Here is a 288,358-nt window from a genome sequence, read left to right on the forward strand (position 1 = left end):
GGTGTCAGCTCTGTTTCCAGCTGTTGTCCTCATCCACATCTCTACTGTACCCACTGGATCTATTAAAGTGTAAATCCAGTGGTTTCCTCCCTGACAGACTTCCAAGTCTTTCCCTTCACATTTCTACTGTGCAGAGGATTTTGATTGGGTCCTTTACAAGTCCATGAACATTACCCAGAAGGGTTGACTATCAGAAATTACCAGTTTGGTTGTAACAGTTTGGTAAACCCATTTAGTCTCGAGTCCTTTGGCCTCATAGACTGGCTTAAATTGGAATACTGAAAAGGGAAATTAGTTGAAATCAAGCATGGTTTTGGTTTTGCAAGATATCCTGAGCAGCTGTTTTTGCAAATGCTGGGCTCATTTTCTTCTGAGCCTCTAAATCTAGGATTCCCTGCGAGGTTTGGTATCTTAGCCAGAGTGTATTTTTAACATAATAGCGGTATAAAGAACAAAAATGGAAAATGCAGGGACTATAGAATGAGTATATTTCACATGATAAAACTGTTTTTTTTCTAATACCTTAAATAACTATTTTGTGTTCTATTTTGTTTTAATTTTCTATTTTAATAATATAGAACTATTTTCTTATTTTTTATGTTACTCACTTGTATAGACAGTGAAAGAAAACAGTACCCTAAAGGTCCTGGCAGAGGTTTCTGAAGATAGAAACTGTACAATAGGTGTGGTGTGCTTTTCCTCTGGGTAATAATTCTGCAAGGCAGGGCAGCATTGCTTCATGTGGGATTGTCTCATTTTAACACTGTTAAGTGAGTGGTTATGCTATGATTTTTTTTGCACTAAATATTGCCAAAATAGTTTTAAAATTGGATTTAATTAAAACAAGTCAGAATTCTTCACACACAAATAATTAGAAAAAAGGAGGTAGCAACTTTTAAAAGAGAATTACAAATACCTACATTTAGTATGCAAGACACTAATCTTCTATTGGAGAGTAGGGAAAAGCCAGAGCTGGCAGTAGGCTCTCCTCCTGTCTCTTGTTTTCTTGGGCAGGAAGAAAGGAAAAAAGTTCCTCCCATAGTTTTCTGAAAATTGAAATAGTGCCAACAGACCTGAAACTCTAGTATTCTTCTTCATCACTGCGCTGAATTGAGTCCAGTAGCGGAGAGATGTACATCAGTACTGAGATAGCATCAACTGATTTTACCGCAACTGATTAAAAAGAACAATTTCCATTTGCAGCACATCTATATATAAAATAAAAAACTTTTTTTTTCCCCAGCTTAGTTTGAAAACATTTTGGTCAGCCAGAAGTTGCTGGACCTGCCTGTCTCCCAGTTCAGAGCTGTACCTGAGGACAGGGCTGTAAAGCTCTGCTGCCTCTGGTGTTGTCCAGCCCACATGTACCGGGCTTCCTCAGAAACCCTGGCTTTGGCAAAGGCCTGCCAAATAAAAGCTATTTCAGATAGACCATTTCACAATCAAGAGTGCAGGGGTTTTTTGACAAAACTTGGTTGCAGAAGTAATCTTCTAATTGGCTTTAGCTTAAATTCCTTTGCTTTTGCTATGGCAACCAAACACAGAGATAGGAGATACTATCTTTTAGGGTGACCTTGGGCTAATTTTAGCTTAAATAACAATTTTAATAGAGCCTGTAAGCAGAGTTTTGCTGTTCTGTCACTTCATAAAAATTGTGATGCAGGTATCGGCTCACCGGAGCGTGCCAGCATCCTTTCTCTGGCAGCATTAGGAAGAGGAACTGTGACCCTCGACCACATGGCTCTGGAGCGAGACTTCTGGGGAAGCGGCAGTGCCTGCTTGCTCTGCTTCTTCCGGAGGCTATTGATCATTGCTGGAGACACAGCGATAGATTAAGTGGCTGTGGTATAATCATTCTTACGTTTTTTGGTGTACAAGGACAAAGCCCTGTTGAAGCCTCTTGTGCTGTCGAGCAATAATACATTCCCTCTTCCTGTAGGTTTGCTTCCAAATACATTTTCTGCTGCCTACCAGGACATCAGCTGATCTTGCAGCCTTTGCCTCTGTGAGGAGATTTGACAGATTTATCTCCGCTGCCTGTTTTTGTAAAATTTGTAGGCAGTTAATTTTCTGAAGAGATTTCTGTCCCTCTGCTGAGTTTTTGTTACAAACTGTGTTAGAAAATTAAATAATCTAAATATGCAGAATTTGGCTAGAAAATGGAGGGAGGAGGATTAATGCCTGCAAGTGTTCAAAGAGCACTGACATCAAGGAGGGAGAGGAATTTTCTGGGAGTATCCAAGAGCTTATACTAGAATCAAGAATAACTAAAATAGAGCAAAAACGTCTTTTTGGACAAGTACAAGGAAAAAAATTTCCCAGGTTTACTGCTTGTAGAAAAGACTCCAGAAATAAAACCCTTATGCCTCATTATTTACAGAGTGCTCTGGAGTACTGCGGATGGAAGCATGCAGTAGAAGGATGGAAAAGATGACCCAAGAGTCATGACTGAAATACTCTAGGAAGAAACAAATTTGTTATTGGTGTCATTTATGTGATGGCTGTCTACAGACAGAAAATAAGACTAAAAGGAAGGCACCATCCGTGCCCTGAGAGAATTACAGCCTAAGGCCCTGATCGTGCAGCTGTATCTGTAGAGATGAATCCTGGAGACAGTGCGATGGAAATTCAGAGCCTGGAGGGCTCTGCAGAGCTGCAGATCTGGCTGCAGAATAAAGCCTGCGTGAAAAGACCCAGCTTTAGCTTGTATCCACTGAGTAAGCATGTAAGTAGCACAGCCCTGGGTGTTCAGACAGTTTATCTGGAGCTCTGGGAGACTTAATTGCTGACGGAAAACACCTGTCAGTTTCCACTGTCCCATTTGATGCCTTTGTCCTGTTCGAAAAAGTGGCAGAGATTTTACCTTACACTTTTCTTCAAATACTGGTGAAAGAGAGAGGCACGGTGCAGTTTCGAAGAGTGCTTACCAGCCCAGGATTCGGTACACAGGTTGCTAGTGCATGTTCAGACATCCTTACATGCTACTAGAATGGGCTTGTCTGCCTGACTAACCTGATCTGTGAGTAGAGAAGAAACTGCCCTTCCCCTTAATTTTTTTGAGTAACTTGCCTGTAAAGGGTTGTCTCTTGAAAATGTTTGTGGCTTGGCCTCCTAGTCCCTTTCTAGGAAAATGAGAAGCCTTCTCAAAGTGGATGATTACAGGACAGTGCAAAACAAGCCCTAAACCTATGTTTGCTGTCTTGTTACGGGAGTTACGTACAGCAGCTGTACAGAAAACTGCTTGGGGGAACATTATTTTAGTTTTGGACATTTACTTTCTCATCTACAAGTCAAGGTTTTCTATTTTTAAAAAATGTAACTGGAATATCTCAACCCCATAACTTGTTCAGGGAACATATTTGAAGCTATATGAAGTCTGCACTGTTGAGATGAAGATGTGAGACCAGTAGCAATCTCTGTCCTGCTTTCTAAGACAGTCTTACATGAATTGTGGTACAGGTAACCATTCCATTTTTTCATGGAGGGATCAGAAGTGCACACAGTCTTGGAGATGCAGCCACACCATAAAGTTATCTGTTTTTAAGACATGGAATTGTATAGTATGGGGCTTTCTTATGACCTGCGCTTACAGCTGTACTCCTTAGTTACTCATTAAATCCTCCTTAGAACCTCTGCATGCAGAGGGACAGTTTTTCTTCTGTTTAGCGGCCAGTGTAGCATCAGGGTTTGGAGGATTTGTCTGCATCATATGACATGACCAGCTCAGCTAGATTTTGGAGAAATTACCTGTTTTAATTTTCTTACTAATTGTGGATATTAGAGTGTTTTATTTTTTCATTCCGTGGACCAGTATTCAGAAATGATGGGCAGCAGTAAAGCCTCCCTTTTGCTTCAATTTGCTGTTCACCACTCTGCTCATTTTTCGTTTATTCATGTCCTTTCTTCCCGTTTTCTTAATTTCATTTATACCCGCCCTTTCTGTTTCCATACCTTCTCATCTCTTTCTCTCTTACTTTCTTTTCTATTTCTTCTTCCACATTGTCTCCCCCACCATATGCTGAGTTCAATGCATTCTCCCTGCCTGAGTGGAAAAATACTTTGAAAATCCTGAAGGAGGCTTACAGGATGGAAGCAGCAGGAAATGAGGGTGCAGAAACAAAGAGGAAGCTCTTACTCATGAAATGGTGTGGCACTGTCGGCAAGAGGGGGGGAAAAAAAGTGGTGAAGAGAGAAAGAATGTGCATGCTTAAAATCCAGCCTGAACTGGAATTATTCCTCTTCTGCTTCTCCCTAGCTTTTGCCTCGCTGAACTGAGGACTTTGGCCTTTAACCCTAATGTAAATGAGCAGGAGAAACATAAACATCCATAGAGCTAAACTACACCAAGAAGGACATATCTAATATGCTTATTTTTGAAGGACATGAAGAAGTAACCTTTGAACTGAAGTTTACTCCAGTAAACAAGACAAAAGTTTGGGTTTTGAGAATGGATTGTGAGAGCAAATATTTCTGCTTGAGACATTTTTTACATTCCAGAAATAACTGGTGATTTATGTAAGCTGTAGATATGCAACCCGTTCTAAATTAGTATAATTTTAATTTCAAAATATTCTGTTTATCCTTCTTCTAAACCTTTAATAAATATTTTAAATAACACTTATAACAGTTTTCCTGATGGACATGTACTTTTCTCTCTTCCAGCTCAGAATTATTTTGTTCAGAATTACTTTGTATTTCATCACCAGCTACCCTGACTATGCCTGTGTTTCAGTGACTGCTGTAACTAGTGTTAAATGAAAAATTATCTGAGCTGGCTTCTGACTGAAATTAGTTTGGTTACTGATAGCTCTATAGAAATGGCCAAATGAAATACAGAATGGTTTGCAGTACACGCCTAGGAAGGCTCTGTGGTTAACTGGAGTTAAGCTCTGTGGTGTCATGGTTATGTTCATTGTAATATCTGAAGTAGATGGGGAAGACCCAGTTAATGCATATCTGCATATTAGCCAAAAATACTGCAGAAGCTACAGTCAAGACGTACCTGGGGTTTCTTCAAGCCAACTTGCATTCACCATTTAAGATATCATAGTTACTGTTACAAGTGCTTCCTAAAATCAAGTTGTTGCAGACTACATCTATGAAATTGTTTTCATTTTTATAATAAGAAGCAAAGTGTCTTCATCTGTCAGATGTGATTTTTTTTTTTTTATAACCCAGCTCTTCTATGGTCTAGACACCAATATCTGTTAGCTTGTATTAGCAGAGCAATTTTTCTCTGATTTGGAATTCAGACCCGACAACCTATCAGTGTTTCTCTTTTACCCTTAAAAAAACAAATCACTTTTCTGCTCAACTTTTGAGTCTGAAAGATTCGCTCATAAACCAAGTTTAACTCTGTTCTGAATTCTCCCCTTTCCCCCCAAACAATAATGATTACATGAAATGGCAAAACAGAAGTCCTATACACCTCTCACCAATCTTGGAAGACTTCATGTTTGTGCAGCCATAATATCACATTTAATAGGTCCATGGGTATGTCAGTAAAAGGGATTCATAATATGAGAATAGAACAAAGATACTGTAATTTTTTACTCAGCACTGCTTTGTGCTCCAACAAGCGACCTGATGGGGCACTGAAAGAACTTCTTTCACACACTTGTCCCTCATTGTGTTCTGCAGGGGCCTTCGCAGCATTAGAAGTATCCGAGACAATTCCTGCTTTGTAGCAGTCCTGCTAACACCACGTTGGGTCCGAAGTAGCTGAAATACTGAGTCTGTTAGAGTGAAAGAGGCTCTTTATTCATAGACTGTAAAGCCATAAGGGATCCTTGAGATCATCTAGTTTATCTCCTGTATAACATAAGCCTTGCATAAATGCCTGTTTGAATAAAGCGTATCTTTCAGAGAGCTTTTCACTCTTGAAAGCCTCAACTGATGGGGAATCCACCACAGCCCTTGCATGTTCTTTTAGTGTTTACAATTTACAGCCTGAAGCCTGTTGCCAGTTTTCAGCCTAGATCGCACCTCTCCTGTTTCCAATCTGCTCATTTCCTCTGGACTGTGACCAAGTCACGTTTTTTACTTTTTCTTGTACAGTAGATAGAACAAAATACAGAGTAGAATAATTGGATATGTTTAGAGAAAATGTTAGTAAAAATATTAACATTTAATTTCTGTGTAGTTTTATTAAAATATATGCTACTAAGGTCCTAAGACCAATTTTCAAGAATTACTGTAGAATGTTAGTGAAAAGTATTTAGGTGTGTATATGTTAAAGATGCAGGTAGACCCCAAGGGCATTTTCAGACAGGCTGGTAGGCAGCTGATTCTGAGACCTCAGTGCCTTTGTAAACGAATGGCTCTTTGTGATTTCACTTACTTCCCACCAGTCCAGCACGACTGGAACAGGCCAACATCACGTGGAGGTAGCAGTGTAGCTCTGAAACTGGTAGAGCTGGATTGGCATCCAACGGCTCCCAAGCACAGGATCCTGGCCCCTGAAGTTGCTTTTCACTCTCTGTCCTTGTGCTTGAGACAGGTGTGTTCAATTGTTCCCATAGTGTTAGGAAGCTTGCAATCATGCTTCATTAATTTGCTGATATTAAGTTTCCATGTAATGCCGTTAAAAATCTGTTTCTGAAGAACTGAGGATTTTATGAGATGAATTTGTAGCGTGGTATGGAGGTGAAAGAAATACAGAAGTGGATATGTAGATGGCTTAACTTTAGCTAAGATCTTGCACGAAATCTTTTGGATAAGTAACAAATCCAATAAAAACGCCATTCATTTCAAGCAACAAACATAGAATTAGCAACTACGGTTCCAAGTAACATAAAAATTTATGACTTTTTACAAAAGGTGGGAGAACTGTTTACATATACTTAGTTCCTTTCCATCCCTTTAAATATATGCAGCTGTTACAACAGATTGTCAACACACATTCACAACTTTGTGATAGTATTCTTGGAAGTGTATTTCCTGTAAGCCAGAATATGGATTTACATAGGACTAAAAATTTTTCATCAGTTTTCTTACGACGGAGTCCTTGAGACAGTTATTACTTAACTCAAACTGGCATGAATACTTGGTAGGAAAGGAGTTTAATTCAAAACTGAAAAAAAAGATATCAGTAATTACTATCACATGTCTCTTAAAAATCCCACAAATTTATCTGTGCTCCCTCCCCCTCTTTTTTACCTAATGCCGGAGAACTTTCTAGGTTAATGATACTTGCAGGCATAAATACTTCTCCCAAGGAATCTACTTTTCCATCTCAGACTGGTCCCTGCAACTATGTGGAAACATGCCTTATTATATGAGGTAAAGAGGAGAAGCAGGGTAGAGATGTCCAAGACCCTGTTTTTTTAGGATTGCCATCCTGGACGACTGGAATACCATAAGGCTTAGCCAGTTACTCAGAAGTTATTCTTGACAAAAATCATAGTAAGTTAAAACCAAATAAAACTACTTATTTACACAGTTGAAAAGAGGTAACATGAAATACAAAACATGCAAAAATACATGAACGGAAATGAAAGTAAAAAAAAAAACCCAACACTCATCTCTGCTGGGGACTCTGGTTAGCACTGAAGGTCCTTTCTCCCTGGATGAGTCATCTCTCAACCTGGTGGGTGCTTTATACTGGTCTTGGCTCTACAGTTGAGGTTCGTTTCGCAGAAGAGTCCCCTCCTAGGGGGCCACTAGGTCTCTTTCTAGCCCACTTCTGAGAGGGAGAAGAGGAATCATTCAGGCTCAAGTCTCCCTTCCCTACCCCTACATCAGCTAGTTTTTGTTAATACAAGCAAAAAAGGATTTACACCCTTCTGCCAGTAAAATGGCATTTACAGCTTCTTGTAAATGAGCAGGTGAGTTTAGGATTGGACCTCTATGAGGTAATCATGGACATAGTTCTGTTTTCCAAAGAAGCCAAACCAATTACTAGCAGCTCACAGGAAGTTGAAAGTTCACATCTTTTCAGTTAAATCATAACCTCACCCATGGACAGAAGTTGTACCACTTTATGCAGATGTGATGAGTCTGTGAAGTGGCACCAGGAACCGATTGCTTCGATATTTTGGAAATGAAGTGTGAAGAGTCCTGTAAGTGCTTTTCCTTGTTATATGCTGTGTTTTTATGAACAACAGAATGTAAAGGATTCTTTTGACCAAAAGAATGTTTATTGGGTGTTCCCTCCCACCCCCCCGAATTAAAACAGACCCATGCTAAACACTGATACAATAAAGCATAAGGAGTTGGAACAGCAAAAGGTATCTGTTTCCCTGGGCTTTTAGATCTCTTGGGACAAGGAAAAAATACCTATTGGCATATAAAAAGAAGCGAGCACTTGATTTTACTTACAAAGTGAAGCACAGATCCTTTAACAGAATCCACGTGGTAGGTTATTGTATCACTTGACTCTTGTCCCAGCAGTCATCTTTTGAATCGTAGAGGTTGCTGAGCCAAGTGGGCTTTACTTTGCATGCCACTCTATTATTTTATATTGTATACTAAACCGACAGTATTCCCTTGCTTCTCGACAAGCCGCTAAATAAAATCTGTGTTTACTTTCTGAAGCTGCCAAGTTAGGCAGAGTTATAAATAGAAAAATAATTCTGACGGAGGAAGCGGGGTGAGGTTTTATTGGAAAGGTTATCTTCCCAGTGGGTTTTTATAGCGTACTTAGAGTCATGTTTTGAGCTCAGGCCTTTAGTCACATTCCGGGCTGACGCTTTGAAACCGCTTTTCGGTTTCTGAAGCGAAAGAGAAGTAATACCGCGGTTGCCGTGTGCCATCTAGTGTTCCTCGTGCGAAGCGGACTTTCTGGGGGGGACGGCCCGAGTTCCCAGGGTTCGGATGCCCCCCCGGCTCTGCCTGCCAGCCCAGCGCAGCCTCCTGCGCAAAACCCGCTTGGAGGGGGCGAGGCCGAGCGGCCTCGGTGCCCTCCCGCTGCTGCTGGCACCAGGGCTGCGAAAGGGGAGGAAGAAAGGGAACGGCGGGAGGGGAGAGCGCTGAACTGGAGAAGAGGCGGCTGAGGGGACACCTCATCGCTCTCTACAACCACCTGAAAGGGGGGTCTAGTGAGGAGGGTGCTGGTCTCTGCTGTCAGGTGGCGGGAGATAGGACGAGAGGAAATGGCCTCAAGTTGCGGCAGGGGAGGTTTAGGTTGGATATTAGGAAAAATTTCTTCACTGAGAGGGTTGTCAGACATTGGAACAGGCTGCCCAGGGAAGTGGTTGAGTCACCATCCCTGGAGGTATTCAAAAAGCGCGTAGACGAGGTACTTCAGGACATGGTTTAGTGGGCATGGATGATGGGTGGACTCGATGACCTTGAAGGTCTTTTCCAACCTAAATGATTCTATGATTCTATGGTTTAGTGGGCATGGTTGACGGTTGGACTTGATGATCTTAAAGGTCTTTTCCAACCTAAATGATTCTATGATTCTATAAACCAGTTCTTTCAGATTATAGATAGATACCACGGTTTAAGGATCACCTGCGGGTTGCACTAGAATGTAACAAGGATCACATCAATGCTGTGACAGTCCCTGAATTTGAAGAACAGAAACTTAAATCAAATGAACTGAATGTCCCTGTGTGGCAGCTGAATATAGTGTAAGGCTGAATATAGACTCAGTGTAGTTCAGATCCTCTTTTGGTACTATGTGGGCCTCGGGTCCAGGGGCCCTGCGGGAGACACCATCCTCACAACGAAAAGAGTGGTCTACATACTTCATCTTTATAAACTATTCTGGTTTAGCATGTCTCATTTCCAGTATGTCTGTTTTCATTGATCCAAAAATAACTAAACTGAATACCTTCAGATGGGTGTCACAGTTAGTAAGAGACTAATTTTAAATGGTGTAAACAAAATATGGCTGGAGAGCTGAGAAACTTTCAGAGAATGCAGTAACACCAAAGTGGTTTGAACTTTGCCAAGGTTATAAAGAAAAGTCTGTGAAAATTCAGAGAATTGAATCCACATGGCCCAGGTCTTAGACAACTAAGCCTTGGAGGTCATCATTTAGCTCTGGCATTGCTTATGTGAGTTTTGTGGATGACCACAGGGCAAACATTCAAAACCATACATTGTTCTGTGCATTAATGAGGAAGTGAGGTGTTGAGAAAGGGAACATTAAATGGAACTGAAAATATTTGAATTAGAGAAAGAAAATACTACTGGGTGTAGGGAGGGAAGGAAGCAGACCTGAGCAGCAAGTCTAAGTTCAAGCTGGATTTTGACAAGCCATATTTTTATCAGGTCCCTTTGTTCCAGTTTAGGTAAATGTAAATTATTTTGGAGAGATAATTCTTTCCAAAGGAAGGTCAGCATAAGGAAATGTAGATAATGTAGAAAGAAAGACAGAACTGGTGACTCATTTTCTGGGTATTCTATGGTTGTAGGTAAAGTTCAGAATGAAAATGCCTATTATTAGAATGCTTATTATTATTAAAATGCTTATTGTTATTAAAAGAGAAGTGGTTCAAGAAGAGCAATTGATAGAATCACTAAGAAATAATTGAACTGCCTGACGTTGAGAGTGTATGATAACCTTGGTTTTGGGGTCCATCAGAAATCCAGGACAATCCACTGTGCGCATGCAATGAATCCATTACACTTGATAAAAGCAGTAACTGAAAATAATTGTGGTGACTACCACATGTGAGAATGTTTCAGATTTAGAAGCTATCCTCATGGGCAGCACACAGCCCCAAACAGGCAATTTTACACCTTCACAGCAATTACATCTTTTAATTCAGTTGCTTTTGGCCCCTACAACCTCTGCTGATCCTCTTTCTAATATTGTAGTACCTTTTTCTCCCAGTACTTACCTCTTTCAGTAGTTAAAGCAAAAAGTTAAACAGGCTTTGCAAAAATTGATTAAAAAAATCAATGTGCTTGAAGTAGCCCAAGAGATATCTCTTATAGACAAAAGAATAAGTATCTGCCTCCTTTTCAAACCACTTGTGCATTCTTTGGATTTAAATCAAAATCCTATCGGAAATTCAGGATTCTTTTTCTCTTAAACACAGCTTCTCTAAATCATGGACTATGTCTCTGACTTTTCCAATTAGTTTGTTATTGACCAGAATAGCTAGTCAAAGATTCATGTGTAACCCCTGGTCCCCTTTGCTGCTTTCATGATCCATCGAGTGAGTCACTGCTTAGTAATTTCTCCCCTGGAAGTCAAACAGAGGAAAACCTGGAGAGGAGTTATTTCTTTCTGAGAGGACTCCAGATGAATAGGTGATCATCATTAAGCCTGTGCAAAGGGTAGGAATTTTCCTTGTCATATCCTGTGGATTTTGATTGAAAAATGGAAGTAAAAGACAGCAGAGAATACCAGCAAACTCCACAGTCAATATAGCGTGTGAAGGACACAGCTATACATTGGCACTGTTACCCAAAGGCTGTCCGCAATATCAAAGGGAATTTGTGAACTGTGTATGTAGATTTCCCCAAACTATTACACTATGTATTCCTTTTTTTTCCCTTTTTTTCCTTTTTTTTTTTTTTTTTTTTTTTTGCATGTGCGTGTATGGTATGCACAATACAACTAACAGCTGATGGGGCTGGGCACATCCTCCTATACAATGCTAATAATGGGGAAAAAATAAACATTGCACACAGCAGCATAAAATGATAAAGCAGCCAGTTTCCTAATGAAAGATGAGATAAAGCTTGGGTCTGTAACTCAGGAAACACATCAGCATTTTCATCACACACAGCCTGGAATGCTGGCTATAAACAATAGGCTGGCAACACAAGAGGAGGAAAGGAGAGAATTACTTAGTCTAAACAATTTATCTAAGAAAAAGTTTAATGAGCTACTTATATGTTTCAGTACAAACATGGGGTTTTAGCTCAAATGAGGAGGTTCTTTAAGGCAGTGGCTAGAGGATCGTTAGCAGTGGTGGAAGCAAGAATGCTGAGAGGGTTGTGCAGAGGAGTTTTGTCATCACTTTGAAGAGGCTGCTCCATCCCAGGGCTCCATCCCATTCCAAGGAGGGGAAGGGTGAATGTCTAGGAGGTTATTTACCCTTTCCTCTGACCTTCCACATTGTTGGGTCTCAGTGATCCTTCATTTCCTATTTTATTCTCTCTGGCTCTGAAGATGCTTCCACAGAAGAGAATGCAGGATGTTAAAATGGAGAACATTTCCAAGGAAAAGAGCACTAAACCTCTCAGGATGAGTTATCATTGCCAGTCACATTTGCTTGAGAAGTAAGTTTCTCTCTTGGACAAACATATATAGAAGAAACCATGTGATAAAGATCTTCAGAGTTCTGTAATGTAAACCAGGACAAAGGCTGCCCAGAGGCTCATTTATGTATTTTTTTTATGCTAGAGCTTAGCAGCCTCCATCTTGGAGCTGGACCCCATCATAGCAGCCCCAGTATGAAATGACAGGCCCTGCCCCAACGCCTGCAGAAGCAGTGGTGGGACACACAGCAAAGGGATATACAACCAACCAAGGAGTAGAGCATGTCAGCTGAGATGACAGCTGCTGCCCTTTGCCGATCAGCAGGATTTAATTTGGAGAGAGGTAACAGGCCTGGAGCAGACAAGTAGATCTATGAAGTGATTGTGAAAAAGATGAATTGGGGCTTGCAGGTGACTCCTTCAAGGATTACCACAGTTTCCTGGGCTTCCATCTTCCTTGAGATAGAGCTTTCACAGTGAGGACCAGGAGGCAGAAACCCACAGTAAACACAGTATAATTGCTATTGACGATCTTGCGGGCACATCAGAGACACCCCAACAAACCTCCTTGTTACAAAAGCTGGATCTGTAAGGCTCCCGTCCATCTGATTCAATAGGAACCTGCCTCCTCCAGGTAGTGGAGAGTGGAGGGAAGCGCTTATCCCCTGGCGTGAAGTGAGGGTACCCACACGCCCAAGCTGAACCCAGGGACAGCTCTTTGCTTTGTTTTCAGGATATATAAATGGAGATGTCTCGATTCCAACTGTCTTTCCTCCTTGGAAGGCTGGTCTCATTTCTGAGTGTTTATCAGGGGAGCTGGAGGAAAATCAGAACTATGACAATATTTGAATAGCTGGCAACCTTCCCATGCTTTCAAATGGCTTTTAAAACATAATGCTTTCGATGCACGTATTACTAGGTAACACTGAGGCTGAAACTTTAATTTCAAGGTAATTAAGTTATCTGTTCCTCACCATCAGGATTTCAGTGACAATGGCTAAGGGCCCCCGAGAGCTAGAGATCACAGTAGAACAACTGAATTGCAATTTTGGAAATTTCTGGAGTTCTGTGCATGTTTATACACTCACTATATACCAACTATTTGTTTTAAGGAAGTGAGTCTGGAATGGAAACAATGGGTCTGAAGTCCTTACTAAATTGCCAGAAAGTCAGTGGTGTCATGCCAATTCACAGGACCAAGCCAGGTAGTTTGAAAAATATCAGGGAACTGTGAGGAAGCTGAAGGGGTAAAGAGCTTTCCACTCAGCTTTTCAGGGACTGCTCCAAAGGTGCCCTATGCCTCCACGGGCAGCAGCCTCCTGCCTGTAGGAAAGCGGAGTGCGGCTGTCCTCGTCCCACCTGCAGACTTCAGGCAGACCCTGCTGGCTTCTCTGGGGGCATACACAGGTTGCACGTACGCCCTTAAACTGACTTACTGGAGGATTCAGGCCTTTTCTTTAAGTATGTTTAGGGGAGATTGGAGGAAAAAAAATAGACTTCTTCGGAGATGAAGTAATGGCAAATAACTTGGAGATAGAAAAGGGATGCCAAGATTTAGACCTCAGCGAGCCTGCCAGTGGAATAAGCTCTACTATGTGGGATATGAATAAAGATCCTCTCAATGCATAACACTATTTTATGATCCCTCGAAAGAGGAAAACTGTCTTGCCAGCACAAGAATTCTCATATCAACAATATTGAATGTTTCAACAGAAAAGCCTTGATGAAGTGAAAGCCAAGAGTATTAAGGATGCTGAGGCCTATTTTTCCCTGCTTTTAGAAGCAGCATCTGTTGGTAAAAAGAGACACTTTGTACCAAAGTTTTTCTGGCTCTAAATATCTTAGGAAATATTTTCTAGCTTGTAAGGAGAATTCATATTTCAGGACAAAAGCTTTGCCAAGGAAACAAACCAAGAAAGTGTAGAATTATGTTCTAATTTGGAAGGTTGTGATTGTTCTGCCAGATGGCAGGACTTTTTACGGTGCCATAAGATAGGCTAAACAGCAAATACAGGAATAGCAGAATATGGCTTACAAATTAAGTGCTATGGAAATCTATCGGCTCAAAACTGCTTAAAAGTTTTAATAAAAGTATGATTATCATATCACAAAGTAAATAATGACCTGATTTAGATTTTAGTTTGTGCTGAATGTATAATTCTGACCAGATGACATTAAAGATGGAAGTGCTTTTAGCATATGTGGCATACAGAAATATTTCACCAAGATTCTTCTCCTTAAAAAAAACCCCCAAAGAATGGTTCTGCCTTCTCCTGTCTCTCCATCAGCCCTCCCCAGGCCCCGTTCCCACCACACACACTCCCACGTAAGAATTTGTAGCAAGATGTCACAACCGCTCCAGTCACTCTGCTCCAGTGTGAGAGTATTCTATGAAAAAATAATTAAAGCCATATATTGTCACTGTGGTCTAATGGAGCTTGTGATCATTCTCAGTTGAGCTTAATGAGATAGTAAACAATACTTTTGCCTAAATGCAAAGGGGAAAAAAGCAATAGAAAGACATAAAAAAAAAAAGACAAAACATATTAGAGAAGAAAAAAGTAAAATGTATAGCTTGCATCAACTTCACTCCACAAAGGGTCAACATCATGAGCAAAGTTGTTTTTCTTACCAGATAATTAAGCTGAATACATTTTTGGGGATGATTCAGCTCCAGGGACTTTTATGTGGTATTAGGCCAGATTTTGATCACCTGCCATCATTATTTAGGCAGTAAAAAACCTTGTGAGTGAGCATTTAGTGTTGGCGGGGGGAATTCGGACTGCTGAAATTAGGTGCATAGGCTTCTGCAATCACTGCAGGGACGGAGTACTCCTGAAGACCTATGTAGAGGATGTGAATGAAATACTTTTTCCATTGTTTAAATAGGGAGCTTAGTATCTTATGTAGGTTGATATAAGGCTCCTGCATGTGGAACAAAGTGCTCTGAGACTAGCCAACATCAAACACTACGTCTTAGGATGTATCTGATGGTGAAGAGGTGCCTGACGCTTGGCTCTATTTGGAGTTGGTGTCTTGATAATTTGAAATTAAGTACGTAATGGTTTTTTGAGGGTAGGTGCCTAATTGCTGAGGATGTGATGGCATTTGCTTACCTTGGAGCTGCTCAGGATACTGCTCAGAAGCAGAGCATTTGCTAAGAAACATCTACCACTTCCCAGGCTGGTGCTTTTACCATAAGCCTCCAGGACAGTCAGAGCGAGGCAGTGTTGTCCCTTGCTCCTACCTATGCAGAGCCACCATACAGCAGGAAGCACAAGACAAGGGGGGGGGGGAAGGAGCAAAAGAAAGGCTTTGAACCTGCCATCAGTCCTGACAGCGTGTTGTGCCCAGTGACTCTTGGGAGGAAACACAAGTGGTCTTTGGCTCTGAACTCAACATGGTCCAAAGAAGTTGTTCTCCCCAAGGTGTGTTTTGAGTGGAAGGAATTTCTGGGCCAGGCAGTTCCAACATACCAAGAAACACCAGCCCAGGGCTGCCCATAGCCATGCCGAGGTGACCCCTTCTCATGGCTGAACCCCGTCACGCAGGGCCAGGGCAGGTCTCTACGGACCTTGGAGGCACTTGTTTGCCCCATGTACTCCAAAGGAGAAATGGTGCTGATTTACACAACACAGCTATGAAGAAAATATTTTGGGGCCAAACCCAGGAGGTCCCTGAGGTTGATGTAGACATCTTGTTTGGGGTCTAGAGGTTGCACAATAGCCCTTTTCTCTTCCACATAGGACGAAGGTAAAGAACTGAAGGTGCTGAAGAACCAGTGCATTGTTTTTTTTGAAAAGGGAAAACAAAGCTGATAGCATTTCCTTTGTAATTGTGTTTAAAGTGGCTTTAAGAGTGTCTTTCTAGTCATCTAATCTCTTATTGCCATAGTGTCTGAATGTCTAATGTGAATTTATTGCAATGGTTGTGTATTTGTGGTTGAGTTTATTATTTAATGGCTCATTTTAAAAGGCCTTAGACTGTCATTAAGATGAGATGTGTGTGAATAAAGCCAGCAAGATCTGTCTAGCAATGGTGTGTGGCACTAAAGGGCTGAGAAAAAGAAAAATAACTGTAATGATTTGTTTTCTGAGTGTCAACTTTAACAGAGAAAAGTTGGAATGATTTGGGAGAAAGGACAAAGGAAATGAAAATAAGTTAAAGCCAGTTTTCAACAGATTAAATTTACATTGACCATTTTAGAGAGTTTTGTAATTTGTATTGTGAGGAGAAGGAATCTGTTTCTGTGGCAGACTCCTACATCTCCATGATCTCTGCTCCTGTCTGTCTGCCTGTGGATACTTAATTGTATGTGAATATTTTAATAGGAAAACACAGTGTATAGCTAAACCAGGTAAAAGAATATTTATGCAGCTCTCCCACATAATTTACAGGAAGAATCTGCGAAAGAAATCCTTTCTTGCTTTTCCTGCTTCTAAGTGGCTGGAATACATGTCTTTCTAGCCCCTGTTTTATTCAGAATATTTATGGATATGTTTACTTATTAATGAAATTTCTTAGAAGCAGACATAAGACCTACTTCCATTCCCCAACCCACTTACAGTAACTATATTAACTTTCTGGATTTGTTGCTTACTTGGAGACTATGAGTTCCAGGAAAAGATACGTGGGTGTTAACAGGGAGTGGGCAGGGAGAAGTATTTCTTTAATTTGCATAAGGCAGTGCTTTTTCCATAATATTTTGGGCTTGCAGGATGGATACCACAGGTCTCCATATACTCCTGGGCCTCTCCAGGACCTCTTTTTGCAGCACGGGAGGTAGTGGTGTGTCAGACCGTGTGACGCAGGATGCGTGTGGCACGTGGAGTGGGGAGGGCTAAGGCAGCTCTGTGTCAGTCGGCAGGGATCCTTGCAGCATGGGGGTCTCCTGATCAGCCCATCACGTCCTGCATAAATCCACATGGCACGTGTGGTCACGGGGCTGGAGAGGTAATATGCGATTGTCCTGAATGAACTGTGAAAAAAATGTCTAAATGTAACATTTCTGCTTGGCTCTAGCAGAACAGGTGAGTGTGCTGTGAAACTGAGGGTGTCATGAGTGCTGGTTCACAAGCGACTGTGTATGTGATACAGTGCAGCCATACAGACCTCGGTGTTTGTGAATTAATGCTGGAATTTTCAGAATATTCTAGGGAATTTGAATAACTAGCCCCAAAGCACTCACAAGAGAGTTTTCTATGCTTTTCCTCCCAGAATGAAGAGAAAATGTTCTTCTTTTCGATGTTCTCGTTGTACACAGAAGTAAACCTCTTCAGAGCTGGTGAGTGTGGCGATGAGCTTTCCTTCCAGGGAAGTGTAAACTACAGATGAGCTCCTTTGGGGCACTAGATAACTGAAACATATGAACAGTACATAGGCATACATTGAGTGAAAACCGAACTTCGTGGCTCAAATAATTTTCACAGGAATGAGCAAGGGGGCTAGGGCTTTAGTGGGAGAGAAAACATCACGGAAACATGGAGAGAGGAAAGAGCCACAGAGGAAAAACAGATTATGGTGTAGGAAAAAGTTGAGGGAGAGCTTTCCAAGCAGAGAGTTGGCTGAAAGAAGGTTTGGAGCTGTGACAGAAGAATGTAGTTCCTCTTTGACTCTTGTTCTCTTCAGGAAGACAGGCAGTTATATATTATTTCTAAATGAGGACGTTTGCATCATAGGAATACTTTATTTTCTCCTCAGAAAAGAAAAAAAAAAGGTCCACATAAGACTCCAGTTTGGCTCAAACAGTTTAGGTCAAATAGATAAAAAATATTTATCAAGACTTTGCTACTTGTGTCTTTACAGTGTGCCCTTGCTGGGGTTTATCAATGCCAAGAGCATGTTATAATTCTAGAAGAACGGAGGCAAGGGAGCCCTAATAAATAAGTTACAGGGAAATTTATGCTTCCAGCCACCTGCTACCCAGTCAGCTGTGTTAATGCCTGGCAAAATCGAAGTCCCTGTGAGATTTCCTGTCTCCTGAATATTAGTTTCCCCTGTAGTAGGTAGATACCTCTCTAATGGGTTTCTGGCCACCTGCAGACCTGTCCAGCTGGGTAAATTGCATTGCATTGTAATGAACCTGCCTAAGCAACCAGGAGGAAAGTTGCTTCAAAATTATTTCCATAATGGGAAAAAACCCCTGCCTTAATTAAAATATTATGCTCTTAAGTATCAAATAGAATGGTTAGAAAACTGAAAACACTTAATAGTATCTTGCCTTTTTGTCCTATCTTAAATGGTAGTGAATGTAGCTGATGATACCTATTGCAGGTCATATTACCAGGACATACTAAGTTGTGTGATCTGTGTAGTAAGACATATGGGGACATTGCAGGCATTATCTGGACATGCTGTTTGGATATTTTATTAAAATACGTTTTCTAGACACTTTGTTATGCACCTGGAGCCTAATGTATTCATAGTTAATAAATTCTAATGGATATATAAATGTGCAAAGGAGGTAAGGTCAGTGAGAAGGTAGATGTGTCCCATAAATAGCGCACTCCAGAGACTTTTGTGTATGAGATGACAAATTTCACCCTACTTTCCTTTTCATCCCCCCCCCCCCCAAAAAAAAAAAAAAAAAAAACCTCACGGGAAAAGTAGCAGAGGGATCCAATGGTTATGTGACTCATGGAAACATCAGGGAGGAATGGAAAGCATAATAACCTAGTTTTTCACATTGCTGTGTGACTTGTCACAGAAAATGAAGTGGCAAACCCTGATCGAAAAGAAGGAGATTTTTCTGGCATGGCACAGGTGACAGGTAGGGGCAGCCATCTCTAACCGTAACAGCTGAGAAGGTGGTGTCTTTTCTGGAAAACCCCTGCCCTCAGGGTGGGGAGGTGAATAGCCCAGCCTCACAAGCTAGTTTCTGTGCACAAGCAACTGGGGAAATCTTGGTTGACAAATATAACCTAGAAGGATAGGTTATACTGCCTTGTATTCTTCTATTGCAATTTTATTACTGTAGATCTCTGTTTTAATCTGTGTTACAGAACAAAATGGTCCTTATCTTTTATCCCTATCTTGTATAGTAATAAAGTGATTCACTAGTACCAGGTAGACACTAGGTACTGTAATTGCAATCATTACAATTGCTGGATTTCTCCCAGAGTACCACACACTGTAGGCACGGTTACCAGTCTCCAGAGTCTGTAAGGTAGTATCCGTTTGTCTGCAAATGCATGCTGTAAACTGGTAGGTTTGACTGTCTAAACTGGAGAGGAGAATTTTCCAGGATCTGGATCTGGACATCACTTCATTTGCATCGTGATGCAGGCTGGGATGCTCACCTGCTCCGGTGACTCTCCTAGTAGCCAAGATTATGGGGTGACTCTAGCTAGCAGAGATGCCCTGCGAGATAGGAAGGATGTTATGTTTCCAAAGAGGAAGCTATTTCGCTGCTTTTTCCATAATCATAAGAAAGTGAGAAGAAAGTTTGGAACTATGAGCTCTCCTGACCCTTTCATGTGGCAAAATCACCTTACGACCATGGTAAATACCTGCCTCTTCTGTGTGTTATGTCATTGCACTGGAGCTTTTGCTTTTGAGTTTGGCTCTGCTTAAAATATTGTGATTCTGTCTGGGCTCGCCATCCTTCTAGCTTCTCTTGAGTTTTTAAATGAACCTCTGTGTTGAGGCATTGCTCACTGGGCACATACAGTCAGCAGTTAGTGACAGCAATTACAAACAAAATCCATGCCAATTCCGGCTTTGAAAGTTAAAATATAGCAGCTTTTACTACCATTTCTGAGTCTCTGCTCCTTTTGTGATCTTTCTACAGCTACATGAAATGAGGTTAATTAACCTGCCATCACCTTCTTTTCTGTGAATCAGTAGTCACACTATCTATTTGGTATGCTGAAGTTTTTCAGTGATGTATGTTCCTCCCTGTGCTGACATTTTATTTAACCTCTTCATAATCTACTAAATTAATCCAGTTTTGCATGATTTTTTTTTTTCTTGTATGCTGGTATTTCTAGTGGTCCTGGTCTGTCTATTAACTTTGAAGGAGATATAACCCACATTACTATAAGGCAACCCGGATGGTCATTCTTTCAGTTTGATTCTTAGCCCTGGTCTGGACTTGGCCATGCTTTTGTGGAAGGTAAGGCTTCTCTGTCTTTGCAGAATATACCTTCCAGTGGGACTTCACTAACTAGCGTTTTCTTTATTACATAGTTTATTTGTCGGTTATCTTAAGTTTTCAATGAAAAGGAAAACTACAAAAGGAGAAAATTTGCATTTAATAGAGAAGCTATGAAAAAACTGAAGCTTGAAAATGTCCTCCAGCTTAAGGCAGCTTTAGGATAGTGAAATTAATAAGTAAAATTTAGATAAAATGGAGAAAGATAGCTACCACTGCAATGCAGTGAAATGGAATTAAGGAGTCTGAGTGATTCTTTCTTGTAAAGGTCAACATCATTGACTGAATTTTTGTGAACCTAATAAATTCTAAGATATGCTATAAATAGGAGCATCTCAAGGGCAATACTTAAGTCATTCAATTGAAAAATGGGACAAAATAAATAGTAAAATGATAATGAGAAATGGCAAATCAAGTTAAAATGGTATGTTTAGACCTGGCTTTCTTGATAATACAATTTTAAAATGTTACCAAATCAATTCTTATTTATAATGCGTTTTGGAAAGAGATTAACTGACTTTGGATACAAACCAGGTTTCTACACAGGTTTTCAATAATGCCAACACTATATATATTCATCTATTTTTAAAGGCTGTCACAACAATGAAAATCTCTATTTACATATTTACAATTTGATATGAATTTTAACCTGTATATTCAATGTTTTATGAGAAAAGGAACTGAAGTTTTACTGTGTTACATTCACTATAGAACTACAATATTTTATCTCAATTTTCACTGATAAAAGTACAATTTATTAGTAAGGAGGCTAATTAGTCACAGGCTTGTAATAAATTTTGTCGAACTATTTTTTTTTAACTCAAGAATTCAGGGAATTCAAATAGTTAATGCCCTGTAGGAGATCAAATTAGATGATCACAGTGGTCCATTCCAGCTTTAAACTATCTTCATAGCTTTATAGCAAATACCCCCCCAATTGTATATTCCTGTATAATTTTTATTTTTATACAATGAATCAGACTTCCGACAGGTGTTTTCTCAGGAAGAAGGATGTCTGTAGTTAATGCTCAGCATCCAAAAATGTCCTGTTCTCAGCTCCATCCTGACTGTAAAAGCTCCTGTTGTGTGCTTCGTCCTGACTGTAAAGATGTCACTATCCCAAGAGCACGTCACACTTCAGAGATCAAGTTTGTGTTCGATGTAGTTGGGCTTGATCAAGTAACTATGTCCTCAGGAGATGAGCAGGAGCTGGAGAAGGGATTTGAGCTTCTTACTGGTGTCTGCATCAATGTAGAGGAGACAGCTGTCTCCTGGCCTGGCTGGATCCTCTCTGGGTTCTGCCTCCCATCGAGGATGCGCTAGCTTCACCAGCCAGCCAGGTACACGTTACCCTCCAGCAAAACACAGGCTTTGAGCTGGTGAGATGGAGAGTGAAAATTCAAACAAACTGTGGCAGCCCTACGTCTGTTGATGAGTATTTTCTAAAGTTGTCTCTAATAACAGTTTATGTAATATTTAGCCACTTTCCTGAGCTAATGCTCACTGAACAGAGTGGTGAAGGACAGCAACCAGAACATCTCTGTAAGCTGAACTGTCGCATTAAACTACATCAGAAAAAAAATGGGAACCTGTGGACATACTCTCTTTTTTGGTTTTGAGGTCTTTTTCATTCCCCTGTCCTTCAGGTAGATATACTATACTTCCAAATTAATGCATTTTGACTACAGCTTGAGCCTTCTCCCACTTGTATGTTGTCTGCTGGGAGCACACACAGCAGATCAAGGTAAAGCAATAACAGGAAAGCATCTGAGCATAGATGCACAATAACCAGAGGCACTCACAGAGCAAGTGGTAAGGTCATAGAGAAGTCACAGGGAGGGCAGAACCTAAAAGAAAAAGGGATCAAAACAGGATACATACACAGAAATAATGCTGATAGCATCTCCATCTTGTGTTCAAGGTGCTCTGCCCCTAACAAAGAAGAGCAGTGTAACTCAATGGGTAGGAACTAAAGGATAAGAGTAGCAGGTAACGCAGCACTGTGGCCCTGGGCCTCTGTAATTCCTGCCTAGCAGAAGTCAGGGTGGTGATGGATAGCTGCTCACCCAGGCCAAAAGGATGCAGGATCCCAGCAGATGTGCAAGGTGTAGCAAAACACCTGAGAGCACTGCGGGGAACAGCTGGAGCAGCTGTGGGTGTTGCAGGGGCAGAAGACCAGGATGAGCACCTGGGAAGCAGCGAGCCAGGTGAGGAGCCGTCTCTGCAGCAAATCACAGCAGTTAAACTGGCCCTTGTTCCTCACGCTGGAAACCTCTAGCCAAGCAAATATCTTTGACCTCAGGTTGTGAGTGAATTATACTTTCTTTCTGTGTGCCGAAAGTCATACGAGGTGAACCAATGTTCCTTTGGGATCTTAAACTCTGTGAAATGAAGTCAAGGCAGACTGGGGCAGCAAAAAAAGCGGAACAAGTTGTAATAGGTTAACCCTGGTAGGCACGGTAGGCAGCTCAGCCCCACACAAGCACTTGCTCACCCCCCGCAGCAGCATGGGGGAGAGCATCAGAAGGGCAGAAGTGAGAAAGTCATATGCTGCTATGTCACTACAACAGACCCCAGATACCTCCAGGCCCCCATGGGGTTTGCCTGTTATATACATCTTGCATAACAGGAAAAAACCCTTAGGAAATGGGCTTTTCCACTTTTGTAAACCATTAGGAAAACTCGTGGATTTCTTTGAACATCTTTAGGGCAGTTTGCAATGAGATACTCTGAAGGAGAAAATAAATACTCAAACTACTAGTTTCAGTATGTATCAAGGAACTTAACAGCCAGACCTGTGCTCTATAATTATGGTATCCAAGATAGATGAACCTAAATAGTTTTTGTATAGATTTCTGAAAGATCAATATTGCTGCTTCTTTTTTAAGCCTGTCCTATGACATAGATAGATACATTGCTAGAAAAGTTATGTATCTGGCTGCTGCAGATGTGGGAGAATTTCTGACAGGTTCCCTGAAGATACTGAAAGAAACAATTAGAGCTTTCATTATATTCTCTGACATGTATGAGTTTAAGGTGTTACCTATAAATGTAGCATACTGGTTTCTTTCATAAAAGTGGTCTAGTTTTTGGAGGAAAATTAATCCTTTAAGTGTTAAGTCTTTGGATATCTAAACTTGTAACAAATAATTTGAAGGTGTATTGGTAATGGTGAGTGATTTCTTTTCTCTTTCATGAACCCCAGGAACAATAGAAGTTAAGGTCCTCATGGCTACAATCAAGACCTGCTCTTATTTCTGAGTCCTGCTATTACTTACATATTTTCTTGGCTTCTGAATTTTAACAACAAACTAAAATGCAGTTTAAGTCCCACTGTTCTTTTTCCTTCATAAGGGGATTACAGAAGACCAGAAAACAATGCCAGGAAGCCCTTGCATTTATTTTTAGACCTATTCGTTAATGGTTTTCCCTCCTCCCCTCCAGACAAACTCCTGTTGAAGTCAATGACTAAGGATTGCAAGACCTGTCCATTTCTTGTCGTGCATTTTGCTTTTTGCTGAACTGAGGGCCTGGTGAAGTTCAACAGTTCAGTGAAGCAAATAGCAACCCCCTCCCCCAAAGGGTAATGCACTGCCATCATAAAACTGTGATTGTGATTAAAACAGAAAAGTGGTAGCTGGAAAGAATCTAAATGCACATTTCTTCCTGTCACTGTGTGGTTTTTGCACTTACTAGACAGCAGTTTCATGCATGCTGTAAATCCATCCACGTGCCCTGAGGCCAAAAGAGGCAGTCCTGCCTTTCTTTCTCTGCTCATAGCCCTCCTGTCTCCCTTGAGCAGGCATTAACTGATCTGCCAGAAAATTTACCCTACCAAAAAAAGCACAAAGAACTGCAAGAACAGTTGTGGTCAGGCTGACTGTGTGGTTGCACAAGTGGTAATGGCAGTGCCAGAAGCAGGGTGGGAACATGCAACCAGAGATGCTGGGATTGCAGGATAACTCTTTCTTGGTGGCCACATAGTCTCCAGGCGGCTTAAATCATTTGTGAAAGCACATCCTGAAATATAGTTGGGTAGGGAGACTTAGGAGTTGGTGATGTGAATTACTGGGGAGGTGAATAGCAAAAGAGCATAGCCCCACAGAAATTCAACAGTAGATGCCAATTAAAGGATCAAAGAGCAAAGATTCAAGTACCAAAATTAGGTGATGATATTTGCAACAGAGAATGATTAGAATAGTGAGGTGTTAATATATGCAGCTGGAAGAGAACTTTAGAGAACTAATGGGTAAGGGTGAAGTAAAAATAATTCAAATTATATTTAATGAGGGAAGCAGGAAAGCAGGTTAGCACTGTTTGCTCTCTGAGGAAATGAGAAGGAAGATAAATAAGAGTGAATAGAGAAGATAAAAAAGCAAAAAAATAGTTAATGGAGGAAAAAAGAAAATCACTGATTTATTTCCTTTGCCTAATGGTATTATAAAAAGAAATAAGAAAAATATAATTATGACATTCGGGGAGTTTTATATTCCTTGATGATACATCAGTCTCAGTTCCAGCAGTATTTGATCATCTGGATAGCTATCAGTAGGTAAATCCTTTGTCAAAATTAATCAGCTTTAAGAAAGCAAGATTTAAAAAGCTGTTCTGTAGAGGCTCATCTGTAGCTGAGGTAAAGTTTGCTTTCTCTGGCTGTATAGCACCATATTTCTGCCAATATGTTGTGGAAAAGCATCTGGCTTATTCTTGCTCACAGGAAAGGACACAACAGTGCATTGCATTGTATGGTGAAACTACCGACTTGAGCATCTGTTGCAGTTAGGTAGGAATTTATTGATATATTAATACCAATGCCATATGGCATATAGAGAGTTCCTTGCTCTTAAAATTCGTGGTATTTATATGGGGCTGATCAAATTTAACCATCAATTTCCTCCAATTGTGCAAGTGTTACAATCTTCTGTATGCATGGGGAGGGTGAGAACCCTGAGACAATGCTGATGGCACGGAGGGAGGCAGTGCCAGAACTGGGAACAGAAAGAAAAGCTCTTGATTTCCTGGCTACGGTGTTTTGTATTAACCAACTACCTTTCTTGGGGAAAAAAAATGACACAAAGGTAACTGGGAGGTTCAAATAGCAAAATCAATGCACTCTGACAAATTTAAAATTATTAGCATGAGAAGCCAGTGGGAGAAATGTCAGGGAGGACTGAGTGCTCAGCTGTTCACACAGCTTTTCTCAGAGGGGGATAAAATCCTTCTTTGCAGACACACAAAGGTGACCCATGTGGCTGCAGACACTCTTCCACAGCTCATCCCTGCGCTCCCAATAACATCTCACACCCTGAAGTCCCATCTCTGAGTACCACCTGAAGAAGGTATCTTTCTTACTCATCAAAGGAGACCATGAGTTTCAAGTAGTGTCCGGCAATATGTTTGGCCACAGATAGTGTAATACAGTTGTTGATGTATGCATACAATTCCTTAGTGTAAATCCTTAGAACGTGTATCTTGTTTTTTCCACAGGCTCAGTAGCTGTCCTTATCTCCTGAGCAGCAGAAGGCTCCGCAGCTCAGACTTCCAGCAACACGGGCTGCCAGTTCTGCCTGCCAGCTGGGGAGAGAAGCAGGAGCGTGGCAGCCTTTACAAGGACTTCTTTCTGTTTTATTCCACACGTTTCTTTGGAGGTGGCCTGTTGTCTTCTCCACACCCTTGTGGCAGCTGGCCCTGCAGCAGAGGCCTCTCTCAGGCTAAGCCTGATGTCTTCAGAGATCTTTGGTGCTTCTAGGCAAACAACCTACATGGACCTGAAACGCGGTCATCCACATTGGTCTGTTTGTCCATTAAGAAGCATCGTGTGGGAGGAGGGAGAATAATTAATGTGAAACTCATGAGGCACTTTCCTTGAGCTCTGCGTATATATTTATGGTGGTTTCCTGTCAGTGTGTTATATCATGTCTCTTAGGGAAGACAGAGACCAGTGCAACGTACTTCTAGCCCTCTTAGCTTCAGCAGCATTATATGGAATGTATACTTCGCATGTTTTAAAACACAATTTATGATCCACTTTGATCTGTCTATGGTCTGTCTAGAATTGGTATGTCTGCCACAGAATATTCTTATTAATATATAATTAATATTAATTAAGGTAGGTTAGCAAAGAACCAGGAAGGCTTTAATGGTGTTTAGGTGATTCTGAAGAAGCAGAATGCCTGCAAAGAGAAATTTATTATCGTCTTTCCCACTAAAGGGGCTTGTCAGGTGTGAACGCATCTTGTCACACAGAAATACAAGTGTAAAAACCACAAGCTTTAACAAGACCTATATAAGCACATGTGGATATGTATATATATGCATATGTACACTTGTGAACCTTATCAGAAATCTTAGAAGAAAAATCTACAGTGTAATTTCCTGTTTAGAAGAGAACTAAGGGGCTATCAGTCATGTATGATATGTATGCACACAAATACTTTCAATAACAAAAAATCAAATATTATCAAACTAGAACAAAATGTTTGATAATTTCAGACAAAATTTGCAGGAAATATTAGACCATATTAGTAATGTGAGTTGGGCTGTGTACGATTACATTACAACATTGATGGTTTTCTATGATTTTAGCTGAGATCTTAAATTTGGATCTCCTTGATTTTAAAACTACAGAAGCATTTCCTATTTCTGATAGCTCACAACTGAATTTACCTTGCTAGGTGTTGTGGTTTAACCGCAGCGAGCAACTAAGCACCACGCAGCTGCGTGCTCACTCCTCCCCGCTCCCAGCGGGATGGGGAGGAGAACCGGGAAAAAAAGTAAAACTCATGCATTGAAATAAGAACAGTTTAATAACTAAACTAAAATAAAATAAAATAATTACAATAATAAAAATACAAATGTAATAACAGTAATAATAATTGTAATGAAAAGGAATATAACAAAAAGAGAGAAATCAGACCCAAGAAAAGACAAGTGATGCACAATGCAATTGCTCACCACCTGCTGACTGATGCCCGAGCCGTGATCCGCCCCTCCTGGCCAACTCCCCCCAGTTTATATACTGATCATGATGTTCTATGGTGTGGAATATCACTTTGGCTGGTTCGGGTCAGCAGCCCTGGCCATGGTCCCTCCCAGCTTCTTGTGCACCTGCTTGCTGGCAGAGCATGGGAAACTGAAAAATCCTCAGCTTAGGATAAGTGCTACTTAGCAACAACTAAAACATCAGTGTGTTATCAACATTATTCTCACGCTAAAGCCAAAACACACTGTACCAGCTACTAGGAAGAAAATTAACTCTATTCCAGCTGAAACCAGGACACTATGGTGAATAACCTTTACGGTGTTCAGAAAAAGGTAGTGAGAGAGAGTTGACAGCTTGTCAAGATGGTTGTCTCTCTGTACAGTTCTACAGCTGCTAAAAGTCCACGGTGCTGTCAGTGGTAAAGCAAAGACTTTTTGATTTTTAATGCATGTGAGCTGTAAATAGTATGCTATTATTGCATATGGGGCATTTGCTACAGAGCTGAACTGGTTTGTCTTCGGTAATCAATCTTCTGCTGTTACGGCTCTGGATAATATTTTTATAGGGTAGACTGTGCCACCTGACTGTGAGAGGTTTCATCTCTTGTCCTCTGAAGCTGCTGGTGTTAGCATTTCTCAGACGGGATACTAGACTAGATAGAAACACAGGAACTGCCAGGTCAGATGAGCCTGTAAACTTTGTGAAATACGGTAGGAATATTTTTAGCTAAGCCTCAGCACAAGTCTCACAGCTGCACCCATAATGCTGTGTGACAAAAATTAAGCTTGACTGCAGTTTCTATTTATCATGATGCAATTTTTCATCTGCAATAGTAATTTTTTTCAAACGTGGAGAATGATGAACATAGAATAATGTTCACTTCAAAATAGGTTTGCCAGTTAGAGAGAGGGAGGTTGTTTCCAGGTCTACACCCTTATGAAACACGACTTCTCTCATGCTCCAATTGGGACTGCTAAGTTCATCCCATGAGCCCTCAGCAGTTCTCTGCCTTTTCCATGTCTTTTTCTATGATCCCGCTGGTTCCCATAAATACCCAGCAGACACTAAACCATCTTCTTACTGAGTCTGGCTTCCATGCACACTTCTTGCACATTCCTACTAATGCATTTATTGACCTTTGGAGGTTAAATGAGGCACAAGTAGCACATATAGCTTTTGGAGATGAATTCCTCTATTTTGGCTCTGTCTAGACCAGGGTTTAAATATTTGAGCTCACACTGAATCAACTTAGTATTACTGGTATTAAAAAAAGTCAAACAGAACCTCTAATATCATTGTACTGACTTGATTGGTTTAAAAACTCAAGAGGCTTGTTTTTAACTGATACTTTTTTGGTGCTCTTCAGAATCTTCAGGTGCAAAAGCTTCAGCTTTCCCAGGTTTTCTTCTCTGCGAAGAGAGCTGGAAGTGTCCCCGTGCAGTGTCCTGAGTCCGGCAGCTGAGCTCCTGGGAGAAATGCCAAATGTACGGGGCATGGTAAAATCATGAATTGAAAACACTACTAACTAGGCCAATCTAATTAATACCTTCTAAACCCAAGAGTTTACAAAATGAAGCATGTAATTAGAAGTAATACCAGTCCTTTGAAATCCTGGCCTTGAGAGGCGCGCATGTTATGTGGTATAACTAGAAAACAGGACTGGGATCATTAATAATATTCCTAAAAGAAAAGGCAAGGCAATGAATGGAAACAACTAGGCTCAGGAGTCTTTGATGGCGGTGGGTAGAAGTGCCTAATGGTCAGGACTCCTCGAGTCCTGTGACTGTGTTCAGTGAGTTGTGCAAATTGAGTCTGGCAGCCAGTATGAGGCAGCAGTTTCCTTGTGTCTTGGGCCCCTCTTTTACTTTTAAGCTATGAATCTTCAGCCTGAAAAATACATGTCCCAGTTCACAGGGATCCTGTGGGCTTTGAGTTTATCATCTGGAAGGTGCAGTAGGTATTGCTGGCAGGAAGTAGTGGCATCCTTTATAGCTTCAGTATGATTTAGTGGAGGCAGAGAATCTTTCCTGGGCTGCAGAGGCTTAGGATCAGTGTTTGAGTGGCAGTGAACTGGGTCGAGATTTTCCTTTTGAGGGAGAAATCCTGTTGGTAGGATAATTTGGAGTGAAAATCACTGGTGTGACGACATTCTCTTTTTGACATCTCTCAGCACATAGCCTGCACTTGGGTTCAGTTTCCTTGAACTGACATTGTAATAAACTCTGCACAGGAAAGCCCTGCCTTTGGCTATCTCTGGTGCAGCATCCTCTGTTTCTAGGATGCATGGTAAATCCAACAAGATCCAAACCACCACGGGCTTTTTCTCCTCTCTCAGTCCTTGTCTTTTCCACACCAGATCGCCTCAGTTCAAAGAGCTCCTACCTGCCTGGTCTAAAAGGGGAGCTTTGCCATTAACTTTCCCCGTGCAGTTGCTTGGCAACACAAGGTAAAGATCTAAACAAAAGGACAAAGAAAAATGATTTAATTCACAAGACAGCCTGAGCAGCTTTGGAGGTAGTTGCTCGGTAGTAGTCTTTCTGTGATTTGGCTTATGGTACGAAATGTTGCTCACAAAACAGCGTGACACCCCCAGTTACCACCGGTATGCTGAAAAAAACCCTTGTTGCAGACACACATATGGCTACAGAAAAGAGTGTTTCCAGGCTTGGCTCTTGCTGTCTGGGGAGGAGGTGTAAATAGATCAACAAAAAAATGCAGCTTGGTGGCATATGTTACCCCCACCCCGGGGGCTCTGACAGAAGAGTCCTCAGCTATTCTGTGCAGAGTAGCACCCTAAGCATGTGTCTGCTGCGACCCCTCATGTCCCCACTCCTCTCATCTCTGGCCAGGAGAAAACATTGGGGGCCAATTCATTCACGTCTCCTTGCTGTCCCCAACGCCGGGTGACATGTCTCATTATGTACCGTGGTGGCACTTGGCACTTCCACTCAGTGCTGGAATGAGATGCAAGTCCTCACAAGGCACGTAATGTATGCGCTATCGGTGCCAAAGTGGAGCCTATCTCTTGTAAAATGGCTTTGATACATCGATAAATGGAGCTAGCTGACAAAAATTCCTTAACAATGAAGTATCATTTCAAAGCCAATATTTTTTTAGAGTGCTGAAGGTACAAGGAGCCCTAATGACTAACAGAGGATCGTTATGTATGCAGGTGAAAAAGAAAGATGACAAGGATTTTAAATCAATCTATCACATTATGCACTTACCTGCCAGCAGTGAGTTTTTCACCCCTTTCATTTTCCACTGCCAAATACCACAGATGCAGGCTGGTAAGCAGAGCATTTGGGGGCAGAATTTACATTAAAAATGAACCTTTTACATAAATTATGACCTCTTTTGTTTCCCTGCTGACTGATGCACTTTAGCTGTCACATGCCCATTGTAGAGGGACTATTCTTTCCCTGATGTGTGCATGTAATTCTCATTAACATCAAGGCAACTTACAAGTACTCATTTGGGAAAGACAGAACCCAAAGTGCCTCTAAATGCTTATGACAGGAGTGCCCAGATTGCCAGGTCCTACAAGCCGCAACCCCAAATTTTCATCTGCCTGAGAGCCTCTCCCCCTCCAGCGTCTCCCTCAGCCACCCTGTGAGTCCCACTGCCCTAACTCAGACATCCGTCCCCCCAGACCCTGCTGCAATCCGCCCCTGCCTCCCCAAATCCTCCCAACAACCTGAACCCCTCACTGCTTCTCCCAAACTCTCACCTCTCCAAGCCTTGCAGCTGCCAGCCCACCACCTCTGCTGTAGGTCCCTGCTGATGCCTGCTTGGTCCAGCAGCGGCTGCGGCGGCGGGCAGCGGTCAGTGGCAGCAGCTCCAGCACCTGCCGTGCCACATGCTGCCTCCCCCCGGGTGCTGCACGGCACAGGCATGATTTGCAATTTAATGGCTCCTTGCATGTCTCTTGGAAGTCCCCGAGCCGGAGAGAGGCAAACATGTGTGAGTCATCCCTCCTGCTTCCAGCAGGCCTCCATGAGCAGAGGGGCCTCCTTACCATCCACAGCCTTTTCCGTCCCGTGGTTTGACCTGCTGTTTTCTCCCCAGCTCTGACACATCTGGCGTAAGAAAATGAGAGCAGGCTGGGGGTGCTGGCAAGCTGTGTGTGGATCACAAAGGGTTGTTTGGCCACCCCGTGTTGTGGTAGTGAAGTGCTGCGACTGCAAACCGAAGGTGCCACTGTGGGAGGTTAGCTCTGAAAAAGAGGAGGCTATTGGCACTTTGAGACATGCTTTCATCTTCATGCACAGCTCGCATGATCTCTGTGTTAGGCACAGGCAGGGAATCTGGCTGTTGGTAGCTTCTTTCATTCCCAGATCCTCCTGTGGCCTTAGTACTGCCACAGAAGGCGCAGGACCAAACCTGACTCTCCTGCAGACATGGTGGGATTGGTAGGTGGGGAAGGAGTGGAAAAACTGCATAGTAATTCCAAGAGCAAGGGATGAATGACTGACGAATGTTTGGCAGGACTCATGTTTAGTGTGTGTAACTTGTCCTTGGTCTTGGTGGGTGAAAGATCACAGAGACTTCTTAGGTCCTCATTTGATTAGGGCTATCAGTTTCTCTTCTGTGACACCTCCCCATATCAGTGTAAGATGAAAAATAGCCCAACTAATAGCCTAACTAATGTTAGGGGAGCTTAGACCATAAAAATACTTCTAAATCATTTATCTCTAAGGGTGGTCAGCCCCTATTCCAGCCTTCCAAGAGGCTGAAGACTAATCACAACAATAAAGTAATTCGCGGAGTAACAAGATGTCTACAACATGATACAGAGGAAGGAATTGCCTCACTGAGGAGAAGAAAATTGCCTGCCAGTGGCATTGGTATTTCTTAAAAGTAGAAGTTATGAAAGAATTATGGCAAAACCACTGACATGGATCATGGCTTCACCTTTGGGAAGATGCCTCCAGCGGCTCTGTGCAGAAGGGGGCAACGAGCTAACAGCTCCCTGGACCACCTGGCTGAATACTGAGACCGGGGTGTTTCCTAGCAGCGTGGGGTTATTGGGCACTTGAGGTTCAGATGAGTTTAGAAGGCGCTTTTTAATCTCCAGAATTTGCTCAGTATGAAGCCTTGTGGATCTATCAGCTTTTGCGAACCCTAAATTAAAACAACAAACCAAAACATGCCTCTGGCTATTTTATAATTTTCTATAAAGATGAATCTGGGCACATGCAACTTTGAGTTAGACATTTGCCTCCTGCCAAGTAACTGAATGCATTTAGTTTCATAATGTGCCGAAGTCATCTAAGTTCAACAAGCCTAACAATGCACATTGTGGTATGGTTTACTCCTTAACTATGCAGTTATTTTCAGTAAGAAATGTCTTTTCTTTTTCTTCCCCTTCTTATCTCCTTCTTGGGCACTAATGTTCTTTGTCTGGCAAAAAGTCTTCTTTTTAACGGCAGAATGGGTAGGCAAACCGAGAGTGGCAAAATGTTCTTTTCAGAGAGTGAGACTGGCAAATGCCTGACAGGTTGTAACGGTATTATGTGGCATGACTTTCAAGCTGGTAAACATGTGCACTTCTTAGTATTTGCTTTCATGTGGGGAGGGGGTGTAGTCTCAATATTTCACATAAAGGGGAAGCAGAGCCATCATACTGGTAAAGACCGGTATCTGCGCTGAGACTAGTCTGTTTTTCAGTAGTTCTAAAATATAATGAATCACATGCTCTGTGCTTTCTCCTTACCAGCAGTATTCTCTCTAAAATTCAAATATCTCTCAACAGTTGTTTCCTATGCTTGAAGAAGAGAGTAAAAAGATGAGCAGTAAGTTAGATGTGAGAAAGGATTAAGGCTGTGGGAGTGGTGAGCAACGCATATGTTGACATTTCAACTCTAATTAACTAAAGAAGCCTTGAGTCAGTGGTGGCATGTAGCTACATGGCTGCTGGAGCACACCAGGGATTTGTCTTTTCCTAAGATAGACATCCAAGAATTGCGGGCTGAATTCCCATGTGGAGGTGCCCATCTCTACTCACAGAAGGAATCTGGATGGCTGGCTTAGACCTCACTTTTGGATGACTAGAGGGGATGAAGATGAATCCCACTGTTGTGACTCAGCGCTTGATTTCTTTCTCTGGTGTTTTGCAGGAGGATGTTAACTCACTCCTTTAAAGTTTCCTGTTTCCAAGCCTCTTTCCTTGCTTTCTTCCACATTTGTCCTCTCCTGTTCCCCATGATATGCCTGAGGAACTCCTTGGCAAAAGACAGCAAATGACTGGTTTTGAAACCTTTGAAATGAAAGGTTTTTGTTTCAAGAATAGTGTCAGGGTTTAAAATTTGTTGTATGCGGTGGAAAAAAATTAGACCTCCATTTTGCGTTGCTTTGTTTTCTTTTTGGTGAAAGAGTGATAGCCTGGTGACTATACTTACCAACATGATTCAGAGCCCTTTCCAACTAAGATCAACTGAACCTTGGGTTCAGTTCCTCTCCACTACTAGGAGGTTTACCACCTATAGATGACTGACACAGAAGTTTTAATAGCAGAAGTTTTTTAACTTCCTTGTTGCAACCCTGCCCCCAAGAAATCCACTTTGAAAGCTTTTGTGTTCAACCAGTTAGGATTTTCAAAGATGAGTAAAATGAAGTTGCAAAATACTGCCCACCTTCAATACATTCAGGATTTTGGCTTCACCCTCTCTGCCGCTGAGTAGGAAATCTCTGTCCCCTCTGTAATTCATAATGAAATTACTGCACCTTGTATAAACTTGTCCAGTACAGTTTTGAAGTGATAACTTGGCTCTTGCTTGCAGTACAGATGATGCCTTTCCAAACTAATTTTAGTAGTCTGCGCTGAGCTCCATGCGTGGCTACACCATCACACTCAGTATGGGATCAGTGTGAACACAACTGCCTGCCTCAGACAATTTGAACATGTAAATGGTGTGACACTTTAGTCTTAAATAGTAGCTTTGATGTTACATCCCCTTTATGTAAGAGGCTTTCTATATTTGAGGACTGCATTTATTTGCGCTCCAATGCAGTGGGAGAATCACTGCAGCAGTTCAATGGGAGCAGGCAATGGTAATGTCTGGAGCAAGAAGGAAAGAGAACTATATTCAATTGAATCCAGACAGGTGGACTTGTGCCAAGCTAGAATTTAATTAAAACACTGGGATTAAATCCACTTTTCTAGTAGCACCCTCTTTAATTAAGTGCTGAAGGCAGTAATACGACCAAGCTGTGTATCTTCTTGTTAGGCCTTCAGTGCAAAGTCTTCAGAAAAGAGACAGCTGAACCTGTACATTGAATAGTTAGAAAAACTGGACAATTTGCCACAGCCAAATGCTCTCTTTCTCTGAAAAGGCAACAGCGTTGGTGACAACTGGTTCTATTTCACAGGCTAAAGAATACAACAGAAACCATCATCCCTACAGAGATGAAGACATATGTTAGGAAACTGCAGTCACACTCTTTGCTTAATGAACTACTTCTCTTCACTTTTATTTAATCACTCAGTTCATGTAGAATCTAGGGTCACATATAAAATATATAGTATTTTAAATGCTCTTCAGTAACTCTTTCAATATACTTGAATTTGTGTTCAAGAAGGTTTCAAACCAAGCTTTAAAAATGTTCTCACAATGCCAAACCCCTGCTTCAGGGGATCATTTCATCTTGATTGGCTGACAAGATATGTTTTTATTCAGTCCACAGAGGTAGCTTGTTTTAAAGGTCTAAAAATATCCATGATCTTTGGAATATTAATTCTCAGAGTTGGACCTGCATTGCTCTTCAGTGTTTGGAAAAGAGTGAAGTCTTTACAATCAAATGATAATGATGTATTGGAAGGTGGAACTCGAGCTTCTAGCAGCTGCACCACAGTTCAATTACTCTAGAGATGAGATGTAACTTAAAAAGACAAATCCTGTCACTACCAATGGCCATCAAATATATTTTGCAGTCATATAGTTTTGTTGTGTGTGGAATATTAAGATAATGCCAAATCTTACAGATGTATTTTAAAGTATTACTTACTCATGCTGCTGCACATGATGGCCACCAGGTTCTTGGGTCAAAAATCTTGGAGAGATCCTATGTGCATGTTAATCAATCCTGTTTTCATTCTTTCCAGTGAAATTAAGAGCACAAGAGTTTAAAAAAAAAACCTGAAAAACTGCTCAATGATCACGACATGTTTGCCAATAGCAAACAGGCTGGCAAGTTCTTGCGACTGTGGCTTACACTGAATAGTAATTTACAGCAGGAGTTGAGCATTGGAACTGATTTGGGGGAGAAGAGGAGACTTGTCTTCTAATGTTTCTTTAGTATTGAGAGAAATAAGCTCTCACAGACAGCAATTCAGAACAGCTAAATTGGACTTTTAATGAGTTCTGTGAGTTAGGTGCCTCAAGTGAACCAGTATCTGCATGCAGTTATGCACCAAACAACTTGTCTAGGGATCAGAAGATATTTCAACTGCTTGAGGAATGAGGAGCTACTAAATATAGGAAATGATGTAAAAGGTGGCTTTATATATTTGCTAGCAACAGTAGTTGTTTGAAACTTGCCTTGGGGGGTTCTGGGGGTTTCTTATATTCTGAATGTACATTATGAACTTACCGGTCCTCGTTTTCATATGGTAACATCAGCTACTTACTATACTTCATTTAATGTAAAAAATAGTTTCAGTGCTGGGAGCTATATCTAAGCTGTATAAAAGCTAAAATTGTGTTCTCTGCAAAAGATGATAATGATTATTTCATATTTGAAAGTCTGTGTGAATTACTAATGACCAATTTTCTGTACTTCTGCAATTGATTAACATTTAGTTTGCATTTTTCAAGTTTTTCTATGGTCTTCTTTTGCTATGGCACTTATTCCTTGTCTGCTAATAGTCCTCTAAGACACTGGCATTGTTTTTCAGCTGGCAACAGTGGACAGTGGCCCTGAACATTTCTCCTTCATACAAAGCTCCATCTGACTCTCTGGGCTGTTTTACTTGAGTAAGGCCCATAGAATTGAGTCTGGCAGAACCATTAGCAGGAGGAGCAGGGACATTTTGATTCCTCCGTGTTTTCTCTAGCTTCAGCATAGCTTAGCAGATTTTGGGATGTCTGATTACTCCTATTTAAAGGGCTTGGAAATGAGCTGTTTCCCATTTCTCTATCATTTGCACATTTTGTTTGTACAGTATCTTCCAGACATTTGATAACGCATGCACCTAAGGGATCACAGCTGTCTCTTGTATGCATTTATATTTGTTTTAGAACATGCACTGACCTGAGGCAATAATCATAAAAGAAAAAAGGTATTTTTTTAGAATGATTGAAGAGAGGCTCAGAAAATCTTTATCTTCATTCTGCACAGTGAAGATGGAGAAACAGAAAATGGGCTTGGAAGAGATAAAAATCAAAGCACCTGAAACATGGAGATTCCCAAATATATTGAAGAGTAACATGAAGATAATATGGATGCCTCTGTCTCTTTGGTGTAGCAAGCACTAAAAAATCAGCACAAACTTCACCAAGATGTTGATTTACATGGCATACACTGAGGCCTGTCCTGTTTGCCCACATAAATACAGAAAGAAGGAAGACATGTCATGACCCTTTCATTAAAATGCATATTCAGATAAGAAATATGAGTTTTCCTAATAAAAGGTAATCAGAAAAGATCTCAAGGTTCACTGCAAGCACAGTGGTGTCAATAACAATATCTATAATAATGCTTACTAACACTTCTGATAGTTTCTTCCAGGTCATTTCAAGGTTCTGTCAGGTTTCATTAATATGTTCACTAGGACTCCTTCTGTATCAAAAGCAGACAGTGATTTTGGGTCATCCTTCATGCTGCCTGTCATGGACATTAAGTGTGTTTCTTGCTGAGAAAAATGCTTAGCAAACCATCTAAAATAATGGTTTGAAATGCCTGGGAAGTTATGAAATATAGCTATAAGTTGGAGAAGTTTGAGGCTTCCTAGAGAGAACGAAGAGCTGCACTTCTCTAATATATGCTTTTTATTCGTGGAGTCAGAAGGAGTACCAGAGAATAAAAATGTAGGTAGATCAAATCTCTAAGAAGTAAAAACCAGCTTTGTGTGAAGTTATACATGTAGATCAGAATGAAACCAAAACACAAGATGAGAAAGTAAGAAAATGAATAGATGACTGTGAGGTAGGCAATGATCAGTCTAAACTGCAGCACTGTAGGAATACAGTATAATTAGCTTGTAGCAGCCAGAGCAAAACCAATTTAAGAAGCAAATTTAACAAGCCTATAAAAATTCAGATTTAATTCTTAGTTCTGGATGCTGAATAAAGACACGACCAGACCCAAGTCTGCCTAAGTATGAGGGTAGAATAAGGCTTCTTCAAGGCATATCATAATTCTGTAGGTAGCAGTGGATGACACAGTGATAAAGGAGCTGTCATCTTACCTACCTTCACACCACATATTTGCCTCCATTACTGAAATTGAACCAGTGGGTTTTGAGAGTCCTACTATAAACTAAATGGTTAAGTTTTGCTTCTGCTAGCTGGTTAGCAGGTGGACCAATGCTTTCAGATGTCAAAACCAACCATGATAAAAATCAGTCAAAGCAGTTCAGATCTTTGTCCCTGGGAAAACCAAACAAAACCACCACTAGTTTGTTCATAATTAGAAATAGTTAGGAAATTTTATTCATTTCAACTTACCCATCTAAAATATAGGCCTTTAAATCTGAACTATTTATTTAAACTATTCTGTAGACAACAGAAACTGATACTGTAAGACGAAAATTCACCCCATCCTCACATTGGTGTTTGAAACAGTGGATGTAAGTCACAATTCGGAGGTGATGTCCAACTTAGCCAGTGGCAGATGAGCTGAATGCTAGCCTTGAAGGCTAATTGACATTTGTAGTAGCATCCCAGACTTTGATGTATTGATCATAAAAACCAGCAACAGCACTGGAAAATACAAGAGACAGCTGGCAATAAAGGCACTTGATGAAGACACTGGGTTTAGAACCATCTACGCTCACAGCAGCCACATTACAGCTCCTGCCTGTGATGTAGGAATATACATTTTCTGTATCTTTTCATGTTGTTTTGCACTATGGGACCACAATTTGTTATCCTGTAGGCACTATCACAATATAAACATTAAATACAAATTCCTTTAGCTCAAAAAATATTATATGCATAAAGTAGTGGGGGAAAATATTTGCCAAATATTAAAGACTATCTCTTTAGCCTGCAACATCTAAGCTAGGAAGTGAGCTAGAAGAGCAACATGAGAGCAGCTGGAAAATACTTCCGCCTGTAGAGGTGCTCTTTGCATTTCTAAGTGCATTACGCTGTCACAAGGAATCCCCAAACCTGACTAAAACCCTCAGAGGTTTAATAATCACACAGACCTTTACCTTTAGGCAAACCTTCTATTCTAGTACTTCTAGTGCTTCTTCACCTTATGTTGTAGAATCAAGGTTGCATCTCAGCAGATACATATATATGTATGCTTACTATATTTAATGCACACAGAATGTGTTATTGGGTAAAATGTATATATTGGTAATCATCATCAGCTCCAAAGAAAACTAGTAAAAAGGCTGAAAACTCTATCGCTCTTGGTGTCTAATGAAGTGTCTTCAGCAAGTATGTGCCGATATGAAACCACAAAGGTCAGACTTGTGCTGAGATGTGCATTATATATGAAGCCCAGAAAAAAAGGCAATCTGTATTAAAGTTCACAACCTGTGTGAAATGAGACTTGATTAAAATAATACAAGTTGTTAACTCTGAGATGGTTCTTTATGTGAAATGAACAAAACTCACCACACATAACTGTGCAGTATAAAAAGCACTGAAATCTTCTCATGTGCATTTAAAGCAGTGCTTAGCATTGTAATAAAACACATGGTTCAGTTATAATGTGGGGTCAGTAATGCAAGGAGCAAGAAGAATAGCATTAAATTAAAGAAAATGAGAGATCTGACTGACTATCAGTTTAGCACTATTACTCATGATGAGAAGTAAAATGAAGTTCATGACCCCATCTACTCTGCCTCTACTCTCTGCTCCTTCATGTCCTTCTGCAGAAGGCACTTCCTCAAGGAGATTCATAAATCCATACTTTCCTCCAATGAATTGGCACACACTTATTCTAACTGTTCTAACCACCATACTTCTATAAACAGGAAAAGAAAAGCTGCTGCTCTGAGGCAAGTTACTACGTCCTCTGATTGTGACTGACAGATGTTTGGTATTTTTCTCTTAAACTAGATGGTGACATCCTCACAGCATTTTTTCAGTCTGTTTGTCTATAAAGTGCTGTGCACATTTACATTATTACATCCAGTACATTGCAAAGAAGAACCAAATAGTCCTCATAATGCATATAACCTATTTATTACCCCTGGTAATTACCCGTATTACCCATAGTAATAAGCTGGTACTGGTTTATTTCAGCTTGGAAAGTAACCTGATCTTTTCCAGAAAGCAGCTACCACTTAACTTTTCATAAGCAAGAGTACTAACAAGATCTTTGGTAAGACACTTATGCTATGGAGAAATCCATCTTTTGCAATAATAGCTATTAAGAGCCATAAACTAATTGTAGATAATGGCCTACCATTCAGCGGCAGTAATTCAGCCACTTTATCAAGATATATGGATTGAAGTTGACCACTTTAAGACGTCAGCATGCGTGGAGAAAAGGGAATAGATTGTGAAAAGACTTGTTAAAAGTAGCAAAGATGATCCTTAGTTGCCTACAGATTGTGGCATTGAAGTAAGAGTCTAGATTTCAAGTGAACTTTCAGTGACCTCCTATTGCAAACAAGATATTGATGCAAAACAACCTGCAGGCCAGGAGTGGCTGGGGCAGCAGAGCAGCATCAGCTGAGCAAATGGGAGGTCTGGTCCCACACGGGGCTTCCTAAGCTGGTAAATGGGAACTGGGCTGCCCCGCACCATGCAAGACAGAGAGTCTGGGGAAACATGGCTTATTTGGCAGGCCTTGTCTTAAGAAGAAGAAAGGCCGAAGAAATGCAGAACGAAGATAATATGGCCTACAGCAAGAAAAAATACATTTGAATATGCTGGCAATGTGTACAAAGTGGTATTGCTTCCTGCATGTAACTGTTTGGAGTACATGCAAAGGACGTTGGTGTTGAGGGTCAGAGATCTTTCACACAAAGGGTGGTGGCAACCAACTCCTTGCATCAGTCTCAGAGCTGCATGATCACTGTAGGACGTGAATTAGTCAACATGAGCTGTAGGTGGGACTGAGTTGTAGTTGAGTTCGTTCCTTGCTTTGCCTCCCATCTTCTGAGGACTAATTAAAAGAGAAACGAGTAGAACCTAGAATAAGGAGGTCCTTTCTGACCTACTCTTAACACTAAGTATTTTCCTGCTTTTCTTCCATTTTGTCAACAATGCTTGGGGTAAGCCATTACCTTCACAGCCTGCTTACTTTGATAATCCTGTGCTTGCATCGCTTTCCAGAGTTGTTTGTTAAGCCTTTCCAGACGTTACAGAATAGTTTTCAGAAGGCTCCAGTGGCTGTCTCCTTACTGCTTCCCAGAGATCTCAAATACCACCTCCAACCAGTCTGGTGGCTTTCCTCTTCACTCCACAAAACCTCATTTCAAAATAAAAAGAAATTTAATTTTTTTACATATTCAATGGGTTTTTTCAGTCCTATAGATAGAAAGTGGACACAGCTATGCCTTCATTTTAGGTTTTCTCATTTTTTTTTCCTTGCTGATACAGCTATGGGAAACAGATTCAGATTAGAAGGTTAAAAAGAGAGAAAGTTAAAGCACTGGGGTTCAGTTAATAGTCTCAAAAGGCAAAATGAGAGTGACCCACTCTGTTATTCTAAGAGCTTTGAAGCTGGTAAGTAAATATTTAGTAGGAAGATTGGTATCAATATTTAATTAATGAATTAATGCAAAGTTATCAGGCCTGATGAAGAAAATATTGAGGCTCCCCAGAAGGTAGATTATTTATTAAAGGCATAGCATCTGGGTCCCTGACATGGAGAACATAGCCCTGGCAGGGCTGTGGAAGAGGAGGGGTGGGATGAGGTGGGCTCTTCATGGCACCAGGTGGGGCTATTTCATGCTATGCATGCCTTAGTAATGCATAGGAAGATGTTTATAAAAGTATTTGAGCAGTAAGGGAAGCATAAATTGCACTAAGGAAAAATATATTAACAGTAAGAAATCATAAAACCCAGTAGTTCAGCCCAGGCAATTTACTTCAGAAACAAATGGCATAAACCAACATGTTACAGAGGAATGGGAATAAAGGCTCTCAAGATGAAAATGATGCACAAAGAATGCCAATCTTATAGTCCTGAGATGCTGCCTGGGTCTTCAAAGACACATCCACACCTGTTGCCTCTTTGAGTGTAGAAATCCACCATTTAGGTTCAGCTACCCACTCCCTTCTTCCATGCTTGAGGATTTAAAAGTGCATGGCAGCTGCCAGAGGCATTTCTGTAATGCAGACATTTTTTGAGAATTGCGAATTTTTTTTTTTTGCAAGGGAAAAATGAAGGAAATGAACAAGGGAGTTTTCTGATTATTCCCTTTGCAGCTCATTTCACCTGAAATACTTGTTTCCTCAGGCAAGCTCTTCATCCTCCAGCCTCTCATCATTAAATCCCTCAGTCTTTGTCATGGCAACACCTGACAAACCCTGCCAAACCTTTTCCTTACCTTGTCCCCTTGAGAGCACCACCTGACCTCTTTCTCTGGTACCAGCAGTGCTCCAGTAAGACTGCAATTCCTTTTTCAATCGGACCCACCTCACCCATTACGGAAACAGAACTGTCTGTAATAAAACACAGTGCATGGTGCACAATGGTGCTGTACAATGACAGGGACATGAATCAAATGTCTGAGATGAATAAAAACAATGTAAATTTAAATAGGAGAATGATTATTGAAGGTGGAATTAGGTTTGGACACATGATAAGACTCCATCCGTCTGTGAAAAATGCCAGAAGACTTTTTAATGAGATTTTCAGTTATAAACATTGAGACACCATCAGTCCTGAGGTGATAAGATTAGAGTTTGATTGTGTGTAGCTATGACAATAGAAGTGTATATAGGGAACTGACCTACTGTAGAAAAGCAATTAGGGTCTATAGGGGGACTAATCAGCAAATAAAACAGCTATACAAAGTATCCCATGGCAAAAAAAATTCATATATACTCTGTTATAATTTAACAAACGCTTGTACATAAAATTGTGGTTATGGGTGACTTGAGGCATGAAATGGTATAAAAGAAGAAATTAAAGCTCTAATAAATTAATGTTGCTTGAACCAATATGCCGTTAGGCATAATGCATTGCAAAGGACAGGACAATTAAGGAATGGGAAGGGAATTAATTCTGGGATGTAACATCCAGATGCCATGATCTGAGAATCAAAACCAACTTCGACATTTGACTTTGGGTTAGGAGAATTGACTTAGAAATGGACTAATTGTGCATAAGAAAAGACTTATAAGGGTCAAATTTAGAGCCATGTTAGTATGCACCTGTTAAGTCTTCATATGCCTCATAAGAGGTAGTTTATGAGGACTGAGGAGCCTTCATCTCCAGTGGGACTGGCAGCTTCGGTCCAGCGGGCAGGTTTGTACAGGTAGACACTGCTGCCATTTCTGTGGTACCAGTGGGCCTTATCCAACCATACGCCAGCTGTGCTGCCCCTGCCTCTCCTGCCTTGTGCTGTGTAATTGTGTTTTACGTCCTGCCAAAAGGCAAGGAAATGGGACTGGGCTCAGCACTGTGGCTATGTGGCTGCTGGCTCAGGGCTGGTACGTTTGATTGGTGAAATAATAATAACGTTTGCTTGTCACTACCTGCCAAAGACCCTTTTTACAGACTGTGATGCTAATATCTGTGCCTCAGAGTTATGCACTCCTGGCACTGGTTGTCTGTAGCTGACCCATCTGTTATTTCCATCTGCTCTTCTTTTTCTTTCAAGTTTACAAGTTATGTTCTGAAATGTAATTCAGCTCCCATTGCACTATTTTTGTCTTCCCTTTATGCAGCCTGTTTAGTGTGGAAAACTGAAGGTTTAGTGCTAAGTAGCTAGTGTTAGCTTCTAGGCTAATTAATTTCCCCTAAATGAAAGAAAGAGAATTTTCTTAACTTAAAATACTTGTCTCTATTTTCTGAACTTCATCCTCAAAATGGATTCACTTTATAGATTTCTTTTTTTCACTAATTAATTCCATTGCCATTTATTTTCCCTCAAAGAGCCCTGTGGCTGGTTATCACAGAAGCAAACAGAGTGTAATGAAGTAGATTTCTAAGGAATTTAGATTTAGTGATTATATGGACAACAACCTTCACAACTGTCTTTTGAGAGCACTCCCTCCGCTGACCACAGAGCAAAGCTTTGCTCAGGTGCCTTGCTGTAGTTCCATCTCTTATTTTAAACAGGTACCCACAACACTGCTCTCTCGAGGAGACAAGATTTGATACTTTCTCTTCAAGTGTAATAATCATCAAATATGTGGTAATAAGTACAATATTTTTCCCAGGAGTAGTAAAGTAGTTGAAGTAAAGCATTTGTCCATGAGTACTCGACCTAATGGCATACTGACAGTATGTGGATTGTTCGTGTGCAATGTAAAGAAAAGATTTAACAAACTTTCATGTGTGGAGTGTTCAGTATTAAAAAACAACAAATAGGTTAAGTATTGCATAAAACAGGAAATGTGCTATCTAAAGCTTCTGATCTGGATGCAAACCTCTTGAAGGTCTCCCTACCCACGATCGTATGTTCCACAGATGAGTTCAGCACCCAGCTGAACACCAAATTAGGCCCAATGGGCCATCCTTCCAGTATTTGCTCCCGTCAGCAACTTGTACTCTGCATTGGGAGATTTGGCCATGGTTGGGTAAGCCCTCATGACTTCAGTGGAAATTTTCCGGGAGCTCATCTGTACAAACCTTATTACTGGAGCAGTGGAGCAACTTGTCAAAAATGGACATTACTCCACAGTAAATCTCATCCCGCTAAGAGTAAGCCACAAGGGGTTTGTATAACCTACACAGGGTGTGTGGCTTGGGCTTCCCATGGTGGCGAGGGGAATTACAACTCAAGAGCAGGGATGGCATATTTGTCCTCTTAAATCCCTGGTGTTTGGCTAAAAGTTAGGCAGGTAGCAGGAGTGTCTTCCAGCAGGGAGAGAGAATTGGGCAGGCAGAGGGTGAATCCCTCCATCCTAAACCATGAATGGTCCCACCAAGGTGTCAGTTTGTTGGAGTTGCCTACCAACAGATGTAACAATGGTTAAAACATCGTGCCTGTTGCAAGATGCTAAATAAAACCAGCCATTTAATAAACCCAATCCATTTTAGTATAATAAAATACATCAGGTATGGGATATTTTATGAAAATGTTTAATTCAACTGTTTCTTTGGAATGTAGTAGTCATAGTTTGGAAATTTAAGTTACAGTTCAGTTCTATGTGATTTTTTAAATGCTACTCAGTGTCTGAGAATACAAATGTCATTTAAAGTTAAGGCTTCGCTGTTCATTTTGAAACAACAATTTACAAGTGTCATATTGTCATAGAAAATAAAAATTTCTGTAAAAAAAATTTGCACAAAGTTTTATGATGGTACAAAACATGAAGCAATAATATACCAGTAAAATGAAATCATTTTACTACAGAAGATTTTTATAGTTTTTCAATAAAGAAAAAAATATGTTATTTTACACTTTAAAAATTATGAAACAATCTAAAACAATATAAACTGAACATTTTGTAACACTGCCTTTACAAATTAATAACTTTATAAACATATAATTTTTTTAAATATATTTATCAGTGCAAGATACTTTTCAATGTAAAGTTGCAGTATCATTTTTCCTTTATTGAAGGGCAACTTTCATTCTATTACCTTCAGAGAAATCAAATCTTCAGTGCTAGATCCTCATTATCATAGTAAGGTCTGAAGACAACAAAGGAGATATATTTCATTTTGCATTCACTATTCTCAGTATGTTAAAAGAAGACAAAACCCCAGCAACCACCAGCTTTACTGTTCAAATAGATCAAGACCAAGAGCTGGTCCAGAATCTATTGAAATCTGTGGATCCATGGGAATATTTCAAAAGGTTTTGGGCCTGGGCTCCCCATTGGGATTTTCTTTTCAAGGCAATATATGCATGTAACTCTCAATCAAGTTAGTGGACTAGAAGTGTTTTCAGAACAGACCCTAACACCTGAAACACACAGTGATGGGGTACTTAAAATACTTTTGAAAAAAATCCTTTTTCTCTTTGGGTTAATTAACTAGCTGCTGCGATACCATTATGGTCAAATTACAGTGTTAGATACAAATGAAAATTCTACCTCTGCCAAAGTGAGTTTGTCACTTGGGACATTTAATGGACTAACTTTTAGGCAAAACTTTCAGGCCTTAGGTGCTCTGTCTCACCTTCTGGAAGAGCCAAGGTCTAGATCCTGGGGAGGTAACTCTTCCAATTTAGGCATCTGAGGTTTAATGACCTGAAGTGGGTGTTTGAATTTTCACTATAGTCTTTGCCTTTGAAGTAGCAACTGTCCACTGTTTTTTTCTATTGGGTTGTCCTTTAAAATATTTCCACTTCAAAACTCATATTTTTACCTCCAGTCTCCCTCTCTTTTCTTCAATTTGTAGGTTACTGGTGGATTTTCTACAGATTTTTCTGTTTTATGGTTCATATTGGTGAAATGATATGCTTCAAAACATTTAATTGATAAACAGGGGTGGATTCTGTTGCTCTATGTACTTCAAGGCTGAATTAGCCCTTCTTTAGTCCTAATCCTGGACAGGATACTTCATTGCTTTACTACAAAAGCAGTTTTGGAAAAGACTAACTCAGAAAGTCACAATCACTTCCCTGACTCTACTCAGGGAATTCAGTGAGGAAAAACGTAAGTTCAGCACTTTGCAGGACGTTCCTTTCCCCATGTTTGCACTGGTTTTATCTGCTGGTTGGTAGATACGCAGGGGAAGGTTAAAGCTGCCTTCTTCCACTGCCTCCCCAATTATGGCTGTGCTGTGTGCAGGGCACTGCAGAAAACCCAGGGGCTCCCCTCGCACCTGCAGGAGGGGAGCAATCCCTCTGGTCCCTCGCCTCTTCCTATGGACCCCTGCGGAAAACAAAATCTTGTTTCTTTTTACCCTGTTGGACCAGATGCATAGGCTGTTGAATATATTTGTCCAATAGTATTTGTCCTAAAATATTAAAAAATTGCCACATAATTGTCAAGCACATTTTCCCAACAGCTTACATTACTCGGCTCACTGAATCTGTCACTATCTGCACTTCTGGTCAAACAGAAACCTCCTGGTATGAAATGCCAATTGGATATAACAGGATGATAAGAACATACCCTACATACACTGTGGGATTTTATTCTGCCCTCAGTACCCACGCATAAGACCAATTAGCATTGATTAGCATGAAAATACACGTTTACTGAGAGAACAGGACTCTGGGTTCAGGTAGGGGCAGGAGGAGGAAAGTTTCTCTTTTTACAGGCAATCTTTTCAGTAAGGGAATCATTCTCCCTAGTGTAATTAACGGGCAAGCTGTTCAGGATAAAAGACACATTTCATGACTTCAGGAAAAAAGATACTGTCACTTTATGCTGTTAAGAAGAAACCCAAAGTTCGACTTTGGAGGGTAAAGTTAAGAATTTTCCCTTATTTTTTAACACAAACTCTAATAAAATCCTTTGCCATTACCAGCAAGTTAAAGCTGCAGTTTTCTTTCCTTGGCAATGGCAAATGCTTATGCAATCTACTCAGAAAGAGAAAGAGAGAGAGAAAGAGAAGAGAAAGGGAGAGAGATTTTACATTTGAAAATACATTCTATATGAAAGAACAATAAAAGGGGATATTGCAGCTTTATACAAAAGGGTCAAGAGACATGAAGTTGAAATACAGAAAGCAGAACAATCGAGCCAGGTTGTCAAATCTGATTAGCCCTTGCCTTGCTGAGGCTACTTTCTTACACTAAAATATACTTTTCTTTTAGTCAGTGAGCCATTAGAATATGATTAAAGACAAGGGCATAACTGCAGAGAAGCAGAGCTGTAGTTAATGTTAACACAATGAGAAGCAGTACAAACAAAAAGGCACTTGAGAGGACATACACTAGCCAGTGCCAAGGACTTTTTTTGTTTAGTTTTTAGGCAGTACACTTGGTTACCAGTTGTGTCTGATGATGGCACATACTCTTTTATGGCGTTCACAAGCACAAAATTTAGTACAACACTGAAAAACATCAATAAAATTTGACTGTATTGCTTCGTAAACAGAGCTGACACACTATATCGGTACTGATGCAGCAGTACTTTCAAAAACATCCTAACCCTTCTTTGCCTATGCACAACACGAGCAATTATACACAAATACAGGTGCAGGAGTCCACTAAATTGCTGTTACTCCAATATTTTCTGGGCACTGAGCTACAGACAGCATGTCCATCCAAAGGACCCCACTGAATACATTTTGTGACAGCATCTTGGATTTTGCACAGTAAAACCCAAATTATCCATTAACAGAAAACAAGATAGAGGGAGAGAAAGAAAGACAAAATGAACTATAAGTCAATCATACTTGGTCTCAACACCAGCATTTGATTATTTCAAACAAAACCAACAGAAAAAGCAGACTGTACATGATTCAGATTGTTAACACAGATTGTTGTCCATGTTTATCGGTTACACACTCATTGAAGCTCCTGAGAAAAGCTTGGCTCAGTGTCATCAATGCACTTTTCAGCCTGTACAGTAAAAGAAGATCAACAGTTCCCCAGCATGACCGAGCTATGTCCTTCCATCCCGATTCTCTGAAACTTCTCTAGTCGCTTTATACCTTCATGCTTCCGAGTATGAATTCTGTGTGTTTAGTTTATCTTTTTTCAGTTTCACACCATCGACCAGTTCAAAATTGTAATTCTCCAGTGCAGACAAGTTCCTCTCTGACATCCCATTGTGCCAACAGGCACAGTACAGGACAACTCCACAGATGGCTCCTAAAAGCACCCCGAGTGCGCTCATGGCTATGATGGTAATAAGGATTGGATCTAGGGTCTTCAGGACATTGCCTGGTTTCCTGGAGATGTTATCATCGTAGTCCTCGCCTGTATGGTATGGAGGTGTAAACCCTGAAATGGAGTAAAGAATTGCAAAATTTTCAGAACTGATTCTAGTTAGAACTTTGTTTGATGAGTTGGAGATTTGGAGAAAGGACATCAATTTTTTGACATAAATTGCTACATAATTTGAAAACCTAGCTTCTAAGAGGTAGTCATAAATAGCTGAAAACTATGTGGCCCAAATAATTGTTGATTTTTTTCATACTGTTCTCCAATCCTTGAATCTGCTGCATGTTAGTAGGGGTCTGATTCTGCCTTGGATTAAGTGGGAGTCTTGGGAATGAATAACCAGATCTTTTGATTATATTTTGCCAGCTTTCAGTATTTAGCTCAAAAATGTTAATTAAATCTTGTTCAGCTCTGTGTGAAGGTTTATAGCCTTAGACATTGATTGGGAATCTCCAGCCATTTTGCATCCATCTCCACTTCACTGACTTCAGGATTGGACCTTGAAATGGAAATAGTGACAGAACTGACACAGAAGAGCACTCTGCCCCGTTGTGTAAAATATTCACTGGGTAACATAATGTTTTCCCTGAACCCTTTCAGTTTATGAAAGAGATCCAATAAGCTTGCAAACCCTGCTAACTGTTGCAGGAAAAGCCAAAAAGTCTTTTTGGATAAACTCTGCTTTCACTGAAATCAATGATAGCAATCCCGTTGACTGTAACAGAAGAAAATTAAGCTCTGCCTGAAAAATGCAAGTATATTTTATTATTGGGACAATATGACAATTACGATCCATTTAATGATCCATTTACAGCTTTCATAATTGAAAATGATAATGTTTTGGTAGACTGGTCATAAAATGACATTTTCAGCCAGGTCTGAGAAACAATTAGCCTGAAGAGTTTTGAGCCTAATTACCTAGACACTGCGTGAATCATAAATTGTAAGATATAATGATAGCTGTTCCTTCAGCTGTGGACAAGCCTTCTAGATAACAAAATATTAAGGATCTACAGTGTGCATGCTTATATATGTACACAATGTGACAAATTATGTGCAAAAAATTTGAAAGGTTTGAGATAGGTATGAATAATACAAAGTCCATAAGATTATATGACATAGAAGAATAAAACTATTAAATTCTTCAAATGAATGTAAGCCTTCTTAGCATCTGATCTAGATAAATCAAAAAACCTTAATACAATACGCAGTTAGAGAACTAATCTATAAATAAATAGAATACACAAATTCCCATGAAAAAGTACTTTAAAATTAATTCCCTTTTAACAATAACACAATTTTTACCTGTTTGATTACTTTCTGGGTCTTCTTCTTCATCTATTTCATTCTCCACATCAGTTGATTCTAATGAAGCAAAGAGAATTGACATTGATTATTAGGGTTACAAACACTGATTGACTATCATGCTGGCAATAATGGTATAGCAGATTTTCCTGTGTCAGAGCATCATTATGTCAGCCTGACAGAACTGTTCATTATGAAGGGCTCTGAAAATTAATGGAGAAAAAAAAAAGATTTAAAAACTCTTCTCCGCCCAGTCTTGGCACAGTTTTAGTTATCAGCAGGGGTTTTCCATGCCTGGGAAAGAGAAATCAGTGTGATGAATTAGCATCTCATTCATTGTATTTACAATTTTGGAGCCCAATTCCATAACACTTCATCAGTGTAGGCATAGTTAATCACAAGAACAGTTTCACTGACTGCAGCGAGACCACTTGTGTTTGGGCTTCAGACTGAGCTTTTGGCTTTAGCTCCCACAGGCCAAAATCTTTGCTCAGCATTTGGTTTGAACAAGCAAAACATGCAGAGGTAGGAAAGAAGTTACTTTCCTCTCTCATTTTGGAGTCAGATAAATGTCATCACTGGTCCCAGCACCCTTCTTGGCACTGAAGACACGCTGCAGGAGGACCAAGCAGTGCGTCTTGCCTCTCTTTTCTGGTAACTGTCACTCTGGTGGCATATGATGAACGCCAGGAGAGGGAATGTGTGACAACAAGAGATTGTACAGTTTTCTCATCCTGCAGTGAAATTACCATGTAGTTGGAGTCTGTCATGTTACCCTCAAAAGGCTATTAGCTACAAAAGGTGAGGAACACCCTCTATTATTGCTCCCAGTTTTGTTGCCAACTCGCATGGTGTAAGTTTATATTTCTAGTGCTGCGGGTTCTCAGTTCTATTCCCTCTCCTATATAAAAGTCATTGCTTCATCTCCATCATGAAGGACAGGGTTCAGTTGCTTGTGTTTGTCTGGGGTTGCTGCTGCCAAATTACGTGCAGTATGCAATGCACATATGATCAGCAGTGACTGGAATAACTCAAGACTGGCCAGAAATAGAAGGACTCAAATAGCATCTCAGGAATAGCCTGGCTCATATGTGGAAAAGGCCATGTTCTAACATTACTTCATGTCCCACATGTCTGGGATCTGGTGACTACAGCGAACGAGTCACAGCAAACTCAGAATTGCAGGACAGCAGAGGACAGAGCAGGGGCCATTTCGCCCTATCTGTGTATCCTGTAAGGGTTTGATATGGTCCTTTAAAATAGAATTCAAGTAGGCTTGGTAATAAGTGATCTAAAAAGGGTGAAGAAATAAAATTGAATTTTGGGCATTTGTTAAAACAGGGAAGAGCATTAGGAAAACCAGAAATTTAAAGAGGGCAGCAATCTAAAATATAGGGAGGGATGTGAGAATGGGAACATGCTGTGACCCACGTCAGTAGGATGCCAGTGCTGATCCAAAAGACTGCAGTTGCTGCAGTACTGAGGTGATGCCAGCGACACTTAGTATGAATAAAACTATGGGCCAGATCAGGATGTTTTCAGTGCAAGACTTCCTATATTGTCAATAATTATCTATCCCTTTCTCACAGATAAAAACAGCTGTCAAAACAAAATAAATAATGTTTTGGATGAGATGTCTATATGTTCTTGTTATTTGTACTTACTTCGGCAATCCTCTTGTGCTACGTGATTGTCAATTTTAATATCATCCACGGCAATTCCTCCAGTTCCTTTTCCAATTTCTCCCTCAATAACCACCTGGCAAAATAAGATAGTGTTCACATTGTTTTCCTGTTAATACACAATTGCAGCATTCGGGGTATCTTAATTAGTTGTTAACACACATCTTCACTTGTCATGATGACACTCTATATGTACTTTGATTGTGGCCTGCCAATCTGCACTGTATGCCATTATGAACTTATATATGCAAATGTGAATTTATATAATGTTGTAACTTCATTAAAGACTTTTACATCAGCAGCAAAACTGTGTCAAGGATGCAGTTTTGTGACAGACAAAAAACGATTTCAAAACTATTTATTTGGCCTTCGATAACAAATTGCTTATATCACTGTCATCTGAGATGCCATGAAATATGCCACTATTATTACTGTCACAGCAACAGCACCTCATCTGTAGGTATAATACTGTCTACATAAATCCTTCAGTGACATTTTCTGCTATGGTATGTAAAACATGACGAGCAAGGTCTTACTGGCCTCGGCTCCATTAGTTCAGCAAGGAGCAGTCAAGCTTACCTGATAGTGTTTCACAGACTTGTGAAGAAGAACACGTCCTTCCTTCCAGCAGTTTGCCTGGTGCCCGCTCAGGGTCCACAGCACCTGGTCATATTCATCTGGCTTTTGGTACCGCAGTTTGATCTTCAGGGTGCCAACATGTGCACCAGACATGTGGTACCAGAAAGTCATGCAGTGGGCAGAGTTCTGCGAGTAAATCACGGGGCTCAGCAGTCGGGCAACTTTCCCTTTCTGGCTTTCGTCAGCTTGCGAATAAATGAAATTGCCATCTCCTACTGTGACAGAAGGACTGCGTTAGGAATAGCGACCAGCTTTTTTTTTTTCTTTGTGTACCTAAGAAGCCCCAACCACCCCTGATCATTTTGTTTTCTTTCCACACTGATGGGTCAAGCCTCAAAACCGAGAGAGTCAGAGGGCGTTGGTTTGGGAGCTCTAGGAAAGCTGAGGTACTCTATGGAGAGTTTATTTTTTCTGGCAGTCTCCTTTGCTGTTCATTGGGATGCTTTGTGCTGAGAGTGAACCGTAACAACATGTTCACTACGTGGCACACACTTGCTTTTGCTCAGGGAAGGAGGCAAAAGCATGTTTGGTGCAACAGCATATGCTCCATTAGTCAGCGTGCACCTCCTGAAGAGACCCAGCCCTAGTTCAGCAGGCTAGACAGAAATCCCTGGGTCCTACTCTACACTAATTCTGTCAAGAGCTATTTTTAATCTCTGTTTAAAGTATGCTGTGTTTGAGAAGGCAAGATTAGAATGGGAAGAACACTGGCGGATAACATAGCTTTGAACAGCCATGGTCAGAGATCAGGAACTGAGATCTAAACACGGCTTCTAAATAGAGCCTGAGCATTGTCCCAAATGGTGCCAGAGTTTTTCCCTTGATTTTTGTAATAATATATTGGGCTCTGTGTATTTGTGAGCCGTTTCCCAAAAGAGTAACATTATGGCTGGTATTTTCTGAAGAACATAATGGATTTATACATGTTGAAATCTGAACACCTAATGCCCTTAACTTGGAAAATTACTTGCTTAATCACACTGGGAGAGAAGCACGTGGGAGTGTGATTAGTTTGGTAATAGAAAATTGCTAAGTAAGATACTGACTACAGAGAAGTGCTTCTGACTTTCACCAGCCAGGCATCCATTCCAGTCAGCTTTTGAACAGCTGCTTTGCAGAGAATTATGGTGGAAAAATATGAAGTTCATCCTGGTATGTGTAAGAATAGATTGCATGTGTAATGCACTCACACAAAAGGATGGAGACAGCACCTACTTGCATTGGTATAAAGTTATTTTGAAAGTAAGAAGGAGAAAAGTAATAATAAGAAATACTATTGCTCAAATGCTGAAATAAGTATACATATCTCTGTTTATACCAGTGCTTAAACAAAAGAAAAGTAAAAAGAGGCAAAGGAAGATGTTTTGGAAGGGTGGTGTGTTATCAACATTAGTTTTTGCTTATATATGATGTTCTTGAATTTCATTTGAAATAATGTATAATTGAGACTTGCTGGATTGTAATGGTATAGTCCTGCACCATTGGAGAAGGGAAGATGACCACTGCTACACTGGGAAGCATAAGAAGGACATGGTATTAAAAGATGAACCAGGAACAAAGAGGAGTGGGTTAAACCCAGTGGCTGGAAGGAGCGGGCCTAATAAATGAGAAGTAGAAATATTTCTTCTAACATGAGACAAGGACTTTTTCTTTTGTGTGGATTTTTCTGTGGGCAGTCAGAGGTATCCTAGCCAATATGCATGTGGAAGTATCTGGTCTTTGAAAGAAATTTATAGGGGAAGATGATGTTAAATTGCCAAAAAAATTTAGGTCTATCTTACTGCAGTAATATCTTGTCCAGCTTCTTCAATGAGAGTGCTTGTGCCTATATGTTCTTTCCAACTTTTTTTTCCATGCAGAGGGCAGCACAACATGTGCAAATGTCATCAAAGAATCATAGAATCATAGAGTGGTTTGGGCAGGAAGGGACCTTAAAGATCATCTAGTTCCAAGCCCCCTGCCATGGGCCAGGGACACCTTCCACTAGTCCAGGTTGCTCAAAGCCCCATCCAACCTGGCCTTGAACACTTCCAGGGATGGGGCACCCACAGCTTCTCTGGGAAACCTGGTCCAGTGCCTCACCACCCTCACAGTAAAGAATTCTTTCCTAATATCGAATCTAAATCTACCCTCTTTAGTTTAAAGCCATTACCCCTTGCCCTATCACTACACTCCCTGTTAAAGAGTCCCTCTCCATCTTTCCTGCAGGCCCCCTTTAGGTACTCGAAGGCTGCTGAAAGGTCATCCCGGAGCCTTCTCTTCTCCAGGCTGAACAAGCCCTGCTCTCTCAGCCTGTCTTCACAGGAGAAGTGCTCCAGCCCTCTGATCATCTTCATGGCCCTCCTCTGCACTTGCTGCAACAGGTCCATGTCCTTCTTATGTTGGGGGCCCCAGAGCTGAACGCAGTACTCCAGGTGGGGTCTCACGAGAGTGGAGTAGAGGTACAGTCACCTCCCTCAACCTGCTGGCCGTACTTCTTTTGATGCAGCCCAGGATGTGACTGGCTTTCTGGGCTGCCAGTGCACATTGCTGGCTCATACCCAGTTTTTCATCCACCAGTACCCCCAAGTCCTTCTCCTCAGGTCTGCTCTCAATCTACTCAACGCCCAGCCTGTATTTGTGCTTGGTAATGCCCCTACCCATGTGCAGGACCTTGCACTTGGCCTTGTTGAACTTCATGAGGTTTGCATGGGCCCACCTTTCAAACCTGTCAAGGTTCCTCTGGATGGTATCCCTTCCCTCCAGCGTATTGACTGCACCGCACAGCTTGGTGTCATCAGCAAACTTGCTGAGGGTGCACTCAATCCCACTGTCCATGTCACCAACAAAGATGTTAAATAGCACCGGTCCCAATACCAACACCTGAGGAACACCCCTCATCACTCCTTTCTACTCAGACATTGAGCCATTGACCGCAACTCTTTGAGTGTGACCATCCAGCCAATTCCTTATCCACCGAGTGGTCCATCCATCAAATCCATGTCTCTCCAATTTAGAGACAAGGATGTTGTGTGGGGAATGGTGATAGGGAAATCCAAAGGCAGTAAAAAAGGAAAATAATCACAGCATTAGGATGACTGTCTCAGTTGGAAGATCTAACACTGACCAGATTTAATCATATCATGTATAATTTGAAGTGACATACAGTGTATCCTGCTGTCTTAAAGAAATTGCTGTTGAAGATCATTTCTGTGGAGTTTCTTCAGGTCTATACATGTGCAGCTGAGAGCCAGATATGCCTGTGAGTTGCTCATTGTTGTTCTCCCAATATATAGGGTGGCCTTGCTGTATAGCAGTGACACTGAGGGGCTTTTTTGGGATGTCAGTGCCATTCAGATTGCTCATGGTCTGCGTTCACACCCACCGTACTCATTCTGTACTTGCTGGCAGATGAACGGCAAACGTGGCGGGTGAAGGTGCCCTTAGAGTTGAAGGAAAATTTTGAAAAATATTGAAAGTTAGTGCAGTAAGCAGAAAAAGGGGCTGCACGTAAGAGTTACTGAAGCTACAGCTAATGGAACAAGTAAGTCTTCTGCACTTGCAGGGCCCAGCAGAAACAACAAAATCTCATTTGAAGAATATCATTTCTTCATCTCTTGATTGAAGACAGGTTCAGTTGCTCTATAATCCGTGGTGGCAAAGTGCAGATAGCTCTCATTTCCAGAATATTATTGCAATGCCGGGTCAGGAACTCTGTCTTCATTGTCTTAATTAGAGCTTTACTTATGCATGCCTTTTAGATTTTGTCAGTCTCTGGCTAACATAGCTTTTAACCTCCTTTCAATGTCAGATCCTACAGAGCCATTTCACTTTACTCTACATCAATTTTTCCACCATTACAGCCTTCACTTCAGCTAACTGCATTTAGTTAATTTGATGCCATTTATTTGTACAATGCCATTTATAGTCAAAGTATTATAAGTTTTTTTTCCCTGAAACTACTGTACTTGTCTTAAGATTCAATTGAAAGTGTCTCAGAATTTAAAAAGTCCAATTTTGTCTAATTTCCTTGTCATTCTCATTAAGCAAAGGGGTTGCAGAAGTGGGAAGGGGAATTCATTTCAACACATTTGATTAATCTGCACGTATACAAGAGAGAACACTAAAGCGAGAGGCTGTGCAGGTCACGCAATGCCCTCCCTTCTCCACTAGCCAGCAGCATATTTATTGCCTAATTATGCAGAACCATGAGTTAGATACTACAAAACCAACCAATCAATTTCCCAGGGTGATATTTCTGGAAAAACTGTGTGTGAACAAAGGGATAGCTATAATCTCCAACTCCTGCCAGAGAGGAGGAAAGTGTGGAAATACATCCATCTGGGAAGCTTTACTTACAGTACCTTTCTGTGGTGGGCAGTGCCTGTAACTACAAACAGGAATAATGTGAGATTTGTTTGTGACTGTGTCACTTGGTAAGTGATATCTGCAGAGTATTTGGCCGTTCAGATTTTTTTGCTACCCCTATTATGGTTATCCAAAGGCAAGTCAGGGGAAGGCAGTATCTTCAATTCCTGGCAATAAACGATCTTTATTCCCCAACAGAAAGGACAATTATGGTCAGTTGTGACTACATATAACGGATTAAGTTGCCTAGAGAATCATCTTTGTGACTCTACATATTTTAGGTATAATTCACTCTCCTATGGTTTTGGAAGGCATGTTGGTATTAAACAGAGCAACCTCTTCCCACGTAAAATGGCTAAATCATGAACTCATGATTACCTGTGTGGTCTTGAATCGGCCCAGTTTTGCTGGTCAGGATTGCCCACTTTAAATCCACCTGGTTGTCGTGCTCCCAGTGGCACAAAGTCTTCTGGGATCCCCAGCCAAAGGCACAGTTGAAGTTGTATAGTGGCAGCTCTGCAGGGAAAGAGGGAAAAGGAGGGATGAAATGTGATTATTAATTGCATAATTCAGATTTTGTACTTCAAAATCAAATGCATGCATTTGGCCATTAACAGAACCATTCCACTTGTAACTCTGAGAAGCCATGGCAAGAGCAGCTCTGCTGGGAAACAGATGAAGAACAACTATTTCTAGTAAATGATGTGGTTGTTTTTTGTCTCTTTATGACCCATATTTTGGGATTTTTTTGGTGGTTAGGTTAATTCTTTTGATTTGCCCACATTAGCTGATAACTATGCTGTAGCATATATGACTCAAAAAGAAAGCTATGGCTTATTTATCAGATATATTTTCTGGTTGTTAATATCTATTTGTACCATAATGGTGCAACGTTTTGCAACAACTCACAATAAGATTTGGAGAAAAATAAGAAAGGGCAGAAACACTAATGGAATGTCCTTGGCAGGAAAGGATTTCTGGTGAAATGTATAGTACTTGGCTTCAGTAAGGAGCTTATTCCAGCATCTTCCAGACAGTTAAGTAGGCCCACAAGATGGCAGCATTGAAATGGACAAATTGAGACGGAAAAGGGACAAATGTGGCTGATTGCCAAATGAACTCAAAATAAGCTTCAAAACAAGCTCCATGTAAAACAAGGGAAGTCTGGTATTATGGTCAGGATGAGATCATATCTTGTTTTCAGCTTCTCTTCAGTTCTGCCCAAAGGTTTAATACATAGTAGCTTATTTTCTTCAATAGAACTTGGAATTTGAATGGAAAGATTATACAAAGATAGCATATAAATCCCTTGCATTTCTTCATTTCAGAAGCAGTTTGAAATCTTTTGGGCTTTTGGTTCCTACCCCATTGGTATGAACTTTTACCTCACCTTGAGCAATGACAACTCCCAGTAGAGCAATACCCTTCCCACAGCAATGAGACCAAATCCTGAAGTCTTTTCTCAAGCATGACTCACGTCTTATTAAAGGAATAACTTGGGTTTACTTTAATGAGATGCTTTGTGCAAGTATGAACTAAGAACAAAGGACTCTGCTCTCATCAATATCAGCTCTGCGGGAAGAATTGTGTTTCTTGCCCATTATTAAAAAAAAAAAAAACCCAGGAAAGATAATGCAAGCCCTAGAATGTGTTTTGTTTATTGTGGGAAAATATGGAGAAATATGGGAAGTGTGTTGGGACCTGTGGCTGGCCAGACCTTTGAGGTGGAGCTCTTCCAGTCTGAAGAGGCAAAGACCTCCTCCACGTAGTGAGCTGCCCAGGGAAGACTGGAAAGGGTTTCAAACTTACAACCCAGGTTTTAATGGAAAGTAAACTAGAATAATCATTTTATCAACACAGAGAAAACCTCAGGTGAGTAGCTTGAGACAGAATGGATATAAAAAGTGTTCATCTGTCATTCTCTCCTTGCCTGCTATGTCCTTGTTTGGTGGGTCCTTTCTCCCAGACAGAGTTTTAACTCAACTCACTCGATTCCTGCACTGCAGCCACTGTGCCCTCTCCCCTCTGGCCTGTAGAAAATTTCTTTCTGTCAGCAGAGAGGTCTGAGCGTATGGCAGCTCCTGCCCCTCTCCTCTGCCTGTCAGTACCTCGGCTGTGCTGCGGCATCTCTCTGCGCTGAGGCCTCATTCTTCGCTCCTTCCTTTCATCTGTCCCATCCTGCCTGCCTCCCCACTCCCTCCCGCCGGCCTCCAGAGGGGTCTATTCCACATCGTCACGAATACAACATCCTAGCTGGGAACAAATGAATTAAACAGATAACGTCTGGCACAGGAATTCAATGTGGAGAAAACATGTTTCCTGGAGGACCATAGCCCTTTCTAGGAAAGGGGCAGATCGTGGTGAATAATCTCTCTTTGGGCTCAAAACGTTGAAGAAGCAGAACTCAGCCTGTGCGCACAGGAGTGCAGAAAGGCAATCCATTATGTTTCTTTCTTCAGGATATGTTTTTTGTTTTTTTCTTTCTGGACAATGGGGTCATGATCAAAGATGTCTTGCCCAAAAGGGGACATCTGAAAATCAAGGGGAGTTTTTAAAGAAACAGAGTAACATTGAAATGAATTAAAGGGTTTTAAGTTTGTGAAAAATAGCCTTTCATTGTCAAAGAGGCCTAGAGAGAGCTATGTTGCATGGGTTTGACATCAGAGCCATGAAACAGAACAAAATTAATCTTATTAATCCCAAAGGATTATATCATGCAAAGCTAGTGATAGCCCGTGTGGTATTCAAACCACAGGAAAGGAGGCAGTGGTAGATAGATCACATCAATATGAACATACCACACAGCATAAAGGAGCACAGAGCATAAAGAGATTGAAAGGACTGGTATTGTTCAACTCTGTGTAAAAATAAATAGCAGAAGACACAGGAGAAGTATATAAATGGGTGAAGAATCAAGAGAAGGAAGATTACAATATTCTGTTTTCTCCATTTCATAGCCTAAGAACTGTGAGGTATCCAGTGAAGTTCGATGCAGATCAAAGGAAAAAATTCTCATATGATGTGAGTGATACTTGCTTCCCTCGAATGCTGCTAAGGCTGAACACAATTCAAAGAGAACTGGACGCTGAAATGGATAAGGAAAATATCCAGAATTTAATTGTTAATTCTAAATTGCAGGGAGCGACAAAAGCCTTTTTCTTCATGGTCTGAAGCCAGCTCTGACCATTGGGATTAGAAGGAGAGTTTCAAAGCAGAGCTAAATTTCACAGCACCATCTAATAAAGAATTTCTTATATTTTCATTTGAAATATATAGTCCAGGAAATTGGCAAAGAGCCTAAGTCTGATATGCTTTGGCCATGCCTGTGTTCCTTGGCTTTGGACTCGAAGACAGCATGGTGTAGCATAAAAATGAACTTCTTTTCCATGCAGAAGTTAATGAGAATCCCCTGAAATTGAGCAGAATTTGACCAGTAACCTGCTCCCTGTTAGCTATTTCTTGCTAGGTTCCTATTGTTTTCTTAAAAGTGATTGTGTTAATATATTCCTTAGACAATCACAGCAATGGGATTGAAGGTCAAAGGCAAGGCATTTCAGAGTGCTCTTATTTTATTGGCTCCTTAAACATGCCATCTCTTATTGTCTATTCTTATGTCTCTTCCAATGCTTCTCCCAGGGACCCATAAAAAGAAAAAATAGACATGCTAGCCAATTAATAATAGACACTTGTAGCATCGGGATAGGTTCATTAGTTGTATGGACAATGGATCTGCCCCAGCAAAAGACAGAACAGTTCAACACTTCTATTAAAGGTCCCAGGGGGCTGATACAGTAGCTCACAGTAAGCTACAGGCAATCTGTCCTCTTCTTTGTCCTTGAACTGTAGCTTGGCAGCTCTGGTGGAAGGAAGGAAAGTAGGGACAAGTAGCATTTGGTGGGCTCCCTCTGCAGCGCTGGCCCATTCCCCTGCTAGGATAATTCTCCTGCCAATAGGTGATTGATCTCTGGGTTTGTGTGTATTGAGAGGATGAAGAAAACCAGCTATTATGTAACCAAACAGCAGCAGTTCAGATGAGAATCTGAGAGGGAGGTGTGACGAAATCCCATATGCCTTTTTCAAAATGTAGGCTACGTGATACTGAATTAAAACAGATTTATCCTCTCAAAGAATAACCAACAGCTGTACTTCTTGACCACATCTTGCTCACAGCTGGAACCATTACTGCACATGAACAAGAAAGTCATTTGAAAATCTAGTTGAGTGAGTTTCTTGCAAGTCCATTAATCTTTCATGGCCCACAGACTTTGACATATTTTTATAACTCCTCCAACAAGAGGCAAGAAGGAGCATGATGGCATTAAAAATGCTATGAAAATTCTCTATAGGATGCTCTTGCCAAAGGGTAAATCAACATTAAAATGGGAAATTACAAACATAATTTGGACCACTTCAAAGCAGTATATTGGGTCTGATTTGTATTTGCATTTCACCTTTTTATACCACTTATGCTAGCAGCACAGAATTACCTTAAATGACAGTAAATGATAATTTAACTGCTTTAATATCCCTTTATTGATGCAAAGTTGTCCTACCGTAAATGAGAATCAGACCTATTCTACCTTTAAATGATTTCTTAGCATAGATTTTAACCTCAGGATTTCTTAGTTATATTTTTTCTGAAATAGCTATTACATGTGTGAAAAACAAGGTACTTCTTGAACAGTCTGCTTTACAAAGGACTGAGCTTACATGCTGAGAGCACATAATGTAAATGAACAGTTTGCTTTGTGTGTAAATAGCTAAGAGTCAAGCATTTCAAATAGTCCTTTGGAATTGAAAAAGATGCATTCAAAAAGACTAGATGTTGGTGAGTTTTAGGACTGAGGCCTGAAAGGTATTTACCTTGACAGACAGATTTGTTAAAGGCACCTTTTAAAGTTTGAGGAAGAAAGTAGATCCTCGCTTAAAAAAAAAATCCAAACCTTTAAACATTTTTACCAGTTTGAAATCATGATTCTTTTTTATTTTCTTACAATTCAGTCCCCTTTAAATGAACTGTAAAAGTCTCCTTGATGGAAAGCTTGTTTATACATGGAGGCTTTCAGCTATTTGCTCTTAACTGTTTCCATAGCATATGAAAGCTGGTTGGAATAGGATAATCTCAGGCTTTGACACACACAAGCATGTTAGTCTGGGATAACAAGATTAGGAGTGTTTGCAGGCTTGAATGCAGGCAGGAGGACAGCAATACATGCTGTTAGCACCTATTGCAGTAGTACCTGTGCCACCGCAGGTGCTGCTACTGAGAGGGCTGGTAAATCTCTGTCCCCAGTCACCGTGGCACAAGCTGCTGTGGCCAGCACTGGCACGGTGTAGCTCGTGCAGGGTTACCCGCTGGAGCCTGCAACCTGCAACTGATCTGGAACAGCTCTTTGGCATGGAGGTCATTGACTTCAAGGTGTATTAGCATCTTAAGGCACACCAGCCCTTAGAGGGAATTAAGGCTGAAGCTGAAGGCTCAGTCCTTGGTGTGTTAAATTCATACCTTGTTCAGCTTGAGAATAGCTGAAAGAGCTGGAGTGCACTTATCCTCAGCCAGCTGAGGGCCAGGGGGGCCCCTGAGCAGCTCTGTAACTTCAAGGCCAGTTTAAACTATGTTATTCATGGCTGCCGTAGCAGAATCTCGCTCCTAGCTGCACGGCCCCTCGCTCTGATGTGCTTCATCATGCCAGCCAGGTCCAGCCGTGCCCCTTCAGCAGAAGGAAATGCTTACACCACCTTCATGCCAGGAGGGGTTTCCCCACGTTGAGGCGAATTTCTGTCTGCCCCTTTTCGGGAGTTTTCTGGCTGGTTTTCAGTGAGGGATTATGAAGCAGCTGGAAACCTTTATGTCTTAAACTGGAGATTCTGGAAACCTTATTCTTATTTATTAGCATCTGTCTGATCTCTATCTATGATCTTTGTAATGTGCTGCCATGTGGGAGCCTGGAGTTTGGGATGTGAACTTGTCCCTTATTCCCCGGAAGGAAACAGTTCCTACCAGCACAATGCAGGGAAGTAACATTGGCATGCTCTGAAGGGAACCTCAGAAACTCCTTTAGAGAAAAGAACTTGGCTAATCACGGAGTAAGCGAAGGTGGTGCAGGACGGAAGTAAGGAGAGAAAATGAGGATATCTTAATCTCTGGCAGAAACAGTCAATCTGTTACTGGAGAGTCCCACCCAAGCCAAGGGGATTAAACACAACCTGCAAATGCAACTGGCACTGAGGAGGAGGGAGGAAAACTGCATTGCACAGAGGCACTTTAGGAATTTGCAATTTGTTTAAATGCAAGAAGATAGTTCAAAAAACCTGTAAAAAATTCCTTCATTTCAGCAAAATAGAAAGCTAAAAGATCATTTCAGCCATAAAAATTAAAATGTTTTGCTCTAAACCCACTGCACGGCATCCTTTCTTCCTTTGCATCCCCCACCCCTTTCCGAACCGTGGGATCCCCAGCATCCCTCCAGCCCTTCAGCAGCGCTGACTGTGGAATAGCAGTGTGGAGAGGTGTCCCACGAAGGCGGGCCAGCCTGCCGTTGTGTTTCTCATTGCACCAGTACTCCACAATCTCTCTCTGCTCATAAAGCAGGGCAGAGCTAGAAATAGTCTATGCTGACTAAGCCAGCTGGATGACCCTGGAGACAAATTTTGAGAGGAGTAAAAGCATTCGCCCCTGCAATATCAGAATGCAGAGGCTGAGAGTGGCAACAACGTCTGAGGTAAGTCAGCTCTCTCTCTTAATCAGGTCGACACCATCAGTGTCCTTTATGAAACTTTTGCATTATTAGTCCCTTTCTTTTACTTGAAGCAAGAGCTGATTGTGTCACATGGCTGAGGAAACAATGATAAACACTTACCCACCCTGTTAATAAATCATTTGCAAGACTGGGCCTGACTGTGCCTTAATGGAGGAAATGGGAGTAACTGAAAACTGACCTCTTTACCTCTCCATGATTATTAACGCAAAGGATTTTAAACTGGTGCTCATAGTTTTTGGAGTTTCGGTTTTCTGCCCAAATCTACCCTCTCCCCCACTCCTAGTAAATTGTACAGGATATTAAAAAATGGTATGAAAGCTGTGGAAGCTGCAAACTAAGGATTTTAAAAGCTGCTAGTTATTGCATTGATTAAGGAAAAAGGACCTGCTGCCAGTGACAACTTGTTTTTCCCTTTTCAAGTTCATGGTAGCAGTTTATGTAACCCCATTTTGAGAAAACTTGCTAGAAAACAATATTGTAAAACTGCCAGCTCCCTGGTGGAGAAAACTGGCAAACTTTACTTGTCTTAGTTTTGTAAAACCATGGATATAAATAGTGAGTGGGCCTGTGTGGGTCTGTTTTTGTCTTCCCGGAGTTTGCAAACACACTTTGTGTCACTGACATGCCACATTTAAACAGAGTGCACTGTGTGATTAAGTTAGTTTAATTTTGTCAGCATTTGGCATTTGCTGATGCAGAAGGAAATCTTGTTCTCTGCTGTGTCTACATGTGGATGAAAGGAATAAAATATTTACTGTACAGAGCTGAGAGACCAGATGCTTCTTTACTTCAGAGACTTTTAGGGAATGGGAAGTCAGGAAGTGCTGCAATTCATTATTTTGTCTCTGGCATGAAATTTGGGTATGGAATTTATTATGTTTTTAATAAAAAAAAATTTTTTTTTTTTTTTACCTGGTTGTAATGTATTGTCTATTACTGTTGGCTTTTCTGTATTCAGCACTGTAGTACCACCTGGAAAAGAAATTATGCATATCATGATACATGGGACACAACAAAGGACACAGCAGTCATTAGGAATATCCTATATATAAATCTGAAATATTACCGTCTTTATTAGACATGTAGGTAACTGAGTGTGTGAGCTTAAGCATGAAAATACGACATTAAAGATCTGGTTTCCTTTATCAAAAAAGAAAACAAGAACTCATCATTAAATAAAGGTATATATCTTTGGAGTCCTTGCAAACACCAACTAATCAGTCCTCACCATGTCCCTGTGTCTGTCCTTGTTTTATAGACACTGATTTGCTCCAAATCACATGGGAAGGCAGTGACTGATCTCCATAGCACCTCCTGACAGTCACCAGTTTGTGCATTCACCCACGACGTTGTTTTTCACATCAGGGACATGAGGTCCTCCAGCCCCTGCCATGCTGGGGCCTCCCTGGGTGTTGTTTCATAGCTGTGTTGCGAGACCAGCTCACAAGAGAGGTACATGGGAATTGCCTGACTTCAGGCTATAGTCTAAGGCAGGTTTCACTTCTGTCTCAAAGAGCAGGAGGAATTAAGGACTTCCCCTTTGTCTTCTGCGTTCAGCTCTGGGGCCCGCAACATAAGAAGGACATGGACCTGTTGGAGCGGGTCCAGAGGAGGGCCACGAAGATGATCAGAGGGCTGGAGCACCTCTCCTATGAAGACAGGCTGAGAGAGTCGGGATTGTTCAGCCTGGAGAAGAGAAGGCTCCGGGATGACCTTTCAGCAGCCTTCGAGTACCTAAAGGGGGCCTGCAGGAAAGCTGGAGAGGGACTTTTTACAAAGGTATGCAGTGATAGGACAAGGGGTAACGGTTTTAAACTGAAAGAGGGTAGGTTTAGATTAGATGTAAGGAAGAAGGTCTTCACCGTGAGGGTGGTGAGACACTGGACCAGGTTGCCCAGAGAAGCTGTGGCTGCCCCATCCCTGGAAGTGTTCAAGACCAGGTTGGATGGGGCTTTGAGCAACCTGGTCTAGTGGAAGGTGTCCCTGCCCATGGCAGGAGGGGTTGGAACTAGATGATCTTTAAGGTCCCTTCCTGCCCAAACCATTCTATGATTCTCTGGTTCTTCTTCAAGCAGATGAACAAGAGGTAAGCGGAGTCATGGCCCTCTCCTAAGCTCACTAATTGATATTTTTAAAATACTTGACTTTTTAAAGCAAGCCTCATATTGATAAAGGAAACAAAAAGTAAATTAGCACAATTATAAATGCGCAGTGGGGTGCTGATTACCAGTCAATGGCTTTTCTTTTCTCCAGCAAGCAAGTGCTTAAAGCATTATAGAAAGGATGACTATGATGACTTCCAATGAGAACGAATGCCCAAGCTATATCAGCTTTATGTTTGTGAGAATGATCTGATGGGAAATGCTATAAGCCACGCAAATAGAGTAGCTCCGTATGGGGTCCAAATAGAGCAGGAAGGAATCTGGCCTACAGCACAATTACAGTTAATTACAAGGGAGGCTTCATTGTGATACTCACATATGTGCAAGTGCTATCAGGGAAGCGACTCTAACAGTCGTACCCATGAAAACGCGGGTACCACACTTGCATCGGGAGTGGATAAAAGAGTGTAAGGCACTGATGAAATCCTGTGTGCACTGCCCTGCTATCCTTAAAGGGGCACAAGATTTACATACTTTCCTTCTATGGATTTTGGAGGAAGAAAAGAATGTTTACAATGAAATTATTGGTAAAATCACTTCCATGCATTTTAGTGTTGTAAGTAACATCACACATAACAATGCAGTGTTTCTACAGTGTCCAGAACAGCTAGGCATGCACTGCTCAGGGTTTCTGGGTGGTATAGTAATAAATTATACAAAAGTGTCTGCACTTTTGTTAGAAGGGCAATGTAGTAATTTTCAATTTTAGTACTGAAATAGGTTCAGTTCCCCAAAAGAGCTGGTGCTCAGGAAGGCTGGTGGCTGTTCCCTTGTCTTAAAGATTATAAACTGCTCCCTAAGCACAACCTGCAAAAATTGCCAGAAGGAGTTTCTTCTGCTCAATAAGCTTTCCCTAAGGGACATGTGGGATACATTCCTGAGTTCCCTGAAGTGCAGGGACTATGAGTGAACAGGGAAGGTGCTTGCATAGATCTGTCTCCTTCCCCTCACACAGCCTCCATCTATGTGACATATGTCTCTACCTATTGGGCTTTGCAAGCCAGCCCTCAGCGTACGGCTTTGCAGGAAGCCCCAGCATTTCCTGACCTGGCTCTTTCCTTTCAGAAAAATAAATCAATTACAATGTTTAGTAACATTGAAAGCTTTCTGAGCTACCTTAACACAATACAGACTATTTTATCAGACTCCCTGCATGGCTGTTTTCAAAAAGAATAAGATTCATCTGGGACACTGATTTGAAAAGCAGTGACAGTGACCGTGCAGTGTCTTTTCGACTCAGGAATTGTTTTTCAATTTATGATTTGCAACATGCATTTACAGGAGACATTGGCAAAGCTCAGAAAGGGTTTGATGCTGAAACTGCACTTTCATTCGTATCTGCTGTCGGATGTTCTACTTGGCTGCTTCCAAAAAGCCAGTGTCTTACCTAAGGTTTCCCAACATCCTCTTGGACAGCTATTGCCAGATCTTAATGCTATTTTATATCATGGATATAAGAAGCAATAAACATTTATTAGATAAGCACACCAGGGAGCAGTGATGAAATAATTTGTGTCGCTGTGTCCAAAAATAAGCTCAATTACTGTAGCTGTATAGATCTGCTACAGGAAGATCTCATCAGTTAGGCCCAGAGCTTTGTGGAGCAAGTGACCTCCAAGAAGAGATCAAAAATGTAGTGGTGCACTGTCAGCTCTCTCAGAAGGACAGTAGTTCTGTGCAAAAGTGTGAGAATATGAAAACTAGCAAGCTTCCTCCATTCCAGATGCAGACTATATTATGTCTCTCCCTCCTATTTTTCTGCTAGTGATAGCAGCTTGGAGAACATCAGCCCCTCTGTGGCTGTAATGCAGTGTTGGTGGGGAAGCTCATGGAAATATTTCTGGCACTATATGTGTGAGTATGCTTTGATGAAATGAATCTGCTCTGTTTCTGTCTGGGAAAGGTTTGGGGCTGAGATTTGTCTCCTATACTAAATTTTAGGTAAGGAAGTGTATACATATCTTGAACCTAAATAATATTTCATTTTGAGTTCTTCAATCTCAGACAATAAACCTCAAAAGGTTTGTCCAGCTTTTTTCTTAATAAGAGAAAGTTTGATTAGGACATTTGATTAGACACAATTCCTGCTCAAAAAAATTGCCCTCTCTTCCAGCTAGTCACTGTTATTTGCTTCAAAAATTACATAGCTGAAAAAACAATCAGAAGTATTGTCACATGTAAAAGGCAGATGCCTATGTTTTGACAGCACTGACAATACGAACTGCATACCAATGTCCATTTATGTTGAGTGATTAAATCATTGCAAATGTTTAGCTGGTAACTGGCGATGGATATGAGCTACAATGAAGCTGCAATGGAATGAGGATGGTTTCTGCACCTGTCAGTTGGTAGTCATCACCTGTGCCACTGTGACAGTTTGCCTGGTCATCATCACACTCATCCACGGGTTTGCCTTCGGAAACAGTAGGGACAGCGGTAGGAGCTGAAACAAAATCCAGGCATCCAGTTAAAACATGTGCTGGAGAATCAGCATGCAATTGGCAGTAACGTTTTGATGAGCACCATATGCTGTCTTCATGTGTTGTATCTGAGGAATGAAGCAACTCTACTTTGCAGGTTAGTTAGTATTTCTTTGCGATGGGATGTATCTGTTCTGCCTCCTTGCACTAAGGCACTCTGCTGTATCTGAGCTCAAGGGCTGAGCAGAGTTGGGCAGCAAAGCCCCGGGCTGCCTATTCACTGGCTGATGAGTGTTTGTTGTTCCTACCAACGATGAGTGAAAGCCTGGCAAGGCAGAATGGGAGTCTTGGGCAGGGGAGGTGTGGGGTAGAAAACCCATCATTTTATTGCAGGCCAAAGTGCCTGCGAGTGGGCCTGTACAGAGGAGCAGGAGGGGTGCATGCTCATGGTGGTAATTCTCCAGCACCCACCACATTGCCGAATAAACCTCTCTGCAGAGCACATGTGAGAGAGGAAATGTCTGAGCAGAGTCCTGGTAACAGTGGCAGGAAGGCAGTGTGATGTAGAATCACTTTGTGCTCAATGAGATCTGGAAGGAGTTTCTTTTGTTTCTGTTGAAGTTATAAATAAATAAGACATCAGTGATGTCAGTCATCCCTCCCAGCCACCTGCCTGCTTCTCACTGGTGATGACTTTCTGGTAGCTGCTGCATAACCAGTAAAAGTCTGACCTTTGTTATTACAGTTAAAAGCTTGAGATTTGTGCAAGATGCCAGAAAATATATCTATACCCCAGTATCTGCAAAACATACCACATCTGGAAAATCAGAATACAGATACTTGGTGTTATGTTGAGGTTTATGTTTTATGCTGCAAGTATAGTTCCCTGGCTTAAGATAACCACTCTGGGAATGTGATCCAGGCTTTTGTCTGTTCTCACCTACTGTTATTTTCATTAACAATCTTTTACTCTCATTAGAAGCTATGCAATTATGGATCCCTTTCTCAGATTCTTCTTTGCCCTTCTACTGCCCCCGGAGCCTGCTGGCCACATAAGACCATATGCACTGACTTCTTGGCCTGAAAATGTCAGGAGGGGTGGTGGTTTCTGAAGTAGCTATATTCTGGGATGAAACCTGGCTCTTTAGGACCCTGACCTATGCTTTACAGGTACAATCTATCCCTAGTTAAAGAAAGAGTTCTGTGCTTATTATGAATTATGCAGAGTGTCTGTTCCCCACATTGCTTAAAAAAACCCTCTGGGAGCTCCCTCTAGCTTTCTACATCCAGTTAAGTTTCTTGTCTTGATCTTCATGCCCCTGTATAGCCTCAAGCTTCCCTACATCTCTGCCATCATTTCATATAAGCCCCCCGGGATGCTTCGAGCACACAAAACTTCCCCTTGCTCATTACTGTTGGAGAGCTGATTTCTACTCCTGTCTGTGCCTACCTCCATGCTTCTTTTCTCATTGCAGCTACTTTCTTGCTCAGTAAATCTCAAGTGACTTCTCTTCATTCAAGTCCCTCTTTAAGATGCAGTTATACAACAAAGTTTTCTTATTATGCTTCTCCCGTGGGTAAACGAGAATTGACCTCACCTGTCCATGGGTGACCTATGGGTGAGCACCCTTCAAAAGTACACCACAGCAGAAAGACAAATGCAAGAAGATGTGTCCCAGGGAAAAATTGTACATGTTGTTGCAGTTTGCCTAAAAGCAAAGGTGTTTTGCCTGGTCAGTCTCCTCTTTGGCTCCTACATCTCACTGAGCAATGTGTTCTTGTAAGGTGGTCCACGGACTCACTTCTTGATGTCTAGGTGGCTACAGGAGCCCTGTGGCCAAAGGACTTGGCCCACAGGTTGTGGGTTTACATAAGGCAGGTGCTGGGTTTTCTTTTTTCTGAGCAAGTAGCACAATAGTCTGCAGGAACTAAGTATTCCCACAGGAAATGAGGACTTCCTGCAGGAACTAAGAAGTATTTCCAACCTCCCCACTTTCCGGGCCAAGTAAAAAGCATACTTATTCAATCTGGCCTTCACTAAAAAAAACAACACAGAACTCATCAGTTCTCACAGCAAATGCCTCCCACTCTTCCGCCTTGGGGGAGAAATGGTGAGAAAGAAATGGAGGCAGTCAGTTCCATTCATCTGGGAGCCTGTTCAGCTACTTCTGTATGAGGTATCATATGAAACCCTGAATAACATGGTTTGTTATTCTGTGTATTGCTAAGCTGTGTGGTTTATAAGCCACGCCACTACACCACCATCCACCAGATAAAATTGTGAAATTCACGTAGTGTTATCTGTAGTTATCTATGAAGTTAAATAATTATTGTTTATATAACAAGAATCAAAGCTTGACTTCATGTCACAGTCCAAGGATAAATGTCTAAACTTTGCTTTTCCAAGTCTTTCATCTCCTACATACTCTTGCAAAATTAAAGCTTGTTAAGGAACAAAGAGGCTCCCTTTACCCCCCAAAAGGAACAGCACAGACACTGTCCAGCCAAGCAGTCATTGCCCACCATAGCGTCTGGTGTGACTTTCACGTCCTTTGAAGGATCAAGGGACATAATTGCTATATTTAGAGCAAAGCTCCCTCTGCATTCGCAGAAAACATCTCTTCCAGGGTTGTATCATGGTAACATAAAATTTAAGTTCCCGTCTTTATTCTCTCCTAATAGCGCTGTGCTTCTCGAAAGTATGATCATAAGGCTGCTTAAGGGAACAGAAAACCATGTGGAGAATATCACTGTGATTCAACAAAAGAATGGGAGAAAGAATAATATTTGTGCCTTGGGCATATTCAGATGTCTGCAGAGAAGGAACTGATTAGGCCAAGAAAGAGCACTAATGGCAGTCACAGAAGCGAGAGTCCGATGTGCTGCCTGTACAGACACAGCGGTGTTCAGCAGTAGTCCAAGCAGAGAATGTATTTATGAAAATAATAAAGTGCATTCATCTCTAGCAGAGCAATTACCTTCGAGTTCACAGCCCAGCAGCTCCATTCGCAGTCCCAGTCCTCCGTGTGTGGCTCTCTCAGGGTAGACGCGGATGAATCTTGTCGATACAGGTTCAAAAGTCCGCAGTTCAGGCGTGTCATAGTTGGTGTTGCCTTCAAAAGTCTGCAAACCATGACAAATGCTACTTGTTAAATGAAAAAAAAAAAAAGCTATTTTCAATAATCATCTTTTTTCCTTCATTCTCTAGTCTTTGAATTAGGTGAGCCGTAAGCCAGATTCTAACTGCTTAGTAAATGTCAGGCATTCCTGTCCTAAATGAGAATGGAAAATACATAGTTAAAGCTTCTTGGAAAAGTAATGCATTTCATTTTTCATAAACTCAGTAGCAACCAATCCATCAGGGTCATAACAAGAGCTGAGTGTTTAATGAGACATGTTTTTAAATGACGGTCTGATCTGGGGTTTAACTGGGTGACATTTTCAACACTTCTCAGGGAAAAAAAATGGCTGAGGTGAAGATCCTGTCACCTTTTAAGTGGTTACAATAATAATCCAACTATTCAAGAGAAAATTTCAATCTGATTTCCCCCAGTGACAGAGTTTCACAAGTTGTAGTTATTTCAAAAGGCATAAATTAAACTCCGGGAACAGTAGCTGCAAGAGTTCTTCCAGTGAGCCTGCTATTGAATAAGAATAAAAAGAAAGAAAGAAAGAAGAAAGCTGCTTCCTGACAAAACTGCAATATAATCCAACGGGCAAGGCAGGTCAGCAAATGTACATTTCAGACAAAAATGTCTTCTCTGAGTTGCACTGTGGGTTCTGCAGCCATAATGCCGCTCTCAATGGCATTTGTTTGATAGCTTTGGCTCCTCTTGTCAGTGATCTTTTGCAAAAGAAGTTATAATTTGTACTTATAGCAACACCTCAGGTGCCTCCATGGAGATGATTGGTCCTTAGAATGAATTAACTGTACAAAGAAACAGTCCTTGCCATGAAGAGTTTGTAACCCAAGGTAGGCAAAGTGAGTTATTTTTACCCTATTTTATGGTAAAGAATGTATATAGCAATGAAGTAAAAGTAAAGCATTTTCAACTTCTCTATGGGTTAGTTAAATGGTGAAACATTAAAAAACATCTCTTTGAACTAGAGTTCATATTTGGGATTAGAAGTGCTGTTATAAGATACTTCCAACTCATAGTTGTGAAGCCTGAAGCCTTCTTCAGGAAGAAACCACCAGAGGCCCTTCATTTTGGATGAGAACAAAACCCAACCTGCAATGAACTGCTCCTATTGATCTGGGGCAGAGGAAACACGGGCCATAGGAAAAGCTGGCTGTATTTCCCAAGGCACAAAACAACCATAGGTAAACGTGATTGCTGCTTATATTTTCAGTGTGGTCCTAAAAACCTTGCTTGTTTTTACTGTACACCTTTGTATTATGAACCAATGGTCCACAACCCCTTCTGGCCATTGGTTAGAGTGCCAGTCGCAAAAGCCAATGATGATGGGAGACTATGATCAACTAAATAAAAAAAAAGAATTAAAAATAATTTTGACATTAATGCTTCTGCTCCTGCTTCCTAGGGAAGATTGTACCTCCAAGGTGGCTTCAAGGGGCACTCGTTGACCTGGTGTTCTGCCAGTGCTTGGAAGACAGTTGTCAAGAATTCACATGTAGATGGCCTGTCAGATCTAATTAACATGGAATTACATATTATTATATTTGAATAGCAATATAGTGCAAATGATCAGAAAAAGCTACCTACCATATGAGAAAGAATGAATGCCATTTTATGTGTAAAAAGTAGACAGACACATGTATCTGAGGAATCCTTGCCTCCTTTTTAATAGTAGTCTTAATAGCAACATACAGTAATGAAAACAGTTTTATAAAAGGCATCAGTACTGGAGTACTGACACATAGACATTAGAATTCAATAGGCATCTAGAATTATATTGAATCATTGTCCTTTGTAGTGCAGAGCTGCCGGTGATTCAATTTTTGACTGTTCATTTAAAACACGTACTGATATTCTTTGTGGGGGAGGATAGAGGAGTATACAGTAAAACTTCACTTTGTGAGTGTCTTTTATAGAGGCTATGTCACAAATTGCTTTACTTCATTACAAAGATAAGTATAATAAATAATAGCTAAACAAAAGAAAAGCTAAACTGGTGAGAGAAAAAAATTCTTCCTAATATCTTTTAAAATCAAAATAAAGGTTGCAGAAAAATTTAAAAAGGTGGTTCCAAATGGCAGGATATTCACAAGTTTCTTGTACCAGAAATGGTGAAAGGAGGCATAAAAATACTGAAAAAAGTGGAAGGAGGAAAGAAGTATGAAAGAGAAAGGTGACTTTATGGAGTAAGCTTGAGTAAGACTATGGACAAGAAATACAAATTGGATCTTGAAATGAAAATGGGGTTCTGTGTAGTCGTTTGAGGATTTGTGATGTTCACTCCTTTGAGTGCTTGAGCTAAGCTGAAGGGGGAAATATTCTGCACATTCAAAAATAGCAGAAATTGGGTCAGCCAAAGAGGAAGGAGTTATGGTAGTTCTAGTGAAAGGAGCTGCAGGCATGGATGACAAGATCATGTTGAGAAAAAAGGTGATGTTTCATCCTTTGGACATATTCTGTTATGTTTAGCTTGTCACTGCTCTTTCTTTTCCTAAAATGCAGTTGTTTGTTTATTGAAAGTCAAGACTTTAACCAAGTGAAACGATGTGTTTCATTTCATATAACAGGGCTGTTTCTAATCCACATTCCTGCTGTGACTCATTATAGCATGCTGCCCCATCCAGCTCCACTTAAATTTAAAAATACTACATTCCAGTATTAACATTTCAAATCCCTCAGACTCCCAAATCATGGGATTTATCTGATTCTCTTTAAAGAAAACTTGTTCTGCGGAAGAAAGTTTATTAAATGTCTTGAATTTTGGGGAAGAATTATAATTATGCCACAAGAGATTTGAATTCCAGCCCTCTCCATTCCATTAATCTTGAAAGTTAATTTCTGGTAGTGATGAAAGCTGAGGATGGGCTCAATGCATTAGTTAGCACACTAGTTTTCTTGTCAAACTGCTAACTTCTGACAATGATGGCAAGTGCTTGTATTAGAAAACAGAAAGCCATGCAGCAGACGGCACACTGCTTTGAAAGCATATGGCATTATTTTTTTCCCTCGTTGAGCCACAGTGTAGAAGTACATGTCAAAACAACATCTATTTTAGAAAGAAAATGGTTAGATCCCATTGTTGATTTACACTCTCTTCACACTTTATGATGAAGTCAAAACTCATGGTAACAAGAGAAAGGAGCTGACTGCAAAGGCTGAATTCATTTAGTTTTAATCCCCAAAACAAATGATGAAAAGTGATGAGAAGTGAGAAAATGCAGACATATTCAGTGAGATTAAAACAGGAGAGAATGAAGTCCAATATTTACCAAATGTGCCTGGAAAAGCTACATCCATGGGCCCACTCAGCTTTTCCTTTAAGGAAACACAGGTTTGTCCAATGGATGAGTCTATATAGCAAAACAGCTTTTACATCTAATTTTCAGACTAAGGCAGATGAGATATGGAGCAGCCCGGAGGATTCCCATCTGCCAAGCACCATGCTGATTTGCCTTTTGAGGGCACATTTTGGTATATGATTCCCTGATCATCGCAGTACGGCAGCACCAGTTTGTGAACAGGACTGCATGCCCGCTGGTTTCCTCAAGGAACAGGGTAGGAGGACTAAAAAAGGGTTGTGCCTTTTGAGGCAAAAATGCACTTTGTGAGCAATGATAGCAAAATGAGATGGAAGACTTAACAAATGGGATTTGGGGTAAATAAGCTAAACACTCAGTGCAATTTATGTCCTGAAAAGCATACATTCAAAGACAAACCAACATAGGTACATTCCCAGAAACTTTTCTGGGCCACACTCATCTTCTTTTCCTTGGCATCTAACCCAGAAATTCATTTGGCCCTCCTCTGTAAATGTCTTGCAGTTTCTGCTTGAACCTATGAACCAGCTGCCCTTTCTTCCCAAGCAACCTCCAAGATGCTTCACTTGTGACAGTACAGTAGTACTTTTCACTTGGGATGGGATAACACGTCAATAACTCCATCACTTTATTTCGGAGCAACTTGGATGAGACCATTACAGAGAGCCTGTGAAGCTCTCAAAGCAGTCTACAGGCAGTTCAGAAATCCAACAGGTACCCCTTTGAGTTAAATAACACCATTCTCAATGTACAGCTCAGACAAAAAAGAAGCACAAGAAAAGTAATTCAGTGTCTCAGATAGGTTCGTTCACTGTCAGTGGAAAAACTGCAGAGGAAACTCTACTTTTTTGGCAGTGTTGCATACTACCATTGCATGGGATTTTGCAGTAACCTAGGCACCACAGAGGCACACCACCTTTGTCAGAAACCAAGTCTGAACTAGCTGTTGAATAAACAAAACCTTTGGCACAGGGAGAGGTGAATGTCCTAAGGCCAGCTCCTGCCCTCAGGCATGGGACGGTTCCCACAGCATCCCTTCCAGGCTGCTGCCCTAGGAGTCCTGCTTGGCTTCATCCCAATCGTATGCCTTTTCTAAGGTCAGAGATAGATGTGTAGAAATTTAATGCAAACTTTTTTTTTAGTGCAGAGCTTTCCTCCTTACCTTTATCTTTTTCTTGCTGGAATCCATGATCATTTTCCAATCCGATCCATTGTTGCTATAGCCAATTTTGAATTTTTTCATGAATACTTTGTTTTCTCGGTGCTTGCCTCCTTGGACAATTATGCCCCTCACTTTTTTTTCTTCACCAAGGTCTATTTGAAGCCATTCGTTTGTATATGGATGAGTAGTTGGTGGCAGCGCCCAACCTGAACGGCTTGTTATGAGGCGAGCATTTTCTGGAATCCAGTTTCGATCAACTTGAGTAGATGCAGTAATCTGAGAGTCAGGAATGAGCCCAGACACCATACCCAGCATCCCAGAGCAAGGATAATCTACAGAGGAAAAAACAAATAAATTAAATAGTTAATCTGCACAAGCACCAAAACAGAAACAGGACACATCAGTCAATTCAACTATCATAAGCAATTACTTATTTCTTTCTTATATCCAAAATAATATATTCCGATTTGTATATAATTTTCATTTGTTCAAGCTTGCACATCCTAGTTTTGGCAGGAAGTACTAAAATACCACAAGTGTTTCTGGCTTGATGGGAACCAAAAGGATCAGAAAATCCTATTCTATTCTTGTTTTCTATTCTTCTTGCTAAAGCAAAAGAGTGCAGGGTCACATCTGAATTTGTGAATATTTCCCTAGAGAAAAATTCCAAAATCAGCCAGAACCTGGTTGCAGATTACTTAATTTTGGTGACACTGGAAAGGGAAATCTCTTATACAGTCTATAAAATTTAATTTATTGCTATACTTGAGATTTTCTTATTGTATTTCTTTGGTCTCTCAGGCTTTTTCAAATGACACAGAAGCTAAATAGTTGCTTCTTTCATGGTCCCAGATAAATATAAGTTAGAAGTAGGAAAAGCTGCTAACAAGGAACGAAGATTTCCAATATAAAATGTAACAGCAGTTCTGCTGATATTACCTTCATCTAATCTGAAAAGATTTCATAGAATGACCTGGAATTCTATAGTATAGTAATCAGTAAACTTATTTTTCTTCTCTATGGAAACCAGTCCTAAGAAACATTTTCAAGAGTGAAGAAACACCTTAAGGGGAAAAAAAAATATCCCTAGAACTATTAAAAATCAGTGCCAATGTATTAAGTGCTATAAAATGACGCTAGATATTTTTTAGAATAATCAGCTTTGTAAAAAATATTAAATCATTAATATTTTCTTTAATCTATAACTTGTATTTTTACATATAAAAATGCCTCCGTTTTGCAGGAGTTATAGAAATCCTAAAACTAGAAAAAAAAAGACTTCTAAAAAATTTCCTGTTTGTGCCTGCTTTTTTTTTTTTTCTTTTTTTTCCCCCAAGATAGTATTTTGATGATAATGAATGCCTTTTGCTGTTACTTCAGAAAGTACTTTGGGCAGTTATTTTGGTAGTTAACTGTGTGATGTAAAGGAGTTCCATTCCAATGCTGATCACTAGCAGGAACCTGACTATATATGTCTAGTTGCTTGAATAGGCTTCAGATCTAAGTGTTTGTACCTTGCAATGCTTTTGAACCTAGTTATGTATGTTTGTTCCTTGGGAAACCTGCTGAGAACAACCTACAAATGGCAGGTGTGAAAGAGAGGGACTGGAGGGTTATGAAGGTAAAACAAGATGGGAATTTGCATGGTCCTGTAAAATAATTGCAAGAAAAGTGATTAAACCTTGATATTTTTTTTACTTCTTAAAGCTGAGCACCTGAAAGATAGTGCCAGAACAACATTCAGATAACACTGGATGTTTGGGTGGTTGTGTTTTCTTTTCTTTTCTTTTCTTTTCTCTCTCTTTTTTTTTTTTTTTTTACATTTCTACAGTCAGACCACAGTGGAAATAGTGAAGATGCATTTCACTTATAAAAATAAAACCTACAGCATAGGCACAATAAATTCCCTTGGTTTTAAGATCCTTCCCAGGACCTACCTGTTATCTTGCAGCCATAAACTTCAAATCTCAGTGATACTCCATTTTCCCAAGACACAGGTCTAATTCGCACAAACCGTGTTAAAACTGGTTTGGCAAAAGGTCTGTAAACAACCTCAGTGGGATTGCTATTCCCTTGAAACACCTTTGTGTGGAAAGAAAAAGTATATATTTGTTAGGCTTTTTCTGAAATGGTGTTTATAATTCTGTGTTTTACAGATAGTTACGATACAAGGTCTAACTAGGGTTATTTTGCAGGGTGGGGATGAGACAAAAGACTTGCATGGGGAACTATTTCATTAAACTCCTAAGACAATTTTTGCACACAGATAAGCTTTCTTTGGGGAGGAAAAAATAAGATGTAAGGTGTTCAATGCTACTAAAAAATACTTGTCACCTGCAGAGTCCCATGACACACCATAACACTGCAGAGCAGACCAGGGGAGCTCAGGGCCATCGTGAGAGCAGGAGCTCACCTGACTGCAACAAGAGTCTGTCTGCTCCCTGCCTGTTTTGAGGTGTTCCTAATGCCCAGATCTATATGTAGGAATGATATACACTGGTCTTTGTCACCCAAGGGCTGCCGTGTCCTGGAAGAATCCCTCAATGCCCCATTAGGGCAGTTTTATTCCTCGTACACTTGTAGAATGATGCAGAAAGCTACAGAACCTCAGGCCCAAATTAAAAGTTTGGATTTCAGTTAGGCCATATAAAAATCCTATATGGAGTCAGGATAAAAACATGTATTATTTTGCTCTCCTTGGGCTTAAGAGTTTTGCAAAGTGTATCGTGCAAACCTTGCTTTGTTAACCTTCCGTTTTTAAATCCTTGTTAACAAGTACTCAGACTTTCTCTCTCCTTGCATACTGAGATGGAAGTCTATTTAAAATCTATATAGCAGGCTCTAAGATTTTCTCTGCGTCCCCTGAGGCTAACAGTGAAATTAGATGAACAATGAGACTTCCACAAGAAGGGACAGGATTGTGCTGTGCTTTCATGTTGAGGATCCTGCAGATGCGCTCCTTCCTAGCAGAGGCGAAACCTTGCAATGTTCTAGTCCGAAGAAGGTGATTCAGCTTCCTGCTTCTTCCTCACGTAGAGGGGACCAGTTTCCTGTTGTTTTCCATGGATACAAACCCCTGTCCTTTTACGGGAGATTCTCCCATTTCTTACACACACTGTCTACTTTCCTGTTTGTTACTTGCAATAACTGTACTAATTTGGAGTGGAGGCCAGCAGCGCACAGCTGTCAACTCATCAGGCTCAGTTACGTCTCAAGTAATTTAATATAGGAGTTTCATATCTGGCAAGAGATTTTAAATGGAGCTACGTTTCTTTTCAGCAACTTTTTTCTCTGGGAGGACCTGCTGTGGTTTTCTGAAGGTCTGCATCTGACAGAGAAAATTAGTCTTTTCTCAAAAGTACACAGCTCCTTATACGTGGTTAGTGCAACACTTGTGTGAGGCTGCCTTGAGATCTGCAGCTGCCTGCTTTTGTTGTTCCTTCAGTGGCCAAGTCTCCTTAACTTTTCATTTGAATAAAGGTATCAGAGGGAGACTGCTGCATAGTTTTTTCTTGTCCTGATCAACAGCAAAATGTTGCCATTTTAGAAACTCGATTTTTTTTATAAATCCTTTGAACAAATAACACAGGTTTAGGAAGTGTTCTCACTAATTAAGGACAGCATGTACAAGAGAAACTCATGTAAAATACACTTGTGGAGAGTGTACAAATTGAATCTGGTAATGAAAAATCAGGCATGGTCTGATTTTGAAAGAGGCATTTGTTCAGATTACAGGAACCAGAGCCAGTGTGTCATACCAGCCACAGCGTTGGCTCCTCTTGTGACTTTGGGCAAGTCAGTTATTGTACCTTTATACATCATTATACAGTGCCCACATTGTGGCATTTGACCTTCTAAAGCTCCTTCTCTGTAAAACCAGGATAATACCTGTCAAAGAGAAGCTTTCTGGATTCATTTTTTGTTGTTTTACAAAGTGCTTCAAAGAAGAAAGATGTAGGTGTTAAACACTGCTACCATTTTGATTAGATAAATGTAGTGGACTTGGCATAGCACTTACAGATGAATTAGGGACAAACGAGTAACCAAATATTTAGAGCTAGGTATGGTTACGCAGACAGAGTTTAATATTACAGAGCTCTTCTGGGTCTTCACAGATGGGTCACACAAAAGCTATTTTGTAAGGGAGGTACCACAGAACCTTTCCAGTTGCGTCAGCCCCTGGCAGCCTCTGGCAGCCTCTGGGGATGCTGCTCCCAGGCACATCCTGAGCGAGGTGGGAAGGGAGGCACAGCCTCACTGGGACTATTCATGTGAGAGTTGGAACAGAATTGACTTCTCAGTAACGAGCTTTATGCTCATGGTAGCGGATAATGAAGATTTTTCTTACGAGTGTCTAAAGCTGTTTCATTGGGAGGTCACAGAGAGCAAATCTGCTGATAAATGGAAAGATGATAAAAATCTATAAGGATGGAAAGATGTGCCTAATTATCTGTCTGCATGACCCCCATCACTGAGATGCTTGGAAGTCTAACAAACCACTAATGACTTGCTAGCACTCCTGCAAGACAGCATGGCTATGCACGGGGAGCTGAGGCGCTGACACACTGCATAACCAGAGCTTCACTGCAGATAAGGGACCTACATATTTTTTAAAAGGTTCCCCATAATGTTTTTCTCAAGGTCACATAGAAAATCTCTGGTAAACTGGGAAACAGCAGCACATTCCAGGGAAAAGACCCAAACCACTCAAATTATGGTGGGCACAACAGACAGGGCAGCACTTTGCACCCTTTTCAGCTGCTCTAGGCTTTAGTTAAACAATTTCTGTGGCCCGTTACTACTGAGACAATAGCTATCTTTTGGATTTAGGATATTGCTAACCCTGATCAACCTGATTAAACCTGTGATACCTTATTCCTGTTTTTTTAACAACTGATAGTAACTAAACAATTCAACAGCCTATTTCTTGGCCGAAGAGTTGTAAAAGAGAAAAGACTTACAACAGGCTTGTTTCCCTCCTTCAGTGTAATCCAGTCCTCTCCATTGGAGCTGACATCTACGCGGTATGTTTTCAGATAATATTCTTTCTTTGTTTCTTTTGAAATGGCTCCTTGGGTCCCAATTCCAGAAACAAAGCGGAGAAGGCCTAGATCTACCTGTGGTAAAGAATGAATTGGGACGTCAGGACGATCAGTTTAGGGCACAACAACACTGCAGAAGTGACACCCCCTCTGACCCTCCCCACGTTTTATAAAAATAATAAGGATTTTATATAAAGGAAATTGCAACATATTGTTGATAATAACATAGCCCTAATCTCCTCTTTTGTAAACAGTGTCATCACAGGACATGGGAACATTTGCCTAATGAGCCAGGAGGGCTATCCACATGCCAGAGAATTACCTTTCCTCTGTGGGAGAGGAACCAGAGACCCCATCATTGTGAGTGGGGACCACCAGACTGCAGAGAAGTTACTAGAGAAGTTCCTCAAGGATCAGTCTGGTGAACAATCTTACTTAATACTTTCATTAACTACCTTGCATAGACGCTAATGAAATTCACTAAGGACACAAAGCTGCAAGGCATTGTCAATACAGAGGAGAGTCATGCAGTGAGAACTGAATGACCCTGAGGACTGCAGTATTAGAAATGGGATGAAATTTAATAGTACAATATCAAAGTAATGCACTTAGGGAATGATAACAAGAATTCTGCTAAAACCCAGGAGCACTTGCAAACAGAAGAGGAGAAAAGAATCCCATAGTGTATTAGTCACAGGATAATTATGAATCACTGTGTGACTGTGTTGGGAAAAAGGCAAATGAGTTGCTTGTACCATATGATGTATTTGAAGAAAACAGAAAGAAGCATTAGCACAAGTGTAATAATTCTGTTCCAACTGTCAAATGTAGTGAACTTTAATCATTAGAAAATAATGGCATTTTGAACTTGCTGGAGAAATGGATGCTCTGGTGTGCACATGAATGTGTGTTAGAGGCCTTCTCTCTCCTTCTCTCATGAAGTTACATTGCGACCAAATGGACAGGTGATTTAGGTTAACCTTCCCCTCCCCCAGTTAGTTATTTGTCATCCAGATCTATTTCCTCATCTAGTTCATCATGTGGCATCACAGAAGATGTATCGGCATAGCTGGGAGGATGATGTGGGGTGCAAGAGTGTGACTACTCAAGTCGGTTCTGCTGGCAAAAAACTCCCTTTGTCCCAGTGCACAAGTCCAGCCACCAAACAGCTGAAACTAGGCACAAAACTTTCTCACAGCCAGGTTGGTGACCACAGCTTTGAAACACCTGCCATTTCTTTAGCCATAACAGCAAATCAATTAAAATCAAATTCATCACCCTCTTTCTCTGCAGCTAGAACCTTCTCTTTGTTTCCTAAAGCAAACCATTTAATTTCAATATAAAATGACACTGTTGACAAAATATTAATCAGAGTAATTTATTCCCCTAAACTTCAGTTGTCCAGACTTTAGCAGGATAATAATAGGTTGAATTAACCCTTCTCAAGTGAATGTCCCATGAATGTCTCAGGCTTTTTCATTATTTCCAGAGTACGCAGGATGCAGAATATACGTCCCCTGTGTCCCACAGGCATCCTTTTTCCTGGATGTATGTCATATATCCAAAGGCGCTGGAGCCGTTAAATCAACATGCTCTGCATTCTCTCAAAAGGCTGAAGGAAGTGCTATTGAGGACAGACTGGCTGCTGTCTCAATGCCCATGTCATATGCAAGGCATTTTGAAGTCTTCCAACACAAGAATAGCAGCCTTGTGTGTGACAGATAGAACTAGCTTTCAGGGCAAAGCCCCTGCCCCAGTTTTTAAGGCTGTTAAAGTCTATATGTAACATTTTAGCCCTTGTCTTTAGGGGTGAAATACTGCAACATCTTGTTTTGTCGTGATAAAAAAAATCAGTCTTAAAAAAGAAAAAATCCCCGCACCACCTTACAAAAACAATCAAGTGATTTAAAGTAACTGGAGAGTCTCAGATGTTAGATTGTTGCAATCTGAAAGTTAATGGGGGAATCTGGGCATCATTGCGCTGAGCAATCTCAGCTTAACTTCAAATGCTCTCCAAACTGTACTCTGCTGATTGTAAAGTGTGCTGCACTGAGTTATGTCCAATACCACATTCACTTCCAGGCTGAAGTGCACTTGAAAATCTGGAAGTCTGAGGGAGTGCAGAGCTAAGTTATTTAAATGATCTGCTTCTCTTACAATTTGAAACAGCTCTTCAGTTTTGAAATGATTAGGGTCCCAAGCCTGTACTGTTCCAACTGATTTGAAATGATTCTAGTAGGGGCTTTTTAATATACAGTAAGTACTTCATTGTGAATATAGTCAAGCAATGGCCTATTACAAGAGTTCTAGGTATTTGAAGCCAAGTTAAAATTTAACATTGGGGTTTTAGGGGAAGGTTCGATTAGCTCATGCCTGAGCTAACAACTACAGCTACCAGTCACTGACCGTTCAGGTGACTCAGGCTTGTCTCATCAAAGAACTTCAGGCCCCCAGATTTTGCTTGGTCCCAAATGCTGGTATTCAGTACTCCCCCTTAACTCCTGGGGCACTGAATATCCTACAGCATCTGTCTCACTGCCCAGAACTAAGTCCTAAACACACAAAGGATGTAGACATCTACCGTCATGCCTAAAACCTGGCAGAATTCAAAAGGCAGGCTCAATTCTCCCGCCAGAAGTAAACAGCTCACTGGGAGAGAGAGAGATTCTGAGATGACCTCTAATTTATTGCCTATAGGTAGGGAAGAGGCAACCTCATTAGCACTCCTGGCTCCAGTAACTGTGTAATACGGTACAGGAGGAGGGAGGCATCTCTTGTTGTTAGGGAGAACATTTTTTCACATAGATGTGCTCTCTCTGGATCAGAAAGTCTTTACGTGCTTCTTGAAAACTGGAACTATGTCAACAGCAGTCGTCTCCTGGAGTGTCTGGAGGCTGATGGCTCGAGTGTTCAGCTGCATGCCACAGCTTTAAACCCCTTGCAAAAGCAAGCTGTAACCCCAGACCTGCCACATGCCAGGGGGTGTTTGCTCATAGGCGGATAGAGGAAAAAAGAATAACCTTTCTTCATCAGTGTTTTGTGAGAAAGGAGCAGTGCAAACAAGAAAGGTGGGGCTAAGCAGCAGAGAAGCGGAAGGGCTGGAAGTTTTAGTACTAACTCTGTGTCAGTGCGGAGGGCCGGGAGAGAGAGCGCTTAAGACATTTTCCTCCCTTTTGACAGTTCTCTGCAGTGGCCTCTGGAGAGGAACCGCTCCTCTCCAGGTGCGTACAAACAGAATTGCAACACTGAGCACCCCTCTGTGGTGCCAAAGTATGTTTGTAAATCAAGCTCTGAATGTACCAATCTTCTTCTCTAAGAAAGGTGATAGAAATAAATTATGTAGAAGACTACCTGGGCAACTGCATGACACATCTTAAGGGGCTGTTAAGCTCACCTTCATTAATCACTTTGTGATGTATTTTGTTTTCTTTCCAGTGTCTTTTGAAACTTTACTTTCTGTAAAATGCAGAATTGTGCATAAAATACACATTCTAAATGTCACAGGGACTGCTCAGAGTTGAAGTTCAAGCATATCAACTGCTATTAACAACTGGAACCTGAAGGTACCAAAACGTAGCTGTGGTAAGACACAGCTCTTCTGTACTATGTTATCCAGAGGAATCATTGCAGAGGGCAGTAGCTCTAGTACAGCTGTGTCACCAGATAGGAAATTCTTATGCTTTTTGGAGGCTTATGCTTATGGACTCCAACTGCCTGTGTAATTTCCAGTGAACTTAGTATGTCCTCTCCACAGAGGTCTCCAAGTGTTAGCATGACCAGAGGTAACCCGTTTTCCTCAGATCCAGTCTCCTCCAGCTGAGATAGTAATACAAATCTTTAACAACTAGTTTTTTGTTTTGCCCTTCTTGTCCTTTTTGTTTCAAGAACTTGTGTTTCACGTTAAAATGAACTGTGGAGGGAGGTGGTGATGAAATACAGTACTTTTGAATATGAACATCAAATGCATTTCCCTGCAATTATTTGACATTTAACTTTCTGCACATACGATAAACAAACATCTGGTATTTATTTTGGAGGATGCAAGCGATTCTGTAAGTTATTGCATGCTGTAAGGCTGTGATCTGAGATAGGCAGCTGTCTCCAAACCTGAAATCTTGACATTTCATTTCCGTGGCCAGAGTTTCAGCTTTGACTAACCGCAGTATGTTGCTAGTTCTTTTTTCAAATTTTGTTCACTTTCATTCAGATTAAAAAGCATATCTCTCTTGGAAAATGATGCCTTAGGGCCTTATCCAAAAACACAGCCTTTGATAATTGCCTGTGCTGCAATGTGGCTGACTTTATTCTTAAGTACAAGACTGGGAGCAGACTTGCCTATAGGAATGGGCCCCTAACTTACAAGAAATGAGGAACATCCCAAGTGTGTATTTTTTTCCAGGAGAGAAATGTTCATGTAAAAAAAGCCCCAGTTGTTCCTACTTCTAAAATCAGTTTCTTTCCTGTGAGAGCATATTGCAAGACGCTAGCTGTTTCTACATATGAATTACTTCCTCTCTATTTATTCTGCAATATCTTTTAGCATCCAGGAAAAATACTTTTATTGCTGTCTTACCATCTCCAAAAAATGTGGGTGGGCGACACGTTTTTAAGACATAGATATGCAAGGGGTGGCATTTTATTAGAGACCAGTTAAGGAGAAAGAAAAAGAATAACATTTAGCTCTGCACAATGTATCATGTAGCAAATCTTAGCAAACTACTGGATAAAGAACAACACACAACATACGCGACTTGAAATTAATATTGCTGCTTCCTGTCATCATACATAACCATGTCATAGTATGGAAGACCTTATTTTCAGAATGAAAATCTGCCTTGCTAAATGAAATACAGTCATTGAGGGAGCTGTAGCAAGGGAGCAGTTTTACCAGCTTTTAACACTCCTACTGTAGGTCTGTTCAACAGCCTGAGAAAATAAAGGACAAAGTGCTGGAGTTTGATTAACAACAGGAAGCTTTTTGTTGTGGGCATCTCTTGTGGCTTGAAAGCTGTATAATCCATCACTTGACACACCATACCAAAGTAAATATTTTTAGAGAACTGTGTCATTTCCCTAGATAGCATACAGTGCTCTGAGTCAGATTAACTGTTGTGATGCTTCACTGCTCTTCTGTCAAATATTTAATTAAGCAAAAGTTGATCTTTTTTATTAGGTGTTGCTGTTGATTTGATCAATCATGCTCTCCCATGATGTATACACAACTATCACTTAATTCCTTTATTTATTGAGCTTTAAGTAAAGAAGATTATAATGCTAAGTAAAAATGGCACAGGTTCTAGTAGAAATTCTGAATATATTCTAATTAACTTGGTTGGAAAATTACTTCCAAAAGTCTTCATCCTTGAAACGACCACAACTCCTTGATTAATGACAAGGTGCAAATATTCATCCTGGGTTGAAGTGAAAATAGTTAAGGCTGCAAACCACCTCAGATCTTTGTGCAAAATTCTCAGTGATATTTCTGGCAGCTCCATAAAGGAAGTGGGGAGAAAATTTTGCCGTTAGTAAGATCTCTCCTGAGTCCCTGAAGACTTTCTCATTGACCTTGACAGCAACATCCTAAAAGCCCCAGAACAGAAAGCAGCTAATCACATGCTCAGCTTCTAGTCTGTGCCTAACAACTGTCCTCAGTCAGTATAGTTTACTGAACTGATGCTTATGTGACTTGGCAAAAATAGGGAGGCATGAAATAGAAGATGAGCAAACATCCATGTCAGAGAAACAGGAATGCTTGACAGCAAAAAGGAACTGAACTTTCTCTAGCAGTTGAAATATTCCTCACAACCTTCACCTTCTTCCCAAATCCTTTTCTGCAGCAGAAAAAAATGTAAGTGTAAAGATTCCCCCAACTGAAAACAAAGAACGGACTCAAAGGATGTTATCACATTGAGATACTGATGCTGGGGTTGCAGTATTGAGTACAGTAATTTTTTTTAGAAGCAGATCAGCCAGTTTCTACAAGAGAAAATTTAAGATAATGATGAAAAAGTATGATGGATGAACATAAGAGAACTTCAGTCATCATTATGGGGAAGGAAAAGATGCAGAAAGTGTAAGAAAAATGAAATCCAGAAACAAAAGGAAAAAAGAAAAGACAAGAAAAAAATGAAAGAAAAGGCCTCTGTGTCTCTGACAGAGAAAAGATAATGCTTGTGTGGGCTGTGTTGCATCTGGATTCATGGCACATTCTCCCACTCTTATGTTAATTTTTTTTTGCATAAATCAGAAGCAACTAATTAAAAAAGAAATATTTAATTCTGACATGTTCTTTGAACTGGTGTTCCATCTGGTTCTGTTTGAATAGTAAAATCTGCTGTAGTTGTAAAAATTGGCAAGCAGCACTCTGGTAAAGAGAAACAAAAGAGACTCAGTACAGCAGGTTAATACACTAGCATTTCAACTTGAGACATTTCCAGAATTCAGCAAACCAAATCGCTCCAGTATGGAAACTATAAAGATCAAATGTGAAAGAGAAATGCTGCGAGTGGGCCGGGAGAAGCACTGCCACTGGTACACATTAGCTCTGTGTGATATTTGTAGTGTGAGTCTTTGAAGGAGTTTCGTTTAAAAGCAAGGGCGATGCAATGCTCCCCTGAAATGGGCTCACTATATCGTGTGAAATGCATCCAGTGCACATGCGGTGATAGGGAACGATCCTTCTGCTAGTCATTTGCAAGCTCCACCTTAAGCATTCATGTGGTGCTCTGGTGTGACATGATCGTTATTCAGAAGACTCAGAAAATACCTTTTCTTAATTTATTTTTTTTACTTGAAAACTACTTAAAACCTGAACACCAGGATACAATAAACTCTGATAACAAAAGGAGGAAAATGTAATCGTATTGGGATTCTATAGACTCTGGGATCTAAGTAATCAGCATCTTATGCCATTCGAACCCTCTCTGTAGCAATGAAGAGAAAGGCTGATTAACTCCCAGTGCTTTAGAAAAAGATTGTTTTACATCTTGCAGAAGCATATCTTGCTGTGAAATATTACTTCTTTAAAATGAAAACCTTTGCTTCGGCACTACATTAACTTGCAAATGGATAACCTAAGACATGTACAATGACTTGGTCAAAAAAGGAGGAATGTGAATGGCCCCTTTCTCCAGCTAAGATACTTAGGAACCCTTGCTGAGCAATAAATGAGTCAGGAACGTAATACTTTTAATTAACGTTTTCTGAATACTTATTTGTAATTTACATTTAATTTTAAACCTGAGCTTAATCCTCTGATCTGGAATGAAGACAACTATTTAGTGCAGTTTGAATGTAACCTTCCCCAGTTTGTGTTAGAAACTATAGAAAAGGGAAACTCTATAGCAATACTTGCAGAACCACTCTTTTCTGAGAGAAGGGCATAATTGTAGGACTATTTTTCCCCTGAGTGTACTGAGCAACTAATGCACAAATGGGAAACAAGTAATCCAAAGCTTCTCTATCAGACTGCTTCACATGCGAATAACTGGGCTTTGGGTGGAAAACACTGAATTTTGTCTATAAAGTTCTTCTGTTGCATTTTTTTGCCAGCTGCTGTCCTGTTAAAATCAGAGGGTACAGGCAGAAGGTCTTGAGTTGTAATACATTTTGGTATTTTGAATGTAAGTACAATATTACACATGCGTAAACACACAGAAATAACCTCTGCTTCTTCCTGTTTCGCAGCATACCTATGCTAATTGGGTAGGAAGCTGTTAAGTGAGGGGATGATATACTATGCAGAATTAAACCTCTACTGTCTCAGACAGTGCATGTTGATGGTGCAGATAGATCTGACTGTGCAATCACTGTGTTTGGAGTGACTTCCCCTAAAATCACTGGAATTCGCTACACTTAGATATTTTTGAAAGTTCAGGCTTTGGGCTTTCTATAAAAAATAGCAACAAAATGAGGAAGAAGTGCCACTGTCTAAGATTTAATATTTTTTAAGCCTAATTTCACTGGCAATTGGAATAGGTGTATAACCTGTGTCACATAGAAATATATGTATTTTCTTGTGATCAGCTTTCTCATCTTGGAAAATCGGCACAGTCTCTTTAAATCAGTCAGTCATCCACAGGAGTCTGCATTCACTTATTCTCTGTTAAATGGAACTGTCAGTTTTGTTGCACCAAAATTCGATTTTCTATTTCATACACATTGTGTATGATGATTTTAATTTACTACTGGGTCACCAAGCAAGTCACTGTTTTTTTAAAATATGAGTTTCTGCTACTTTCTAGAAAAATGTCAGGTAGCTGCAGTTAGGTGGTGTGGTGAGGGTACTGTAAATGTATGGTGAAAAACAAGAGATAAAGACTATACATGCAAAGGTAATCTTGCTTTTTCCTTGGTATGTCCCTCATAGCTCTGAGGAAATGCACAGGTATAGATGAAATACTTCCAAGGTTGTGATTTGGAAGATCTGCTGCTGAGAGCGGTGCTCTTGTCCCGTGCTGGAAGAGGAAGGGGACAGCAGAAGGGATGGTGGAGGCCAGTGACTACCGAGACAACTTCCCCCCCTGGTGCTAAAGCAAACCAGGGAGACTGGCTGCCCCCAGCTCTGCCCTTCTCTTAACAAAGCCCGCTCAAACTCCAGCCGTGGGGATTTCACTTCTAGGGTTTCTTTGGCCACATAATGGTGCCAGGTTTGTGTATAACCCCACTCTGCCTCTCTAAAAGTTGCTCGACCTCCAGCTATGTAAAGAGCAAAGCTTGATTTCTAAGTGCTGTGGCTTTTTAAAATAAACACAGGATGTATTTTCTTAGTTAAGCATATCATGAAAGGAGGGAACACTCCTATGGATAGTTAATTTTTATGGCCTGATAAGAGCATTTAAAAATTATTCTGTGTTATGTCAGCCCTTCAGCCCATAGCTTGAATTTAATAGTATTTGCAATGGAATAGCCTGCTCCTGTCTCTGTTAGGGCTGAAAGCCACCTTAGTCTATATTAAAATAATCTATAACCTAAATATGACCAGTTAAAATACGCCCTGGTTTTATATGTGATAGGACAAAATGATGTTTTCAGCAGCTTCAGAGGATCAACACCAGAAATTATTTTGGCCCAAAGTGTTCAACACAGGAGGCTGCAATGAAAAGAAAGACCAGACTACATAGGTACAGCTAGATGGTGGAAGTTACGGGTAAATGGTGCTTCTCCGATGAGAAGCCAGTTGTTCCTGGAAACAGAGGAACCGAACCTCAGCTTAATGTTTGGTCAACTGTGTGTTCTCTGCTAGTAGGTTTTGTTTATCAGACAGGTATGGAGTTTACTCTGATGCCTTTTTAAAGAGTTTTTTAAAACCTCAAAAGAAAACATTAGAGGTAAAGCAAAAATGGAAGTACTTCCTTGTTGAAATATACCCTTTTTTCTTTTTTTTTTTCTTTTTTTTTTGTGGGAAGAAGACAAATTGCTTTCTGAAGGCCAGGTATTTACCTCTTGGAAGAAATCTCATTTATCCTCCCACTTTACCTGTTTTGCTACTGCTGTGAAAATGTCACCTAATGGGCAGAACAGAATTAAACTGGGACAGACAAGCAGGATGATACAAGGACAGGGGAGGCAAATAATAGCTCAGGAACAGAAAAACTGGAGCATGGATGCTGGGATGGGGAAGGGCCCATAGGACTCATGAACTCTTCAGCTTCATACTACTGTGCAGGTGTGGAAAGAGTGAATAAAAATGCACAATCGTCTCTGCAAAGCACTCAGCAGTACACCTATCATCTCCAACCAGGGGTCGGCCCCGTGAGAACAGAGACCTTTAGCTCAGTAACAACTCTGCTTATTATAACATGCCTCAGCTGTGCGTTCCTACCCAAGGCTGTATTTCTAGCCACTACCCTCAGTCACTTAACTTCTAGCCTTGAGCTCTACCTCACCCGCCGTTTGACACCTGCCTAGTCTTGTAGATTAATTTACTACTGCTGGACTCAGAAAAATCTCCTTCTGAGATACCTTCCTTCACATCTGCAGAAAGTCCTGGCTGCGGTGGAGCAGATGTGTTGCAGTGCCTGGTAGCTGGGTGGGCGAGACTGCCTCAGCCCCCACGGGGTCTGCAAGCCATCTGGGAGAGAGCTCCCCTACCAAGCAGAACGGCGCAAACAACTGATTTTTTGGCTTGATGGCAGTTTCAAAACCAGCAAACAATAACAAATGTTTTGAGTCAAGCCAAACACGTGAACCGAAAAAAAAAAAGAGAGAGAAGAATGATTTTGTACAGAGTTTTTTAAGTGGCTTTAATTTCTGTGAAAGTAAGTAGAAGAAAATTATGTTGTGATTTAAAAAAACCTGTGGTGTTTAGTTTAAAACCATATTTAAAGGTTTTAATTTCTTTACCTCCTGGAACCAACTAGTGAAAGTGAGATAAATTTACAAAATTATTTTAGTAGATGCTGAATCAGTGCTTTTGCTGGACACATTTTTAATTCGCTATCTCAGCTTTAAATGGCCATCTGTCTTGCAGCCGTTGAGGGGATGTAGGGCTGGACTGCGAAGTGGATGCATAAGTAATTACAGAGTTATATACAAACTACTCGGATCTCCGCATAATGGTTCCCCTGAAAGAACTGCAACTATTATAATGATTAGGCTGGTAGTGGAGGCTCGGAGGGGCTCCGCTTCTGCTGCTCCTCCATATGTTGCGCGCAGGATCGCTTGAAGCCACGCTGGACTCCCCTCTGTATTAGGGCTGATGCTGAAACATATCAGAGGGAGGTAGAGAGGATTTTCTTCTAAACTGCATTTTGCACCTGCACTTCTGGAGCAATAAGGCTGCCAATGGTTTTACACAGTTCTCTGAGCATCCCTTCAGCCTCCCCAGAGTGATAAATCTATGGCTGGGAACTTTCTGGTACTAAAATAGCTCTTAAAGCACTTTGAATAATCAAAAAAACCTTCATACTTTGTAGGGCCCTTTTATTTCTCCCTCTCCCTCTTGTCTAACTTCAGTACTTGCCTTTGTGAAACTCTACCATTTATTCCCATGTCACAGTAAATAAAGGTACGAATGTATCCTGCTGGGTCAATTAACCCTGGTTCTGCGCTGTGTCACAGTCTGTACCGGCTGTGATTTCCAGAAAGGAATATTCTTTTGTCATTCTTTGCCATGTGCAAAGTATGTTAAGACCATAAGATAACTGTAGCACTTTTCCACACAAAGCTAACTCTGCTTTTTGTAATTTCTGGAGTGCAGTTATGAACTGTAAAATGACGTGAACCAAATACATGACTTGTATTCTAAAGTGGTAGAGAAGACAAAGGACTGGCAGTTTTTGTGCTTTCATGTCAGTGTGCTCCCTAATGATGGGCAAGCCCCGCCACAAAGCCTCTGAACTTCAGCTCTCAGTCAGTCCTTCAAAGACTAGGAGAACTGGGAGGCTGAGGTTTCCCAGGTTTCATGTTATTCTATGCAGTAATATTATGCACTTCACTGCAACCTCCAAAAGAAACAGAAATAATACGAATAAAAATAACAGGCATTGTTGACTTGCACTTCCTTGAGCTTTCATGTGAAATACTTAGATAAGCTTGCTCGGTAAAGTCAACCTAAACAGCTGCCTGATGTAGGAATAAACCTGTTAATGAAACAAATGTGCTGTGCAGCAGCATATATAAATACTGACTATATTTTTAAGTGAATACCTGATAAGGAAATAAGCTATGACACAGATGAAAGGTCAAGACACCAAATGATGAACTGCAATTATTTTCAGAAGTGCTACAGGAATAAATCTGTACTAATCTATGTACCAGTTCACATCAGCGATGCATGCTCCTGGGTTTCTCTTACAAAGGAGCAAATAATGAAGAACGTAGGTTACCGCAAATGTAAAGGAATGAAGACAAATGTGGAAGGAAAATTCCACCTCAGAGGTCCCTCTCACTCTGGTGAAGTAGTGTATACATAGAAGTGTTTTAAATCAATGGAAGTATATTTTCCTTGCACGGGAGAGTTAGTGTTAAATAAACAACTGATATTTCAATCAGTGGAAGCGAGGGGGATCTCCCAGGTTGCTTTTTGAGGAGGCCAATTCTTACCTCTCTCTGGCCTTTCTCCAGATCCCTAAATGCTGCAAGATGCAGAGGAAGAATTTTGCACCAGATCAGTTGATATTCCTAGGGCTGACCGGTCTAGGGGTCTAGAAAATTACTCTGCAAGAGTCGTCGGTGCCGAACGGATGGGTGGGGGATGAGGTGGAGGCAGGCAGGCAGAGGCCAGAGGGAGCGACCAGACCTGCTCCCTGTGCCAGCCTCTGACTCCGTCCGTTTCCACATCATACCAGATCTGTGCCCTGCTGAGAAACCCAGCAGCACAAATTTGGGCTGGATTAGCCATTTATGTCATATTAGCCAGAACACACAATAGGGAGTTCATCCTAGTGTATGGCCTTATGTCAGCTGCAGAATGACAGATAATACCCAATGCAGAGTATAACGTCTATTTATGTTAACCTTCTGTTAACCTTTTTTGAACAAATTTGAACTGGCAGAGTGTGTTTATACCACAGTAGTGCTTTTTGGTTTATGGCTGCAAAGTTTTGATCTGATACTAGGATTCTTAAAGCTGGATTTATAGTTTTGTCCAACCCCAGCCATAATATGAACTGAAGACCTTGTGCTACTAACAAACATGCTTTGCTTTCTGGGCAAGCTGGAGGTCTAGCTCAGAGTTACAGGATGAGAGAAAAATTGTGCCACCCAGAAACAATCATCCAGCTTGGCGGGAGCGTACAGATTTGTGTTATATGCATTAGAAGAAACGTTTTGATAGAAAACATACAGCTTCTGCAGTAAAAGTACCCAGAAGGTGTTGCTCCTTGCGGGTTTGAAAACCCACGCCATTATAAGGATTGATGATAGCACAGGTTCCCAGTGACCCTGGTAATAGGCAATCAGTCTCCCTTCAAAACCACACACACGTGGGTCTCAAGTGTCTTTAGCTGACGGCACCTATCCGGCCGGGCGCTCCTCCTGGAGCTTCCCTCGCTCCTGCGCTGCCCTGGGGGCTGCCGGCCGTGACCCACTGGGTTGCCCCTGAGGTGCAAGGGCTTGCGATGCACAGCGGCCCGTGGCTTCTGCTCAACGGTTTTGGAAATAAGATGCAAAATGTTCCCTAAATATAAAGATTTCGCATGTTACTTTTTCAGATGAGTGTAAACCTAACTGCCGTTCTTAAATGCAAACGTTAAATCTACTCTGTAAAAACACAATTACTGCTGCCATGGCAGAAATCAGTTGTCCCTTTTGAAGGAATGCCTTGAAAATGCAATCATAAAATCCCTGCATGTTATGGATTTCATTAACATTGTACTCCCCTAGGATTCCCAATTGCACAATAACAGGAGTTCTTTAAATTTTAAATACCACAGACAGGAACAGTTTCACTGAAACCAGATGTGAAACCCTCGCACTGGCCTTCTTACTGGTTCTAAGTACTGAAACTGGCTGGTAATTGATACCTATTAACATGTTTGTTGTTCAGATTACAGAAATGGAAACACTATACTATTTTTCCTGTGAAAGGATACGTTAATGAGGGACAATGACTTACGTTGCAATGGCAGTTCCCTGCTCTTGATTAGATTAAAGGCCTGTTTTTATTTTTTATTTTAAATTATGCTATTTCACACTGAAGGGGAATTGAGTGTGTGAAATGTAAGTGTAATAAACAAGTAGGCTGAGCTTAAGGTTGAGGAGCTAATAACATCCCATATGACAATAAACTAACTTCATGCTTATTTTTGGCAGGTCTTGTCTCATGCATATCTTTATTCCATTCATATTAGAAAATCCACAGACTTTATTAATGTGTTTTTAAAAAAGAAATTCAATCTGGAGTGACTCTCTTTCTGGTTATAGAGTCACTCCAAAATCTCAAGCTAGTTGAGCAATTTTCAAAAGTGTGTTTGAGGGTAAAAATAAAATGGAGATAGTACTGTGCAGACTTATGGTGTGACTATGCTATGGATATTTTGAATCTAAGCTTCGACATTTATTTCCAAACAATTAAGGAAAGGAACGGACAGGCAACTTTCACTTAGCAGAGCCCGGCGAGCAGGTGGCATTCAGATGAACTCAGGAGTTAGTACCTTCTGAGCCACAAAGGAGCAATCTAGTTTTTTCACCAAAGAATGGGTTCCACATCCACAGATGGAATTCATGCAAATCCATTACTAACAACAAGCCAACACTATTTTCTTAATTCTTTTCAGCGAAATGGTCCGAAAGACGTCAACACCTCAGTGGAGACAATCATATCGCATGCCCTCTAGACGTCCTCTATAGATACCAATCTCCCTTTGCTGATACTTAACTGAGGTTTTCTGTTTCTTTTGTTTTAGCAAAAACATTAACCTTGAAAGGAGGGGTAAAAGGAAAGGAAAGGAGAACTATAATATTTCCCCTATATAAAAAAATGATACACTAAGGAAATTAGTATTTGGAGCTGAATTTTCAAGCTGCTTTGCCCATGTATGATTGTACATATCTCACATATATGATGTAGTTGCATATGCATATTAACAGTTTGAAGGCAGACATCACTACTTAACCAGCTGCAGTGTGTGTGCAGGTATGGAAACCTGCAACTGTGAAAAGATTAATGAATACTGATATACACAAAATCTTTGTCTCTCAAACAAGGGCACGTAGGCAGAAATTTTCACTTTGAAAGTTCCAAGTTCAGCATTGCTGTATCCTTCAGACTGTTTTTTGCTGTTGAATATTTTCTAGAGTTCTTGCACTGTACAACAAAAATCCATTTACACTGTACCGCTCAAAAGCAAATACTTCACGTGACTAGTTTACAATAGCATACAAAACAAAACAGAACAAAGTGACCTCAGTCCTTCAAATACAATGTCCTCCTCCTTTTATAAAATATTATGATTTTTTTTCAGCGGGTAATTTCAGAGTATTTTATTAGTTGCATGTCCTTGGTTGTTTGCCTGTAAACTCTTATGGAGATGAACATCTGTTCCTGAGGATATTTGTACAGAGGAAACATGGGATTTCAATATTTTATCCAGATACAAACTTGCAACATGTGCTTACTGCCAGTGGCATCAAGCCTTTGTAGAAGATGGCAGTTCACATGTGCAAGGACCCTGCTATTGAAGTGTCTGATGGTCTGAAGTGCTTAGCACCCATCTCAAGATTGTCAACTAAGTTTAACAGGAAAGCATTTAGAACACATTTGGAAGTCTGAATTAACACTGTTAGTATTGAATTAAACCATAATAAATAAGTATAAGAATTAATATCCTCCTGATACAAATGGAACCAAAGAAGAGTTTAAACCGTTGTACGTTGTGAAAAGCCAGGGGATGGCATACTCAATCTCCAGCCTAGCTTGGTTGCTTCTGCTACGTAGGTTGAGTGGTAGAAATGATTAACAGCTCCTCTGCGACACGTGTTAAGCACACCTATTGAATGCAATGAATCTTCAAGCAAGACTTTGCAGGCTCAGTCTTGCAAACAAGACCCAGCTCTGCAGCGAAGGCTGCTACAGCCTAGTTGCTCTGTCATGAAGTCTGCCTTGGGGGTGCAGTGCCTCCACAGGGGCCCTGGGCAGTGGAGGAGATACACCAGGCCAAGACTGCTCAGGGAAATGGTTCCAAACCGGGGGCTGGGTGAAGTAGGTGAGAGCTGTGGCATGAGCGTGAGCAGTACAGCATCCAAATAACCACCAACTTCTTGGCTGATGTGGTAGCTGGAGGCAGTGTAAAGATGCTAAAAATTAGGCTCAGTGGTTTATGGCAGAAGGCAAAGGAGGCTGAGAAATTCATGGGCAGGAGGCCTGAAGTACTCTGAGCTGTTTTAAGCATAAACCCCGGAGTAGCTTGGATTCTGTTATGTGTTTATTATTAAGAAAGTTAATGGTTAAAAAAAGTCCTTTGAAACTTTTTCTCAGAAAGATCTAGTTCTAAGTGAAAGGATTAAGCTCGCTCTATATATGTACGTAGTCATCATAACTTAATAAAGTTAATAAGCACACACAACACATGAATGAGATTTGACTAGCTCTCTTGTTTTGATTATCCAGTCATAAATGCGTAAGTGACAACAGAAAAGAAGGAAATAAAGAAAAAGTGGCAGCCCTCTGACCAGATGAAACACATGGAATTTGATTCTGATGCATTCCACCCCTTTTCCATGTGCATTCCATGGATTGCAAGTGGCAATGATTAATAACAAGCCTTGCACTTAGATAAGGCTGGGGAGATTTTAGCATTTATTCCTAAATAAGGAAAAAGGATCAACAGATTTTTTTTGCCGCTCTGAAGTCCGGTTAGGTCCATCATACATGATTACCAAGTTTCCAAGAGCTCAGGATGTGTAGGGGCCCCTAAGCAGGACACCTGAGAGTCCCATTGTGTGCCAAGGATCAGAAATGAAAGATTTCCCCCTCTTTCTTCCCTTCACTAACTGCTACTCAACATATTTTTAAGCTTTCTTGCAGGCAGCAAACCTCACAGGAAACACCAATGTGAACATTCGTATGCACGGCTAAGGCGGCATTGTTTTTATATGTCAGTTAGTAATTTCCTATAGAAAACAACAGAAGCAGGAGGAATCTTTCAAATATATGAACAAGTTTTCAATATTAGTAATATTGATCTAATATGTGGAAGTAATATTGATCTAATATGCACAAGCCTTTCTCTTAGCTTTTGCCAACAGAAATAGAATCTAGGTTACAACTAAGAAGTGTAAGTCAACCGTCAATTAAGATAAATCAGTGGTTTTTTCACCTAGCAGTATTAATACTTGCCTGCTAGTATAAGTTATTTGTATACAGGAATTCATATGAATAATTATAACCTGCTCAGGAAACATGCACCATTAAGCTATGGACCCGATAACAAATAGCAAGCACCAAGCCCAAGTAGACTGACTGACCTCAAGCAGTCTCTTTGTGGCAACAAATGTTTGCGCGATTTCTCCTGTATTAACAGAGCAAAGCTGAGGCAGCCAATCTTGCTAATGAATGTTGTGTTTAAGGACGTGGAAGAATAGCCACTAGACAGAGACCACTGAACTTATTTCATGTGTGACTTATTCTAGAATGGACATAGGTCTTCTGAGGTGAAATCTGAGTGCATGAAAACACCATGCTGTATTAATGCTTAACTGTAATCAGCTAGAGACATAGCACATGCTCAGTTACTGGGACATTCCACTTTAAGTGCATGTTAAACTAATATTGACTTTTCCACTAAACCAAAATCTCTGTTATTTGTGCCCAGAAGACTGAAAAAACAATAGACGTGGGAAGCAGAAGAATTAATCTTCCTGACCTTTTCTTTTTTTATACCTTTGGGAGTCAGTCTTTTTTTGTGTGTCTAATAGGGAATGCGAGCTATTCACTAGCAATGATTCGTAGATTATGTAGAAGTACTTTACTGTGTTATTTTTTTTCTTTCTTTTGCATTCTCCACATTCAATAAACTCCACACAGTATTATTAATAATATCTTTAAAACATTATCTTTTTACCTGTATCCATTCTCTGATAGAATCTTCCCCTGGGGTCCATCCATTCTCAGGGTAATTTAGCCGGGACCTTTCTGAAGACCAGATAGCACTGTACTGGGAGGAGACAGTGATTTGATCAGAGTGAATTTCTCCTGACTCCATGCCCAGTGGTTCCATGCACTGGAAATCTGAAGAAAAATAAATTACCATCATTATTATGGTCAGCTTTTTGATTTAGACTTTGAATAATAAGAACGTTTTCCTGCTTTGAATATGAATATCTAAAGAATTTATTTTTATGTGACTTTGAATTCTTTAGCAACTTTAAGTGAGGCAGTACTGGGCTTATGGTGTCATTCTTAATACTGTCATTTGAGTTGCCATGGCAATTCCTGCAATAATAATGCTATACAAATATTTTTAGCCCAGCATTGTAGCCATTTCAATATAGGACAATAGAATTCTCTTTTCTAGGGTAGCACAGGCACTTCTGTGGATTCATAATATAAAACAACGTATGTTCAACTCATAATTATGCACAAAGCCAGGAAAGACAAACCAGATGACTGTATAAAATAATTTTATTTTAAAACTATTTACTCTGGTACAAAAAGTATGAAATGTTTTAAAAATATTATTAAAATTCTAGGCATCCTCTTTGCATCCTGGACTCTGGAAAGAAACAGATAGACAAAATTTGAATCCAGGCCAGAAGATTATTGACCTAAGGGAATTACGACCTATTCCATAATGTGCTGTATTTTAAATGAGTTGATCATCTCCATTCAATCTCTTTTTGTTGACACAAAAATTACCTAGGTAATTTAGAATCAATTGACGCCCTAGTCACTATATTGAGTTCAAAGCATGATAGGGCATGGAGACTAAATTCTTCCTTCACTCTTCAAAAATAAAGGCTCCAACCCCCACTGAAGCAAGAGAGGCCGGTGGCTTTAGACGGATCCTCACACCCAGATGCTCATGCATCCCCCTGTCAGAAGTTTACCAACCCCGTTGCAAGGGCAGGAGAAAATAACATGTGCTTATGGTTCTGTGCAGGGACTTCATAGTATATAAATATAATTCATTCCTTCATTATCAGTTTAAATTAAAATACCAGTGTGTGAAGTGGAGGCCCTGACATATGAGTACACACTCCTTTTTATCATACCTTCTCTGGAGCTGATGTATCTCTAACAGAGGGGTGGGTCCTGAGCTTTTAATAAGCAAAGTTCTGATTTTTCAATGAAAATTAAAATATTCTGAAAAAAAAAAGTTTAAATCTTTTATCTGGGATCCAGAAACTTCTATTCAGAAATGCTCTCAGTACCTCACAGGAGTTGTAGTTAGGGTGCCCATAACTGAATTATCAAACTTGCTGCCAAACTGCATTTCCCGCGGCGTACCACCCTTTCCCCCATTTCTGTGCTGCTTCAACTTATTAGGGGCCTTGGGTGAAGTATTGAAGCTGAACTACATTAGGGTAGGACTCAAAGTAAATTAACTTCTGCTTGGAATCAGAAGGAGAGCCCTAAGCCACTACAAAGAATGCAAGACATGGTAGGTGGGAGTCATATTAAAATATCTAAAAAGTAGGTGTCTAGTTTGATCTAGACATGCAGGCTTTCCCTGTGGTCTGCTGAGAGGGACAAGTACCTCCTGGGGGCATCTTACATTGCTGAGATATGGAGGCTGAGTTGTCTTCTGGAGGTGACCCTCTCTGTATTGAAAACACAAAGAGCAAGGGTGGCGGAAATTAAACGAGAAGAATCACTCCTCTGTCTAGGCCTGAATCATAGAAAATGTTTCCTCTTATCATCCAAAAGGGTTTTCACACACACTAACTTCTCCTGTTCTGTTGTCCTGTGTTTAAAAGAGCTGAAGACATCCCAGCACAGCAGATATTATTAATTCTGGCTCCAGTGTGATGATGCCTCTACAGCCCAGGTAAAGATGACTGTGGAGGAGATGAACATGGGGACCCAAGTTGCCTGTGCTAGCTAATGATGGGGTAGGAACAGCACCTACATAAGGAAAAGCCAAACTAGCTGGAGATACAGTCTGACAGAGACAGAGGAGAGTGCTTCCCATCCACAGAGGCTGGGTATGTGCCATTCCCTCTTACTGATTATGCATGTACAAGAAAGCTATTAAAGAGGCAAGGGTAGGAAGAGAGGTGGGGAGTAGTGGAGATAATTTCAGTTTACTCATTTTTCTTTTGTTCCTTCTAAACAAGTACATCAAATCTGGATAAATCTGCTCAAAACTCAGTAACTTGAGGAAAGGAGAGAGAGTATGATTTAAAGTGTGTGTTTTATCATTGAGGAAAGCAAGGAAATCTGCAAGGACATGGTGTAACACAGCCTGTTATTTTCCTGCATCTCCCTCACTTCATTTCATTCTCCATCCAAAGGGTAAGCATGAAAATGAGGCAACTGGGAAAAAAATACGAGACAGAGAACAAAGCTTAGATAGCTTATGAAATGGTTTAACAAGAGCACATGTATTAAATGGGTTCTTTTTATTCAACAAATCGATCATCAAAGCTTATTCCATATAATAAAGGAATGCTTGGGATAGTGCATTCATTGTTCATGTTTCATTGTTTTAATGCAAGTGTTCAATTGCTCTGTATTCCTGTGTTTCCTTGGTCAGCACAGTTTTTCACAATAATTACCCAAACTTCCTGGCAATAATGTGGAATAAAACTGTAAGGAGAATTCTCCTTCTTGCACTGCTTTTCAAAGGGCAGCTGTTCTTTAAAAAAAAAAAAAAAAGAAAAAAGCAAGACAGAACCAATCCTTCCCCACCATCTTATTTATTTAAGGTTTCTTTAAAGTTTTATGCAACACCTGGTGTGCAAGAAGACATAACAGAGAATATTTTCCAAGAAGCTCTGCAGGATAGTTAAATACTGACCTTCCGATACACTGCTCTGCGACACGCTGTAGTTTGCTGAGAATCCCTCTTTTGCTATTGCACTGTCAGTGTAAAATACCATTGAAAGGATCCCTGTTGAAGACCGGACACGTCCTGGGTTGTTCTGCCCACAATAACGCCCTATGTGCGGGCCAACTGCAAAGAGACAGGATATAATAGTAAACTACCAGTTCTACTACAACAATAGATGCCACTACAATAGCCTTCTGAAGAGAGTCCCTCAGCAGGAAATAGTGAACCTCTACAGCAGTTCAAAATCACAATCTCATCAATAACTTAGCGGTGAACAATAAATTGCTTATCCTACCCCAGTAATCCTACTTCTAAAATGTTCCAGAGAGCACTTCATAAACCTCTGAAAATGTAAAGAACCAGGATTTTAAAAAATGTCCTTTAAAGTGTGCAGAGAGGGCAACAATGCACAAAATTATATGTACAAAACACCAGAAGTATTTTCCAAAGTGTGATTGAAGCACCTATTTTCTGACAAGGACATCTGAATGGCCTGATTTGCCCACCCAGTCTACAAGATGCTCTGGGAATAGAAGTTCAAACAGCACCTTCCAGGTTTTAAGCTCAATACTGCAAATAATCTGTTAATTTTATAGTGAACTTAGAAAAACATTTTTGCACTCATGTTGAGACTATGACCAATGACTCTTTATGCCCTCCTATTTAGCCTTTCAGCACACCCTCACAGATCTTTTGCCCATATGCTCGATATTAAAGAATACTGTAAAAGAATTCAAGAGGATATATTAATCCTTTCAAAAGAGCAAGGATTTCTTAAGTATATCTCCAGTCATAGAACACACACACATACACACATACATGATCTGTCTCAGTGTTAATAATGTATAAACCAATTCCTGATATTTTTCTGGATTTCCTGTGCAGTGAGATAATCTTTTTCCTTAATTAAGCTACTCAGTTTGCAACCAACATATGTGGCCTTCTAGCACTTGAGCATTCCCTACAGATAGGTCCCTAGGTTGTGGAATAGTGGTACGTCTGTGCTTACAAACAATATGGAAAGATAATGCTGAAACCCATCCATGGAGTCAATCATGAAAATAATCATAAGATGTCATTCTAATGCTTACACCACTGGCTTTCCAGGCTTAAATTAACACCTTGTCATTTCTCTAGGAAGTCCATTTCACTTTCAGTTTAAAATAGAATGTGTTTATATATCCTAATTATTCACAGTTCGAAGAAAATCCTTAGCTAACATAATTTTGTAGTCATTTATTGGCATTTTCCAGCAAGTAAAACAGTTCCAGCTTGGAATAACTTTATTATGTAAGCTACACATTTCTGTAAGGCCCTAGAGTTGCCAGAAAGATGGGGCTCAGATGTTATAGCTCTTGCTGCCAGCATGTGCTTTTCTATCCATATTCTGGCCATAGTTAGTCTTCAGTTGCCTTGGCAATCCCATGGCATTTAAAATACCTGCCTGTTCAGCCCCTTTCCACCAGGGTTGTTCAATGCAGTATTGATAGAATGAAACACCCTATAGAGGATATGAGTTGAATTCTTCCTCATACTAGAAAACATTAAAGCTTTACAGTTTTATTATTTGGAGTGAGAAAGTTGTTTTAGACTGTTACTATTAGTGGCTTTTTAAAACCACAAAATAATGCCCCCACTCCAATTGCTGCAGATTTGGTGGTGGTTTTTTTTTTTTTTTTGCTTTTGCATTTTCTATGTGCAAACAGCTCTGATCCTGCTCTTTCCCATGATGGCTTTCAGCATCATAGCTGTTGATGCTGCTCTGAACTGCAAGAAAATAAGGAGGATAAGGCCACCATGTTATGGCACTCTGAGCCTCCCTCCTCCCATTTCCTGTAGGGAAGCCTCTTTGAAATGACAAACAGAAGAGAACTTTGTTTAAAGCAGACAGGCTTTAAGATTCCCCATGACTCACTGGTTTATAATTTTTAAGACATATTTAGTGATTCTGCATTTCAGTCTTCTACAGATTGGCCCTGCTGTCACAGTACTGTTCCCTTTGCTAGCTATGTAGATGCAAGAGCCAAAAACTTGCAGAATATGACACAAAGAGGTATTGAATTCTTTTGCACAACATGTAAACCTTAGCCTACTGAGCTAATATGGTATTGATCTAAGCAGAGCTCGATGAAATAGATATTCTTATTCTTCTTACATAAATAGCTAACATAAAGTTCTCCTTTTTTCCATTCAAGTCTTGAAAACTGTTGAACGACAATAAATTATCAAATGTTTCAGGTGTCACCACATCAAATAAATGCTGTGTGGGGAACACCATCTGAGCAATCATTCAGGGGATGATACTGCTGTCTGCTTAGGTAGATGATGCTACTGCTTTTTTTTTTACCATCTTCCTGACCCTTCCTTACGAACCGAGATGGGCTTTCATAATAGACCATATACAGTTCCAAATGGGAATTTTAGGGCGGCAGGTGCTGAAAAGTCATTAGGCCCAGAAAGGTCTTTGCAACATCTACCTGTAGACCATCATGTTGCTTTGTCAGCATCCTCCAGGAAGGCTGACTTCAAATATAAGTCACTTGGAAATGTCCTCAGTGAAGGACACTTCTACATTACCCACAGAACAAGACATTTCAGTGAGCCAGCTACTTCATTTGACTGCCCATGCTGTAGCTATTTCTGGGACCTTGGCTCTTCTTTCCACCGGCATAGTATGATATAGAGGAAACCTGGGTAACTTTCAGGTTAAAAGATGGAGGGGCAACTAAGAAACCTGTTTTGCAAGCTTTTCCCAAAATGCAGAATCTAATTTTAGAACTTGAATAAATCCTTGATTATTCTTAATATGTATGTTTGAAGGTTTACAGATCTGAGTGTGGAACATATAGAATATGGCTGGCGGTTTAAGACTAAATAGAAACCTTATCCTTATTAAATCTTTTCTTTTCTAGTGTTTGCCCTTCTGGACAAAGATTATCCGTATCAGGAAATTTTGAGACTTTTTGAAATACACATTTGCCCATCCAGTTGAAATCTTAGCTTTTGGAATTCAGTTAAAAGAACCCCAACAAAACACAAGCAAGGAAATATGGTATATCAGACTTCTAAAATATTAAAAGAAATGTCATGTTAACTAGCCATTTTACTGAATTTTAAAGCTGGTCTTTAAAAATATGCTGGTGTGCTGTGGACAGTATTTTCACAGCAGTATGATTGCTATTGACAAAACATTTGCACACAATTTAGGATGCTAAAGAGAAAAGAACTGAAAAATGAATCCCATCCTCACAGTCCACTATTAACCTACACTAAGCTTGTTTATGCTCTTGTATCTTAATAGTTTCTCACAAGAGTGTAGAAAGCAACCACAACAGAGGGGAAACCCACTTAGATTAATAGCAACCTTCATTTGCACTGATGTTAAAGACTGAAGCATTCTGTTTTGCTCTGTAATTCAGTGGAAGCTCTTGTGGTATTGACCGAAGCAGCAATGCTTAGCCTGTGGTTCTCAAGCCATATGTAAACTTTTTAAAATTACTTTTGAGCCCCTAGCAGACAGTCTATAGAGCTTCAAAGAGAGCTGCATGATGAATATGTGCAATTCATCACTTAAGCTAGTCCTCATTTTGAGTGGGCTATTTTTCTTAAAAATCATCAATGGACTTTTCTCAGCCGAGGCAGGCTGAGGTATATTTGTGCCTTGGGCAAAGAAATTTTTGGAGTCTAGTTTATTCATGCAAAATCACATATTTTTATTCTGTGATCTACTCACTCTCCTGCTCTAACTCTACCTGTTATCTCCTTCAAACCATGGTCCATTTTCTGCACAATATTTGTAATGTACACCTGTAGTTCCCGAATATTCTCCAACAGGTTTTGTTTCACTTATTGCTTTGTTTTAAAGAGACCAAAGGGTGCCCTTGGCATGCAGTTATGCAGAAACAAAATGCCAGGTTTGAGGCATTCCTGAATGCCTACCATTCCCCTCCTGAACCAGCAAAACACTTTTACACCAGTGTTTAACTTCAGATCCATAAGTGTCCTTGGTGAATTCTTTTTGAAGTCAATCTAACTGCTCACATGCTTCAAGGATAAGCACATGTTTTGCAGAATCAAGACACAGGTACTCAGCACTTGCCAGATTCAATCCACTAAAAGGACAACCAGGTAGGCTGAGGGCTCCGTGATTGTGACAGAGCATTTCACGGTTAACGTCTTTGTGAATGACTGTTATAGTTGCTGGCAAACTGTCTAACAGAAAATTGTTTTCCATCAGAAAAAATGGCAATTACGTAAAAGGAAAATGTAAATGGGAGCATACTGATTTTGACATATCCTTTTAAACATCATTGTGAAAATTTGTTTAAGAGAACATTTCTCTTTTTTTGCTTTTTTGAGGAAGTAAGGAAACAAAAAAATCACAACTGTAGAAAACAGCATATTCATTTCCTGCTGATCTCTAGTGACTGTAGCTGATCAAATTCTACAGTGAAAACATTTTCCACTTATGTTGGGTTTCATCTGCTCTAACTTAGGTATCTAAATTTGCTGTCTGAGTTAGAGATCCATAGCTCCCAGTACAGTCAATGAGATAAGAATCTCCAGAGGTCCATTAACTGCACCCTAAAGTAGGTGTCTGCGACAGATCAGAGTGGGGTGCTGTTCCCTGCTGAGAACAGGGGGACTGACAGTGCCTGACTCAAACGTTGATGCCTGGTTTCCAGAGTTGGGTGAGGGCAACATGTTCAGGGGGCTGTCCATCTAATTCTGCCCTGGTTGCGGCCACAACTATTTTCCATCGAACTGTTCTCTGTGTCCTATTAAAGAACTGCCATCATGCTGGTGAACCACAGCTGTGTTGCTGTGGAGCAAGGGTTTTGAACTGAAGAATATACATTTTTTCTAAACATCTAAAAAATCCTTCTACTTCATGTTTATGAGTGCGGTGCAATGGCGGCTTTAACCTCTAACACTACTGGGCATGTGAGCAGCAATGCCGTGTAACAAAGCAAAATAGCTTCCTTTTTTACAGCTATGTCTATATCACTAAGTAGAGCAGGCCAGGGACCGGCCTCTGGACCTGCAGCCAGTGGTCAGGGACTGTTCCTGGCACCAGACTAACAGTGTGACACAGCTCGCTCCCATAGGGCTCTTCTCTCTGAAGCAGGATGGCTGTGTCCAATGTGCCTGTTGGGAATGACCTCCGGCTTTCGCTGTCCTCCAAACCCTGCTTAGGAGTTGCTTGGGAAAGGGCAAACCGACGTGGGCTAAAATAGTGCGAGGGAGTATGCCAGCAATTAAGTACACACAAGCATTCCTTGGCCCTGTTTTAGTTAATAGTGTAGATGTAGCTTTAGAATATTTTTTCACGGACTAAAGGGAAATGGACAAATGGCTGAAAGACTCACCCTGGGTGAGCATCCCTTCATGAAAGGCAACCCTACTGTCTAATATTTTTCAAAAATTTACTACTTCCATGTGGATGCAAGTTAGATTTATTTTGCCTTCCTTTCTCTAATTTTTTTTTTTTCTCTTTTTTCCCCCAAGATTATCTGGATACTCTCTTTTGGATGTCTAGAAACTTTTAATTTCTATCTATCTTCAGTTTATGGCCAGGTTATACCAGTGGTTTCCTGTGTCAGCTTTGCTCTTTGGTTGAAATAATTCTTCTCCCTCCCAGGGACTCATCCTGTGATGCATTTATAGAGAAGCAATCACATTCTCTCTGCCTTTGCAGTGTTAAGTTAACCAAGAGAGACTGACTGCTGGCTAAGGATCGTCCTACAGTGAAATGATGCACCAAACATTTCCCTACAACTGCCGCAACCTCCAACAGTTTGTATCTAAGAAAACATTTCTTTCTAGTCTACAAATTCAGTTGAATATTTATAAACATGTAAACACTCTTATTGGATGTCAGGATCATTTTGGGTTTAGACAGTTTGTGAGGGAATTGGAAGGCTGATAATGCCTGTTGTTAATTGCTCTTCAGTATGGCTCAGTCACTTTCTTGAACCAGGAAATTACCGCTTTGAAACCCTCTGACACTAACAATAATGCATTTCTTTTTGGTAATATTACACATAAATTGATGGATTGGATCATCTTTTCACATGTCAGTTTGAATGCAAGTTCTACAGGAATTCAGCTTGGACAGATTTGGCCTATGTACAAATAAACCTATTATTAAATGTTCCAGACATCATTATTGTAGTGTTACAATACTGTTTTCCTAACTGAGGCATCAAATACTAAATAGTCTTTCAGCTACTGTTATGGCTCTTTCTTCACTATTTATTGGAGTGTATTGAAAAGAGTCATGATAAACCCATTAAGCATAAAACAAAAAGAAAAAACAAATATACATTAAAAAGCACATACCTATTTACTGCAACATCAATAAAAGCTTTAATTAAAATTATATTGGGGATTTATCCAGGAAAAAAGGCAAGTTTAAATGTGTTATTAAAATATGTTCCTTAAGTTACATGTTTTCATTTAAATGAAATATTAATGTAGGATTAACAGTTTGTAGAAACTGCCACTGCTGTTCATAAGAGCAAAGAAAATATCTATTAATGTGGGTTATCACATCAGTGGAAAACTGAAATAGCTGTAATTAGTGCCCAACACAAACAACATAAATCTTCAGTCGTTGAGTTTTGCTACAAGTTACAAAATTAAGAAGAAAAAGGACAGCTTCAAGATGCTTCTCTTTATCAGCTTGTGCCATACATAGAAACAGTGAAAAAGGCATCACAAACAATCAGTTTTACATAGCTGTTTGCAGAATTCATATAGGCATTTGGGCACTGTAAGGTTAGGTGTTCAGCTTGAACATCCCTTTTAGGCTGGAGCTGCAGCCTATCAAGCTGGGGTCCTTGGAGAACTGGTACATGGCTGCCCTACCCAGAGGGGACTTGGATCTTGCGGACCCGTTGCCATATATGAAAAAAATAGAGAAATCATGCAGCTATTTTGTTCATCAGTCTCAGTGTAAAACAGGGATATGAGATTGGGCAGAGGGTGAAATGAGGGCTCACTGGCTCTATAGGCTTAGCTAATATGTAGCTATGCACTTAGTGAATTTTCACAAGGTCAAGTGTGGTCAACAGCTAAGTGGAAAATTACTGAGATGGCAGAGAAGTATGCTCCAGAAGGGTGCCCAACACACCCACCCTGACATATGTACCCAGCTAATCAGAGATTATAAATGAACAAATTAAGATAAAACATTTGGATTTGCTTATACTGCTGGAAGAGACACCAGAGCCCAATCACCAAAGCTACCTGGAATGAATAACTCAGTGACTGTTTACTGACCTGGGTAATCATTTAGTCACTATGATTTCAATTGTATGGACACCACGTTTTCTCTGGCAAAGAAATTCTCTGCTTTGACAGCTGGTCTGTAACCCGGTTCCTCCACAAGCTGGAGGGTTAGTACCTGAAGTCCAGTCTGCGCAAGTTGGAAATTTTTGCACAATGTGTTAGCTGTGAAAGTTTGGGGACCGATTATGAGGCTTCATATTTAATTTATTTTAGCGTAAGAGGTCCATCACATATTCCCTCTAAAAACAGAGGTTTCACCCAAGCCAACTGTTCAAAATTAAACATATTTCATAAAAAAATCATTCACACTGTGATATGCTTTACTGAATGAATTTACAGAACATTTTCCCCATTTCTTTTTAATTCAACTCATTTCATATAAATCAAGCAAGGACCTCTGTACTATGACATTTAAAAAAATGAGAATATGCCTTCTGCAGCCCACTACAGAGTAATGGTTATGCGTTTCACAGTCCATTTTTCTCTTACCATCAGGGAATCCATCCCAGATTTCCAACCGGTCGTAGCGACAGAATGCTCCCCCTGGAGTATTTGAATCAGGTTCTAGCTCAAAGCTTTCAAATTCCAGTATAATCTCTGACATCTTTGGTGCAAAGATAATATAAGTGCATTCAAGGCTATTGGGATATTTTTCAGGGAATCCGGGGGACTTTATCACTCCACTTGATGCAGTAAAGTTTCTGGAACATTCAGGTCCTGTAAGAGAAAGAGAAAAATCACCTGGGTTAACACTATGCTACTAAGCAAAGTAGTTAGCTGGAAAACAAATTAGATTGTATTGTCTCTCCAGCAGCAAAGGTGGCTTTTCAATGAAACACCTCATTTTAATCGCTGCATTAATCATTCAGCCAGCTTGTTCCTATTATTGATAGTCAGGTTTTAAACGCAATTCGCATATACTGTCTGATCTCCAATTTTCAATTTGTATGGAACAATATGAAAACTTGTACCAGCTCTAGAAAAAATTATGACAAATACAAAGTCATGTGGGAACAATGAAAGTCTAAGCTGCAGAAATCTCGACAGAGCCCTAGAGAAATAATTATAGCCCCTTCAAGCTCAAATCTTTAAATCTTACGTCTGACAGGCTTTTATTGGTGAAATAGAATTTTTTACAAAAGCGGGTGAGTGAATTCAGTAGAGGGAGTAGTGGTTTCAGATTCCTGGAGCACTGACTCAGTAACTCTGCCAGATGTGACCTATGCCTCCTTGACAAACTAAATGTGAAAGGTAATTCGTACATATACCAAGGGTGAGTGACTCATTCTGAGTGGTGTTGACACAGGTGCACCAGTAAAATGTTGCTGTTAGTGCAGGCATGATAAACTGTGTGATTATAGGCAGTGTTGCTAGAAGTCACCTAATGTCAATGTTGACACACCAGCTTTCCCCGATGTCCCCACCATGGCATAATGGGATGCTCCAAACAGGGCTCTTGGTGGAACAGGAGAGTGGCAGTAACAATGCAAGGATATAAAAGGCCAGATCACTGGATTTGCCTTTGTGAATACAGGGGACTAAAACTGGAGTCCCTCTCTTGTTGACAGATTGCATTTCTCCTTTATTTAGGTCCCTCAGGAATCCTCTCTGTGGATCCCACATCTGCAGGTGTGCTCAGAAGTCAGCCGCAGGCACTGCCCACACATCCTCCCACAAGGTCAGCATAGGTAACCCTCTCTGACTTTTGACATTCTGAATTTAATGGAAAGTATTTTACAGGATTTGGGGCATTGGTGGATAGCAGCTGACCTGGGGAGTTTGAGTAGGATGACTCAGATGAAGGTCTTCAGACATGGAGTAGAGGAAAGACACAGGCAACACACTTTGGTTGCAACAGGCAGGTCTGTGTTGGAGGATGAGTGTGTACGAGGTTTCAATTTGGATGAGGATGCCCAGCATCCTTAGAGACCGTAGTCAGGAGCCTTAGAGGATTTCCAATGCTTAACACAGATCATTGAAGGAAAACAGTCTGGCTTGTTGCATATATGAATACTCTTATTTCACCATAGAAAATGTTTTCCTTGTTAATGTGCCAAACATTATTACCCCCCACAGATCTGGCCACATCCCAGCTAAATTCAGCATGCAAGAGAGAGGTCTGACTGCATTTAATCAGTTCAGGTATTTTTGTCCTTCAACAGACACTGATAGGAAATGCTTGAGCTATCACATCAATATTCAGAACACTTCATGGCATATTTTGGAAGATGTAGATATTAATGCTCACGTAACCTGACCCATTCCAATTTGGGAAATTACATTTTGCCTATAATTAAATCGCCCCCTTACACATTAGTCGGATATTTCTCTTCTCTCCCTGTCATTCCCTTGTCTCCTTGTCATGTATGGGAGGGTTATATTCTGGTTGTTGCTCCTCACTCCCACCAGTAGCTGCTGTTCCAGGATAAAATAGCTTTGCTGTGCCATTCATAGCATAAAGTGCTCTGTGCTCCTCTTGGAATCCAATAAAAGATGCAATATAAAATGTAAGCCAGGATCATTATTGCTTTATTAAATACAGCCAGATCCTGGCTCTGTGAGTGCATGATCGTCAGGCTCCTTACACTCACACATGGTATCTCAATACCAGCTTGCTTTATTTTAAACACGTTCAAGTCAATCTGGTGCAAGAAACAAAAACTGTTTTCAAAAGAGCTGCCTCACTAAAATACCCTCCACAGATTCTGACCCTTTATTGACACTGTGAAGAAGCTCCAGGATTTAAATCAATACTGAGGTTATGAGGAGGTCCATGGGGCGATCTTCATGGAAAACTGGCAGAAAAGGTTCTAGCAGGGACCCGAAAGAATAGATACTTCCGAAGTGGAGAAACTCATGTATGCATCTCATATCTACATGTGAAGAGATATGAGCTGAAGGAAAGAGAGAGAGGAGGCAATAGAGAGAGCAAAGAAAGAGAAAGAGTTGACATTGGGGATAATTTCATTTGCTCTCTGTAGGTGTCACTGAGCCAGAAGATCATTTGCCTTCTTGGTTGACACTGTCTTTTCTTTCATTTTACACCATTTAGTTGACTAAAGTTAGGAATGTTGAATGTGAACCATGTAGATCCTCTTCTAGTGAACAGGCTACTCATCCATCCTAAGATAGGCTGGCTGTCGAAGCCAAAATGATGAACATTTCAGATGGGCTAAATGTTGGGCAATATGCATTTCATGTTTTAGTCTGGAATTCAACTTCTTCAGTGTCTTTCTGGCTAAGGAGCTGGATGAGAAGTAAAGGCAGCTCCTACTCTCAAAGCCCATACTTCATTTATCAGAGTCATTATGTGTGCTGGTCTCTCCTTACAATTTCCACGGCGTGCAGCATTTTAAGCATCAGGTTTAGAATTCAGCTTAGGACACAGGTAGCGTAATGCAGTTTTTCTTTTCAAAAACTAAGGATGGTCTCACAGGAACAATGGGCAAAAATATACTGTGTGCTGGAATGCAGCTCAGCCTTCAGCTCAGCACCACAGGGCCTTGAGCCTGGGATCATTTTAATACTTCTCACACCTGGGAAATGATGAGCTGAGTTGCGAATATGCTAAAACAAAGCATATTAGCCTAGTGTGAGCAACTGAGCTTCACCTGTGTAACAGGGTGAACTGGTCAGCTTTATTAGGTACAGATATTAAAATGTAAATTTGGAATAGCATGTATGCATTAACTCAGAAGTTAAAAAGGGCTGTGTTCCCACAGCAACTGCAACTTGCATCCTTTGTGTACACACAGCATTTTCTAACACTGTACCTGGTGATAACTTTCCTGCCTTAATATACAGTTTATGTGGAATGAACTAGACTTAAAGTTGCTCTGGGAGCCATAATTTTGAGTTTCTTGACTTCTGTGTGTGTAAAATCACATTCATAATGCCATCTTAACATGGTTAATGTATATCACTGAGAGATGTAAATGATCAAACAAGGAAATAAACACAATGTTCCTGTCAGAGCTCTGAGTTGCCACTACACTATTAGGAAATAAATAAAAGCTTTTTTCTTGAAAACACTCAGTTGCTAATATAGATTGTTTCAGAAGTCATTCTTTCACTTCTTCTTGTGTTTCATCCTTGTTCTTTACGAAAGATGGTACTGAATACATAAGCACTGAGAAATGTCAGGACACAGTTTCAAGAGTTTAGCCACCTAAAGACATGAAAATAAATAGACATATTTTTTCAGGAAAGCTTGGTGTCATTTGGATGCTGAGTTCTTTCAAAAAATGTGACCCTGAAGGTCACCAAAAGAATTTCTGGGAGCCAAGAGTGGATTTACAGACAGGGAAGATGGTGAACAAGAAGTCTGTGGCCCCAGTTAGCACTGTGCAGAGCAGCAATAGCATGCAATAGAAAAAAAACTTCACTACTGTGCTTCTCCTCATTAACAGTGTGCTGAATGCAGCTGAAAATCTGGCTCTGGTTTAGGTGTGTTAAAAGGACTTGAACTGCTTCTGAAAATGGGGCACTATCTGGGAGTGGTGTGCATTGGAAATTTGGAGTTTTGAGCTGCTTTTTTGAATATAGACCTAAACATTGATGTTGAAGTCGGGTTTTTTTCTATAAAGTTAAGTTTATTGTCTTTTTATATATTATGAGTTTTGGTCCTGTATTCTCTAGGCATGGAATATATGAATTATTTATCTCCAACCCGCTATAGGGAAGGTGTATGCCAAAAAAAAAAGATCTTACTGCCCTTCTAGCTATTGACTCAGAAAAAGAGTTATCAAAGAGGGACTGTCTATAGATCTGGTTAATCCGGGACTGTCTGTTTCTCTGGGCTTTCTCTGTGCCCCATACAGCTATCTGTGCTCACCAGTACTGAACTCCTGGCACAAGAATCCAGCAGGTCATGCCTGTGAACAGTGCGAGCTTCTCCTCTCCTTTACCTCCCAAACATGATTTGTGAAAGAAAGCAACAGCAACATCATCTGCTGCCCATGTGTACTCTGGTCCTTTCTGAGCCCACAGCCATCTCTTGGGAATGCAGAGCAAAACACTAACCAAAATAAGTCAGGGACTCAGAAGGTTACAGTGCTGTTAAGGCAGTAACATTGTAAATCATACAGTAATTATTACCACAAAAAAAAAAAGAAAAAAGGAGGGGGGGTGGGGGATGGGGAAGAAAGATAATGGTTTTAAGATGGTCCAAAAAACCAGCTGATGAAGACTATCACATTACACCCAGAGGAGTCAATCCTCAGATGCAGCTGACCCACTGGATTCATAATGATTTACACCCATTGAATACATGCCCTTAGAATGACAAGGGTAATACAATTTTCTCTTCCAAGTATTTTCATGCATTCCCCCCATTCCAAAGAATTATGGTGAACTTTTTGATGCAAGCAAAAATCACAAGTTACGAGCTATATAACAATGAATTGTTTCTCACCTCTTTTGAAAACTTCATAACGGATAGAAAATCCTGCTCCATGTGTCTCATAGTCGGAAACAAATTTAATAAAAAGATATGGCCCCGAAGACACTAAAGGAGGGGGAGCAATTTTTCCACAGTACTTTCCCCATAAGCGTCCTTCAGCATTATCTCCATCAATCACTTCAACATAATCATACCTGGAAGATAAATGGAAGGAAGAAACTTTTAACTTCCGGGAAAGAAGGAGACCTAATTAATTTAGAAACCATAACACAACATAGATAATCAAGAAAAATGCTAGCTTGCTTGGAAAATGCATTATGCTGAAAGATGTAAGCAAAATGAAATAATTAAAATGGACTACATTATGTCTGTAGACATCATCTGGCAACATGGAACTATTAGGAAGAATGGTGTCCATTATGCTTGCAGACAATGTCAGCTAAAGTAACCAATTAACAAAAAAAAAGGAAATCTCATGAGCACAATTCTGTATTATTAAATTGTGTTCCTTTGTCTGTGTAGTGTTGTTATCAATACATAATGCATAGCATTCTTTTCAAACTGTGAAGTTCTGTTATGAATTCAAAAATGTCTTTTTGGCTGGAGCTCTTTATGAACAATACTTTGATTTCCATATGCTGTCCTCCAAACATATGTCCACAGAATAATAAATAAATCCCTAAACATTAGATTTTGTTCAAAACTCCACCATGTTTCAGATCAGTGGTAGAAAAATCTGTTATTTTCCTTGTTAGCTGGACAAATAGTTTGGAGCAAATCACAAAATCTACACATCAGTCACAGCACTTGTTTTTTCTCAGACAAAACATGTTTCATTACAAATCATCTTTGCTTAGGTATTTGAATCAAGAAGTGCACGTTATAATGTTCGTACTTGTACAGCATGTGATTACTGAACAGGCTGGGCTAAATCCTCCCCTGGTTACTTGCTTCATTCCTAAGGACTTTATGAGGAAAAGCATGTAATAATGCAATAATGATCGGTAGCAAAAGTCTGCCTGGGAGCAACAGTCACGTTAGGGTTCCTCAGCCCTGTCACCAGAGATGCCGACATGTAGGGCTTGGTCTGACGCATTTGGTTTCAGAGGGCTGAGGAGAGCCCAGCAGCTGGGTGTACAGAGCCTGCCAAGAGAACACAAAGCAGAATAAAAGTCACAGGGAGGCAGAAGCTGCAGGTGTGGAGACAGGTCTGTTTTTAAGTTTTATTAGCAGATGATTTCACTCGACCCCAGACAGGAAGGAGGAGCGGCCACACTCTGTAGAATCAGTTTAATCTTCACCTAAAAGGTGGTGGCATTTGGAGCCTGGGCTGTGCTCTGGGCCTCTTTTGGACTTGGGCAAAAGGCTTTTCTCTGCACCTGTGTCTTTGTGTCTCAGCCGTGCTGCCGTTTTATTTAACAAGTTGCTGTTAGCCAGACAATCATCTCATTTACTTTTCATTATCCTTCTACGACTGACATTAAAATGTTGCCATTAATTTGTTTAGACCTTTATTCTACTGTTATGTTCACTGAAATGTTCCAAGCATATTAATATACAAGGAAGAGGTAAAAATGACAGGACAATAAAGTGTGCCTGACATTTTTAAAGAGATCAAAGGAAAAAAATGTCTTCATGATGACCAATGTCATTTTTAACAACTCTGCTCCAAACCGTCCAGGGCACATTACTTATGTTTACATGAAGCCCCGTGAGACAACTGCAAAGATGATATCACTAGTTAAAGTGGACGGCTTAAGGCTCCTTAAATTAAAAATGACATTACCTCATCAGTTAAAATTGTGTGCCAGCTTTGGTGTATATCAAGTAGAAAATAAAGCTGACACTGATGGAACTGTAAGCATTAACATATGTGAAATATTGTGTTAACTGCATTTCCTCTTATGTATTTGTTTTTTCTAGTAGCAATTGCTCAGCTAGTTAGGTTCACTGTCCCATTTCAGATTGGTGGAAATACAAAGTGGAAATGTTTATTTCTGAGATAATTTTACAGATACTTTAAGTAGCCTGCATTTTTTCAAATTAGACTTCTGTTCTTTCTGTAATTTCTTTATGCTATATGTATAACAGGATTTGAAAGTTAGGAGACTTGTAAAAAGACCTCAGAATTGCTTTTCTTTGGGTTTTATTGTTTGTTTGTTTTTTTCCTTTAGAAATATCCTTAAGAATACCGGCTCTAGGTTCCCTGCAAAACCTATTGGAAGTACTCAGGGATGCAGTCTGCTAGTTTTTAGACTTTAGGGAAAAAAAACCAAATGTTGAGAATTTTTAACAAGATAACCTTTCTCCAAATAATTAACTGCTTCTTAAAGAGAAAGAGTAACCACATAAAAACACAGCATCAGAGTGACAGTCTTCGCTCTTCTCCCCATGATGACATTATTTCACCAGTTTCCCAGGCTCCATCCATATCTCGAGCCCCAACAGTAGATAAATTTTCAAATGAATATCAAGAACCCTATTTCTGAATTATTAAATGATACGAGAATTTTTAACTAAAAATGCTAAGCAAATTTTTACATGTTTTTTTACTTCATGTATAAAGAAGAAAGAAAAATGCCCAAAGGTTTGAATTCAGTATTTTTATTCTGCTACACCTTAAAAATAGACCATCTTCTATAGTCTTACTAAGTCTTTTGTATACAGCCAAAAAAAAATTAACCTGTAAGTACCAATTTTGCTATTATATGAAGTAAATTCAGAAAAAAATATTCAAATTAAATTCTATCACTCTCTTAGGTTTCTACCTTTAAGCGATAGCCTGCCCACACCTTTCCATTGTCCCTTATAGTGACAGAATTGTAATTTATGGTGCTCTTTCTGGCTGCTGTGCAGTTGTAAATGACACAATTTGGTTACTAAAAGGCTGTCTTCTAATGGATTTTGCAAGTTATAGGTCATGCAGCCCTGTGGAAGATCGGAGGGTTTTTCAGTTTTTTTCTTTTGCTTTGAAAAATTACTGACAGACAGGAAAAAGGCTTAGCTGTGAGACAATAGGCATGAAGTATGATTTGAAAAGGGGAAGCTTTAGAGATCAGTGCTACAACCTTCTTATTCTAAGGATCATGTCTTTCACTTGGCAGCTAACAAATGGATTTGGATTCTCCCACACTGGCGGCAACATCTGATATCTGGGCTGCAGTAAATGAGTATCTGTATTATTTTTTTCTTAGGGAAATGAAATTATTCTGGATTTTACTAGTTTATACTTGGAAACCAATGTCCTGCTGTCATTTTTGCACTTTTCAAAATCTTACCAGAGACCATAGTGTATCACAAACAACTGTTCTCATAAATAGGAGAAAGTACAGTCACAACTTGAAAATGGAGTTGCTGCCAAGGAAGCTCAGAAAGCAGCTTGCATCTCCCTCTGGACTTGGTAGCAGTTCTTCTCCATAAGTTTGTCAAGAGAAGATGCTGTGCCAGGGATGCAGTTGGCACATTGGCATCCCTGTGAGGAGACTGAATGTGTCACCTCCGCAGCGCCCAGACAGTCTTGGCGCGCAGCCCAGAATACTGAGTTTGCAAATTTGGATTTCCCACTTGGCAATTCTTCGCTCAGTTACTGCTGTCAATGGTGTGGCAAATATTTCTTGTAATGTTATAGTCCTTTAGGGTTTATGGCACAGAGATGTAAATATAAACATGGTGCTAACCATTGAGTGTAGTTTCAGGTGAAAGACTAGAGCACAAATTCATGTGCGAAAATAGGAGATGCCTGCCCAGAAGAGGGGGTAATCAGTGGATACATTCATGGAACCACTATGCCACGATGCAAAAAGCATTCCCTTTTTGCTTGTCTGGGTCTTTCTGGATATGCCATTTTTGTTTGCTTTCTGTTTGCACCCTCTGTGGCGTGCAAGGAACGTGTGTGTCTCTCAGGTGGGGACCTGCTGAAATGCACTACAGAGCTTGCACACTCCTCCCAGCTGGTGTCTGAACATACCATTACTAGATGGTCCTAATTTTATGGTTCAGTAAAACAATGTCTGGGACAGATTCCCATTGGAAAGATGAGGGAATATAGAATTCCTCTACAAACTCTTGACAGAATTGCAAAAAACTTGCTTTTTTTTTGGAAAGTCTAAGTTATGGGTTCGAGGAGAAGGCCAAGCAATACTATAAAATGAGCACTGGGCAATGAAAAACATAAACAGCTGCAGAATACAGATTTTGGTGAATTTTCTATTTCCAGTTTCTAGTAGGTGATAACAGTGCTTACGTCTGGTTTCACTTCTGAACGTGCTGGCGACCCCTGAAATGCATCATAGCACGTTGTACTGCAGAAAGTGAAGTGAAAGTGCTGGAAAGCCCTGCCTGCTGCTGAAGCCAGCCACTCTGCCAAGCTACATTCCGCTTCTACGCATTTTCCTATTATTAGGGCAGTGAGATCTTATGCCTTTTGCCTAAAAAAATTCCTTCCCAAGACATATGCAGAATTCAGCTGAAATCTAAATATCTGCCATTTAACCTTATGAAACAATCAGTGAAGCATATAAATCTATAATTTACATCTGAATAGGCCATATTTTTCTGCAGCCTACTATGATATGCATCTATAGGGTGGTTATGAGTATTTCAGTTATTCACCTGTTAGAATGAAATATTTCCCACCTCTCTGTTTCTTTTATCACTCTGATTCCTCTTCCACCAAGCTGCTAAATCTCTCCCTGACACAAATTATCCACCCTGGTCAGATTATCTCTGAGAATTTGCTTCTTAGTATGTATCTTTCTTTTGCCTCTATTTTATAAAGAATTTTTCTTTATTCCTCAGAAGGCTCCATTTTAGCTGAACAGAAGGCATTGCAAGAGGAAATCTAAATAAAGAGTTTCAAGTTGTTCTGCACCGTGGATTTGTGCCCCATTAGTGACTGAGGGTTAGAGGTGTGGGATTTACTGCGGTGCTTGTGGCAGAAGGCAATCTGTATCCCAGAGCTAAAAGCTTAAGAACTGCAGGCTCTCGAGGGACACCAACCTTAAACCCAGTTTATTAGCAACAAGAAAAAGAAGTACATGCTGTTAAAAATAAAAAATTAAGCACGGCCCCAAAAGGGCTGTTTTTCTGCCTATAACCTCAGCGTCTGTCGGGTTGCTCTCCATCTGAGCCCCCAAGCAACCTGACTGCTCTCTGGGGCCTCCTGTGTCCCACCCTGGCAAGGTGACCTGCCTAATGGGCGTTGGAGGGGCTGCCCCCTCCCGTGGGGACACGTCAGCCTTCCCTGGCAGCTGGGACTGTCAATGCAGGTATCCACATGGAGGTCATATAACTCCTCATGCGTGGGCCTCAAAACACGCCTTGATGGAGGTGAAAGCTGCACGTGGCCCTCGGAGGATCCTGGGTGACTGCTGTGTCTGCAGCAAGCCACCAGGCCTGAGCAGGGCATGGGTACTCCCTGAGCACCGGGAGGCACAGGAACTGCAGGGAACTGCGGGGGTTTTTTTGCTTTTTTAGCCCTTTCCCAGTGTGCTTGGTGCCATGGAGTCCTGCGTGGTGCATTCCTGCCTGGCTCTTTGCTCCCATAACACACTGCAGTCTTCTCAATGGAGAAGTCTTTCTCCATCCTGCCAAGTCAACTGTTGGTGTGGATGTGCCTTTGACAGGATGAGCGAAGTGACCTTTTTTTTAATTCTTTCTTCCTTCCTTTCTTCCTTTCTTTCTTTCTTTTTCTTTCTTACTCTCTCTCTTTCTTTCTTCCTTAAGTCTATTAGAAAGCCCAACAGATCATTTCTCTGAGGGTGGACACATATACAGTTGAATTAGCAGCAACCAGCCAGTGCAAACTCTGTGAGAAAGGGGGAGGTGGGAACAAGTGCCCATGGCAGGAGGCTTTTAAGCTGGTTTTGCTTGTACTGGATTCATGATGTGGATGAAGCCCCCTAAGGGAGGCAACATATCATCTGGATCCCACAGTTCTCTAAAATGCTGGCTATTTAAATACGCAATTTGCAATCGATTAACGATTTGTAATTTACTGAAATCCCTGTCAGTTTGGGGGGCCTTTGTTTCCATTGATCTTTTGTGAGCTTGTGTTTTTATGGTCTTCACCCAGGGCCAAAATTCACTGAAGTTACTCATACAAAGATCCTGTCAACCTAAGAGATTTCTGGGAATAAGGCCATTGGGATTTGGCCACTGTTCAGTAATTTACTAATGCCATTAACTGACAGTGGGTCTCCATTAAGAATGAACTAGTGAGGGTCTATTTTAGTACAAGACAATGCTGTAGTGAAAAAGAGAAAAGATGTAACAAAGACATCGATGAAGATCTGCAGTTACCCACTGTAACAGTTTGATCGCGACTAATGTTAGCAATAGTTTTGTTACTACACTGGTTTCTGGAATCATCTAATGCCTTGAGGTTTGCCCTTTCATTTTAAAATTAAGCTTCTAATTCTCTGCTGAACAGAGGAATCTGAAATACAACATACCCTAACCAATAAAAGTTCAAAACCCAGAAGAAATAAAAATAATCACTACTATTTTCAAATCTGATTATACTTCATCTTATCACATGCTTCTGGTTGTTTGGCTCCTGCCTTTTGAATACCTGGGACTGGCAGAATTGAAGATCTGAACTAAATAAGAAAGATTATATCTGCACTTTTATCTATACAGCTCCACAGAGAACAGTAGACAGATCTTTAGCTGCTGCAAATGAGATTAGCCCCTTTATGTCAATGGATCTAAGCCAGTTTACACTGATATATGGCTAAAAAGGGTGCAAGTGGTGACAGAATATTTTGCCTTGTATTTACTTAGTTCTATTCTATTTACACCAAATAAAACCTGGAAAATTCTTCAATAGAAATGTGAACACCAGGATTCACTCTGGGAATGAATGTAACAATGTCATGCAGAAAATGAAGAAGAATCACAGGTTGTGGTCCAGGTTTTGCCATTTTAGTATTGAAATGTCCTAGGGGAAGTAAAAGCAAAATTCATCTGCTAAGGTCTTCAGCATACCTATCTGCAAAAAGCATTTTATCAATGAAAAGATTTGATCTTGAAGTTAGGGGAAATTCCACTGATTTCACTGCTTGCCACATACTGTAATAAATTATAATATAATGATCCCAGTATATAAAAATGAAAATCTCTTCTGGGAAGAAACATTTAATTTTAAACCTCTTCAGTGAAGAACTTCAGTTCATAACTTTCTGGCATAGAAAAATGCTACCTTTTCATGGAAGAAGGTTTCTGTCTGTCAAATAAGACAAATTTACAAATCTATGACTTCCCCTTTAAGTGAGGGAAAAAGAAACACTTAGCAGTTTAAAGACTTCAGAGATGAAGGAGCTTTCTAGTGTCAAACTGGTGAAGTTTAGTATTTATAGGAAATTCACATGCCTCTAATTACTCTAAACTCAGTTCCCAAGTAAAATATGCCATCTGGAAGATATTAGAGTCATTTACAACTTGTTCACCTCCCTATTTCACTGCAAAATCTTACCTCTTGCCAACTTTCCAGTGTTCTTCACAAAATAAAATGCAGTCTAATTTTTACTGGTTGTTTCATAGTCATTTTATCTACATTGAGCCAGCTAAGGTCTTAAGAAACTGGAAAAAAAAGTGGGTTTTTTAAAGTAATTTTCTTATTATTCACTATACCTCAAGCTTTATATTCTTTCATATGGACATTTCAGGTGTGAGGGTTATACCTTGGCTTAGTTTGGTATTTAGCCACTAATTTGACATGGTTAGATTTCAAAAGATATTCTAGGTAATAAGAGAGAGAAAAAAGATGGCACAAGCAGTTATCTTGCATAAGAGTAGGTTCTTGGAAGCCAAAAAAAATTATTTCCAAAAACTCAATTATACAGTTTTGTTTTTGTTTTTATGACCTCCCAAGAGACGCCTATCAATCAGAAAACTTCTCGTTAGTTGAGCAACTTCATCCAAGTGTGCCAATCTGTTTATAAGTGAAGCTTTGCAACATTCCTCTGAGGTAAAGTTGTCATTCTCATTTTACATATGTGGAGACAGAAGAGAGGGACTGAGTGCCAACAGTCTCCCAGAAATTTTGCAAACATCAAGGAACAAAGCCTCGATAGCCAGATACTGTCTTTTAAATACAAGAGCCCAGTCTAGCTCCTCCTGAAATAATGGAAAGATTCCTAACAGCTTCTGTGGGTTTCAAATAAAGCTTCTTAACAGAGGCTCAAAACTTGGAAGTTTTCTTAAGCCACAGAATGACTGGAAGAAGGGGCTGCAAAGTCTCACACAGTCTCACGAACACATTTGTGTGATTTCTGTAGGAGAACTAGACTAAATTACTTGCATACAGAGACTCATGCGTATATACATACTCACGCTGCTGCAAGGAGTCAAACACTGTCTGTGTGCCTTTATATCCATTAAACATTGTTTTCATGTGCCTAACTAGTTTAATGATTTGTGGTTGGATTAGTGCTGTTAGCATGTACTGCTGAATTCACTAAAAAGCCTGCTTAACTGGTAAGTTATAGAAGCTTCAGCTTTGCTTCCTCGAATGCCTAAAGAACAGAGAAAGAGTTGTATCAAACGAAGATCAGAATCAATTGTGATTTCTTTTTCTTTCCATGAAAGTAGAAAAGGAATGCTTTAAAGTGATGGCAACCTTATAGTACTCCATTTGGGAGTTTTGAACTGCTGATTAATTAGTAATTATCCTATTGGGATCTATGTGGTATATTAATCATAACCTTAGGAACTTGACTTTTAAAAGTATTAAGTGGATTTTAGCTTTTCACAGAAACTGTGAAAGTTCAGAACATAAAGTAAGTTCCACAATTTTGAAACTCAAATATTTGTCCCTTGTGGGCTGTCTACAACCTCTCTGAGCAACACCCATAATTAATGAAACTAAAAGAGGCTAAAGGAAAAAGGAAATTGCAGACGTACGTATCAGCTTTAGAACACAAGTTATGGCAATTTTCTTCCATGGTAACCATGTCCTGAAGCTCTATAAATGCAGTAAAATGATGGGTATTTTCATTTATTTCCAGCTAGGAACTATATTAAGAGAGTATTAAGGATGGAGAGTTAGGCACTTGGAACTCAATATTTCTCAATGTTTTTCCCTTTGTCCTGATTTCTGCACCACAGTCCCTTTGGGCAGACTGTTGGCCAAGTGAAAAATTCACTGTGGGATTAGTGTCTTCATATACCTAGTCTGTATTGATATAAATGATTGCTATAGGTCTTCCTTGCCTGAAAGTGACACATGTAAATGAGTGGATTGATTTTTGCTGAGACCGAGTCTAAAACCTGTATATAGCTACACGACTAGGCATACGTACAAACAAGTGGAGTTATTGGAAAAAATACAGCTTTGTGGTCGAAACTTTTGACTCGTCAGTGTTTAATCATGTACACATATTAGAGCTTTTCCTGCGGGTTTTTTTGGGGGGGAGGGGGCAAACTCTCTGAAGCTGTCACCAAGGAAAAAAGAGTTTGAATTACATAAAGGAGATCAAAACTGTCAAGGCTTTTCTGGATTGAAAAGGAAGTCCTAAAGTGTCTGAAATGTGTGGCATTATTAGCTAAACATTCTCATAATGCTCAGAAGACTTCTGGCAGTCTGTTGTAACACTTAAAGATGAAAACCATCTCTCCTTACTTCTTTCATATGATACAAACTTGGAAAGACAAAGTGCCTGGCCATAGCATCTAGAAGTGCTCTCTGGCACAGGAGGCACACAAAGCTGAATAAGAAGCGTTTGTAGTTCAGAGATCAACCCACATACAATGTCTGCATGTTTCCTGGCGGGCCGTTATCTCAGCACAAAATCATTTGGTTGTGTACATTGCCACTTTAACAAACAACCCTTAAGCAGCATGAGTAATACGCATAGCTGGCAACTTTAAAGAAGCCCTGGCTTTGTGAAATCTAAATGATATTTCACAAGAGCAGTGCAAGGAACACTTACTCATGGATGGTGCTTTTAAATTTCAGCCTTCTGATCTCCATAAGTGTGGTTGAAGAGCTGCCTGAAAAAGTCCCACGGTTCTTCTTCTGTTTTGCAACGGGGACACGTGTATGCATGTACGTGTGTGTGTTTCTGTGTGTATATTTTTACATTCTTTGTACAAAAAAAGACCTGAATCATTTTAGCTGTCTCTTTCCAAAGTTCATTCTCAAGCAGAGGAGCAGCCTGGGAAACTTTCAGCCTGGAAGATGTGCGTTTCAAAACAACTAAAGCAAATGAGAACAGGGAAGGAGAGTGGAAACCTTTATGTGAATTTAACTATAGTAATTGTTACCAATCCTTTTCTATTAATTTGTTGTCCAATTTCAGTACAGACATTATGAATAAAACTCTTATTGATAACTTAGTTTTTCCTTATAAGTGTAGTTGGGTTTTGCACACATCAGTGTGTCAATCCAGCATGTTAGTACAGACCTTCTCATGGGTTTCTGCTCTTGAAATCTACATTAGGAAATTCAGTAGCATCCTCAGCATCATTTTCTTATAAAGTACGTGAAAACTTAATGTTTATTGCAAACAGATCGCTATTTCTCTTAAACTCAGTTTCATACAGAGTTACAGTACATTGTTTTTTGTAATAGAGCTCACAGTTAAACTGTACCAATTTGAAACATCAGTATATAAAAGTTTGTCCCATTGACCAATTTTATTACCATTTTATTGTGTGTATCCTTGAACTAAAAAATGTATATAACTTCAATGAATGAATTTATATTATGATAAAATATACCATAGATGTTTAAAGCTGTTAAGCCTGAAGTTAGTTCATTTGTATCCTATATCACAGAGAATGTCACAGTTTTTATGAGTTTTGTGACCTTATGATTTATATGGATCTTGAGAAATAACTATGTGTTTAGAATGGAGGAAAACAGTGGCCAATAAACATTCCCAGTAGCCTAAAAACAGGAACAGCTTGTTAGCTGAGGTCAGCCATATGACCCAGCGCCTAGTGAAACTGCATTGTTATAGCTGGAGCATGGGGCAAACCAGCCATACAAAAAAACCACCCCAGTGATCCACCTCTCATAAAAATGTCTTTCTTAGAAAGAGAGGCATGTGATAATGACTTACAGGAAGGAAAATGTGCACAGCAGATCAGCATCATCCCTGGTACAAATTTACAGAGTTTAGTGGAGTTGCATCAGAGATGCATTGGCTTGCACTTTTTTAAAGTGGAAAACTAAGTTGAAAACCTGCCAGAATTCTCAAGTGTCTGCTAAAGAATTTTTCATAGTTTTCTTCTGGTACTAAATACTTACTTGTGAAAGCAAGCAGGGTAATGAACACACACACAACACAAACACATACACAGCTCATGGGCTTCAGTAATTGAGACCATACTGCATACATGCACGCCAGCTCAAATCCCCAGCGGGAGCTGCACAAATGTCGAGCAAGTATTCATTAGATGGGACTGAGTTTGTCTTCTTTCCGCTTCCTTTTCCTCCCTCATCAGTGCAACTTCTTGAGATACACTCTCCTAAATCTGCTGAGCATTTGGACCTATACTCAGTGAAAGCTAAATCTTGTCTGGAGCCATTGGCTGTGAGATGGCCCCTGCCTTTGGAATCAGGGCACTGAGAAATGTAAATCAGGACTAACACACTCACACAGAAATTGCTGCTTTTGAGGTCAGCAGCAATGTTCTCCTAGAACCACTCTCTCCCATCCTTGTCCTGGCTGCTTTGACAGCTGTGATCCAGAAAAACACAATCTTCAGGAAAAGGCTGTTACTGGGTCCAAGAAAGCATGGGATAATGATGTTGATTTGTCTTCTGCACTTCATGGGTCAGGCTTCTGTCCTTGCTTTCTGCTCAGGGAAATGGACAGTGTGACATGAGGCTATAATAATGTATTACCCGATACATCAAGGGGACCTGTAGTAACTCAAATTAATTGCAAACACAAATGGTGTTGCAACTTCTTTCCTTTTGTTATCCATAAGAGAGTGGTGCTCTAAGTCTTCATTAATCAGTTACAATAAATAAGCCTTGAAATGCAATAAACCATTACATGGCTTGTGAAAACACCTAGTCTGCAATTAAATGGATAAAATCCTGATTTGATGGCTTTTGTTTCTTTTACACTTCTAGTCAGGTTTCTATTAATGCTTTTACTTTTGTTTGTCTACTTAGTAGTGATGAGCATACAGGAACAATCTGTATAAGACTCTGTGATATTAAGCATTGATTCTTTCCTCTCCTTCACTCATGGCAAGCAGCACACTGACCCAGACAGACAAGCCGTGAAATATATTTGGGCCAGATTCTCTTGTACGTGCAGAGAATCTGAGCAAGATAATGCCATGCTTTCCTTTGCGGTTTAATAATGCAAAAGACAGGCTTTCACACACTAGGGAGAACAAGGTTTGTTTGCCTTACACATTCTTAAAGGTATAAATTGCCCAAAACAGTAGTAGGAAGTCTGGGAAGGAAATGAGATAATGCCCCATCCCTTTCCTCACTTCGAGCCCCCTGAGCTGGCTCACAGAGATGTCTGGCTTGCACAGAAGGAATCAGGGACTCCTTTTGGCAGCGTAGCCTCCATCCTCCTGTTGCAAACCCTCCCCGTGCTGTGTCGGAGGGGGTACAGCTCCCGGGGTGCACTGCAGGTCGCAAGGTGCAGGTCTGGAGGCATCCTCCCTCTGCCAGTGGTACAGCCAGACACTGTCACCTTGTAGCATGTTAATGAAAGGGAAACCTGCAGTTCTGCTCTCTCAGTGCTAAGATACAGAAATAACCAACATCACACCCAGCCAGATGATACACGCATCGTGTTCATCCCCTACTCTGAATAAAACAGTTGGTACCTGGCAGGGGGAGGATCTGTAGTTGGGGAAATCTCAAACTTTTTGTGAAAAGCACTTGTTTTTCTCAAACTGAAACATTATTTCCATAATTTCTATGTCTGAACAGCTCACATGTTTCATGCCTTGAGCCTAGGTGTCAGTGCACAGTCCCCTTTAAAATTTTACAATGTAACATAACCTCATTTTGTTACATTGTAAACATTTCCAAGATACGGGATCCTGTTTTTTATTACAGGGGCAAAGTGGTAATAATCCTCCCTCTTTCCTGAAACATGCAGAAAACCCCTTTAACAAATTAAACGTACGCATTCCTCATTAGCTTTAACCTGAATTTGGTCTCACAGGCACTGTAAAGCCAGTCCTTCTTTCTTTCTCTCTGAACAAAGGGATGTTAAGAGACTAACAGACTATTGGAGAGGCAAAATGCTGCCTGACTCACAGTACCAACACATGTTGAGATGAACAGATTCCTGAAACAGCTCCAGTGAATTGAATTTTCATGTATTTGACATATAACATCCCAGATTTCAGCTTTTCCTCAATTACTGCACATTTCTCCTCGAACAGATACCATGAAGTGTCCTCTGCCCTTGCACAATTGCCACATGTCTAATGTGGGAACCACACCAGCCAGACAACTTTGAGAAATATTTCAAACCTTTGTCTCTTCCCCCCATGAAAATTCCACGTGGGAATTCACAAAAATCAGAACTAGCAGAGGGGTAAGAGAGGAACCGATGAAGTACTGTCTCTTTTTCCCCCATAGGGATAAGGATCATGGAAGAGCCTCTCATGCCAGCAACAAAAGGCTATCTTCAATAGCAATATCAGCTAGAAAGAACCTGAGTAAGGTTTCTATGCAGCATTATGCTCTGGTAAAATCACAGTATTGCTCGTTAAAGGTGCTGCTCAGAGCAGTGATAAACTCTACCAAAAATTGCTATTCTTGCATTCAGAGATGTGATTACAACACAGGAATACATGCCTGAACTATTTTTATTTAACTGACTGAGGTATTAATAATGTCATAGACTCTGCTCAGTGCTGGGTGTTCCCACTGGGGACAATAAAACCTATGCCACCACAGCTTTGCCACAAACTGGGTAAGGATTTGGCACCATTATGGATGCTGCAGTCACATCTTCAACTACAGCGTGGATGCAGCTGTCCAACATGCAGCAGGTTGGAAGCTGGGAGTCATTCTGCATTCGTGAGAAGAAAATGGCTGGGAAGGCAGGAGCATTGGAAGGGAATTGGGCTGCCCAGGGGTTGCCTGTTTAGTCACCTGTAAACTATCTGTGTCGTTACAGCTCTGTACTGTTCACACAGTAGCTAACAGGGCCATGAAGTTGTGAGATGAGAGAGAGAGTTGAGATGTCATGCTTCAAATGCAAGCAAATGTAAGCCTAGATGACCCTCAGTATGATGGGGCTTAGTTACGTCTTTTACAGAGATGGGAAATGATGGGAGAAAGTGGGCAGAGACTGGACTGGAAGGCTGAAAGCACAGGCTCTGTTCCTGTGCCATCACTATTCAGTGAAGCCAAGAGTCAGCTAACTTCCCTGTGCCTCAGTTTACCAGTCTGGAAAATCACATATTGATATTTCCCTGAAAGAGTTCAAAGGCATTGGATGAATTGAGATGGCTGCAATAGTAGTGACACCGTCATCAGTTTTGTGATTTAATATGTCTTTTGTAAATATATTTAGTTGACAGCTCTGCATTCTTGCTCCTAACCCTTTTTAGCTTTGATTTAAAATGCTTACCTTTGCAGTTGGGCAATGAACAAGAAGGACAAAGAGACTTAAAATACTACACATTTTTGTGAGCCTCCATTCCAAAACGTTCATAGTGAAATACGGCATTTTGCTACTCTTGCCACTGTATCAGACCTTGTTCTACTGAGCACATTATAACAAGCAATAACATTTCTTTATAACCCAGAAATACTCATGGATGTAGTCTTGTCTAGATGTGCAGGGATTTACACAGTTAATACTCAAAAGTATTAATAAGCCTTCTGCATAAATCCCTAGGTGTGGACCATGTATCCCTAAGCTCCTTAAGATAGGTACTTACAAGGAGTCTGAAGAACAAAGGATTTGGGGGAGAGTCTGTTTTTATCCAGAAAATGAATGTCTGACATCTGAGGAACCCAGAATTACTCTGAATTACCCTGTGCTGACTGTCCTGCTGCTCTGGAGAACTGGTTATCTGAGGGACATGCTCTGGTGTGTCACAGTAGGGGTCCCAGCAGATTATCCACACTTGTTTCACTCTTGACTAAACACATTGGGCAAATGGATTCAAAGGTTTTCTTCTTTGAAGAGGAGTATTTCCTGTACCTGAGCTCAGGTGTGAGAGGTTGGGCACCTCTCCCCCAGACTTTCTAAATAAGGGATGATGGTGATTATACTTCAGTCAGTAAAACAGAATAGGAAACAAGGAGATGTGCTAGCTCCTTCATAATCCTGGCAGTATTTTCTATTCGAACCTCAGCTGATTATGCTTTTTCACCCTTTGATAATCAGCATAGAATTGTGCTGTGGGGTGGAGTCTTTTCACATAAAGTTATTGCAAAAAACCTCTCATTGCATAAAAGCCTTAGCTAAATTGTATACAGGATAGATTACATACACACCATGAAGTTGTCAAAACATTGTGATTTGATTAACGAGGCTGTTAATTTTCAGACTTGTCTCCCATACAGATCTTGAGCCTCTTCAGTCACATCAAGACTTGTGAGGTTAACGATATTCCCTGCCAGCCTTAGCATGAGTCTGTCATGTTATAAATGACTCTTCCTCTGTTTGCCATGTAAGAACTGTCTTGAATACCTGGGGCAACATGAGAGGAAGCGAGCACATTAGCAAACACTTCACTATGGCAAGTCATTCTGAATGTGAAGTGCCTTTCATCCAGTATGACCAGTGCCCTTTACACACAGAACTTAAGCTTGCTCCTCTCCCAACACGTTTTGTCTCCTGATGCTTTTAATCCTTAAGGACGCAAGTCCCTCTTACTTCAATTTTGCGGTCCCCTGCCCATCTACATTAAGTCAACACACTTTGTTAGAAGAAAATGAGGGAGTTGCTATAAGGTAAGTGAAAACGGTTTCATATGAACTGAATCCTAAAAATAGCTCATCCTGTTTTCCTTAATCTGCAATATCTGTGTTATTCTGTAAAAGAATCCCAAAGGCATTAACACAGGTAAGGAAGACAGAATGGTGCTGAGGTCTTCTTTTCCCTCATTTCAGCCCACCCTTCATACACACAGACACCCAGACGTGCATATCCATGATTAGGAGGCATGGTGACAACTGCTTTTAAGTATGATCATTAATCATTTGTATATCAAAGACCTTCTATTTGTATTTCTTTCATTTTAAGCACCTACGTCTTGGCTGATTGGTGCTTTATTAAATCAGTACTATCCACTACTCATATGATTTAGAAACATGAAGTACTCAGTAAGCTAGAGAAGTTTAATATTCAGCCAGTCTCACATTCAGGCCATGTGCTTCACCTTACAAAATTTGAGATAAAAACGACAGCATCAGAATTGATAGGTACATGACATTTTAAGAATTAGACTGTACAGCCCTGCTTTTGCTGACGTCAGTGAGACTACTCATGCACAATGATTTAGCAGCATAGAGGTTGCATACAGAGCTTGGGAGAAAGGTTTTACTGTTCTGCAAGTATGACATCAGGTTGGGACAGTATCTATCTTTCTGCAATAAAGCCAACATAAATAACAAGAAAAAATCTCTTCTTATATGGTTTTAACGATTTCAGCTGTTGGAAACTCAAAAAACCCTTTTAGCATATGTATGTCAATTAGAAATGTGCAATCCTTAAAGTTGAATCACTTAACAGAATTAAGATAAGCCTTCTTATATTCCCTAACTGCTTATTGGCCTCACCTGAGGCAGGTTTCTGGTTTTTCGTCAAATTAGTTTTATTTCAGTCAATACTGGTTAAGAACCTGTTACAAATACTCCAGCTTCTACACGATTCAAATACCTTTGAATATTACATTGTTTTACAAAAACATGTTTTCAGATGTTGTCCAAAGTGATACGGGAAAGCAGAAATACAATTTCTACATGCAGTTTGCACCAGACTGTCAAAAACAGCATAGAGGGAGAGAAGAAAACAGGCTATGTGATATGTTTTGCTATTGTTAAAAACAAGAGGGCATCTCACCTAATCATTTAAATAAGATCCTGTTGCCTGACATTTTTAAAGCCTTTTGATCTCTTTCTTCTGGTTCCCTGGGTTGTGGCTCTGTAGGGTGCAGTAGATGGAAAGCTATGGATTAAATTTCATGTTGCCTATGCCCTCCTTTATTTTGCCAAAACCCCTGTTAGTGAGCAAAATCAATGTTAGCTTTTACGAAGCAGCACTCCACTGGAGATGGTGGAGAACAAGCTTTACTAAAGCTTTTTAGACACGGGCCAATCTATAAAACTGCCAAGTTCAAATTTTCTGTTATTATCAAGGCAATAATTCTTTGGCCCTTTGTTAAGATGATTTGCCAATTTTGTTGGCACAAATTAGGGACTGAGATTTAACCTTCTGTAATCTGATTTTGAAAATGAATTTAACACACACTGCACCCCCAAAATAATGTAGAGGTAATGCATTTGTTTTGCAATTTGCTGCACTTGGATATAATGCTAGGAAATGACAAATTTTATCTTTCCAGAGCAAAGACAGAAAGAAAGATACCTTATTATCGCTGGTTCAGTGCAAGCGGATAAGCCTGAACAATCTGAAGATAAAAACCTTAGCAGAATATTTAGAACTTAAGCCACACACCTAGCTTATGCATTTTCTCACTGAATGCAATGTTAACACATTCATTAACTTTAATAGTGGAAGAGATCGGTTAAAAACTCAGAAATATTAAACTATAATAAGAAATTTCTGAAAATAACTATGAAACAGGCATAAGAAATCATACAGATTGGAGCAGACTTTTTCCTGTTGTAACCCAATTAGTTTTGAAAGAATTCTATGAACCATTACTATGGCCCCTTAAATTTCCAGTGGGTCAGATTTAGAGTAGGAGATTGTAAACTGCTTTGTGGTGAACAGCTCAAAGTATTTGCATTCAATTTACATTTAGAATATGTAACACAAGCTGAGAAGAGGCTGGAAAAGTCCTTTCAGAGAGCTCCATTTTATCTGTACATAGGCATTAACTCACAGCGTGTCTGTGAGATTCGTAGGCTCATTTGGTTTGGCAGAGACTTCTAGCGGAGCCTGGTGCCCCTCCCCCCGTTCAAAGAGAAATGCTTATTAATTATTCTCCAAACCAGCTCTGATAGAAAAGTGTCACTTCTAGCCTTGACTGTCTCCCTTGACAGTCTGCTACTCTGCTTAAGTGATCTCACAGTTACAACATTTTTCATAATATTTAACCTAAATTTTCCTTGCTGCAGATTAATCCCACTCCTTCTCTTATCAAGTACAATAGCTTCACGGCTCGCAGACAGTATTTCTAACATGAAACAGGGATCCAAGCGAGGGGTCTTTCTTAGAGTATGTGATGTCAAACTGACCTTTGACTCTCACACTTTAAATACATCTCTTGGCATCCTGTGCAAAAGAAAACAGACACCACTTGTTTCCTAAACATTTTACAACTGGCTTGGGCTAATTAATGAGTCTTCAGCACACACGGCTCTGCGCTTACCTGTCTGGAGGAAGTGCAGATCACAGGAGCAAAGCGAGGTTTCTCAGATCTATCGTTCACCAGGTACTTCATTAATTACTGAACAGACAAAGGGAAATCTGTTCATGGCTGCTTCTTCCTTTCTGCTACTGTGCAGCAATCCCATTACCCATTTGGCTATTTCATTATATGCAAAAGCAGATTTTGGTTCCACGGCCTATTTCGATTCCTGGTGTAGTTTAGCCAAAGCCAGTGAAATTCCAGTAGGAACAATTTGGCCCACTGTGTTTAAGTATTTAACCATCTGCACAAAAACCACAAAAGAGACGCCCAAACCAAAACCACTCATTTACATAATAAGGATGTGAACCTACTACAGCCATGTGAAACTATCATTTTTCACATGTGCTTGTGAATCTTTTCCCAGGCTTTTGCAGAGGGAGGGGCAATCTGAGGGTTGGGATATATGAAGTGAAGAGAAATGTGTGGGTGGGGAAAAACGAGGGTTTTATTTTTTTTTCCCCTTTTATTCTTTAAGAAGTATGCAACAATTACTTCTGTATTTTAAAGAAATGGTAAAAATACCCAGAGGTTATAGATTGATGCTTTTCCTTAATGTTTATACAAATATAAATACACAGCTAAAATAAATACAGAAGTAAATGGAATACACCCACCTCTACAATTACAAAATCACTTTCCCATGGGGAAATTTCATTGTATCCCCATCTGTTAGAACTTGGATTGTGCCATGAACCATTATGGCTTATATTCCTTAATTATTTTGTATCATATGAAATGTAATTGTGGATATTCCACATCTTCACTGCAAATCCTTCATTTTCTTTTGTAAAGCTACCTATGGTCTTGGCCTAGTTCTGTGTTGTGGAAATGAATTCCCAGGGTTAATTAGGTGTAACAGAGTAAGCCACGGACCTGATCCCACGGTCTCTGCATAAGTTAAATTCCCACAGAGATAATAGAACTTTTTCCAGGCTGAGAAGAAAAGGGAAAAACGCACCTATGACAGTCTGCCACGTGGCTGAGACCAGGAGCTCCAAGGGAGCCGTGCAGCAACCGTGCCACAGGACCATGGCCAACACCTTGGCCAACAGGGCACCCGAAAAACCTACGCTCTGCAGTCACACTCTCCTCCCTGGCATTTTGTGAAACTCTGCTGACTTCGGCAGCAGAGGGCATGGCAGTACGCAGGTTCTGCTGGTAGAGCCAAATATTCTCAGAAGCAGAAAAGGTGTTACCAACTGAAAAATCTCAGCTCTTAAAGAGCAATTTGAAATCTGCACTTTGAAAATATGTTCAAGTCCTTCTCAAAGAGCTTTTCTGGTCCTGCTTGCAGGACCTGCATGGTGTCCTGTCCTGCTGTTCCAGCTCTGCCAAAGTTTAAAACTGACACAGCTCTATTAATTTAAGTGGATGCAATTTAACCCGCTGAGGCCTAGCCCAAGGCAAGTCCTTCTTAGTACACCTATAAACATGTAGCGGTAGGTATATTTAATAGCTGCTTTTATACCTTGCAGCTGAGATGCAGCTTCAAGTGTTCTTCCTCCAGTGAAGAATGTGGAATTTGTAAATTGTGGTAATTTGACAAAACTTGCATAAGACCAGAAATCGCAAACCTCCCTTTGCATCCTACAAGCAACCGCACATCCCGCCTCCAAAGTTTGTACATCAGACCCCTAAGAGCAAAGGGAATCTATACTCCTGGGTAGTATTCCTAAAAGAAATAGTGCTTGTGATATTACCAGCTGATGAATATAACAATTTTGTGATTTTGACTTGAAAACATGGATTTTGTTATTTTTCTAACAAACAGCACTATTTCATGACTTCGAACTAATGCCTCTTTTACAGCTGTGCCCATTTTTGCATACTGTATAGCTGCTTTGTCCTCTAGGTCAGAAAAGACACTTATTATGGCACATGTGAAAATATCATGAAGGTATTTTCATGATGGTTCAGCAGAAAACCTCAGATCCTCAAATCCAGAGGGTCGATATAACAAAGAAGATAGACAGTATCTGTTTGAATTACAAGACCCTCCTGCCAGAAAAGAGGTGATAGATTTCTTACACATCATTTCTTACTGGATATTAGATATCCTCTAATAGACTCACAATAAACTACAGCAGATGTTTAAAAAGCACATAATTTGCAATTGATTATACACATATATCACAAATCAGACATTGTATAAATAATAGTTACCCTGTAATGATATTGCTTTTGTGAATCAGAGATTCAACTATTCAATCAATTGTTGAAATTTCATCACTGGTCTTCTACAGTAAATATAATTTTGAGGTACTAATATCTCCCAGCTAGTGATGTTTAGGATACTAACCAAGAAGCTGATCTGAGGCTTCCCTGTGTGTGAGCGCGTTTTGCACCCGCAAAATGATTTGACCAGATGAGAGTAGCAGCATTTGCATTGCTTGAGTTTCACGTGCAATTCATTACTTAGCATGGGATCTATTCAAATATATGGATAAGATGTGGCAAGAAAAAGAGAAGGTATTCTGTTTTGCTGTCACATAAGGAGGGAAGTCAGTACTGGGTTTGGCCTCCATGCCTGAATCAGACAGAGCAGAGGAGGAGGCTCAGAGACAGAAACCCAACCCAACCAAGAGCAGAGTGTCAGGCTGGAGGGGTTTAAAATGAGCTTCCTTGCACTGCTTGGAAGCTGGAAAAGGAAAGGAGGGTTTCTTCTGAAGATTTTGAAAAGAAGAATAGATGCATCATGATCACTTCGGTATTATTCACCCACTTTGACATAATCTTTGTCTTCTTGGTTTGTTCCTGTCTGCTTTCACATGAACTGAGCAGTGTTGAAAATATACAGACATTTCCACACAAAAGAACACAAACATATCATTTGAATGTGAAAGAGGTGCTAAACAGTGCTCTCATTTAAATGATGCCTAAAGCCAAGAGACACAGGGTCTAAGATATATGAGAACAAGACACAAAACCATCTCTACTGTGTTTAAAAGCACATTTGTTTAACTACTCCATGCTGAGATTATGTTCAGTATTTTTCCCTAGGCCTGGAGTTGCTGAGACAGAAGGAACATAGCTGACCTTTGGAGTAGGATTTTTGTAGAATAAATAAACTGGATGGCAGAGTATAAAAGTTACAAACCTCTTTAGAATGCCATATGTGAAAATCTTGTAAACAGTCCATAAATATCACCTGCTGGGTAGGACTTGCGGAAGCTGCTGCAGAATTCTCTGCTAACATCTTCCCCCCGCTGAAACACTGAACCATCTGGTAATGACAATTTATTCTATAGCTTTTCCGTTGGCATGTGCCTGTAATTATAAAACATGGTATTACCAGCTTCAGTCTGGAAGCAACACCATCCCATGGCCTGGGATCAGAAGCACTGACACTCTGACTGAAATGCTGGGGAAGGCTAAAGCACCCATGGTGACACCAGCACAACGTTTGTCTTCCTCTCTTTGGAGGCAACTTTACAGGTGAACATTTTACTAAGTGTTGTGATTGCCAAACTGAGCTCTTTTTCTTCCAGAATCTAACTTCCTGATGAGGAAGTTAGCATTTGATCTAATTACCACTGAAGCAAATGTTCTTTTTCCACTAGCAACGCAGAGCTGGACCAAGCTGAGCTGTGCAGCAGTGGTTTTAAAACTTGGTAACTTGTTTGTGACTGTCTCTGCTATAACTAATTTTCTGCAATAACAAAGCTATTGACTGCTTTAAGAGTTAATTTCTTACTGAGTTAATTTTTGAAATAGATTTACTTTTCAGTAACAGATCTGCAAATGATGTTTTAAGACCTTATTCCTTTTTACACAAAACTTCTAAACTACAAAAATTATGTCTTTTTATTTTAACAAATTAGGTTTAAATATTCACTCCTTGGCTGACTTTTATCCTGGGAGTGAATTTTTATGGCTGATATTTAAATCCTTGAAAGTAGAGGCTTATAACAGAATCTCTGACACGTTTTAAACGACTGTGCAGCAGTCCTGGCTGGCACTCCTCTGGTTAGCACTCCTTTTAATCTACTGTTTAAATAAACTGCTGAAGAAATACTTTAGATTTTAGTGGACAGAATAGTTGTGGATCCTAAATGACTTGCCATGAGAAATGGAATTAAGAACAGTACATATGGTTTAATAGCTTTATCATTATGAACAGGCACAAAGGCTGACATTTGAAAGTCATTATCCTCTTGCACAAGCTGGTACAATTATACTTTTAATCAAGAATTTCTACTTCTTTTGTTACTTCCTGCCTTTCCGAGTTCCTGTGATATACAGTTCCCATTTTGGCCTCATCCTGTTTTGCCCTGCTTCTTGTATGTTAAGGAGTCTAGCTCTACTGTAGGCTAGCATTTTTCAAATGCTGCAGCATACAATAAACAGGAAAGATTCCCTTAGAGACACTGTTGTTTTTAGCTGATCAAAAGGCCATTCTGGCATCCGCTTCTTGCTCAATAAAAATATTATTTACGGAAAAAGAGAAACAACTCTAGATTAGCATTGCATCCTTAGCTTGGCTAAAGCCTCAGCAAAAGAAAATGCTGGCGTCATTGCTGCTTAACCTATTGCTGCTTAAGTCCACCCTATTTTAGTTACATAAGGTAGAGACAACAAATCAGATTGTAAGTGAAAATGCAGTGTCCTCTATTTTTCCTGAATTTTAAACTACAGAACTACTTACTACAATTTAGCAAAATATCAGAAACTTAAGGACACAGTCCTGACAATCTGCCAGGAGTCTATGAACTGCATACAATTTGCACGTTTCATGTCTGTGGGAGTTTTACAGCAACAGGAACTTCAGGATTTGGGCTTCATAACTTGGTCTAAGACACAGTCATTGCTTTGACCCTGATTAAAAAAAAGTTTTGAGCTCAGACCTAAATGGAAGCATGTGATTACAAATCCTAGCATGCAATGCTCCATCTTAATAGAAACAGTCTTGTTCATGTGTTGAAGCAGGAATATTTGGGCCTCAATTCAGTCATGTTACTAAGCATGTGCCTAATTGTAAGCACCTGTTGGCTACATTAAATTAAGTGGGGTTCAAGCATATGTTAAACAGGGCTGAATGTGTGCTGAGAGAGGAATGAGGAAGCTCAAGTGAATGAATTGCAGTTGCTGAATTAGGCAGTCTATGTTGTGTGCACTTATACTCTGGTATTTTCCTTTCCATTCCCTTCCACTTCAGGGATGTTGCTCATATCCTTATGCCCTATCAAGTATCATCTTTGCTACAGAAGACCTCTAACTGCTGACCAGCGTGCTCCTGCGGTGCATGTGCTCTGCAGGAGTGACTTTGAATGCCACAGACCAGTGAGCACAGGTCTGTCAGTCTGCCCCACCGAGATTCAAAAAGGCTTTGAGTCAAGCCACAGAAGCTGCAGGTAACACTGCCCAAGCAAACACAATTTTACACTGTAAGTACATCAACATGTGCTATATCTTAAGACAGCAGTTTCAGTTCTTGAAGAAAATGTTTACTTCTCTATGAACAGAACATAAAGGTCTCGTGCTCGTTTTTCTGTTTTCATTTTCACTTGTAAACCAATTATACCACTTGTGCATTAAGCCTGTGACATGGCAAACAATTTCCAAAGAGTTGAAAGATTTTTTTTACCTCATTGACATGGGCAATACTGTACCAGCCCTGGCAATTAACCAGCAATGTGTCCACCATGACAGAAATGAGCTTCTGCAGCTATCTAAGTCTGCCAGCTTTCCTGTCCACTTTAGGCAGCCATTTCTGAGGACTTTGGGTGGAATTTATTTGATCTTAGAGTAGTTGTCTAAAACCCAGGAGATACGCTGAGCTAGTTGTCCCTTCTTAGTCTGGGGAGAGAGATAAAGGCACCTTGAAAGAATGATTTGTCCTGGTGATCAGTCTTAAGGTGGGACGTATTTTTGCTGGAGGTATCTCCCTCCCCATAAGCCACAGAAGAAGCCCAGATATCCAGTTTAAAGGAGACATTCAGCTTTTGGAAGGGTGAAATTAGGTGTTCTTTCTGCACTTTCTCACTACTTTCCTCATAATAATTTCTAAATGACACTTGCTTATCACTCCTGATCATGCCTTGCACTTCCAGCTACATGGCAGCTCTGCAGCAAATACACTGTGTTTATTTCCTACACACATGCTAACACTGCTTTCTGCTACATGTTCCCTCCACATGGTAATTAATACTGTGCAGCACTTCTTTGGCCAGGAAGAAGCCTCTTTGGTGGATCATTCCTTCTCAACTGTTTAAAAGTGCATTATTAAGCCCAGGTTTGAATTGCCAGATGAAAAGAGAAACTTGCAAAAGAAAGACAGGCAGGAAAGTTTTAGACATTAGCAGTGGTCTTCTGAAATTTAGATTGGGGATGCAGTTATAAGTGTAGATGAGAAAGGTGTAATGTTGGGGAAAAAGATTAAATTTAGCTTGTAAGTTTGGCTTCTGGCTCTAACTTTCATGTGTGCATCTTACAGTTACTAGACACCTGTGCTTGGGACTTGAAACTTGGCTGGTTGTTGCATCCACGTGGTGTAAAATGGCATAGTAGGACTTTGATCTAATGCTGTGACCTAATCTTGCAGGAAGGACAACTCTGGCCCTGACACTCTAGGTCTGGGTGAGCTAGCGATTTTTGTGGATGAACATGCAGCAAGTTCGGAGAGTTCAAAAATGAGGGTAACTGCTCTTGCGGACAGAGCCAACAAAGGCAGGCGCTTGGCAAATACAACCAATTCCTGCCTCTTATCTTTGACATGCTGCCACAGCTTTACAAACACCTTTCAAAGGAAACATGTTGCAGTCCGGCCAAAGTAGCAGTGTGCGCTTCCACTGGTTTTGGCTCACCAGGGTGCTGAAGTGGTTGTGCACGTAAGCACGGAGGATGCCGGGCACTCCCAGAGGAGCACGTACTTTGCGCTCATCAAAGGAAGCTGAAACCCAGGAGCTGGCCCACAAAGCATGTGTTCCCGTTGTTTGTAGCCTGCAAAAAAGCAGTGAAGCACTCCCGGATGACTGAGGTACAGATGTGGGAGCTCTGGTTCGTGAGCTAGGACTCCAGAACCAGTCTTTCAGATAGCAGTTACAGAGATGTTTAAAGTCTGATTTACTGCAAATTGGCTGTTTGTTGTTTGGCTGTTGTGTATGATCAAAACGGGTCATCCCTGCCAAAGGAGGCAAATGCAATTCTGTCAAACAGCATCTAAGTGCTTCCTTTGCTAAGTGGAAACAATTGCTTCTCCTCACTTCACAGACTTCTGTTCAAGTTCCTCAGGTGGCACTGACACAGTTCACAGATCAAGTATGCCAGTGCTGTTAATATTAAAGAAATAACCAGAAGGAAATGTAGGAATGGGCTTTTTTCCCACAGTAAAATTTCAACTTCCACTGCAAAGCAATATGCAATAATGTTACCATCTGTGTCACTTTATTCAGGCCAGATCCACATTAAGGCTAGAATGGTGTTCCCATACTGAAACACTGTATCATTATTAGCAATTACCAACATACCTCCATTATTAGCAATTGGATGTCTACAGCCAGATCGCATCGTCTGTGCTGCTTTTATTTATTTTGGAGAAACAATGAACATAAAATGTCTCTGCTGGACTCTGACACCGTGTGTACAAAGGCAGATGTCTGTTGCAATCTAGGGGGTGGACAGGGAGGAGGTGACGGGGGAATTGCTCAGCCACTGAAAGTTACTTTCATCAGTGTTTCCTTTGGCAAAGACTGCTCAGAAAATGCTAGGGGAAAGGTGGGAGGGAGGCGAAGAGGAGGTGGAAAGTGGGAGACAAAAAAAGCCAAAGATGAAAAGTGTTTTTCTTACTACAGTCAGTTCAGAAGCTTTTCTGACAGATAATTGCTAATTATTTGAGAGAGATGGGCATTTTTCTACAGATAACCATCTCTCTAGCCTTAAAACCCTGTAGAGTTAGGCTGGAATAGCCTTTAACACCGACTTTAAAAAAACCTAAAAACCAGCAGACAGCAAATGGTCTATTTAACACCTGGGAAAAGTAGATACACTGCAAGAAAATATTAATCTCTGTTCAAAACCAGATGATTCAAGACCATATTTTTACAGGGCCTTTTAACTCAGACACCAATTCAGTTTTCTGGTTACTGGGTCAGGATGCTTAACGGCTGCGTCAAACACAGGGTGATGCACGAGTGAAGTCCCCAGCTCAATGACTAGGGTATGAGATCTGTTCTAACATCTGAGCACACAGTTGTGACTGCTTCTCTTCAGAATTTGCCAAGAATGCACATTAAAAGAGGCTGCAGGGTAAAAAACTACAGCTGCCTGACAGACAGGCAGCAGCCTCATTTTACACAACTCTTGTCTGTATTCCACTGAAGTAAAAACAACAGGCTGATTCATAACTTTCAAATTATCCATGCAAGAATAGTGGTTTTTCCCCTGCTATATAATGAGAGTGTAGGAGCCCTCTTTCTCGGTGCCGTGCTGGGGAAACAGGCCGCAATCTGCCCCCTCGCTGCAGCCAATCCAGACCATATGCACTAAAACAGGCTTTAACAGCCCACTTGTTAAGAGCTTTTTCATTGCATGTGCTTGATACGGTCCTTAACAGAAAAGTCTATTTTTGATTCTTTTCTCCAGATCTCAGTCTTGGGCCTGGATACTCTGGGAGGGTTTGCCATGCTGGCTGCGGCCATGACTGCATGCTCTCATCATAGACTGGGGGGGATGCACCGTGGTGGCTCGCCAGGACAGAGTGGAAACTGCCAGACACATGCAGCCTTGGTGAGCTTTGGGCAAAACTTACCTCCACTTGGTATTGCCTGTTTTGGTCCTAAGTCCTGCTTGCCCTGAGCCCTGATACTGAGATGGCTCACCTTCATGTTCTTTCCTTAAAAAGGTCTTTTCTGGGCTTAGCTGAGACCGCAGACCATGACCCAGCGGGGCCCTGCAGCTACCATGCAGGGACATGCTTGTGGCCCTACCCCTCAGCCCTCCTCCTAGGGTGGGTCAATCCTACATATTTCCATGTATTTTAAAATGGAAAAACAGAAGGGAACCTTCTTTTCAATAAAAGCATGCAATCTAAAATTTTTTAAATTAATAAGGAGAGCTGGTGAGAAACTAATATTTACTTCAACAGAAAGGCTGGGATAGGCCATGAAATAAAGGTTCTAAAACATCCTAACTAGGTCTTCTTTGGTTTTATGGAAACATTTGGTTTTACATGGATGGCTTCATTTTAGCTTTTGTATTATATAAAATGAAATTCCTTTGAGTAGTAAGTTGGACGAGGTGATTTCCTGAGGTCCTTTCCAACCCAAATGATCCTATGATAGGATGAAGCAAATGTAATACAGCTCAATAAAATTTTATTTTCATATAAGAATCAAAGAAGAATAATCAAATTAAAAAGATGTTTCAATATTTTATCATAAAAAATGGAATGACATTCATGCCAAAATTGAATTGAATGCTGCCACTTTGTTTTCTGGGGGAAGAGAACTGAACAGTTTGAATTTAAGCCATTGCCTGGCAATTAGCCTCAGAGCCAGACAATGGACTTTGCTTGGTTTACATAGTACATGTTTACCATGAAACTTCCTAATATGATTTAAACTAGTTTTTCCCATGAAAAATATTTTTTTCTACAGAAGTCTTCAACTAGTAGCAAACTGTGTTACATTTTTCAGTGCAGTTCCCACACAAGCAAAATCTACCAGCCATCTATGTAACAATTTTGCTGATGCTGAGACTAAACTCATCTGGAAAATTCTTGTAGTACTTTTCTGGCAAAAGCTATATAAGATCATACTTTACTAAAAATGCATTTTCCCTCCAGGTTCCTTAGAGGCGATACAGCAAAAAAGGTGTTCCTTGGGATACAATAAATAAGCACGTGCATGCATGTATGTGCAGATGTGTGAGATTTCTCCAGCACTGAAATATACAGTTGAGGTTACAGCAGTGACAGTTCCATTATAATCCCATTTTCACATGCTCAGAGCTTTCTGAGCTGTATTATTTTGTCACAGAGGTTTACATTTGGCCCCTAGCTCATAGGTGATATTTTTTTGAGGTTTCACAAAACCTATTAATCCATTTTTGAGTTACCAGAGGGTAAATAAATGCTTTTCCTACCTCTTATATTCTTGTAGCCCTGTTATGCCATTGATTTTTACACAGAACTCTCTGCAGAATTTAATAGCAATCAGCAGCCTGATGTGCCTTAATGACTTCCTCTGTGCGTTCAAAAATGGCTAAACTTGACAAGTTGAAACCTTCCAAGGGGCCAGTGCTCACTGAGTAATAGCTCCCAGGTCAGTATGGGATTATTATTTTAAAGTAATAACAGAATAAAGACATTAAGATTTCCTTGAGTTTATAAAAATGTTTTGAAAATTAGTTTTGTCCTCAGAACAGCCCCTGAGTTTAGAGCTATATGGGCACTTCTCAGCTTGTGCACATCAGATTAGACCTACTGCAGTTATTGTAACTGCAGCAGGGAAGGATCCAAACAGTAAAGGAAATACAAAGCAGTCAGTCATAACTTCATTGACTTCACTAGAAACATGCAGACATAAAAATGGTATAGTTAGGTGGAGGATGGGATCCTTAATGTCAATGTTAGCTATTTTGCAGAGTATTTTTGTGTAGTATTTGAAAGAGAACAATCTCCTCAAAACATAAGCCTGCACAATACATAAAAGAACATGGCATAAGAAGTTTTTTCTGTGTCAGTCCACTTCATTTGTCTCCAACACACCTGCCAGGGGATAGCAGAGGGACAGTGTAAGGATCTTTGTCCCAAACATGCCAGCAATTTGCAGATCAGGGTCTTCCTGAGCCAAAAGTCATGTCCTTGTGTTTAATGGCTTTGAATCAATTTTCTTCTCATTGGTGTAAGTCGGCTTTGAGATCAAGCAAACATGTAGCCTCCATAACAATAGGACTCCTAATGCTATTTAACTTTTACTCAGAGAAAAAGCTGGTAAACTCAGAGGGGTTTTTTTGGCTGGGATGAATTTTGCTTTCTGAAAGTTTTGATTATGCAGTGAGGGGTAAAGAAACATAGTCAAGCAGTGAAATCCATATAAATTAATACTTCCATATCCTTTTCATTCTATTTTTCTTCTGTAAGTCTACCACTTGAGTGGGAGTTTCAGGGCTGTGACTGAGAACTGAAACAGCATCGGGAAGCTGGGACTTTAGCAAGAATCCAGCATTGCCAGCTCTCATGATTTTTATCATAAGTATCATGAAATTTTGTTGCAGGTTTTAAAGCATAAGCTGCTGATGTCATGGTATTGCCAAACTTCTTGTTTAAGGTGGAGGAATTTTCTGGCTATTATTATCACAGAGGAAATCCCCCAAAATATACTAGATGGAAAATGAAAAAGAAATCAACAGTGATTTTTGAGATACAAGGATTTTTATGAAGTCTCACTATTTTTTGAGGCCTGACTTACAATGTCCGAAACTTGGAGTGGTCAATGTTGAGAAAGAAAACTGTGTTTTACTCAGGAGAGTGTGAGCTTTCATATCACCTATAGAGAGGCAATAGGGAAGGACGAGGCATCAGGTGGAATAAGCAAGCCACAAAACAGCCTGAAATGTTCTGAAAGGAGATTAAGAAACAAGGTGGATGACCTAGCACAGTACTTCATGCATTACATGTACTCTAAACCCAGAATTTTTATTTATTTATTTTTTTATTTCATCATTGTTCTAGCAGTACAAATGCATTTGAGAACTCATGGGCCTCTGCTCCCCTACACGCACTGTGTGCACTGGAAGAAAAGTAATGCCCAAACTGAGAAAAATTCTACAAGATACACTGGCACCAAAAGTGCTCTTCAAAAAAGGGTTTTCTGGAGCCTAAAATAATTTTTTTCAGTCCAAGTGAGATTGGGGAGAAATTTTGCTATTGACTTGAAGGAAGCCAGAATTTCACCCTATGTGCAAGAATGGGGAATGTTCCCTACTGTTTTGGGTTTGTGTGGTGGGCTTTTGGTAGCGGTGGAGGGGCTGCAGGGGTGTCTCCTGTGAGAAGCTGCTCGAAGCTTCCCCGGCTCCAAGCCGGACCCGCCGCTGGCGCAGGCCGAGCCCATCGGCGACGGCGGTAGCGCCTCTGGGAGAGCAGATTTACGAAGGGGAACCTGCAGCAGGGGAGGAGATGGAATGTGAGAGAAACCCCCGATGCAGACACTAAGGTCACTGAAGGAGCGTGCAGAGGTGCGCCGGAGGAGGGGATGCCGCTGCAGCCCGTGGGGAGAGCAGACGGCAGGCTGCCCCCCCAGCCCGGGGAGGGGAGCGGGGGAGCAGATGCCCACCTGCAGCCCGGGGAGAGAGGAGCCCAGCCGGAGCGGGTGGGTGCCCCCGAAGATGGCCGTGACTCCCTGGGAAAGCCCGTGCTGGAGCAGTCTGTGACTGAGGATCGGCCCACAGAAACAACCCATGCTGGAGGAGTTTGTGGAGAACTGTCTCCCGTGGGAGGGACCCCACGCCGGAGCAGGGGACGAGTGAGGAGTCCTGCCCCTGAGGAGGAAGGAGCGGCAGAGACAGCGTGTGAGGAACTGACCACAACCCCCATTCCCCGTCCCCCTGCGCTGCTGGGGGGGGAGAAGGGAGAGAAAACTGTGAGTGGAGTTGTGCCGGGAAGGAGGGAGGGGTGGGGGGAAGGTGTTCTAAGGTTTAGTTTTACTTCTCATTATTCTTGTTTTGATTTGATTGGTAGTAAATTAAACTGATTTTTTTTTTTTTTTCCCAAGTTGAGCCTGTCTTTTCCCTGTGACCATAAGTGGTGAGTGAGCTGTCTCGACCCACGAGCTTTTCCTTATGTTTTCTCCTCCTCATCCCACCGGGGTGGGCAGGGGGGGAGCAGTGAGCGAGCAGCTTCGTGGTGCTTTGTTACCGGCTGGGCCTAAGCCACGACACCCCCCACAGCAGGCCCAAAATCTTTGTGTCATCTGGTTCCACCCAATAACAGCTTTATAGAAGTAAGTTAAGAATGAATAACTTAACAGCTGCCCAAGGCGGCTCTAAAGTGCTGCTTTCCCTCGCTGCACATGAGAAGACAGCCATTAGCATTGCTGCTGCTAGGTTCACTACTCCTCGGGGGACGCTGCATTTGCAGAATGGCCTGGGTTTGTACTGGCAATATGCACACATTTGAAATTGCTTGCATTTGGATGCTGTTTGGTGCTCAGTTTTGAGTTAGTGCTGTGTCTGTTATAGATTCTTCTCATCACGGATAATGTGTCTCTTGTGAGCATGAGTCCTATTCTTTATTTTTGTTTGGATAACACTTCTCTGAAAGTCAGAAGATTGCCACATGCATTTTTACACAGCAGTATATTGTTAAAAAAAATTAACAGCTAGAAGATGAACAAATATAAAACAATGGCAAATAACTATTATACTGCACTACATTTCCACCCAGCAGTCTCTAAGGACTTCACAAACACTAATAAGCTCATCCTCAGATATTTGCAAACCAGAGAAATATTATCCTTTCTAAGGAAACTGAGGCACAAAGGTGATGATTGGCTGGCCCAAGATCAAGCAGTATGAGAGTATTAGCACTTTAAACAGCCACAGTGCCCTAGCACCCAATCCTGTGTACTTCTTTAAAGCAGTTAGTGGAAAGAAAGGTTTGTACACATGACAGAAGGACTTTGGTCTTTATGCCACCTTCTTTTAAGAAGTTTCTACCCATTCTGCCTGAGTATTAAGGTCTGATCATGCTGAATGGCAAAACTTTAACTGACCTCACTCTGAGTTAATGCCATTTCAGCTACAATACTGGCCTTTCTTCTGAGAATGTCTAGGGAATTGTAGAAATGTAGTCAGCTCCTCACTCAGCTGATATAAATCACTGGTGTTCCACTAACTCCAGTAGAATGATCTTTGGACAAATTAAGAATATGGCCCATGAAAAACAGTTTCCTTTCTTTACGTATTTAAATCAAAATTATCTGATATCTTTCAGATGAGAAAGAGCTGAAGCTGGGATGTGGCAAGGAAGGATATATTTTCCTTTCTATGCTGAGCATATGGGGACATGCAAAAGTTACCCAGTGATCAGATGTTTATTTTCAGAGCACTCAGAGTTTGATTTCAGAGCATCAGCTGAGCTGTGGTCACACCTATGAGCACATTTTACTTTCTAGTGTTGGGGGTGGGGGGAGGAATAACTAAGAGAAGGGATAAACTACCTTGTACGTCATATGGAATATCATGGGGTGAGAGTGTGCATATGGACAATTTCCATGGAGTAAGCGAGGTGCTTGAAGGTCACACCACAGTAATTTAGCTGCCTAGTGAGGCAAGTTCAAAAAAAAACCTTCCTGGAAAGCATAGTTACAGCAGGCAGAGGAACTGCTTAGCTTAGGCACTTTGCCTAAGCTTTTGTTCAAAGAGGAAAAGCTGGGAGAAAATGGATGTGTCAGTAAGTCCCCCAATATGCACATATATATATATATATATATATGTATGTCTATATTGCAATTTGCAACTTGCAATCAGTAAGGCAATCTAATTAATTTTTGCTAACAAATTTAACTAACACAGTACCTAAAAACCTCTACTTGCATTTGTGACTAGTTATGCAACACCAAAGTAGGTCTATACAGTGTTTTTACAGACACTTCACCTATACTAGTTTAGAAACCATTATAGATAAAGCAGTACAGTCCCTGCTACAAACTGCTGACATTAGCAAGGTTTATTCTGCAAAGTACTGACATAAGACATCTTTATACTAGAATATATGTAACCCCCAGTGCGTGCTGAATTGTTTTAACTATACACAAACAAAACCTTAATTGAAAACATTAATCAGTACAAAAATCAGTGTATGAAGACTAGGCTTTAGAAGGTAAAGATACAAGTCTCAAGGAGTGCACAAGTACGCTTAATTAAAAAGTGTAAAAATGTGCAAAGTAAAAATGTAATAGCCAGTAGAAGGAGCCTAATTGTCTGGGAAATGTGACACTGGGTCTTGGAAGTAAGTTTTAAGTTTAGTTTGGGGGAGAGCTATTTATGTGGGAAAGGCTGAAGACCACTGGTTTCTTGAATAATGACATGCTATGATGGGAAGAATAAGAAGCAATTTGGGCACTATTAGCTACACTGTTCAAGAGTAATAAGGAACTTGAAAATGATGTCAGAGAAATTAGATAAAGAAGACTATTATTCTGTTTGAAGGCCATAGCTGTGGAGGATAAATGAAAATGGAAACCAGTAAGGAATATAATACAATATGCTTACGGAATTTTGTGTTTGAGCTATTAGCAGGTGCAACACTATTGGCATCAGCGGGGCTGTCTTTACTTGCTTCCCAGCTCAATGTGGTACTGTATCTATTTTATATACCTACATTACACAGTGTATGTGCTATTGAAACACAACAGAAAACTTTTGAAATGCATTAGAATGTTAGACTATATAGAGTGGTTAAAATGTGTACCTGCTTTAACTGCTTGCCATCTGAAATACAAGGAGATGAACCTAAATTGTCTGCTGTAAATGCATGTAAAGAAGTTTTGGATTTAAGCCCAGATATGAATATACAAATAGATAAAGTTTATAGAATTGTGACACAAAGTCTCAGGGGTTTTGTGGGAATGTCAAAAAACACTCAGCAATCAGAACATATGCCTGCCATGTTAATACGTCTTATGCCTCTGTCTCCAAAACAGATTATGGAGATGGCTGTGAAACAGAAAAAAAGAACTTTTATTTAAGAGCTACCTTTGCATATTTTTCCAGATTTAACTAAAGCTACTCAAATGGAGCGACAGCCTAGGATTTCCTCTAAGAAGGGTTTTTAGCATGAGGGATGTAAGCCTCTCATTTTGCATCTGGCAAAGTGGAGTGATCGCTATGGAAATAGGCAGCGTAGCCTATGTTTCTGCACGGTGATCCAGCTAAAGCTTTTCTCAATTGCTGATCTGCTTCCCTTGTTACAGATGAATACATCAGAGGAAAGTCAGTAGAAGTTGTCTGGCTTAATGACAGATTGGCACAAGATCCTATAACAAGGCAAACTTTGATTCTTACCCATGCACTTAGCAACTTGTCCCAAACCTTCACTATTATGAACTAAGATTCTGGAGAAGAAATGATAACTTCTTTATGGTGATTTATGAATTGAAGGGACGAAAAAGAAGGAAGCTGAATTTTCTACTGTATTGTAAACTAATCTGCAAGCTTCTGAAATCCATTGTTATAAAAAGTAATTATTAATTTGTGTAGTGCCATAAATGTATGTCCTGACTATTAGCCCTGCACAAGTGAGTCTGTTGTTTTAATTGACTTCAGCGGGACTGCTTATGTGAACAAGATGAGCAAAACTTTGGCTGTGAGGGAGCATTTCTCAAAGCTTGAGGCAGAATAATCACACAGGTGTGAACAGACCTCTCTATTTTTCTCTAGGTTACTAACTTCCAATTTAAGAAGGAGTGTTGTAAAAGAAAAGAAAAAATACTATCTGTGGCTTCTTTTCCAACATGAAAAGCAGCGGGGCACTGCCCCAGCACAGGGCTGAGCTGTGAGGGCAGTGTGTGCCCACCCCCGCAGTGGGGTGCTCCAACCCTCCTCCCACCCCACAGCTCTGATGGGCTGTGTCTTCAATGAGGGCATGGACCAGCCCACAGTGCAAATATGCAACAGAGCCCCAGCTGCTGGGAGTGTAAGGAAGGGATTAACCCAGGCTTTCATTCAGTGTGAGGCTCAGCCCATCTGTATTTAGGGGAGGCATGGGGCATGTGGCCACTGCAGCTTCACATCAGCATGGAAGGCAGCAGACAACCGCCCAGTTTCTCCTATACAACAGCTGGTTATTGTGCTTCTGGGATGTGCATAGCTTCTTCTGGAAGAAATCACCACATCAAATGGGTGTCTCTTCCACATATGGAGATATTTTCTCAATGGTCCTTTTGAGCCATCTAAATTCTTCATTTTATAGCATTACGTAAAATACTTGTAATGCTATTAACATGCAAGATGAGTTTAAATATGCACAATCCTTTTCTGTTTAAATGAATTATTATAAAGCTCACACAGTTCACAAACAGCGATCTGTGTGGATCACAGAGTTTCACAGTACCTTATGTGTGAGAAACAACCAGAAATTTGATTTTTTGAGGTTACGTTTTCAAAAACGTTTGATATTACCCATGAAAATCAATTTCCTCCATGGAAGTTTAGGACTTGGGAAGGGGGTTATTCTCACATTTTTGTGAATTCCTACAGAAAAGCAAATGACCTATGCTCCCAAAAAGTTGGCAGGTGACTTATTAAACTTCCCTCAAATCTCCTTCAGGAAGTTCATTAAAACTCTATTTGGAAATGGCCAGGTGCTTGCTTCCCACAGTGCAAGAGGGAAATCTGTCACCCTGTTTAAAAAATTGTTTGGTTACTTGGGATAAAGAAATAATCATTATACCAAGCTGTGTGGTTTTGTGATGGAAAACCATGGCCTGGTGAGAAAAGTGCCAAGGTCAATGCAATGAAAGACCCATAGTGAACTCAGACCTTATTTCAGAAGTCAGTGGTGGATGGAGGCCAGGAGAACAAAGTCTTTTCTGTGGTTCACTTGAAAACACTTTTTGAGATTCTGGATAAAAATAACTCTCTAGCTTAAGAGAGTTTTTAGCTTGAAAAAATATCATTAGAAAAGATTTTTATATGTTTTATGAGGATCACTAAGGCTGACAAAATTACCTTGTTTGACACTGGATCCTGACCTAAATACTATGGCCAAGTCAACTAACAGGAAAATAGTAGGGCTAAGCCTTTTTCATTCTTTATTCTGCCAAACCACTGCCTCTTGCAATCAGGATTGATTACAAACACCCAATTAAGAGGCATTTGGAACATGATCTGAACACTAATCCTGTCTCTTTTTCTCTTTATACCTAATTATCAGCCTTAAGATGGGTATTAGCGCTTTAATTAGTAGATTTACTTTAGGAACTTCTACGTAAACTAAGAAATCTATACTATATGCCTAAATGAATGTATATATGCACAGTCTTAGAGAGGTTCATGTAACACATACGCCTATATCCAAGTAGTTCTGTGTGATATATAAGTCTAGACATATACATGTGAGTGCATGTATATCCTGTTTTCAGACATAATTTCATTCTTTGGAAATACTACAAAAGAAAATAATTGAATTTTGTTTTACATCAGCTGTATAAAAATCTCTGTATCATAATTATCAAATTATGATCCAATGTTATAGCTTGCAATAAGCTATAATTAAGAAACTAATTTTCAGCAACACATAGGTTATTGTTTTAATTACATTAGCAGAAGAGAGAGGGGTGGAGAGGAGAGCAGGGTGGGGTTGACTGAAAACACATTGAGTGTTTCAAGGGGCTAATGCCAACAACTCTGGGCTTCAATTTAGAAAGAACTCAGCCCTCTGTTCTGGATTTGTCTACTTCTGTCCACAGAAAGGATGAAGGATTAAGATCATGGGAATCCATATTTAACCCTCAAACTTTTTCCTGTCTGAATGGTATCTGGTTGTAGCACATCAAGACAGAATACTCCCCATAGGTCACTTAACTGTCTGGATTAACAGAAACACCTGCATATGTTTGTTATTATAATTTTAGTGCACTACTGTACAGGGACCCAAGTCAAGACTTTACTGTGCCAGGGAATGCACCCATACAACTAGAGTACAAAACCAGGCTCTGCATCCAACACTTCAGCCCTGAAGGGAGGCCAGCACAGACTCTCCAGCTATGACCAGGCAGTTTGGTCATGGTTTCCCTAATACCTTTTCCTGAGAAAAGTCAATAAGAAAGAATTGTTAAACAGTTTGACAATAGAGACTTTCACGAGAGTTAACTGCTTGAATAAACAACAAAAGAGTCAGATTATTACACTGTGTAATCAGAAGACCAATATAATTTCCAACTTGTTTCAACTCTTATTTAGTCTCTAAAGCACAACAAAATAAGAGCATTATCTTTAGGTACTTGCATCTGATACTTGTGTGCCATGCTGAATCCTGTAGCAGAGAGCACATACTTGTATATACTTTCACAATCCAGAACTTTTCATTTAAGAAAAAGTATTACTTTTGCGTGTGTGTCTGTGTGGTAACATGGTCCATGTCTACTGCAACAAGTGTTTTTTGCTTCTCTGATCCTGCAAAGTCTCTGGGCTGACTCCTTCCCTTGGCACAGTTTAATGTAGCCTTCCAGAGGGTATCGAATAGCAGTGGTCACCAGCAGGGCTGTCTGGAGTCTAGCAGCACGCTCCCCGAGAAAGCCTTTCGGGTGCTTTATATAAAGTAGAGAAATGCCCTCAAAGTGCACCCAGAAACATGAGATATCACATGGCCCCCAAATCCACTGCAACAACTCATCCTAAACTATGCCAAAAATACCTGTTTCTTGTTTTGGGGACAGAATGAAGGATGGTCCGTTTCATCCCGTTAGTACTCCCAAATAATCTCTCAGCAACCCCAAACAGCTTTTGAGGGACAGATTTTTGAGGGAGACAAGGGGGTGGAGATGCCGCCCCTTTGTCCCAGGCACAGCCTTCCCAGGGGGTCGCTCGGTGCTGGGCCTCACATCCCACTCACAGCTGCGTGGAGCCTGGCTTTGACAGAGAGACATTCAGGCCTTTGCCAACCTCCTGCAGTGGAGTACATGAGCGGGGCGGCTCAAGGTGTGTGTGCTGGGTGATTTAGTTAACTTAAATCAGAGCAAACACAGGAGCGTGGGCCTTCCTGAAGCTGCCCTCAGCAGGTGAGGAGGGGGCATTCCCGCCCGGCTTGGGTACCTCGTCCTGAGGCAAATTGCTGAAAGCCTGACACTGATGCCCAGAGGAATGGGGCCAGGACATTAAAACCGTATTTCTGTCTGAAAGCTCAGAGGCCTTGGGTCCTTTGGACTTCTCTGCTCAACCATGGACAAATTTGGTCCTTGCCTCTCCCAGGCCTGAACGGATCTGCTCCTTTGCTAGCTCTGCTGCTTGCCTCGTGTTGTCAGCTGCAGTAACCTCGCTGCCTGCCATGCTCAACAGCAGCAGAGGGAGAGGGAACTAGGAAGCTCTGACTGACATTTGCCGTCAAAACAACTGATACAGTCATAAAACAGTCCCACAGGACCTGTGCTGCACCCCTCCTCACAGCCTTAAAAGAGTCACCGGAGAGAGCTCCGTGGAAGCGGAGGGCAAAATTCCCATCACTTTCAACGATAATGGGGTTGCACTGGGCTCAGACCCTCCATTACACCTGAGATGTCCTCGGGGCAGTTTGTGGGAGCAGTTCAGGGCTGGTAAGCCCAGAGCTAGGCTCTGGCCACACCTGTAGGGAGTCAGAAAGCAGTTATCATGTGTGCAGCCATTGACAGGACCCTTCTGACAGGCAGGGCTTGACAGGCAGCCCAGTGATGTCCTTTACAGGCGGTTCTCCTCTAGACAGGCAGCTAGGCCATGTGCACCACTGCATTGCCACAGCAGCTCAGTGCCAGCCGGGGCTCCTCTTACTCCCATCGGCTCAACCCAAAGGGCTCAAACTGCCTCTGCGTGAGAGAAACACGAGGCACAAGGTCTGCACAGAGCCCGCCTCGCTGCATGGAAGAATAGGAATCAGGATTTAGACAAAAGTAAATGAAAGCCTAAACTTTGCAGAAACTAAAGAAAGGCTGAGCCATGGCTTGCCTTGCTCCTGTTTATTTTACCAGCTTCAGTTTGTTATACCTACAGATTTATAGCATAAATCTATTGACATTATTTAGAAATAAAATGGATGGATGGCTTTCTAAGATCATTAAGGTCTATAGGAGTTCCATGGAGCTATAGTTTCACTCTGTAGGTTTGGATAGCTATGCCTTCCTCCTTACTCAAGGATCTGGAGGGGCTGTTTTCTTCTATATAAACAAACACAGGTATTTTTTGCTCTGTATTCTATAACTTGACTGCAATTTCTATACAGCTCTAATCTCATCAGTGTAACTAATCCCTGGTAAATGTAATATAAAGAATAATTACCTATGACATCTCTCCTTCCACAACTTGAATGTTTCCAAAATGGGCAATTTTTCCATTCCAAGTGATTTGACAGCATTGTGTATACACTCTATAATTGTCAAGCAAGGATGATATTTACTCTCTACGTCTATAAATGATGGCCAATAAAACAATTGTGCTGTGTGGTATATCTATGAAAACCTTGTAAAACAATACAGTCAAGTCTGGCAACAAAGTCAATAATTTGTCAGTAAGGAAACCACTATTGGGCTTTCTCTACCCAACCCTCCACCTTTCTTAAGCCCTTTTCTTCTGAAGCTTCACATTCATTTTCTTAATGTTTTTAACCTAGTGTCTGTGAAATTTTTATTGCTCCCTAGATAATGACATCTGATCTGAATGTAACCACACACCTCTTTGCTCAGCAACATTTGTCACAAACCATTATAAATTATCATGCTGATAGTGTGCATTGCTGGGAAACCGGAAAAGTTCCATAAATTCAAAGTACTGTATCAGTGACATTCTTGTTTATTATCTAGGTATAAAGTTTTACTAGATTCAAGATGGCTACATTTACACAGTAGGATACTTCAGCAACACGAGACTTGTACAGCTTGCACTAAGTGCTGAAAAGCATTTACCACATGCAACAAACACTGGAGCATTTAAACTAATATGTAGCCATATGTTTTGTCTCTTCTATTCATTTTAACCATGTTCCTGACTCCAAAAATGCATGGCTGTTATTGGGGCTTGCTTGAGAAAAGGCAAAATGGCAAACAGAAACTACTTTTCTCTTGAAGTACAACCATAATTTCTGTTTCTTGGCCTCCTGAAGAGGAGGCATAACACTCATTAAAGTTAAAAGTTAAAAAGAGACTGTGTATTTTTTCATTATGTATGTCCTTGATAACAATCTGTGGTTGACATGATTGTATACTTCCTGTCAAGACCCAGTATTTCCATTATGCTGGTTCAGTAGTTCTGGCTAGAAGATTTTTTATTAGATGAACCTAGCTTGTGTGAACATATTTTTAATTATTTGCGTATCTTTATTCTTCAAAACTGTGAAAGTTGAGTCCTTTGGAATGCCTCCAGAGAAACAGGAATTTTCATCATGTTTGCTTGAAATTTAAAACAACTCAAATGGTTCTGATTGTCAGAAAATCATACATATATGAATTGTATTAAGAGTCATTTGAGAAATACTTATTCATTAAAGCGTAGCATAATAAGTAGGTAAATCAAGGGCATATTTTTAAAATTCATTCCAAACCCTAACATACAAAGAGACTAACTGGGAACAGCTTCAGTACAGCTAATGCTTAAATTTGCTGCTTTTGATTCTCCTCAGAGAATCAACCTTTCACCACTTTTACATTTCAATACATCTAGCCCTCTATACAGAGTAATATTTTAAAAAGTTAGATAAGGTCTCTTGATTTTCTTGTTGGCACTACAGAACAAGAAGGTAACCTTTCCAAAGTCACATTGTTTCCCTCCCTGGGCTCCAGGGGTCCTTGTTATTAAAGTTGTTTTCAACACTAACCGAGGTCTAAGATGCAATGAACAGCATTATAAAGAGGATTTTGGGAGCTAGGCCAGCAAACTAATCTTGTCTTCTAGTCTACTCTAATTGTATGGGGCATTTTTTGTTCCCAGACATGAATTCCCCTATCTCTCATTTTCTATCTGCATTTCATATTTAAGTGCTTATTAATTTCCAGTGCTAAACCTTTCAATAAACTAGAGTGTAACCTAAATTGCACAATTCTAGATTGCAGACCGAGTTGCTAATAAACTAAGTATATTAGGAAATCAAAATGTACTTAGCTGCAAAACCAAAAAATCTTGTGATATGTTTTATTGCATTAATCTCCTGTTGTATCCAATATTTGGTACAAGGAATGTGAATTTTGTAAGTAGACACTGAAATTTCAAACCACAGAGATTGTTGACAAATTCCTGTTGATGAAATCATTTTCTGTTATTCTGGTCCTAAGGTTTTTTGGCACAAATACAATCCCTCTCAAGTTAAAAAGAACAATTTTAAATATAAGTGAAGTAGCAGCTGAGTAATTTAGCTTAGCCTAGAAGATTAGCATTTCAGCATAGACCAAATAATGGTAAAGTCATCACCATCGCACACTGCAAAGACAATGCAAACAGCCCTATTTAGAGACTTCCTTGCACCCACTACCATCTCATTACTTCACTGGCCCCCCTTTCAGAGGACGAAATAATGAAGGGGGAAGAGTGGACAATGAATATTGAGAAGGGAGCAATGGAGAGAGGGAATCAATCCCTTCCCTGGACCCAGTTCAGCTCAGTCTAGCACTGTTTAGCACAACACTATGCCACAAAGATTACTTGTTCTTCAAATAATTGTATGCTGTACACCACTTTACTGCTGTCAAAGACCATGTTGGTTTTACGGCATTGGAAAAACATGTGTTCTAGCAAGGAGCAAAAAGGATTTGACACTGAAATATGCTTGATTTAATTTCCTAATCTTTATGTAAGAGACAAAGAGAGACAGACAAACATTTTAAAGCATTAGCACTGTCCCACAGAACGAAAGCAAAACCTGTATCAAGAAGACACAGGGAAGTGAATAATTGCCTGAGTACAACAAATTAAAAATTAAAGAATGGGAAGTCAGCGTGTGAGCATATGGCATGAATATGAGCTGCAGCTCTAACACCACAGTAAAAACTCATTTTAACGAAGAAATGGTTTAGTTTTATGAGCATAGGGTTTTCCTGCATTATCACTCAACTATGGTACAGAAATGCTGATGTATAAGAGGTTATAAAAAAAAACAACGAAAAAGCAGCTAAGCACCACACTGCATCATTAAAGAACTTCATTTTAAGGGAAATCAATAATTGTGATCTAAGTAATCAATTTATTAAATAATAGGAACAAATATGTGCATGGTAAAAATTAAGTGCTCGAGTACAATTGCTCTCTTTCTCTAAGTCCAGCACTCTAACCTCTTGGTCTGTTACAACCACTCCTGACGATGCTGAACATCATTTTACAGGACCAAATCCTGTAAAATCTCGACTACTCCCATGACATGCCAAACACCAATGGTTATTGAGTTTAATCTCTTTCTGACATGCAGAGGAAACCTTGACTGGTAGCACTGATGAAAAATAACTCCCTCTTGCAATTGTCATAAGGGGATGAAAAAGCCATGATACTCAAGAAATTTTAAAATAATGAATCACTAAAATGAAACAAATGAAGTTAAATGAAACAAATCACTTTCTTCATGAAAGAAGTAAGCTGAACTTAGAGGGCATGTTGAAGAAGAGAATGATCCGACCTTGTGTTGCCTTGTGCAAGCTATGTGGTTTACAGATTTGGGGAAAAGTGGAGAACAGCTTCTGGGAGGCTCTGACTCGCCTTCCCACTCTTGTAAGTAGATGGTCAAAGGGAATGCAAGCACAGGGGAGCAAAGGGAGCCTCAGCTATCCCCTTCCTCTGCTCAGGGCACTACTGTAGAGCAGGAGGGAAAAGAAGAGCTACTGGCTATAAATCAGCAGCAAATGGAGAAGGGGGAAATACGACTGTCAGTCCTGCAGTCCGCTGCCCCTTAACGGGTGAGAGTAAATGCCAGACTAACTGCGTTAAGAGGATTTGGCAATTTATAAATTGCCTGTTTCTGCCGTAGGCTGTTTGTAGCTGTGGGGATAAAATGAAAGGGGACTATTTTTTAAAACTCCAAAGACTTACTCAAACAAGCAAGCAGGCCAACAAACACGCAGCGGTGCCTCGCCCTAATCGGGCCCCCGTAACGCGCATCAGCACCGTCATCCACCTGCGTGCCCCATCAGGCAGGGAGAATTCAAGTATACTTTATAAAGCCCCCAAAGTTGGCGTCCCCCCGCCCCGAAGGATGCTCCGCTGAGCGCCTCCTGCGTCTTGCCACAGCAAACACCGGCCGCAGCCCCTTGGCAGCGACGGGGGGGGCCGGCCCCGGGCGCGGCGCGGCGCCCCGCGGGGCCCAGCGCGGCGGGGGATCCGCGGGCGCGGGGCGGCGGCGGCGGCGGGCCGGCAGGTGGCGCCGTGGCGCTCCGGAGCGCGGCGGCCGCACTTACTTGCAGTCGCGGTCCTCCAGGTCGAAGTGGGGGTTGAAGTTGATCATGATCCGCTGGTAGGGCTCCGGAGCCTGGATCAGCCACTCGCATTTTTGGCTGGGGTGGTAGGACTGCGGGTAGCCGGGAGAGGTGAGGTACCCGGGGCTTAAAATTTTGATCGTGTCGCCGCATTTATCTGCAGGGGAAGCAAACACGTCGGCTTTTCTCAGTTCCCCCCGGCAAGCACCCGGATTCAGCCCGCAGCAGCGAACCAGCCGACCGCCGTGGGAATGCTGGCGGGGGGTGGTTCGCAGCCTTCTTCAGGCAAACTTTTGCTGCATCCTTATGCCTTTAACACAAAGGCATTTCTGCTACATTTTACAGGAGGGAAGAGGCCTGCCTCTGCGTGCCCATCCGTAAGTCCAGCAGTTGGACAGGAGGCAGAAGGTACCCCATTTCCAAACAGTACCCTTTCAAGAAGCCCCCCTGCCCCGAGCAAACAGTGCCCCTTACAGTGTTAAAACCTTGCATCCTCACAACAGTGTTAATGTTGGCTCAGAAGGGTGTCTGAGACACAATTATCTCCAAAAAGTATAATCTTCTTAAGTATGAAGTTTTAAGGAAAGCTGGGAGAAGAGCTAAAAGGATGCCATTTGACCCCCTGCCCAGCTATGGGATAAGCCTGGTCTGTGTCACTGACCACTGGGATTGTCTTGGTGGATCCAAGCTCATTCGCAGCAGACCCTCCCTTTGTTTTATCAGTCCATAAATCTAGGCAGGTTGAAACTATCTGTGCTCTTCAAACCCAGGGTAGCAGAGAACAAAGTGGTTTTAGTGAAGCAGAAATCATCCACTATTTATTCCTTCAAGGAAGTTTGCTCATGCTTGGAGACTGCATCAAAGTAATGGAGCAGAACAACATCCTTTCCTCTTCCCTCCATCCCTTCCTCCCCCCTACAACAACAAAGATTTATTTCTAATAGCAAAATAGTTGCAAAAGTTTCCAGAATCACCAAGTGTGACTGTGAAATGTGGTATGCTGCAACTTGCTCCTTTGGCCAGTATTGTCAGGGTTACATTTTAAAGTTTATAGGAAAAATAAAAAGGGACAAGAACTCCAACCTACACAGTCACTCACTTCACTGTCCAGTGCAGGTTTGTGTTATCACTTTTTTACTACTATGGATTTCTTTCTATAGACCTTCAGGGAGGAAAAACTTTCTCCACACATTGATTGTTTAATTTTGAGCAATAAAATATGACAGTAAACTACAGACAGGAAGAATGTCCACATTAAAAAGCAAGACTGTGTATCACTATATCCCAATAATGGTGTATACAGGCTGCAGTGCTGTATCTAATACATTGCCTGTGAAAGCAAAATGGCATTCCTTGCTCTCAGCATGAATTTATAAATGTAGGGGATTTTATTGTAGGAAAAACAGGTCAAATGGAAATGAATGAGGAAGCGCACATCAAAAATGCATAAAGCTACACTCTTTATAGAAATTATTTGCCATAAATTAAGAGGGAAGGGGACGAGATGTACTCAGGTGTATGGTTAAAACCCAAATACTGCTAAGCATGTTGCTGGGAAAGGCTATCTTATTATTTATTTCTGCTTTGCCTTTGCAAAACAGGCTGTTTTCCTCTGACCAGAACAAAAGGCGTTGCAGCTCAAAGCTCAAAAGCTGTCACTGGTGATCTTGCTAATTCACTGTCTGGGGCTCTCAGGGAATCTTGCCTTTTCCTCCTCGTGTAAGCACACTCGGAAAGTGATCCTGTCTCATTAAGCCCACTCCAGCCCTGCAAATAACATGGCAGAGTCTGGCATCTGTTAAATGCCTGAAATAAAGCAGTGCTGCTTCTAGTCACTTGACAGAGTCACTTCAGAGGACGCTGAGGTGGACTCACTACCACCAGCACTCCTTAATCTGCGACTTCTGGGAAAGTGACAGTGTAATAAGATAATGCGGTCTGCTAGACTCCCTGGCTCTGTGCAATCTCTCTCACACTTGATTAAGAAGAGCAGTTTCTAATGACTTTGGACCATTAGCTCTAAATAAGGTTAATGAATTAATTTAGCGGACACTAGTACTGCACGTAGGTGAAGGTGGCATTAGTAGGTCTGGTAGGTTACAGAGGAGGTTAATGGCCTTGGTGACTCCAGCAGGGCCACCACATTAACAGCTTGTGGCCCAGCAACCCACTCTACTCCCTTATTTTAATGGGGAGAAATGATCAACAAGAGCACCGGGTGCCCTCCTTCCGCCCCTCAGAGGGTGCAGGACTAGAGGCAGTCCTGGTTTATGTGGGAGCCAGGGAGGCAGCTGCCTGCGCCCCTCACCTGGGCTGGGGGGATGAGCAAAGTGCACCTCTCAGCATCCCCAAGCCGGGTTTGGTGCACGCCTCTAACGCCTTTGCTCCTACACCACAGCACTGGAGGAGGCAGCTCATCCTGATTAAATTAAGCAGCTTCCTCAAAACATATTGGGAAAGAGATTAACTTCCATCATAAAACAGGCGATTTTAATACTCTCTCTTCCATGACACTCCACTTGTGGTCCCTTATTAAAACAATATACCAGTGTAAGTGGAGGGTGCTCTCTTCTTTTAATTACTTTGATTGAAAACCCAGTCAGGCAAAAGTAAATATTTGATAATTAGTTAATAATAATTGCTCAGGATTTGTCGGGAAAGTAGAACTCGCACGAGCCGTTTCGTGTGCAAGAGCTAATCGTCAAGCAGTCCCACAATTAGACCGTCTTTAAAAATGCATCATGCAGTGAAATATTCACGGTGCTCTGGCATTGTTCGGGGAAGGAGGAGCACGCTGCTTTTAATTAGTTGTATTTTCAAGGGCTGCCTGATAGTAGACTAGCTACATCAGTCAGTTGTTACGGGATTTCTGTCTTGGAAGGGAGTCTTGAGCCTTCACAGAAAAGCTCAGCTTCTCTCTTGGCACTGTGTAAGTTGCACGTAAACTGCAGACTGGGGAAAGGGGTAGTCTAATGGGCTCTCCGTTTGAAGACTACTCGCAGGTACACACACAGCTACTAAAAGGCACGATAATCTGAAGTCTTACGCTTTGGAAAAAGAAGGGGGGGGGGGGAGAAAACCTTTCCTTTAAAGTGTTCATTATCTTTCAGATATCGAAGGCAAGAGTTATTTAATTGCCTATGGCAGGAAACACTATTAAGATAATTGGCTGTCCTGATCTAGTGAGAACGAGCAGCCTGCTTTATACAACAACCCAAGAGAGCAGAGAATAAAGTCGGAAGGCAATGCCGGGGCGGGCGAGCCTCGGGCGAGGACCGCGCCGCCTCCCTCCTCCGGCAGAAAGTTCCCCCCGGCCGGGCTCAGGTCCGTGCCGGCCCCATCGTCCCCCCCCGCTCTGGCAGCCCCGGAGCCCAGCCCCGCGGCTGCCTGCCCAGGCCGAGACCCGACGTCCCCCGTGACACTCACCGCTTCGCAGAGCCCTGGCGAGGGTGAAGGTGAGGGCTGCACAGTGCAGGAGAAGTCCCCAATCCATTTTCCCTTCCGACAGCAGGGAAAGGAGAAAAAAAAAAAAAAAAAAAATAAACGCCCTCCAAGCACAACTCTTCCTAGGTCTTAAATCCTCCGGCCGGAGTCAGGAGCAGAAAGCGCGGTCCGCAAGGGCAGTCCCGGGGGCAGAGGGAAGCTGGCTTCTTTCTGTGCCTCAAGTCGCCCGCATCCTGTCATTTAGCTCCGGCTCCCTCTCCCTTTCCCCACACTTGTTCCTTCTCCAGGCGCCGCTGCCCCTGCCATTCCCAGCAAGACTAGAAAGCCAAATGAAAACGAGGGGAAAAAAAGAAAAAGAAAAAGAAAAACAAAAACAAAACCCAACAAACACACAAACAAGACAGACAAAAATCCTGGCGGCTGCTGGCACCTCTGGAGCGCTCTGCCGGGGCGGGCTCCGGGAGACGGGGCGGGGGTGCTCTGCGGAGAGGAGAGAAGGAAGGGAAAGCGGCCGTGAGCGGGGACCAGCCGGGCGCTGGAGTTTGCCAAACTGCGTCCCCCCCCGCCTGCCCCGCTCTCCCGCGGCTCGGCTCCCGCGGGACCGGCAGCCCCGGGGCGGCGATGCCCGGCACTGCCCGGCCGGGGCGGCGGTGCCCGGCGGTGCCCGGCGCCCCGCACTCACCTGCCCCGGCGGGAGGCGGGCGAGCGAGCGCACTGCCGCCGCAGGGACTCCCGGCCGGCCGGGGAAGGGAGAAGCGCCCGGGCGGCTCCTGCTCGCAGCCTGAGGAAGAGGAGCGCAACTCAGCGGCAATAAGAGAGGCCGAGGAGCCGCCGTCTCCCAAGCCCCAGTCCCCTCCCCCTCCCCGCCCTCCTCCTCCTCCTCCTCCTCCTCCTCCTCCTCCTCAGCCCCCCAAGACATCGGCAGCGCGGAAGAACCAACAAACAAACACGGCGAGCCCCGGCCGTGGCGCACAGCCGGGGCGGGGGCTGGCTCGGGGGGACGCGGAGGGGGGGGGGGGGGACGAGAGGCGGCCTCCCCCCGCCGCGGCAGGTAGAGCCGATCCGGGCGGAGGCACCCACCTGCGCCCCGCCGCCCCCGCGGGCTCCTGCGCGGCCCCGCGCAGCCCGGCCCGGCCACCCCCATCGCCCCGGCCCCACACGCAGACACCCGTACCCCTGCCCACCTCCTGGCCCGCTCCCTCCGCCGTGACCCACGCCCCGCGGGCACCCTGCCCCGTCCCCTCCCGGGCCTCCCCCTCTGCCAGCTTCCCCCCCGACCCCCCGACCCCCTTTTTTGTTTCGTGCGAGTGTGCAGCCAAGCACCCACCCCACGCGTGTCTGTCGGCGTCCCTGCTGTCCCCCAGTAGGACACCACTATCCCCTGTGATCCTAGGGGCTGCTGGCTGCGCTGCTGTGGGGTGAGCTGTGAGGACCCCCGTGGAGGGACCCCCAGGTGGCAGGCTCACCCGGACCCACCGCCCTTGTCCCCTTTGCATTTCTGCATCTCTGGGGCACCTTTCTGAACCCTCTCCCTCCCGACTGTCTTCCCACCTCCCTTTTCGCCCACCCTGGTTGTCATTCCCGCCTCTCTCGGCTTCCCTTGTGGCTTTGCCCCCCCCCCAGTCTGTCTGTCTCTCATGAAGCCTCCTGAGGGTCTGAGGAGCTGCTGGGGTCCCCCGGGGCCGGCTCTGCTCCCCGCGGAGGCTATGCGGCATGAAATCCCCACTGGGGAGTGTGTGTCTCCTTCTGAGCGATCCCCTCCCCCAGCTGGCACCAGGGGACATGCACAAAGCGGGGACATAGTGGGCTCTGAATCCTGCTGCTTTGGCTGCACGGTCTGGTGCTCACCAGCTATGGGGCCTGTCCCTTCCTTGCCCCGTTGCCCTGCCTTACAGGCTGTCCCTGCACCCGGGGGGTGATTACCTAGCTGAACCCAACTGCTTCTTTTATGTGGAGTGCTTTGAGCTCCCCCTGTGTGGAGGCAATCCAGTCGCTGGGGTAGGGGTTAGAGGAAGAGCTCTAAGGCTGAAAGCTGAAACACAGTGTTAAATGGTCCCCAAAGATGGGTCTGTGCTAGGAAAATGACCTGCGGCCAACGGTGGATGTCAGCCACTCTCATCTCCCAGAGCAGAGTTTGAAAACAGTTTGATACTGGTGCACAGCCCAGGCAAATTCTGTTAATGCTTCATCAGGAAAAAGACCTGTTAGAGGACCTACTCCACAAGGAGTCTTTGTGAAGGATGCGGAGGGAAAAGAGTTGGGCTTTGCTGGGGGCAGGGTCATCCTCCAAGTGCAGCTGCAGCAGTAAAACCCTGTCCACTCTGAAGGTGTAACTATGTTTGAAATAGTTTTCAAACATAGTTGTAAGTCTGTAGCCACACAGATTAACTACAAATGTGTTACATCTGTGTTCAGAAATCATACACAGATTCAGCCTCCTCCATCCCTTTGTCTCCAGCCCCGAGTTTAAGCCTTCCACTCTCACTCTCCTTTGCTGCCCTTTTGAAGCCCCGACTTTAAGGTCAGCTGAAGCCTGGAGATTAAGTCCGTAGGAAATCTGTCTGCTGGTTTCATGCTGCACACTCTCTCATCACTACTTTCTGAGTTTTTGCCAGACATTCCCCTTCTCTTCCGTGATTGCAGTTCTGTAATATCATGCACTAAAGTGCAGTTTGATCCTGTTATGCTCTCTGTACACTTCATTCTTTCCTTCCTTAGCTTCTGCCCCTGCCCCTGCCCCTGCCCTTGCCCCTGCTCCTGCCCGTGCCCATGTCTGCAGGCAGGCTGGAAACCAGGCAGGCTGGAACTAGTCAGACTGAGTTATTGGGTCCAGTCTCATTTCCCCGTCTGCAATATGTATATGCAATACTTATGCATTTCCTTGATTGATTGGGATGTATATTTTATGGGTAGGACATTAAGCCCCCTTTATTTTTTTCTTTTAGAGAAGTTCCCAGAACAAGGGGGAAGGGGAGAGTTAACAGTGCTTTCTGGTTATTAAAACTCTCATGCTGCTGGACAGTCCTTGAGATAAATTGGTTCTGTCCTGAGGCACATCGTAGTCTGCGACTGACTGAGAGACGATATAGGTTTTAAAATAAAGTACATCTATTTTTGAAAACAGAAATTACCTGCTGATAGTAGCTTACTGGGGGGTTGCAGAAGTGTATACATACATGTTTGTTTTAAAAACTCAGTCTCAGAAGCCAACATTAATTCTGTAAGTAAAAAGTAGTAAGCAGATACCCAGAGAGCATGTATATCAAAAATTACACTTAGTGCATGGCAATGATGGCTCTCTTGCTTTGGCATTAGCATTGTCCGTCAGGTAATTTCTACGAATCTGCAGAGAGGGAATACTCATTCCCAGTTGTATGCTGTAAAGATGCTCCAAACCAACCAACCAACCAACCAACCTATGGTATTTTTTCCATTTGTTTTCCTATCAGATTAACAAGTCACTTTCCACAGATGCAGGCACAGTGTGTTAGTAGCAAGTGTATTTTAAATAAATTCCATTCTCTGAAAGAAAAATTAAACACTTAAATGCAGACAGAACATGTACATCAGTGAAGATGGTACAATGTGATAAATTGTAAGACTAATGACGAAGGTTGCTTTTATCACCTCAGCCTACCTTGTAACCACTAATCCATATACCACGGTTTATTTCAGCATGCTCGTATCTCAAACATCTGTGCTTCCTCCTCTTGCACAGAGAGAGATGTGCACTAGGCTGTAAAGACAGCTGAACAGGAATGGCCTCTGTTGTGGCTAAACGTGGCCCATGGAAGAGGATTTCTGCCCTTCCTCAGCACTCCGTGGGCATTTTGGATTTCACACTGGGACATTTTTTTTGCTGTTGAATTCTCAAGGCCTAGGAAATATAGCAGAGTCTTGTACATTAATGTCCTTTCCTATCATAATGTGGATAGCATTAGTCTAGTTTTTCTAGCCATCTTTTTCTCTCTAGTTCATAGATATAGGCACAGGTTTCTTCCATGTATGAATTGCCCTGAAATGATGAGTGAAGACATTCTATCCTTGGTTTACATATATTTATCTGAAAATGTTTAATCTTTAATCATCTTGAATATAAACTGGCATCAAATGAAACATTCAGAAGTCTCTTTTTATAATCCACTTCTCACATTTTAGTCATGGTATTTTAGGTCCTGATCCTGCAACTGCTTACACATTTGTTCAGCTCTCCATTTTCACATCAGTAATGGGATTTTATGGCAAGGATGAGTTAGTGTTACAAAGGCTGAATCTGAATCCAGTGTCTGTAAAAGTTAATGGAGTGGCTAGCTTTGGGGTTTGGGTTCAGGCCCATCTTTGCTTCATAATTTGACTTGGTGTTTATAATGCTTTTTTGAAGATTGTCTGCACTTCTGTTATAAACCTGTTTCTCAAGAACTTTATAATTCAGCCATAAAAAATATTTGCCTTGGGCTAAATCATGTAATATAAAACTTAAAATTCCAAAGGAAAAAACAATTTTCCCATTTTAACAATAGCAGAACAGAGCAACTTTGATGTTTACTCCTTTATGCACTCATATAGCACAGTAATGCATTTAATTAAAAACTAAGTTTGGCAAATGATTAATCCATGGCTGAAGACATCTTTATTTGGTATTATTTTGAAAAAGAAACACAACAAATTAAACCCATTCATAATATTAAATGCCTGAAAATGGAGACTTCCTACCAATATTTAGTGGAGAATAGGAATATATTTATTTTATGACTAGTACCTACTAATATCTTCATATATAGTCTGCTGCTTACTTATAACCTTCTCTCTAATGTTTTCCTTTTCTTTCACTTATCTTCCCCAATAATCTCTCCAAAATCAGGCTTCTGTGTCATCTCCTCTCCTGTTGCTTTGGCCATACAAATGACTGCTTGGCTTCCTGTTGCTTACTGTACTGAACCAAAGCTATTTACCCTTATCTTTAAGATCAGACATACATTTTCCCTTGTCTATATCTCTTCTTTCTCAACCCTTTTATCTCTTACATCTTTTATCCTCCTACTCAGTCTCTCACACCCAATGCTTTTTTACCCTGTCCTCTCACGTTACACCTCTTTTCCACACGCAGCCACATGCATCTAAATGATCCTTCTTTCACTGCACGCCTTACACTTCTCCAAGAACCACTGCAAATACATGTATTTTTATAAACCATGCCATCTGATTTATACAATATTTAAATTTACATATGGCCATGTATTGCAAAATACACTCAGATCCTATACTCCATTGGTTAGAGATCAGATTCATTTGCATTTACATCATCTCCACACTGACTACATTGTTAGGGTTAGAGTGACTTTACAAATATCTTACCAAACTCCTTGGAATCACAACTGTGCCATTTCACAAATGTCTTATCAAAACACGTTCATCATCCTGTCTAAACACATTCCACTCCAACAAATTAGCACAGCCCAAGGCTTTATTAGCTGATTATCTGATTATCAAAAGTCAAATGTTTTCATCTGTGTCAAAGGCAAATCATCACATATATCACTCTACTCCCATTTCCAATTTGACAACAAGCTCATCAGGTCTCTCCTAGGCCTAATTCCTCTTCTGCTGGCACTGCTACAGCTGCTAAAATCTAAGCATGGTCACCATGTTCTTGCAGAGTGCCCCACTCCTTTTCTTCAGTAATATTTGTATATTCTCAGTGTAATCTGATTTTTATCTGAAATAGGAAGTGGGGACATATACAGCATATGATTTACGATAGTGTCCTTAATAATAATGCCTGATGATCTCAAGGGGTTCTGAAGTAGCTGTTTCTGAAGTGAATGAAGTAACACATGGCAAATCCACCCATATGGACTAAGAATCTTATTATATTTCCATTGATGGCAATGACAAAATCCCACTGACTTCAAAGGAGAAAAGCAGGCCCTGTATGATGATAATGGACCCTTAGATTATAAACTTGTTTTTATCAGCTTCATTTGTTTCCATTTGGTTGCACAATGGGTATATCAATGCCTGTGTTTACACTAAGATAACTGCTACAAAAAAGCCGAAATAGCAGTTCCTTTCAAATTAAGGCTTTGCCGGACTGAAGGTCTATAATCATTAAGAAGTAGGTGAAAATAGTGTTAGATGTATCTTTGTATTTCTTGTCTTGCTCTATTTTTGGCTGGAAAATTAGTGTCCTGCTCATGTAATCTATTCATCTGTAAAGGGCCATATGATTATATCATATTATTGAAAATTATATGCACTACTTTATACGTGTTACATCTGATAGAATAATACTAGGAAGGGTGCGATGTTATTAGGGAAATGGAAGCTGTCACAGCCACACTGCATGGTTGTCATGCACCCCCTTTCGCTACAATGCAGCAATCACTGTAAACAAGCAGTGGGGCTGCATTCATTACAGATCAGATTCCCTTTCTCAGTCGTCTCTCATCTTCTTCAAGAGATGTTCTCTATCATAATTTTCTTTGTCACTTATTACAGCTGATGTTAAATGGCTTTTCAGCTAAATGCTTGTTTGGGTTATTTATTAACTAGAGAACATTTACATTGTCATACTTTGATGTTATACATGAAATGGAGAACCCATTTGTAGACTATAGTGGATTAACTAGAATTTCAGGGAATTGTATTCAGAGGGATTAACTCTTAGGCAATGGATTACCTCCAGTGAGTTAGCTTCATTGGACGAGATGGAAGCAACCCCTAACACACAGATATTTATTCAGGTGATTACATATAATGGTAGGAGTATTATTCAAATAAATTAAATATAATTAGTTTATATGTCTGCTGTTGTTGGATTTGCACCTTAAGAATATGGACTGAGATCTGCAAGGAGATCTTAGGCTCTACATAGGTAAATTTTATTTCATACCAGGACTTGAAAGTGGAAAGCGAGAAATATAACTGGTCTGATCTAATGGATTCATTTTCAGAATGTTGGTTTCTTTCAGTATTTTTTCCTTATTGCTATGTCTGCAGAAAAATTGCTCTGAAATGTTGCGTCTCTTAAAATTGCTCTGAAAAAAAATGCAGAGTAATATTTTGTTTTGTTACTTTATCAAGAAGGTGCAGTTAAAACAGCAAGACATTTTGGCTATGGAATATGGGTGTGCAATTATTTAAAAACTGAATTTGTAGGGTGCAGTAGAGGGATGTCAGAGAAACCCAATGGGGGTCATAGAAAATTGGACTGGTAGACTCCTTGGTATATAACTAGCAAAAGAAAAAGAAAAAGAAAGTAAAAGAGGGCCTAAACAAGGACTGACTGAATAGGAAATTATGTTTTAAAAGGCCTCACCATTCTTGGAAATTTCTTGTGTTTGTCTTTTTTCTCCCTCCTGTCTTTTCGACTGCATTTTTACCTGTATTGGGACCATTTAGTTGCCATCAAAGTCAACTGAAGAAATCCTGTTTTGAGGAAAGTTGATTTAATAATTTTTACTACTTTGTGGAAAAAAAAAATGTTTCGTAAAGAAGCTTCTAAGCGATAATCAAAGCAGTTTTCAACATGTCTCACAATATTCTCAATCTTATTTCATGAAAAAGGTAACAGAATCATTGTATTAGATTTCTTGTCATCTCCCAGGTATGGTTTTACATTCCTTAGAGACCTTTCTGGAATCTATTTTTCATTGTGGGTTCATGATTTTATATAATTTAGACAGGTTGTCATGAGGAGAAACACAGTTGTCCAGGTTGTCATAACAGCTAAAACTTTGTGTTTTGTAAAATTGTCACCAGGCCCTTGGCTTCTTGTAACTAAATAACCAGAAACATTATTAGTTTAATGAAGAAGCTCTCCAACAGGCTGTTTCCAAATCTGTAAGTTATCTGTCCAACAAGTATGTCACTGCTGTGTGCAGTATTTTATTCGCAAAGGCCATCTGGACAGCCTTGACAAAGGATTCATATCATTTGCCAGAGAACATCTTGTTTGCTGTGAAAAAAAATTTTAAATTCAATGTTTTTCTAAATCTATCCAGAGACATTGCTTTTTTGTTCTCAACTGCTCCCTTGGCTTTACTATGTTGAAGCTTCTTTGTCACCATTGCAGAATTTATAAACATGACAGTGCCTCCTTTTTCATCCCTGTAGTTAAAATCTTAAGCACACCTTTGTTCTTTAAGATTATTCCAGGCTCTGATTAGTAACAGTCATTGATTTATTCTGGTGAGGTTTGTGTTTGAATAGAAACTCCCTGACATTTATATGTTATGTTGCTTTTGAGATTTCCTTCATGGCTTGTTCATCATGCCATAGCATATCATAAAACCTTCAATTATTTTCTCCTCCTTTGGGGCAAATTCTTCCATCACAAAGATCTTAATGAGTAATAAACAGACAAAACACAGGTACCACATATAGACTGGAAAAAGGTCAAAGCCCACTTTAATGGCTTGGCAACTACATGTAGTGAATCCAAAAGGTGCTTGGTTTTTATTGACTGGAATGAAGATGATTTCAGCTAGGCAGAAAATACCATGCTGTGACCAATGGCCAAGAACTCCACTTCAAATTAATCCTGCAAGATACCGAACAATCTTATAAAAGACTGAGTAACCTCAGCTGCCATACAACACAGAATAGGAGCTGATGTTTTTTCAGCTCCTTAGTAAAACACTGAGCATCTTGCTGGAAAGCTCCGTATCCTTCATGCAGAAAGTTCACATGTTAATATAAATTTAAATGTTCTTTCACCCAATTACCCATAATTAGAAAAGGGCTGCCAGACCTTTGTGATACGGTATCTGGATGAAATGTTAGAAAATTAATGAAATTGATTTTTTGACATGCGCAGTATCACTCCCTGAATATAATTAAAATATCATTTTTGAGAACGATGGGAACTTACTGGATTTATTGAAAATGCCTTTCATATTTACTGCCTTGATTTTTCTCTTACAAGATAATTTTGTGGCGTACATTTATGATCCTGGTGCAATCAGTATAAATGTAAGACATTTTGCATCATCAGTATATTCAGAATCTCTCCAAGTCTCCATCCAAGTAAAGTAGAGACACTCACTTTTGGAGAGTTTGAGGTCAATTAAAATTTAAAAACAAAGTGTATGAATGGTTCTTAATTATGTGAATGTGGTATCTGGAGAAAAAAATATGAAGTTCGTGATGAGACAGTATTGACAAACAGATTTTGCTTTTGAATGTTATCTTTTTTTATGGCTAAAGAAGACCAGAGATGAGCTGGTGCTTATCCTTCCAAAGGCCCACACTTTTGCAGATGAAGCGTGAACATTTTTTTCGTACACTGACTGCTTTAGAAAATAAAAATGTAGCTTAAAAGTTTAATATCCCTAGTCATGGTGGCAAGACTGCATGTAGATGCTAAAACCCAGCAGAAGGACAGTAGCAGGTATTTAAAGGAAAGGAGGCTGGGGATAGTCCTGTGTAATGCTTCCCTTGGCGAAGAGGAGTGTTTCTGGGGAAGTTAAGCTCACTGTTATTGTCTGCTGCTGCATTCTGGCAGCACGCTGTGGCGTTGCCAAGTGAAGCACACTCAGGTCCTTTAGCCAAGATATTAACCTATTGACCTACTGCCCCAGAATGAGAATGCTGCCAGCCATAATCAGCTCTCATTGAAGAGTAAGGTATTACAAACATTGAAAAGAAACAATTCCTTGGCAACTAATCAGAAGATTTACCTGAGAAATACTCATTGAAATAAGTCAGTTTTTCTGGGAGAGTCTGCTGCTTGCCTATGCCCTATGGAAAATATCGTCTCAATGAAATTCAACTTAATATATATTAAAACAGATTTGAATAATTTTGTTCAGTTGTCAACCTATTTTCGAGTCCAAAGAAGACTTTGTTTTTCTAAAGGATAGAACAAAGGAGTGTTGCTCTGTAACTTACAGTCATTTCAATCCCTACTTATATCAACTTGAAATAGCTTCATATTATAGTGAATTAAACAGGCCATAGTTAGACTGTTAAACTAATTAGGGTGCAGGGTGGACCCGAACAGTACTGATAATTGCCAGCATGTTTTCAGTATGGTTTTGGTCAGTGAGAGCTAGTGCTAGCAGGCAATGCCTGGGTGAGGTTTGGGAGTTAGCATGGGACAGGGACCATTCCCCACTGGAAGTTGGGACAAAGCTGTCCTGTGTGAACGAGACTGGGTTAGTTGCCATCAGAGCACAGCCCTTGACCCCTTTCATCAACAAGTATAGACATAGTTTTAGTAGCCGCACAGACAATTACTACATCTTTGCAAAAACTGGTGCTGTCCAGCAAATGGAAAACTATCAAGAGTTAATCAAAATGAAGGGCTACTTTTTCAGGGAACATGTTTTTGTTGTGGAGAGGAAGCAATCAAAGTGAAGGGTGACCCTATGTACTACAACCTGTTGCTCAGCTCCCCAGTGTGGAGAGCAGTCCCTGTGCTGATACCTGGGGATCAGACCTGGGGATCAGACCCCGCAGATGCTCAAGGCAGGGTTTTCAGGAGGGTCTTGAGTATGAGGACATGCAAAGGATTCGTCATCTCTCTCCTGTCCAAATTCCTATTATTCAGCTACTAGGTGATATTCCAGATTTCTCTGTGTCGCCAGGCTAGGGTGCACAGGGCTGCCAACTGCTCTGGCTAGCAGAAGGTCTAGGACGTGGTTTGGCATTCAGCAGTGTGAACTGCTCTTTGGCAATGGGGAGCGGGTCCAGTGTCTGTTACAGATTCAAATGCCCTACTGGAGGGAGGAGGGTGCCTTTGAGGGGGACAGAGGGGTACCACCCCATATTGCTGTGACAGTCTGCTCCTCCACCACATCCAGGAGTGGATCTCACATTTGCTGTGAGAGGGGCATGCATACGTTTCCACCACACAGTAGAAGCCCATCTGTGTGATGGTGAGTATTGGTAAAAAACTGAAGGCAGTAGGAGATGACCCTTCTCATGCCATATCTCCTGCCTTCCTCTTCCAGGTCTTGAGCCTGTCCAGTGTGGTGCCCACCTTGCCCCGTATGCCCCCTGTATGCCACCGATCACCCACAGATGTTCCCTGTGGCTTGTGTAAGGCATAGCTAGGTCCTTCTAAGCTCACCTGGGCTAACTCTGAATGAGTTAAACACTGCAGTATGGACAGATATCAGGAAACTGGGCAAGGTGAGGGCAAGGAATTTCTTTTAGACATTGCCTTTGGGATACTCTCAGGATAACTTTGTTGTTTTTTGAACTTGTATGGTGCTACCAGGATGGTGTGCGGATGGTGCAACATCCTGTTGTTTCTTTTGGGGCATCTGGCTGCTGCTCCCCTCCTGGGTTTTCTTTTTGCATGCTGAAAGGAGGGTTGGTCTCTCTGTGAGGCCCAGGCTGGCTCCACAGTGCTCCTCAGACATTTGGTGACATGGTGTTAACAACACTTGTCGTCAGGACTGGGTCCATAGGCCAGGCTGCTAATGAGAAAACTGCCTTACAGCCTCAAGAGTGGGATTTTAATAAGTGTGATGTGGAGAGTAAACACATGCCCTGGAGTGTTGTGTGAATATTTTGGGTTGCATGTGAGAGTACGAGGTCTTCTAGGTTAATGTTGGAAGATGGTGACAGATGGAGATAGCTAAACATGTTATGGCCTCATCCATACTGTTCCTTGGTGGAAACTAACTCGAGGATGAACCTAAGCTTCATGTTGAAGAGGTGTAAGGGGAATAGTCCAAACACTCCAAAGAAGAGTGCAGAGGGGACGTCAAGGGCTGAATGCTCAAGCTTGCGCACTTGCCCTTTTTAATTTCACAGGGTAATGAATTCACCGTCAGTCTTCACTGGAACTTCTGCCTTTCCTTAGTAGAAACCATGGTTCTATTGCTTTAATAAATTACAGTGTTATTAGTATCAGGCTAGAAACACAATTTTTAAACAATTTAATTAAAAAAGCCTTACTAGCTTCCCTATGATCCACCTCTGTGTGCTGATACAAGAAGGTGTCTGAATTTCAAAGTTGGTGTGGTTTGAGTCACATCCTGGTGAACTATGGTCACTATCGCTGCTGTATACCATGTTCTGATTGCTGTTTTGCAAAGACATTAATGAGTTTCCCAGATCAAAGCCAGCTCTTTCTCAGCATAGTTTAACATATATAAACAAAATCTGTTGCAGTAACTGTGAAATCATTTGCATTCATAATTATAGTGGTTTTTCTCATAAATTGCAATCATATCCAAGAAAACATATAAAAATAGAAATACATTACTTATGCTTTATTGTTCAAAATGGGCTTCTGTTTTATCAAGCTGCAATGATAAAAAAAAATACATTTACTCAAAACAAGAAACCTGGAATATCATACTGTAGCAAGGTGATGACAGATCAAAATCAAGAATAGTGCAGTTGTCTCTTAAAAAGGAGCTAGAACCTTTGAAATTGCTATCACTGTAGCATTAAAAGCTCGCAAATAAAAACAACACCATGCCATATAGACATGAGATGACATTATTCTAGCTGAGGGCCTCAACTGAACCAAAACATTTGAATTTTTTATAAGGTTTTACATTTTTGATGAAAATATCTTAGTAAGGAACTGTTAGTAGATTCAAAAATATGTCTGTCAGATATTCAGGTCTGTAGTGTTGTGAAAGCTCTTGGAAGTGATGGTGGATGTGCAGTTGATCAAAAGTCTCAGCCGATTTAAAATGCTCAGTAAAATCCAATTAAGCAAAGTAGAGACCAAGTAATCGAAAGGTCTCCTTTCCATCCAAGCACCTGCATATCTTTAGGAATTTAAATTATTATTGGTATATGTAGTCTATATAGGAAATAATGAATTTTTTTCCCTTCCAAGAATTATAAATTACATCTAAATCCCATTTACTCAGAATATTTGAGACAGAGATATTGTATTCAGATAACAAGGTCTGAACTGGTCAGCTGGAGCAATGGAGGAAGTAATTCGATTCTTGATTTGTTATCATAAAAAACAGATTCTGCCACTGTTACTCTCATAAAGTTGTAGCTTAGTCCTCAGTACCTTACACCACTTTGACAGTTTCACTACTGATGGAGAATAGCATTATCTGACATGGATACAGATAACAAAGTTTGTTTAAAAGAAAAGATTTTTCAGTATTCTGCATTAAATACATAGTAGTATAACTTCTGACTGTGTTATTCTACTTAAGCTGTCCCCTGTAATGGATGATTTGGCTGCAATAAGTGACAGGCTTTTCCCATCTGAGGACAAAACGTAAGTCCTTCTGGAATTTGAAAGGAGTTTTTTAATGTCCTAAGAATTCCTCTCTGTAGGTCCTGGTTTTAGCTAGAATTAGAAAAAGAAGTGCTGAAATGTAATAAATAAGGCTACTCTCTTGAGCTTTCCAAACCACTTTTGCTGACCCAAGAGGCAGGTCAGAAGAATATTGAATCCTGGGAGTGCTTATCTGAACCACGCATTTTGAGGAGCAATGGGTCACAGATGGAATCTTTAAAACAATAATCCAAAGTTCAAGGCTGTTTAGATCGAGTTCTTGGTGTCAGTTTAGTGTAATTTCATGAGGAGCCCATGACTCTAGTGTAATATTAATGACGATGTTAAGAAGCTCATGAATACAGATGCAATTACTATGAGATTCCCAAACCAGTCCTTTGTGATAAGCGTGATGATAATCCAAAGCTAGGGAGAAGTGAAGGGTCATTTACTGTGCCAGGCTTAACACATTTGGGCTCTGTTGGAGTAGTTGGGGAAGCCAATTTTGAAGCTGAGAGCTGTTTGTTTTAAAAGCATTGCTACTGCCTCCTATTTGTTTAATTCTACAGCTGTAACATTACATTGTCAGAAATTGCTTTGAGACTTCACTTGGCAGGAGGTGTTTTCTCAAGAAGATAGGACCCAGGTCATTTAACACTAATTCAATGTAGGAGCCAGAATCAACAGGGAGGGAACCATCCCTTTGGTGGGGAGGGAGACAGAATTTTTGCCAGAGAAGCTGTCTAGTATGTGCTCAGTGGCTCCCATTGCCAGCCAGGCAAGCAGCTGGTTTCAGCACGCACTATTGTTTCCAGTTGGTCCTCATCTGTAGCCCCATATAGAGCACATCACAATAATTAAGTCTAGAATTTACAAAGGCATGGATTGGAGGTGGCACTGTCCAAAGCCAAGAAGAAATGTGATAGATGTCTAACTGAATCAGATATGAAATGCTGTCTTAGGCTCTCAAAGCCACCTGCGATTTCAAATAGCAATAGGAATCCAAACGCGTTCCAGGTCGAAATCCTCCCAAATGGGAAGCGGAAAAGAAGTAAGATCATGCCTATTTTCCCTTACACAATAGCACCTCCTCCATCTTGTCCAAATTAAGCCTCTGTCGGCTTGCCCTTATCTAAGTATTAATCTCTGCCAGGCACAGGCAAAGCAAAGATGCCGCACCATCTGGGTTTGATGAAAATGAGGCATAGAGCTGCGTGTCATCTGCATCTTGATAGCACAACAACCCAAATTGTGTTATTATCTCTCTCAGCATCACATAGTGGAGGGGCGCTAAAATATAGCCTGGCAGAACCTGTGTGAAAGTGTTCTTTGGGCAGATGAGCAATTGATCAAAATCACTTTCTTTCATCTCCTGGGGCCCAAACCTGTTTTAGTTGAAGCCTAAAGCAGTTTTGCAGTTGAGTTCAGTGGGAACTGGAGTTGACATTTGGAAAGGAAAGAACAAAATCACTCAAGTGAGTGATAGCATAAAAGCTATGCTGTTTATCACAACCAAGGACCACAGGTATCAAAGCCTGCTGACTGATCTAAGAAATTAAAACAGACATCTGAGATTTTGCTCATTGCTAAGGAGAAACCAACAGTCAGTGAGACTAGAACAGTCTCTGTGCTATTCTCCTAACTCAAATTAACCTGAAAAAAAGGATGAAGGACAGATTAAGGTTCCAGACTGGTTTATCAATCCTCGTCTTCCTTCTTGAAGACCCTTAGAAAGCAGATTGTAGAGCAATGTGATAGCAACAGATGTGCAAGTACTGAGACATGCATTTTTAAGATGACCAATGGCTATCTAGTTTTGCAAAGATGCTATCTTTAGTTCTTATGAGGAATCAGAAATATCTGATCTAATGCATTTGTGCTCAGCTTGGTTCTAAAATCCAGGTGCAAAATGAAGTCCTTCCTCAAAGTTCAGAACTGCTGCTTCTTAAACTGGCTGACATATTACCAGAGAAGAGGTCACTTTTATCTTTTCCAGTCCCAGCTGTGTGACCACAGGAGGAAACACTGCTTGTCTTGGAGAGCACTGAGGGTGAAGAGTTCATTTGTCCATCTCCTTTCCCCCAGGTAATTAATTGCAATGAAGTAAGTTGGCTTGGCTTCCCCTGTAGGGTCACCTTTATTCTCCTGAATGGAGACCCAGCTTTCACTACACTTCGGGGTCTGCACGGCTTAAAGGCCTTGTATATTTCACTTAGGGTGACAGTCTAAAGTTGTGTAAAAGATGGGTGATGACATAGATACAGGATGAAGGTGAAGGGAAGAAATAGCTGCTTGTAACAAAATTCCCTCAGTTCTTACTTTTTTTATTAACTGCAGCATGCAAAATGTACAAATGCCCTGATGGAGTGGACACACATGTACTACAGATCATGCTTTACATCAGTCTGCACATATGTCCTTTGAATGGGATAAAAGATTCGCTTCTAAGCAATCTGGGTTACAGGCTCACATGGGCTGAAAGGAAATCTTTATGGTATTTTAATCCTAGCAATTTTCTGGAAATTTGTGAGGGGAAAAAAAAGACTCAGATTAAAAACTTAAGCTCTTATACTAGTTAAGAAAACCCAGCATTCTAACATGATTAACATTAATAAGTAGCGATTTTAAAAGCGGCAAAAGTGGCTAAGCCATGGTGGAACTGCATTTTAGGAATTTTAAGATAATAATTTGAGTACTAAGCTGTGAGAAATTGGTCTGTACCAGAAAGGAGCAGCAGGTTTGATGACTAATGCAGAAGGTGAAGCGAAGAAGACAAAATCCTCTACAAAAATAGTGATTTAATGTAATAATGATGTTGGGATATACATGAAAAGTATGAGCTGAAGTACCTATGTTAGAAATGGCTATTTTAGAAAACAAGTAGTTTGCTGATGAACCCTGAGACATAAAGTATTAAAAGAATGAAAGAGAAAAGGACACTAACTCATGCTAATATCTCTTTTTAATTTAAACACAATTTTATGATAAGCACTACTTCCTTGGAGTAGTAATGGTATTTAAAAAAGAGTATGCACATTAACTTTTATTGTGTCATCATGACCTGTAAGTATTCAAATGTGGCACATGAAGACAATGTCCTAGCTATGTAATTGTAGAAAGCCAAACCATTTAATAGTTTATGAGCAGTAAAAAGCATTATGGTTTGTATAGGGGGGGTGGGGAGCAGGAAGTTCTTATTGTTATCTTCTGTGCATTGCCATTCTTGGATTTTATATAAATATTTTCAAACTTTTTTTATTATTAGATTTAGTAAGTACCCAGGGTCGTAACAAATAACACTGAGAAATGAAATTTCTTTTTCACAAAAGCTTCCATTTGTGTGCTGGTGCAAACTTTATAATGTGAGTGTGTTTCTTACGATTTTAGGTTAAGCTGTGCAGGCTGTACTCAATATACTTACATTAAGATTTTGATGACACAGAAGTTCAGAGTTCATTTTGCCCAAAGCACACTTCCTCTGTTGAGATTTCAGTGAAGAACAGTGAAATGTGACCAGAATAACCAAGTAATGACCAATACTCTAAGTTATCAAAAAGATAAAAAGGATTAAAGTGGCACTTTGAAATACAGCTCTGAATGTGGAACATATTGGAGAAAACATTTTCAAAGAGAGAAAAGAGTTTATAAACTACCTATAGATTAGCAAAGTGCTGTTAAAAGAGGTGGTTGAAAGGTGAGCTCTGTCCTGTCAGTAAAGGAAATCGATGGAGAAAAACAAGAAGTCAAGAAGTCTTTCATAATCTGAAAAACTACATATGATCCATGCATACTTACAGTTTGTATAAATTAAGCATGTAGTTCTATAACATTGATGGAGTAATGCATCATACAAATTAGAAACATTTTCTAGCCAAAAAACATTTTAAGGAAGATAACAGATCTCCTATCCTTTTCCTCTCAGTGGAATAAAATTGATTATGTCTGACTGAAATCTACAAATAGCGAACAAAAACATTTAATCTGGGGATAAAATCAATTCCCCAAATTGTCATGCTTACATAGATTCTTGTTACATTTCTTTCTACAGGTAGATGTATAGAATGCCTTTTCTTGGAGCATTTAGTAGCGTGAAGGATGCATGGTTGTTTCCAAAGGAGTTAGATGTCTTACTAATGGGACTAAGCTGCACATGCCCTCCACGTACTGGGGTCTAAAGATGACAGTTTAGAATTAGCCAGGTGTAGGGGCTATAAAAGGAATATCTGGAATCAATTGTTCATGCAATTGCATGGTCAGCATGCATATAGACATAATTACCTCTATTCACTTCTGTATGTGCATAATTTTCTCTGTTTTAAATTGTCCAGAGCAGACAAATGGGAGAAATTATCTGGGATGAACAAATCTGGCATTTCTGCCCTTGTTCCCCTAAGGCACCCTGTTTTATAGGTGGGCACGCTGAAAGCACACCTAGCACATTGGCAATACGGACTTCCACATGACATGACTTTTACAACAAATGTGGTTGGCAGATTACTGGAAACAGTTCATGTAAAAGCCTATTGAATAGTAGTCTACTCAGAAATTAAAGACCTCAACTTTGGGCATGTGGAAAAGAACACCTTTCAATACCTTAACTAGTCCCAAGGTTAGAGGTCAGGATTTGAGCTGAGAAGCATGGCTTTAGCTTGGTGGCCACTATGTCCTACTCAGGAAGGAGAGGTAAGAGCTGTGAATTTGCGATGCTCTGACCTCCAACATCACCAGGACATAGCCATCTCTGTAGTGGTGTTCTGCAGGAGTTAGTGCTGGCATCATCCTGTTGCTGAACAGTATCAGAAGGAGATCACCAAAGTGATCAGTGTTCCCATTTCTAATGCACTCGAGGCATAATGAACAGTTAGTTCTTTATTCCAGCCTCAAAATACTTAAAGCTCCTGTCTTTTACAAACATAGAAATAGTGTATCAGTTACGACAGAGCTGCCATAAGGTGTCTCTGACATTAGCTACTGGGATCACTTCTCTTTTTTCTCTGGGTATTCATTAACTTTTGAAGATAAAATTGCTTTAACTGTGTTTACTCACCTGCCAGGATCACCTTCTACATACATAAAGTACATCATGGGAAAAACATTCACAAAACAGTGAGGATAAGGTCTAAGCTCCCGTGAATTCTATTTAATCCTAGTAGTGCCTGTTTTCTCTTCCATAGCAATTTTACTGGCAATCAAGCAGTTTTAAGTTAATTTTGAAGAATTTATGCTGACAGAAAATTAAAAAATCAAATCAAGCACACTCACATAAAAAAGGTCATAGTGGTGTCCACATTATCAAATAAAAAAAATATCAGGTCACCTGCATATCTATCATTTCTTGGCACTACAATTTTGAATTTTAGTGATCAAATACATGCAATGAATTGTTCACAGACGAGCTACATAGCAAAAATTATTTGACAAATTATTTTGAACAATGGATACATTCAAGGAAGTTGATACCTGTTCATAGACAAGGCATAGGCATAAAAGAAAAGGAAAAATTAATCAAATAAATTATGCATTGCAAATCACTATCTCAGCTCTTCTGATATCTTATCCCTTTACTGTAGCTCCTGCTTTCACCATATGGAGAAATAAAATGCATTTCTAATTTGTTTTCTAATAAGTACTAATTAGTCCAGGCCTTTGAGATCCATAAGGAAATAAAGTGTGTCCTTGTAGCCTTCCAAATAAAGCTCTAAAGCTGCAGCTGGTACAGTCCCACATTGCTGTTCCTTCCAGCCTCCAAGAAGAAATTGAAATCATCCCTCATTTAGATTTTAATATGAGATTAAGTTAAAATCAAAATTACTAAAAGTAGCAGCAGTCATTTAGTCAATGGTCAATGTATGGAAGCTGCTCCTTTGTGGTGACTTAAAAGAGGATGGTCTGAAGGAAAACACACAGAAAATGTTAAAATAGAAAGAAGCAAATGATTTTAAACTGCTTTTGTCAGATGATACTGTTAGCAAAAATAGTTTCCTGGGGAAAGCCTGTCTTGCTGTAGAAGCATCCGCTCCCTCCACAGAGCCGCTCTGGAGCAGTGACGTGTGGGGCATGGGGAGCATCTCCCAGGAGTCGTGGCTGGAACGACCCGTACATTTGTTGAGTCGGTCTCCCTCGACCCACTGAAGAATTTCATCATGTATCCTCCAGCATTTGTCCACCTAAATTTTACTATAAAACTGGACTCTTTCTTTAAAATGTGGACACTTTTGTAAGGAATAATAATGTATTTGGATACTTTGACTGTTCCTCTTCTAGTACAGGGCTGCTTTCTGGGATATGTACTTTGGTGCATTTTTAGGCAGCTTATCACGTCACACAGATGATCTCTGCAAATGTATTCATGCTACATGGTACATACAGGGAAATGCTTTATCACCTCCACTATTTCCTCTGCCCCCTTCAGCCTGCTTTTTGGGGTCTCCACCTGTGTTTTTTGCCTACTCTTGACACTGTATAATTTTCTACTGCCTGTTCTGATTTACGTGTTCTCCCCAGCCAGTCCCTGCAAAGTTTCTTTTGTCTCTCACTTCAAATGTTTCCTAAAAGTCTCCTTTCTGACACAGGGAAAAATAACTGCTCATTAGTCCATTACACACAAACTGTACAGAGAAAGGTGATTTTGCCTTGTAGAAGATTTTAATATTTTAATTTTTTTTCCAGCTGTAATTTGGAAAAAGCAGGAAAAAAATTTCAAATTTTTCAAAAGGAGGAAAGAAAAGATATTTGGTGATGGGCCCTGTTCCTGCGAGGTCATGCTGAGGCTCTCCATGCCCCATGCTACGGAGAAGCAGGGCAGCTGCAATGGCAGGAAACCAAGGAGATATTGCCAACAGAGACTTGGCGGGCAGGTAGGTCTATGAGACCTGGTCAGGGTTCTGTCACGTTGCCAAAACCAAACCACTTCTGCCAGACCTTTCATTTTTTATGAGACAGCAAGTTCCTAGGCAAAAATATTTCCCCGACACTTTTGTGACCTGAGAAAGCGTGGCTGTATCTGAGGGTACTTGGGAGAGCACCCTCCATCGCGTGGAGCAGTGTTGGACTTGCTCCGCGGCAGCTCAGCTAGTTGCTCGTGCAGCATACGTCCATGGGGCATGAGCCGTTCTCCTCTCCTCTCCCCGCTGGCAAGCTGGGCTCTGCAGGCTACAGCGGGCTCTGCTTCACTCAGCTGAACATTAAGCACGTGCTAAACAGGAGCACATGAGTCATCCTGCTGACATGAACTTGAGCCGATGAACAGCACGTAGTGAAAAAGAAACAACAAATAACTTTTGTTCATGTATGAAGCCCTTTGGTTGTGTGGGGATACTGTTATCTGTATGAATAATACCATATCCACCAATGTTTGTCTGAATGCCTGAGGAAAAATGGGAGAAGGGCAGGGTACTGCTGATACCACAGAATCGTAGTTGCTGGAAATGCTACAAATAAGGTCAATGACAAATATTTTTGTTACTTGGTCATCTTTTGTGAGGATGATCAGTAACATTTTCTGGCATGCCCAATGAGCTAATATTTCTTTGATTTTGCTGGCCAGACTGGACTAAACAAAAGTTCTATGTTCACCTTCTTAACATTACAAGTGCACCCACAGTTGGTGTTTTTGGTGGCAGAGCTGAACTAAACAAACTTTTCTAGGCACAGCCCCAACAGTGTTGGGGAGACTGCTATCTGGACATCCAGTGTTTGTCAGTCTGAACAGCCACAGGAAGAAATCAACCCTGGGTCTTCTAATTCATGACCTTAAGTATTACCACTTTTTTATTTGTTAGGAAAGTAATTGCCAACACGTTTGAAAAGAAGAGTGTCTATATTTGTTACGAGCCTGATTCCATGCTCCAAAGGAAGCTTAGGTGGATAAATATCTACTTCCACGTACCTGCTGGCATTACTGATAGAGTTTTGCAGGAAATGAAAACCAGACATGTAGAAAGAAATGTCTGTAGGCACAGAGGGAACTTTGTAAAAAAATAAAGTCCTTAAGGAATTCAGGCTGTTCTTGAGTTAGGTGGCAACCAGGGAGAGAGAATTCAGAATAGCATTTAGTGTAAAGGCTACTCAAGCCCCGTTGTGTATGTCTTCATCATTTGCAGTGTCTAGCCTGTGGGGACGTGCTAAATTTCATTTTGCAGTCACCCTTGTTTTCCTCTTCTCTTTCTGAGAATGATAATTTTTAGAAAGAACACTGGATGTCATATCCATTTTTGGTACGTGGGATCTTAAAGGAGATAGACTGTGATGTGAATTCCTAAAAACTGGTTGTGATCCAAGCTCATGTTCTTTGCTTGTTTGTTATTTTTACTGGTACCTATTTGGCTGCTTCTAGCCTGTGTGTTACTTTTTCTGCTCATTTCCATAAATAAAATGTTCTTTCTCTGCCATGTTGCTGTTCCCCCCGATTATTTCCCGCTGTGGCCTTGGTGTAATAGTGTTTCTTCTTTTACTTAAAACAGCATGCAATTGCATTTTGAGTTAAGTTAATGGGGGATGGAAAGGATGTAGCCAAATCTCTGCAGGACTCCCTAAGTCTCACCGCAGCATCTCTACAAAACCTTTCTATGGGTCTGGCTCACTTTTTCTGCTGATTTCTGTTGACTTTGTTTATTACCTACCAAAGTCAAATATTTTGTATGTGACTTGGTATTTAATGAAATACCCTACAGTAAGTTGGATTTCTGGTATTAGCTTCCAGGGAACCAGTAAGAGTCCTGTTATTGTTACTCCTATTGGGGCTGTATTGGTTCTTTGCCATCATTAAAAGAATAAAGTATTACATCTGCTACCCTTGCATTACAAAGCAGCTACATAAAGCTCAATGTGAGCTTTATTATCTGTTGGACTTCCCATAATGTCTAGCATACAATACAGTGCACCTATTTAGCAAAAAGGTTCCTTCTGCAATTGAACCTTCTCTTAGAAATAGAAAAGGGTTTTCAGGCTGTGAATCTGCAGGTAGTAATTTTAATAGCCGCTAATGTGAATTAATAATTCTAATAGCCTAATTTCTGATGCATTATCAGAATAGTGGAGAGTAGGTTGCCATGGCTGCTATATTTTATCACTCACAGCTGTGTAAACTCTTTTAGGCCAGCCTTTTTTTTTTTTTTTTTACTAAAAAAGCTTTCGTGTGACTTCTCACTGGGGTTGTTCTTAGAGACCTCATTCAGCATGGACTAACACAGCTCCTAGGAAAGTATTTTTCCCCCCTCTGGGAGACTGAGCCATATTATTAGCAGCTTAGAAAAAATTCACTATCCAGGGAAACATTCAAGGTAAAACCAGTTGTCATTGTGCCAGCATATTTATCATTAGGAATGCATGGTCTGCCCAATACTCTTCAAGAAATTCAATTGCCCAGTAAAATAACCAGTGAGACTGAAGAATATATTATCTGTTTTCCAGGATGCAGCAAGCTCCAAAAAGCACAGCACATTTCTTGATTTGCAAAACTGTTATATCCGGATGGGATTTGCATGGATATAAATTCCAAATTTTGAATTCTTTGTTTAATAGCAAGACAAATCTTTAAATATATGAGTAACCTCATTCCTGCTTGTCAAAGCACTTGAGCACATGGAACTTAAGTTCTTGCTTAAAGTAAGCCTTTAATTGCTGTTTGTATCAGTTGCTCATCCAAGCTAAAAAAGTAAAAGCTCAGGAGGCACAGCACTCAGTGCGCAGGGCTTTTTATCTCTGATATTTTATTTATCAAAATAAAATAATTTCTGTGCCATTTGTGTGCAACTCAGTGGTGGCGTTGATTTAGGGAGCACCTCAATCATGTTGGCTAACATCACCAGTCCATTCATATTTATAAATCTTTTGAAAGCAGTGTTGCAAACACTCATGTCAAGGAGACACTACCAGATTTGTATGATAGTTATACTTCAATGTACTTCAACAGTCTAACCTGTTAATGGGTGGACCTTAGAGTGGAGATTTGCATCTGGTAATGAGACAAACTTTCAATTCCTTATCTGAAGAACATCCAGATCTCTGCAGTCAGCAAAACATCTCCAAATCTCACAGCAACAGACTTTATAGATATAACTATGGTATTTCCCAGAAGTGCAAGAATGGTCTTTCTCACAGAATTTCAGCACTGCTATTTCTGGCTCCAGATTCAAGAAATGAAAGGGAGGGACATTTCAAAAAATATAACTCTATGTCTTAAAAAAACCCTTTTGTTTCTGTTTTGGTGCTACAAATAGACACAGGGCGAGGGAGGGATTCACCTACACTCCTGTGCTTTCTGCACACCCAAACCTACTTTACCTCAAGATTTCTACTGAACGCTTTTCAGGCAAATCCTGTTCTACTATGCTAGGAAGTACCTAAGCAATACCTGCTTATTTGAGGATGAGGTGCATCCTTAGAAACCTCTCTGTAGCATTACTGTTTTGGGGCAGTGGGAAGAAGACCTTTCTCTGCAGCTCAGGGCTCTTCGAAGCAGACTGTGCTGCCCTTCAGTGGATACTACAATTTGCTTCCCAGCTTCTCTGCTCTCATTTGCAGTGTATTCACTTTCACATGATGCCTCATTTGCTTTCACAGTTGTTAAGAGTCACCTCAGTTTTTGTACTTACAGTTAATGTACATTTTGTACCCTTAAAACCCTAAAAGGATGACCATGGCAAAGCAGGGATTAAAAATCTTTGATGGATGACAGTCTTCCTCTTCACAGAAAGCATTTTGTCTATTTAATATTAGGACAGTTAGACAAAACTACATCTCTTTAAATGTCCCACAGTATGTCCTTCATTATGATGAATCACACCAGCTACATAAGGCACATAGCACAGCATTAAAATGGATCCTCATGTGACACATCTAACCAACAGTGCCTCCGCTTACTTGGATGCGACAGGACTATTTTATGTTATGTAGATATAATATACACAAATACACTCAAATACACACACACATGCATGCATACAGTTAATTTGAAATATAAACGAATATAAACATATTCTATTTTTTAACTATGGAAAAGTACTCGGGGAATTTTTTTTTCTTGACTCATTCTGCTTCTTAAAAAAAAGTTGATAACTGAATCCTTTTAGATTACAAAAAAGTATCTTTCTATAGCAAATATAGATACCCATACACTGTCCCTCAAGAAATAAGTATATAATCGGATTAGAAGATATTTCAGATTTGGACAACTCTAATTAAATTACTTCTAACTTTTACTGGCCTCTCTGGATCAATCTCTTCTTGACCTTCACAGTCCATCAATATAAGCAAAAGCAAAGAAAATAAAAAATCTTCTATCTCAAAAAAACCCCCTTTTTCTTATTTAAAAAAGAGCCTGTAGTTGGCTGGATTTGCTTGCCACTTGACCTCATCGAGCATTAACATAAGCTTAAAAAAACACACCTATTTTTTTTACATTAACTTTCTTCCATGGTACACTGTGTAAAGAAATTTCTTGTGCACTCTGGTTTTCTGTTGCATACATCATCTACCATCTTTTGAGGTAAGGAATTTAAATGTATGCTGATGCCTTTATCATCTTGACAGTTTAAGGATAAAAGTTCTGTCCAATGTGATGAACAAAAGACTTTTCCTTTTAAATGTATAAAGTAGAAGACATTTTCTTTACATCGCTTAGAAGATTAAATGCCACATATTATTTTGCATAACATTTGGGAACTCTTTTACTTGAGAAGCCCAGAGTATATGTCTTTGAGGTCCTATTCTGATCCTTTGCATTTACATAGTGTAATTGTAATCTGATCGTGCATCTCCTCACTTGCCACAGTAATGAATGAGGATGTACTCTGCCGGAATTCTGTGCTTTTGATGTAGATGATGTGCCTCAACAGTAGGCAATTTAAGGGGTCTGGATGTAGAACTGCATATTTAGTTGTTTGGCTCCTGCTGTGCCTACTATGTGCTTAAAATTTTCAATGTTAGCATTTATATAGAAACAAAAAGAAATTAAAAGTTTTTAAAATTAGCTTTCTTTTATGAATTAAATTTAATTACAGTGATGTCAGTATGCATTAAAGTGAAGGTTGCTGCTATGAAACCACACAGCCAAAATCAAAACAGTTTTCAGTCAACAATGTACAACCACTATATCAGATTCAATCTTGAAGTAAGCACAAGCCATCTCAATTAGAGTCATGACATTCCGTGTGCCTCAAGACTGATTTTTTCCCACTAATTTTTTTTTGTAATTTAATGAGTGCATCTGGAAGAAAAATGCAGTCTAATGCCTTTATCCCATGCGTAGAAATGATTCATCATAATCTTCATGCTGTCACTGCTGAGGATAGTGCATTGACCTTGGATGACCCTGCTTCAGAAGGATGGCCCAGCTTCAAAAGTTGAGAATTGTTCATCATGTCACATTTAGGAATGCGCAAAACATACTTTTGGACTGATAAAAAAAATTTAAAGCTTCTGTGAAGTTTTGGAACTTCACTGAGAAGAAAAGCTACTTTTTCTGGTAAAAAAATAAAAAAAAAAATTAATTTTTTTTTTTTTTTTTACTGCTCAGAAAGAAGATGCTTGCCTGTAAAAATAAGACTTTTCACCAAAGTGCAAAGTCAGAGCATTTCACAATTTTATTTTAATTCACATTTATAACTTGTTGGAGAAAAAAAATCTTTAGTTGCTAGAAAAAATACTACTGTCTTTCACTGAAAAAAAAAAAAATGAGCCTTCACAAAATGAAAAATGGCAAATCAGGCAAACTCGAGGTTTGTCTTTTGCAACAGAGACTTCACAAAGACATATAACTTGGAAAAATAAAAGATAAATAAATCATTCCTTCACTTCTGTTACTCACATTTCTTTTCTGCTTCTCTAAATGCTACTCTACACTTAGCTGTCTCTTCTCTAGATATTTCTTCCTCCTTTCTACTCTCTTCTTTCTCATCAAGCAATTGAAAACATCTTTACTTCTTGCCCTGAGGGAATTCAACCATTTAACATAAAATTACCCAGGGATTCTCCAGATGGAATACATGAGATGCTTCCTAAAATACCAAGTGCATGCTTTCTACGCATGGTGAGCTGAGAAAATAGTCGGTTCCTGATCAGTTCCAAAACTCATCCAGCTACAATATGATGGATGTTGGGTACATGAAGCCTCAGATGCCTTCCTAACCAATTACTCCTTAATCCTCTCTTCCTTTTTCACTTAAATTATGACTATCACTATAAAACCTAACTACACACACACCATCCTTCTGCTGTCTGCACCACAAATAATAAGGAACAATTCCTCATGAACCTTCTGTTCTTCCTAATTTGAATCTAAGCAGGGCTAACACAAAAGGAGTTTCTCAGCAATGACCATAATGACTGTCGAATTAACCCCCCACGTAGATGGGCCCAGTAGGTGCAGCCCAAAGTTGCAGTCCATGTTCAGTTGGGGTTCTCCTGCACACTGTCTCTTGGGCAGCCCTGCTAACAAGCCACATAGCACTCTGGGAATGTCACCAAATGTCTTTTCCTTTGTTTCAGGGACCCAATTTGTAAAGTATTCTCCATAAAATAATAGTAAACAGAGATGTGGGAGTAGTGGGAAAATCTGCTATAAAACTTCCATTAGTAAATGAAAGTGGCTGTCACAATCATGTGAAAAGTTCAAGGAGGCAATCTTGTTAAACAGCCATTTTGCATAGAGAAATTTATATTGCTAGAGACCTTTTCAAATAACTTTGATGTTTTCCAGAACAATTTATGAATGCTGAGCTTTGGAAGAAGAAAGATCAATCCACCACAAAATAAAGTTGGTTAGCAATGGACATTTGGTCGCAGCTCAGACACTCCGTATTCATTTATAACACACTTCTATACAGCTCAGTAGGGATTTCTCTCTGCTGAAGAGCTCCACAAGCTTCTTTGATGTCATTTCATATTGGGACTTATTTTAAAACATCCCTGCAATCACATTAAATGCTCCAGTAACACAGTGTTCCTAACACAGATGACAAATTACTCTTAAATGAACAGTGCCAAAGCCAATGGCCTCACCACAACTAAAACGGCGTGTTTTCATTTGTATTGCCCTCTGAACCCTTCAAATCCGTCCTTGTCTGGAGGTGACCAGCCTTCTGAGGTTAACATTCATACTTAGAACTCTGAATTTCTTGCCCTACACAGCCTCAAAATCAGCAAACTTCAAAGACAAAGGACAAAAATGCAGAGTTTTAATCTATCTCCTCAGCCAGTCATCTCCGATGAATCTAAATTTAACAGCCAGTCCTCAAATGCGTACAACCTAACCAGCCAAATACAATTAACAAAACATTAGACCAAACACCAAAACACAGGTCCCTTTAAAGGTACTGCGCAGACAGTACTTACCCATGTAGTGGGCATGTGTGACTGAAGTACAGGGTAGGGGCAACCAGTTGCTTTTGTGGCAGTCTTATAATAAATACACCTTAAAAACACCCCACGTATGTTACCTGTTATAGGCAGCTTCATTACGCTGCTACACGCCTGTGTCAATGAGCAGCCACGTTGTCTGTCTGCCGGGTCTCTGGCCCCCTCCTCTTCCTGCACTTCCAAGGTCTCTGCTCCCTGGTTTTCTTGGGGGTCTCTGCTGCAGCCCTGCGATTGCTTTCTGCTACGTGTGTCCTTATCCTAGAGCCGCCAGTAATTTGCTCTGCCCAACCATGGTGTTTCAAAGCATATACGTGTGCAATATATTATTTTCCTTTTTTTATAGGTATTTATCTCATTATCGCAATGTTAAGGGGTTTGAGTCTGGTTCTGTTCAGGTTACAACCATCTCTTCCTTTCCAGGGACATACATATTCAGGTAACTGTGGTCTTATATTTCAGATGGCCAAAGCATACACTCCCTGACCTGCGCTGGCTGGCTATTGCTATGTGCCTGCGGACTGGACAGTGTATTTTGAATGCTTTGGTCTTGCCTCATCAGATACTGACTTTTTGATAATTATTTGCAAATAACCTTGCCGTAATATGCAAAAGTTTTTGATAAACACTTAAATATTATAATGATGCATAGCAGGATGCCAGCCTGTACTATGAACAATACAATAAGTGGATGAAATAATATATGTAATAGTTTAGATGCTGTGGAACTGTAAAATATATAACCTCATAAAAAAGCACCATATAATGTTCCAAGTTGTGATGCCCATGTTGTGACATTTTGCTGGATTTGTTCAACCTTCTTTTAATTTTTGCTGGAATTCTGTTATTGAATAATTCACTCTAGATGTAGGTATAAGATTTTTTCCATAATTTCTCCCATCCATTGACCCTGCTGGAGTAGTTTTAAACCAGCATAACACCCGTGTGGTGTTTTCAATTACTGTAATGGCAGAATTGTATGTTTGATTATGCACTTGAATCCATCTGACTGAGTGCACAGAGCACCAAACATCTTTGGGTAAAGTTTGGTTTTCAATTACAAAGTATGGTCTAACTGCCAAGATACCACATGACAAAGTACATAAAGTGCGTGTTTTTTCCAGACTGAAAAAGATAACTTCTGCATTGAGTGATTCTTCATGGTGATGGATATTTGCTGCTGTTTTCCTGAAGCAGGACAACAATTGTTGGACATCTCTAAAGCTACTTGACTAGCTCCTTGAAAACAAAAGAATCTTTCTACTAAATTGGTACATGCTTGCATATCATACAGAGTTGTTTTGATTATCAGTATATCTGCACAGTTAGAGAATTTATGGCCTCTACCATTTCTTAGTATTTTCTTAAGAGAAACGTGAGGCCATTAACTTATACACACTTACTTTAAAATATTCCCAATATAACACTATACAAACTGTCCTCTTTCCCAGTCATAATGCTGTAAAGCTGCATGTAAGGGTATGTGACCTTCCGAAATACAAAGCGGACATTTCTGCATTGTCACTTCCTTTAAGCCTTGGAAAGTTATATTTTGTAACAAGCTTTGTATACCAGCACATGACACAGGTCAGGTAATAATCCAGATGGATTCTTCTGCTGTTTTTAAAACACTTGAAACTAATGAAGAATGTTAGAAAGAATATGGGTCTCCTTCATTATGTTCTAAAATGTGTAAACTTCCTTTTCTCTGTAGGAATGCTTTCATCATGTGATTGCCCATCGGTGATAAATGCAAATACATTAAATATGGATCTGAGATCTATACTATTTAATGTCCCACTGACTACCCCTACACTTCTCAATAAAGTACTTAGGTCTTTATCTTTCCAATCTACTCATATATTTTTTAATCCATTGTCTGCATGGGTTTAGCCCAAGATATGTTCCAGCTGATAATTCAAAAATTTGTGTTCAAAGGAATATTTAATTTGATTTGTGCGGTATGCAACTCTTTACTCTAAATTTGAAAACCTTTCAGCTTTCCATGGTGGATTCAAATATGTAGGCTTCTCTATGGGTTTCACATCCCTTCAAGAACAACAATCAATCATTTAATTCCTCACTCTATTCCTTTCCTGTTTCTCTTGCCATCCTGTGCTTTTGTCTGCAGTATCTTTTAGGACCAGGTTAACATTTTCACCCTGGTTGCTGGATACACAGTTTCTATTACAGTCTTATCCATGATCCTGTTTACCTGCGTATTTTTTTTTGACCCTTTAGTCATTGATTAGAGAAGGTTACCACTTGAATAGATTTTTTTCCCCTTATTAGCCTGATAGGTTTTTAACTCTCACATCCTTCTCGTAAAATTTCATCAGCTCTTCAAATAATATCTACAAAATTCTCCAATTTCATGGTTGCTGGATTTGCTGGGTGTAGTTAACTTCTCAGCCTGGTTTAGCCCTTCATATATGGCTAGTTTGAAACCCTCTTTATAAATATTCCCCAGTGTTCTCAGTCACTAACCTGGCTGCAGTCGCCAACAATTTCTTTTCTTGTGTATGTCCCTTGGCCATTTTAATTTGCTCTTTGTTCTGCAGTGTGAAACAACTTACCAATGATTTACCAGCACCTTAAATAAACTGTCAGACCTGTCAAGTTCCCTTCCTTAGTACACTTCTACCTTTTGGATTACTTTGTGTTTTTGAGTAAATAAAGCCCAGCCAAACTTTGTTGAGGCTGCTTGATTAATTAAAGTTCGATCTTCACTGTTTAGCCTTGGATATTCCTTCAGTGCTACTAGCCAATTTGTATGTTTTTCCTGTTTAAGGATCCTAAGTCCTTTTTTAATAGTTCTAACATGTTTGGTGTCCAGTTCTATTTCAACAGTGATTTGTCCATTTGTCCTTGGTGTGGAAATTAATCTGGCTGTCACTAGTTTTACCATTTCTTGTGCTTGTTTTAATGTTACTAATTTGCATTCTCTTCTTAAGAAAGAGAGAGTATTATATTCTTGTGGACTCTTATTAAGTCCTACAAAATTTGGGTCATACCAGACACCTCCATTCAAGTTAAGTTATTCTCCATTTGTACAGCTGTTGCAATACCTATTTTTGATGCTTATTTTTTAAAATTGGTATTTAAAAAAATGTTTTCAAACTGTCATATTTCCTGATAACACAGCATGTGATCATATTTCTCCTCTGATTCCTCTTTTTATCTTCCAGCACAACTTGAAAATTAAGCTAGGCTTCACTTAATTTTTTGTTTAGCTCTTGCTTCCTCTTATGGGAGTTGGTTACTCTTTTTCTCTATATTATGTTCCTTTTTCTAGAAACCTCAACATTTCTGCTGCTCAGAATCCCTTTGTGCTACATTATCTGGGTTCATTTTCTTCTACCTTCTGTTTCGACTCCCATAGTTCATCTTCTGGGCTTTGGTTCTAACTTTATCTAATCTTCTTTTGTTTAACTTCACCTTCTTTTATTCTACATTTTTTTTGATTCTTTTATCCCATTTTTTGTTTCTTTGGCTTCTTTGGTTTTATTTTCAGTGTCTTCTATCCTACCTCTGGTTTCTTCTCCTGTATGCTACAATATGCAAATGGCTCATCTTTTGAACTCATTGGTTTCTTGTAACTGAATTTCTCATTTTTAGTAACACTTAGACATTAAGAATTCATTCTGCATTTTGTAATGACCCATGGAAAACATCCTCTCTCCATGGATTTGGACTGCATTGCGAAATCCGTGATTCTAGTTGGGAATTCATTTTCCCATGTCCTAGAGATGACGAGACAAAGACTGTGATCCTTTCAATCCATTGCTCAATTTTTTCTGTTACAAGTCTGGTTACTACTTCTTGGCTGATGGATTCCCAGTTACATAGGCTGTTTGGATACTTAAAACTGTTAGTACCAAATGGCGAAGGTGAAAAGACAAATGTTTCAGTTAGGTACTTAGGCTGTTGAGGCTGAATTGCAGCTAGATCATGAGAGCAAGATAGAGGATGTTTCCTTCCTTATGGCAGATTTTCAGTAGTACTCAGTTTCCGACATTGCCTACATCCTCCATTGATTGCTGCATGCAGAATTAACAACCAGTCCTCAAAAGCAGGTAACAAGATCAGCCATGCACAATCAGGTACCAAAACACAGTTGTATTTATGGTAGTAAAACAGTATTACCATAGTACTAAGTATTATCGTGCTACTACCACAGCACTGAGAGAGGAGTTCAGGATAGGATCCGAGCCATATGTTCTGCACATCTGATTCTGAAGTACAGGATGAAGGCAACCAATTGCTTTTGTGGCTGTCTTATAGATAGATCTTAAAGACATTCCACCTATGCTATCTGTTATGGGCAGCTTCATTAGGCTGCTACACATCTGTATCAATGACCTTCCATGTGTCTGTCTGCTGGGTCTCTGGCTCCCTCCTCTTCCTGTATTTCCAAGGTCTTTGCTCCCCAGCTTTGTGGTTGCTTTCTGTTATACACACCCTTATCCTAGAGCCACTGGTAATTTACTCTGCCCAACCATGGTGTTTCAAAGCACATATGTATATGCATATGTAATACTTCCATGACTTGTCATTGATATCTATCTAATTCTGGTAATGTTACTATTATGGATTTGGATTTGGTTCTTTTCAGGTTGTAACACCCAGAAGAGTAAGTGCAGAATATTTTCACTAAAAATGAACAGTGTGGAACTGTGACAGATGGGCATTAATCTGTCAGCAATTACATCGGACACAGAACAGAACAAAGTTGGGAAGCTGTAAGAAAACATGAACCCTATCTTTTTTAAAGGAAAAATGAACTGGACACAAATTAAAACCTCTAACCAGAATAAGTAGGTTGTAAATCCATGATTTTTTAAAGGCAAGAACCCGGGGCAGATGGAAACAAAATGTGGAAGCCAGCTCTGAAGAAAAGGCATTATCCTCATTCACAGGGACTCTCCATGACACAGGGCCAAAAATCCAGGATCACAAATTGCTCATATAGCTGTGAGACCATTGGTAGCAGTTTCAGAGAGCTTCTATGTAAGTGCCTTTGAGGGCTGAGCTAATGGAGGCAGTCAAATTTCACATGAAAAAGTATGACTGGGTTCGCCGAAGGAATGTAGGCAAGTGGACAGTTAATACATAGCATTTGCACCAGTGGCTCTGGTAGTGCCCGTGTATCTTTGGGGCAAAAAGATCAAACACAAATTAAGAAGCTGGACCGTAAGAGACTCTCTGTTCCTGTGGATTTTGCCTCACAGGGTTAATGTTTGCAGTGTGTAAGTTAAGCGTAACTACAGTTTGTTTTATTTTACTTTCCTTTTGCTCTTTTATTCATAGTAAGTATTGTATTTCTGCAGTGTTTGAGGCTCAGGAATGCCATAATAGAATTGTCTCAAACATACAAAATCTACCTATCTACCTGTCTGCTTTGAATGATGTCACATTTCTAACACTTGCCTGGCATTTGTTGCTCAGAGAAACGGAGGCTGAGATCCACCCAGCCTAGGACAGTTAGCTGTGAGGTCTGAGAGCTGACAGGTGAACATAGTAATATGGCTCCTGAGCTCAGAGGAGAGCTGAGCTTACAAGATTGTAAAGGTACAAAACTGGATTTTGTCACATGTGCAAAACATACGATTCATACTTGCAATTGCCTGGATAACTGCTTGCGTTGATTTATCCCATATATTTGTTTTTTCTTGTATAAAATCATGAGTATCTTTACATTTGTAGGCTCACTGAAAAACTCTACCGTTTTTACAGACAGAAGGAACTCCAGTGCAATTATCAGTTCACATAAAAACATAAACAGATGCCCCATAGCAACACATATTTTATTACTGAGAATGTAGATTTTGTAAAAATATCCAGAGACTGTGCTGTGAGTAAGCAAGACTTGCGTAACTAGCATTCCAGATGCCCTCATGATATGGGCACTGGATTTGATTTTCAGCAATATTAAAAGTTTCTACTGATTTTACAGGGAAGTTGGGCACTCTGGACTTCCAAAAACCCAGTCTGTTTCTTTTGTGGGTCAAAATGTGGCACCAACAGAAAACTGTAAAAACTCTTCTGGGTGAGGCTTTTATTGCTGAGCCAGTGCAGGGTACCACTTTGGGTGCAGCAGTTGGAGCGGCGCTGAGCTTCAGCTGGTCACACAGCAGCGAGGCAGAGCTTATTACCTCAGGCATGGAACAACGCTAATGTAATTATACAGCTTTCAGAACTAGAGCTAATATTTCCAACAGAAATCAGAGCTGTGTTATACCAGATTGGTCAGTACTAGCTCAAGGATCTCTTTGTGAAAGAGGATAAAGATTATCTCTTCTGATGGATATAGGGCTAGATATCTTTCTCTTCTGTGCCAACACCTGATGCTAGGCAATGATGTTACTGATACTGAGGCTCTCAGCAGATCTCACTGCAAGTATTTCACACGGGACAGAAATTTCTCTTTTGGAACTATGAGGGCTAGGAACAGATTTTTTTTTTCCTCTTTTAAATTAAGGCTTAGATTGAAACTACCTTCATGGTATGATTCTGAAAGCTAAGACTGGAGGCATGTTGCTAGGCCTGAGTCAGTAAAAGCTAACTTCTGCGGTATCACTTTGCCAAGAAAGGTGCCCAATTACCTGCTAAAATTGTCATCAGAGGCAGAGGAAAGGAACAAACAGCAAATCCCTGATGGGTAGAATACCTTTCTGAAAATGCTGGCTCTGGTTTGCTTCTGTCATAGTGTATTCTGATATAACTTGTTACACCGAAAAGAAAAAAAAGTAAAGAGCTCTCATGAGTAACACAAGAAGACAGAGTCATTTAGCACAGGTAGCACGGTTAATTTCAGAGTTATCAAGCTGAACAATGTTCCTTTAACTGAGCTAGAACTATCAAACTCATTTTGTTGTGGGCTTTGTACCATCATATCCCAATTATTGAGCTATTTCTGGGGGATGCTTTTCAGTTACTGTCTGAGATGTTTTGTGCAATTCTTCCACAACACCAAGAAATGTTTGCCGGGTCAAGCAACACATACGTTTTCCTGTCAAACAACCAGATGTGCCCATCTGCTCACCCTTTAAAGGCATACTCTGTCTGATCTTTACCTGGCTAATACTTGAGGCCTTGGAAACATTTTGAAGATAAGGAGTTAAATAAGAAGTTAACTGTTATTTCACAGGGACCTCACAGCCAGACAGTCTGAACAGGCCTTCTGCTTCAGGTCACTTCCATTCTGCTCATGCCTGCATGGAGAGAGTGCACCTCCATCTGTCCTTGCTGAGGTGGAAGTAGCAGAATATTTTGCCCTACTTTCTAAGCTACTTACATAGAATTGCTATGTTTTTCTGGAGTACTCTCTAGCTGCAGTTTATCTTTGCAGTGATAGGCGGGATCCTGGCATAGCAACTGAACACTGCATAGGACTTTTTTTACAGGTTCCATGTACAGATGATGCCTATATCTCCAGTAATTTTATCTACCTAACAAAGAACAGTGAAAATGTAGTAACACAAAAGCAATTTACATTATTGTAACATCTTTCAATCACAGAGCTGTAGAATTGTAGCACTACAAAGCAATGTGAAGTTTCATTTACTCTGTCCCTGCCCAAAGACCACATTGACTATACTTGTCATCCCTGGCAGGTGTCTTCTCTTTCAAGAAGTACAGTGATACAACACATTATCCCCAAGAAATCTCTTGCATTTCCCTGTTTTGTGTATCACTAGAACATTGTTTACTCACATGTAGCTTTAATCTCCTTTTCACTTTCACCTGAAGCTTGTTATTGTGTTGCATGTCAGTCTTCTCTGCTTTAGGCTGTACATCCCCTTTTCTGTCAATCTTTCCTGATAGATCATATTTTCTGCACGTCTGATTGTTTTTGTTGCTCTCCTCAGGACTTTCTGCAATTAGTCCACAGCTCTTTTTGGAGTATAGTAGCCAAAACTAGAATGCTTCTTCTTAGTCGCTGTCATTGCTGAAGAGAAGTGATGGATTACTTTATGTATCCTATAGGCTACATTCCTGCTTACACATTCATATCCTAATAAAATACATACAATTTGTACAGATGAATCTACAGAATGTAATGTGGAGCATTCATTAAATCATGCCACAGCTATGTGATGCATAACACCATTGCTGGTTTTGTTTTAAAGTTATGTTGTTAAATGCCTTGCCCAGTTGTTACACAGGGAATCAATATCAGCAGCATCCTGAGAGTCTTGCTTCCTATTGCCCAATGCTAGCCTTAAATCACACTACAGATGCCAAGCCTGATCATTATTAATTTTGAGCAACCTTCAGTCATGCAGCTAGTTCTCCTGGAGTCAGTGGGATTCTCACAGAGAGAGGATGACTACCATGAAGCTGGCCAAAGGATTAGCCCTGTTTAATTTTGAATGAATATTGACCTATGTGAAAACTGAGGAAGAACAAATGTCTAAATAACGAGGGATGGCAAATGATACAGCATGTTGTATATATTGTGCTGATACTTCCACCATGTAACTGAAAATCAAGGACTTAACACGCAGTGTCTGACTACAGCTTTCAAAGAGCTTGATAGTAGCTCTACTCCCATTGGCTTTTTATGCAATTTGGGTCTCTAAGACAACGCAGAGGTCCCTGACCTAACTGGAGGTTTGGTGGTTATTGATAAGACATTAGGAGAGAGCAGACATTAATTATCTGTGCTTACGATTTAAATTCCATTTTTTAAGCATTGCAGCATCTTGTCATTAAAAATATACATACTGAATGATTGGAATCTAGAGTCCCACAGAACTCATCAGCAGATTCTACGGTAGGTATTCCCTTTGGAATCAATTAAAAACATCTACAAATCCATTTCTTCTTATCCTCATTTAAAAGGAATACACAAACAGCATATTTAGGCAAAGGAAAAAAGGCTTTAACATCAATTACATCAAATTAGGTAAGGATTCTCTAATAAATTGCTAAGCTTGACACCATATGAACATATTTAACTGCAACCTTGACTTGATATATTCAAAGTATTCACTGTGTGTCATGAAAATAATTTTAATGGGTTTGCTGGTAAGCCTTTCACTGTTTTAGGAATGAAAAAATAGACTTAATACTGAAATCACTCCACCAGACCTACTCTTTATGCCATATTTAGAAGAGACTACCAGCAAAATGTCTGATTCTGCAAGTGCTTGAGCATTTCAGCCTCTTAATTTCTGTGACTGATGGAACTCAAAGGTTATTTGTTTGCCTCGATGTTTACGGGCTCATATCTGTACAGACCAAGGGCCTCGTCTACTTTAACTAAGTTGTGACTGGTCCCGGAGTGCTAGCGATGAGTGAAATAACAGCAATACTTCACTAGGTTTTGCTTGAGACACCAGAAATCATTCTTCCCTTGCAAGTGGCAATTTCTTCCATTGCCTGAAAGATGGGCACGAAGGTGCATATGCTGGGGCAGTCAAGGAGCTGAGCAATGCCTTGGCAGCAGTCAGCTTCTGCTCAGGTCCCTGTGTATCCAGGAAGCAGCCTCAGCATAACCAGGGTGGGCTGAGGGGCCAGATCAGACGTTGCCCCATTGGTTCTTTATCCTACGCTATTGTCCTTAAGGAACTGTGTTTGTTGACAACTGGAGCAGCCTCCCTTACTGGCTTTAATTTCAAGGTAGTATCTCTGAGTTCAAGGTGATGCCCCCCAAAGCATGTCTGATTTCTATAGAACTGTCCTGGCTTTATGGTGTTGAAATCCAGGCTGTCAGGAAAATCTGCTCCAAAAGGAACAAGGTTTATCTTTGTTAGGTAATTAGGCTATGGAGTGTAGAATTGAATAGATTATTCCCATAAATAAGGAATTGATATTAACAAAGAATGGATATTATGGCAAAAAGATAAATGGAGAATTATATTGTAACAAAATTATGTACTGAAAGCAGTGTTGAAGCTCCAGCATATTTATCTCGTCAGTACAATGCATCTAAATAATTGCTAACCTTACATACATTTGTGGAACAATTAAAAAAAATCGTGACAAAATGTTTTTTAAGAAACAAAACGTAACCTAGGCCTGATAAATTCCATCTATTTATTAAGTCAAGACTTATGGTTAATATCAGGGTTTAGTATATTTTAGGACTAGGAAAAAGTCTTTCAGTACAAAAACGCCAAAAAAGGTTTAATCTTAAAAAAGAAAAAACCCAACCCCTTCAGTACTCTTCTGTTCAAAGTTCTCTTAGAGTAGATGTGCTTCCCCCTTGCCTCCGCTTTTCCTTTTTGAAATGAAGACATTCTTTACTGTCTACACCCAGGATTAAGAAAATGACCTGGAAAGTAGTGACGCAGAAGAGTCTCTCATGGGGAAAAGTGCTAGAAGAATCTCTAAAGAGTTTTGAGACGTAAATATATATGCCACAATGTATCAGCCAGTTTTGTCAAGATTTGAACCATTGATCCCAGCTCTAGACCTGTGGGAATATTTTCAGTACTTCTCTTCTGCCCGCAGCCCACGGCAAATCACTGATGATCGAATGTATCTGTTTCACAGCTTCCACACTTGTGCACGCTGAGATTTCTACTTGACTAGTAGGTCTCACAAGTCTTGTGGATGTATGAATGCAGAGAGTAGAGACTCATGGCAAAGGTAATTAACTGACCAGTAAAAAGGAGAAACTGTTTCTTCTTCTCAGAGCTGTGATAAAAAGCTTCCATATCTGGCAAAGTATAGAAACTGGTGTGACAAGACATTTCACAGAGCCACCACTGACCAGAGCACAGAGTGGGGAGTCAGGAGATCAAGGCCCTTGGTTAAATTTTATCAGTGATCCTGGGCAAATCACCTCACCTTTATATGCTTCAGTCCTTAATCTATAACATGAAAAAAAGATATCAAATGCTCTTAAAACTCGTTTGGGATTGAGTGGTAAAAAGTAGCTGGCTATTATAATCAGGAGACAAGAAGATATATGAAGTGGTCTAACATTTATAAATATCATGCAACCCAGGAAACAGTGTTTGTGATTACAATACAAATTAATCTTTTGTTTATATCTTCCCCTGCTGTGATGATCATTCAGATATTAAATATCAGACACTATTCTAACATAACCAAATGTATAAGCACTGATTTTTTTGGTCAAAATAATTCCCTTTTTCGTATTACTTTCCAACACTTGAATTTCTTACGTTGAGAAAAAAGGCACTCATATTCAGTTCTGTACACAGAGTCAATAAAAATTGTGTGTGCACAACAGTGGAAATCAGACTACTGTAACTGTCTTGATTGTGGTTGTTGATGCAGATATTAAAAATTGTAAAATAGCATAGGCATACTGTACTTCCCATTGAGGTATTCCTCATGGCAAGATTAACCTGTCTAAACAGAGATGTCCATTTCAGATAACATCTGATGTGTCCATGACAGCTATAAGAGCCAGCAGATACAAATCATAATCCGCTGATACTTACACCCTTTTGGAACAACAGCTGGAAACTGGGCAGTACACCCCAGTGCAAACTGCTTGTACACGTGAGCCTTAAAACCAAGATATTTTTAATTTTGAAAATATTCCTAGGAAGGACAACAAATACAATTCACATGCAACACTTCAAATGAGAAAGCTACCTCCAATCCTTCAATGGTTCTTGTCATATATTTCTTCTGTAAGAGAGAAACATACATCAATTAACTATCCCTGAAATATGGATCCAAATCAAGGTCTCACAAAATGTGTTGTTAACAACACATACTGGTGGTGTGTTCCCATTGCATCAATTGTTTTAATGATAAATAACCCTCACAAAACGGAATGGTTTGTTGACAGACAAAAGCACAAGCTAACAATGGACTATTTAGACTTGCAAATGACAGAACACTTAATTATTCCAAAATAACATTTCCCCGTTAGACTGTGATCATTAAATCCATCATCCTTCAGTTTATATGCGTGAAACATTTATCATGTCTTCTACAAACAGGAGTCAGTCATCTAAATATAGATTTTTGGACCATCCATTTCATCATGGCATTTCATCGAAAGCCCGGGATTTCATTTATTTTCAGTTACAGAGATAAAGTGTTTGTAAACGATGTGATAAGACCATAAAGAAAAGTGAAGTGAAATTCAGCCTCCATACAAAGATGATAAATACAATACCTACTTTGAACACTGGGATTATTGTGAGAGAAAAATGAGATATCGGAAGTCAGCAGCTATGTTTAAGATAAGAACTTTTTTCTCCTGTGAATTTTTCATTAAAGTCAGGGGCCAATAAAGAATTATCTGAATGATTCCATTTTTTAAAATGGCCATTACAGACATCAAACTAAAAAAACCCAAATGGAGAACAACTGGAACTAAAAGGAAGAAAATTCTTTGGTACTCAACCTCTCATGTTGTAGAATTACTAAAGGGCTGGTTTTCAGTTACTGAAAAAGCCTGGAAACATTTCTATTGCATTAAAATGTGCTCTGGTCAGAAGATGTGATTTTCAAATGCTCATTCAAGACAACCAAACCCGAATCCTGTTCTTCAAACAATATCTAATCTTTGTGTTTCTGGGTGTTTCCAGCAGAAGCCTGAGCTTTCAGTTCAAAACCTTATTTGGGCAGTTTGCTTACACACATTTGGGACATTCATAAGAGCATTTAATCTGTACCTCTGGGCATTTTGGCTTCACCTTCGCATGAGTTCACTTTGGCAGGATTTATTTCTTCCCTTCCCCCCACCCCTTCACTCTTTTTCTGTTTGGCAGAGTGGCAGCTTCTCTCCAAATCACTGCACCCAAGCCTATTTGAATGATTGTTTTTACTTTTGTAATGCAATCTAAATCATAACTATCATAATGAGAATGTGTTTGCATAATTCCTGTGGGACTTATTTTGCACAGACTGCAGAGTGGAGAACATTCTTAATTTATTTGCCAAGGTAACAAAATTAGTTCTTTTCTATGCTTTTTCTTACTGCAACTATATAGCAGATGAATTTTCTCCTGTCTCTGCCTGTTGGTTTGGGTTTTTTTTTCTTGATAAACAAGATCTAAAGAGGAAAACTAACTAAACAAAGGATGTACAGAATGTTCTTGGCTTCTGTATATGCCTACAGGTGTCCTTTCATTATATTCATTTGGCTGGCAAAGTGGGAAAGTGCTTGCAACCTGAGGGTTAACTTGCATAACAAAAGAAATTTGAAATATGACACAGAAAGGGAAGAAAACATTAGGTTTTGTATATAGTCTCTCTAGATGGGCCTTTTTGGGGGGCCATCTAGAGATTAAACACATATCTTTATAATACCAAAAACTGTGTTAAGAGAAGGTTAGGGTTACAGAATTGTTGAGGTTGGAAGGGACCTCTGAATGTCATCCTGTCCAACCCTTTTAGTAGAGACAAGAACCTTAATTTGTCCTTCCCCTGAGTATGCATTTAAACAAAGCTTTGATTATATGTGTTAAACTTATTTTTTCCATTTGGCCCTCATATTATTTAATGTACTGGATTCAGAGAGCTCACAGAAGAGTAATTAGATATTTATGGTTTTTTTAAGCTGACTCAATTCCCTTTGTGATGTCTCTAAGCCTTTTGTTTTTAATACACACCACTCAAACCTTTATCACCAACAAAATCATTACACTTCCTCCTGTGTTCATATCACGATCAGAGAGTGAGAGCCTATTGAGATACTTTGGCTTCTAGTTCTCATTTTCAGTGCTTAAAAAAGTGTAGATTTCTGCCTCGCTCCCTCACACTAGGATTCTTGAAAGGACAATGTTAATTCAAGCACTTCCTCACTTTGGAATCCTTCAGAAGTTAATGACCCTTCTATATGTTTACTGCTCATCCTTTTTCCTATGCAGTTCCTTAAACTTGTTTGTAAAGCACCCTGTGAGCAATATCCAATCCACCCAGAGGGTTCAACAAAGTTCAGGTCAAAGCAGTTGGCTGCTGTAGTGATACAGACTAATCAGGGCAGCCCCCAGCTGTCTTTGGGCATGTCCTCTTTAAGACACTAGGCATTTGATATCTTATGGGTTCACTGTGAGATGAAGAGAAGTCTTGAGGACAGACTTAAGCACACTGATCCATGATGCAGGTGCTTCCTGATCCTTGTTGCAGTGCTTCTGTCCTCATTGCTGTAACTAAAATCATCTACATTGTCCTTGAGAAGAGCTGAGCTCTAATACTACTGATAGATGGGTTTATAGGGCTATCACGCCTGATTTATGCAATGTGTATGTATGACATTGTGAGTGGCCTTGGACTATATATTCCTATATATATATGTATATAAGTAGGTATTCTCCACAGAGAAGGCAAATATACACTGTGTCCAAGATGTCATAGTTGTATGAGAAGACAGCATGCTTACTGCAAATAGAGTATTTGGAGAATTTACATTTTAACAGAACATGAGTGCGTGAGAATTTAGTTTTTTAGGAGATTACAGCTGGATCAGATTTCCACAGGAGTGACAGAAGATAAGTCTTGACATCAAAGCAATTTCCTTACGGAGTTTCAAACTTTAGCTCCAAAGCTCAGACATGCTAGAGTCTCTCAACATGATGGTTGCAAGAGTTCTTAACATGACTAAAAGGATATACTTTTACTAACTGTGTTCTTGGAATTATCTGAGCTATTCCAAAACCAATTCAGTTAGAGACAGGCACCCACCATGGAAAATTTAAGCTGTAACAGCTGAATTTTGGCAAACTGTATAAGTAATTAAAAGTAAGTTCTTATAAATGAGCATTAGCCAATCTTAGCTAAAGGCATTACTTCTCCTATTATGTATACACATACATGAATAACTAATACGTTTACTCCTGCTACGCATGTACATACACATTATATATGCATATGTATAACAGGGAATTAGTGTAATAGTTTTTAATGCAGCTGGCAATCAGAAAGACACGGCTCTATTTGGAGCAGTAGCTTGTACTCTTTAGGCAGAATCCTGAGGTTAAACACTAACTTTCAAAGCCTCCAAATTTTTCACATAAATTTAGAGTTCATGAAAAGTGTCAGCCCGATGCTTGTTAAGAAAGAAGTTCTTTGTTTGGGTACGGCACAGGGCGGCACAGAAAGCAGCAGCCCAAGTTTCCTATGTGGCTCTATCAGATGTCTCATCCCTGACCTGGAATAGGGGGGAGGTGAAAGGTTAGTCCATTCTTCATGCTCATTCAATACTTTGCTTCTCTGTTGAGTGCCAGAAGAGTATCAATTACTGCCAGTTGTGTGTTGCTTTTTGTAATGTGGACTCTTGTCCATTAAGAATTGGACTGAGGCCACAAAACCATCTCATTGAGCCTGTTGGAAAGTCATCTTGATGGCGATGGCTCTTCCATCATTTCCACAATTGTTGGATTTGAAACAGGTACCTGGATTTAATGTACTTCATTACTTGAGTCATACAGCTTCCCAACTTTTCATTTGTGTTTGAAGAGGAGATGTCAGGGCAGGAGCTCTCTCTACTAATACTGATAAAATAGAATGGTAATTACAATCTTTCAGTACAGCCAGGATGCCTGGTAAATCTATGCTTTTCTAGTCAGGACCTTGTCGCAAGAAAGGTCATGAAACATTATTCAGATAAAATTGCTCTAGTCAGGCAGTGTATGCACATTCTTAATACTCACTGCAACAATCTAATTTATGGGATACTGCAGTGAGAAACAGGCTGCGATGGTGCTAGTGTAACAGTATCTTAGCAGCAAATAAACACAGTGTGAGAAACTCTTCCTTTTAAAAACAATGTAAAGGAAAGACATTCAATCCCTTGGGCAATTTACTTTCAAAGCATTTGCATTCTACAATACTAGAGAGATTCTGAGTGCATCACATGGGGTATATGGACAAATGCCATCTATAAGTTAATTAGTTTTGCACATGCATTTCACAGACAACATTTCAGACACTTTGCCCTTACTATCATTACTTTTTGGTCTGTGTGCATGAATTTATCCCCAAAATGCAGAACTGCATTTATAAATTACGGCTTTATCTAAGGAAGAATGCCGTACTGATTTAACTTCAGCCATTTTCTAACTGGAAGTAGTTACACTTTTGCAAAAAGCTATCATGGGTATCCTAGAGCCCAGGGTCTGAGTCCTTCCAAGCACAAACTTTCTGCAGCCGTTCCTCTGCCTCTCTACATTCTTCCCCATGACCCATATTTCAGACCTGCCCTTCTCAGCTGTCTCACATGCATATATAACAGCACTGGGATTTCACAAGCTCTCCCTTCTAGCTCTTTGCCTCGGGAGCAAGAGGAGCAGGAACAGCGATAGATAATTCAGAAAGGAGTGGCTGGTGCTAACAAAGAAAATTCTCTCTGCCAACACAAAGACTCCACCCCGGTGTGCTGCTGAAGATGGTGGGGCTGTGCCAGGGAAGTATCACTATGTGCCTGCCCCGTTTCTGTACTCTTTTATAGGCAATGGCTATAGGACAGTGTCAGAGCCAGGAAGCCTTTCGTTTCGACTCTGCTCAGCTGGTTTTGGTGTTCTTACTGCTGGGTTACTGCACTGAAGATGCTGGCAGCAAATGTTGAGCCCCTTTGTAAGCACAAGCCCAGTTTGTGGTTAATGCACGGCACACCATGAGAGGCTGAAATTTGGGCCCACTAATTAGCAAGGGCCTCAAATCGCGGGGCTCAAATCTGGATCCAAACTCCTCTGGAGTTTCGAGTTATTCAGGTCTATGGTTTTGGCTCTGGCTCATCTGTCCTAAAAACAAAGTGAAGTTGACAAATGTCTCTCTTAGGCAGCTGCCCCGAAGGACTGAATATCATTACAAAAAAGACATTAAAATACAAAAGGCCTTAGTAATTTGTGTAGGGTCTAGTTTCCACTAATGCTATAAGAAGCCTGCCAGCATTTTGGTGAAAAGGGCCTGCAGCACAAATCTTATTAACCAAACTGAATGAGGAACAAAACAGCCTCGTTTTGCACTCCCACTGAAGTCAATGGCAGAACTCCCACTGGCCGCAGCGGTGCGTGATCCAGCCTTTGCAGTATGGAATATGAGCACTTGCCATTAATTACCTGGTCAGTTAGTTACCAAGGGCTTTTCATTCAAGAAAGTAACCCTGTTTAGCGCACGTTATGCACCATGTTTAAGAGTTTAATATGATCTCAAACACAAATGGATTTAAACCTGCTATTTCTCCTGAACATGAACCTCTACGAATAACAGCAAAAAGTACAGTGAATTTAAAGCATGGCACAACCCAGGACCTGATCATCTTCATAACAGACTAACCATGCTGTATTCCAAAATGAAAATTATAGAATACTTTCTATTTAGCACCAGGTCTTCATAAGGACATGGTGAAGCAAATTTTACTGCTCTCTCAGAAGATAATAGCTACTTTGCACGTTGAGCTCACTAACTGCTGGATTCACTAAGATACTTAGGAGCCAAAATCTTTCTAGCCTCAGTGAAGCCATGTGTAATAAGAGCATTCATGCAGAAGGTGAGAGAGATGTATCTGGTGTGCTCTCAATTCATGACCTAGCTTATTAGAAACATGGTAGAGCAACATTACTGTTGATTTCATTCCTGATCAAAGACTGCAGGTAATTACCAATTCACTACTGTCATAAGAGTGCACCATGGGCTGCGGACAAAGCTGGAGAGAACTCATTTTTTCCCTGGCTTCTCATAGATCATGCTGATTAAAAAAAAATCATCATGATTTATATTGAAATTTTGACATTAATTAATTAATTAAAAGAACATCCTGTACTGGATTCTGAGTGATTTTCATTTAAAAAATGTAATTTATGCTATGTCAATGATTAATTTTTATTTATTTTGCTGTTTTTTAGTTCAGTGATCTTGTAAAAGCTTTTAATTCTCTACCGTCTTCCTCCACTGCCAACACAGCTCAGTATAACCCAGACTTCTTAGCAAACATTGCTACACATGCCAGTATTCTGTCTAATTTTAACTAAACATTCAATAATGCTAAGCTATTTTAGTACCTTGGGCCCACATTCTCAAAGGTATTTAAGCACAGAACTCCTGTGAGGAGCTTAGCTTTGTTGCTTTCTAAAAATGCTAGAATTCCCATACGTGCTAACATGGCAATGGTAAATGAACAACTAATACTGCTGCTGTATTTACATAAACTATTATAAATTACATTCTTTCAGTGTAGAACATGATTATTAATCATCCCATTCAGTTCTGTGTTATATGCAACTAAATAAGGAACACAGTGGACCCTTTGTAATTACTTACCCTAACTTCAGTTTTAAAGCCAAACACGTTGTGACCTTGTACTGATTTTGGGTTTATTAAACAGAGTCCTCTATTATATGAAAGAAAAGAGAAGAAAATGTTTACGTACAATTTTTGACATTTATTAACCCCACCAAAATCTCTCTCATACAGTAGTCAATAAAATGTGCAGTATGTACATATGGGTATAGTAATTAGCATGTATGTCAGAGTAACAAATGAACTCTTTCTGTCAACACAGAAAAGGCCAGGAGAAGGGTAAATCAAGATTATTCTCTATTCATGTGGAATCTAAATAATTAAAAAATAATCTGCTGTCCTTAAATGCTACAAATTCTTAAAAGCACTGAAATAGTCAGGTCTATCCTCATGATTGTTTGTGCACTAAATAATTACCACTCAAAGTCCTCAAACTGATGACCCAGCTCTCCCCTTCCACTGCCTGCTCCCCAAATCTGTTGCATTGCCTAATTTTCTCTTGCTTAATTAACACTGGCACTAAATTTAGAACTGTCACAGTCTAAAAGGACAATTTATGATCTATGCATTCCTGTATTAGCACTAATGGAAATAGTGCTTGGGGAAATATTAATCTAAATTTGAACATTAGTTTAGGGTCATATTTTTCTCCATCCTGCCTGGTATATTTGCAAGCAGATGATATGCCCATAGAGATAATAGACTTCAGATAACAGACTTTTAGTCACAGGAACTCTAAAACATTGGTTTGCATACAGAAATATGCTTTGACTGGTTAGTCAGGGGTACGTACAGCACTGCCTGCCAGGGAATGCAGAAAGTTGCACTGTCCTAGAAAGAAAAGCCGAGGCATCTGGTGTTACACTTTCTGGAGGGGTACAATACAGCTTCCTAAACAGTTTTAGCAGTTAAAGCAGAGAAGGCTGTACCTCTTCTGCTACGGGGCTAGTTGAGACGGGAAGCGAGAGAGTGCAAACCCGCTGCTTTGCACTGCAAAAACCCAGCTGCAGGAGGTGAGACGTGCTGCTTCTGTGTTCCTCCCACACTGTTTGCCTGAACACTGCTCTTGTGTAGTCTGGCCCATAAAACCCATTTCTTGAGAATCTGGCCCTGCATCTTGAACTATCTGGAGAGAATCAAGCCCTCTGAGGTTCAGCATCTAATAAATTCTGCCCCTAGGCAAGGAAGTGAATGGCCATTTCATCTTTTCTGCAGCTGCCCAGCGAATGTATGCAGAGCGGCTCGAGGAGGGAGAGACAAGCATGAGAGGTAAATGATGATACAGAGAGAGGAGAGTTCATGCTCTTAAAATACTGGTCCTAAATATGCCTAAAATACTGGTAATAAGGGGCTGGAAGATGACTGTAGGCCTAAGAAGAAAGGGCCATGCAAATAGTAGGGGAGATTTGGATGGGTGAGAGTCCTAGAAAATAAGAGTCATACAAGTGCCTTGAAAAAAAGGAAGAGGGTGGGTGGGGGAAAGAATGTGATGGAGAGGTAAAATCCTGAAAGCAGATTTAGAAATAGTGATATTACTGAGGAACCAATAGCAGAAGCAGTGAGCAAGAGATTAATAGTGAGGTGGGCTGCGAAAGGCTGTGCACAATGCAGAGAGAAGCTGCTAAGGGAAGTTCAAAGAGGTACAGGGAAATCCAGGGAGCACCACCGAGGATCGTATTTGGGGGGGCTTCCTGTGAGGCACAGAAGATACAAATCTGCAGTTTCTTCTGATTTTTTTCTTTGTTGTTGTTATTTTCTCTGACACAAGAATAGTTTCATGAGACATAATTGAGGATTTCAACACCTTTTGATGAAAGGCATCCCAATGATTGAAAGAAAAAGCTTCCAGAAAAACGTAGAAATTCTCCTGGTCTCCTGCTAGTGGTTCAAATGTTCTCCCAGGAAGCATTTTTCATCTTAGAATAAAAGCTATGTTTTGAGTCTTGTCAGAAAGATAGGAGGGCATATAAGGTGTTAGCCTGTTTAGTTACCAATGGACGACAGTTCTCATAGACTACAGGCAGCTCGATGTGGCTGACAAGTCCACTCAAAAAACATTAGAAGGGAGAGGTGTCTCAGATATCTCCAAGGTAAATTTGACTTATTCTTCCAGAAAGTGATGTTTTGAGATCTGTGTGGAGAACATTAGCACAGAGTCTCACATAGAGGTTACTTGGACTGCAACAGCCAAGTAGATAAAAATAGTCTTAGTACAAATTCAGAGAAGTAATAAAAGTGCATTTGCCATTACAGTAAGAAAACCCACAAATAGTCTCCTATCACTGGACTAGTCCTTTTTCATGCACTTTTGATCATTACTTATTATGCATGGAAAACATGTTTGTACTAAAAAAACCCCATTATCATCTGCTTCAATGGCCTGTGGTCGAATGTATTTAAAACAACAACAGTAATAATATATAATATCCCTTCTTTTTTTGCCCTGAAAGGTAACCTTAGGCAGTGTTCCCAAACTATTTCAGATAATTTTGCCTTAAGAAATAGCAATGTTCATTGAGTACCGCTGGCTAAACCTTTTAAAACCTCTAATTTGGGGGATGCCGCTGTTTCTCATCTCACTGTGCCTGAGATAATACAACTTCATACTCTTTTGGTTTTCTCAGTCTGACAAAAGGTTTTTGATATTTCTTATGAATTTTTGATTCTGCATCTCAATCATCTAGCAGTTGAATAGCCAGAATTTTGAAAGATTCCAACTATTACTCACCATGACTAATTTTTTTTAAAAAAGAGCTTTATGCCACATATGAGTGACTCCTTATCTGCAGTTTGCAGGAAAAAAAAAAGTACAGGGAAATAAACATAGTGATCTGTTAAATTATGGATAAAGAATGCACTATTTTATGGCTATTTATAAAAATAATGAGCAAAGCATCAAAGAAACTTTGTTTCCGAATTCTAATGAAGGAGACAGATTATTTCCTCCAGTTTTCCCCTATCACAATACACACAGAAAGAGGGAAAATTTCTGAGGACAAAGAAAGCAAACCCGTAAGTGCGTGGTTTTTCAAGAACTTCTCCACAAATTGACCCAGGAGTTGCTAGAAATGTTTGGATTTGCGTATGGAAATCAACCAAGCATGGGATATTAGGAATATAAATCATGCACAGAGAGGGAAAAGCTCTTCTGAAAATGTTTTTATGGTATGAAGGCAAATAGTGAACTGCATATGAAAGATAAACAAAAGCACTAGGCCTGATTTTTGGCTGCTTTTCTCTGCTCAGCAAAAAGCACAGGTAAAGCCAGCTTAAATTATTCTTTGAAGATTTGTGGTTATATTTTGCACTGATTTTTTCTTTTATTATTCCACTGGAAATGGATTTCTGCTTGGAAAGGGGTCTCCACATGTCCATCTCAGTTTATTTTATAATTTCCTTTATAGTAGTTACTATGCCACTTCTAAGTTTATGGAATTAACAGGTGCTTGTGGACTAAAAAGCATAAAAAGCAGACAGTAGAAGTCCATACAAACAGTATTTGGAAGTATGGTGATCCTCACCCAATGGATATCTCATTGTGCAGTAATCCTACTGCCTTTTCACACTGCCCGCAGATACCGACTGTAGATGCAGTGGCTTAAACTGGATACATGTAAGACTGAAATAATGCTGGCTGAAAGGGGTGGATGATTCGGATAAGGAGCCAAAACAGAGCATGTGCCTCAACTTATTAAATGACCGAGTCTCTCTTACACGTTAGTCGCAGATACTTTGGATGGTCAATGGAAGGGAACCCCCCCCACTCTTCTATCTCTTCTTGCTACAGGTGAGAATCAGTGGCTTCTTCCCAGCTTAAAATTTGGCCTTGGCTATGCATGTAATCAGCGTCTCCATCCTATATCGGTGACATTTCCTGTATCTGGGACAGCGCATGAAAACACTTCAGAGAGTTTATTCAGTTTATTGCTGCCATAGGCTACAAAGAGCACGTGCTACAGCGTCAGCACTGCTCAGCGTTTCCCTCCCTTGGCCCTGATCCCTGAAGCTGCTGACAACTCTGGTCGCTGCTATCTCAGAGACTGTCTGCCTGTCTATAGTCCATGACATCCATGGGGATCCTGTAGCTTTGCAGACATTACCCAAGGAATGTCTGGCAAGTGATCATACAGGGTTTTCTTAATGTGTATGCTGCCTGGTTTGGATAGTCACAACTGACCTTGGAGTGTTGCTTTCTTTCCTTGACTGGATGGCCTACAAGCTAAGCTTGGACAACCAAACACCACAGCCATTTGCACATCTGACCTGAAGTTTGGCTCTGTGAACACTCAGCAAAGCTTGGTCCCTAAAGCAATCATGGAAAGTGAAAGGATACAGCACACCTGAAGGGAGCGCATTAATAAAACTGTAACTTTTTTTTTTTTTTTTTTGGCACTGTTACCTCAATGATGCTTTTGGCATAAAAGAGATCTAAAAAGTGAGGTTTTTTCCATACAGCACAGGCAACCAGGTGGTTTCCCCAAGGCTCAGCATCCGTTGTGAAAGGGGCTGGCAGTGAATACCACTCTGACAGGAATAAGGGGCAGATGATTTCAACCAATGCAACTGTGGCACACTAACATGATTGCCAGAGAACTGAGAGCTTTGGTAAATCTATTGCTCATATGGCAAAATACTCTGCTAAAAGATCCCAGCAATATTTAGAGTAGGAAGTTTATTTTTCCCAGAATTGCTTTTGTTTTCTTATTCCATTATTCTTACAATTTTTCTTCTGTTTCCTTTCAACATGATTGTTTTTCAAACCCTAAACAAAAGAGTAAAACAAATTATTCTGCAGCAGTATATGAGTTGGCATAGAGTAACAGGAGACATTATGATCTGTCAAACAACTACTTATTTAGGGACTTTTGAAACCACTGATAATTGACTTAGTAGAATAAAACAGCTTCTCTGGAACTGATGGAGTCTATTGTTTAAGTACTTACCACATTTGCTGCAAGTCATTTAAAAAAATGTTATTGACCCCGGTTAAAGTATTAGAGACATAAAGGAATGGTGCAAGTGTGAGGTGCAATGTTATATAAATATATAAATATATATATATATAAATGTTATTTAATACAGTTTTACTAAATTGACTGCATAAATACATATTTGAAGACTAAGGTGGGGTGGGGTAGGGGGAGTTGGTCACAAATCTAAACCCCAGTGGCAAACACTGTCAGTACCAGAGGCAGCTGGAGACTGGAAGAAATAGATTATAATATGCAAGGCACTCGGCTGTGTCAGCCTGACAGCCTCTCTGTCTGCTCCACAGGACTCCTGTGAAGGTTGCCATGGGCTCAGATCCATGTGTCCCTGATGCATATTCAATACCAGACCCCATCTCACTCTCCAGAACAGGGTAAGTTGTGCAGACAGACAAGACTGACACATGCACACAAGCAACCACATCAGCTGGAGCAGGGAGCTGGATGCCTAGTGATACCCAGGGACCTAGGGGACCCGGTCCCCTAGGTCCCTGGGAAGCAGAGAAATCCTGAGAAGGCATTTGTAAATCTAATCTTCAAAACTGGGCACCTTGTCAAACTGTGCTGAACAGTCTGATCGCAGTGGCTGCTGTTCATGGAGACAGATGTGAGCTTGCTTTAATACAGCTACAGCATGGCTGTTGCATTAAGGAGCTTAGAGGCTCCTCTTTTCTAGTTCTATGGTTAGGACACCCTTCTGGTAGGTGCGAAATAGGAGTCTGAATAATCTCCATCTGAGAAAGGCACTGAAAGTCTCCCACATCCCATGCTCCAGTCTCTGAGAATTCAGATGCAAAAGGTTGTATCGCTAGTGGGAACTGCCTTTGTATTAGAGAGAAAGAGAGGATCAGTTCCTGGTGAGAGTCCATTGCTTTGCTTCCTTGGCGAGGGGAATGCAGATAAGGACTGGCTGGCATATCCTTTCCCAGGTTTCCTCAGACAGGATGAAGTACACAAGCCCAGCAGGTCCTGGCAGCAGCTGATCTATGTGATTTATGCTCATGTGCTCCCACAACTAGTCTGTACGTTTGCAAGAGGTGCAGTGCTACCTGGATGGGCCATTCTTACTATGCGTGTGCCACCCTCTTGATCTCAATACGTGCTGTGGACATAGCCAGGATTTCCGTACCGCTCTGTTGCTGCTCTGACTTGATTGCTGGACACGGGGAAATGTTGTTTCTAATCTGATTGTGTGCACAGTCCTCAAATTCCACTTGAGCAAAATTTCCAGATGGAAGGAAAGGATATATGTGGGTTTGAACAGTTCCCACATCTGCCAAAATTTAGATTAAAAAACCTCAAAAAACACTAATAAAATTTTTGAAGATTTGTAACTTTTTCCTTGCAAAACCTTTGTAACTATTGAAACGGGGAAATATTTTAGAAAGATAATTTAGCACACTGTGGCAATTTTAAGTTCCAGTGCTAATATGGACATCTTCTTACCTGAAGTATGAAAACGTTCATGGAGATACACGTGCTTGTTGAAGATTCTGTCAGCTACCACTAAGGAAAACAGAGACCCATCTACCTTTTTCAAGTTCATAGCATGGCATTGGGCATAGACATGAAGAAATTATGAGGTCTGAATTTACCTTTAGTGTGCTCGTACAAATCTGACACACTTTGCTGATTTCAGAGGAATTACTCCAGATTTACACTAATAGAAGAGAATTTACCTTACTTAGATTTCTATCTACACAAAACAAAATAAATGCCAGTCTCAAGCTCTGGATGCCCTTGACTGTGTTTAAAGAGCATTAAATAAAACTGACTGGCTCCAGCAATTATCTCCAGATCATGATACCTCAGTTGCAACATAAATATAACAAAAATTTAATTAGCCCCACCAACAAAATCACTAACTTTGTTGCTTGCTAAAAGTGAAATAGTTCTCTGTATGGCAATGTCAATGTTATGGGTTAAGCCTTGGATTCTTGATGTAATGAAAGCAATATTTATGGAAGACAACATTTATCAGCTAAAGACAATAAAGGCCATGACTAAATTCATAGGCTATCTGAGACAGAGAAAACAGTACTGTGATTATGAACATCTTGGCAGCACTGTACAGATATATTGTGCTGACACTCTATAGATATATTTACCTACATGGAGGTAAATATACATCTATATCTTAAAACTGGATGCAAAGCAAAGCAAAGGGGTATTAAGAATATGAAGCTTGAAGACATGGTGCATTTTTTGACTGCCTTTTCCCATAAGGAAATCTGTGGAAAGGGATAAGAAAAACTGTTCCACTGGGAAAGCAGGTCACTTCTTTATTTTGGGGGAACAGTCTGAGTGATCCACCCAAATCTTGCAGAAACAGGCTTATCTGACAGAGATACCTATGCTATAGCAAGCACCAATCACTGACCATCAAGCATAACCAACCTTCTTCAAAGCAGCTCCAGGATTCCCTTAGGATATCAGTACCTCCACCTCTGTTAAGGGATCATCAAATGTGCTAAGCAGTGGGTTATGTGGGCACTGTATTACATTAGCCATCTGTATTACATTTGTATCACAAAGCTCACAAGCCACCAGTGCACATTCTTTTGGACCTGTTGTTTGCAGACTGAGCTGCAGTCCAAATCTGTTTTGTGGGCATCTTTCCAGAAAGTGGCCCTCCCCTGCAGAAGGAAAAAAGCCATGTTCAGAAGAGCCATTCACATGCAGCTCTTAGGGCATGGTCCTGCCAGCTCTCACGACAGGCTGTTACAATGAGCTTTGCTTTTCTGAGATACTGTTTTCTCTTTTCACTGTTCTTTTGATTACCCAGGAACGTCAATATGGTCTCACGCTAAAATTGCAACAACTGCGTAAGAGCTGTTTCAAATAAGAGTGAGAATGAGACAGGAGGAAGAAGGTAAGAGAGAGAAAAAAAGAAAAAGACAATAAAATTAAAAAGACAATTTATTTCTTTTTTTCATACCTTTCCTTTTTTTGGTTTGTTTGGTTGGGTTTTTGTTGTATTTTCCTGGAAGGAATGGTCACTTAAAGAACTTTCTACAGAACTGGTAAATAGTATTGAAAATCCATCAACCTCTAGTAACATACCAGACACATTTTAGTCCATTTTAAGCCATAAATTATTTGATCTGGAATAGAATAATGGATGTTCCTTATGGAATCATCCTCAGATTAGCCAGAATTCTTTTGTAAATAAAATATTCAGTGGAAGAACATTGTGTAAAGTTTATAGGTAGCATAACTTTGTCTTGTGTTCTTTCTTTTGCCATTAAATACAACCTTCACCTACTATTTTCAGTTAAGTCTTAATTGGGTTTTACTGTTTATTTGCAGGACAAGTGTATGTAAATGTATTTAAATGTTTATGCAAATTAAACACAACCCTTAGGCTGTCAGACTTGCAGATGTTGTATTTTGCAGCACAAAAGGCTAAGCACCTCTGGCCGAGAGTGAATATTTATAGATGTGTATTGAGGGGATACTAGCATTATCTTAAGTGGTGGTGCTCTAATGTTGCTCATGACTGTTTCTTAGTATTAATTAGGGAGGGACAAATTAATTTGGAAAAATCACAAGCGTAAGTTGAAGTAGAAATTTTAACCTTCAGCTTTTATAACTGCCCTGGTAAGAATCATTTTCTGACTCTACCTCCCACAATTGACTTACCCTCCACCCCAGAAATTTCTCTTGATATTTGACCCCTCTGTTGAAAAGCCTTAGCCAAAAAGTGAATCAGCTCTTGGCTGGCTGCTAATGTCCAATCTCGTATGTACTAAGTGATCTAGGGCAAAAAAATATGCAGGTTCAGTGTTATTACGCAGACTTCGCAACATCTGTTACTGTTGCACAAACAGTTTGGTGGGACAAAATTAAGAAGTTCAGTGGGGTTTTTCTGAAGGAGTATGCAGTTAAGGGTGAAAAAGAAGCCTCAAAAGAGGGTAGGAAAGGACTGGAAGAACCTATGTGAGTCAGCCAAAATGCTTATTGAATTTAGAGTTGCACTAATAGACAGAGCTGATTGCAAGGTCAAAGATAAATTCAAAGATATGACAAAAGGACATAGATTAGTGGTTAAAGGCAGAGCAGACAATCTTTGTGGGAGAAGGACAATCTCCCTTGAGAGAGATGAATGACAGAAGACAAGAGGTAGTAGAAGAACCAGAAGAAAAATGGGACACTCTCAGGTAATCCTATGGTTCCTGCAAAACAAGATTGCTCAACCTTTTGAAGTTTTCATCACTAAAAATGATATGAATAATAACCATAATAATCTGAAATGGAAAAAATTCTCTCTCAGTAGATGCTAATTAAAGGGAAGTATATTATTTGCTGCCTGCTAAATATTGCCAGAGATATAGGGAATTTATTAATCAGAGAATCCATTATATCTGTTAGTTATATTAATTCTACAGTTTTATCACATGTGAACTATCAGGCTATAAATTATACAGAAAGCTATAAAAACCTGATTATTTAAGTAGGCTTAGGTGAATGGAAAAATTAGGAATCAGTAAGGTCCCACTCTCTTAAAGCTAACGATCATGTGACATTGGAAGTGGCTTGACCCTTAAATTCCAGCTCAGACATTTGAGATTTGTTAGTGAGATTTTAAGGCCACCTACTGTTAATTAATTTGCATAAACGTATTAAGGCCTTGTTTAAAGGTATTCTATTCATACCTGAAGACATAAAAAATAAACCTGTTTCTGGTGCGTTCTCTGCTCAGGTAAAAACCCTAAAGGATCTCCTTTCACTTGGAGAAACTGTATGTATTCAAATTCCATGTAAAAGAGAGAGAGTTCTGCCCCAGCTCCTAAATTTCTAAGTAATATGGAAGTTTTAAAAAAAGCAACTAAAAGGAATGTTTTAAAAGGGAATTAATTTAAAAACTAAAGGAGAAAGCTAGAGTAAAGGAAAAAGAAAGTACAAGTACATGGGTAAATTCTGGAAAATGTCTCAAAACCAAAAAGCGGAAATGATGTCTGGGAAAGAAGGCTAGAAAGGACCATCATCCTTAACAAGTTAAAACCAAAATCACAAAAAACATGCCAAAAACATATGGAGAAACTAATCTTTAGTGGTACAGAAGCTGCTTCTTATTCAAACCTATTGGAATAAGAAAGCTAGTCTAGTTCCAAGATATGTCTAAGAAATAATAGGAATATTTGTGTAATATATAACGATTGCAGAAAGGCTGACTGAATCATTCCAATATCACAGTCATTCTTTAAAGGGAATGAGCCTGAGGAAGTGTTTCAGACTGATGCATCAGTGAAAGAGTTTTAAAATAAGTTAATAAATTTAACAATAACAAATCACTAGAACTTAGTAGCATTGTCTGTAGAATTCTAAAAAAAGGTAAACATATAATTGTTGAACTGCTAATTGACAACTGTGATTGTTGTTTACATCTGTCTTATTGTCAGAGGAAAGCAGATGGGAAACATGGCTTCAAAATTTGAAGAAAAGCTCCACTTATGATCCTGCGAAATATGAATAAGTAAATCTGATTTCCACAAAACAGTAGAAATGAAAAAACTTGATAATGAACAAAGTGCCTCAGTCTTCACCAGCAAGTGCTCCAGCCACACCACCCAAGTTGCAGAAGGCAAACGGAGGGACTGGGAGAATGAAGAACCTCCCACTGTAGGAGAAGATCAGGTTCAAAACCATCTAAGGAAGATGAAGGTGCACAAGTCCATGGGACCTGATGAGATGCATCCCTATATCCTGAGGGGAGTGGCAGATGAAGTGGCTAAGCCACTATCCATCATATTTGAGAAGTTGTGGCAGTCTGGGGAGGTTCCCACTGACTGGAAAAGGGGAAGCATAACCCCCATTTTTAAAAAGGGAGAAAAGCCAGACTTGGGGAACTACAGGCCAGTCAGTCTCACCTCTGTGCCCAGCAAGATCATGGAGCAGATCCTTCCGGAAACTATGCTAAGGCCCACGGAAAATAAGGAGGCGATTGGTGACAGACAACATGGCTTCACTAAGGGCAATCGTGCCTGACAAATCTGGTGGCCTTCTACGATGGGGTTACAGCATTGGTAGACAAGGGAAGAACAACTGATGTCATCTACCTGGACTTGTGCAAAGCATTTGACAGTGCCCCGCGTGACATCCTTGTCTCTAAATTGGAGAGACATGGATTTGTTGGAAGGACCACTTGATGGATAAGAAATTGGCTGGATGGTCACACTCAAAGAGTTGTTGTCAACGGCTCAATGTCCAAGTGGAGACTAGTGATGAGTGGCATTCTTCAGCTGTTGGTATTGGGACTGGTGCTGTTTAACATCTGACTTTGTCAGCAACATGGACAGTGGGATTGAGTGCACCCTCAGCAAGTTTGCTGATGACACCAAGCTGTGTGGTGCGGTAGACACACTGGAGGAAAGGGATGCCATCCAGAGGGATCTTGACAGGTTTGAGAGGTGGGCCTGTGTGAACCTCATGAAGTTCAACAAGGCTAAGTGCAAGGTCCTGCACATGGGTCGGGGCAATCCCAAGCACAAATACAGGCTGGGTGGGGAATGGATTGAAAGCAGCCCTGAGGAGAAGGACTTGGGAGTGTTGGTTGATGAGAAGCTCAACATGACCTGGCAATGTGCACTTGCAGCCCAGAAAGCCAACCATATCCTGGGCGGCATCAAAAGAAGCGTGACCAGCAGGTCGAGGGAGGTGATTCTTTCCCTCTACTCTGCTCTCATGAGACCCCAGCTGCAGTACTGTGTTCAGCTCTGGGGTCCCCATCATAAGAAGGACATGGACCTGCTCAAGCAGGTCCAGAGAAGGGCCACAAAGTGATCAGAGGGCTGGAGGACCTCTCCTATGAAGACAGGCTGAGAGAGTTGGGCTTGTTCAGCCTGGAGAAGAGAAGGCTCCAGGATGACCTTACAGCAGCCTTCCAACACCTAAAGGGGACCTACAGGAAAGGTGGGGAGGGACTCTTTAACAGGGCATGCAGTGATAGGACAAGGGGAAATGGCTTTAAACTGAAAGAGGGTAGATTTAGATCAGATGTGAGGAAGAAGTTCTTCACTGTGAGGGTGGTGAGGTACTGGAAGAGGTTGCCCAGAGAGGTTGTGGATGCCCCATTCCTGGCAGTGTTCAAGGCCAGGTTGGATGGGGCTTTGAGCAACCTGGTCTAGTGGATGGTGTCCCTGCCCATGGCAGGGGGCTTGGAACTAGGTGATCTTTAAGGTCCCTTCCAACCCAAACCATTCTATGATTCTATGAAATTTAGTAAAGCAGTGAGGAATATGACATATTTGGGAATAGGCTTTTGATGAAAGCCATAGTTTTATTATAGTTGAGAAAAGAATAAATGAACATGTGGATATGGCTGATCCAAAGGATATAATGTGTGCAGATTTTCAAAAAGCATTTGACAAAATCTCTTTTAAAGAAACTGAGCACTCACGGGATAACAGAGGAATTTTTCTTATGGATTAATGGGTGATCAAAGAAGGTTAGAGAAAAATGACATGTTTATACAATGGAGAAATGGAAAAGTGTTAGGTACCCAAAAATTTGCAAAATCTTCTTAAGATCAGTACTAGGACATATTTAAGTTCAGCATAGTCTGGATTTGAAAATGAGGATGAATGTGTTGTCAGTCACTGTTAAGTCTCTACATCGTATAGACATTTTTGGCATAGTCTGTTTTGAAGTTGACTCTGAAGAGCTACGAAAGAGCTCAGTCATGAACAACTAGAGAATAACTTAACATCTCAATATAAAATTCAATGTCAGTGAAAGCAAGGAAGTGTGTACAAAAAGTAAGTTTGCTCCAGGTACACAGTCATGGGTTATAAACATATTTTTGTAAGATATGATCATTGTGGGTAGTTTGCTGAATGCATCAACCTAATACTCAATGATGGTGAGAAAGGTAAACAGAAGATTGAGCAAAACAAGATTTGTGGAAAAAGATTTCTTCCTTGAAGTTGACCAATTTACATAATTTTTAAACAGTAAAGCTATCAAGAACACTTCAGGTCACCTACCCAAAAGCTGGAAGAGTATCCTGTTTATTTAAAGAAATAAAGTATAGCAGAACAGAAGCTGATCATTAGTTAATAATACCACATAATGATGGAAAAGTACGTATTGAACTGAGGTAGGTGTGCCCTTGCTTTTGAAAAATTTCTACACACCCAGTCATTCCTTGGCTTGAAGATACATACTTTCTAATGTGCACTAAGGTTCTTTATCTGTTTTCCAAAGTGTTTTTCCAAATTTTGGTTGAAGACAGTCAGCACATGAGAGTGCTAGTACCCTAGCCTGTGACTCCTACCTCCGGAATGGGAGGCCTATAAACGCTCCTTGCTGTCTTACAGCCTGCACAATACAGAGCTCTGGCCCTTGGGTAGTCAAGACTTTCACCCTCACGTCTTCTTTCTGCTGATGCTCCACCTAGAAATGTTTGTTCTAAAGACCACTGACAGTACAATTATAATTCTAAATCCCTTTGTTTTCTGTAGCAGGCAATCTTCCATACCATCAGGGTCCTGAGGGCACACATGGGCCTTACTGTCTTCTCCCCTGGCACCACCTCAGCCCAGCCCAGTGCCGTCAGATCCTGGCCCAGCCATGGGATGCTACCTCCAACCCTTCCACAGCCGTGTCCTGTCTGGCCTCCCTCCCCGGCGAGCCCCCACGGGCTGATGTTCTGCCCAGCCTTGGCCATCCCCCATCCCCAGGGAGGCTGCCCTGTTCCCTGGCTGGGCTGGTGGGATGGACCCCAGCTGCCAGACCCTTCCCTCCCTGCCCCGGGGAGCCCCTGCAGCCCCTTTCCCCTCTCCAGGTGGGCCACAGCTCCCTGACACCTACATTTACTTTCTCAACCATGTATATGATACGAATTGAGTCAGAGAAAATGTGGTTAATGTTACTAACCTGAGAAAAAAATCACATTCTCCAGCCTAAGTCCCACCTCAAGTCCCACAGCAGCAGTGAGCTATGAACATCTCGACCTGAACCTTGTTTAGATGAAGGCAAATAGGCAGCACAAAAGGGGCATAAAAGCAAGTTTTTGTTCATAGCAGGGAGAGCTGCCCCCCACCCCCCCCCCCCCAGTTTTCTTATTCTGCTGTGTAGCAGCATTGTGCCTTTTTGAAGAGTAGCTTTGTCTTTACCCAAAAAGTGGTTATTATTTGTCAAAAAGGACATAGTGCTTTCTGTGCAGGAGTGTGTATTTTTGTGCAGCATTCTGAACTTTTGAAGTATTATCTTAACACATAACAATTCAAAAACATTTCTTCTTGTTAGCAAATCCCGAATCAATCATTCCATCTAAATTGTAATTAAAACAAGAAAAAGTAACTGGCACTACCACTCCAGTTTTATATTTGCATAATACAATTAAAGTTAAAAAGAATTTCCCTAGTACATGTCAGGACTGATGTTCTCTTTCCTTACAGGAAATACAGATACTGTTAAACTTTCCTGCCTATTTGACTTTAAGAAGACCAAACTATAGAAAAGCACTGTTGAATCAAATTATTGTGTGAGGCACTTAAGTGTCACGTTTTGTAAAGAAATTCCATGTTTTGTAAATAGAGAGATCATCTAAGAGAGAATATACTGAATTCCAGAGTGGGAATCTCACCACAGGTAGCAGAAGAGTAAGATATAAATACTGAGATAAATAATTTATACCAATACCTGAATGGCATCCTGAAATTCAGAGGCATGTATTCTAATTCTAGATTTGGTTTCTAAATATTATTTCTTTAATATAAAAGACAACTTGGCAACGTGGTTTACAATGTATTGTGGCCTATTTAATAAATAAACACAGAAATCACTGATTGAAGATATTTAGTTAATTAGTGGAAAAGAGCTTTGACGAATGCCAGGAAATAATTTCACAGCCGAGGCATAGTTCTATCTGTGTTTCGAATAATTCACAGAAAATACTCCTCTCAAATGCCAAATATTTTATTCCTGGATAAAGCCAACTGCCTTATTGTCTACTTTATAAGTCAGTTATAGATTATGTCTGCTTTTTAATTCCACAAGGAAATGACATATTTTCATCCTGTTAAAGATTAATATTCACTTTGACCCTGTACTTTGCAAAAATAAATTTAAAATGTTACATTTTTTGATAGCACTACAGCTCTAAATTTGCTTATTAATATCCATGGGGATATGCAACTCAGGCTGTAAGCTAGTTAAAATAAAAAAGTGCTCCTTGTGCTTTGGTTGCAGCACAAAGAATAGCAGGTGGTCACTGTTTACCCTGCTAAAGCAAGCCATTCAGTTAGAGAGAAAGCTCATTTTGGACCAAAGCTGAACGCCATGCCTGAGTGATTCTACTCCTAATAAAGCAGCCGAGGATCTCATTCACATTGTTTCATTTCAATGAGAATTAGCTATGGCAATGGCGTGTCCGGGAGCTGCTCTTTTAAAATGGTTCTCCAGGCGTGCTTATTGATGACTCTCAGTCTACGAATTCGGGAATAATCTCTTAATGGGTCCACACTTTCCACGTCTGACTTTGACAGCGAGAGTGAAAGTCAAGCAAATGCAGCAAAGAAAGGAGGAGGGTGTGTGGGGAGGCAGCATCCTCTCTCCGTGACAGCCACCCTTGCTGCCCGGTGTGCACCGTAGAGGTGGTGGGCCTATATATTTTCATTATGAAAAGGAAATGTATCTGCTCAGTGTGATTCCAGTGAAACTAGACAGGAATCCATGCTCAGAGAGCACAATGTCAATGCAATCACAATGCATACTACTGTGATCACTACCAGATCTTGGACAAAAGGTTGAAACAAGCTGAGATATAAATGCTGTTATTTTTGTAAGTAACGGATTCCCCTACATACCCTTGAAAAAACTGTCCTGGAAAAGCTGGTGGCTTTTGCCTGGTAGACCTTTGCAGAGCAGGAGAATTTCACCCTACATCTCTGAGGCCCAGTTGTGTAAACACGGTCTGGGATGTCTCCTCTCATGTGTGCAGTATGCCAGAGCTCCTCAGAAAAAGCAATTCACATGCTCTAAATAATAGGGCCACACTTCTCTGACCAGTCCACAACAAAATGAAAACTATTGGTCTCTAATTTCAGCTTCTCACAGGCTACCAAAGAAAGCTAAAAATCCTGCATGCCTCATGAAGCCACCTTTTAAATTTGGACTATTAATTTTTTATCTTCTGTAATTATTTTTTTCTTGTAGAGAGTGCAATTTAAATTATGAAATTAAGAATGGAAAGAACCTCTTACAATCTTTAGATTGTCGTAGCTGGTCAACTAGTAAGAGTCTCCCAAGTTATTTACTGTGGGGAAATGGGAAAATGGTAAGAGCCCTTATCTGAGTTCATTTGAGGTACCTATGATATACAGGTCATCAGAAATATATTATGTAGATTCTACCCATACAAAGTTAAAAAAATAGAAGGGGGGGTAAAAATTCAACTCTCCTAGCAGGCTTGATGTGGTTTAGTCAATATCCTTAATCTAAAGGGGAACACATTGTTTTCATTAATATATGTATCTATGACCACAAGTGAAAATACCAAAGTACTTTGATAGAGACTTGTATTTTGAGAACATTTCAGATTGTGTGAAAGCAAGTAGTATTTGAAATCTTGTGGGAATTTGTGAAATTTGCAGCTTTATAATCAGACTGATCGTTAAAAGAAATGGAATTGACCCTTTATTGTATGGAATATTTATCTAAAATTTTCTGAAATATTTGGAATTTTACTTTAAACAGTGTTTGGTTATTTTTCTCCTTGAATGTTTTTCTTTTTATGCATTTTTTCAATACTAAATTAACCTTATAGTATTTGACAGTTTGCTGCTGTCTAAGAAACACATTACAACCTTAGTTAACATGCTTATCATTGCAAGAACAGTGCAATCTAATTAATCAAAGGCAAATACAGAAACTTGTTTGTGTTTTTTCTTTTAGTCCAGATCACATGGCACTGTCATGTAGCTCTTGAAATGTCTTATCAAACAAGATTCACTTCTTTTTTTAGATTATTTTTTACTTCAATTTAACAGCAGTAAAAATACTGAACTCCTTGGTGAAGCAGTTTCTGACCAAATGATGAAAAATGCCATGTGAGAACTAGGTATTATTACTAACCCAGGATCCAAAATAATGACTGGTACAAAGAAACTCTGACTTACTACACTGTCAAACTTGAAATCCTTCCATTGGCTTCCAATGAAATTCTTTATTAGCGTTAAAAATTTGCCCAATAACTCAGATATTTTCTTGGGTTCATATGTTTTAGAACTACTGGAGCAACACACTCCATTTCTCCCTCTCTGATCTGCTGACTCATTCATTTCCTCTTACTAGTGAAGATAAGAGGAAGACTGCTGGGTTAGAGCTTTTACTGTTCTTGTCCTATGCATCTGGCACTCCTTCCTTTAGAGATTAGACTCTTTCCAGCTGGGGAGCTTTTAAAATGGCAAATTAAAATCTCTTTTTGCTTGATAAAGTATTTGATTACTGAAACATCAGGATGAGGTATAACCTCTAAAGTTATTGTAAAAGGTTTTTTTTTCTCCCCTTTAATATTTCTTTTTTATTCACCCTTGAAAGAAATGAAAACCATTTGTTTCCAGAATATATACACTGCCAAATTCCTTGATCTTCTCTGCTGCTCCCCTTCTGAAAGTTTTTGCTTTCACAATTAGAAGTTGAGACACTTTCCCCTCTCACAGGTCTTTGTGATAACTTAAACATACACCAGCAATAGAACTTTCAGCAGTGTATATATTCACAGAGTTTTTAACCTTCTTTGCAGATTAGCAACTGACCAAAAAAAAAAAAAAAACATGACTCAAAAAAGTACCACCAGCTGAAAACTACTGAAGGGCTCTTTAAAATGATTGGAAGAATAGGGGATCTTCTGCAGTATTTTTCAGAGGGATGATTCACAGCAGAAGCTGTTGGGTGGCCAGTTCTGCTGGCACATGGATGACACATAGGAAGAAAAGAGCAAGATGCCAAGAGTACAGGAGTTAAGGCACGACTAGACAGGTGGCTAGGGACTCATTTGGTCTCTGCAGAAGGGGAGCTATGGGAGAAAGGGGATATGACTTGGGAAGCTTTCTGTTTCATTGCTTCGCTATGGTGCAGGGCTTTCTGGCAGCCGACGGTTAGCTGTTGTTTGGAGTCTGAAGAGTCTTTGAGTTTTCTGACCTAAGGTCAGGTTTGGACACTGGCATATTTTTCTCTTTGGGCTGGTAATCAGAAATTTGGACATGGCTCTGTTGTCAGCATTGGACTCCTGTTTTGATGGCTTGTTCTAAAAGACAGATGAAACTTGTGTTTGGACCCCGAGGAAGAGAATTTCTCCTCCCATAGGCACTCTATTGATGGATTTAGACCTGGAGTTGACTCCAAGATATCCCCTTCCATGACTTTGCCCTTGGAGATCACATTGATTTGGACTGTCCAGAGCAGTTCCAGAGGCCCAGAAAGCAGGCAGAACCCTCACTGGAGGACTGTCAAGCAAAAACTAGCTGATTGCAGCAAAAATGTGGTAAAAACTCTAATACCACCACAACACTGGAAGCAAAGAAGACATTTCTTTCCCATAGGATTTACCAAATCGCCCAGTTGCTTTAGGTTACAGATCAGATATCTAGGAGGAAAATCTTACCTGGCTCTACTCCATGGCTGACATGAGATACTTCTGAGAAAAAATCAGACTGCTTTCAGATGGACATCGTCTCTGTGGAGCTAGTGCAGTATCTTCCCAACAGAAATGCTACCATACTTCTGCTTCTTTTTTGTCCTTGTCATGCTCTGTGTAGTAGTGAAGAGACTGGTGACATTTGGGCCATGACTTCGAGGATGAAAACATGAGTTTCACAGTTATTAAATCCTAGCAGGAGGCCCAAGGTCCTGTGTAAATGAAATTGTTACTTCAAGAGCCCAGGCCAGCAGCTTTGCTTAAGAGCAGTGATATGGCTTGTGTTAACGAGACATGGGTGGGCACATTGGCCAGCTTTGGGTTTTGTTACATCTTTCATTTTTTTGTGAAGCTTATTGACAAGGTCACAGTGAGACAAAAATTACAGGTTTTATCTCTGTATAGACTCACATATACATATATAACATACATATATATATATATGTAATTACAGCTTCCTGTGAGGGCACAATGTGAAGATTGACTTTGTTTAGCTGGCAGATGACTTTTCCTCTACTGATGGATCAAGTCAGAGCAGTTATGCTTATCCGTTTGGCTATTCGTGGGATACTGTCAAAAAACCTATAAACCTAAGTGGTGTGCACTGGTCTGCTCTTATTCTTTACACAGAGAAAGTCCTCGTGAGTCATTTCAGAGAGCTGGTTTCTCTCCTCTGAGAACTACTTTTTTTGCAAGAGTTCATCCTGCTCTGTTTCTCTTGTTCAGCTTGAAAACAAGCTATTGAAGGTGCTGGCATGAACACGTGGTTAGGCTGCCTTCAGTGAACAGACACATGTTAGCTTTATCTTTTCTCTCCTCTGCTCCAGATGGCACGGTTAAATCCTTGTTCCTGGATCCGGCTGTTATTGTCACATGGATACATGAAAGTTAATTGAGGCTTGTGTTGGATGGCACTTGTTTTACTGGTATCTTCACAATTATACATCTTCCCTTAAGAGAGTCGCTGGGTGATGGGCTTGGGGAAAGGAGACGTGGTACCTCCTCATCAGGCCTATGAGCACATTTGGACACAATGTGATGGAGAAAGTGTGGGATGAACCTGGGAAAGGAACAGGGAGATGGAGGCTTGTGGCATGGTGCTGAGAGAAGCCAGCCAGGCCTTAGAGATGATGCAAATAATTTTTCTAGGACCCAAAGGGCACAGGGAAGCGTTTGTTGCTACTCCATAGTAAAAGAGTTGCTTGGAAGCAAGGATGTAGTGGATGAGGAAAGAGGCTGTATACAAAACCCAATCCTATTCATTTGTCCTTGGTTACTTTGTTTTCCCTATTTGAAAAATTGCATTACTGGGGTTTTTTTCCTCCAAATAAAAGTTGGTTGTTTTGTCTTTGGTCTTCTTTGAGGATTTCCCTATAAAGCAATGGTCTAGACCCGATCGGACTATAGCCAGTTTGGCATCCTGTTGCTATGCCCAAACCAGATAAAAATTAAAAAACCCTTGGATTATTATGAGGAATGTATTTTTCTGTTGGATTGCAGGTGTTTGTCAGTCATTTGTTTTCTGTTTTAGAAATGAATACCCTGATTTGATTTGCAGTTATTCCATGATTGTCTTAGAAGTAGCTGGAACAGCTTTCTTACCTTTGTATGTGGACAAGAAGGTGCAATCTTCATGCATGGGTGCAAACCCACACTACAATGATTTATGTAAACTCTGCTTCTTAAATCTGTTGGAATAATTTTGTTCATACAGAGGACAGGATTCCAGCTGTTCAGTTGAGATGATTGTACCCTGTGATCTATGTTGATTGCTTATTGATTTTTGGGTGGAGTTTAGAGCGTTGGTTTGGATTTACAATATACTAAGTGGCTTAATTTCTCCCTTGAGAAACTACTTTTTTCTTTGTGCTGTACTGATGCAGCAGAAATCTGGGCAGATGCACACTTTATCTTCTGAGCTCTAATAAAAAAGGAGCCTGCTAGTGGAAGATTAAGGTTCATGAGGGGCTCTGTCTTCAGAACTTACTCATCTTGTCTGAGAAGAGAAGGCCTCTAAGAAAACTTGTTTTTAAGGTGCCCATGCAAAGCCTGTCATTTTGGGGGTGCTTTTCAGAAAGAATTTATTCCTTGAGCAATGGTGTTGCGCTTCAGTTTTGTGTGTTGGAAAGATTAACCTGCCTGTATTCAAACCTATGGTTCCAGTAAGTCTGAGTATTTCAAACCTGAAGCTTAGCTGAGGCTTAGCAAACAGCATATAAAAATAAAATGGGCTCATTTGCTTAGTTTCTGAGATAAAAAGGGGCTCAAGGTTATCAGAGAAGATAGTGGAAATTAGGAGATACTCATTGTTTGAATAATGTATTAGGAGTCCAGGACACAAATTACAAACAAATATCAGAAGGTAGGAACAGCAAAACCAGTGAAGAATGCATACAAAGATATATAGACATTATCAGAGCTCAGGAGGTAATACCATTTTATTTGATTTCTCCATTTCCCCTCTGAGGTGATTTGCTATATATTAATTTTCCATGCTTTTTTGTCGTTTTCATTAAATGTATAAGTAAGCCATTACACATACAAAAACAAGAAAAAAAGAGGTAGCTTGAGGAATAAATGGACAGAAAATAATGTTCAGAGGAGAAACGTAACATGAGAAATAAAATACTAGGTCTTGATAGAAAGCATAATATTTAAATGAAAATAATAGTAAAAAAAATATAAATATTTAAAGCATTGTAAAATTCCTGCTTGAACAACAGGCTCTTTTACAAGATGGGTAAGCTTTCTGGGTAAGGTTGTGGCTTCTGCTATTCTGCTGTACAGAAAGGACTGTAAAAAGCAGCCCTAGCTGGGCAGTTGCAGATTCTGTTGGCATACGTGTGCATCGTGACATCCAAGGGATTGCACTGGATTATGTGCTACAGATACATTAGGAAAAGGAAGCAAGGCCAGCTGTGTAATTCTTCCTCAGGACATCTCAGTCCCAGACCAAATCAGAGTCCCTGGGGGGATGCTCATCTGTTGTTCCCAGAATCGTATTGTAACCCTGTTGTACCCAGCTTTCCAGAGACATACATATAGCAGGATCCCTCATGCTTCTCTCGCAATGAACCCATGTGCTGTTTGGCCAGATTCAAAAATCATGTCCTTTGTAATGCATTGTTACGGAGAATATTTAAGGAGCCCAAAACATTTAGCTATTTTCTTATAATCAGTCTGCCTAAGCAAAGGAAATGTTTAGTCTGAAAATATACAGTGGATTTCCAGCTGCTCTTTGCTGCAGCTATGCAACCGTTGGGAAGATAGAGTCCCTAATAAGAAGCAAGTAATCAAGTCATCCTTGCATGCATTCTCAAGCACACTGTTATGGGCTTAGCTTTTCAAGGCAGATCTCTGGCTTGTTGCAAAAGGAATTCTATATCCCACAAGTGGGAATTCATAGTGGGAATCCTCAAAAAGAACAGGTAATCTGAAATGAAAGTCATACTGACCCTTTAACTAGCAGTGGCACTGCCACACAGCTTGCTACAAATGAAGACTGACAAATTGTCTTAGCAGGATACAGGCTTTCAATTTGCTGTGGTCTCACATTTTAGCAATTCCAAGCTACAAGGATGAAAGATGCATTTCACAGCTGTTATGGATGAACCTGTCCAAGGCAGGTGTGGGTTCAGCTGGAGAAAGGGAAAAAATGGGGGCTCCTGAGTTTACTATTCACTGTCGATAGGAGTCTTGCACATTCCTTCTCCTGCTCTGGGGAAAGGGCAGGAAAGGGTTTGGGAAGCTGAGAGCATTGAGATGTTATAATTAGCATGAGTTCTTTTGCCAGACATTCAAATTCTAGAAAGTAAGCCCCTCCAGGTCCACTTGGAAAAGTTTGCAAACTCTTTTCTGTTTTTCTCTTAGATTCAAGGGGGAAAGCAGGTCTGAAAGCTGCTGCCAGTACTTCTTTATTGGAATCAGCTGTTTTAGCTGAGGCTGAGCCCGGCCATATAAACAAAGAGAGAGAAAGAAAAGGAGTTTTGTGAAGGCAAACCCCAAAATAGCTTGTTTGAAATATTCTTCTCTCTTTTTCTCTCTCTGCACCCTTCAGTTGATTTAACTTAATTAGGATCTATTTGGTCTCACAGCTTTTTTCGTTTTTTTTTGTAAAAAAGTAAGAGATATTTTGCAATATTGGGCTTTGTTTTACTGAGTTTTGTTTGCCAAGATAAGCCTCAAGAGAGACAGCACCTCATTTTCACAAATATCCCTGGAGACAGCAGGTGCTTTCTGAAATGTCCACATTTGCATCTGGCAAGTTCAAATAGCCAAATTAGTCAAAGCAGTACTTACCCACTAAATGAAATATCTAAGATCCTTTCCAGTCATGTCCCAGACTAGCAAATGTCATGGAAATGGAGAGCTGTCCAATTGCAATTCCATTTGAAAGCATTGGCTGTGAACTAAAATCTCTTCAAGTTTAAGGAAAGATTCCTATGCATTATGCCTTATCTGTTTCACTGAAATATGGGATAATTTCCTCAGTGTTTATGGGCTATTTGGAGGTGGCTAATGAGAAATCTCCAAGATTAAGGGGCCAAGATGGAGATTTCTGAAACACTCAGTTTACCAGTCATTTGCATCCTTTTCTGCGAGGATGATAGCAATCTGCCCAAAGATGGGAATGTAAACAGACACTTAATGAAGATGGCTTGCACTGATTCTCTGGTCTGTTCAGGATGCAGAAAATAAAGGTGGATTTGTTGGAAAAGATTGTACTGCAAAAAACCAAGTTCAGATTCATCTCACTTAACCTTAGTTATCCACAGAGCAGACATCTGCAGCCATACCACTCGCCCCAGGCTTCCATAAGAACTAGACATATTAACTAGATACCCACTATTAAGGGCAACCTGGGTAACAGTCACTATAAACGTCTGCAATTAGCAGAGAAATCCTCCTTATAGTCACTGACAATGGTAGTGAACATCATGGTTAAGAAGAGCTCCTTTATGTATGGAGTTAAGGCCAAAGCCCCACAGACTGGCTGGCAACATCTGCCAAGCAGCACAAGCTTTCTGAAAGCCACGATGCTTCCTAATACAAAATGTGGGCAGTCATAAACAAAAAAAGTAATGTCTTTGCCTGTTAAAAAAATGGCCAATAAATTATAAAGAGCTTGGCACACATCTCTACTGGTTGTGGATGTCTTTTGTTATTTTAACTCCCTTGTTAATCATAATTTTTAATTATTGATCTTTCCGCATGTGAAATTTGTGTCTGCCGTAGGTGAACTCCTTTGATTGCCAGCAATCCAAGTACATTTGGTCTGTCTGCCACACATGGACAGGCCACTGCATGGAAACCCCATTCATCAATCAATTTCTGTAGGTACTGGGTGAAATGAGCAATAAACCTTCTGAATCACAAGAAAAATACTTTTGTCTAGAACAAAACCAGACAATGAATACTTGGGCAGGGCTTTAAAACACAGGTGTAACACAAATACAAAAAGAAGGATTTAAATGCCCATTCAAGGGCAAAGTGTGGTGGATACAATTTAGCTTAAATGCAATATAGCACTAGTTTCAACTAGTTGGGCTTTGGGATGTTTCAGTGGTGGGTGCATGGAGAGGAAAACCCTCTTCACCTGTTTCAAGCACCAAGCCCCTGAATGCTGAAAAAGCAATTCTTCAAACTTGTTTAGAAGTGAGACAGCCAGGGACCGCTATTGTCCCTGCCTGCCAGAGAGAAGCTGTGGGCTCACCAGTGGTGTAGTACACTATTATATACGGCTGAAATGATCTTAAGAGGTTATAGTCAAGTTGAGGACATTTTGTCTGTTGAAGGTAGGACTACTAAATCTTTCTTCACAACACAATTTTTTTTTACCCTGCAATTTTACTCTCTAACTGGGTGCAGAGCATCCTCTTGGGCCTCTCTGTCTACCTCATTATGTTTTACCATGTTATGTCAACTAAACGAGCTCAGCTAATGAAAATCCAGAGACCCACGGTTCCTCTCTAAACCTTGCCATTACCTCTGGTAAAACCCCATTAGATCTTTCTGGAAAATACAGGTTGTGATGTTGGGGGTCTACAAGCTCTTGCTGGACACCATTCCTACTTGGCTCAAGGTTAGCAAGGTGCTCAGTGGATGTAATCACCAGCGTGCTTTGAGTTGCCAACCTTGAAAGGTAATAAGTGTAACAAACAGATATTTTCCTGTCCTGTTTCAGTAGCCTGTGAGTGAAGTTCTTGATCTCCCAAGTATTTCTAGTTTATCATATTCACAAATAATTCTTCTTGAGAGACTTGATGCCTGGGAGTTCTTTTTTGCCATAACAGCTGGTGTTCTGGATAGACACCTTGAGGCCCCAGACATTTCTCAGTGTGGGATGCATACTGCATTGTGAACGATGCTTTTGCATGGGAGAAAAAGAAGGGAGAGTTTCCAGGTGGTGATGGATCCTTAACAGGGGTGATGTAAGCAGGCTGACTGTACCAATGTCATACAGGTGATTTGCTGCATAGGACCACAGATAATCCCTATCATAAATTCCATGTCCTCAGTCGGTGTGGCAAAAGGGCAGCTTTGCAAAGATTTGCCCTGCATTAGTCAGACTGGTGCCACCAGAGCTCTTGCAGGGTTGCAAAAGGGATGTTGCTAATTCTGGAACTGAGGCCAGGCCAGGCATCCTCACAAACATTACAGCTTGGCCAGAGTACTTCCTGTGCCTCAGCCTCCAACTTATCTCCCAAGCAAACATGACCCAGCATTGTCAGATTACAAACGCTTATCTGCAGTGACTGGTGACTAACCATGTTTTTACTCTCCTAAAAAAGTCATTTTGGGCTTTGGCAGGGGAAGGGTCAGCAGCACATGTGCGTTCAGGCTCTGGCCTATGTTTGCTCTCTCCAGTGCTTATGATAGTAAATGAGAAGACTGGTTCTCATCGTTGTGACTCCTCCAGGAACCCTGGTGGGTATTGCTATGATAAACAGTTGGACTCCGGATAACTGAAAACTCTGTTTTGGAGTTTAGCAGCCTGGGGAAGTCAGGGGGAGGTTGAGAGGAGAAGGAGTGCACGAAGCATGGCTGGTTCCTTGCATGCATGCTGAAAACTTTGAAGTCTGAAGGGACTTGGGTGTCTGCCTAAGCCAGATAACAAGTCTTGGAGAAAGGAGGAGAGTTTTTGTATGCACGTTTGGCCAGCAGCCTCTATGTAAGGAGTAGACTGGGGGAAAAAAATTAGGAAGGAAAAGGAAGGTAAAGGAACATTTTCTCACATCTAGCCACAACAATATAAGTGGCACCAGCTGTTTGTGGGTTGGCAGAAAGGAGCATTTAATGGTTGTGCAAGATCAGGGTGCTAAAAAGGCTTCTGGTTGAGAGAGTCCTGGTTCCTGAGGATCCCCACACACTGTTTTTCCCAGTCTTAGCCAAGTCAGGTGCAGAATCAGCAGCAAAATATGATTTGAGGTGGTGCCTTTGCAGACTGTACTGGCTTTCTGTTTGAAAGTGGTTGTGGCAGCTTCCGCACTGGAATGGTGATTAGTATCTCTTATCCACCTCTGAACCCCTCAAAGTCCTTGCCCAAGGGCTTCTGGCATCTACCTGGAGTGCAATAGGCTTGGCAAACTCCATGTTTTAAGGCCTGTTAGGCCTTTGCTTTTCTCCTAAGCACGGAGTTTGAAAACCTTTTTGAGGCACCCTGAGGGGACAGATGGGAGAATCACGGTGATCAGAGAGGTAAAGGCATAGGTGGGATCCCAGAGTCTCCATCGCTGGAATGTCTGTGGAGGTGGAAAGTGTGCTTCTGTGCCAGACTATAAAGTGGGAAATGACAGTTAGTCTCTGGGACATCAGAGTGTTAGAGCCCAGAAGGTGACCAGATAGGCCTGTCCTGAAAGGGTACAAAGTGGTAAGGAAATTATCAGGGGAATCATTGGGTGAATTAGAAGGGGGCAATGTATAAGCATAATATAAAATACTACATTTTAAAGTGGCACATTTATTCCTGATCCAACCAGGAGTAAGTTTGCTACTATGGCATTGTAGAATTTATTCACACCATTTTTTGTTTCAGATCACTTCCCTTTAAATGGACCATAAAACAACTTCCTAGTCGAAGACCTGAAAAAACATCACCGTAACAGTCATGGTCACCAGGAACATGGAGGCTAATGCTTACTAGAGTTTATCAATGACCAGAGGTAGGGGTTTCTCACTGGAAAGCTGCGGGTGATGGAAATCTTCTAGCAGAAGGACGCCTGACCAGAGAACTGAGGCTAACCTTTTAGCTTTTTACTGTTTTTTGTACTTCAGCTTTTCCATATAACTAAGCTGATAATTTCAATGTTTAAACTAGACTATTTCACCTTGCAAAACAACATATTAAAGACAAAGTTAAATGCTTGGCAGCAATGCTGTGGCACTTTATCCCGCAGCACTTATTCCTCACCCTGTACTGCAAGGGCCCTCTCCCTGCTTCTGTGGGTTCACTGGTTGATGGGGTCTTGCCATGAAGCAGATCAATGAATGAATCCTATTTGATCCAACTAAGCAGAAGTCTAGGCTGGGTTTTTTTGTTGTTGTTCCCCCCCCCCCCCCAGAATTATCTCCTTTGCTTAGTTCTGTCTGCAGCCCCACAAACGCTTGTGGTGGTACCATTGGTCAAAGGGCTGGAGGAAGGATCCTGCACATATAGTGTAATGGAGCCCCAGGGGAGAGCTCGTTACGGTGATTCAGCTGAGGTCTGTTAACTGAGTCATAAACAGTCCTGTGGCCAGACATATATCCCTCTACAGTTTACACTCCTTTCCTGCTATTTACCACTCTTTACTGGTTTAATTTTGTCAACACTAAGGGGCTTTAGCTTCCAAGAGAGACCAGAATTGACGAAGGCACTTCAGTGGCAAGGTGTCTTCAACGTGAAACAAGCAAGTACAAAATTCTGCAGACTTTTGTTTCCAGGCAATGGGTCTTATTATCCTTTCCCTTAGATTAAAGAGACCTTTAATACCGAAAACCTTCTCTGCACACAGACTCTAAACCTATCAGGGTGTAATGTTTAAAGGTGCTAATGGTCTGCCATTAAAGGTCACTGATGTATACACATGCAGACCCTAATTAAAGGGACTGTGTAGGTTAAGACAGTCTCCTTTGTCTGACAATTAAAGCTCAGAGGTTCCTTTGTATTGCAAAGTGGCACAAGGGGAGAGCTGATATTCAGATCTCACCTTTGAAGGCCACAAGTTTCCAGCAGCTTTTAGGTGAGGGGCTTTTACAAGGGGACAGGAAGTTCTTGTCGAGGTCTTCGATTTAGTGTGAAACTTTAGAAGAGATAAGAAATCTCAGGCAGTTGCTTTTTAGGCAAAGCAGTGAGGTCTGTGGTCTCTGTGAGCAGCAGACTGCCATTTGTTATCCCTGTTCGCAATCCACTCCTCCCCAGAGATGTGGGCTGGAGAATACTTTATAATAAACTAATCACATCACAAAAATAGCTAACATAAGCTGACCGTTTATTATTGCTCAGAAGAGGACCCTGGTTTACAAAGTACACTATTGTTTAGGAAAAGTTACTATTGATCTACAAAGCAGTAACAGTATTAACAGTACTGGAAGAAAAAAAAGCAAAACCCACTTCAATCTGTCTTTAGATGCAGCACAGGTTTTAGATGTAGCTTTAAGGTTTCCAGCTACTGTGGAGCTGAGGATAATTATCCTCATTGTAAAAGGTGGAATGCAGAGGGGCTGATTTCTAACTTTGTAAGGCTTAGTGCAAAAAATGAGATGCTTATGACTGTATACAAAACTTATGAAGACTGATTCATTCTTAGAGCCTTACAAGGAAAGAAAGGCTTTCTCACATGATTCATGAAACTTCCCATTTTTGCTGGACTTGAGTATGGAGCTTTGCAAAATGATTCTTTAAATAATATATTGAGTGACTCATCAGAGAAAGGTGGATGAGCGTTGGAGATAAAATAATTCAATATGTTAGCAATCAAAAGAGAGGAAAAAACCAAAAGCAAACTGGAAAGTATACAGTTCATGTGCTTTACCAGAAAGTTGAGATTATGATCATCTGTTGTCACAAGAACACTTTTTAGAAAATCTGTTTGATATCCTAATGTGATTGACTCTACATAAAGTGTAATATTCTGAGGATTTTCTTTTGAAGATTTTTATTTTGTTCACTTGTCATATAATTTATTTAAAAAGCCCATAAAAAAGTAAAAATTTCTATTAAACATATCAAGCAATCCAGGTTCCAAGCCTCTTCTATCAGTTCGCAGAATAAGAAAAACAATAGCAGAATAAGAGAATAAGACATAAATGCAAACACCCAACTGAGAAACACCTGGGAAAAAGTTTTGAAGGTAGAGTACGCCAGCAGACATCCTCAAGCGAGGCATTCCAGCTCTGATGTTGCTAAGCTGCTCAGAGCTTCTGAATGAAGGTAAACTTAGGCCTGATTTGCACATTTTAAGCCTCCCCCCACCAACCTTTGCTTATAGGTGATTTTTACATTGAAATGGTTTTAAAAGCAAACCCACTGTGCTGATGCTCTAACTTACAGTTGTCTTAGACTGGTATTACCTACCTTCACGCTGATACAAAGGAGAGTCCTGTCCTAAGAACAATCGAGACTGTAAAAGAGTTTGCTGCTAGTGAAATGTTGATCTCCTCTCCACTCTCTTCCCCTCCCTTGTTCCTAGCCCTAAGGCCCTACTTTCTCTTTTACATTTCCTCTATCATTTTCCAAATGTGTCCCTGGGCTGCTTTAACTCACCGAGCTAACAGAAATCTAACTCTCTCCCTTCACCTCTCCACCCTCCTTGAATTAGTTTTCTGCCTGAGTAGTGAGTTAAACCAGCAGAAGGAATGGAGAAGGGCTGTCTAAATATATGCCATAGCTAGTCCTAAATAGGACGTAGTGTTTCACATCTCGAAGGGTGGAGTAGAGTGGGACCTCCCATTTTTGGCAGCAGTGAATTCTACCTCATACGACAGGACTATCTAGAAATTATTTTAGTGTTAAGAAATGTATGCCACTAACTTCTGGTAAAGTCATACAAAATGCATAAATTGTGATTGTGCATTTCTAACATCTCTCCCTCACCATTTTGAACTATTCAACACCCCCTTTCCCTCCCTCTTCCCCACTTGGTGACCACTGGCTGAACAATCCCTTCCATGCAAATCTCACACAGTGGTCACCTTGTCTGCTGAGCAAGAGGCAGAGCAAAATATGAAGTTGGCCAAAGCAGGAATTTGAGACTGTTGTTCTCAAGGACTGATCTGACGGCAGTCTGTGCCATTCCGGTGGCATGGGCCAGATCCTGGCAAAGACAAGGCCTCAGCAGACCGCTGCATTGTTCCTGAGTTGCCAGACCAAAATTCAGTTTGTGGTTAGTGTATGATTTATAAATTGACATAAAAGCCACACATCGTAAGAGAAAATGAAATTGAACTGACCATTTCCTAAACAGAAAATATGTGGAGTTAGAAAGATGAGGGAGCAGTGGCAGTTGCAGCAAGGGGGAAGCGGTTATCCTGCTGAAGATTTCTTTGGCATTAGCTCTCCATTCTCCCTTCCCAGAGGTGGAGGAGCTAACAGCTACTTGAGAAGAATTGCTAAAAGGATGGGGGAAAGTGTTCTGCTTTGCCTGTGACGTTTCCATCTGTACGAAATGATGGACCCTAATTATGCAGATTTCCTTAGTGAATCATCTCTCTCCACTTTCTCTTACAGGAAATAATAGAAGGTAACAGCGTTCATTAAGTATCTTGGGCTGCTATCCTTGGAGACTAAAATCTCCCCGGTACGTCTCGTATGGTATATGCAGTGCGAGCTCTCTGCATCAGCATGCTTCAGTCCTCCACAATCTCTCTGGATAGCCACAGGAGGAAAGTGTAATTCAGCACATGGAAGTGCACGCATATTATTCAGGAAAACCCCATCTGCCCCTGGGAAAAAGAAAAACCACCAGAAAACTGCCCACATGACATAGTCCCTTGGCCTGAGGTGAAACTGTCTGAGACCAAGGGTCTCCAATCTGCATAATTTCCCCCCCAGAATAGAGACATGTGTGTGCGCGCCCGCACGTGTGCACGCGCAGTTGCCCTGTGGTGGTGCCCCTCACGTTGTGCCAGGCGGTTTTCTGTCCTGGGGTACCTCCATCTGGGGGGGGGGCAGAACCACGGGAACACTTTCCCTTCCAGGACAAAGAGCTTTCACCCTCTGCCCTGGCTCCTTTTTTGCTCCATCCGTCTGTCCTCGTACCTCAGCCTGCTGCTCATTGCACTCCTACAAACGTAAGCAGGTAGAAGAGGCTGAAGTGGCCTGGAAGAAGAAGGGGAAATCTCAGCAATATAGAAAAGCCAGAAGGTATATATAACAGTGCACTCCAGAGCTTTGCTTTTAGAGACCAAGCAGTTCAGGTGTTGAAATCCAGTGACTTCCTACAGATCAGCTCATCTGATGCCTCTGCACCCAGACCCTGGCAGTGCCTCTTCTGCCTCTCATGTGTGGGTCAACATCAGAAAACAGCCATTGCTAATTGGCACTTTTTTAGCAATCAGGGCAGTAAGAGAAACGGTTTCACAGGCCTGATGGAAGAGGCCAGGATAATGTGTGAGAGGGGAGGGGAGGCAGCCCAGGTCCCCTCAGGGTCACTGGCAGCAAGGTTTACAAAGATCTCAAACAACGCCCAGGGTTTGCATTGCTATCCCCTTGCACTGTCATCCCTTATATTGCTGAGATTTCCCCTCAAGAGAAGTGACAGTGGTGACATTTGTGGTCACATTCGAGGTTGAGGCTATGGCACGTTCAGGGGAGGGGACAGTATGCTGAGAGCTCAGCCTTGCATGAAACCCAAAGTTTCTATTTAGAATCACGGATTTAAAGCCTTGGCATGTTTTTGATCTCATAAATACTGGTGTAGCATACTTACAATATCTAGAGAGAACGTCTGGAATTTGGATTGTTTTATGTAGTGTTTAATATAGTTGAGGTAGATGTGAAGCACTACGGGACACCAAAATTTTCCACATGGAGTATTGTTCCAGGATGCTTCTGAAACACTCTGGCTCCATCACCATCATACTACACTTGTTAAATAGAAGACATTAAATAGAAACAGGTGGTCACCCAGCAAGGGCAGGATCGGATGGTACTTTGCATTTTGACACGATGTCCAAAGACGCGTATCCTGTTTTAGTGCTCCAAAGACTGTTAGAGTACAAGTGTTTGTTATTCAAGTGAGGCTGGCATTAATCCCCGAAGTCAGTGTTATCCATTCCAGGCTGCGGGACTGCGTAGTGAACAGATGTGCCAATGCATATGCACAATCCTTATGTGAAAATACAAACCACTTGTATTTTGTTAGAGCAAGGCTCGGGTATTGGCATCCTCCCCTTGCCTTAGACAGACAGTATTTCTAGTTTAAAAGACATCTGCAAACCGTTTTTGTGGTGGTGGGGCAGGAAACATTTTATAGGCATTACATGACTGTACGGTATGAATATTCAAGCTACATTTTATTAAAGTACATAACTCCTCTGACATAACTGGGTTATTCCTTCCTCTAAATGTAGCATACAGCAACACTGATTTGCTTAATAAGGAGCAATATTTACTTTAAGGGTCCCATGATATTTACTTTGGGACCCAAATCGGTTTCTGATGACTTCAGTGGAGATTGGGTCAAATTCTTCCTTATTTTTGTGAAAAAGAGATGGGACCTCTCTCAACATTTTTTCCTTTCCAAGTTAGAGAACATGTGTCAAAAGCAGACATCCAAAAAGTGCTGAAGAAAGACTAAATGAGGGGGAGGTAACCTGGAGAGTAGATACTTTTATGATCACTATGTAGAGTTCGTAGCCAGTTTTCCATACTGAGCTTATTATGAGAGAGTTCCCAGAAGATAGAAACCAATTAACTCTTTATTTTGGCAGTGATCATTCTAGGTGTTCTTTAATGGGCATTATTCTTGCTAAATTATGAATGAGCTTTATTGTAAGACAAATGCCATTATCAGAGTTATTTATTCATGGGCTGTCATCCGTAACATCCCCACAATAGTTTTTCTCAAAGTTTAGTATCGATCATTTGCTTTAATCAAATGCATCAAGGGACACTCAAAGAATCAGCAACTGCAGCTTTGAATATCAGCATCTCTCTCTGGGTCTCTGCCAGGTCTGAGGGAGTACTGAGGCCATGTCAAGCATTAGGTAACAAGGGCAGTAATTGGGGGCTTACTCTCCTTACATTAGGATAAGTGTCTGTGTGTCCCCCAAACTCTAACTTGACTGATGATTAATCACTCTGCACCGACATGCCCATTACTCCACTTGATTCTGAGATCCCACAGGGCTCTGCAGGGACGATGCCCTGAAGAATTGCTAGGAGTGCAGAAGGGTCTTGCTCACCCTAATGGTATTGACTGCTGTTCGTTCTGTCTCGCCAGGTAAAATCTTCTAAGATGAGAGTAAATATTCTCTGCTTCATGGTAGCTAGGAGGCTCAAACCGAGTCTAAAATCAGCATTACGTTCAACAAGGCAATTCAAAATGATACAACATCTATTACTGTTTATACTGCTTACAGAGCAGACAGGAGAAAAGCATGGTGTCAGCACCTCGCCTGGCTCAGTGAGTGCTTGCTTCTGCATCGATCTACATGTGGCAGAGACTGCCTTATTTTCACTCTTTATTTCTTTACACAAAGATTCAGCTTTACCAGATACTAAATCCAGTCATAAGCAGTAAGAAATCTGCCCTCCTCTTTCTTTCTTCATTGATGTATATGGTGTCCCTGAAACACTCTGGTTAGCAGACACTTCAGTTTAGGCATGAGAAAGTTAAAATCTAGGTCTGAGTTAGTTACCATAGATGTTTTCTAAACTCAGTGAGGAGAAATGGGGATCTCTAGGTGTCAGTTTATCTAAGAAGGGCATTTAAGAGACAGGAGACAGGCTTAGAGACTAAGACTATTTTTATACTACTAAACTGAGCCAGGCTATTGCACAGCCCTGCGCACCGGTGCATGACCATCCATATGGTCAAATTGCGAGCACCGTCAGCAGCGTCCCAGCACTCTCCCAGACAGTGCCTACACACAGTTCAGGGCTCAGCATGGGCCTGACACATTCTCAATAAGCATATTAAATGCCGTCAGTCTGCTTTGGGGGCTGAGAGAGTTTAATCATGTGGATGTGAAAAAGTTAGTCCAGAGTTGGAAAATAGGTCCAGTCCAGCGTTATTTTCTAATATAGTGTGAACTTCTAGAGGTCTGTAACCAAAGATGAGCCTAATCCTACAGTAAGTGTAATTTTCAGTGTTTTGGAGGACACTACAGCACACCTGTGATATAGTCGGGGAACAAGTGACTTCCACCTCAGAGCAGTATAAGGCAATCCTAAAGCCCTGCAACATACCCTTAGGAAGCAGATTTGCTATATTGGGATCAGATCAATAAAATAAGGTCCAATGGTCCTGAGTTTTCTACAGTGAATGGGAAGCCATCCTTTGAGGACAATTCTGTTTTCAGTTACCCAAACACAGATCTAGAGCAATTTCACTGAGGTCTAAGGAGTTACCCTGGTGTAAAAGCTGCTGGAGACTCAGGCCTACCGACTTCAGAGTTTGATCCTTACACTTGCAAATGTCTTTCAGACTCAGGAAATCTCAATGACAAATTTCAAATTCAGCTCCATGCTTGGACCTGATTTGTAAAATAGGACGCTTCTCTGTTTTCCACATAGTCCACTTGACTTGTCCAAAAAAAAAAAAAAGCATGTTTGTTCCTATTAAGATTTATTACCAGGATAATTATCCCTGTATAAATGATCTCTAACATGGTACTTTTGTAAATATCTTCTACTGTTGCTATTAAAGATTTCAACATATTTTAAAATCACAGTTTACCACAGCTCATTATATTGTAATGAAGCCTGACCTCCTTATCTTCCTGCTGGAAAAGATAGTAAGAGACAGAGTGTACATATTCCTTTTAAAATGAGATACACAATTCCTTCTTACCCTCCCCACTAACACACTTTTTTCAATTCCAAAGTCCCATCGTTTTGCGCAGACCCATCTGCTTCTATTTTGAGGCAACTATTCTTCTGGCTCTGGAGTGCTGGGTAGCACTCCTGTTAAAGTCTGTCACTGTCTCTGGTTAATCAGCTGGAGAAGCTGCTGCTGCTATCTCTGCAGCACTCGGTGCCCATGACAGCCTGGGGAACAAGAGGGTTGGAAAAGAACCTGTTTCTCCCACATGCTAGTGGAGAACAGATCACCCGGGTGCCAGCCTTTTTTTTCCCCTGCTTCTGTATATTTCGTGCCTTAGCAATAAATAGTCATGATAGAGACACACAGGAATTTAAGCTACGGCCAGCAAAATGGGTCATGTATTAATTTTAAATAATTTAAATTGGAGACATCCAAGGTAAACCTAAGATTTCCCAGTAATGTGGCAGAGAGATTTAGGAGGCAGGCTGCACAGTTCATTGTATAGTCATTTTGCTGGTTAAATTAACACATATTTTAAAAATACTTAAGTGTAGCCTTTGTGTGCATGGGTGTAGAAATTCTACCAAAACAAAACTGTAAAGTTTTGAGCTGGATAAAGCATTTCATTCTCCAGCCTTTCTAGCGAAAGAAAAACACTTTTGGGAAAGAAGGCCAAGCTTCACCGTGAGTCACAAGCGGCAGGTCCAAGCGCGGAGGGCATGGGTGGGACCAGGCTGCCGCTGCCCCCAGCTCTCTGCCAGACTGCCCTGCATGGACGGCTGCTCCCTTTCGGATCTGGCTGCCCGTCCGCGGCACAGCGGAGCCCATGGTCGGGAGGAAGCCGTCTCTGGTTCCAGTTAGCTTAGTGACACCGCAGTGTCGAGCCCTGATTTACAAGCAGAGCTGCTGCCCGTGGACTCGAGATGGAGCAGGCTTCTGAAGGTAGTAACCTCAGCCAGAGTTTTGTTCTTCATTTTTTTCATTCATACAACCCCCCTTACCTGGTTTCCACTTGAGTTCAAGAGGAGGCCTTGTTGATCTGCAACTGCACTCTCTGGCGCACATCCGTGACTTTCAGCGTGTCCATCCTGAACATGTCACTCATAGGCATCTAAACCACTCAAAAACTTTTACAGTTCTAAAGCAGGTACATACTGTGGAAAATGTCCCTCATATTCTTCAGCTGTGCCTTTTAAAATTTGACATGAATGGAGCCTTTTACCTCATCAACCTCAAAATGGAAGCCCTGTATTTGCATCAAAAGGAATTTTTTCATTTTCAGTGGTCATTTTTATGATTTTTTTTCTGGATGGGCAGCAAAGTTGTTCTGTTTTATTTCATTTTCTGCTTCCTGGGCTTTGTCAGGGCTTAGAATACTTTTCTTGTGTAGTGAAGATAACATTTCATGAATCAAATGTTTGACAACATTTTCTTGCTTGTCAGAAAAGGCATTCAGAGCACTGTTTTTATAAGACCAAATCTGTACATTCTACAGCAGTAGCTGAACTTTCCTTTGTAACCTATGTATGATGTCTTTGCCTGCCTTCCTGCATTCTAATCTCTGGGCATATACAGTTATGAAATGTCATATATGCCATTTACACCTTTATTCTAAATGAGCTGCAGAAAACAGCCTTATCACGCTAGTGTCATTTTCCTTTCAGAGCTTGAAATGCAATGTGTTAATTGCCAGCTATTACTTATTTATGATTACTGCACCAAATCCACATCTGCTTTTTTGTGGTTCTAAAATCATGTTTTGGACCATTACTGTTATTATTGCTACTACTGTTATTTATTGTTCTTATAATGGTGTGCATATGTAAATGATACTTTTCAACTAAAATTAAGACTCTTTCCTAGTTTTGATATATTTAGGTAGTGCTGAATGAAATAATGGCAATAATAATTTAGACACACACACCCCCCACACACAGAAAGACTGCTGACTGTGAAGTTTGTTCAAAGCATGGTTAGGGGAAAATTGTCAAGATACAAAGGGATTTATGCATGCATTTATTACTTGCACTAGTGGGATTTCCATCAATAAATCCCTTGGGATGAATGTGAGCCTACATTCTTCAATGCTAGTGGAACAGACCTTATCTTCAGCAATCATTTTATTTCCACACTTTAGTGTTCCCATTCTACAGTGCAGCTCTCTATAATTTTTCTAAAAGATTTTTTTATCAGTCTTGATCAAGTGTGTTAGTTGATAAATGGTTGAGAGGTGCAGACTGCAAGGAAAGATGCAATGAGTCATGCTGTCTCCTAGAAACCAGACAGCAAATAGCTTTCAACAACTATTTCAGCCTTCCCAAGTACCGTCCACTCCAGTACGCTCTCAAGGTATAATATAGACTTCCAAATTACCTGTATGTTCATCTGCCCAGGAAAATTTGGGAAGTAACTGTAATGAAACAAAGTTTAAGTGGAGTCCTTCAGTAACTACCCAGAGGAATGAGACTGACGATGGTAAAAGAAGGCAAGAGGATGACGACAAAATAGGTAGGTAAGGAAACTATTTCCTCAACAGTTTAGCCCAGTCTGAATGTGGGCTTCTGCGAAAAGCAGTGGTTCAGCTCTGCACCCATGCCTCTGACCACACATTCCCTTCCCTTGGGGCAGCACTAGTTGTCATATCATCAACCATATGAACAGGCTGATTTGTCTGAAAAACATAAAGAAAAAAAGAGATTTGTTTTCTGTGTTGTGAGGCTATGCAATTCCTACTGCCAGCACAAGAGATGCATCAAGAACATAAGGCAGGAAGCGTGGGGGGAAGACTGCTTTAGGCTACAGTGTGGTCTAAGATTGCTCACTGAAAAACTACACCCTCAGATAGAGTGGTTTATTTTGAAGGAATGCATTTTTAATTTTACTAAATAGACAAGCTGAGCCTAGAGGGGTCCTGGGGTAACATCATGGACAGTTGACAGTAACATTGCTGCAAGAGCAATTCCAGTGACCTCCCTCCTTCGCCCACGTGCTGCCCATAGTGAAGAGGTATTGCACGTGATGTAGGATACAAAACAGAGTATTGCAGACTGACTCTAGTCAGATCCAACACTTAGTGAAGAGTAAGGGTCTGCTGGGTGACACCCAGTTATTGCCCTGAGACACAAGCAGAGGAAGGTCCCTAGGTTGGGGCTATGCAAAGACTCCTTAGGCCCGAGTCTGGAACAGAGATTGAACATCATTGAAAAGTCACTCCCAAAAGCACTTGCATTGTCTTCTCCAGTTGCCTGTCCACACAAGATGAGGCTTCCTCCTAGGACTCCAGTGAGACGAATTGGGGTTTTTATTCCCATGTAGCAGGCAGGAAAACTAAGAAAAAGAACATAAAAAATTTGTTTAAAAAATGGAGTAAACCTTCATAAGTATTAATGTTACTGGACCCAAGAGGCTGAGACCCTCAGTTCTGTGCCCTAATGATCTGGCCATGTCTCTCTAGATCCTGTAGCAATAGTTTCTATGGCAATGACCTACAAGAAAAAAGTTATATTTGCGTATGCCTTTACTGATCTTGCATTTCCTTCGAATTCTATTCTAATAGATTAGTAGTAAAGGATAAACATTGGAAGAGCCCTGTGCGGAAATTATGAAGGAGAGCACCAAACCCCTTGTCCTTTTCCAGCTGCAGTACTCCTGAGAGCCCTGGCATCAGCTCCAAAGCTGCAGTGACTCTCAGGGGTCTCAGTCAGCCATAGTGTGGGTGCACTGAACATCTTGAGGCACTCTCCTCCCTCTTACTGAAGCAAGTGTAAGGAGGATGATACCTCTGACACCTGGGTCCCTGAGCTGCTCAGAGGTAAGTGCCCTGCTCAGCCAGAGTGTCTCCTGCAGCTTTTCCTTTCCTATGGGGGACCTTTCTCATAGGTGTCCACAGTGATATGGACAAAAAACTTGTGACATGTTCTTCAAAGCAGAAATTATGAAAATAAAGTCATTAAATGGGCAGACGATAGAGGTTGAACTGAACTTTCTTTGTATAAACTCAGTTTATAAGTGTATTTGATTATAGCTAGTTTACCCTATCTGGTAAACATGTTTTATACTGTCATCACAAAAGAGATCTTTTTCTATCTTGTTGTTGTATCTGTCTTAGATCCTGTTCTAAAAGCCAATCTGAATTGCATCTCTCTCCAGCTTTTTGGGGGGGATGTAAAGGGAGTCTTCAGTAGGTTCTTGACACTGCAGACGAGGTTACTAAGACACAGCAATCTGGAATCTGATCTCAGGTTTCCAGGACGTGCATAAGCCTGATCTTGAAAGGTCTGGGAGGATGATCTATTCATCTTCCCTGAGGATGTTTTGTTTCTCACGGAACCAATCTCTTCTTTCTGTTTGCTCCTACTTTGAGGTCGTAATCCCCTGTTTGTGATACCAGCAGGATTCCCACAGCAACAGATTATGATGTCACAAGCAGAGATTTATGAAGCCATAGGACAGAGAAGCAGGAAGAAGGGCTCTGTTGTGAGACAGCCCTGTCTGCAAACTCTTTTTGTAGTAATTGCCCAAGTGGGAGGAAACCCATCTCACAGAAGTTATATTTTAACCATCTAAGTGACTGGTTATCAAAGTGTGACTGAGCATGGATATTCAACAGCAGGTTTTCTGCTTTAAAGCCCATTCATAAATCCTGACTGAATACACTAAAATACTTTGAGGCGATTTCACAAATGTTGCTAACAAAACAAGGAGAATGCGTCAGCATGGACAACAACTATATCAAGTGTCTCTGTAAAATGAAGAGACACTGGGAGCTGCAGAAGGCTGCTCAAGGGACATCTTAAGCAGCGACTGTGCCTGAGGTGATCCCTTTCACAGCCTCATGGCAAGCAGGGAAGTACAGAACACGTATTTTTTCAGAAAAGTCAGTAGTTCTCCCTGAATACCTCCTTGGCTCTGTCTTGGCTGGGTTGCCTCATTTTGGGCAACATTCAGTGCCCATTGCAGACATATGCATGAGACAAGGACTCTAAGACAGAGCTCTGCATGACTTTTTCCCCCAGTGGGTGAGCTGTAGAGCTTTAGGGCTCGTGAGTGGTCAGCCTCATGCTGTGGTGTTGGGCTCAGCTGAGAAATTCACCCTCTTTGCTGATCTATGCCACCTTTGTGCTGAACAGAGATGATCATAGATTCGGCTATCCAGTTGGGTCTAGCACCTGGCTCACAGAACAGAAGAGTGGCTTTGGAGTGCTGTGGGGATGGAAGGAGTCTGTCTGTGTACATTTTTGGAATTGAGCGTGTGGGGTTTGCTCTCAGTGTGTGACCCTTGCCTGGTCTGCATACTCTTCCCCAACTTGTCCTTGCTTGTCCTTAAATCAAAGTGACCAGAATATTGTTTTGAATCTAACTTGCACAGTGACTGGCAGGCATTTGATCTGGCATTTTACTGAGATGTAACCAAATGTGACTTGTAGAAGAAATTCTTCAGCAACGGCACTTATGCCCTTTTAGTGGGTTTTTAGTCCAAGTTCTGGACCTCAGCTTTCCCTGTGGTTTAGCTTTGGGTTGAATTCAAACCAGAAGGAGCACATTTTCCAGATCAAAATCAGGTGCCGTAAAGAACATCTGAAATGCAAACTTGACCTTGTCTTGCATATGAGATTTCTACCAGGTCAATACAATTGAAACCTCCTCGGATTTCAGAAATGTAAAAAAAAAATAATTCTATTTTTCTTCCAGTTCTTTTCAAGAAAAAAAGCCCTTATGAAAATCACATTGAAGACCGTAAGTTGTTGTCAAGTCATCAGATTGTTGGAAGCCCATTGCTGACTTTCCCCATGGCCACAAACTGTACAGGAACAGATAAAAAGATAAAAGTCTTGTAGTCATACATGTCACACAAACTGCACCTTTGTGAAAACAGGGTTTTTTTCTGCTGCAGGCATAGGCTGCAATTTTACAGTGACACGAGTCAGTGATGTCACTAAAAGGTCCCAGCATCCTTTTGCATCTGCTGTTCACTACTATCCTCCCACTGCTATTTCTGTAATGCTGGCAAAACCATTCATGTGAACTCTCTTATGAATTTGATCAGAGAAATGGTGACATAAAGGCAGGAACAAGCAGCCTACAGCGGTAGGTGCAAGATCACTTTTATTGGCATGAGTTGTGACTGATACTGACTTAAAGTTCATATGAAATGATAGTTATATTTGCATATCTGTGTGTTGGCTCAAATTCTCCTCGTACTGTTGCTTGTACAGATTATATCTCTATGAAATTAAAATTCACCCAGAATGTTGTACAGGCCAGTCCCAAAATACTAATCCTGGAACCACCTGAGTCTTGGTTTCAGTCTCAAATCTTCTCTCCATATCCACTCCAGTTTGGACATCATCTGAACATCCATCATTTGACCTAATGTCAGCCTTTAACCTTCATACAAGTAGGATAAATGCTGGGTAGCAGAGCATTCAGAGGGTTTGGTGACTCCTGCTAGACTTTCAAGATAACTGATTATGATACTTGATTTACTACTTCTTGTTGGAATGGTATAGATATTCTGATTATGAACAAACACTAAACAGCTGCAGCACTAAAAGAGATGGGCAGACACAACAGGCAAAGCCAACACATGGTGCTTGATGTAATTCCCTGAAACTGTTACTGATATATGCTTTAGTGTCATTCATTTTAAGAAGGTCATTCAAAACAATGTTATTTTAAAAAATGTACAGAATTAAGTAACAATCATACTGATATTTTTGGAGTTCCTCATTTCTTGCAAAATGAATTGTCATGCTATTTTAAATTCGTTACAAGCACCGCCAGTAAGAAAAAAAAAAAAAATCTCCCCTTAAAGAGTATACTAATTTGTGCTCAAATTTCCAAAGTTCATAGTTTTTTACTTTGCTTTTTCAAAACTTGTCCAAATTTTATGAACTGCTGCATCCTCAGTCACAGGAAAAAACATCCACAAGTGTTAAAAACTACTATTCTCTAAATATTCTGAATGCCAAGTGGGAAATGAATAATGAAACAAAGAAAGTGTGTTTCTTGAACGTGACTTATATTAGGCTTACACCCACACTTTCCTTAAATAACTCTTATACTGGAACTCTAGCTATTTACTTTGTATATCTCAGCCCACACTAATGGTTCTTAGGACCCTTAAAGTGCTGCCATTTGAGGATGTGAAGTGACTTTACAAATATGATGAGATCACAATGAGTAGGTAGGTTTCATGGTCTCCATTTCAGAGACGTTGGCTCTGAGACATAGAAGTTTAAGTGACATTCCCAAGGACACAGAGGAAACCAGTGGCAGAGATGAGAAGCCCAGAGCTCCTGACCTCTGTGTCCTGCTCACTAATCACAAAACTGCATGTCTTCTGCATACCTCAGAGATTTTTCCATTGCTGCTGGGGAACTGACTGTTCAGAGGCATCTCTGTACATTGTTCTTTCTGCAGAATTCACTGTGTAGCAAGCATAATCTAACAAAGTTTTAAGGTGAACAGTGAAAGGGCCAGAATCGAATTTCTTTCACTTTAGTCTTAGGAAATGCAAGAGGTATGCTCCTGTTGGGTGGATCCCTGACAGACAATTGTCACAGCATCAGGTCTTCTTCCCTTTGGCAACAACCCGGGACATGTACCTGCGAGAGGTAAAGATCTGTTAACATTGAAGGACCTGGGCACTAGTACTAATTTTCTTGCTGGGCATAGGTACCAGCTAGACTGTGTGCGCTCCAGTGATTACAGAAACACCAGAGCTGAGTACATTTTGACAAGCCACAAAGGATATGATCCCCTGGGAACCAGTTCATAAAATTTACAGCAACCTTCAAGCTGCTTTAATTTTCTTTGTAAACAAAGACAAAGAATTAGGGGGTCATAAGAAACTCCCTTATGCCTCTCTCCTGACTGAAAAAGGAAGTAAGTCTATAGCCTATGAAAGAAGAACCATCTACATGTGACAAGACTTATCTATATTCCAAAGACATTCCATATATGGTCCTATATTTTTTCTGGGTTCCCTTGAATTCAGTTCAGGTCTAAGAACAAAGATGCATTTCTTGGGTGTCCCAAAGTTCATTTTGCTCAGTCACATGTGACAGCTCTTCAGGGCCTTTTGATGCAGGTTTTCCCTGCATGGTGATAGAGACCTTGTCTTGGCTCCTTGGTGGTTACTACAGGGAGGGGAAAAACTTGAAGGTCTTTTTCAAATAAATCCTTTCTTGTTTCATTGCTACTTGTAATACTATTTTTTAGTTCGTCCCTAGCACATATTGAAATAAATGTAGGAAGTGACACCTCCTAAGTAGGCAGAAGTGGGAGAAACCTCTTGGGATGATGAAGTCCTCTCCATCCCATGTTTAACACAGGCAGTCAGATTGTGTAATCCTTTCCATAAAGTTAAAACCTTTTTAAGAGTCCTTATCTTTTTTTTGGTCTAGCTAAAAAGATTATCCAGAACTTCATAACTCTAATGGTTCTTTTAAATTTCTTCACTGCAGTTACTGTTGTTAATTTAGCAGTGTGAAAATGCTTGAGCTAATTTTAAACAAGGAGTTTTTGAAACAATCTAGATGGGCAGCGATGCCCAGCATGGGCTCTCTTAGTTTTCTTCTCAGCAAGTAGCCATATTATTTAGCTGTGTCCACATTAGCAAGAAGTGTGGTTTCCTATGACCAAATCTGTAGAATGAAACTTGGTGCTGAGGAGTCCACATCCACATTGCAAATACTTTGGGGATTTTACCTCCTCTGCTTGGTTGAGTCTGATCCTGTGGATTGAACTCCCATTAAGGGCTGGAGCTCACCAAATAACTTTTATCACATATTCCAGATTAATTTCATTTGAAAGAAATCCATCTGGTGCCCTCTAAAATCATTCTGCAAGGTGAAGCAATCAGATCAGGAGATCTGCTTCAAAACTGATCTGAATCAAAACACTGATGTAAATACACCTTCTGCTTTCTGAGGATAAAGAAGCCACATGCATCCGTATGTGGATACAGACAAACCATGATCACCCTTACCATGCTCTGAATGGGCCATATGTGATCCAGCTGTGATATGGAAGTGGAGTGCTGTGATCTGGCTATTATACTCTAAGGAGAGCTTAAGTCTGTCTCTTTCCTCTCACTTAGTCTTGTTCTCAGTCTCTTCTAAAACAAAATCTATTCCCCACGTGTGGTGGGTTGACCCTGGCTGGATGCCAGCTGCCCACCAAAGCTGCTCTATCACTCCCACTCCTCAGCTGGACAGGGGAGAGAAAATGTAACAAAAGGCTTGTGGGTTGAGATAAGGACAGGGAGAGATCATTCTCTGATTACCAAAAGACTCAATGTGAGGAAATTAGTTTAATTTATTACCAATCAAATCAGAGTAGGGTAACGAGAAAATAAAAACAAATCTTAAAACACCTTCCCCCCACCCCTCCCTTCTTCCTGGGCTCATCTTTACTCCCAAATTCTCTACCTCCTCCCCCCTCAGCGATGCAGGGGGATTGGGAATGGGGCTTGTGGTCAGTTCATCACATGTTGTTTCTGTCTCTTCTTCCTCCTCCTCCTCCTCAGGGGCAGGACTCCTCACACTCTTCCCCTGCTCCAACGTGGGGCCCCTCCCATGGGAGACAGTTCTTCATGAACTTCTCCAGTGTGGGTCCTTCCCACAAGCTACAGTTCTTCACGAACTACTTTAGTGTGGGTCCGTGCATTCCATGGCCTGCAGTCCTTCAGGCACAGACTGCTCCAGCATGGGTCACCTGCAGGGTCACAAGTCCTGCCAGAAAACCTGCTCCAGTGTGGGCTCCTGACTGTCCATGGGTCCACAGGTCCTGCCAGGAGCCTGCTCCAGCACGGGCTTCCCACGGGGTCACAGCCTCCTTCGGGAACACACCTGCTCTGGCGTGGGGTCCTCCCCGGGCTGCAGGTGGATATCTGCTCCACCATGGACCTCCATGGACTGCAGGGGCACAGCCTGCCTCACCATGGTCTTCCGCACGGGCTGCAGGGGAATCTCTGCTCCAGCACCTGGAACACTTCCCCTCCCTCCTTCTTCACTGACCTTAGTGTCTGCAGGGTTATTTCTTTTACATGTTCTCACTCCTCTCTCTGGCTGCAGTTGCTGTTGTGAAGCAACTTTTTCCCTTCTTAAATCTGTTATCCCAGAGGCACTACGACCGTTGCTGATGGGCTCGGCCTTGGCCAGTGGTGGGTCTGTCTTGGAGCCGGCTGGCATTGACTCTGTTGGACATGGGAAGCTTCTAGCAGCTTCTCACAGAAGCCACCCCTGTAGCTCTACTGCTACCAAAACGTTGCCACGCAAACCCCATACACCATGCCAAACTGGGGGTAATTTTCCTGGTGTGCTCCAGTTTTAATATGTCTTTTTGGAACAAGGATAAACAGAACTCGACGTGTTACTCCAGATGAGGCTAGTGTTTGGAGCTTGTCATTTCGATTCTGCAAATGCTGGTAGACATCACTACATCAGTTACAGGCAGTTCCCATTTCAAAGCTATTTCAGCAATTGTATCAGGTAGAAATTTAGCCATCAGCTACAAATAAGACAGGCAGACACTGGAGACCCGGAATAAAAGAATTACAACATTCTGTACCACAGCTCACCAGCCTACTCTGAGCAGCACCCAGACAAAATTGCATATATAGTTAGAACTGATCCATAGTCAAGACCATATGAAATAGCCAGGACATATTTTCTATGAGCTATAACTCTATTCCTCTGAGAATAGTTACAGAGGGAAATCTGCTGGGAAAAGCATATGTATCTGCTGTTAAGTCCCCTATAAGATATTACTGGGGCAGATTTTAGAACACTTTTCTCTCCAACTGCTCAGATCTCATCACTTCTGGAGTTTGAAATGGGCCATTGACAGGCCAATTAGGACTCTGATGGGGCGATTATGTTGATGAAAGTGAATATTCCATGGTTGCACTTTTTCACAGAACTTCTGTTGTCTAATGGACCCTCCATCCTTGCCCACATAACCCATTACTTTGCATTTATGCACCACAGGCAGAAATCTTAACTATCAGTAGGAGAGAAGGCAGATGGGAGAGAATATGCCTAGTTGCAAAGTAGAAGATTTAAAGGACAAAGAATAATGGAAAACCTTCTATTTTTGACAGCTATACATCTTAAATACATAAAAGACTTTAAAGTTGGAAGGCAGCACACTCCCAAACACTTCACAGTTGCTGTCACTGGGCACTTCATGTCAGAAATATGATTCTGACTGACATTTGTGGGAGTAGCATTCACAGAAAGGATTGTACTGAACAGTAGCTTTGATTTGGCATATCTATGTTGTACCATACAGCATACTATAGATATTCCCAAGCCAGCTTCTCATCTGGTTTCAGGACAATGTTGTGTCTTTGGTAATTAGCCGTGCTGAGCGGCAGAGTTATTTTGTTAGGGTCCTGTGCCATGTAAATGTAGTTCTTCTGCCTCCAGGACCTGAGCTAGGATGTCAGTATCAGGGTGCTTTTGCTTACAGTGGATTTGGGCAACAGCCAAAGGTGTAGTATTGCACTGAAAGGTGTGGACATGTCCTCAGCTGGTGATGCTGCAGAGAATGAGAGGTTTATCTGCACCGCTTTCTCTATGTCTTATCTTCCCACTTCTTCTTTCAGCATAAGGAGGACCTTTGGTCTCTGGGTGGTTTTACCTAATTTTGAACTAACTCAAACACTTTGGGTTCAAAAGTTTACCTTCAGTGTTACTGGCTTCATGTTCTATGAGGATGAAACTGGGGTGGAAGGTTCAGAAATAATCATTTCCAATAGAAAAAAAAAAAAGAAAAAAAGAGAAAAAAAAGAAGGGAAGAGCAAGGATGTTGCAGAATTATAAACAAATGTTGAGATGAGCAGAATAAGAAAAAAAAGATAATGGAAAAAATAATACAATAAATACATTCCATATGGCCAAGGCAAGGGGCAACCTGGCTTTAAGGACAGTCTGCCACATGCTGGCTTTTTTTTCAGCTTGAATTGTTTGTCAGTGTGGGTTGTTTCTTTTTTAATCAATTGAATCATTCTGGAAAAAAAATAGGGAGGCTAGCAACCTTACAGCTCTCAGCAAATAGTTTTAGAGTGTCACAAAAATCTCTGTCATTCTTTCTTTGATTTCTAGCCGCCTCTTAGAAACTTTATTCCCACACTGGTGATGGGGTGAGAGCCCAGGACTTACATGCTCTGTGTTGGACTCTGGCCAGTGGTATTCAAACTGCACATACTCTTTGCCAGATCTGCTGAGAACCTGTGATGACATTTTTGGAAGGGCAAGACATCTCTCAGAGTTCAGGGAACGGGTGGATTATCTGTCACTGTATGTGATCTAAATAATTGCTTGGCTTCAGTTTGCAATCTGGGCTGAGGTGCTAGTTCATTGCTCTGGTCTCTGAACCAGGGAGTCCATCTCAAGAGCCTGGGACATGCCCTGCTTCTATCTACCATATTTTCACATTTTCTGAATTAAAGGGAAGCTCTTAAAAATAAAAACATTTAGATGCTTTGTAGTTGTCTGTACCATAAAATGAACTAAACTTCCATGACCTTCTGGGTCTTATACAAAGACCCTTGAAGTAGGGTTAGCCCGAGGGGTGGGTTAGCTGGGCAGCTGCCCAGCATGTTTAAGACTAGAGTGCACGACTGAAATTCTGGGTTAATGTTTATCCCCAATCAATTAGTGTTTTGGAAAGGCATGAAATTCTGGCTTGCCCTGGGCACTGTTTGACTGAAGGCTAGCCATGGCTGGGAGCCCCAGAAGGTTGCAGATCTTGGCTCTGTGGGAGGCCCGGCTATACAGCAGCAAACAAGCTTTCTTCCAAAGACCCTCAGTGCTCTGTTCAAAAGAATTTTTCATCCTCCACCTGTGGCCATGAAAGAGGGTTGACAGATGGGCTGTTGTAATGGGCTATTGTGTAAATAGCATGCATTTAGCAGAAATGCTGAGGGTGTGTATTTACAGGGGACTTACATGGATTTTCACTGTAGATGAGGAGGGCTCCAGAAGAGCCACTGCAGGCCTGCTGCATTAATTCCCTCTGCAGAGCAAAGTCTTTTCTTCTTCTTCATTAGCTTCTGTTGGAAAGTAAATATAGCAATTCAGAGAGGGAGGGAAGGAGATGCTTTGAAATAACATTTGGCCTGGATATTAATGGTCATTTTTTAATAATCTGGCTTCTCAAACCTTGGACTTGCAATGGCATTTGTACCCATGTACAAAGGTTTTGGGTGATTCTACCTCATCTGTCCCCTCCTCACATCCCTGTGCAGAACATTCAGGGATATAGTAGACTGGGAAATCATGAGCAACAGAGTGGAGAGGACTGTCAGGTATGTGTTGATAGGATGGAAAGAAAGGTGAACTAATGTGTGGAGGAGAGTTATAAAGCTGGCTGCAGAGGATTCATGGAAACCTGAAGGTTGTAAAGGGAATCTGAGAAACAACAGAGAAAATTACAATAAAGAGAACATGAGAGGAAAGAAAATATGTCATTTCAACACAGCAGTGAGCAGCTGACAGGAAGAAGATGATCCCAAATAAAAATGGACAGACGGAGAGATGAGCTGGGGTAGCAGGAGAAGTACTGGAGGGGCCAGTCTGAAGGATGCTGATGAGAAAGAAGGAGAGGTGATGAGCACTGGTCCCTGGGTGACCCAACAGGCAAATGGGGCTGGCTGGCCATCTTCTCCACTGCTGGCCTCAGCAATGTGTCAGCTGGCAGGGCTGGGAGCTGGCAATATAACACTGACAGGGGGATGAGCAACATGTGGTTTCACTGGCAAAGCATAGCTGTTCCCAAGGGACTTCAAAAATTTTGATATATATAGAAACAGGTCTGGCTCTCAGGCACAAGGCCAGGAAGTAAGAAAAGAGTCAGCACACATGCCCATGTTAGTACCTCCGTCTAATGGGGACCCAGCCTCTGTGAAAACTCACACTCTCAGGTCTGCCTAGAGCAGCTCCTGATTGCTGTCAAGCAAGTTCAATGTGGGGACACCAGAGATAAAAGTGTCCCTCATCTTTTCTCCCAATCCACATTTCTGTTTCCAGCTCGGGATGATATACTCCGGCTGACAGTACAGAACAATTGCAGCCAACCAGATGGCACCGTGACAGTCCACAGGGCTATTTTTGGAGGATGAGAAACTTTGCTGGAATCTATACCAAATACTGATGGGTTCAGCCAGCAGGGAAAGTTAGTGCCACTCACCTTAGGTGCATCAACTTTTCCAAGTCTTCCCTGCTGGTGTTTTGCACAGCAAAGGGTTGTCTCTGTGTGAAATATTTAGAGGGGGTGTTAATGTCCTTCTCCTGCTGTTGACTGTGCTGACAGCAGAAGCAGCGCTGTTTCCTGGGAAGGTGCTAAAAGCCATGATTCTTGTAGTGGATCCCCCTTTCTCTCCCCAAAAGTAGAAGTTGTGTGAACTGATTGGGCAGTGAACTGGTTTTTGACTGGATGAGGAATGAGTCGTCTCTTGAAATTGTCGTCAAATTAGTGTGGAATCAGGATATCCAGGTCCTGTAGAGGAAGATAGGCCTAAGGAAGAGGCCAGCTTTGGCTGATGTCTGAAGACTAGGTCTAAGGTTGTCTTCCTGGGCAGTGGATTTCAGTTCCATTGCAGCTCCCAAATGAAGAAAGAAAGAATGTACCCATTAAAGATAATTGTACTTCCATGCAATTTAGTGAGCAATTTGTGCCTTCCAAACACACAAAAAAAGAAGTACAGTCAGTTTTGTTGTTGATTTTTCTTTCCTGATTCCAGTCAATTGTTAATAATCGTGTTGTCATTTTTTTTAAGGAGTTGGCACCAAAACTTCATTCATTCCACTTAGAAAGAACCACCACCAACCTATTACAAAACCTGTCATTATCTCACAAAGTCATATTTTTGACATCTGTTAAGTAAAGGTTTATTTTACACTTCAAAAGTCAATCTGCACAGCTGACTAAACTTCTTCAGAACTGTACAGTCTGGTCCTGTCAAATATTTGGGAAAATAAAAGTTGGTTTAAGAAAAATATTTGTTTTAGTTGGAAAATGAGTCGCCTTTTTTTCTGTATATGGGAAAACATGAGGTTCTTTCCTTAAAAATTGAAGTAGGGGGTGGAAGAAAGAAGATGAAGCATTTCCTATGTACTGTATCTGATTTTATCAGTATCAGAAAATGACAGCTGAATCAGTTCTCTCTACATTCCATTTCAAGCTCTGCATTTTTCATTTTTTAGCTATAACATACTGGAAGGTTGATGGGGGTCAAGCTAGGCTCCTGGCTAGTTAGCAAAGAAAGTTCTTGAAACTATTTGATTCAGGGTATCTGTGATTTGCAACCAAGTCTATGCTACATGACAATTTCATCTTAGCTGTCAGACTGCGTTATGCCATTAACCCAGGTGCAAGTATCTAATGTGTATAACTATAGGCTTTGGCAACGACACTTAGAAACAAAAAAGTGCTGGAAAAATCTTTCAGGTTTTCTAGAAGTTGATCCCACCCTATTTATTTCTTTTTATCACTGTCCCTGGCCATATATGCATGGTATTTACTAGACAGTCTTGTAGCTATTGAGAGCAATGATACAAGTGCTACTGTAGCCAGCTCAGATATTTTTTTACCATCTCACAGAACAAATCTCAACAACAGGGTGGAATATGTCCTTTCTGAGTCCTTTCTGAGTCCTTTCTGCTCCAGGTTTTACCATTTTGACAGCCTTGGCCACACTGTGTCATTATTAGAGAAGAAAAAAATGGTCTCTTGTATTAAAGAAATAGACATTATTTGGGAATGTTTTGTCAGAATAATTTATTAAGTAGAAAATTCAATTTCCATAAAATAAAAAATGTTCATTTCAGTTTTATCCCCCTCCCCCCAGAAAAAAAAAAAAAATCATGGGTTCTCTCAGAACTCAGGAGATCTGGAGAATGGAAATTCCAGTTATCTCTCTTCTGTGCAGTCACTCTCTGCAGTCACTTGTCACAAGCCAGGTAAGGAATCAATTTACCAGTCAGTGGCCAGCAGTCAAAGCAGATACATTTCTGATGATCACTGAGATAAGACAACGATACAGAAAATTCAGTTAATAAGTGGCTATCTTTACTTTAATACAAAGAAATTTTGGTTGCTTCTAGCCAGGTAGTCTTGGACCTTATCTTACACTTTCAGGTCAACTTTGTGTCAACTATGTTGATAACTGAATTGGAGCTTAGTAAAGTATATTGGGTCTGGCACAACTGAGCACACCTCATCAGTGGAGTTAAGCCCTGAAAAGAATGTTTTCTTGGGATTATGCTGGTGCAGTCAAGGGAAGAGGACAGGGAAGCTCTGTGTGACAGAAAACAGGAGCCACACTTCATATACTGTGGACTTACAATGTGAATTCCAAAGGGATGATTTTGAATTTCTGTGAAAGAAATAAGCAAAGTATTTTTTTTTAATTCAGTCCAACCATAAAAGATAGGGCCATAACCAAGAGGAGTATTAGATGTGATTGGTCATCTCAGGTACTCACATCCACAAATTAGCTCCACAGCTCTTTCAGTAGCTGACCCTTAAACCTGAGTTATATCTGTGATTTCAAGAGTAGGGTTCATCTTGCCTTAATTTAGCCATTAAAAATGAGACGTCTAATCTGAGTAGATTGTTTAACCTCCTTCTATAGTCACTGGAGCAAAACAGGTATGTGTGCAAGGTGTTGTTTATAAGGTAGCTGGAGTGACTTGCTCTTCCACAGCATCTATTTCTTCACATCCATTACAGAGTGAACCTAAACAACTTAGACTAAACATGTTACATGTTAGTCAACTCAGGTTTGGTGAGATTAATCCTCCCTGGTTGTCTTAAATTCCCATTCTAGGCAGACTCGCAAAACAGTTCACAAACTGTCCATAGCCTAAATCTTGCCATAACTTACACGGATTCTACTACAAGTATCAGTGCCTTCTAGAGCAAACCAAGCAGCTAATCTGCCTCTAATAAAGCCAGGAAACAGGAATGCAGTGAGTAACTTTTTTCATCAATGGATAGAACACCAGTCCAGGACAGAAGTTCAGCTTCTTCCTAGGTCTAGGTGGATTTGAGCCTTTATCTCCTGTCTTCTGGAATGCGTCTTTATCATTAACCTGAGTGGGAAGTGGGGACACCCTCATTCTCCCATCCTGAGGCTCTTCTGCTTTATATGGCCAACTTAAATATTCACTGAGAAAGAAAGAAAGCAAGTACGAAGTAACAGAGGTTGAGCTAGGGAATTCTCTCATTTATTATAATGTTTTACTATTACACATTCCTGCAAGTGATTTAAACCCTGGGATTTAGAGTAATTTCTCTCTCTTTTCTATTTCATTGTTTAAATGGGTCACATAAAGTGGAAGAACTTCAGTATGCAGGAACAAGAACAATCCTTCACAAGTCCCCTAAAACTCTTCTTAATGGCTATGGTGTCTTAGGGAGTCAGGAGAACAGGGCTTAAATTCATTAGACAGAGAAGGGTATTGAACCCAGAACCCCATATTCTAGACGAGTGCCCCAGCCTCTGGAAGTTCTGGAAAATAGGGGTGAGGAATAGTAGCATTTCCTTCTCTAGCTGGTTTTTAAAAGAAGCCATTATAGAAACAAGTTTTTACCTAGCTTTCGGTGAGAAAGCAGCGCAGCAATGGGAGCAATGTGTGCCCACACCCTGGGGATCAAGAAGGGAAGATGTGGAACTTATGTTTTATTGTCATTTCTTACTATCTAATTTAAGAAACTCCAGTTCAGCAAACCATGTTGTTTTAGGTAGAACTTCTTACAGGATTGTCTATCTTAATGCTTTGGGTATATAGTAAACCTGGATGCATAACTTAAAGACTAGATGCTACGGTGCTCTAAAGTGCAATGTTTTTATTGACCTAATCTTAGGATTACAAAATACCAGTAAAACCTAGGTAGTAACTTTCCATCAATTTATTTTGAATGTGATCATATGGTCTCAGTTGTTGCGCCCTAGGGTCCACTACAAATTTCCAAACCTATTCTAGGTGAACTTTGGGCATTTTGATTACATTTCATGTTATTACACTTCCATTGCCGTTCAGGTCTGGAATACTGATTGTTATTTCCGTTGCCTTTATGAGGTTTTGGGGGTAAAGCATTTTATAATAAATGATGGGAATTTTCTTTATCTACTAGTATAGTATTACTACTGGGACATAGGCTTTGGAGAAATCTAAGTGTTTCAGGTTTAATGCATCCTTTTATATACTGACCTATGTTATCATAATGTATTTAACATATTTTTTTAAATAAACACACTCATGTGGGCTGTAGATCAATGAGTTTTTCTTACACAGGAAGATTGATTTTCTGGAAGCCTGAGGCTTAAATGTGACTCCCTGCTTAGTTTAATTTGTAGTGAAATGTTTGCACTCTTACCCCAGTCATTTCACTTGTGTAAGGCAGCCTCTTCACAGTGATGGTTGCAGTACAGTATATGACAAAAGTCTGAGATAGGTTTAATATAAGTTAGAATCAACTTAATACAAAATGACCCCCAGAATTTCCACAGGGACAGAACGTAGTCTTTCAGCAGCTGGCAGAATAATTCCTTATGAAATGATATCAATTGGGATACTGTAACTTCCAAAAGAGCATAATATATTAAATGTCAATCAACATGAGTTTATGAAAATAGTTCTTGTCAAACCAACCAGATGTCTTTCTCTGATGGGATTATAAACTGGGTTAATAAAGGTAAATAACATTGGTACAATATACATAGATTTGTGTCAGGCATTCATCTGAGCGCCCAGCAAACATTTCTTTAAGAAACTGTAATGACCAAAAATCAACAGAGCACACATTGAGTTTATTAGAACTGGCTAACTGGTAGGTCTCAAAATGTAAACAGTGAATCATAACTGAACATATATGGCTTTTGTGATCCTTGGAAGAGTGAGGAGGAGCTGGCCTGTTATATCTTCTTTGTATTTTGTATCTGTATGGCTGTGACTACATTAATGGGTCCAGTTCTGGAGTTCACTATCTTATAAAATTGTCTGCAAACTAGGGAGGGGACAGGAGCAATTTGGGGGAGAAGTACAGGAATGGTTAAAGGCAAGAAAACAAGGATTGTAAACTCAATTAGTTCAATCTGTTTAGTTTATCAAAGGAAAGGTTAAGAGATGACATAATCACAGTTTATAAGTATCTCCATGGAGAAAATACATTTGATAATTAGGGGTTCTTCAGTTCAACAGACAGAGACATAACAAGATGCAGTAGATGGACACTGAAGCTGGACAAATTCAGTTTTAAAGGCATTAGTTTTATGAAGAAGATGATTAACCCCTGGAACAATTTAAAAAGAATTATGGCAAAACCTTTGTCTCTGAAAATCTGTAACTCAGAACAGAATGACTTTCAGAAAGATTGGATTAGATTAGCATGGTGGTTCCTCACAGTTTTATAATCTAAGAAACACTGGGGTGACTTAGCTATTCAGTCTGCTTATGTTTAAATGGATATCTGCCATCTGTATCTTTACTATTTTGTGCTGGCTCAAAAGTGGTAGCATGGACCAAACCCCCTCTCTCAGATGAGAATGTGTTTATATGCTGGTGCATTTTGTGGGTTGCCATAAAACTTAAACTACTCCTTGAAGTAGTTCAAAATGAAATACAGTCTCTGGCAGCAGCAGGATGTACACAGCTGTAGCATGTGTGCCTGTCATGTCATACCCCTAGCAAACATTCAGATCCTGGCATGCATTTTCTTAACATAAATAGTTTAGAGTACATGCTCTGAGAGAGAAAAAAATTGCTCAGTCTACTGTAGTAACCCTGACCAATGGGGATTTAATGCCCTCTTTAGAAAATCCATCTCAATGACACAACTCTGCTGGCTTAGTCTATCATTTAACAGCTCTCAGAAGCAGCTCAATGGCCTGGTCAAAGTTTGGACTACAAGCTGCCCAAAGGTAATACCAGACTGCGTGCCATGTGATGGGAGTTTGCAATCTCTATCTCTGAGAAGAATGGGGTCGAAGGGTATATTTTAACCATAGAATCATAGAAGTATGTATATATTTTAATGACTGAGGAAGCTGGATTCGAGAGCCTTTTTGTTGGTGCTTCTCTGCTGTGGTGGCGCAGCTGTTAGCAGCTCTGACACAGGGCAGGAAAGGGTGCCTCACCCAGCCAACTGGCAGTGCTCATTCCCACCTCCCCCCATCCAGACAGCTTCACACCTGGATGCTCTAACCTGGGCTTTGTTAGCTATACTTCTGCCATTCTTAATGCTGTCATGTGGTTAAAAGAGAAAACATGTGTGTCACATTTTTTGAGATTATTCCTGTCTTTTTGGCCATGTTCTAATTTACATCATTGCATTCTTCCTCTATGTTCTTCCTCGAGTTTCAGTCAGTTGCAGTATTTCTTCATATTTGGTTCCTAATAGTACACAACTACCATAACATGTAGAAAAAGAATGTAGATGTCTCAAAAGAAAGGATTAGCCATTATATGAATTATAAGGATAACTGTGGTTTCTCCAGGACATAAATCAATCCACATTCTTCAGGATATAAATCATATGCTGAATGTCTGAGACTTAAAGGAGAAACTTCCCTCACCAACATGTTGTTGCATAATTGCCTATTATGGAAGTTTTACGTCTTCCTCTGAAGCATCTGGTACTGGTACCATTAGTTTGATCTGGAACGACAATTCCTGTGTGCCTTTGTGGAGCATTAGTGTGACAGTTCAGCAGCTGCTCTATTCCATCTCGTACAGGGCAGCCAGATGTCCCACAGCTTTAAGGTTGTTCCACTTTTCAGCATCCTATTCTGCTTCCCTTGCTTGCTTTAAGGAAGGCTAGCTAACCTTATATTTTGACACACTTGTGCTATCTAATGCCTTTCACATTGGGACATAAAGTCACCCGTAATATGATTGTGACACAGAAGGAAACTGGTCACAGTCAGGGAATTTTTAGAGATCTGGTACTCAGGAAAACATACAGAAAAATAGTATTGCTCTCTAACTAATTTCATATCCTGTTTTATTTCTTTCTTTTGCAAGAAGAGATATGTGTTGTAAATCACACTTATGGTAACAGTGATCACTATAATTAATTTTGTATAACGTTTTCCACTCAAGTCCTTTGTTTTCAGTAGTTCTTAACTTTCTAAAGCTTTCACTTATTGATTTTGAATAAGGGAAAGAGATGAAAAAAAACCAGACAAACTAATCCCTATATTTTTCCTAATTACTTAACAGGTTTGGTCACTGTTTTCAAATGGCTCTGCTACTCAAATAGTTGTGGGTAAACAGCTGCTGTTGAGATTGCTGTAGACATTTTGAAGTAGATTTTTGTTTTTTTGAAGCTTGGAGCATGTAAATATCTCATGCTAGAAATGCTGAGCAGATTTTTCAGAAAATATCTCGGGACAAGTGTGATAAGTGAAGAAAAATTGCAGGTATCATCCATGATGTCTATCTTGGATGTCCTAAGATGACTGAGATGACCTAGGGAGTCACCCTGAGAAATTGCCGAAAGGTTTAACCGCAGGGTTAAACTTTAGTACCAATGCATGGGCTATCAGCTTATAAATTGTTTAACTTTTTCTAGACACAAGCAAGGTAGAAAGACATAAGGTGAGGTTCAGAACATCAGAAGATGTCTACTTCTGAACTAATTGTCCCAAGCTGCTTTACAGTCAGTGGTGATGTAAACAATACGGTCACTGGAATCCATTCTAATGTAGACATGCAAAAGCAGTTGCATGAATTGCTTCCTAAAAATACCCATTTTTGCTAACTAAAGGGAGATTGGAATGAAGAGCATAGGTGTCTACATTAAGATGCCTAAAGTTTAGAGACATAGTCCAACCGATATTCATTTTGATCCACATTTCTTCCATCTTCATCCTCATAAGATCCCTGAGTTAACATTTTTACAGAGTTCGGTTAGTCTCCTGCTTTTTTTTTTTTTTTTAAACTGGAATCTCTTACGAAACACACATGACAATGTTTAATCCAAACAGAAGTACACATACCTGTTCTTCTTTTCCCTATTCTTTGTCTTATTTGTCAGCTGGGCACTATGTATAGTGGCCGCGAAGGTTTAAATGTGTGAGTGTTGCAGTCAAAGTAAGTCAATGATTTCAAGGTTAAGCTTGCTGATTCACCTCACCATTGGGGCAGTGGAAGAATAAGCTTCCATGTTTAACAGCAGTATCAGCTTATGCTCTTCCTGCCTCCCCGTTTAAAAATAGCCCGGCAAAAAAATTGCAGGTCACTTTTCTGATCCAGGGCACTGTCTCACCCCAGTCCAGGTCATGGACAGCTATTCCAGCCATGCTGAACGTGTGCAGCGGGTACAAGCTGGTTAAACTGGCACTGCCTCAGAGAGAAGTGTCAAAAATGACCTGAAAAAGAAAGAAGGCAGTAAGGTAAGAAAATATGCTGATGATACAAAGTTATTCAGACTTGTAGGACAAGGGCAGACTGTGAAGTATTACAAAGACTGAGTGACTGGGCAATAAAATGATAGATGAAATGCAATGTAGATATATGTAAAGTGATGCACATAAGGAAAAGCAGTCCCAGCTCTACTTATAAAATTGTCTCTGAGGTGTATTAGGATTTGAAAAGGTCCAGAGAAGGGCAACAAGGATGATCTCTTTTTTTCTGAAATGGTTTCTGCACAAACAGCAACTGCATAGACTGGAGCTCCACAGCCTGGAAAAGAAACTTAGGGAGGATTTGGTAGAGATTGGTATAATTATGGGTGACATGAAGATTGACAGCTCTCTTTCTTTGCCAAAAACAAGGGCTGGGGCCATCATGTGCACACATAAGGGCCAGGTTCAGAACAAACTAAAGAGGGTGGTTCTCCATGTGGCAGGTGATGGACCTGTGGGACAGCTTGCCAGAGGGCGTTGCGCATAAAATTGGCCTATCAATAGGCAGCTGGACAAATACTTGCAAGAATTGCCCTCTGGAGAATACTAAATTGGAAAACCTCATCAAGATGAGGAAATCCTTGAGCTGAAAATAGTTTCAGTCTGAATATGCAAAGCATTACATATGCTTGCTCTTCCTTGGATTTTTACCTGTGGATACTGATGGACACAAGATACTCAGCTAGATGGACTGTTGGACTAAACCAGAACAGCTGTTTTTGCATTCATCTAACTATGGCCTTGTGAGTAGGAATTTCCCCTTTTGCTGTGTTTTGCAGTAGTCACTGTGCTGGCTGTCATACAAATATGGACTCAAGAGATAGTCCTGTTGTGGTTTAACCCCAGCCAGTAACTAAACACCGTACAGCCACTCACTCACTCTCCTCCACCCAGTGGGAAGGGGAAGAAAATCAGGAAAAAAAAAGTAAAACTTGTGGGTTGAGATAAGAACAGTTTAATAGAACAGAAAGGAAGAAACGAATAATGATAATAATAACAATAATAAAATGACAATAGTAATAAAAGGATTGGAATATACAAACCAAGTGATGCACAATGCAATTGCTCACCACTCGCCAACAAATGCCCAGTTAGTTCCTGGGCAGCAATCCGCCCCCTGGGCCAGCTCCCCCAAGTTTATATACTGGGTATGACATCACATGTTACGGAATGCCCCTTTGGCCAGTTTGGGTCAGCTGTCCTGGCTGTGTCCCCTCCCAACTTCTTGTGCCCCTCCAGCCTTCTTGCTGGCTGGGCATGAGAAGCTGAAAAATCTTTGGCTTAGTCTAAACACTACTTGGCAACAACTGAAAACATCAGTGTGTTATCAATATTCTTCTCCTACTGAACCCAAAACATAGCACTATACCAGCTACTAGAAAGAAAATTAACTCTATCCCAGCTGAAACCAGGACAAGTCCTTATCCCCAAAATTTTATCTTAATGGCAAAATGAAACCTGTGTAGGGGTAGATGGGAAGAAGTCTAACCAAGGAACCAGTTCAGCAAGTTTTTCCACACTCTGCTTTTACCATGTATAAATGTGTGAATAGGAGCCAGAAGATAATTAGGTGTTAGAGTGTATCTATAACTGTGTTTTGTTGAGGAGCTCTTAATTATTTTATCACTTCTAAGTTTTTTACCTCATTCTTAAACATCCCTATAAAGAATTTCATACTTCAAGAAGATTGTTGATAAGTTTGGGAGTGCACTGAGATGGAAAAGCACTCTAACTAAAAACAAATATGATCACTTTCAGGAAACACACCACCTCCAATTACCCAGTAAGGCTCTTTCTGTATTATTCTCAGAAACACTATATTGTGGCAGAAATAAACTGTGGAAATTATTAAAAACCAATGATGCTAGACTAAATGTTTTCTAGTTAGATCAATGAATATGAATATGGTATGGTGTGTGGCAGATTATATATAATTTCATATGATGAACAAGGAATGCAAAAACGTATGCCTATGCTAGTATCCCTGTATGACTACACAAATGTCTGCGTGAGTTGTTCTGTTTGCATATATTTAGGCATTATTTTTACACTGACAAAGAATGTACATGTGTGAGCACTCACGTCTTCCTACATATGGCTGAACTATCCCATTTTCTATTTTCTTTCCCTTCTCTAAAATTTAATTTACCTTCTGCTTCCTTCACATACTTTTTTTAAAGCAAAAAACTTTTGTTTTACAAGTCTTCTAGGATTTTCTTTCCAGGACATTTTGGGAAAAAATAATCAGCCAAATCATTCCATGCAATTTAAAACCCCCAATATCAAAATAAACGTGAAAGAAACTGAATGGGGAAGGAAAACAGTACTGCAACTTTTGTCCTCTGATCAGCATTTTTGCTGTTCAAGACTTCCTGAGTGGTAAAATAGCTCAGCCACCCATGCAGTCAAGTCAGAGGGCAGAAAATTTTTATATTACTCAGATTTCCTCAAGGGGATGACCACACTGTGACCTCTTTGCATTCTGTAAAGCTCTGTGACTCAAAGACGTTATGATGCTTCTATTTTAAGGAGTTTCTCCAGTGAACATTCAGGCTTTCCTCTGTGACACTTTTCAACTCAAGGTGGGTAGAAGCATCTTGCCAGATTTGGTAACCTAAGGTCATTCTTGGACTCCCAGTATTAACATTTGATTAGCTATAATAGTCTATTTTACTGTCCAAACTGTGCTTTACTTATGTAACTTGATGCACTTGAGTAGCCCCACTCATTTCAAGCTCTGATGTAAATGAATGAGTCTACTTAGAGAGTCATCCCATCTGTTTTTTTCTAGTACAAGCCTGGTAAGCCTTTTTTAATTAATCTGGAAAAAAAACCAAAACCCTTCAAGGCTTGTAAAACAGCAACATGTTCCTGTTAAAAAAAAAAAAAAAAAGATAGCTGCATGGCTAGGATATAGACTGCAGATATATTAAAAAAAGAAAACAAACAATAAAGTAGGTGAGCAAATCATTAATGTTAAATTTATCCTTAATTCCAGGACTGAAGATTAAAGCCTCCTAGGATTAAAATAATAAATAAACAAATGCAAACATGAATTTCAAGATTAGATTTCATTGTGACAAGTGCTGTAAGCTAAAATGAACAATTTTTCAGTATTGTCCTGATGTGCTTCATTCTGTTGCCTTGTATTTTCATGGGTTTGTTACTTAACAAACATAGTTATACACATCAAAGAGAACATTTAGAAATATACAGCAGATTTTTCTTGTAATTGTATGTATCTAAACTGTGGGTAGCAGGAGAAACCATTCTCACAGTTTAAGAAGCAGGGCAATTAATACAGTTTTTGCAGCTTGATGCCATATATAAAAGTGATGATGGAGTAGTTTATGAGGAAATGGAAGTAGGTACTGCACACAGTATATGAATAAATTGAGAAATATTTGATCAATCAGCTCATTGTGACACTTTTCCCCACTTTGCATGGTTGCTTTACTGCTGATTGCATTGTAGCTTGGCACAGGGAGCTGGTGAGGAAAAGAACACTCAATATATGTAGAAAAACAGGTGAGAGAGGAATAAAAAGTAACCTGAGTGTCTCCCATAACTTGCCTGTCCCAAAAGCTGTGGTCAGGTGGGAGACAGGGAGTCTCACATCCTTGTTTTTCCTGCACTCCAAAGAGGACGGAGCAGGCAGGGAGCCAGGGTGGGACCATGTGTTTGATTCACAGCTCTTATACAGGCTGCAAATGCATTTTCTCCTGACTTCCCTGCCAGCCTCTGTCCCTGGGCCTTGTGAACCAGGTGGTGCGCACACATAAAGAGGCAACGGTGTAAATGTCATTAAAGTGAAAGAAGAAGATTCACCACCTCATATTCTGAAACTGTGTTATCTTTCCATATTATTCTAGGTTATTTGTTATAGTACATAATAGCTAAATACAATCTCTAACATTTCCTAAGATGTGTTGTGGGTTTTAAATAAAAACAAGGGAAATCTAGAACATGGCATCTAAGTGGCATTGATCACCTGACCAAAACACATTTAAGAGTAGCTATTCAATAACTTTGGTAAAATGCTTCCTATGTAATGTAAAAGTTAGAGCAATTTACTTACTTGTGTAGAGACACCTAGTGCAATTTTATGCAACTCAGGGTATGCAGGACACCAGTGCAGGTATGGCACAGGACCTAGGAGAGACCCACAGCTTTCTGGAGAGGACTTTGGAGGCCACATGTGATACTGGGGGTTTCTAACACCACCCTATGAACCCTCCGCTCATGTGTCTGCTAAAGGTTCATCATCCAGTGTCCTACCACTGTCGGTCATCTCTCCTGTCCCAGATGACCTAATCTAGATGAATTTTCCCTCTTTCCATTGAAGGAACCTAGATGACTAAGTAGAGTAGTCCCTGGCATGGCTAAAGGTAATGAATGTCAATTGCACTCTCTGCTAGAATATTATTAAAAAAGAGTTGTCAAAACTATACAATAGTTTGTATCTATACAATACAGCTCAGCCATCAGTCATCCTGCCAGACCATGGTTATACCACTAGTTCGATAGCCTGAACAGACAAGGGGCAGTCATGAACTTCTGTGGTCTTGTTGTGGCTCTCACAGATAATCCACAAACATTGAAAGGGGAGAGGATCCAGTCCCCACACCATCTTTCTGGGGCTGCCCGAAAGTAGTTAACAGCTTTCTGAAGTTAAGTATCAAAATTTATTGATTATTTAGGTATTTAAACAGGCATGGACTTTCAGGTTTAATAAATGCAGCCATACCTCAGTTTATTGCCAATCAATGTGGCTAAAAAATACCTGGGGACTCAAGAAAGGGAAGATGACAGTTTACAAAATGCTGTTAAGATTAAAAGCATTGCTTAGCATCTTACACAAACTGAAGCTTGAAAGAAAAGCGCATGTTTTCCAGTCAGCTTTGATGGTGGAACAGAGAAAGAAAAGGCTACTCGACATTTCCTGAGAGGAGAATCACAGATTCTGCTGAATTCTCTTTTATCTATGATTGATTGAATTATCCATTGCAAATAGTGTTTGTTGCTAATTTGGCCGTTTTGCAGTTCATGAATCATTCTGGAAACAATCCTGATTTCTACAAACACATTTGTTATTTGTAAGTATTCACTGAACAGTTTTATGTGAACAGATTTCAGCCTATTTTTTTGTTCTCAAATTGTTAGTGTCATCTATTCGCTATTTGAAGTGTTTGACTGGTCAACCAAATCACATACTATTGTCTGTACTCCCTGATTGGGTAACTGAAACTTATAAATACAAGTATAATGAATAGCAAATGATGAATAGCAAATAGGGTATAACAAATATTGGATCATCTGAAATTTCATACAAGAAATACATAATTCATGTAACTTTTAGGACTCAAACATTTCCCTGAATACCTGGCAGCTTCCAAAAGATCCTGGAACTATGAGTAATATATGTCAGAAATATCAGCAATTATACTCTCCATTTTATTAGCATAACATTCAAGACTCAGGACTTCCATGGGTAAAGAAATGTTGAACATACTGGCAAAAGTGCATTTATCTGCATTTACGAATGTGTAGATGTGATTCATTATTATTTCCCACCAATATTCTAAATATATTTTTACAATACCAATGTATGAAACTAGTACATGATGCTTTTCAACCAATAACAGGACATGGCTTCTTCATATGTACCAAAATGGAATAGAGGAAATGAGCAGGGACAGGGAACATGTTTTAAATTGAGATTTGATGAGGTAGAAGAAAACGGTTCCAGATTGCAGGAGCTTCATGAAAGAAGATTTTTGACTAACAACCTGTTTTAATATTGTTTCTAATTTCTTGTGTTTTTTCTGTTCATTTCTTCTTTATGTCTTTAGACATGAAGTTGTCACATATTTATAAATACACCCTGGTGCAGTGAGATTTAATAACTAACTGATTATTAATGCTACAGGTATTTGTTTTGCAGGAGAAAAGTTAGCTATAAAGAAAAACTGGTGGTGGTTAGTTAGTTTTCTAACATTTCTCCATGGTTTGGATCCAGAATGCCAATGTACTTAATGCCTTGACCCAGTGGCCAGGAGGATGTTTTGGCTGTTCCAGATGTAGTACAGGTAGGGACTGCCCCTCCACCTCTTGTGCATCCCTCTGCATCATTGCCTCTAACTCCCTCATGCACATACACCTCATCAAGGAGGTGGATTCTTGGACAAAAGCAGGCTGGGCAAAGACAGAAAGGGACTTGGGCTTATAAGCCCTTTGAGTCCATCTGGGGATCAGCCAGCCAGACCTGCAGGAAGCAGGTACCTTCTGACCTATTTCCTAATGGGATCAGTCAGCAAAAATGAGCCAGGGCATCCTGTCATTGGTATTTGCAAAGGCTGAGAAACAAGTTCTGGGAAGATGTAGCATTGTCCTTTCAACCTTTTTTTCGCTTCTTTTTTTTTTTCTTTATTGCAGCATTAGCAACTAACATTCATTTTTATGCAGAATAAGGGCAATGCCCCCCCCAAAACCAAAAGGTTGCAGTGAAGTAAGACATGCAAAATCCAGCCCACAAACCTAACAGACATGGAAATAAGCTTTATGACATCAAGCGATGGCTAGGACCAGTATACATCTGGAAGGATTTGCAGCGAGGAGAAGACCTTGGTAAGGGAAACTGTCATGGATAGCTTGAGCAAACTCAGTCCCCTCTCTTGAGATACCCAGGATGTGAGTGAAAGGATCTCTCTATGCTAAATATAACTGGATGTTGTGTATGTAAAAGTGGTATAAGCAAAACCGCAGTCTGCTATTTCAATCCCTCATCCAATGTTTGGGTCCTCATTTGCCTTTGGTCAGATCCAATCTTGTGTGGGAGAAAAATATTTTTTCTAATTATATGAAAGGAAGGCATGGAGCCTAACTAAATATACAAACATTAAAAAAAAAAATTTATACATAAGTATGAAATACAGTACTGCTGTCATGATCTGTTGATTAGTTTAAGACTATCAGTTAAAAGGATTGTATAAGATCAAAATTGCATGGTTGTTATCCCTTTTGGCACCACTTAGCCAAATGTCAGTAGCCTTGCTTTCTGTTTCAAGAAGAAACGGAAGGAAAACTTCTTGGGTATGTTCTTTGGTGTATCTTCTTCATTTTGAAAGATGACACATCACAGGGTCTTTCCTGAAGCTCACTAGCTACTGCTAAGAAATCCCCAGCCTTTCTTTCTACTAAGTTCCATGGCAAAGCGATATTTTCTCCATTTTCTTTGGTCATGCCCGTAACTACTTCTCTCACTCTGATGGCTTTATACTCACTTCTGCTGCTGCAATACATGTCCATAGCTTGCCATGCCAGCCTTATACCCCTGCAGTTATAACCAGTCAACCTCAAGCCACAGGTAGCAGCTTTTGATTAAGCATTGTTGTGTGACCCACTGCCTTGGGCAATGGCTTCTGTTGTTTCTAGGAATCTCACTAAATGTAGTTTAATTACTCCTTTCCTTAAGGCTGAGTGATGGTTGTTTAGCATGACCACTGCTTAAGCCAGTTCAATAATTGTCTGGAGGCCAAAAAGTCACTTGAGAGCAGTCACTCATTTTTTTCCAGTATAACAATATTATTATTTCCTGGCCTTGCCATATGGGCTACATAGGAGTGGGACACATAGCCAATTAACTGAGACAAAGGTTTAACTTAAAGCAATAACGATAGTGCATTCAGTGCACTTTGGAGCCATGGTTATCATTACTGAATTATAAATATTAATAACAGTTAAACACATTGTCAATGGTGCAGCCATTAAACATCTGCTACCTCTGTTACATGGTGCTTTTTAGCTGGAGTCAAATCTCTACTTTGAGGCATATGCAAGTGCACTGATATTTGTGACAATGTAACCCAAAGTTCTGGTGTCTCTGTAATGGCATTTTGACTTCAATACGGCTAATATAACACATATACTTTTCAGAAGCGTCTGTTTTTTCCAGATTGTTGATAAGGATTATTGTTACCAATGAATGTAGAAACAGAAGACAGCATCCGCTGACGCTTGCACTGCAGGCTCACGGCTTCAGGCACAAGGGCTGTGCCAACATGATTTGGGCACAGAACTCCCTCACAGGTGCTCCACAGGAATGCAAGAATTACCTCCTCATCATCAATACATTGTGGTACCATGCAGGAATCATATCTGTGCCTCAGCGTGACCAACAAATGAGTTCCTTTCATGAAAACAATAATTATCTATTTTTTATCTAATAACATGTTGAAGGCTGTACCAGTCTTCTCCCAAGATCTGATTTTCTTGATATCCAACAAGATGTCCTCTGCAAAAATTGTCAAATACAGATTATTCTGAGAGGGATCATTTATTTATAATCTTTTCCTTAGGAGTGAAGACTATTATTATTTTTTTTAATCTCTGAGCACGTAAATGAACATGTAACTGTGCATAACACTTAGGAAGCTGAACAGCAAGAAAGAAACTTTACTCTAGCAGACTTTATTTTTAAAGAGTTTCATTAGGTGCTTTTATCACAGGTAAATGTACCTTGACAATATCACAGAAGCATAGAATCATAGAATGATTTGGAATGGAAGGGACCTTAAAGATCGTCTAGTTCCAAGCCCCCCTGCCATGGGCAGGGACACCTTCCACTAGACCAGGTTGCTCAAAGCCCCATCCAACCTGGCCTTGAACACTTCCAGGGATGGGGCATCCACAACCTCTCTGGGCAACCTCTTCCAGTACCTCACCACCCTCACAGTGAAGAACTTCTTCCTCACATCTGATCTAAATCTACCCTCTTTCAGTTTAAAGCCATTTCCCCTTGTCCTATCACTGCATGCCCTGTTAAAGAGTCCCTCCCCATCTTTCTTGTGGGCCCCCTTTAGGTGCTGGAAGGCTGCTATAAGGTCATCCCGGAGCCTTCTCTTCTCCAGGCTGAACAAGCCCAACTCTCTCAGCCTGTCTTCATAGGAGAGGTCCTCCAGCCCTCTGATCACTTTGTGGCCCTTCTCTGGACCTGCTTGAGCAGGTCCATGTCCTTCTTATGATGGGGACCCCAGAGCTGAACACAGTACTGCAGCTGGGGTCTCATGAGAGCAGAGTAGAGGTGAGAATCACCTCCCTCGACCTGACGGCAATATTTCTTTTGATGTGGCTCAGGATGCAACTGGCTTTCTGGGCTGCGAGTGCACATTACTGGCTCTTACTCAGTTTTTCATCCACCAACACCCCCAAGTGCTTCTCTGCAGGGCTGCTCTCAATCCACTCATTGCCCAGGCTGTGTCTGTGCTTGGGATTGCCTTGACCCATGTGCAGGACATTGCACTTGGCCTTGTTGAACTTCATAAGGTTCGCACAGGCCCACCTCTCAAGTCTGTCAAGATCCCTCTGGATGGCATCCCTTCCCTCCAGTGTGTCTACCGCACCACACAGCTTGGTGTCATCAGCAAACTTGCTGAGGGTGCACTCAATCCCACTGTCCATGTTGCTGACAAAGTCAGATGTTAAACAGCACCAGTCCCAATACCAACAGCTGAAGAATGCCACTCATCACTAGTCTCCACTTGGACATTGAGCTGTTGACCACAACTCTTTGAGTGCGACCATCCAGCCAATTCCTTATCCACCGAGTGGTCCATCTGTCAAATCCATGTCTCTCCAATTTAGAGACAAGGATGTCATGTGGGACAGTGTCAAATGCTTTGCACAAGTCCAGGTAGATGACATCAGTTGTTCTTCCCTTGTTTACCAATGCTGTAACCCCATCGTAGAAGGCCACCAGATTTGTCAGGCACGATTGCCCTTAGTGAAGCCATGTTGGCTGTCACCAATCGCCTCCTTATTTTCCGTGGGCCTTAGCATAGTTTCCGGAAGGATCTGCTCCATGATCTTGCTGGGCACAGAGGTGAGACTGACTGGCCTGTAGTTCCCCAAGTCTGGCTTTTCTCCCTTTTTAAAAATGGGGGTTATGCTTCCCCTTTTCCAGTCAGTGGGAACCTCCCCAGACTGCCACAACTTCTCAAATATGATGGATAGTGGCTTAGCCACTTCACCTGCCACTCCCCTCAGGATATAGGGATGCATCTCATCAGGTCCCATGGACTTGTGCACCTTCATCTTCCTTAGATGGTCTTGAACCTGATCTTCTCCTACAGTGGGAGGTTCTTCATTCTCCCAGTCCCTCCATTTGCCTTCTGCAACTTGGGCGGTGTGGCTGGAGCACTTGCTGGTGAAGACTGAGGCAAAAAAGTCATTGAGTACCTCAGCCTTCTCCATGTCCCAGGTAAACAAGTCTCCCATTTCCTTCTGGAGAGGGCCCACATTTTCCCTAGTCTTCCTTTTATCACCGACATGCCTATAGAAGCTTTTCTTGTTGTCCTTGATGTCCCTGGCCAGATTTAATTCTATCAGGGCTTTAGCTTTCCTAACCTGATCCCTAGCTGCTCGGACAATTTCTCTGTATTCCTCCCAGGCTACCTGTCCTTGCTTCCCTGCTTTGTATGCCTCCTTTTTGTGTTTGAGTTTGTCCTTGAGCTCCTTGTTCATCCATGCAGGCCTCCTGGTGTTTTTGCCTGACTTCCTCCTTGTTGGGACGCATCGCTCCTGAGCTTGGATGAAGTGATCCTTGAATATTAACCAGCTTTCTTGGGCCCCTCTTCTCTCCAGGGCTTTATCCCATGGTACTCTACCAAACAGGTCCCTGAAGAGGCCAAAGTCTGCTCTCCTAAAGTCCAGGGTGGAGAGCTTGCTGAGCGCCCTCCTCGCTGCCCTAAGGATCTTGAACTCCACCATTTCATGCTCACTGCAGGCAAGGCTGCCCTTGAGCTTCACATTCCCCATCAGCCCCTCCTTGTTGCTGAGAACAAAGTCCAGCATAGCACCTCTCCTCGTTGGTTCCTCTATCACTTGGAGAAGGAAGTTATCATTAGCACATTCCAGGAACCTCCTAGATTGCTTATGCCCTGCTGTGTTGTCCCTCCAACAGATATCGGGGTGGTTGAAGTCCCCCATGAGGATGAGAGCTTGTGAACGTGAGGCTGCTCCTGTCTGTCTACAGAGGGCCTCAGACACTCAGTCTTCCTGGTCGGGTGGCCTGTAGCAGACCCCCACTACAATGTCACCTGTCCCTGCCCTCCCTTTAATCCTGACCCATAGGCTCTCGGTCGGTTCCTCATCCATCCCCAGGCGGAGCTCCATGCACTCCAGCTGGTCATGACATAAAGAGCAACATGCCCCCCTCGTCTCCCCTACCTGTCCTTCCTAAAGAGCCTGTATCCTTCCATTCCAACACTCCAGTCATAGCAGCCATCCCACCACATCTCCGTGATGCCAATGAGATCATAGCCCTGCAAGTGTGCACATGTCTCTAGCTCCTCTTGTTTATATGTTTGCATAGAGGCATTTAAGTTGGGCCCCCAAAGAAGCCGATTTACTGGCTGGAGTGGCTGGAATTCCTTTGTGCTGCTCTTCAGTGCTCTCCTGCTGACCTCTCCAGGCTCTGAGCATCTATTGCTGGCACTGGCGTCAAACTGGGATGGGTTGAGGTTCCCCTCCCCTGGCAATTTTAGTTTAAATCTCTCTTCACCAGCTTGGCAAGACTATGACTGAAGAAGCTCTTCCCCATCTGTGACAGATGAACCCCATCAGCCCCCAGTAGACCAGGTTTCTCAAAGCGAGTCCCATGGTCTAAGTAGCTGAACCCCTGGCTGTGGCTCCAGTCCTGTAAACATCTGTTGATTTGCCAGATTCAATTGGCCCTTTCAAACCCCTTCCCTTTGACCAGGAAGATTGATGAAAAAACTACCTGTGCTCCAGAGTCCCTTACTGCCGCTCCCAGGGCTCTGTAATCCTTCCCGATACTCCTCAGAATGCTGCCGCCGGCTGTATCACTGGTGCCTGCGAGAAACAACAGCAGCGGGTAATAGTTGGTGGACTGTACGAGGCTTGGTAGTCTCTCAGTGACATCCCTGATACGAGCCCCCGGTAAGCAGCACACCTCTCAAGAGAGTGCATCAGATCAGTAAACGGGTGCCTCCGTACCTCCCAGAAGAGAGTCACCTACTACTGTCACCCGTCACCTTTTCTTAGTTGCGCTGGTTGTTACACGGGGAGCAGATCGGGCTGCCTTACTCAGCTCCAGCGTCTCTTCTGATGCGACGGGTCTTTCCTCTTCGGTCTGCAGGGCGGTGAAGCGATTCTGCAAGGGCACCTCAGGCTTTGGGGGAAGTCTCTTTCTCCCACAGGTCCTTGCCATTGCCAGCTTCCATTCTTCTGCACTATTGGCTCCCGTCCCTTCCCTGTGTGCCGGTGGGGGAGTTTTTGGCTGTTTGGCCGTGGGCTGTGGGTCCACTGCAGACTGCGCTTGAAACCAGCTATCTAACTCCTTCTCAGCCTCCCTGACGTTACGCAGCCTTCTGACCGCCTCCTGCAGCTCAGTCACCTACTGCGGGAGGTCCTCAACCTGGGCACACCTTTTGCAGGCAGCTCTGCTGCCTGTCCCTGCCCTAGGAGAAAGGTCTAGGCACTTTCTGCAGTCTGAGGTCTGCACTGCAGCCTCTCCCTTCAGCCAGAAAAAGAAAGAAAATAATTTCATCTGCCAGATCTTTTTCCCAGAATTACTTTGTTCCAAATCTAAGGCCCAGTGGGGAAGAAGTGATTAACTCCCAAGGTCATTTAAGCATCAAACTGTACTCCTGGTAAGAAAAAGCCCTCTCAGAAGGAACAACCAATGACACCATTATTCTCAAAGCAGGTGTGATCAGAATTTTGTAAAAGCAGAGAGAAAGCAAGCAGGAAAAGAAAGGAGGAAGGAAGAAGGGTGTGAAAAGCACGGCATGTTAATATCTGCATTCCTCCTAATTTCATAAGGAGGTAGAGAACAAACCAGGTTGCAGTCCATAGGCAAGACATTATGTGAACAGATACTGTGTTAAATTGGTTTCAAATCTAGAAAGAACAGTCTAATCTGTTGATCAAGTAAAAAGTTAAGAGGTAGCTTGGTCTAAAAGGGAGAGGCTATGTATAGTAAATTCTTAAATTCAACAGATGAAGTCCCAATAAAAAAAGACCAAAGGCCAGGAAATGTTAGCTAGAGATGAAATGCATTTTTAGTATGCAATGGAAACAGCTACTGTAACGACTACCAACTACTAGAATCCAAAATCTTTATTAAAAAAAATAATCAAGTGACCATGCAATATTTTTATACTAAGGACTTAAAGGAAGTTTTGTTGATTTGAATTTAAACTCAGACTTGTTTTGGATTCTGCTTTGAATCTCACTGTAACTCAATTCTGCTACAAGCATACATCTTTAGTAAAACTCCAAGGACTTTTGGAGATAAAAATATTTACACATCTCTAATATTTTAGTTCTTGATTTACATCAAAATCCTATGTGGTTAGTTCCCATGTATATTAAACAAAAAAGAAGGCTAGAATTCAATATGCAATATCCATTCAGAGTGTAATTGAATCAATGGTATTAACTATACAGATGAATTTAGCCACTATAGGATTATGGATAAAAACATATTTAACAGAAGCAATAAAATAGCAATTTAACATATTAAAGAGCAACCAGCAATTTGACATAAATAAAACAGAGACAAAAGCAGACCCCAGCAGAAGCAGAAAGTGGAAATTGTTAAGTAAACTGTCTAGTTAAACAAGCCTATCACTATGGAACAACACCATACATTGCCAACTTAGAGCTCAATTGAAGGTGTCACAGTGTAAATGTCAGGTCTAAAAAGAATGTTGTATAATTTGAAAATCCATAGCAGTGATGTTAAGTAATTTTACAGAAAAGTGATGGAGAGTTGTAAGAGTGGATACCACCCAAAGAAGGGTAAGCATTCACCATACTTCAGTGGAGGTAGTTGTCGCAGGAATATTAGCTTAGACCTTAATTGTTTTCTGACTATGTTTGGTTGCTTCCTGCAGTGATTCTGTTTGGGACACAGAGGATGAATATCACTTACTCTGGATGAAACTTTCTTTTGCAGTGAATTTCTAATAAAAAAAAAAAAAAAAAAGGAAAATGAGTGAAGGATTCTGTCTCCAATTTCGCAATCCATTCTTGCTATCCAGGTAAACTGAGTGACTGTTTAACACCTACTATGATTTACAGTTCACATTAGATGTTTCTTTGTACAGTATTTTGTAGATGCCAACATCCAAAAGCCAAAACCAGCAATGTTTTTGGCTAGAAAATAAGAATATACCTCTGTACATATTGGGTTTGGTGAGCTTGTTGGCAGGATGGGATGGTGAACTGCTCCAGTGAGTACACACCCGGGATGGCTGGCACACACCAGTTGCTGCCCATGCTTTGTCTTGAATTAGAAATTCCTGCACCGTAGGTATCAAGTTGAAAGTTAAAAAATAAAGGTGCCATACTTTCACTGTGTTAATAGGAAGCATTACTCTGTGGTACTTGCTAAAGGATTTAGTGCCACTATATTCCGTCTAAAACTAGCTTGGGGATAATCTGATAAAGTTAAATTCACTAAATTTATAAATATTTGCATGTTATTTATTCATATCGTTTACATGTGTTTGCCCTGATAACACAAGCCTATGTGAAACAGCTGTCAGCAGCCACCAGAATCTGCTTGTTCACTGCTTTTTGCTGGAAGCCAAAAACAACTGCCCAGGCCCCATGAATATATGCAGTTCATTTATCCCAATTAGAAACTAATTTCAGGCAAGTGCCACTAACCAAGAACAATGAGAGACAGAACAAGAGAAATGATCTACAGCAGTGCAGTAAACGAGGAAAGAAATAACAAAGGAATATTGAGAGATCCCATAGAAAGTGGCTTCTTTTTGCCAAGTTATAGATAAATGTTGTCCCAGTTTTCACTGGCATAGTTAATTTTCTTTCTAGTAGCTGGTATAGTGTTATGTTTTGGATTTAGCATGAGAAGAATGTTGATAACACACTGACGGTTTCAGTTGTTGCTAAGTCGTGTTTAGACTAAGTCAAGGATTTTTCAGCTTCTCGTGGCCAGCCAGCAAGAAGGCTGGAGGGGCACAAGAAGTTGGGAGGGGACACAGCCAGGACACCTGACCCAAACAGTCCAAAGGGGTATTCCATACCACGTGACATCATGCCCAGTGTATAAACTGGGGGGAGGTGGCCTGGGGGTATCGCTGCCCAGGAACTAACTGGGCATCGGTCAGCGAGTGGTGAGCAATTGCATTGTACATCACTTGTTTTGTGTATTCTAACCCTTTTATTATTATCATTTTATTATTGTTATTATTATCATTATTCATTTCTTCCTTTCTGTTCTGTTAAACTGTTCTTATCTCAACCCAAGAGTTTTACTTTTTTTTTGATTCTCTCCCCCATCCCACTGGGTGGGATGGGAGTGAGTGAGTGGCTGTGTGGTGCTTAGTTCCTGGCTGGGGTTAAACCACTACATATGTCTTTCTGCTGCTGAGGTTTCTGTTATTTGTGCAGACACATCAGGCTCAAATTTTGAACTGAGACAGGGTGTTTGTCTCAGAGTTTGCAAAACTCAGATGAGAATCTCGAATGAAAATGTTTTCCTCTCTAGTTGCAGTCATAAATATTGCAGGAATAGCCTTCTTCACAGCCTGCTGGCATGCCTACCTTCTGCACTTGGCCAGCAAGTCTAAGTGCTAAAGCACTTAAAAGTTTCAGAATTACATAATGTTTTGTTCCAATTTGGACTGAGATTTCAGGAGGGCTCTTTCTCACTTTATGGCTGATGCTCATCTCTAAGCTAAACGTAAGTGCCTACATGCACCTGATCCATAGTTTTACAAACTGCAATTTCCCTTTTATTGGTTTTATTTAATGCTGATCATAATTTTTCATACTTGGGTGTCTTAACTTGTGCATTACACTGAAAAGGCCAAGGTCATCCAGCCACTTATGCAGACATGTAAACAAAGTGAATGATGAAGCACAAATTTGATAGCTACCACCATTGTATTGACATGTAAACCTGTCTGTCAGGTCAGCACGAGTTCGACATGGTTTTCCCTTGTCTTCATTTTTATTTGTTTACAATTTTGCATGAAATGTTAGCAGCAGCAGTGTAGAATTATGGTACAACATATGAAAACAGAGCAAATGACTTCATTTCACATAATTTTTAAAATAACTATAAAGAGCCATTAATCGGTTCTAATTGAAATGCATCACCTTTTCAGGAACACGGTGTTACCCATGTGTGTTGTAATGGAAGTACTTGACACTTCAGGTTTCATTACAACACACACTCTAGCCTAGGAGAGAAATTATTTAAGATATGAATTAGAGCAACAGTACTTCTATTAATATTAAACTATGCAGAGAAAGGATATTGAAAATGTAACAAAATCCCTAATTTGTATACTGTTTGCCTTATTCTCTAAATGAAACTGTTTTTTGGTTAGCCATTTCATTATAAGATAAACAGGAGATTCTAATCTGGAAAAGATGTTTAAGTATAATGAATGCGAGTACAGCTCTTTCTTACTTATTTTTAAAATAACATACTGAGAAATGATGTTATGCCGTACTATGACACCATAAACTAAGTAGATATAATCAAAGAATATTAAAATAAAGTACTTTTTTTTTTTTTCAGAGTACAATTGTTTTGGAATTTTGTTTTGCAGAACATTTGCTATTCTTCTGATTTGAAATGAAAAACAATCAAGATCTCAAAAACCCATTAAAGGTGGATTTCCAAATCTTGATCACATCCAATGATAAAGTGTACACATCCTATTAGAAATAGTAATTATCTTGGGGAAAAAAACAAACAAAATTTGAATAAATTTGTTAGCTTTTCAGTGCAAAAAATTGAGACAAATAAGATTTCAGCAGGCAAGGTAGCTACCACTAGACTATCAACAGAGGGAGATTAAACTGTACTTGTGAGACCTTCAAACTGGTGTCCTGCTTCACAAGCACAGTTTGACTTTCAAACGACACAGACTAAGTAGATGCTACAGATCACTGCACTTGCTTGTCAATGTTACCTGTGATGCTTAACAATTAGTTTGGGGACTTAAATTTGCAGGAAGAGATAATTATGTACAATAAGACTTAGGAATCCTTGTTTGACAATGATGATACAAATGAAATACTTTTCTATGTACTGAGGCACAAGTTTCATCCATGTGTGTCCCTCTCTTCCTCCCTTCCTTCTTGTTCTCTTCTTCTCTCCCTTCCCCCCCGCTCTTCCACCCTTAGCCTTTTTCCTTTTTTCCCCTTTTTCTAAAGACTTTTTTCATGTCAGGATGCCTCACAAGCTTTTAGGGTAAGACAACTGGAAAGGAAACTTAAACACTTCTGTCACCCTAAGTATGCAACATTAAATCTGCTTTTAGACAACATTTAATAAATTCACTTGGTTATTTTAAAATATACTTTATATTTTGGAAATGAGTACCTCACACACTCATTAGGGTCAAAACTGGGTTGGTCCCTTTCGTTGAAATGATTTATATGATGTCTTTTTTCCGTTATATAAGTATTCATATATAAGGAATGATGTATATTTTCAAAACAGTTATGTAGCTCACTACTGACACAGAAATTACAGATGGCCTATGTTAAAAATGCTTTTTTTTATTATGCATGAGATTTATATCAAAAATCTTCAGCTGTGTCAGAATTAGACTTAAACAAAGCTTTTTAGTTTTAGAATAGCTTCTCGTTGTGAATGATACATTCTGTTTACTAGTTTAGACATAGGATACTAAGGTAAGGATAAAAGTATTTTATTATTTGCTTGGCTGCTGTAATAGAGTTGGAAAAAGAGAGGAGTAGAAATGGATCACCATGTTATTCCTAGGGACAGGAATTAACATTATCTCTTATTAACAACCTTACCTTGTACTCCCTCCAGAGTCCTCTGGCCATCATATTCTGGCTCTGTAACTTCAGACTTTTTTTTTTTTTTTTAAATGCTATGGGCATCAAAAATAACAAAATATACTTTGATTCTCATTACTTAGATTTTAGAGGGGGAAGTTCATGTTCCATGAAATTGCACCAATGCTTTCATTGATTACCTCTTGTTTACACATCAAGGTCCCATTGGAGAACCATTTGCTTTACTCAAAAAAGTGTAACATATGCAGTGTTGATGGTTCAGATACTATTGGTTTCTAAGTTCAATTTCAGATGCATTCTTACATGATTGAGCACAGTACTCTAAGCCTCTGCTTTTGTCACCGGAAGTTTATGAGCATTTTGCAGTGAGATTTCTGTTAACCCTGAGGCTCTCAGACAGTGTTTAAGATGAAACAGCACCTGACCACCATTGGTCATTTGCCTGCTTATAAAAAAGAAAAGAGAATATGCTAAGGAATGAACAACAACAGCAAAAGTAAAATAATTAACAACTGCTTCATTCCCACAAAGCAAAAACTAGATGTCAACTGATCAGTTCTTTATGCCTGCATTTTAAAGTGTTTTTTCTTCAACAGCCATCCCCATCAGAACATGTTCTACAGTTGTAAATCAGTGCCAGTGAATTAAATTTTGCTCAGGGCATTGTGTACAATTACAATATGGCTATTAATGCAGAGGAAATAAACAAGCAAAAAATGTTTAACATGACATAGGATCTGACTTATTAACTGATTCAGTATAAATGAATGTCAAGAAAATAATGACAGCCCCAGGATCCATCCAACATATAGTTGTTTGAAAATGCATTTCACCAATGGCTTAGAATATGTTATTCTTTTGTCTGTGCTTCCAAGTGAGGGAAACATAGCTTCAGTTAAAAAAAGAAAGAAAAAAGAAACACACCACTTCAAGTAAAAATACTGCATAAAAGAGAATTTCTATATCAGAGGGTCAGGGTAAAGACAGTGATTAACAGAAGAGAATGTATGACCAAAGAAAGAAAAGCAAGACTCTTTCTAAAAAAGCAATTGTTGAAGACAAGAAGCATGAAAAGCCCATTGCCATGGTGCTGGATGTGTTGTTGTTTCTGACCTCACCTTGTCCAGTCAAGATGAGTAAAAGCCTTACTTTGTTATTTACTAGCTTTTAAGTATATGTTTTTTGACAGTCTTCATTATTCTTTAATAAGTTTCTTTTGTAGTGGAACTCACCCTTTAGAAACTCAGTTAAGGAATTGAATTGAATGTTTCATCTAGAGTAGGTTCATTTAAATTTATTTAAATATGTAAAGACATTCTGTTTTGTTTTGTGGTTTTTCTTTAAATACCCATGGGCTTGCAGGCAGAGAGGTATATAGCCTTATCTCTGAGTGAAAAGTCAGGTTTCTGTTCTCTGAAAACTTTTCCTTGTTCAAATTAGGGCATCTCAATGCAAGGGCTTGTTAAAGTTTCATGTTATAAGGGATGGGTTTGCCTTGGCAGATTAATTTACCAGCAGGAAAATCTACTTCTGTTTTTCTTAATGCCAAGTTTTAAAGCCTGGTTACTTTGTGGGTGGTGTGATTCAAGAGGAAGCAGGGTAGCCACAGGCATGGGATCAGAGCTTCATCCTTATGCACATGAGCAGGTGTGTGGGTGTGAGAGAAAAGAAGGTGCGAGGGCCTTATCCTTCCTCCTCGTACCCAAATAACTCTCCTCAGCATCCCGGGACATCGTGTGTGTTTGTGACCAAATGCACAGGGCCAGTGTGCTTCCCCTCCATTTCAACAGGGCTGGGAAGCTTGAAAAACTTGCAAATATGTTCCTGGGTTTGAAATGAGAAGAGAGGGAGGAAGCCATGTGCGCTGGTAGGAGACTTACAGCCCTAAGAAAGGTTTCACAAAGCCCAGAGCACATTCCACCATGCAACACCGTGACTGCAAAAGGGGACAGCAGGGCTCCCACACAGCAAGTCCAGCACTTGCAGAAGAACAGCTGCACAAAGGTCCAGAAGCCAAATGGTTTCCCAAAAGGCCAATGTCGCAGTCGACCCCACACAGTGAACTAGGCCTTTTCCCATGCACACCTATTTGGAAAGAGCTGTCAAATTAAAATAAGCGTTTTTGTATATGTTGATGCTAATGGTTAGTGTAATAAAAGACAACAGCATTTACGATGTTAGCTGTGTGGAACCGTGAAGCTAGACTCTGTGGGCTTCTCCCCAGTTGGTTTTTGTATAGATGTCATGATCAAAGGAGACAACTTAATGTAGGAATGTTTGCAGGCCTGGTCAGCCATTGACACAACCAAGCAAATCCCATGGACACTGACAGGAATCACAGCACCTTCACCCATCACAGACAAAATTGGCTTTCATTTGGACCTGGATTTTGTAGTTTTAACTACGTAATACAGTGTGGACTTGCTCCAGGGATATACTCAGGCAACACCTTAAAGTTGCTGCAGGTCCTGCAGACATACCTGGATGAAATTTTAAATGAGTTCTAGTGCTTTTAGTCATCAGAGTCCACTCCAAGAGGTGGCCCTGTGCTGCTGCTGCTGCTGCTGCTGCAGCCACTGTACCAGCTGCTCTCAGCCTGCCTAGTATAAAGGCACCTGGCATACCTCTCTCTAGGTGTGTTGCAGCATGGAAACATGCAGAGATATTCCTTCCATCCATAATACCTTACTTTTACCTTGCCCTAAGATTACTGGAGACAAACACTGGGTACCTTGTAAAGTGCCTGGTTTGATAGTTTAATGATTCCTGTTTGGACTTCTGACCACTATCAAATTTGAAATCATGAACGTTCATATTGATATTTCTACCCGTGACACTCAGGAAGAGGACATAGGCTCTCTCCTAGCTCTGAAGACTGAGAGACAGCAAGAAATACGGCCAGGTGACCTGAGGTCCAGTAGCCTATTTGCTGTAAGAAGAAGCTGTAAGACTCCATTTACAGCTTTGGCAGCAGAAAAAGTCAGAGTCAGAATATAGTCTTTACTATTTGGCTTAGATCACATTTTTCTGCTGTTTGCCAAAGCAGGACCAAATTGGAATATCTGAGAGTAAAACCTGTCTTCTGGTTGCCTTTGCACAGCCTGTAACTGCATAACTGTGTTGCCTTTGCACACAGTTCTCTCTAACTGGTTTTCTCGAGAAGCATTTTCTCTCCAAAAATATTGATATAGGAGTGCAAGGAGGACAGCAGAGAAAATATTGATATAGGAGTGTGAGGACAGCAGAGAACCTGTTCAGCATGTCCTTCTCCCCCAGCCTGCACCATGAGCCATTCTGCTGCTCAGAGGCTGATGTTTTTCTCACCTCTTCCATCTTCCTCTACTTGGTCTAACTTCAGCCCCTGCACCTGCTACTGCAGGATATTGCCATCTATGGCTTTCCAACACTTCATATTCTGATGAATAGTGGGCTTCTTGTTGCTTCAGAGAAAGTCTCCAACTGTTGCTGAGTTGCTGAATTTTCTCTCCAAGTCCAGAACGGAACAGAAGGAGCCTTTATTTACCTTAATGGGCTCTGAAGATTAACACTGCAAACAGTCTCCTCATGCTGATTTCTGCCTTTGGTTTCATGACTTCTGGCTGGTGAAGGAGAATTTCTGCCCAAGGTGCTCAGATCTGTAAAGCATGATGTTCTTGGCTAACTGCAATACCTGTGTATTGGGAGATGCCAGAGAAAAACAGTGTCCTGTGTCTTATACAGATATAATTTGAAAGCTCTCTCAGTGGAGTCCCATAGTGACAGAGTAAAATGAACATACCTTAAAACAACAGAGCCTTCCATAGCAATAAGCTTAGAAATTAATCTGAAATAAATAAAAATAAATAAATAAATTTTAAAAAACACAACAAAAACCCCTACTTCTTTCAGACACAGTCCACAGCTTAATTACTGTAAGTCCTTCTTTTTTCTGGTGAACTTGCAGGTTGCTGTGCTAATACTACACAGCATTCCTTTAAGGCTTAAGCATGTAAATTTAAAAGCTGATAACATTTTATCCATTAAAAGAGCTTAAGTCCTTTCACAATATGTTCAGGGATCATGTTTCACGAATTCAACTTTCAAGCCAAGTAAAGTCAGATGTCCTAGTACCACAAAGCTTAATGAGTGAACTTTTGCCTCACCAAGGCCTGGAAGATAAGAAGAGATGAATACTTTAAAATAAAGGCAAATATTTGCTTCAACGTGTAAACATATTTGTTCAGACTGTAAATTAAATACAAATAAGTTCAGAGAGTAGTATCTTAAGCCTTTTACTAATTATATTTGTGAGTTTCAACTCATTAAACTCAGACAGTACTTTTAAGGAAAGGGAATCTGCCAGGAAACTGCCCACTGCACAGGCTGGTTATCTTGTTTCCATTAAAGCATCACTAAAACTTTGAGACCTGCCTCCAAGATACTCCACAGGAGAAGGAAAAAAGAGAGGAGAGAATCAAGGGTCCGTTTGCCAACCATAGCAAAAGAAGATAAGCTGCAGAAAGGAATTTGTATTTACTGCGCATGCAAAACCTACAGCTGCACATCCAAGAATATCCTTATTCAGCATTTGGGCAACTGCTGAGCTCAGGAGTCAGTTACTTCTGATGCTGTCCACCTTGACAGACCCCCTGGGACTGGCTGATGTGTCTCTGGTTAGCAGGACACCCCTGCTCAAAAGAGGAAGCTTATTTGAAAAAAACTAAACCTCTCAGCAATTTAAGGCCAAATAAATGCTCTCTTTTGTGATAACTGCTAGTCTGGCCAGAACTTCAAGGCTTGATTTGTGTATTTGACCTAAAACATGAAGGAAACCATGCCAGGGAGCAGGAAAAGAAGAGGGGGAACCAGGGTCAAACTGAAACTTGTACTTCCATGGGGGGAAAAAGGGCAGAAGAAATATAACTGAGGCAAATGTAGTAAAAACAGCATGAAGAGGGGATGGGGGAGTCCAGAAGAGAGTATGAATAGGGAGCCTACAAGTTCCCTAATCAAGGGAGAAAACAGCATAAAGAGGAAGAAAACTGAATCTTTATCAACTCCCTGGCATGAAGGAGCAAGAAGGAGGCATTGCAGGCAACTAGAGAAGTAAAAATCAACAGGAGGTTGACACGTCAGGAGAGAGACAGGGAAGATTGCAGCCTCTAGAGACTAAGCCAAGAACATGGCTTACAGAAGCTACAAAATGTGCAACGAAGTGTTTTTATAGAGGGACTAGCTAGTGTTGGCACAAGACAGCAAGTGTTAGCACTGGAAGACAGAAGAAGTGCTCAGCGTGTGACAGTGATGAAGTCCCACGCAGCCCTGCGAAAGTATGTCTAAGCTGCATAAAACCAAGGAGCTCACTTTGAGCTAGTTAGCCAAGCCTCAGAAGCAGTCTGTGCATGTTAACATTGCTTTAATTAATTTAACCAGGCTAATACCCCTAATTTGTTGGAGGTATCTGTAAACTGCACTTTGCAGGGTTAAGTAGACTCAGTGTATCTTTGTTAGAAAGAGTCACTCCAGAGACAGCAAAACAGGTCAGTCCTTTACAAATCCATTCAAATCCTTAATTTTCCTACTGCGTGTCCTTGGTCAGTGATTATGAACACCAGAGCAATAGGCGCTGAGCAGAGACTGCCAACAAACCGAGGCCACTGAATAACTGTCCCCTCTTAATTACTGCCAAGGCTAACAACCATGACTATGTTCATACCAGGTGGTCTCCCTTTAAGAAAATGCTCTTTCACTTTCCTTGTCCTTTTCTTAAAAAAACATTTTGTTGTATAATAGAAAAAAATTGCCCAAATGCACGCTGACTATTTGCAGCAGACAAAAAGTGCTGCTCACATGATTTTTCTGTGTTGTGTTTTCATACTGCTCTAAACTTTCTGTTGGGTTTGAACTCCTGCCAGCATTTTAGCATAGCAACTTGCTTTCTTCATGACATTCAGCAAGTGGTTTTGCCTCCTGAAAGGCTTGGGCTGCAACCCAGGGAGAATTTTACATTATGAAAGAATGGAAAGTCGGTTACAGCAGGAGTAGCAAAAGCTACACACCTCCTTCCCTCTGACCGCAGACTAACCCAGCACACTGTCTCTATGGTCTGGGTATGTGATATTATGACTGTGATCATGTGGGACCCAACTCTTCCAGCAGGGAGGGGAACATACCTTGTTCTATGGAGCAGAGGCTATTCACAGGGCTCCTGTGGGCTTGCTGCTACATGCATGGTTTTAATATGCTCATGCTTACGTGACTGACTTTGCACACATTGTAGAGTAGAGGAACACAGGTAGGAACCAGACATCCCCGAAAAAGTGGGAAGCTAGGCAGGCACATCTTCCTTTGTAGCAATCCAACCTGCCTGCTCCTGGCTGCCCTCTTTCCAAATCACCATCACATGATGGTGAGGGAACATTTTCCCAGGGGAAGAGGGAGGTTTGGGGCAGGCCAGGACCTAGATAAATTATCCTAGCAACCTGCACAAGGCTTGCAGAGTGTAGGTTGAACAATTCTGATTTGCACAACGGTTGTGAGAGCCAAACCCCATTGAAACCAACAGAAAGCTTTCCATTGGCTTTAGTGAACATTGGATCAAGCCTTTAAATTATAGATAGGCAAAAATGCAAATAGGAGACCTCTGTGGGTTGTTGGCACAGTGACTGTGAATACCATTGGAATAGAAACAACCGCAAGGTACCCTGAGGGTCCACCATTGCTGTCCACTGACTGGCTTTTATTCATTCCCTATCTCCGTGGAACTACTCTACACCACCAGGAAAATCTGGCCCGTGCTTGCTGCTCAGGAAGATTTCAGTTTAGGTGCTTTTAGCATTGGGCACAGGGTGCTCACCATGCAGATTATACCAGGTGTCAGACGCAAAGTAACTGTAGGTAGTTGTGCCAGCATGCAGAATAAAGGAAAGCATCTGCATAACACAGATAGGCTGGACAAACTTGAAACCACTGTTTCTGAGCCAGAAAGACAGATTCCTCTTCCCATAGTTGGTTTCCTGTCTCCTAGACTCAATGTGGTACCGTTTGTAGCGAGGAATGGAGCTCCTTCAGTGCACATTGTGCATATCACTCTTGCTGCTGCATTGCTTTAGGCAGATTGTTATTCTGTCCCTACCTTTAATCATCAGCTAGTGACAAGTTAGTGATAGTTTTAGTACCACAACTTGTTGGAAATGGCATGTTAATTTAT

At 40.7% G+C, this 288,358-nt stretch overlaps 1 protein-coding gene across 4 annotated transcripts; it reads right to left on the reverse strand.

The window, feature by feature from the left end:
• Positions 1-44,668: 44,668 nt before the first annotated feature.
• NRP1 (neuropilin 1) lies at positions 44,669-161,398 on the reverse strand. Of its 4 annotated transcripts, none has more exons than XM_030009748.2 (18): positions 161,248-161,398; positions 160,548-161,045; positions 157,104-157,278; positions 113,509-113,690; positions 108,585-108,812; positions 100,770-100,925; positions 97,872-98,038; positions 80,287-80,442; positions 77,263-77,407; positions 75,326-75,657; positions 70,685-70,829; positions 67,646-67,729; positions 64,037-64,096; positions 56,742-56,879; positions 51,957-52,231; positions 51,360-51,453; positions 49,696-49,755; positions 44,669-48,450 (listed from the first exon to the last, which is right to left on the reverse strand). In XM_030009748.2, exons 2-18 carry the CDS (start codon positions 160,612-160,614, stop codon positions 48,161-48,163), a joined length of 2,754 nt encoding a protein of 917 aa, XP_029865608.1. In that variant the 5' UTR covers positions 160,615-161,045; positions 161,248-161,398; the 3' UTR covers positions 44,669-48,160. The 4 variants fall into 4 exon arrangements, with proteins under 4 accessions (XP_029865608.1, XP_029865606.1, XP_040978336.1 ...); XM_030009746.2 differs by having other exon boundaries at positions 67,625-67,729; XM_041122402.1 differs by having other exon boundaries at positions 51,957-52,228; positions 161,248-161,397.
• Between the last annotated feature and the right edge of the window lie 126,960 nt (positions 161,399-288,358).

The sequence above is a fragment of the Aquila chrysaetos genome, chromosome 3 (assembly GCF_900496995.4).
Source record: "Aquila chrysaetos chrysaetos chromosome 3, bAquChr1.4, whole genome shotgun sequence".
NCBI lineage: Eukaryota > Metazoa > Chordata > Aves > Accipitriformes > Accipitridae > Aquila > Aquila chrysaetos.

Excerpts from the sequence above, each read along its gene's own strand:
- NRP1 (XM_030009746.2), bottom strand. The coding sequence starts at position 160,614 with ATGGATTGGGGACTTCTCCTGCACTGTGCAGCCCTCACCTTCACCCTC. Across the intron at positions 77,408-80,286 it reads AGGAGGGAAACAAGCCTGTT|GTGTTTCAAGGGAATAGCAA; the intron begins GTAAGTCTTTTC and ends TTCCACACAAAG. Across the intron at positions 51,454-51,956 it reads AGTCTGTGAAACACTATCAG|GTGGTTATTGAGGGAGAAAT; the intron begins GTAAGCTTGACT and ends TTATTTTGCCAG.